Source organism: Meles meles, chromosome 11 (assembly GCF_922984935.1).
Source record: "Meles meles chromosome 11, mMelMel3.1 paternal haplotype, whole genome shotgun sequence".
Lineage (NCBI taxonomy): Eukaryota > Metazoa > Chordata > Mammalia > Carnivora > Mustelidae > Meles > Meles meles.
The window spans coordinates 97,431,020-97,719,377 of NC_060076.1; the positions used below are offsets into that span (position 1 = coordinate 97,431,020).

A 288,358-nucleotide genomic window follows, 5' to 3' on the forward strand; every position below is an offset into this window, starting at 1 on the left:
AAGACACGGCAAGGTACGGCCGTCTCCGGAAAGGCAGGAGCGCGGGCTGGGACACTCAGCAGGCCACACTGCACAATCGCCATCCAGGACAGCGCGGGGCACTGACGGAGTCAGAATCCTCTGGCCCGTCGGCCACACGTTCATGCTCACTTTCCAAAGTAGCGGGTCGGTAGATGATACCTAAAACCCCGGAGTCAAGAAAGAGCAGTATCCAAAATATGCAGGAATATGGAGGTTGTTAAACTCAGACGCTAATGGGGACCAGCCTTGAGGCAGACACACCCTCGGAAGCCCTGAGCAGACAGAACCGGTGTAGTCACACAAACAGAGCTTCATTTAGCTGATTTTGCAAGACTCACTGGACACGGGTCATCCCTGGCTTGTGCCTCTGGAAATCACAAGCGAAACCTGAACTGCTTCCCAAGGCTGATATGGCGTAACCAGTGACCAGTTCCATAGAACTTGAGAACATTCTAGCATCATGACCATCCCTGGGAAGAATACACAGTCACGACTTCTCTCCATTTGGGCTGCTTTCTGGCCATACCTCTGCCCTCACTCCATGCTCTGGTTTGAGGGCTCCTGGTTTTCAAACTGCCTTTTCGGGTGTGCACAACGAGCTTTTACTAACTGCTACCGCGGCGAGTCACTGGTTTGACTTCCGTGATTTCCGAATTTTCAACAGGGGTCAGTAGACAGTAGGGACAGTGGAAAGAACTGCGAGAGGGTTGGCTCCGGGGAGGGAGACTCAGGGATTGGGATGAGATAGGAAAGGGCTTTTGAACCTGGTGACTCTCCTAAACTCAATGAGCTTAATGAAGACATGAGTCAGGGCAGTAGGAGAGAGCCCGGGGCACGGACCTGTGGAGGGAGCCAGGGAGCGAAAGCGCAGGCGGACGGAAAGGGCCAAGGAAGTTGCATGTGGACCATATGCACCTGTTACAAATTTGTCCTGTCCCGAAAGGTTTTCATCTCATCAGTTTAGAACAGTGGTTCCCAGACGGAGAGGGGAGACATGGGGTCCCAGGGCTTGCCGAAGGCATTCTGAGAAGCCAGGCGAGCTATGGGCTCTGAGCCAGCTTGGTGGTCACGGTAGGAAATGACGGGTTACATTCGCCATTTCCAGATGCCCATCCGGACCTTAAAGTCTGCCCCAAGCCAAGAATGCGGTGGCTGCCAACCACAGGGAGGGGAGGATTCCATACCGTTTTGGAAAATAATATTTCATTTCTACTAAGGACTCTTCAGATCTACAAACATGCAAGTTAGCCATTTAATGCTAATACTTTCTTATAAACTGAGATGCTGTCGTCTGTAATAATGTCATTCCTGTTAAGCTTTGACCGTCATCGGCCGCGGACCCTTATTCAGCTCGTAGTTTGTTTTTTTTTAAAGATTTTATTTATTTATTTGACAGACAGAGATCACAAGGAGGCAGAGAGGCAGGCAGAGAGAGAGGGGGAAGCAGGCTCCCCGCTGAGCAGAGAGCCCGATGCGGGGCTCGATCCCAGGACCCTGAGATCATGACCTGAGCTGAAGGCAGAGGCCTTAACCCACTGAGCCACCAAGGTGCCCTGTAGTTTTGTTTTTAATACATACTTAGTTCTGGAGTGGCTTCATCTTTACAAAAGAGTCACAAAGGCAGTGTACCCCTCCCCGGCCTTCCCCCACTGGCATCGTCTCACGTAACCACAGGGCACCTGTCAACACTGACAGGGCAACATTACTACGAACTAAACGCCAGCCCCTACTCTGAGTTCACCAGTCTTTCTACTACTGTTCTTTTCTGCTCCAGGATCCCCACACTGCATTTGTCATCCTGCTTTTTTTTTTTTTTAAGTTTTCATCACAAAGCATGAAATACTTGGCTCCATCTTCAATCTTAGCAAGACCTAGTAAACCAGTCGTGTGGCAAAAGTAAGGCAAGAGGTAAAGTGGACGTTCTTTATATATCGGAAAATAAATGTTACCCATGAGGTTCTGTCTGTACCTTCTTCTCCAAGACCCTGTGGCAGTGGGAAGAAGCCATCTGTTGCCTCTCCTTTGTCTAAGCTTCAACTGTTGGGGTCCTCCAGAGAAGCAGAACCACAGGGTGTGTGCACAAGGGGAGGGAGGTTTTGGATAGACAGGCTCATGCAATTCCAGAGGCTGCCAAATCTGGAGGGTGGCCAGCAGGCAGAGACCTATGGGGGATGTGATGTTGCAGTCCGAGTCCTGAGGCCATCTGCTGGTGGGCTTCCCTCTTCCTTTGAGGAGTTCAGTTTCTTGTTCAATCCGGTCCTTCAACGAATTAGATGAGGCCCACCACTTCAAAGAGGGCAATCTGCTTTCCTCCAAGTCCACCATTTTCAATGTTAACCTCCTCCCAAAACATTCAGAAGAATGTTGGACTGCCGGTCTTGGCACTGTGGCCCACGCAGTTTGACACATAAAATTAACACATGTCACAAACTCTTCTTCTCTTTTTCCACCGTGGCGTCCCACAAAAGACTTCAGAAAGGTGGGAGGAAAGCAAACACTGGCCTGCAAGAACGGCCGATGAAAACGCTCTGGTGTGCACTGGAATAAAGGGGGGGATGTGAAAGTGAGATTCTGTCATGTCACGAAAGAGGCACAAGACGTGGCTCTGGTTCTGACCCTGGGGCACCCGACATGCACAAAGGGCTTTCCTGGAAAGGCTGGTCCATCTCCAAAGTCAAGAACAGTGAACCAAAAAGCAGCCACCATCCCATCTCAGATCCCTGGTGATCCTGGGTATCAGGAAGAAATGCAAGGGCAACCTGGCTGTGTGGGTCAAACCACAGGCTCTGCTGGAAGCAACCCGCAAGGCCCACTGGCTACCACCTGCTGAAGCAGGGAGAGTGCGCACGGAGGCATGGGGGGACACGTCCGACGCCGCCTGCATGCAGAGACGTCCTCCAGACTCCAGTGGAGGAAGGGACAGCAGCACAGGTGAGCACAGGGTGCCGCACCCCGACTCTGCGCCGGTGCTCTTAGAGCGTCCTGGACCTTGATTTCTAGACCCGGAAGGAAATCGAGGCTCCTGCCAAAGGAGCTCTTAACTTGCCTTTATTTCCAGTAAATTCCACCCCAAACCAGAGGTTACCCTTTGGACTTTGAGATACAGACACTCAGGAGGCGTAAAGGAGGAACACTGCAGGTAGAAAATCTGTAGACGCCACATCCTCCAGCACGTAGGGCGGATCCTACGGAAGATTTAGGTTCCCTGATAGACACGTCCTCTCAGGTGGGCAAATGCAGATTTTTCAAATACGCCACAGAGCGCTTGAGGTCAGGCATGACTCACACGTGGATCCACGGGACTGGAGAGAGGTCGCCGCACTGCCCACCTCCACGGGCTGCTGACCACAAGTGTGAGGCAAGTGATGTCTGGGAAGGCCCTGCCCCACGAGGCCTGGCACCACGTCAGAGCCTGGTCGTGCCCGGGTCCCTTCCGGTTGCTCATTCAGTGCCCCCCAGGGACACGCCGAGCGGCATGGCGGGGCCCCGAGGCGAGGACCTGCCCGTGAAGCCCTTCTCTGCGGTGCTGCGGGGCGGGTCCACAGCATCGCTCACAGGTCGGCACGGCGCAGACGAGCCCAGTGTGAGTGACGGACTTGAGTCAATGCCGGTGCGTCGGCGCCGGCTTATTAATTCCAACAGATCGGACACGAGCGCGGCGCGTTGGTGACAGAAGGCCCTGGGCCTGCGGGACCCGATCAACTACCTGCTCCGCTATTCCCTCAACCTGTTCTTAGAAGGTTTTATTCATTGATCTGAGGGAGAGAGAGGGAGAGAGGGAGAGAGAGCAAGAGAGGGGAGAAGGTCAGAGGGAGAAGCAGACTCCCTGTGCAGCTGGACACCCGACGCAGGACTCGATCCCGGGACCCCGGGATCATGACCTGAGCCGAAGGCAGTCACTCAGCCGACTGAGCCACCCAGGCGCCCCTTACTCTATAAATCTAAAACCCTACTGAGAAGACCGTCAGAATCTGCCGACGGCAAGAAGGTTGGGGGAGCGGGACACGTACAGACCAACAGAACCCGTATGCACGGGAAGTTTCCGGGGAGGTTTCTGTGTGGCTGAGGGCAGCGCTGGGAAAGAATTATCTACCTTTTCATGCCCTTTGACCTGTGTATCGCGTGTATTACCTACTCAACAGTAAATAGAATGCAAAATCCGGTAACACGAGAATAAAGCCGCTGAAATAAAACTAGTCCCTAACTTCAGTAGGAGCAGAGTCCAGGGGAGAAGCAGAAGCAGACAAACCTGACGGATGCGCCCGACCCGCAGATGCGCTCGCGCCCGACCCGCAGATGCGCCCGCGCCCGACCCGTAGATGCGCTCGGCTGGTTTCTGGTTTTATCTTGGCCCAAATAACACCCAAATATTGGCGAAGTCCAAACGGCAGCCCAGATGTCTGACTTCTAAGCCACAGCACGGTGGTCTCATAGCAACCCCTGGCCCCCACGGGACACCCTGCCTGGAGCCGAGGACACAGCCGTGGTCTCTCCATTTCCTCGAACCGAGTCTGTCCTCTCGCTCACAGACGATTCCCCCCGTGGACGTGGCTGGCTCTTCCGCTCAGTCAACGCCTCCCTTTTGGTGGGGACGTGCTCGCTCCGGTTGGAGACCTCTGGCCGTGAGACGGGGACTCCTCGTGAGAGACGCCCAACAGAGGCGGAGATGCCCAACTGTCCCCACGACTGCCCCAACCCTCAGATTTCTGAACTGAACACAGTCCGACAAGGCTGTACACAAGATCTTGCCGGTTAATTATCGGACCAGGGTTGCAGTGCGAGGGCGGGAAGAGTGGAGAGATGGTTTTCGTGTTGGTGTTCGTGTTTTCTGATTTAATGAGGAAAAAATCCCAAACGGATCACGTTATTTTACGGCGACAAGGCGACAAGGGGCCAGCTCTTTCTCCCTGGCAGTTTTTAAAATGTGGTCGAACACGTCACTTTGCGGGTTAAGCTATTCCTTCCCTTCGTCAGACTGAATGCTGTAAAGACTTCAGCAGCATTCTAAGTTTCTGGCAAGGAGCTCCAGGACCAAGAACCACTAATGTCCTCTGTTCAGAGCCTCCTTGAACTATCAAGTGGCTCTCGTGGCTTCGTGGAAGTGGCCGAGAAATAACGCTTTAAGTTGAGGATGTAATTCGCTCCCAGGAGAGGGAAGGGGCCAGGCGGGCGCTCCCGCGGCTCGAATGTCCCTGCCAAGCTCTTTCTCGGGCTGGCTCCCTCTGTTTCTCTCTCTTCGGCAGGTGCGCAGACAGTCAGCTTCTGACTTTATTAGTGGGACTGAACTCATTGCAACGACAGCCGAGACGCTAACAGCCGCTGCGCACGGTGGGATGCTCCGATGGTCCCACTCGAGTCAGGGTGCAGGGTACGGAGTCAAGCCCGGCGACGTGTGGCTGCCCGGCGAGGCAGCAGGCTGAGGCCCTGCATGGGTGAGGACTTCCCGGGGCGTTAGGTGAGCGGCAGCTGCCCTGCTAGGTCTGCTAAGTCCAGTGTTTGCGGGTGGGAACCGGGAACGTGCCGCGATTCCAGGCATGCCCAGCAGCAGCTACGGTCCGGGACACAAGCGTGGCTGAGGATGGGAATGACCTGTCCCTGTAGTCCCTATCGAAGGACTGGTGGGTCCTCTGGAGTAGTCGCTGGAGAGCGGGGCAAGGAAGGGTCCTACATCTCTGTTCCCCCAACGGCTCTGGAATCTACCTGCCCCTTTACTGCAGCCTGGCAAGGGAAGTTTCAAAAAGTCGGGATACAGGACCTCACAGGACACTTGGCCATCTTTCTCCACCAGTTCCTCTCTGGTTCCAGGGGAGGAGCGCAGCAGGGAGGATGTGCGGGTTTCAGACAGCAGCAGCGCTGGCCGGAGGACTGGGCGCGGGGGGAACTGGGAACTGCCCAGAATCGGAGGGCAGAGGAGACTGGGAGCAAGCGGAGGCTCAACCCTGGGCAAAGAAGGGACAGAAAGGAGAAAGAGCCTCCAGCGCGGGTAAGAACGGGGACTGGGCAGGCAGCCCTGGGGCCAGTGTCCTTGCCCCCTCCCCCACAGCCAGCTTCACCCACAACATTGAGAAAATGAGATCACAAGCCTTGTGACCCTGTCTTGTGGCAAGAAATGACACCAGCTAGGGCAAGTAAATATGTGCCCGAGGCTCCTCCCACGCACACCTAGGAACGACACGTGGGAAGAGCCAGGATGCAGCAAGAGATCCCAGACCGCGGGAGAGGTGAAAAGGCATCATCTACTAATTCGGAAAATGGAAAGGGAGGAGGGTTCTCAGAAGTGCCCTCTGCTCCGTGGAGCCGCTCAGCGGCTCTCCTCAGCCGAAATAAAAGCTCTTTGAAAAGGCAATGGTTTGCTTAGAAAACATTCGTTTAGAATGTCTCGCAATTATCGACACTCTCATTAGATCTTGGCAGAGCTGGGTCCCCCTTGCCTCCCGTGTGTGCCGCCGCGGGCAGAGTCTCGTTGGTGAGGACGGGAAATAAAATGACAGTCCGAGGACCCTGGGTGTGAAACGCACGTGATGGGAAGCAGATGGCCCCGGGACTGAGGAAGCTCGGAGCTGTATCGTTGTCTGCCTCACTGGCCCGCATCCCCCCGCCCATCTCTCTATCTCTCTGTGTGTGTGTGTGTGTGTGTGTGTGTGTGTGTGTCTGTCTCTCTCTCTCTCTCCTCCCCCTCCCCACCCCTCATACACTTGAGCTCAGCTGGGCAGCCGTCCAAATGACTCATATTAAATTCTAGCTATATTCAGCACAAAAGTCATCCAGCATCAGAGGATCAAAGTTACATCAACCAACAAGCACTGGGGAATTGATAAGCAGCTAAAATTAGGTCATCGCATAGCAGCGGCTTTTGATGGATGAAGTGAAATTGAGCCGCAGGTTTGCTGTATAAAGATGGGTTACAGATCTCTTCCTGCAGCCGCAATGAACTCGCAACAAGGTATCAGGCCTCTGATGAAACGTTTAATCATCTGTGTTTCCCGAAGGACTGTGGCACGGATCTACAGGTTCCTTAAAAGAAGGTGCAGCTCTCGGCCTGAGCAGCGTAAACAAGGCATTTTAATTCCCATGTCCAGAGCCTAACAGAGGCTATCTACCCCCTCCTCCAGGCTGCAACGTGATTTTAATCACTTTTAAAAGCTTTCTGTCAAAAGCTTCAGCCTGCGAAGGCTGACCCGGCTCCGTGTTTCAAAATTCTTCATCTACTTAGAGCAAGCACGAAGCTCGATTGCCGGGCCTCCCTCCATCTGCCCTAGTGACCTCGTTTCTTCTCCCTGCCCCCTTATTTTTATTTATTTATTTTTTTTGTCAAGATGGAACCTTTAACAAATTTATTATTATTGTTATTAGTTTCAGGGGTAGAATTTAGTGATTCATCAGTTGTGTGTAACACCCAGTGCTCACTACATCGCGTGCCCCCCCATGCCCATCCCCCAGGCACTCCATCCCCCACCCTCGCTCCTCCAGCAGCCCTCAGTTTGTTCCCTAGAGTTAAGAATCTCTTAGGGCTCCCCCCCCCGTTTCCTCTTATTTTATTTTTCCTTCCCTTCCCCTATACTCATCTGTTTTGTTTCTCAAATTCCACTTATGAGTGAAAGCATATGATAGTTGTCTTTCTCTAACTGACCTATTTCACTTAGCATAATACCCTCTAGTCCCACCCACGTCGTCACAAATGGCAAGACTTCATTCTCCCTGATGGCTGAGTAACGTTCCTTTGTACACATACACCACGTCTTCTTTATCCACTCGTCTGTCCATGGACTCCTGGGCTCTTTTTATAGTTCGGCTATTGTGGACATCGCTGCTATAAACATTGGGGTGCAGGTGCCCTTTCATATGATTACATTTGTATCCTTTGCATAAATACCCAGTAGTGTAATTGCTGGGTCATAGGGTAGTTCTATTTTCAACATTTTGAGGAGCCTCCATGCTGTTTTCCAGAGTGGCTGCACCAGCTTGCATTCCCACGAACAGTGTAGGAGGTTCCCCTTTCTCCGCATCCTCGCCAGCATCTGTCATCTCCTGACTTGTTAATTTTAGCCATTCTGACCGATGTGGGCACTATTTCATTGTGGTTTTGATTTGTATTGCCCTGATACCAAGGGATGCTGAGCATTTTTTTTATGTGTCTGTTGGCCATTTGTATGTTTTTGGAGAATGTCTGTTCATGTCTTCTTTCCATTTCTTAACCGGATTATTTGTCCTTTGGGTGTGGAATTTGATAACTTTTTTATAGATTTTGGATGCTAGCCCTTTATCTCGTCCGTCGTCCGCAAATGTCTTCTCCCACTCTGTCAGTTGTCTTTTGCTTTTGTCGACTGTTTCTTTTGCTGTGCGGAAGCTTCTCATCCTGATGAACTTCCAGTCGCTCGTTTTTGCTTTTGCTTCCCTTGCCTTTGCAGATGTGTTCAGCAAGAAGTCGTTGCGGCCAAGGCCAAAGAGGTTGCTGCCTGTGTTCTCCTCTAGGATTTGGATGGATTCCTGTCTCACACTGAGGTCTTTCATCCATTCTGAGTCTATTTTTGTGTGTGGTGTAAGGAAGTGGCCCAGTTTCATTCTTTGGCACGTGGCTGTCCAGTTTTCCCAACACCATTTGTTGTTGTTTTTTTTTTAAAGATTTTATTTATTTATTTGACAGACAGAGATCACAAGTAGGCAGAGAGGCAGGCAGAGAGAGAGGAGGAAGCAGGCTCCCTGCGGAGCAGAGAGCCCGATGCAGGGCTCGATTCCAGGACCCTGGGATCATGACCTGAGCCGAAGGCAGAGGCTTTAACCCACTGAGCCACCCAGGCGCCCCCCCACCCCGCCAACACCATTTGTTGAAGAGACTTTTTTTTTCTATTAGACATTCTTTCCTGCTTTGTCAAAGATGAGTTGACCATCGAGTTGAGGGTCCATTTCTGAGTTCTCTGTTGATCTGTGTGTCCGTGTTTGTGCCAGGGCCGGACTGTCTTGAGGGCGACGGCTGTGCAACAGAGCCTGAGGTCCGGAATTGTGATGCCTCCGGTTTTGTTTTTCTTTTTCAACACCCCCTTGGCTAATTGGGGTCTTTTCTGGTTCCATACAGATTCCAGCACTGTTTGATCCAGCTCCATGACAAATGCTGGTGGAATTTCGATCGGGATTGCACTGAATGTGCGGCTTGCTCTGGGCAGCACAGACACTTGAACATTTTTTCTTCTAATCCAGGAGCATGGAACGTTTTTCCATTTTTTGGTGTCTTCCTCGATTTCTTTCATGAGTGTTCTATAATTTTCAGAGTACAGGTCCTTCCCCTCTTTGGTTAGGTTTATTCCCAGGTATCTTATGGTTTTCAGTGCAACTGTAAACGAGATTCCTTGATTTCTCCTTCTTTTGCTTCCTTGTCGGTGTGTAGTCATGCACCTGACTACTGTGTGTTGGTTTTACATCCTGTGACTTTGCTGAATTCCTGTATCAGTTCTAACAATGTTTGGATGGAGTCTTTCGGGTTTTCTGCACGGAGTATCACGTCGTCTGTGAAGAGTTAGCTTTTGACTTCTTCTTTGCTGATTTGGATGCCTTTTATCTCTTTTTGTTGTCTGATTTCCCTGTCACTTTAGAACCACACATCCCCTTGCAGAATGGGGCAGTTTCCTCTCTTCGTTGGTTGGTTTCCAAGAATTCGAGCTGGAGACCGTGTTGCATGGGGTCTGGTTGCCTGTGGCTGCACCTCAGCCTGCCTGGGTCTGGATCCTGCCCCGGGGGCCGAGTTGGTGCTGCAGGAACCCACAAGGTCTGGGTCAGAGGTCGGTCCCAGCTCCCAGAGGCGGCCACAGCGGCAGGCACGCCCAGCACCACCAGCCGTGCCCAGGGACTGCTGAGCCTCTGAAGGTAAAGACTGCAGAGGCACAGGCAGGAAAGGGTGCGGGGGTGAAGTGCTTCCATGGGCTCAGCCGATCACAGGGAGGCAAACGGGCCTTGAACTTCAGAAAGGCTAAGGACAGAGCCCCCTCATGAAGGAGACAGATTCCAGCCAGGCGTGGTGGGCCCTGGTGCTGCCCCTCCCTCATTCCAGGGAAGGGGATCCTCCTCTTCTGGGCCCCAGGAGAGCCGGGTGTGGGTAAGGCTTGGGAGACGAGGGCCCTGTGTTAGGGCCGCGCCCCACGTCCGCCACCAGGGTTTGTACAGCCTGGACTCCCCAGCATGCCAGACGGGTCTGCCTTGCCACGTGCCAGGGTGGGCTGAAAGATGGTCCCAGGGAGCCGGCAGGGGACAGCAGAGGTCAAGGAGGGACCCTCTGGACCTGCCCAGTCACCCCTTCCCACCCCTTCCCTGCTGACTAGTCACCCAAGGCCATGATTACGGCGTTATCCCAGGAGCACCACCAGGCCTGGCATTGCTTTTCATATGCGAATTTCACACCACTTGCTTCCCATTCTAGCCAAACACCTGTACTGGCCTTGCTGGGCTGAGAACCCTCTGAGGGCGGCCGGCTGCCATTCCATTAACCTGGCGCTGTACATGGCGCGGCTTCTGAAGCCTGACAGCTGTTCACGGCGAGCCCCCGGGGCGGGGACCCTCCATGGCGTCTGGTGAGGCGGCCCGGGTTGGGGGCAGCGGGAGCGCTCGTCGGGGAGCCCGGCTGACGCGGGAGCCGGCCGTTCGCAACAGGAACCGCTGGACATGTGCCTCACAGTGCTGGTTCTTGGCTCTGTTTCTGGGCCTGACTTGGTTTGGGCTCCCCGAGAAGCCACCCTTGGATCACATTCCTGTACTTGAAGCATAGTAGGAGGGTTGTTCCCGGAGCTGGAGCAGGGCGCAAGGGTGAGACAGGGACAGGAGACGGGTCGGGGAAGGCAGGAAGAAAGCCTGTTGTCACAGCTGTGGCCAGGGGGACTCCGCGGAATCGGGACCCCCGGCGCCAGGGAGGGACGGGGAGTGAAGTCGCGGTGCGTGTGTAAGCGGCTCCGGGCCCCTGGTGGAAGACTGCCGGGCGGGGGTGGGGGCATGACCCGCAGTTGACCCGGCCCCACCGGAGCTGCTGGGGCCGGAGGGGGCGGTGGCCGGCCCGCGCTGCCGGGAGAGGGGGTGTGGGGGCTCGCTGGCAGCCGCTCCAAGAGTTGGTCCTCAGAAGGGCTGTTCCAAAGCTCTGCTCGGAGCCCCAGGTCAGGAGGGGGGGCATTTCTGTTTGTGTTCATGCCCGTCGCGTGCATCTTTCCACACAGCAGGTGCTGAGGTCATGCCATGGGGTCGGCGTGCCCGTGTGTGGGCCCCTCCACCAGAAGCCTATTCCCCGCGGCCTGGAAATCACAGCAGGTGTCATTCGTAGTCACCTCCGTCTACTGCGCAGACGGTACCACGACGGCAGTGTGAGCCTGGGTGCGGACTCCGTCTTCCACAGCGGCCACTCGCGTGGGCGTAGGCTGTGCCACCAGCGCTCCTTACGGTGCGACTCCAGCTTCCCCGTGAGAGCTGGTGTCTACACTCTGTCGCGGGGTGGACGGTTGAAGCCCGACTCCCAGGACCTCAGCCGGTCACTGTGTTTGGACTCGGGGTTTTTGAAGTAATTACATTTAAATGAGGTTGTTGCCGAGTGGGGGGCAGTCAAGGTGACTGGTGTCCTTACAGGGGAAGGAAATCGGGACGGAGGTGCAGGGGGAGGAGAGCCCGTGTGAGGACACAGGGCGCAGACAGCCGCGGGCGTGCGGACAGAAGGCTCAGGCAAAGCGAGCCCGGCTCACGCCTCGTCCCCGGACTTGGGGGCTCCAGGCCGCGCGGCGGGGAACGTCTCCGTCCAAGCTGCGGTCTGTGGCACTTTGATCTGGCATCGCCAGCAAACGCCTCCCTAGCCGGGGCACACTTGGTCCCTGCCTTACCAACAGAAGGCTGTGCCGGCGACACTGTGTGACTGCGGGTCTAGGTCGGCTTCCTGTCTCCCCAGGACGCACCCGGCCACCATGCTGTGTGGGCCACAGCTCGCCAACACGGGGAGACCCCAGCCGAGGGCTGGCAGCAATCACCACACACTGGGGGACTGAGGCCACTGGGCACGCCAGGCCCGAGACTCAGGATCCTTCGGTTGAGGTCCTGGGCACGGTGGAGCAGAAACGAACGGCCCTCTGTGCCTTTCTGAATTCCCAGTCTACCCTGCCCATGGGCATAGTAGCGAGCAGCTCCATGAAGCAGCCTCGGTTTACCAACGAGAAAACCAGGGAAGAGAAAGTCGGTGGCGGACGTGGGCAAGCGCCTCCCTGTGATGAGCAGTCATCAAGGGAGTATTACAGGGATGGAAACTCGCCCAGCCGTCGGTCCGGGGGAGGCCCCTCGCATGTGCATGCAGGGTGTCCGCCCGCCAAAGGACGCTCCCCCCCCCAAACTGTGTAAGCAAATCTTTTGGACGAATTCCGAGCAGTGGCGTATTTATTGAAAACATTCCTCCCCAAGAGACGGCCAGAACTGATACTCAGCCGACAGCGTCGGACCCCTGTGCCAGCCCCATCTTGGCAGCATGATGGTGTTTCTGATCACTGGCAACGCTTTTAGTCCTTCCACAATTATCTCTGCAACCTGATATAATACACTTAAATCAGCAGACGCGGAATTATAACTCTGAAGCTTTATCTGGTGTCCTCATGCTGCGAGAGCCCAGGAAAGCAGCATAATTATACCAGTTTCCTTTTTCTTGCTCTCTCTGCATCTCCAAATTCTTGCTAATTATATAATTATCTCTAAATTGTCATGCTGGAGCGTTTGCGTCCTGCTCCCTATCTGGAGTTTCCATGCGCGCCGCCTGTGTGTCTATATTTGGGCAGACGCGGTGCCCGCTGCCAGGTCTCTGGTCACAGCCCTCGAGCGGGGCGGCTGGCGCGGGACCCACCAGCAGCTGCTTGTCGGCGGGGCTCCCGGGGCCCCGAGTCCCTGTTTGTTTGCTGTTTTCTTGTCCCCGACTAGTTGGCAGCCTTTTGGGCACCACACCTCGCCTTCGGGTGTTTCCCACAAAGGACACGTCTTTTCCTTAGCTTTGGCTTTCATGGAGATGCACGGGCTGGATAGTTCCTTTGGCTTTTAGCCATTTTGAGTGCGTGCTGTTCACCTGTCCTGGGTTTACGAGCCCAGGGCCTGCGCAGGGTCTCTGCTGATTACGAACAGCGGCTATGCAGGTTCTGCTGGAGGTGACCAGATGCAGCTGAGGGACGGTGCTGGGAAGGGATGGGCAGGGGAGCAGGGACACCTGACGCCCAGCTTCCTCCTGTCACCGCCAGGTACCGTGCCCTGGGGCCTCTTTACCCGGATGGCTGGGGTCGCCAGTGTACCGTGAAGCCTGAGCTGTGCACCGTGCAGGCTGTCCTGGCCTGTCTGCCTCTCCCCGTCCCGCAGTCCGACAACAAAGGATGGCTGCCGCTGACCAGTCCACTGCAGGTCCAGGGACCCCTTCTTCCAGAGGGCCCTGGAGGAGACCGCGAGCACCCCCACCCGCCACAGTCTCCCGAGTCTCCTGCTGCTTCTGGTCCTGCTGCTAGAATGGCTTTGCAGGGAGCTCTCCCGGGAAGGTCACGTCCTTGTTTCCGTCCTGCCAGCTACCCACGTAAGGGCCCTGTTTGTTTCCTGCAGCAGCTTCGCTAATTGAAAGCGATTCACCTTGGATAGAAACACAGCCTGAATGCGTGCAGATTATATGAAACAGTGACCGCACAGTGGGACTGAGGACAGCCTAAGGGTCTTAAGTCCTGGGAACAGCTGTGCCTTCAAGGCGGCCCCCAGGGCTGTTCCACCGGGACGAGGCTGCTGATGTCCTGGTCCCCAGGGACCCGTACCGATCACAGCGAGACCGCGGGGTTGGATTACTGCTGTAAGCTTCCCCAGCTCCCAGGGAACTTCGGGGAGGGGCTGCAGTCTAGAGTCCTGATCTGCACTGAGTGTGCGGCCTTTGGTTGGTGACCGCGCCTGCCTTCTTCCGAAGTAAGTGGGAAAGCGAATTCACGTCAAGTCAAACACGTGTCGCCGGGGCCACAGGCGCCTGCAAGAAGCTTCAAACCAGAGGCAGCATCTTCAGAGGCAGTGGGAGACAGAGTCCCACGCAGACGTCCCCGTGGTGCGGAGCCCACCGTGGGGCTCATCTCACGCTCCTGAGATCTGACCTGAGCTGAAATCCAGAGTCGGTCCCTAACCTCCGGAGCCCCCAGGCGCCCCTGCTCTAACTGTTCTGAAGGGCACAATTCAGGGGCCTTTCCTGTATTTACACTGTTGGGCAACCACTACCACCATCTAACTTCAGACTATTTTCATTCCTCCAAAAGGAGGCCCTGTGCCCTGTGAGCCTCCTTCCGACCTGCGGTCGGCTCTCGCCCTCACCCGCTGACCTCAGGGGCCACACACAACCCCAGGGTGCGTACGCCTGCTGCTCCCCACCGCCCGGCCTCCGTCTCCAGCAAACCCTGGTTCCCAGGCAACCCCAGAAACCCTTTTAAGAAGGAAAGGCGAAGGGGCTGCCTGGATGGCCCAGCTGGTCATGCACTGACTCTAGATTCCAGTTCAGGTCGTGATCTCAGGCCGCGGGATGGAGCCCTGCGTCGGGCTTTGTGCTCGGGGGGAGTCGGCTCCGAGAGCCTCGCTGCTTCTGCCTCTATCCCCCACCCCCTCTCTCAAATAAATAAGTAAGTAAATCTTTAAAGAAAAAAAAGAGAGAGAGAGAGAGAAGGAAAGGAAAGGTTTAATATGGCTTATAAATATTTGTTCCTAAAATCCTCAATTTTTGAAGGCAGTTTAATGCTCCCTGGCACCTTACTGCATGTGCACTGACCCGAGCAGATGTACGTGTAGACGTCGCTATGTGTCCACAGCTTTCCGCAGCACAAATACATGGTTCGAGAGTTGCTTTTTAAGAATGTTATTTATCAGATATTAAGTTCTGCTGAGTTCTGTCTTCCCTGGACAGTCAGGACCGAGCCGGACCTTGCGTCCCTGTGCGAGCAGGTGGGTCGGTTCCCACGTACTCGCAGGGGTGCTGGAGTCTGAACCCGGGGACAAGGGGGACCAAAGCACACGCTTGGTCCCCACACACAGACTGACACGGAAGCGCACAGACCGGGGCTCTGACAGGGCAGGGGTCGGGAACAAGCGGCGCCCCCTGCCCTCTACTGACAGGACCTCAAGGCTGCCAAGAGAAACGCAAGCATTCGTGTTGCTCTTGTGTCTGGGGTTCCGTTAAGGTTTCCTTGCTTTTCTTTCTGGGGAGGCTGCATCTCACCTGCCCGTGGGCAGTTCTTCCACTAACCTTCCTGGTATTGAGTTTTCTAAGCTCAATCAAACTATGCCGTCTTCCCACGAGAGCCTTCGGTGGGAGCACGAATGGACGGGCTCCCAGCGTCGGGTTGCCAAGCCTCACGCTGCCCCCAGTTCTCAGGACATCTGCGTTCTTCCTGCGTTTCGAGGGGTCATGGGGCCAAGAGCTCAGGACGTCCAGCCGGGCTGGGCAGCTGCTGCAGCCCTTTGCAGACGTGACAGGTCCGCACGTCACCCCAAGGGCCGGTCAAGGGGTGTGCCCGTGCCGCCGAGCGCAGGACGGACCGACAACGATAGCTCGGAGACTCTGCACCTCCAAGACCGGGTAAGAGCCGCACCGAGCATGAGGCGGAGCGCTGTCCAGAGCCACGAGGCCAGGGTCGCAGCACGAACGTGGCTTCCGTGTTCCCTCGTCTTCATGTGTACTTCTCTACGAATGGGAGTTTTTGTGGCCAGTGACTGTTCACCTCCCAAAACGAAACGCGCATCAGAAACTGGTGGCCAGAGCCCAGAGAAGCGGGTGAAGAAGCCCTCACTCGGATGCGCACCAGCCCGGGCGCCCGATGGCGTGTCCCACACATCCACAAGCACCTGCGGCCTGTGCACGGGTCGCTCACGCGCGGGAAGTCGGAGATCTGAGCAGGAAGTGTTTGTGAGTGGCAAAGACTGAAGCCTGTGAGACGGATGGACGGACGGATGGACGGATGGTGCATGGTGGATTGTGCATAGATGGGTGGATAGAGGGAGGGTGGTGGATGGTGGTGGAGGGACGGACGGAAGGACTGACGTGTGATGAAGCAGACGTAGCGAGTGTTAGCTGCGCCGTCTGGGTGATGAGGATATCGGGTCCCTCACAGAGTCCTTCCAGCTTTTCTCTACGTTTGAAATTGTTCATAATCGGTGTCAGAGAGAAAGCCTGCGGCCGAGTGTCCCTCACAGTTTTACCTTCACAAACCCAAGGAGCTTGTTAGAAACAAACTCCTGCCCCCAACAGGTCCCCACGCGAGTTTCTGGGAGCGAAGACAGAGCCACCGTTGGCTCACCCCGGCCGCACTTCTTGGGGATCTGGGGTTTTAAGGACACGGTACCGAAGTGCCCAGGGCGCGCTCACCCCCATATACCAGGCGCAGCCCTGCCTCTCAGCACATGAACCCACAGCGGCTGTGCCCAAAGATCCGCTGCAGGCCAGACAGCTGGCCGCGGTGCCGGGGAGCAGACCGCCAGCCTCCAGCCTCGGGGGCGGCAGAAGCTCTCACCTCGAATGTCGGACGGGGGAGGTGCCCCTCAGCCACACGAGCGAATGAGCACCATGAGCCGGCCCCAGAAAACCGCCGGACAGCGCTGAGGTCCCCCAACCAGACCCTGGGGCCGACCCTGCAGAAAAGATGCACAAAGAGAGAAAATGCCAGCGTGGGTCCATCTCAGGAATGTCACGCTGCGTGACCCCAAGGGTCAGCGGTCTCATTTGCAGGGCCAGGAGCCAAATGGAAATATGGGGCCTGATTCAAAAATTGTTAAGAATTTCCGAATGGGGACGGCGGAGCAGGGAAGCCAGCCCCGCCTGCCTCCAGGCGTGGGGCCCCGAAGCCGGGCCCGGGAGGCGTGTTCCTGGGGCTACAGCCACGGAGTCAGCGACACAGGGCACTTGAACGTTTGTGCTTTTGAAATCCATCATCTGGTCCGAAATAACACACATCCCCGCCACAACCCCAGGAACAGCCCGTTTTTCCTAATTAAGCCAGCGTCTCTGCACGAAGTGTGCTGTTCTCCTGAAGTCTGGTGAGCGGGTGCTTTGTGCTCCGAGCCCGTGTCTCCCGGGCACCCAGGAGGCCTCCAGGTTCTAGAGCAACAGCGAGAAGAGGCAGAGTCTCCACGTGGAAGTCGACAGAGAAGGAAAGATGTGATAACCACACGTCACCGCGCGTGTGGGGACGAGGGGGCCAGGCACGAGGGGCCCCCACTGGAACCTTCCAACCATTTCGTGATTCCAGAGCTCTCGTTTTACTCTGAAGAGGTGAATCGTGCAGGCCGCGTGCGTCCCTGGGCTGTAGGGTGAGGACGGTTGAGCCAGTGGTCGCCCACGGACCTTCCCCGCCCCTGAGCCCCCCAGGCTACACGTCCTGGTGCCGTCTGCCGTGCGGAAGGACAGCCCTGCGGTGCCCGTTCTCCGCCGGCTTCGAGGCCCCGAGGGCAGCGGCTCCAGACGCCCACAGTGTGAGGCAGGTTTGTACTAAGAACACTTCTGATTGGCTGACATGAGGCTAGGGACGGGCTCCCTGGCCTTTTTCGCGGAAGAACCCAGATTCCCTGAGGACCAAGGACGAGGCAAGCAGGGGGCCTCCGTGTCGGTCACTCAGGCCCTGGCAGCGTCCCCGCCTCTCCCCTGCACATGTCCCGGCTCAGGGCCCCAGACAATGAGCCCGAACTGTCGAGACAGCACCTCCCCGGAGCCCTCAGCGCCGCAAGTGGGACACAGGTCACTCCTGTCACACCTACAACCTGCGGTCGCAACGCAGCAGAGACGTCTGCCCGGGGCTCTGCACATGCACGCGCCACCCCGAGCCGCCGCGCCTTCCCTGGACTGCTTTCCGGGGGGGGGGGGGGGGCGCTGCTCGCACTGGCGGGGACGGGTTTCCGGATCGTTTTCGAGGGCCCCTGTGTGACCCCCCCCAACTAATGCTGCCGTTTCCCCCTCCCGCTCTCGGCCTAGGGAACCCCTGGGTTCACACCGCACGAAGGTCTCCTTCACCCACTCACCGGGAGCGCTACGGCACAGAAACACCCCAGGGCCCCCCCGGCGCGCTCAGACACTTGAATGGAAGCCGCGTGGCCGGTGGCGAAAATGCTCACGGGGCAGGAGCATGGTTGGCACGGAGAGGTCTGCACACACAAAACACGCCGTGGGGGCCTGAGACACACACGCAGGCCCCAGGACACACACGGGAGTGCGCACGGGCACCCGCTCGAACACGCCAGCCGACGGTACCCGCGGGATTTGCGCCATTGCTGCTGGAACCTCAAAGCGGGACTGCGGCTGGCTCCGGGGACACGGGCCGGGGCCGGGCTGGCTGCGTGGAGGCGGCCGGGGGCGTCAGGAAGGACCTCGCGCCCCTGCAGGTGACTCGCGTTCTCTCCACCGCTCCCGGGAGCTGCGGTCAGAACGACTCGGTAAGCGGCTTGGGTAGACCAAACAGGCCACGGGACCGACCCAAGGTCGGCGGCAGGTCCGGTGTCTGGGCCAGTGACGTCCAGGTCCGGTTCACCGCCCCCACACTCCGGAAATAAAGAAGGAAATAACATGTTCCTTTGTGTTCTCGGCCACTAGTCACTGGCCACGCGCTGAAGGAGACACCCCGCCGGGTCCTGATGGAAAGTGTTCGCCGTGGAGCCGTCCGTGGTCTTCTCAGAAGGGAGAGTGAGCCACAGAAGGCTCCGGGCTGCCCCACACAGGCACGGAGCCCTCTGGCCTCCTCTCCTCCTAGAACCAACGACCTGTCTGCTCCAGAGGAAAGCTGCTCACTCTGGACAGCAGAAGGCTTGAGTCGCAGGGACCGGGTTTGGCCGAGCACGTGGCCCACGGTTCCTGCGGAGAACAAGGCTCCAAATCACGCAGCGAGGACATTAAACATCGTAGTAAAGACCTTGGCCATGAGTGACATTGGTGCAAGGGTCTCTCTCGGTCAAGCCCCTGGCTGCGCCCCTTCCGGTGTCTGAACCTGCACGGTGCGGGTGACCTTTGCGCCTGTGTTAAGCTGAGGAAATTAGGGTGGAGGGATTTTCAGATGGAGTGCACCCCGCCCCCGAGCCGCTCAACTCAAGACTGTGTGCCCGCCGCGGAGGGGAAGGGGCAGGGGGTCCCCATACGACGCAGATCTCACGGCGGCATCATCGTGAACGCACAGCCCCTGACCTGCTCAGTGCCTGTCCGGGCACCTTCCCGCGCCAGCCTCCAGCAGTGCTCCCAAGCCCAGGCCCGTGGCGCGGGCAGGGAGGACCGCAGCTCTCCCGGGCACCCTGCGGAAGGACAGGTCCTCCAAGCCCCGGCCCTTGCCCCCTCCCGAAGACTGACAGTCGCCTCCGGGGTGGTGGAGGCCGGGGCGGGGACTCTGAACAGCAGCGGCAGGAGATGCCCGGCTCCGGGGGAGGGGAGCCGGCCGGCCCACCGTAGCGCTTGTGCAGCATCTGTGCGGTGAAAGACAGCACTCAGCCCAGCAAGCTTGCAGACCTAACTAGCGTTGCCGCACGACAATGCGTGACCCAGACAGCGTCCCATCCGGCAAGCCGGCGATGGTGCAAGGATGTGCAGGAAACAAAGGTTTTTACAGGCAGGAGGCTGGGGCAAGAGAAGCCGGGTCTGAGGCCAGGACGGCTTTGGGGGTGGGAGCTGCGGGCCGTGACGCTTGTACCGTTGGGATGACCTCACCAGCGCCGCGCAGGAAATGTCGGATTGTGAAAAGGTCACATTCCTGGGAGAGGTCGAAACTGTAATTAAGCCTGGGTTTGCTGTCACAGGAAGCAAATGACTCCATTTGCGCGTGTTGTTTCTTAACATGTGTGAGTCAAGAGGAGCTCCTGCCCAGGAGAGGAGGCCGTGTCCACGGGCTTGGAGGACAGAGCTGAGTGGAGGACAGGCTTTGGTCTGGGCAGGAAAGGCGCACACGGGCCCTGGGAGCAGGTGTAGGGGGCATAGGGGGTTCGGAGACCCTGAGCCCGTGGGGATTCCCTCCAGCACGCACCCCAAGGCTGGACTTCCAGCTGGGAAGGGACCCGGGCCGTCTCTGCTCCGCGTGGGGCAGCCTTTGAGATCCTTTAGGACCGCGTGCAGGTGCTCCCGAGGGAACCGAGGGGTGAAGGACAGCGCGGGCCGGGACGGCCGGCCCTGCTGGCAGGACAGTCGGCAGCGCAGCTCAGCCACAGCAGAGAGTGTGTGACGTGTCCAGTTGGCTCCGGCCCTGCATCCTGCGCCGTCTTTCTGTGCATCCCCCCCGTTCCGGGGTCTCCTCTCAGAAAACAGAGGGGGAGGAAGAGCGGGGAGGCCCGGCGAGCTCGGGGTTCGCACGGAGTTGGCCAGCCCCTTCCAAAGCTTGTAGGGAAACGGGCCAGAGTGCGCAGTGAGGCCGTGAGCGCGCAGGAGGGTGGTGCTGTGCAGGGAAGCTCTTACCCGGAGCTCCACAGGCCCCAGACCGGACACAGGTGCAGGGGAAGCGGAGGCCGGGCTCGCCCAGGGCGGGAGCGCGGGGTCGGCAGGGGCCACCTTCCAGAGGATGCCTTCCCGCAGGCCCCCCGGGTTGGGGCCTTTCCCTGCCGCTCGCCACGGGGGGACACCAGCCACGCGCACGGATCGAGTTCAGTATTCCCCTCCCAGCGGCAAAGGGGGCCTTCTTCTGTAGTGTGACCCACCTCGGATTCCTCTATGAGCTCGGTTCACAGTGAGACACCGCAGACCCAAGACGGGAACACAAACCAGCCAACCCGATTTCCCCACCCCGTGTCCCCTTTCCTCTCACTCGGTGGCTGAGCCAGCGCGCTGAGTGACGGTGAGGGACCCGGGATCCTTCTCCGTCCTCTCAAGGCAGGGGTACGCTAACGCCAGCCGCACCGCTGGACACCGGCCTCCCTTTCCAACAGGCCGGACTGAGCCCCGCACCGGAGGGCACCTCCCGCACTGCCGAGCTGTGTAGGCAACCAGGACCGTCCTGGGGAGGAGGCAGGGCCCCCTCTGCCCCCGAAGCTGGCGGCTGGTGCAGGGGTTGTTGTTTCTAATTTAAATTCTCATTTCTTATTCTATTTTGAGATTCTCCCGGGGTTTCGGGAATGTCCAGACGTGCCGGTTGCGAAACGCAGAGTACAGAGCGGTCACGCCGGCCGGAGGCAGCGGGGGGGAGGATGGAAACCAGCCCCTCGGCAGGCCCGGCCTCCAGGGCTTGGCCTTGGCGCTGCAAGGTCTGGAAGAGAGCACGGCAGCTGGTCCTGCAGACGGCCGCGGAGGGCTGGCCGGGAGGAGGCTTTGGGGACTCCGGTGCTGACGAGGCAGTAGCCTCCAGACGGGGCCCAGCTCCCGGCATGGACGGAAGATAGGCCAGGCGGCTCTGCGGCTGGAAATGCAGCGTGTCTGTGTGGCCGTCAAGCCACCAAACGCAGCCTAGCTCGGACAAGCGGGTCCGTCCGGGAAGGCTGCTGAAGAGGTCCCTGACTCAGAAAGGCAGGGCCGTGGGGCTGACAGATGAGGCGGCCGGGGGAGCTGAAGGCCGCCCCGAGTTCTCATGGACGCGGTGCCAATCCGAGCTCCTGCAGCAGCGCGGCAGCCTCAGTAGGACTGTCTGGACCCCGTGTACCCTTACCTGGAAGGATTCTCACACATTTAAAGACGTTTCTCTACCCTCCTCCCTCCGTGAGGCTCTGGAGTGCGTCTCTGGTTCTTCTCTAACGTCTTAGCTGTAGAAAGGGCATTTCTGTCTCTAGGGACCCACTGGCATTCCTCTGGCATTAGACCGATCGGGGTGGAGTGCATTATTGGATTAAAATGGACGGAGCACCGAGGAAAAGGGCTTTCGGGGTTTTCTTGGCCCAAAGACAAACCGTGGAGTCTGCCTTGATGCGGCCGACAACGTTCCCGGTGCCCTGGCCAGACCCCGACCGGAGAGCGGTGTCGCTCGGAGTCAGTCCCACCCAGGTTCCGCTGCCCCGAGGGCCACTCAGGGCTGGCCTGGCCTCGGGGTCCAGCTCACCTGGTCCCCCCCATCCCCAGGGCTGCAGCCCTCACTGCGGCCGGGGCTCCCACAGGGCAAGGAGTCGAGAGGGTCCCTCTTCCAACACTTCGTGTGCTGAGGAGACAATGAGTCAGGAAGCGACGGGTTTCAACGGCCTGAGGAGGAACTACTAGAGGTTTTCAGACTGGAGTCCGGCGCGCTGTGAAGTCACCGGCTTGTGTCTACTCGGAGCATGAATTTCCATCTTACTAGAGTTTCTTTTTTCTTGAGAAAGTGCTAAATATTTAAAGGCTTAAAGCGTCCAGGAAATTCATAAGCTTACATTCAAAAATAATCCCATTCCGTTCTAAAATTAGAGGTGGGGAAAGTCCAGAGGATCAAAACACCTCGTTACAGCGAGGATTAATGTTGGATCAAGTCTCCGCGTTGGATCCTTTCTGGTTCGTTTTATTGATTCCCAACAAGCCCTCGCCTCCCACCAGAGCACGGGTCACAAAGGGGGTCCCAGAGGCGGGACGGCGTTCCCAGAATACTTCTCGCCGCGTGGGGAGGGGTCTGGGCCTCGGAGCCTCCTGCCGAGTCGGGATGCACAGTGCCACTCCGGAATGTCACCTGCGGCGCGGCGGGTAATTTCACGCTTTTGCCGTCGAAGATGCATTCAGGAAACGGGCCTCAGCCATATCTAGTTCATTGAAACACTGAGAACGTCCCGTCCGTGGTTTGGCCCCTCCTCGGCACCGGCCACTTACTATGGCATTGCCCTTTTCTGTGCGGTCAGGATGCTAACGCGAGCTGAAGAGCTCGTGGGAATGCGTCAGAAAGAAGCCTCTGCATTTAGTGTGGAACAGCTCTCCACAGGACCAGCAAAAGCACAGTATTGTCCATTTTATCGGAGGCACTGAAGGGCACTTGGAAAAGAACCATTAACAGACCCTCACGCCCAAGACTCAGGTAAAGTACTAGCGTCCTGAGCAAATCTGGAAAGCTGTGATCCCAGCCCACCGCTGGCCTCGGGGCCACCGTTCATCGCGGGCCTCTGCCATACTGCGCTGGGCCGGCCACTGGCGGGTGTAGACACATGGACTCCACAGGCAATGTTCTCACGCTCTCTTCGCCATGTTTCTTGGAGCTCGCCACAGGAGTGCACTGACGTGATTCCTTATGTGAATGAAATATAATTGACTTCACAAGTGTCTCCTCTTGACAAACACTTGGGTTGTTTCTAATCCAATGGCCCCAAATCCCCACCGCTCGTTTGAAAGTGCAGTTCCTGGGGCGCCTGGGTGGCTCAGTGGATTAAGCCGCTGCCTTCGGCTCAGGTCATGATCTCGGGGTCCTGGGATCGAGCCCCACATCGGGCTCTCTGCTCCGTGGGGAGTCTGCTTCCTCCTCTCTCTCTGCCTGCCTCTCTGCCTACTTGTGATCTCTCTCTGTCAAATAAATAAATAAAATCTTAAAAAAAAAAGAAAGTGCAGTTCCTGAGACGTGGGCGTCTTCATACGTGTTTATCGCCCGCCTGTGTGTTCCGCTGTCTGTGAATCACTTACCTCGCCCCCCCCCCCCCTTTTTTTCCTTTCACTCCTCGCAGGGTTCTGATCATTTCGTAGGCACTCTTTATATATTCTGGATATTATTCCTTTGGTTGCTAAGTATTTTCTCCCTACCTGGTCCTTGTCTTCTCCAAATGTTTCAGAACGTTTCTTTCGTACCTTAAATTTCATATAGACGTGGTCTTCCGCTTGCCAACTCAAAAAATAAAAAAATCTTGTTTGGCTTCTGACTGAACAGATTTGGGTGATTTGGGAAGAACTGGAATATTTAGGATACTAAGATGTCCCTCCAGAAGAATGTGTCTCAGGATTTATTCAAACTGTTTATGTTTTTCTTTAAGGCTGACAGGTAGATTTCTGATAGGTGGCCTCTGCCAAGTTAAGGAAATCTTTTCTGTTAATTCAACTGCTCACTTATTTAGGAGAGAGTATTGAATATTTTTTTAAATGTATGTCTTTATCTGAGAGAGGGAGCCCGCACGCGTGCTTGGTGGGGAGGGGCAGAGGGAGAGAGAGTCTCAGGCAGACGCCACACTGAGCACGGAGCCTGGTTCCGGGCTTGATCTCGGACCCTGAGATCACAGCCTGAGCTGAAACCAAGAGTCAGAAGCTCAACGGACTGTGCCACCAGGTGCCCTGAGAGTGTTGGATATTTTTAAATATTTTCCATATCCATTGAGAGAATATATGGTTTTTCTCCACTAAGGGAGTAAATTATATCAGTAGATTTTCTCAGATTGGAATATCCTGACTTTCCAGGTATAAAACCTAATTGTTCATGATATTTTACTTCTTTATGACACAATTAGAAGCATTTTATTTACGATTTTCACATTTAGGTTCACAAGTGAAATGAATCTGTGACTTTTCCCTTGTCCTGTCTCTATCTGGTTTTGGATAACGATTATAGCAGCTAGCTACGGTCGGGATGCGCGTCTCATTCTCTGGTTACTGGACATACATAAGTGGGGAGTATTTATTCCTTGCAAGGTTGGTAAAACCTATACGTGCCATCTATGCTTTCGTGTCTTGGTCCACGTGGGGAGCTGTGTGGCTTATGAACAACAGAAATTCACTGCTCGCAGTTCCGAGAGCTGGAGATGGGAGCCCAGTGTCTGGCACCGCTGGGTGAGTCCTCTCCTGGCTTCCAGACGTCTCGTCTCCTCACATGGAGGGAGGGGGAGAGCGTCCTGCAGCTCTCTCCTGCGGACACAGACCCTCACGGGGCTCCACCTTGTGCCCTGATCGCCTCCCGAGGCCCCATCTCCGCATCCCATCACAGTGGAGCATGGGGTTCCCACGTGTGAATTCTGTGTCCCCGCAGCAGCAGGGGCGCTCCTGAGAGCACGGTCCCCACCACGCGTCGGGGCTCTAGCAGCCTACTGACTCGCCAGCTTTCTCCTGCTCCGTGGACTCCAAGTAAAGTTGTGCTGTTAGGAGGACCAGCCCGGAGGGGAAATGAGAGAATGGTCAGATTTCTTTATTTTTCTAAACTGGAATTCACCCAGCCCACACAGAGAATACCGTCCGTTCTAGGTGTGGGGTCAAGAGATTCATCGGCTGCTACAGCACCCGGGGCCCCTCCCATCGCGCGCCCTCCCTGCTGCCCTTCCCCCAGTCACCCACCCCCGGGGCCACCCCGGTTCCCGGCCTTCAGTCTGTTTCCCAGAGCCGAGTGTCTCGTGGCTGGTCTCCCTCTCTGGTTGCTTCCCGGTCAGCTTCCCCCCTTCCCCTACGATGCTCTGCACCCCTGGAGCGCATCATGCGAGTGGAAGAAGTCAGTCAGGGGAAGACAGTTGTCCTGCGGATTCGCCAGCACGTGGAACGTAAGAAATGGTTTAGAGGCAGCTGTGCTCGCACACTGGGGGGTGACGGGTGGTGCCGAAATCACACGGTCAAACCCTCCCCACTGAGAATGTGGTCCACGGACCAGCCACACCCGCCTCACCTGCAAACCCATCACAAATGCCGAGTCTCAGGCCCGCTCAGACCCACTGAGTCACACCCTGCATTTGAACAAGAGCCTCAGCGGACGCTCGGGCACTTGACAGTCTGGGGAGCTCGGAGGGAGGAGCTTCCGCCATCAGATTACGTGAGCCGAGAACATTTTCACTCTGTACTTTAAAAGTCGAAACTGGAAGTTGCCCGCGGAATGACAGGTGTGGTTCACGTGAGAAAGGTGTTGTAGGTAACCGCGCAACAGACCCGCTTTCAAAGAAAAGGCTCTGACCTATGCTGAAAGTCAGTGAGTGAATCTGCGTTTTTGATTAAGGTAAGATGTTTGAGGTCTGTAATGACAGTTTTTGATGAGTCCTAGCTTTGACACTCCTCACCAAACCACCGCCTACAATCAAGAGGGATTCTACGATGATTCCTGTTTTCCCAGGTGACCGTTGTATTTCACCTAGAGTCACAAGCATGTTGACACAGGGCGGCATCCAGTTATCATCTTTTTCAAACCTGCAGCGATGGACATTTCTTACTTCTGATGTTTTCATTTTTCCTTGCGTATTGTTTTTGCTGTTTTGTTTTTGTTCTGCTTTGCTTGCTTATTCAGAATAGTCAGAGCCTTCCTTAAATTATTTTTTCATTTTCAAAGCACTCTCTTATATTTGTTTTTATTTTTCACTAATACTTAGTTTTGTTCTCATTATTTTCTTACTTCCACTATCTTTGGGCTTTTTATTCTTGTTCTGTCTCTCCTGTTTTCTAACACTGGCATGGAGAGTGACAGTTTCCCCGACAATTGTTTGATGCGGTATCTCCCACGGACGACCGTTCTGAAATCCATTAACTTTTACATTTAGTTTTTATTTTCTTTTTATTTTAAGGGGTGTTTTTAAATCCCCAAAGAACCATTTTACCAGACTTTCAAAGCTAATTCTCATTTCAACCCATTCAGAGGAGGTGGCCTATATACTTTCTGCATTTTGGAATTTATTACTCTATTCTCTGTGTTCTACTTTAGCGATAATTTTTGTGAATGTTCCATGCGTGTTTGAAAAGAAGCTGTGGTCTCTGTTGGCCTAAAAGAAATGTGTCTGAATGCACAGATTTATATACGTATGTAATCAAGCTGTTAATTACACCACTCCGATCCTCTCTGCCCTTCTTTATTTTTGTCTGCCCAGGCACAAACAGGCTCACCCAGCCCTTCCCTTCCACTTACACTAGTCCACACACCCTGAGCTCTTTAGGAGTAGCAATATGGCCAGGCTGGCAGACGAGTCACGATTAAATTTGACCAGCACTGGTCAACAGACGCTTTACAGATGTCTTTGCTTCTGCTTGGGATGTTGGTGTGAGAGCAGACCTAGAGCCATGGCAACCATCTTATGACCATTAGGCATCTTTATTCATTTTATTGTTTGTTTTCTCACAACACTTTGAGTCGTCTTTACGGTGCTCTTGTGTTTATTTCTATTTTGCTGGTGTGTCGTTCTTTTTTAAAGAATCCCTCATAGTTGGTCCGGGATGGGACATTGAGTGCATCCCTGCTACCCACGCAACGTCTGCTTTTGCCACACTGTTTCACGCTGGCCTGGGGCCTGAGCCCCCCAGCCCACCTGCCTTCACAGCAACTTTTGCACGTATTTTGCCCCAATTTTGTTGTTCCACATTCTGTCTCTACAAATTGTTCAAAAGCTCTTTTATGCTGGTGGCATTCTTGCTTTCCTATGTCACCAAGGACGAGATCTTTTCAAAATTCCTTTTGTTGTCATTTCGTGGGAATTAAGGCTGAAGAAGTAGATGCGTGAGCTCAGTCATCATTATTCGACACCAAACCTTTAACGAGGACGTCACTAGTTCATTCTCTACAGATCTGTAGGAAGTGCTGGTCTTCGAATGACTCCGTTTGGGCTACGGCACGTCCTGACTGCAGTTCTGTGTTCTTCCCCCTGGCCGCCTGTCACATTCTGTGCGCTGCGGAATGCCTGTGCCCCTTACGGTGCCTGCTTCAGTCGCAGCAGACGGCCAGCCTGAGCAAAGGCGGGAGGCTCGACCGCACGTCACAGCAGGCAGCAGAGCGCACCTGGCCTCGGAAGCTGTGGATTTGACCGCAGCTCACTGTACGCTTGTCTCGGCTCTCAGGCAATACTTTCCCGAAGCAGAACTGTGGTCTCACAGGGACGCCCAGGCAGCTCTGGTTCCCAGTGGCCAACGTGAGGGAAGCAAATGGCAGAGCCATGGAGTCCCACACCCACGGCTCCAGCCCTACCGGGGCTCGACAGCAGACCGCCCCAGACCCCAAGCGTCAGGGCTCTGGAGAAGCCTCGCTGAGAGCGTCCGGGGCTTGAGTCTGCCCTCCCGGTGTCGGCCAGAGCCTGCTCTGGGCCTCTCCAAGCCTCGTGTCCTTCAGCAGTGAGGAGACCCCTTCACGGAGCCACCGCGAGCCCGTCACGCACAGTGTCAGAGCTCTGGCCACGCTCGTGACCAGCCACACGGGCCACACGAAGCCCTACAAGCTTCCGGGTCAGCCCTCACAAGCCCACCACCTGATGCCCACGGAACAGCGGTCTGGAAAGCGTCTACAGACACACAGAGTACAGGCAAACGCTTGGTAAACTACACAGTGGTGCCTGTGTGTGTCTGTGTCTGCACGTGTGTGCTCGCGTGTGTGTGCTCACGTGTGTGCGCTCACGTGTGTGCATGTTCATCTTCTGTGTTTATGTGCTCGGTGCCTGTGTGTGTGCCCGGTGTGTGTGCACGGAGTGTGTGTACCTGCTGTATGTGTGTACTCGGGTGTGTGCATGGTGTGTGTACCCGGTGTGTGTACCCGGTGTGTGTGTGTACCCGGGTGTGTGTGTACCTGGTGTGTGTGTACCCGGGTGTGTGTACCCGGGTGTGTGCACCTGGTGTGTGTGCACGGTGTGTGTACCCGGGTGTGTGTGCACGGTGTGTGGAAGGGCGTCTGCCTGAGCACATGAGTGCATGTGAGTGTGTGCATGCGTGTGTTTATGCGTGTTTGGGGAACGGTGCACGGACAGCAGGGAGCATCTCCTTCCGCAGCCCAACCTCAGCTGCGCAGTGTCTCGGCTTCCAGCAATCTCTAACCCCTGCGTCAAGCGCAGCTTTGCTGGTGCTCGCCCCGTGTCCAGAGGGACGCCCCGGCGGTCCCTGCAGGGTTGGCGTTTGCATAGATTCCGCATTAGCGGGACCGGCTGGAGTGAGCTTGTCTCTCAAGAGACACTGCAACACGCTCTCGAGACACTTGGGTCAGAACACGTGTACCACATTTGCATAAAGCCTGGACAACCCCGGCATGCGGCCCACCACGGGGGATGGGAGGCACGATTAACATTTCTTCTTAAGTAATAAATTTATTCCTAAAATATTCATGGATCGGTGTCCTAAATCGCTTTAGCGTCCAGAGAGGAAGCTGTCCCTTGGCCGTCTCCCACAGCATCAGGGTCCTTCTGAGGCCACACCAACCTTGTTCCCATCCACCTTGCATCAGTTTTGCAAGCTGCCGTGGGCCACGGGCTGTCCCCTCAGATCTCTCTCCTGAAACTACTGGAAGATTGAATTATGATCCATACTCAGGGCTTTCTGTAATTGGAGAAGCTGCCCCAGGAGTCGGACAAAAATCCGACGATGGTGTTTATCATGAACTTAGTGGGACAGACTCGCCCGCCCGGGCAGACACGTCGGTGCTGCGGGTACAACCCGGAGCCCCGCACAAAGCAGGCTTAGCTGCGATGCCGCTGCCGCGACTGCATCTTAATGAAACTGTGTGCCCGGTCCACGGACCTCCACACCCACCGAAGGTTCCAGCTTGTCATTCGGGGCTGTTACAACGAGGTGCCTCAGGCTGGGGGTTTTCTTCCCTCCCCATCCTGGAAGCTGCAGGTCCAGGGTCAGAGGGAAGCGAACACCCTTCTGGAGGGCACGTCCCATCATGGGTCCCCACCCCCGTGGCCTCATCTCACCTGATTGCCTCCCAAGGCCCCCACTCCGCCGCGACCGTGTCTCTGTGGAGGTAGGGTTCGGCACATGAAATCTGGGGACACAAACTTTCAGCCCATGAGAGGCTCCAAGCCAGTGGTGGTGTCTGGTCCGGGAGACAGACGCAGACTTCCCTCGAGCCCCCTCCGCAGGCACGGCCGTAAGGCAGGGCACTAACCAGCTTTCCCCAAGCAAGCTAGCTCGGCCAGCGGTCAGGAGCTGCTGCCCACCCCCGCCTCCCACGGCCGCACCGGGAGCACGCGGGGTTCTCTGGAGGCCCCGGCCACAGCTCCAGGGAGCGCCGCGCAAGCCGTCCGCAGTGGCAGGACCCACACGCTCTGCCCCTGAGCCCGCGACGCCAGTGCTACGCCAGGCACCTGTGCCCACGCAGCCATGACGACTGAACGCTTCTCTGCAGGCCGGCCACCGCGGCGAGGGAGCCCCGGGCCCAGGGGCGGGCACCTCGGCAGTGTGGGGCTCCGCCTCCCGGCCTCTGCCCTCGGGGAGCAGGGGGACGCGAGGGGCTGCGCACAGACCTGGGCCCGCGCTGGGAGCTACACAGAGGGGCCGCCCAGCAGCAGAGCAGCCCATCCCACGTGCGCCACTGAGACCTCGGGAGGCAGCGCTCCGGCCGGGAACCTGCGCCCAGGGCGGTGCGGCCACCGAGAGCCCCACGGCTACGTGCACCCGAACGGACGAGCTCCACCTGTGCACCCGGAGCCCGCGCGCACTAGCGCCGGTCGGACCTTCTCCGTGGGGCAGGAGGGGCTAAGTAGCTGTGGTCTCGCTGACACAGCGAGGAGGGACCAGCGACAGGCTGGAGGCAATGGGTGCACTCCCGCAGAGGAAGGAGGTGCTAACCCGGGACGCCACACACAGGAGCCCCGAGGACAGGCCCCCAGTAGATAAGCCTGTCACCAGAGGACCCTGTGAGTCCTCTTGGCAGAGGGGCCCGAGTCCCCGGCCTCAGAGGCAGACGGCAGGACGCAGGTGAGCAGTCACAGTGCGGAGACCGCGACTCGTCCTTCAGGAGGGACAGAGTCCGCTTTGGGAAGACGGAAAGTTCTGGGGGCGGACGGTGGTGCTGGCACAGCGGTGGGAAAGCACTTGAGGCCCCTAAACTCCACACTTAAAATGGCTCAAGTGGTCAATTTTAAGTTCTGTGTCTTTTGCCACAAGAAAATTTTTTAAGTCAACTTCACCTGTTCCTTTATTTACCTGAATATTTTTCCTACGAGAATATTTCCACTTTTAAGTTCATTTGAGATGTTGTAGATTTTCCAGGAGCACGTTTGCAGCGACTGATGTGGCCGCCTGGGTCGTTGGGACGGCTCGGGCCGGAGGGAGCCCGTGGTGTGTGTTGACGAGTGCTCAGTGGCCCGTCACAGTGACCGCTCCGGCGTCCTGAAACATGCACACGGGGCACCGTCAGAGCCACGCCCCAAGGGCCGCCGGCCGGACAGGAGAGGCCCGCGCGTGTGGGCTCGTGCACGCGTGTCGAATGGACACAGGCAGATCGCAGTTCACGAAACAGAGCCCCACCAGCGGGGGCCGCCTGTCATGTGAGAGGGGACACCGCCTCCGGCCCCAGGCCCCATGTTTATTGGCCTGTGACCTCGAGTAGATGCCCTCAGACAGGATGGGTGCTCTACACAATGGACCCTATTTTAGGGTAATTTTAAAGCTGTTCCTGTCCTCTTTAAAGCAAGCTCCGTATTCTCGTCACGGGACACGTTACTACCCCTCCTGTCTTACGCTGTCTCTCTCACGGGACACAGCTCTGGAAGCCTCGTTTCCCCGTCGTAAGATGTCTGCGTGGCACAGGACAAAATCCCGACACCTGAGTGTGTACTAACTGTAGTAACAGTACAGTACAGAAGTCCACCGGGAGAAGAGGTCGGTCACCAACGGAGGAGATCCACGAATGTAGACAGAAGAGCGAGGGCAGTTCACAATCCTTATCAAACACCACGGTAATCGCCGTTGCAGGCAAGATCTGCCGGATGTTTGTGGAGAGCGAGGGTGTTTGCAGGGTCGCAAAGGATCTCCCCCAAGGTCTTGATTAATTACAAAGGCAAAAAGAGTAATTATACTGTTTCTTATTTGTTTTTACCTTATAACTTCTAATATTTCTTATAAATATTTGCTTACCTTATAACAATTTATAACACCCCCTTTTTTTCTAGGAAATCCGGCAACACTGCCTTAGCCAAATGCTCACGGTCAGCACCACCAGTCATCATATGTACTGACATCATGTGCCCCTGCCGCATGGCCCGACGACACCTGTCACCTCCGGATCTCATCATCGCAGCGGGCAGACCCAGACTCCAGGACATTCTGCAAACTCCCAGACCAGGGCTCCTCCGAGTGCCATGTTCCGAAGGACAAGGAAGGATGGAGGGATTCTCGCAGCTTCCAGGGAATTAAGGAGGAAAAGCAAAATGCCACGTGGCAAAGTGGGGAGACCAGAAGGGAAGTTCATGGTGCCAGTGTTCGTTCTTACTCTGGACAGATGCGTGTGCTCTGTGAGAGGCTGCCATCGGGGGACTGTGAAGGTCGTCCAGCGACCCTCGTCTATTTTTGCAGCATTTCTGCAAGTCTCAAATTACATCAAAACTTAAAAGTTGAGTTTATTCCCAGGTACCTGGTTTGGGTGCACTTGTAAATGGGATGGATTCCTTAATTCCTCTTCCTTCTGGCTCTTCGTGAGTGTCTAGAAATGCAAGGGATGTCTGTGCGTTGATTTTTACACCCAGCCGCTTTGCTGAATTCCTGCATGAGAAAGGGGAAACTTCTCCACTGTTGGTGGGAATGCAAGCTGGTGCAGCCACTTGGAAAACAGCATGGAGGTTCCTCAAAAAGTTGAAAGTAGAGCTACCCTATGACCCAGCAATTGCACTACTGGGTATTTACCCTAAGGATACAAATGTAGTGATCCGAAGGGGCACGTGTACCCGAATGTTTATAGCAGCAATGTCCACAATAGCCAAACTATGGAGAGAACCTAGATGTCCATCAACAGATGAATGGATAAAGAAGATGTGGTATATATACACAATGGAATACTATGCAGCCATCAAAAGAAATGAAATCTTGCCATTTGCGACGACGTGGATGGAACTAGAGGGGATCATGCTTAGTGAAATAAGTCAATCAGAGAAAGACAACTATCATATGATCTCCCTGATATGAGGAATTTGAGAAACAAGACAGAGGATCATAGGGGAAGGGAGGGGCAAAATGAAACAAGACGAAACCGAGAGGGAGACAAACCACGAGAGACTCTCCACCATAGGAAACAAATGGAAGGCTGCCGGAGGGGGGCTGGGGGCTGGGGTGTCCGGGTGAGGGGATGACGGAGGCCGCCATGCGATGAGCACTGAGCATTCCACGAGACTGATGGGTCACTGAGCTCTCCCTCTGGACCTAATGACACACCGTATGTTAATTAATTGAATTTAAGTGAATTACAAAGGACATAAACAGTTTTAGTTTATATCCTCCGACAGCTCTCTGCAGTGGCTTTAGAACCCTCACCCCCAGCAGGCGCGGATGGAGACCCTGTGTCTCACCCCCCATGCCTCATTCACTCAGCAGGTGTCACACCAAGGCCAGTAGGACCCACTCCAGCAAATCCTTTCTTTTGTTATATGCTAAGTTCCCATAGAGAGAGAGAGAGACATAGTTCCCATTTATATATATTATATATATAGAGAGAGAGACATGTATATTTATACATCTATACGGATATATATATTTGGGTCTATTTCTGGTCTACCGACTTGTTTCATTTCCCCCCCGGCTCTTCTACTCTGTTTGGGTCCCAGTGGCTTTCCACAAAGCTCTGTGCGTAGGGAGAGCAAGTGTCCTTCTTCCTGAAGTTCTCCTGGCACGTGTTCCGGAACTTGAAAATAGCCTCTGCTAATTCACACGAAACTCACTGGGATTCCATCCGGAGCTGCGTCGCTTCTGTAACTAAACACACCGACTGCATTACTGTTTGCAATAGACTGCGAACCTGTAAATTAGGTGCACGCACAGACTCCAGCTTTGTATCAAAATATAGAGATGCACACACACATTTGTTGAGATTTGTACTTTTAAGATTTAGACATTCCTCCCCAAAAACATGTGCTGCACGTTTCCCTTTATCTGAGAATGAATTTACATTTTACAAAAAGATTTTGTAGTTTTCTACAAGTATGCCGTGAACCCTTTTTTTTTTTTAAATAAAACATTTTTTCCCAAGGATTTTATGTTTTGGGCAATGATTTATCTTACTCCCGGTAGAAAACCAGTCACTACTTAAAAAGACGAGATTTTGTTGATCTTTGTAAGTTAATTTTGCTTCCAGCCACCTCTTTAAATATTCTACCGTTTAGCAAAAGCCTTTAGGTTTTCTGAATGTATAATCTCATCATCTGTAATTAAAGATTCACATTTCCTGTGGGCATTTCTTTTTTACATTTATTTCACTAGATACAAGCTCCGTAGGGGCAGGAATTTGTGTTTTTGCGTCTTTATTATATCCCAAGCTTGGCACGCAATGAACCCTTGATTAGTGTTATTCCCAAGGATGGACGGGAGCGGGGAGGAACAGAGAGGAAAGGGGCTGAGCGTTCCACGGCCACACGTGATGCTCGCTGTTCAGGTGAAAAGCTGTCTTATCGGGATACTTTATCATTGAGCCATCTCTGGCGTGGGACCTGTGGCTTGTCCCCTGGGTGAGAGAGCCACATGCATGACACCTCTGTCCCCTGGGGCTGATTCCTCTAACAGAATGCGCTTCTGGCCCCAGACTCCCAGGCTGCAGCTGGGAGCCCCCGTCTGTGCTGGGCGCCGCGCTGGGCCAGCTTCCCCGGCCGGCCGCTCCAGGCGCCGACGGACCAGTAGGTCCGCCCACGTTCACCTTATCGCGTATTTCTCACTCCGCCTCCGGTGACCGTCTTCGCTGGAATTAGCGTCCCTGCAGAGCAGACGTCGCTCACTTCCCTGGGAAGCCCACACGCTAGAGAAATCTCACGCCTCGGTTTTGTTCCACAAATCACGGCCTCCAGGCGGGCCTTCGTTTTGTTCACCGGATGTGCCTTCAAATGGTGGTTTTATTGTTTCAAAAAGACAAAAATCCCTCTCAAGATGACAACAAGTTTCTCTTCTCGAGCACAGTCTCAACAAACTATTGTCCGCTCTGGGAGTATTTTCAAAGGAAGCGTGTCAGAACTGGACGTTCCCTCAAATATCACGCAGGGCATTACCGTCCGGTGCAGCAGTCCGCCTGCGGGCCCACGCCCAGAGAACTGCAAGCCGCGACTTGAGCCCACGTGCACAACAGCATTATCCGCAGCAGCCCGGAGGGGAGGCCCCGGCACCCGTCCTCGGACGAACGGACAAGCGAAACGGGGTCTAGCCAGGCAGTGGGTATCACTCAGCCCCGACGAGGGAGGAAATGCTGCTCACCCGCTACCAGGATGAGCCCCGAGGACAGTCTTCTCGATGAAGTAAGCCAGAAACGGAACAAATACTTTACGACTCGACCCTGTGAGCCGCCAGGGTCGTCAAGTTCCCGGACACAGAAGTTGGCCGGAACGGTGAGAGGGAGAGCGGGGAGTCGGTGTGGGACGGTTTCAGTTTGGGAAGACGAAAAGTTCACGATGGGTGGTGGCGGCTGCATGGCGAGACCCAGGAGCCAGCACGGAGAGCACGGAGAACGTAGGATCGTGGACGCCGGAGGGCCAGGCGCTGCGGTGCTGGCCCGGGGGGGGGAGGGGCTGGGAAGTCCCCTGGAGACCAGCATTTGAATGGGTCCCAGCCAGCAAGCCGAGAAGCGGGACCGAGGGGCGGCACGGAGCCCCGCACTGAAGCAGCTCCTGCGCTGCCCGGCTCCCGGCCCACGGGCAGTGCTTGCCACGGGCCTGGGGCTGGAGGCGCGACAGAGGGACCAGCGAAGTCACAGACGCGAGCGCGGGAGGAAGGGGTGCGGCCCGGGAAGGCGGGGGCGGCTGGGGCTGCGCAGCTCCACGTCCACGCTGCCCTCCAGGGTGCTCCGCAGGCCGCCCCCGGTCAGGAGCGAGACCCCTTTTCGATTGGCCTCCAGAGAAACAGAAGCAACGGGAGAGACGTGGGTAAGACATAAAGACAGAGGGACAAAGAGGCGAAGAGCTTTGCGTCAAGGAACGGGCCCCCGTGCGAGTGAGGCGGGCTGGGAGCTCGGGCGGCGGATAACACTGTGTCTCGGGACAGAATTTCTTCCCCAGGAGACCTCAGTGTCCTTGTTCTGAACCGTCAGCGGCCTGATGCCACCGTCGCTGTCAGGAGGAGTGCCCTGTCCTCAGGGGCCGCCGGGGGCAGAGGCGAGCCACGTCTGCTCTGTACGTCCCCGCAGCACCCGGGCCGGCGTGCGGTTCGGTGCTGTGACTCCAGCCGAGGCGACACGGCAGACTCCCCGTCACGGCCTCCAGACCACCGCTCCCGCCTCCTCCCTCAGACCCCAGCTCCTGGGGTGCTCAGGCCTTCCCTCCTGAAGCCCCTTCTTCCTCCCGTCCTTGCCGTCTGTCTGTCATGAGTGACTCCCTCCCCCGTTTGTGGAAAGACTTCGCTCCCAGCCTTCCCCGCTCCCTCTCCATCCCGGCTCCTGCCAGCGTCCTCGGATGGGCCACAGCGGTGCCAGCTGAGTCGGCTTCCAGTCCTTCGTCCCCTGTGGCCTGGCTCTGTCCCCACCACGAGGGAGACTGTGGAACAGCCTCACCTTCCTGCTCCTGGTCCTTCCGCTGGACACTTGTCATCAGATAGTCGTCGGGGCACATGCATGGCCCTCGGGTACGGAGCTAAGACATCCCGGATCTCTAGCTCGATCATCCCCACAAGCCAAACCTCTCACGCTTCGGAAGCAAACGTTCTGAGGCTAAAGCCACAATAATCCCGAACGTAATGACTTCCCTAAAGGGAAACTCTTGAGATACGCCTGAGCTCAGGCCATTATGAAATGGTATCTGAGCAAGATAATTATCTCTAGCAAATGAGGAGATTTTCGGGTAAACATGTAGAGGGCTGAGACGTAAGTCTGTAGGTAAGATCCGGTCTCGTTTTATGGAAACTAACATATCCAGGATTAATACACGCAGATGTGTGTCTACGTCTACATATACCCCCCTCCAGCCGTCCGTCCGTGTGTCCATCACCATCCGTCCTTCCGTCTGTCTGTCATTATCCCTCCGTGCACTCGCCCGTGCCTCTGTCCATGCATCCGTCCATCTCCGTCCGTCCATCCATGCATCCGTCTGTCCGTCCATCCGTCCATCCGTCCATCCATGCATCCATGCATCCGTCTGTCCGTCCATCCATGCATCCGTCCATCCGTCGACCCATGCACTCACCCGTCCGTCTCCGTCCGTCCATCCGTGCATCCGTCCGTCTCCGTCCGTCCATCCGTGCATCCGTCTATCCGTCCATCCATGCACTCACCCGTCCGTCTCCGTCCGTCCATCCATGCATCCGTCCGTCTCCGTCCGTCCATCCGTGCATCCGTCTATCCGTCCATCCATGCACTCACCCGTCCGTCTCCGTCCGTCCATCCATGCATCCGTCCGTCTCCGTCCGTCCATCCGTGCATCCGTCTATCCGTCCATCCATGCACTCACCCGTCCGTCTCCGTCCGTCCATCCATGCACGCACGCATCCACGCGTCCGTCCATCCGTCCATCATCACTCATCTTTCGCTCCACCTTTCCACCACCAGCCATGCGCTCACCCGTCTTTCCATCCCTCCGTCCACCCACCGCGCACTCCCCATTCCCTACCCACGCATCTGCCCGGCACCCGTCCACCGACCGGTCTGTGCACAACCACGTCCTCACGCCGCAGTATCGTCTTCCTTGCTTGCCAGTAAGAACGAGACCTCAATGTCCTACTTCGTTTACATGGCAGAGAAACCGAACTGCCTTCTACTCTGCGGTGCAAAGGAAAGCCCCCCGTTGCACCAAGCCTCCCTCTGACTTAGGAGGGCCAGAGGCATCAGAAGCCCCGGCGTTCCCTCCGGTGCGGACCTGTTCTGACCCACTCAAAGGAAGACGGGGCCCAGGGCCGCTTCCCGGAGACACGCAGCAGCTCCACAGCTCTGGCCGCTCCCGGCTCTCACCGCCGGCCCTGCTTCTCGGAGCACCAGGTGGGCCGGTGCTCGGTGACGTGTCCCCCGGTCCACAGCAAAGTGCACCATGGCCAAGGTCAGCCAGCAGCAGTCAGCGGCGTGGTTACGGGGGCCCGTCAGGCCAGGGGAAGGCCCAAGGACTTACTCTGAGGCCTAGGCGCAGCCGGTTTTATATTTTATTTTCCCTGTAACTTTTTATCGCTACAAAATTTCAGACCGACAGGAAAGTTGGAAACACAGCAAGTGCCTGACGACCACGAGCGGCCCACTCAGCGGCTGCCTGCACTTCCCGCGCCTCCGTGCCTGGCACGCCTGCTCCGCGCCGTCCGGAAGCAGCAGACTCAGACCCTCTCCCAGGGTCACCCCATGGAACAAAACGGACGCTAACCCCCTGCTAACGTGCTGGGCCCGAACCATTTCCAAATGTCCCCAGCTGTCCCCAGAACGTCCGTCAGAGTCGGTGGAGAGGGCTCGCAGGTCACCACCTCAGCTGCCCACGGCAGGTGGGTCCCTGCGTCCCGCGGCACCTGGAGCCGCGCTGTCCTCCCGCCGCGCTGGCGTCCTGAAGGGTCCCGGCCCTCGGGAGGCTGACGAATGCCCACGTCTGTCCCACAGGCTGGTCCGTTTGCTTTGGCACCGTTTGGTTCAATTCCTTCTTCCCCACGTTCCTATGGACGGAAAGGCAACCTGGGGCCCCCGCGACATTCAGGTCACACGTTTCTGGCGAGACCACTTCACAGACGGGCTTCGGGTCTCACGAACCTGGTGCAGCTCTCGGGGGTGCTAGCGGACCGGGGGGACAAGGGGGGTCCTGGGGCCCTTGCCCCAGAGCAGGCTGCACCCTAGCACGCGACAAGAAGGCTGGTTGCGACGCTGGGCCCCGGCGCCCGTGGGGCCACGTCCCTGTCACGAGCGGCCCGAGCACTGACGGTCAGCTCTGCGTGAGGAGGACGAGCGTTCTGCCACGTGGCAGGCTGGGACACGGGCGGCAAGGGGCCGGGGTGGCAGCCCCCGGGGTCGTCCACCTGACGCGGGACGCTGGTCCGAACCAGGGCGGGGCTGGGCCAGAGGGAAGAGGGACAGCACGAAGGCAGAAATGACAGGGTCTGGAAGGGTTTTGTGGAAAGGAGGAGTCGAGGTTTGGGCAGGGGCGAGCTGAAGGGCAGTGCGGGGCTCTCCCTGCGGAGCTGGAGCACGAGGGAGGGAAGCGGGAGGGAAGCGGCAGGGCTTCCCCGTCGGGGGCTCCCTGGGGCGTGTGCGGGCAGCTGTGCATGGGGGGTGTGGCCGGGGGCCAGGATCGGCAGAGCCAGGAATGGGGAGAGGCTCCAGAAGGCACCGGGGAGCCCGCGGGGGAGCGGTAAGATCTCCAGACACGCCGGTTCCAGGGCCCGGGAAGGGGGACACCCGAGACAGGGCGAGACATCAGAGGAAGGGAGAGGAAAGAGCCCATCAGGTCCCCGCAGCGCCGAGACCAAGTCCCTTCTTGGTGCTGCGTGACAGGTCTGGAGACAGAGCAAGTGGAGACATTTTCGGACAAAAAGAGGATTTTTAAAAAATTCTTTTATGTACGTTTTTATTCTGCTTCATTTTCTTCTTCCAAACTGCGATGTAATTGACGTGCATCATCGTATGTTCTGGGGTCACAGCTTCACGCCCGTGGACCACACAGTGGTCGTCCCAGGAAGGGTGGGGAATGGCCACTACCCACAGACACAGCAAAAAGGCAAAAACGAAAAATGGGAAGAGTCTCCCTTGGTGATGACGACACTCGGGATCTCCTCTCCCGCGGCGGTGTTCCCCGCTTCCCATCCGGAACCTCCTCGCTCTGGTTCCCGTCACAACGGCAGGTCCGTGCCTCTGACCACCAGGGTCCCCTCTCCCCACCGCTGCTCCTGGGAACCTCAAGTCCCATCTCTTTTCTGAGTTTGGTGGTTTTTGGTTTAGGGTTTCTGTTTTGGTTTGGGGGTCCATGCGTAAGTGGTCACACGGTGTCTTTCTCTGACTGACTTCACTTAGCACCGCATCCTCGAGGCCCGTCCGCGGCGTTGCAAATGCCAGAAACGTGCCGCTTCCCCACGGCTGATGAGCCTCCGCAACACCAACCCGCTGCGGCCTCTTAGCCCCGCATGCACTCACGGGCGATCTCGTGTCCACGTCTTGGCCACTGGAAATAATGGCTACAAACACAGGAGGCTGGGGATCTCTTTGAAATCCTCTTTTCGTTCCTCGGAGCGACGATCCCGGGCCGGGGACAGCTCTACCCTGAACCTCCGTCCCGCTCCCCGCCGAGGCTGCCCAGCCTGCGTTCCCACCGCAGCGCACGAGGGCTCTGTCCCCCCACGTCCTCGCCGAGAGCTGCGGTCCCTCTGGTGACGCGGTTCTAACAGGAGGGGAGAGCTCACTGCGGCTTTGAGCTGCACTTCCCCAGTGACTGGTGACGGCGAGCATCTTTCCGTGCTCCCGTTGGCCACTCACGTGAGTCTTCTCCGGAAAGACGTCTGCTTGCATCTTCCGCGCCAGTGAAGCCTGCCCCGCCCGAAGGGCTGCTATGAGCTCTGTCCTCCCACAGGCAAGGCTGTGGAAACGGGCGGGCGGTCTGGCTGGGTCTGGTGTGTGTGGGGCGGGGCTGGGAGGACGGCCCGGAGAGGGTCTGGGCGTTGGGATGAGCCCCTGGCCCGGGGACCCCTTGGTGCTGTACGACGTCACACTCACTGGTGTGACCCAGGTGACCCCAGCCCCTTGCCGCAGTCGCTGAGCGAGCCTGTCCTCCACACCCTGCACCGCGGGGACCCGGGACCCACCCACTGGCTGGACCCAACTCCCTTCTCCTGCCTCAGCCCGGCTCAGGGCAGAAGGGACAGCAGTTTACCCAAACTCCCTTAAGTAAAAATAAAACGAAACAAGAATGGGAGCCTGCGTTCTCCATGACCCAGGCCGAGGGGCCTTTCCTAGCAGTCCCCGAGGCAGAGCTGTCTGTCTGCAGAACGAGGAACATCCAGCCGCCCCAAGACAGAGCTGTCCCCTCTGTGGGACAAGGAACATCCAGCCGCCTCAGATTCTTCGTCTTTGTTTTTGGTTTCAAGCTCCACATGGGTCCGCAGACGGTTTTGGGGAAACGGAAGGGCGGCCTGGGACCCCGATGCTGGCCTGGTCGCTCACGCACGTCCCCCCGTCCCACACCCTACCTGGAAACGCCAGCAAGCGGCTTGGGAACCACTTCAGAAACTCTCCTGTCAGGCACAGAATTGCTCACCAGGCCAGAGATGAATCACGAAGGATGGGAAACGTCAGATTTTCAGTTAACCCGTCCTGCGCTCTGCGGACGCAAGAGTGTCCCAGTGGGTCTGCACGGGAGTGCACTCGGCTCAGTGAAGTCCCTGGTATTACCCCCCCCCCCCCCCCCCCCGTCCATCCCTCCTTTCCCCGGCCCTCCCGCTCCCTTGTTCTTTCAGGAAGGAGCATTTGTTTTTTTGTTGCTGTGATTATTTACGATTTTATTTACTTGAGGGAGAGAGAGAGCATGAGTAGGCAGGCAGAGGGAGAGGGACACGGCCCGCCAAGCAGGGAGCCCGACGCGGAGCTGGATCCCCGGACCTGGGATCATAACCTGAGCCGAAGGCAGAGGCTTTAACCCACGGGGCCCGCCAGGTGCCCCCAGGAAGGAGCCCTGGACGCATTCAGAGGAGCGAGGAAGAAGGTCGCGGAACAAGTAGCGCTTAGGTCGGGACGCGGAATCCCCTTCAACGGGGAGCATCTCTGGCTCAGAGCAAATGGCAAGGCCACAGGGTGGCTCCGTGGGGGACGGAGAAGGGCCCGGGTCACGGTGGTGTGCAAGGGGGGCGGGAAGGCGGGTGACGCCAGGACACAGGGCACCGGGCCCGGGAGCAGCGGCTGCCTGAGGCAGCGGGGGGCGGCCGGGGCTCGTCCCAAGGGAGCTCGTGTGCGGGAAAACCCTCACACAGACAGAGCCACGGGGCAGGGACAGCTGGAGGCAGGACGGGGTGGCTGGCAACATTCTGTGGGCAAGTTAGGGACGGAGTCCCCCGGGGACGTGTCTGCGGACCCTCAGGCCTCTAGGAGACAGGGACACCCCTCGTCCATGGGACAGCCCGGGGCCCTGAGAAACAGGTGCCGGGTCAGAGCAGAACACCGGGCAGGGGCCTTCTGGACGCCAGCATGGACGCCAGCAAAACGCAATGCTACAGCGGCCATGGGGCCCACTCCCTCCGCGAGTCATGGTCACAGCGTGCTTCTCCGTCCCGTATCCGAGTGCAACGTCCCACGAGAGGAGGCGGGCAGAGGAGACCGCGTCTTCACCACCCAGTCGTGTGAGCGCAGGTCCTTTCGCTCGTCTCAGGGGCGTCGCACGACCAGGCCTGGACATTTCACCCAGGAACTCGCGGCAAGGTACACAGCGGCGGGCCGAGGGCAGAGTTCCAGGCCTTCTTTCACTACGAGGGTTGTACACCCTACCATCTCCTTAAAATCCGTCAGCAAGGTGGACCCCGCGTCTCCCTCCCCAACCCCACCCCCCTGGAGGACCGTTACCCCCAGAGATGCCCAGGATCCCTGCCCCCAGCTGCCCTGTGCAGCCACCGTATCCCATCGGGGCTGGCCCTGTGACCCACTAGAGAGGCCGGGCTATGTCGGCTCCAGGACCAAGACTTGGAAGCAGAGTCTGTGTTTGTGCTTTTAGGAGTCCTGGGTGACCGTGTCAGACGGAACGACAGCCATCGGACAAATCCGGCCCCAACGCCTGTTTTTGTCAATAACGTTGTATCGTAGCACGGTCGGGCCTAGTCCCCTACGCATGCCTGTGGCTGCTTCTGCGTCACAGCCGGAGGCTGCGGGACAGAGGCCGTGTTCACAAAGGGAAAGATACAGAACAGCTTTGCAAACCCTGGTTTAAGGAGTCCACCCACCACACCTGAGGCCACAGACAGAAAGAGGGCCCCGCCGTTCCTCGGAGCAGCCACGGTGCCCGGGGACTGGTGGCTTAACCGCCGGGTCAGCGGCCCAAGGAGGACGGGCTGAAGAAGTGCCCTGTGGGCCGCGGCAGCCCGCCGTGCAGGGGTCAGCTGACACACAGGGACACCCAGACCTTCTCCTCCTCCCGTCGCCCCACAGCAATGGGGCTGTGGCCCGGGCGCCACCGGAGAGGAGACATGCGACCGTGGCCACGGCCATTCCCGACATGGCCGATAGCAAGAGGGAACCGCGGGCAGAGCTTTTCTGGAGAAGCAGCGTAACTCATCGTGAAACCAGCGACCCAACCACACACTTCTGTTTCCTTCTCCTCCTACGTCACCCTACTCTCGGCAACAGTTTGACCGCATTCTAGTTTGTGGGTTTTTGCCTTTTCAATGACTCTGATCGTTATGAAGGCACGGAGTACCTGGAGGGTCCCCCGGGACGGGAACTACCCCCCCCCCCACACTTGTGGATTCTTGCAGAGGCCCTGAGTCCTAGAACGCCGCTTAAAGAAATGGGCCCTCGAGCTTCAGAGAGACGAGGAGGGCTGTGTCCCAGCCACGGTGCTCACGGTCGGCTGGTGGCCCGTCTGCTCCCTCCGTTCGGGGCTGGAGTGACTATCAGCACATACCCCTGTGTCCCAGGGGCTCCAGCGTACCTGGCGGAAGCCTCGGGGCCCCTTCCCTCTTGGAGTGCAGGGTGCTACCCTCAGAAGACAACAGCAGGGTCATGGTGGCCGGCTCGGGGGATGCCAGGGGTATTGCTCGCCTGGGGAGCAGGTCCCTTCCCCAGATGACAGGTCAGGCGGGAGGCCCCACAGGCCCCCTGTTGCACGGCCAAAGGGACTCCGCAGACGGGCCCAAGGTGATAGATTTTTAAATACAGACTGTCCTGGCCTGACTGTGGGGCAGGGGGTCCTGTCCAGTCTCATGCACCCTCAGGACTAGAAAACCCCTTCCAGCTGGAGGCACAAAGACAGGATGTGGCTTTGGAAGTCCCAGGCATGAGAGGGCCGGGGTTTGGAGTGTCCGGGACGGGTAAGGCGGTGGAAGGCCCCCAGCGCCCAGGCAGGCCCCGCGGACAAGCAGCCCCTGGGCAGCGGGGGCTCCGGGAGCACCGTCCCCCGAGCACGGCCTGCTCAGCCCCTCTGCTGGGAAGCGCAGTCTCCCGGCCCCCGGGTCACACTGAAAACTCCGCTGCTTGTCACGGGCTCGTCTCCTCCCGAGGAAGTCCGGCAGGTCATCCGACTCTGCGAGACAGGTGCTCCGGTCACGACGCTGGCCCCAAGGATGGAGTTAGCTCTTTTCAGGGGAAAAAGAAAGGGCCAGTCCCCCTGCACACCCAGCCACGGTAGCCTTGCCTGTCCGCGTTCACCTGCTCACCAAGGTGCCCTCTCCGCTAGTTTCCGTCCTCCACCGAGTGTGAAATTCCAGCGCTTACTCAGTGGGGTCAAGGCCGCCGCTCCCGGAAGGCATGGGCCCTTCTCCGTGGCCCCGGGGGTGCGGTTGTCCCGGTAAGCGGGAACTCCGCGGTATAAAGCCCAGGAAGGGGTTGCTGACTCCCTTCGGGGGAAACCGAGGCAGGAGGGAAGTGGGGACACAGGACGGTTAGCACTGGATTTTACCATTTTAGAAGCCCTTCTGATTTTACTCAATACTCCACGCTCAAGGAAAAGACCCAATGTGCGCAGTAACGTACCTGCAGGAGAGAACCACGACCCCCTCAGACCGGAGCCCCTCCGGGCACAGGCAGGCCCATCTGAAACCGAGGGCTCAGACTGGTTCCAGCGTGGTTTGTCTCAAAATCCCTACGCGCTGCTGAGTCCTGCTTCCTGGCTCCAGGGGCGGCGTCTGCCAGCCAAGGGGAGCGGGTGGTGGGAGGGCCGGAGCGTCCCACCCCCGCGGCCCAGGCCCGGGGGCTGTCCTGAGCCTCGGGCCTCTGTGGATGCCTGGGTTCCCTCTGGGATGCACTGCGTGCTCTCGAGGACTGTTGGGCCCCATGCGGCGGTCACAGAAGGTGTCTGGCGGGTGCCCATAGGGCTGTGTTCCTACAGCTGAACCTCCGCTCTCTGCCTGCCCCAACCCCTCCGCCAGGTCAGGGCACCCTGCCCGGCCCGGCCTGGCCCTGCCCGCTGCAGGAGCGTGGGAAGGGCCGGCGGAAGCTGACACAGGCAGGGAGGGGCTCTCAGTGGGACTGTGGGTGGGACAGAGGCCTGGACCCCCGAAGGGCCTCTGAACGCCCTGAGCGAGGATGTTATTGTCTGAATGGGAGCCGGTAGAGAACAGAGCCGGGATCTGTCCCAACGCGGAGGGCCACAGCCGGACAGGCCTTGAATGACGCTGGTTATGTGTTGAGGCCCCCCTGCCCCACCCCCCGTGCCCATCGAGGCCCATCATCAGGCCAGGTTGGGTCTGCAAACAGCTCCAGACTCAGGGACTGGCCCATTGCCACCACCCAGGGACTGCAAGGGACCAAGGGCTCCTTCTAGCACGGCTGTCTGCGCTGGAGGGAAGCGTGGGGGGACGTCAGAGGGGCCAGCAGGAGCCCGTGGGAAGCCCAGGACTTGCCCTCCTGTCACTGGGGAGGTCAGCCAGCTTTCTCACACCTCTCGGAAGCTCCGCGGCGTGCAGGACCCCGGAGAGAACCCTGTAGGGCCGGGGAACACACAGTGGGCTCCAGGCAGCGTGAGCCCCGAGCCCCGAGCTGAGGGCTGAGTCCTCGCTGGCCCTATCGGGTTTAGCATGCTAAATGAATAAATAAAGAATGGCTGCGAAATTCGGAGCGAACATCGGCCGAGGTCCTTGTCCTCCTCTGCACACTCGCGTCGCACGGGGAACCCCCAAACCCTCCACTGCTCGGCCGTACCCAGAGCTCTGGGGTCGGCGCCGGGCTTCACAGTCTTAAAAACTGCCCCGGGGGAGGGGGCGTTCAAGAGGCACGGGGCAGAGGAGCACCTGCCCAGGGACGGCTTCAGACCCCAGTGCCCCCTGGGGTGCAGGAGCCGCAGACCGGGCACAGGCCGTCGGGGGAGGGTGCGCCGCGCGCCCGCAGTTCCAACTGGCTCCAGGTCCCCACGCCCCACTCCGGGTGGGAGACACACAGCCGTGCCCAGGCTTTATTTACTTCTGTTTGACTCCAGCCCCCCACTGCTTCACATAAAAATCATGCGTCTTCCCTCCATGAGGCCTGGGAACCGTACCAGGAAATTAATAATGACTCTTTGAAAGCAAGTGTCGGGCACAGGGACAAGGCCCTGCCCAGCTTTCACAGCAGCAGCGGGACGCCTGCACCAGCGCCCGGGCTGGGAGGACAGGTCCCTGCCCCCCGCTCCGGCACTCGGCCCAGCAGCCCACGCCGCTCGGGGGGCTCCGAACCCCATCACCAAGCAAGAGGGCAGCCAGGTGACCTCCAAGGGCCTGTGCGATGCGCCGGGACTTTTGATCGTAAATCAGCTTTGAGTTTTCTTTGTCGCATAAGCAGATGGTCTCCAACCGTCGCTGTGACTTTCAGGAATGACGTACTTTGCACCCGGGGCACCTAGGCCAGGTGCCTGTTCTGAGAAGGGTGGGGCGGGCAGGCCAGCCCAGAGACCATGCCCCGGAATTCCAGAAGGATCCACGGCTCGGGCCAGAGTCAGGAAGTCTACTGCACAGGGCCCGATGCTGTTTCAGGCCGTCCGGGCCTCAAGCTGTGCTCCCAAGGTTCAGCTCTGCAGGGAAGCACCGACTAGGGTGACACACGGGTGTGGCTGTGTCCCAATAAAACTTTATTCACAAAAGACGCGGAGGGCCCTGGCCCACAGGTGGTAGTTTGCCAGCCCTTGGCACCCCCAGAGCAGCCACAGCGGAGAAGCTCCCGGGACGGGCGGCTCAGCAGGATCCCACCCTCTGGGGATGGCGGGCGGGGGTGGGGCAGTCGGGGCTCATCTGGCTTTATTACCCGCCGGGGCCTGCACTCGTCGGCCCCTAGCTCGGCTGCCAGGAGCCGGCGGCTTGCTCACCGCCGCGGAGGTTGCTCTCAGGGGTGCCAGCGCCCACAGCAGCACTGTGTCCCTTCAGGGAACGCCGGCGTCTCACTGTCAGACATCTCGTGACCTCCGCGGAGAGGAATAAAATCTCTCCCCCGCAGGCGGCTTCACAGAAAATGGCAGAGGCGTGCGGCGACGTCGCCCAGACGTGCCCGGCTCTCCTTCCGCACGGGGCCGAAGCAGGCGGGAAAGCCACTGTCTTCCCAGGGCTCGGAGGGCCCGGCTGTGCCCGCAGGTGGCTGGCACTGGGCCCAATATCCTGCACCCGGGTTCTGCCGGGAGTCCGTCACGGGCCTCACCCCCTAAGTATGTTCCCTGTGTTCCTGCTTTGGGGTCTCCACCTGCCCCATGTGATGCTGGACTGTGGGTCTCAGCTTGCCCGTGGGGACCAGGGAGCGGTAGGGGACAGGCCGAGGCCTCCTGCCCGCTGCCAGTGCCTGCAACCACTGGGCATTTAACAACGTGGAGGGGACGTTCTGCGTCCGGGGACCGCAGCTCCGGGGGGACATGTGCTGCGGGCCTAGCGCTGCTGCTGCGGCCGCTGCAGAACCAGACGGGGACACGGGCTGGGGTGCCCGAACTCCCCCGCGCCCACTGCCCGCCCACCCCGAATCCGGTCTTCTGCAGGACTCCTGGAGTACAGCCCCGCGGGCTGCCCAGGCTCACCACAGCCCGGGAGTCGGCTGCTGTTCCTTCTAGAGCTTCCTCCCCTCCCGCCTTCCCGCTGTGTGAGCAGAAGCAACCCTGTGATCCCATCCCTGCCTCCTTCTCGTTTGCCCATCTTGCCCTCGGCCTGCCCGGCCTGTCTCTCTCTACAAGGGTGACAAGGACGGGGGCTTCGCCGGCCACTTCCTGGAGCTCGGGCTCGCTCCCCGGGGCCCTTCTGAAGCCGCGTCACGGGAGGGTAGACGTTGCCCTTCTGCCTGGATCGGCTCCAAGCCCTTCCTTTGGCCGCAGAGCCCTGGCCGTGTGAGTCCGGCCTGGGTGAGCGTCGAGCACAGCAGCCCGTGAGAGGAGGAGGACGCAGCAGGCAGGCCATGCCCGGCAGACTTGCTGCCCAGCCCTCCGCCCTGGCAAGACCTCCCGCGGCTCCGGCGACCACCCACCTCCCCCGGGGTATGGGGACCACAGAAGAGGGTGTGCAGCCCGACATGCCAGCCTGAGAAGGGGGGCACAACCCATGCTCGCAGACCGCAGCCCTGTTCTAGGAGCTGGCGGTATATTTAGCGGAGCAGGATATCCTGTGGTGAAGCAACATTGCGCCGTAAATAAAACTCGAGCTGAGGACTGCAGAAACCTCTCGCCTGCAACGTTGACAAGAGAGCTGCTTTCCTGAAACCAGCTCGGTATGACCCTTGTCTCAAAGATGCCCTTCTTGCTGAGGGTTCGGGTGCCTCCGCGGTAGGGGTGCCGTCAGGGGCCGGGGCCAGAGCCTGAGGAGCATGGAGAAGCGTCTCCCTGGGCAGACCAGCAAGCTGAGCCTGTTCCTCCTCACGCCTGCGTTCTGTGGCCCCGGTGGCCCATCTGGACCCCGGCACCCGGGCTGAAGCCTTTCCGTAACAGGCTGCCTCTCGGTACAGGCCCATGGATGGGCTCACAGTTCTTTAAATCGAGGGCTCCAGGGGCCTGCTGGCCCCACACTGGGACCGACCAGGGAACGACTCTGCATGAACTTCAAGCCACCTCCCACACACCCGCACACCACACGGTGATCACACGGTGAGACAGGGCTACTCTGTCTCCAGTCCCGCCTTGCCCCGACTTGGGAAATGGAATTTTGGCTCATCACATCTGTGCCTGGTGGAGAATCACGGTGCGGAGGACGTGGGGCCACGTGTGAGGGAGGAAACCTCAAGGTCCTTGTGGCGGCTCCTCCCTGGGATCTGAGCGGACCGGCTCGGCCTGTGTGACCAGCAGAAACACAGGCTCAGTGGCTTATGGGAGCTCGGCGCTGGGTGGCGGCAAGCTCTGACGCCCCTGCTTCGTCTCTGAGAACTCCTGCCCCCACCCTCCCGGCCCACGAGGGAGCTCCAGCCGTGGAGAGAGGCCAGGGGGAGGCACCCTAGCCGGAGCCCTCCAGAGCTTCCAGCCGCCAGGGCCGGGAGCACGTGGCCGCCTTCTTGGACGGCTGCCCAGCCAGGCCTCTGGGTGACTGCGCCTGCGGAGCAGAGCCCGAGGGCAAGCGCCCCACCAGCCCCACACTCCTGACCTGTGGCATCGGGAGTAAAGCCAAATGGTTGCTTCAAGCCCCGGCATCCAGAGTGGTTCGGGCTTCAACGGATAGACAGAGTGCTGAGGCTGTGACTCTCAGGGACACTGCGCCGGGCGTCCTGGTAGAACATTCTGGAAAGACTTCCTGGAAGAAGGAGTGTCTTGGGGTGAGGGGAGGACAAGGGGCTGCGATCTCTCAGAGAGAAAATAGCCCAAGTGGAGGGCCGGCGGGGAGAGAGATTTCCCTTCTCTTGGGGATATGCAGTCTGCAGGAGGAGAGAGGAAAGACGGGGACGATGTAGGCAGAGATGCTCTGGAGTCCCCGCTGGGCTGACCGCGGAGGAGAAGGCGCACCCGGCCATCATCCCGGGCCTCTGCAGGGAGCGCGGCAGCTCTGCTGTGTGTCTGACCGGCGGAGATGACGTGTCTACAGCAGCAGCTGGCGACCGGGGCACGTGCCACTCTCCCCAAGGCGCTCCTGACATGCTCACGGCCGCGAGCCGGTGACCCTGAGCTCCCCAAGAGGGAGCGGTGAGGGCAGCCGCCGCACACAGGTCCACTCCAGCGGAGACCGGGCCTCTCAAGGCACAGGTGGTGCCCGGGGCCACGTCTGAGGCACGAGTGCTGGGCGGTTCACAGGCCACGGGGAGAGCGAACTGGGACGGAAGTTCCGCGTCCGAGACCAGAGGACCAGACGCTGCGGCAGGAGCCGTGGCACAACGGAGGGCCCAGGTCTAGACGCCACCCGTGAGGTGTCCCGTTCACAACCTGTACGAGCCACGCTCCTGGGCAAGGCGGGCCACCGCTGCGGACACTTCAGTGCCTGGGGGCTACCTGAACTGAGCCTCTGTGTCAGGGGGCCCGAGCGGGGTCCGGGATTGTGAGTCCCTCCCAAGCTCCGGGGTGCGTGGATGCTGGCGTGGGCCCAGGGGCTATACACGGGGCAGCCAGGATTCGGACAATGTCTCCAAGAAGACGGGCCCGCAACAGCTCAGAAACCAAAGGCTTGTCCTATCAAAAAAAGGGTGAAAAACCCAAATAGAATGATACCCGTTGTTCCAGGACACAGGAAACAGGGACAGACCAAAAGGCTCACTGCCACGATCGCAGGATGGCCGCTGTGCGTTCGCCTTCTGCTCACGACAGCCAGGGATGCCACGCCCCCAGTCACCGGTTCACAGACGCTCGGCTCTGCAGGCCACAGGCCGGGCGGGCTGGTGCTCTGCTCAGTGCCCCAGGGGGTGACGTCAAGGCTCCCATCGGGAGGCATCGGGAGAACCGTCTCCAGGCGCATCCCCGCCTTGCAGCTCAGGCTGTACTCCCCGTTTCCATGCCGGCTGTCGGAGATAGAGAGGGGACGGGTCCTTGCCCCAAAGCCAACAACACACGCCTCCCTCAGGTCACACCTCTAACGTCCCCTTCTGTGACCAGCCAGGGAACAAGCCCTCTGCTCTGAAAAAAGACGGTGGTGGCTTGAGCCCCGCCCAGATAATCTCCCCGTTTTCAGGTCAACCGATGCAAACCCCTTTGCTGTGCAAGGTGACAGGTGACACAGCCCTGGGAGTTAGCGCTGGGGGGGGTGATTTTATTCATTTCTGAGAGAGAGAGTGAGAGAGAGCACAAGCGGGGGAGAGGCAGGCAGAGGGAGAAGCAGACTCCCTGCTGGGGCTCCAGCCCAGGACCCCAGGATCATGACCTGAGCCGAAGGCAGACGCTGAACCGACAGAGTCTCCCAGGGACACGCCCAACCCCATAGATTTCTGCACCACAAGCTGGAAATGGCACCTGAGGCAACAACAGACAAATCGCAAAGACTTTCTTCTAGGAGTTTTATGTCTATGATCATTTCGAGTTAACTTTGTGCATAGAACAGGGGCAGGATTGACAGGTTTTTCCCCCATGCAGATATTCAATTGTTTGAAAACCTTTCATTTCCCTATTGAAATGACTGGGCACCTTCGTTGAAAATCAGCTGACGACCACTGTGTGGTTCTCAGTCCACTTGACCCTACACCCACACTACCTGATTACCGTGGCTTTGGAGGATTTCTGGAACGCAAGGGATGTCTACCCTCCAACTTCTCAAAAATCACTTGGGCTATTCTAGGTCCTTTGTACAGCTGACCTTCAAACAATGTGGGGTTAGGGGTGCCAAACCCCTGATCAGAAATCCACACAGAACTTCTGACCACCCCAAAACGTAACTACAAATCGCCAACTACCGATCAGAAGGCTTACCAGTAACATGAACAGTTGGCTAACACAGTGTTTCGTGTTATGTGCATCATGTACCGTACTCTTACAGTCGAGTCAGCTAAAGAAAGAAAATGTTATTAAGGAAATCATAGGGAGAGAAAACACACTTACAGGACCGTCCTCTACCTATTGGAAAATTATCTGCATCGAAGTGGACACAGTCCAAGCCTGTCTTGTTCAAGTCTTGGCTCTATTTTCAAAGTATATTTTAGAATTAGCTTCTCAATTCCTGCACACAGCCCTGCTGGCATCTTGACTGGGACTGCACTGAACCTCGAGATGAATTTGCAGAGAGCGGGCATCTCGGTGACACTGAGTCTCTCTGTCCAGTAACGCGGCGCATCTGTCCACGTACTCACGTCTGTTAGAGTCTGTCAACAACGTCTTGCAGTTTCTCTGTGAACAGGTGTGTGCATCTTCAGTTAAATGTGTTGTTAACTATTTCATTTGGCGTTAGAAATGGAATTTTTTTTTTAAATGTCATCTTTCAATTGTTTGCTACGGGTACATACATGTACAGTTAATTTTTGCATATTAACCTTGTATCCTGCACTCATACTAGTGGCTTCACACTAGAGATGCCGGGAGACCGTCCATGCAATCGCACCATGTTTAAACACAGACAATTTTACTTCTCCCCGACCAATGTATGTCTTTTACTTTTTTTTTGTTTTATAACATGGGTTCTCAGTAAGATGATGACAAGTGATAAGACTGAGCATACTTCCTTATCAGGTTCCTGATCTTAGAGAGAAAGTATTCAATATTTCAACAGTAGGTACAGTATTGTGTTAACTCTAGGTTTTTCACAGACGCCCTTTATCAGATGAAAGGAGTCTGGTTTTTTGCTTAGTTTTTTAGAGAAAAAAAACAATTGCACAATCATAGTAAGAGATGTTAACTTGCCTCTCTCAGCAATTTAGCAATCAGTTAGAAAAAATTATCAGCACACACATAGAGGAGCCAAACGTTACCATTCACTTTAACCTAACTGTTACCAATACATCATTACATATTCTTTTCAAGTACAGGAAAAAATGACACATACCACAAGTCTCAAAAAGTGGAAGCGACCTGAAAATATATGATGCAGATTCACTGACTGCGACAGAATTAAGTTAGGAATCAATAGCCAAATGATATCCAGGAAAAACTCCAATATTTGGAAACTAAATGACGCACTTCTAAATAACATATGTTTCAAAAAGGAAGTTGCAAACTATTTAGAATGTATTTCAAACCTTAGTGGGAGTGCGGATACATCATATCCAAATGTGTGGGATGCAGCCAAGGCAGTGGCTCGAGGGTCAGCTATAGCTATCCACGCCTGTGTTAGAAAAGAGGAACGGGCTGAGGTCGGTGCTCAAATAAGAGTTGATCTCAAGAGTCCACAAAAGAAAGTAAGCACAGGAAGCACAAAGGAAGTAGAAGGAAGGAAATAATCAAGAGCATAAATCAGCAGCATAGAAAACAAACACCACCAAGAAATTACAAAGTGAAATCCTAGTATTTTCAAAGCAACAAAACAGGTAAACTGATACCCAGGCCAGTCATGAAAAAGATCACTACCAGAAAATGAACCATCAATACCGAGCATGAAAGACTGGTTTTCACTGGGGATATGACAGATTGTAAAAGGACAACAAGCCAGTTTTGTGAATGACTTTATGCCAGTCAGCTTGGTAACTTCATGAACTGGACAAATTCCATGAAAAATGTAACTTACCAAAATTTGGACATGCTTAAAGAGAAAATGGGAGGAGCCCTGTATTCATTAAAGACCTTGGCTTTGTTATCATAAACCCTCCCACCGGGGAAAGTCCAGGCCCACCGAGCGCCCTCTGTGAACTCCGTCAAATATTCACAGAAGTAGTAACACCGATTGCATATGCAAACCCTTTCAGGAAACAGAGACGGGGGCATCGCAGTGTATTCCTGAGACAAGCATAACGTTGAGAGCAAAACAGTACAGAACAGTACGGAAAGAGGGAGAGGGCTTATTCTTAAAGTACTAAAGTCAGGAAGGTAGCGCTTGTGGGAGACTCAGAGTCGGCGGCTCCATGGAACAGAAACGACTAACGTAAGGCAACAAGCATGGACTTCAACTCCCAACATTGTCACATTAAACTTCATGCCACAACGTCTCTTCAGAGCTTGCCACATTGGGTAATAAATCATTCTTTTAAGAGAAAAAAAAGAAACACCAAGAAACCCTTAGTCTGAGCAAAGAAACACAGAAAACCACATTATTGGCTTAGCAGAAGTCCAAATACAGTACGTAGGACCCAGAAAAACTGTGTCGGGAAGGGAACTGCAGGAGAAACACACAGGAAAGTTCAAGAGGGAAATGGGTTCCGGGCTCCTTGTTGCTGGCGTGGAGCGTGGAATGTTCTCGGGGTGCAGAGGTGAGCACTTTGAACAGAGGTGAACACTTGCAACTTGGACTTTGACATTGTTCTCGCTGTGGCTTCTCCTGAGCCAAGGGACCTTCTGGCAGGGCACATCGCAGGAGAACTTCCTTAAGTAACTGTTCGGGGCCTGCGTGCTACCTGGAAGCCGGCGCCCGGTTCCGCCCGCGACTCCCCCGGTGAGCACCCTTGGGGGCCGCAGGAGGCCGCACCTCCCCGGAACCACGCCCTCGGCCATAAGCCCCCAGACACAGGGACAGCCAACAGCTGCGAAAACCCAGAAGCAGCCACTTTTGATGGGAAGTTTGGGGTCCTGGTTCGGACAAAGGACTCCGTGGCCGGCAGTCTGACAGCCCCAGGGTCTGGAAGCACCTGGTCGAGCTGGATCACGGTGGCAAGAGGAACATCTCGCAGAAGCTGGCGTGGGGCAGCGCCCGCCGTCACCGCAGAGTCTGGGGTCCGAGGCCCCGGGCGCCAGCTGCTCATCCCACTGCTGGACGAGACCCCCGAGAGCAGCGACCAGGGTTTGGAACTCTCATGGCATTCCACAGCCCTGCGGCCACCAGGTGTGGGCACGCGGCTCAGGAATTCGAGTTATGATACTTTGCACAAGCACCAGTACAAAGAAGCGGGTTCCTCGGCACGGAGCGAGGGTGACGCTCTGCTGTGGGACGGCAGCTCCCTAGTGGGGTTTTCTGGCCACGGGTTCCGGGGGGAGTACCAGGGGATGGGGTGCCGGCGAAGGGAGCACCTGATGACATGGCGGGTGCTTAAAACAGACCCAAGGGCAGGCACAGTCTCCCCAGGCTTTCCTGCAAGTTCTGGGAGGACACAGAGGGGCTGTAGCCCCCATCCAGGTGCACGTCCAGGTGCACCTATGCGGGGGACCGCCGTCACATCATCCCTGCAGCGAGGACAAGGCAGCACAAGGCTTCTGCTGGCGACCAGGGGCAGGGCAGTGCCCATGGCCCCCGGGCTGGGCGTCGTGTGTGGGGCTGAAGGCCGCTCACTGGCCAGTACTGGGCAGTCACGCCAGGCTGTGGCATCCTTGGCGGGAGGCGGGAGCACAGAGGCCCAGCTCACCTTGAATCTTGCAAGAGTGCCTGAAACGAGTCTGTTTCTCTGAGTTGGCCCCGAGCTTCACTCACACGCGGGGACTCGCACACGCAGCTGGAAACACCGCGGCTCTCTCCCGGGGCCGCCTCCAGCAGTGAGCACATGCAGAACCCTGGCCCGGGGGTCCCAGACCCGCTGCCCAGCGCTTCAACTTTCCACGTCGCCGAGGTTCTCTTCTACAACATGAACAGAATGCGACCTCCTGCCTCGGCTCTGAAACATGCCGACCCCTCCTCCTTCTCATTTCCCAGGACAACCAAACACCCAGTGAGCTTCACCATGGCCTCTGATCTCCTGGTAGACGCACCGGGGGCTTGCCCAGGAAGCAGGCTGCGCATCATTCCTGCGGTTTGGCAGGGAAATTTCCAAGCGGGGTGGGTTTGGGAAGCAGAGAAGCAAAGTCAGGCGGGGAGAAGGTCTGGCTAAGTAAAAAAGGTCACTGGTGGGCGGTCCTGGGCTGGGATAGGCCACTGGGTCCTGGCCAGGAAAGGCCGTGGGCCCAACCCACATGGCTCCTTGGCCACGGCCCCAGCTGCAGGGCTGTGCCCTCGGCCTCCTACTCCCATCAGCCCTGGTTAAACACCTCCAAAGGCAGGGAGAAGCGGGCTCTTCAGGGTGCAACGTGAGCAGAACAGGACCGGACGGCGGTGACATTGGCCTGTGTCCGTGAGGACCTGCACCTGCATCGTGCCCCACCTGACACTTGCCCTCCAACCCTTCCTCCCCTGAAAGGCCTCTCAGACCTGCCGGCCAGGGATGTGCAGGAAGCCCAGGGACATGCTGTGCTGGCCCTCTCCGTGCCAGGGTGTGTGGGGTGGGGACAGACGGCAGGTCAGTCCAGCAGTCAGTGGGGCTACCGACACAGCGCCCCTCGCTCCCTCCGAGGCCTGCCCGGCCCTGCAAGCTCGGCATCTCCCCCAGGACCCCTGCACCTGATGCAGCCCCAACAGCACGGGCTCGAGACAGTACTGGGCCTCGCCTCACCTAGGAGTTGGTGGCCCAAAGGCTTGCCACCTGCCACCATTGTGGCCACCTGTGCCTTGCTTCCATGTTCGGGGCTGCTCTGAGGATGGGGGGGCACCGTGTCCTTTCCCCAAACACACTGTGCAGCGACAGCTCTATGGCTCGACATGCCCCGGCCAGTGACCAGCTGGCCCAGTGACAAGGGCCACCCTCCTGGCCACAGCTGCTTGGGACAGAGGTATGCGACTTGGCCAAGGGCGAGCCACCACGGTCTTCGCCAGGGGGAGCCGAGAGCCCGGGGCCAGCCCTGGACAACTTGCCGACTCAGGACCTTACGTCGGGGGCAGGTGCAGGGGTTGAGCCCCGTCCCCCCGAGGTCTGACTGCTCTTCCAGCCTCCCCAGACGCAGCAAGCCCAAGCCCAAGGATGGTGCAGGCGCGGGTACAAATCTGAGCAAGCATGTGATGAACAGGTGTCCAGCCAGGCAGACCTCATGCCTTGGAGCTTCCCTCAGAGCAAGGCGGGGAGGGTGGGTGTGTCCCAGGGGCCGGGCAGCCGCTTTGGGCTTCATTTTCCCACCTGCGTGGACAAGAGCTCAGATGCCTTGAGACAACACCAGCCCATCCTGCCCTGCAGCCCTGGGGGCATCGGGAGGCCAGGTCCTTGGCCGGGTCTGTGCCCCAGCCCCGCGTGCCTCCATGCCGGCCCCCGGTGAGGGGCACGGGAGGCTGGCCGGCGGCCGACCCAAGGGGCCCACCCAGGTCTCTGGCCCAGAGCAGCCACCTTCCGCCCCACGGCCCCGATCTCAGCGCCCACGTGATTCAGGAAAGATCACAAGAGCCGCAGCACAGACTCCTGATGTAAGCAGGGGCTGAAACATGGGTCCTCCTCTGATGGGTCCTCCGGAACCACGCTGGCTCAACGACTTTGCCCTCGGTTCGCTGCAGAGCGAGCACTTCACAGGTACTGCTGCCCGCAATAACACGACCTTCCAGTTCAGACCTCTTCCTTCCCTGAATGTGCTCCTTTGGCAAATTACCGGTTTGACCAGGTTGTCGATCATCTGTGCGTGGGTTTTCTGGTGCTTGTCTGTTTGTTTATAAAAAGGGGGACCGGTGAGGGCCACCACACGAATGCTGATTGCAGAAATGCAACAAAACCACGACAGCCGTTTCTCAAGGACTGGGCCGGCCGCGTGCTGGGGCCGTGGCCCCTCCTGTTGGGGGTGGAGACGTCGACCCCCACGGCCAGGGGGAGACAGACTGGCAGGAATCAGTGTGAGAGATGGGGCAGTATCTGGGAAAATTAAAACGGTGCCTCCTCAACCCAGGGCCAGCCCTGCAGCTGCGAAGCTTCAGAGCAGCCACAAGGTCCAGCAGGAGAGCAGCAGCTACGAGGAAAAGCAGCCCTGTAAGGAAGGCTATGTTGCTGACTGGGGAAAATGTTCATGATTATTCCGAGGTTCAGGAGAGCCGGCCACGGGCCTGTCTGGAGAGGATGAAGCCATTGCTTCTGGAGAAAAATGTACGTGTGTGTTTACAGGTGTGCATGAGTGTCCGTGCGTGCCCGCTCTGGGAAGCGGTCAGGAATGATGAGGTCGAGGACACAGGTATGAGGACAGTGCTGTTGGACGTGCTGAGCTGTGCCCCGGCCGGGCACGGTCCTGAGCACTACATCAACGCATGCGCTCCGCCCCAGGCTCACTACTGCCTTCTCCACTTCACAGATCAGGAAACTGAGGCAGCGAGTAGCCAAGTGACACCCCCGCCCCCAGGTCCCTCAGCCAGCGCGCAGCAAATCCAAATGCAGGAGACCCGCTTCCAAATCCCGGACGGCCATCACTCCGGCTGTGAGCGGTGAGGACTGTCCTACACTTGAGGCGCTGCTTGGTTTTTACTTTCTTTTCTTTGAACTTTTTGTCTTTTTAAATTTTTTTACTTTTTGTCTTAGTTCTTTTTACTTTTTGTCTTTTCAGAAAGAAAAGTACTTGGCATTTCCAGTTACTACTTCACAGCTGAGCACAGGGGCGCTGCGGGATGTCCCCTGGCCTCTGCCCCCATTGGGGTGACCTAAGCCAGCCCCGCGGAGACGCAGCGGGAAGGGCTCGGAGTTACACAGCCGGGCGTTGTGTCACCCGAGTGACGGCGGTGCTGGAGACGCTGATGAAATCCTCGGGCGGGGACCCGTCAAACGCAGCTTCGGAAACAGAAGGAATAGGCCTGCCCACACCGTGACCGTGGGGCCCATGATTAGCGGGGGGACCGGGAGACCCGTCCGGTCTCGCGACCTCGGCCGCCCACCCGGATGGGCTTCTCTCCAGTGGCCTCTCCTGCGCCTCTCTTCCTGCTCCTACTTTCAGGGTTTTCTGACTCCTGTTCTCGGTGCTGCTACCAAAGGGGCGGGCGGGTGGATTCTGCGTGATCCGTCGGCTGCACGAGCGTCCAAGCGGCACCACCGCGTCACGGCCGCGGACGCAAGCTCGGGCGTGGAGACGGCACCCAGCCTCCCGGCCCAGCCAGCCGGCGGGGTCTCAAGCTCAGCCCGGCCACCTGCCTCCCCCGGCCCCGGCCTCCACTCCTGCTTACGCCATCCACCCAAGAGGGCGCGCGGGGTCCTCGCGTGTCTGAATACATGTGGACCGTGCGTCCTCGGGGAGCGGCCCCCGGATGCCGTCTGGCAGCGCTGGTTCCGGGGCAAACAGCTCCTGCACTACCAGCAGCTGCCAGAGACACCGGGAGATGGGCTGGCGCTAACCGGCAGGGCCCCGGAGGCACCCCCAGAAGCGGAGGGCTGTGTGGGGGATGGGGTGGTCTCCCGACAACGAGCAGAAAGACAACCTGCCGGGACAAAGAGAACAGACGCTCGGTCCCCTGCGGGGAGCTCTGGTGGCCGTGAGGCCTTGTGGCCTTTAAGGTCCCGAGTCTGTGGAGCAGGTCCACAGACCCACAGTCTAAGACATCACCCACCGCTCTGGCCACTCCGATGCCAGGATGGTGCCCCCCAAGCCGCAGCAGGCCAGGGACGTGGCACGAGTGGGAGCCCCGCAGCTACAGGGACAGGCAGACCCGCGTCGGCCCAGAGGCGCACACCTGAGCCAGGCCACCAATGCACACGTGCAGGGAGCGGGGCAGGGCGGTCCCCACAGCGGAACCAAGATGGTTCCGGACAAACCAAACCACTCTGGGGGCGTCAGGGGCCCTGAACCACAACCTGGGGATCCGCAGAGCTGAGCAGCAGGGTCACCTTCTTCAGAGTGTGGGGTGTGGCATGTAGGTCGTTGTTTCTAGGTTTCGAGGGGCCGGGGGGCGTTCCAGGAGTCTGGCCTTGCTCCTCGCACACACAGAGGGTCCTGTCTCTGCATCTGTCAGCGTCCCACGTGCAAGCTTCCTGGGCAGGTACACGTTAAGTTGGGGGGGGGGCTCCAGGGATACCGGCAGAGGACCGAAGGGGGTCCCAGCGACGGACACAGTCACTGAGGGGAATACTGAGTGTCGGCAGACGTCGTCCAGAAGTGGTCTCGTTGAAGCCCTGGGCTGGCTCACAAGCCTCCTGCCTTCCTCTGCGCTTGAAGCCGCGCAGGCCGGGCTACCGCTTTGAGAATAGACTGTGGAAGTGTCCTTCCGAGACTCTCATGCCGGGTCCTTACGAGGGTCCGGGCATCCTGCTTCCCCGGTGCCACCCGCGGGACGCGTGAAGATCAGAGGCCCCGTGGTGAGGCCCTGGGGGCGGGGAAAGCCCAGCTGCCCTGCAGAGCACTGTCCAAGTTCTGCAGGACAGCAAGGAAAAAAAGGTGACGTGGTCTCGAGCACAACATCTGGGGATGGCTTGTTACGGCAAGACCCGAACCACACGCAGGCTCCTCTGTACCACCCGCTCTGTCGAGGACTCGGGAACGGAAAGCCACGGCATGAAATGAAGGAGAATGAGTGAATCACTGTGCGTTTAGCGCTACCGCCGAGAACCGGATAGCGGGATGCAGAACTGAAGGAGTCGGTAAAGCCAGAGGGAAAACGAACACGGAGCACCCGGAGCGCTCCGGTTTTCCCTTCTCGGCTGACGGCCGTCAAGCACACGCATCTGGTCCTGAGCAGAACACTGGCCCTTGGAAGACGTCCGTGTCCTCATCCTGGAACCTGTACATATGCCAGGTTTCTGACCCCAGGGGATTAGGGCAGCAGAGGAAGGTAATTAGGAGGAAAGGAAGGTTGTTAATCAGCTTTAAAACTGAGAGAGGACTCCGGAGAACCTGGGCAGGCACAGTGTGGCCACAGGCCCCAGCCGGGGCCAAGGGCAGAAGAGAGGGTGGGCAGAAACGCAGAACCGGGGTAGCTGCTCGGTAGGTGGCCCTGGAGACGCGGTTCCGGGGACACGAGAATGTGGGGATACAGGGGACACGGGGACACGGGGATACAGGGAATGCTGGGACGCGGGATGCGGAAATGCGGGTCTGGGGACATAGGAGGCGCAGGAATATGGGAACACGGTGACAGAGGGGACACTGGGATGTGGGAACACAGGGACAGAGGGGATGTGGGGTTGCAGGAGCAGCTGGAAAGGCAGCTCAGGGATCCTCCCCCGAGGTCCCTGAAGGAAACGGGCCTGCTGAGACCCAGACCTCAGCCCCGGGACACCCGGGTCACCTCCAGGCCTCCGGAACCGGGAGACGGCAGGTGTGAGTTGTGGGGGGCCGTGGGGTTGCGGGTGTTTGCTGCTGCTGCTGCACAGATCGGACGCCGCTCTGGGGAAATCAGGAACGGCAGAGATGTTGCCGGCACGTCACAGGCCGGCAGGGTCAGCTTGTACCTCTGAGCGGCTCCTGCTGTTCCAAGCGTGCAGGGACCGTGTCCCCGCGGTTGCACATGCTACGGCAGTATTCCCGGCTGCCGGGGCGGGGCTCCAGCCGAGCGCAGACCACCACGCAGGGCTCCTGGAGTCCACCTCCGGACGGAGGCCGTGGTCTGTCCTGGAGAAGGGCGGTCCACGGTACGAACTGGGTCAGCATCTCGGGGTGAACCCCTACGACTGAAGGAGCGCGGCCGAAGGACAGAAGCTTCCTTTCCCCGCAGGCGGTTTCGATCTCTACCACCGCAGCCGTGCAAGCCGTCCGCGGCCCTGGACCCTCACCGACACAGGGTGTCATCACGCCCGCCGAGGGGCTCGGGGAGACGGTTTCTTCTGAGAGGTCCCCTTCCCCCGAGTCTTCTGTCCTCAGCGCCGGACACAGTCACGGGGGTCGTGTCACGGGGGCACAGCTGGGTGAGCTGGGCTGTGGGGCCCTGTGTGTGTCCGTGTCAGTGTGTGGTGTGGTGTGCGTGGGGAGTATGTGTGGGGGTGTGCAGGTGTGTGTGCACGTGTGGGAGTGTGCGTGTGGGGGTGTGCGTGTGTGTGTCTGTGTGGCGCGGGCTCTTGCACACCGACCCAGAGCTATCTCCATTACTCCAGAAGGCGTATGCAGGTCAGGCACAGTGGGACCCAAGCAGGCTCAGTTTCTGAGCAGAACCGAGCCCCGTGGTTGAGCAGCCAGAGTTTGGGGTGCTGTGCTTGATAACCAGTTGGCCGCTCTGGGAGGCCCTTTCTGTGGGCCGCCTGGAGCCCGTCCCGCTCAGCGCCGGTGCCTGGCAGGGACCCTGCATGCGCTCGGGGCTTAGCTGGTCGTGGTCCGACACGGAGTCTCCAGGGGGCTCCAAGGGCCGAGCGCGGGGATTGCCTGGGGATGTACCATCCCCCTGGGCAACAAGTCCAGCCACCCATGACCAGTCCAGGGTCCACCTGCCGTTGGCTTGTGGGTCATTTCCCAGATGTCCTGATGGCACCAGGTACCTTGGGAAGGAGGCCATGTGCTCCCCAAAGCCCAGCCCAGGTCACAACAGGTGTCAGTGTCGGGGAGCCCCAGAGCCAGACTCCCTCCTCCCCCCGTGGAGCCTTATCTTCCCAGGAGGGCCCACTGCCCACTGCCCCTGGGCCCTGGTGGCCGCCCTCCACCCCCCACACACCCCCACACCCCTAGCTGACCAGCCTTGGCACTGAGGTTCTAGAACAACAGACGGGGATGTGTTGACACGGAGAGATTTAAGGGGACTCGGTTACAGCCGGACTGAAAAAGCTCTCTCTAAAATAAGAAAGCACACAGATTCCTCAACTCCCAGAAACTGCTGACAGCTTTGTTCTCAGCCCAGCAGGAGTAAAAAGAAGCTGACGACTTATTTTTGCAGGTTATGCTCATTCAAGTCTATTTTTAGGTCCTTTCCTAAGTCAGTGCTCTAGAATAGCACTCGGCTTGAGAACCACCATCTGTTCCAAGCAGCGAGCCCGGGAGCAGGTCCGGGCCAGGCGCGCTCGGCTGCTCCCGGCTGTCCCCATGGACCAGAACAAAGGGGCAGCGTGCGCCCTGGGGAGGGGGTGCTCCATCCCACCGTCACAGGCCCTGAGCCCGGGAGTGTCCACAAAACACCAGTTATGAGACATTTTCTTTATAAACTCAGCACCACCCAAAAAATGCTCTTGGCTTTTACAAAGGGAGCTCAAATATTCCCTTGTATTTAAATAGATTTCTTATAAAAAGGCCATCCAGCCTTATCTCGGTTGTTGAGATAAAAATTAACCTATGGAAACAGCCACACAGAACACTCTGAGGGGCCCCCTTCCCCTGCTTTCCGGTGTCTGACAGCCGCTCCCTCCCTCCGCAGCCTGTTCCTTCTCGAAGCTCAGAGAGAGCCCCCCCTCTGCTGGTGACTCACACTCTTCTATGGAAATGCAGTTGGTGCGTGACGTACCTCAGCAGAGAGGGGATCTGACATATGAGTAATGAGCTGCCCGGCACCTTCTGGAACCAGCACTTGCATGTGGTGCCCTGGGAGGCCCGGGGCGCTGGGCCACGGCTCTGAGCCCACAGGCCAGCCCCGCCCCGGGGCTCTGCTATTTTTAGCCTCCCCTCAACTTAGCTCACTCCACCCTCTCCAGTAACCAGGATATAAATACGTTTTTCTCCTCTGGGTCCCAAGGAATTTCGCAAGGGAAACCGGAGACCCAGGTGGTCAGTGACGGGCGTTTAAGATGCTACAACCAAGACAAGCTTGTCCCAGGGGGGGTCCCTCGGCTCGGGGAACCACCAGGCAGGATTCAGGGACGGTGGCCGCCAGGCACTGGCCCAAAGGGCCCATTTCGGGGTGGTGTCCGACTACGGACACCATGCGACCCATGGCAAGGGAGGCCCCCGATGGTCACTATTTCTGGCCTCTCTGAAGGTTTTCTGAAATAATTCCCAAAAGGAAATCATGCTGGCTCACACATACACACACACCTCCAGTCTCCCCTCCGCAAACACACAGTCCTTCTTGGGGAGATGAGCAGGAACAGAAGCTCAAGGGAAGCTGGGCCACCCGGCTTTGTGACTCGTGGTGGAGATCCTCTGAGGTCGGGAGCCAACACACCACCTCTTACCAGGGCACCCTCCCAGGAGGGGCCCCGCTCTTGGTCCCGGCCCTTTCCAGCCAGCCCAGGGACCGGCTTCCTGGGCCTCTGCAGGGACTCTGGAGCAACTTCAAAGTCAGTGTTTACCCACCGCCCTGGAACTTCAGGGAAGCCAGAGTGTGGGAGGTGAGCGGGGACAGGAGTCCAAACGCCGAGCCCTCAGCAGGGAAGCCAGGACGAGAATGGTCCCATGAGAGCACGGCGGCCGCCTGCATCTCACCCAGCCGAAAGCACGGTCACAGAGAGCAAGCTCAAGCACCACGGGGCCAGGCCCCTAACACAGAGAGCCCCACTTCCCCTCTTCTCCTCTCTCCTGCTGCTCACGGCCACGCGGGGCAGCGCCGTAGCCTTGCTGAGCTTCCCCGTGTACGTCGTTCAGAAAAAAGAAAAGCAAGCACCCTCCTTCAGAGGTGTTGTTGAGGGAATGGGATGTGTTATTGAGGAAAAGTCCGCTGGTGCTACCTGGCCAATTAGCAGTAGAAGATTCTAGAACTGACCCCATGTGAGACACAGGGGCTCCTGCGCTTCTCAGCTAACACCAGCTGTTCTGAGCGGCTGGCCCCACGTGGAAGGAAATGGACACGTCTTACCCTCCGGGAAGGAAACAACTGTAAGTAACAAACGTGGCTTAGGTGGCCGGTGAAGGGACCAGCACGACGAGACGCCGCTCTCATGGGGCCAGGAAAGTGCGTCCACGCACTGGCAGCTGCGTCAGTGGCAACGTGAACTCGAAGCAGCCGGCGATCACCAAGCGGTCTCCTCGGAGTTCTAGCCGTGGGGCGAGGGCAGAGATGAGTGAGAAAATGCACGAGTAGCAGAGACGCGGGCGGAGACCTGCCCGGGGTCCTCCACACGGCCGTCGGTCATCCTCGCAAACCCAGGGTGGCGGATGTGACCTGCTTCATCTCCCGCACGGGGTGTCCTTACCTCCGGCCACAGGGCCCGAGTCCTCCCCCACACAGGTCTGCATGGAGCAGAGGCCAGCCGGCCAGCTGCCTGGGGCAAGGCTGGAAGACGGCAAGCTGGCGGGGAGAGGGGAGCTGGGAGAATATGGGGCCACGGACCTCGCTGTCCCAGGAGCCGGCGGCTCAGAGCATTCCCCTCTCTGGTCTAGCTCACTGCAAGTCGGGTGTGTGTTACTCCCACATAACAAGATCCTACGCAGGCCTGGGAGTCTCTCTCTGCCCACGCCCCTGCGTCGGCGGACCCCGTCCCTGCCGGCGGGCTGCATTCCATACCCTGCCCAGCCCTCCATGCCCGGCTGCTTGAAGGCAGACCCCACGAAGCGGAGGTCCAAGGAGAGCCCAATCGCAAAGCACGACGCTAAGACGCCAAGCCCTCTGCCGCCTCCCAGGCCAGATCCGGTTTGGTAAGAATTTGGTAAGAATCACATTACAGGGTTGACAAGCTCTGCACTAACCCCAGGAAAAGCCAAATGCGGCTGTGAGGGGCTCCTTCGCCCAAGACAAGGTCCAGGACCGTCTGCAGCAGCACCAACAAAAGTGAACTAAGGAGGTGCAGAAAGACCCCACCACCACCACCAAGGAATTCTCTCCAGGGGACCCCCTGGGGGGAAAACCCAGGAGCAGGAGCCTGCGGGCCAGACCGGCTAAGGAGAGTGGGTCTGCCACGGACGTCCTCCTCTGTCTCACAGCACGCTGGAGCCGGAGAGCTCCTGCACTTCAGGCCCGGGTGCCGACAGGTCCCTTCCCTTGTGGGAACAGTGAGCTGAGACGGCTGAGCGGCTCAGAGGCCAAGCCCGTCTGACTCTGGAGAGCAACAGAGACCCCTCCTATCAGGGGGGGAGCCCTCGAGAGCTGGGCTCAGAGCCCGGCTCAGTTGCTGGGCAGAATCCTGCTGTGGCTTGGAGCCTGCATCCGTGGACGTGTAGGCACAGACGCCGCAGGGCAGGTGGGGGCCATCTGAGGTGAGGATAGCTGTCTGGGTCAAGGTTGGCCACTGTGGCTGCCATGATTTCGACGGCCGGAACAGCAGCCCTCTCCCCCATTGGAACAGCCGCCTTCCCATCACAGAGCCTGCTCCCACAGCCACGGAGAGCGCATGTGATCGACTTCAGCCCAGCTGAGCTCTCTCCGGGGCACGCTTTGAGCTGGAGGTGAGGGAAAAGGATCACCCCCTCCCCAGTGGGGAGCCGGGCAGCGGGAGATGCCACCAGGGAAGCCAGTTGGCAAGACCAGTCCCCGAGGACGAGGCTGCATGCCCGAGAACACGTGACGAAGACACGGAGTGTGTCCCTGAGGCCGAGTCCGAGAACACCGCTCCCCTGTCCCTCCCGCAGGCCATGCTGGGGGTCCCAGAGCTCGCTCTCACCTGAGCTACCCTGGCTGATTTCCTGCCGCTCATGGCCAAAGTCCTAGGACACCATGCATTTCCAACCGCACTCAACTGGGAAGATTTGAAAGCGTTTAACAGGAGGCAGAACTGTGTTTGACCTTTTCAGTCACATGAAATCAGCAACAGCTGTCACACTCCTGTCCGCCCCGCACGGGCATGGGAGAGTCCCATCTCGGTGGCCCAAACAAGGTTTCATGGGAGCAACATTCTCGTCAGTGTCTCCGTCACGCGACAGAGAACACTGTAAAATCGATGCCCATTTTTCACAGCAAATTAGAGTACGTAAAGGTAAAATTAAAATATGGTAGAGAGTGTTCACGCACGAGCCAATCTCATGAGACTCCTCCTCCTGGGAAAAAAACAAACAACCAAAAAACCCAAAAAAACTAAAACCTCTCCCATAGGCTTCTCCGTTTCGCTCCGTGGCTTTCAAACAGTTGCTAATCGCATTCAGGTTAAGACACTGCAACACATTTGGTTATTTCTGAAGCACATTATTTTGAAGCTCTGTTTGAATCTTTGTGTGTTGAGAGTTATGTCACGAAGGTAATTGTTCCCAGGACGTGCGCATCTGGGGTAACGAGAACCTTCTTGTGCAAGCGGCCGTGAATCAGCGAGTGCAACATTGCGTAATGGGCTCCGGGGCACGCGTCAGGGGATCTGATCCTGGCGGTCCTGCCTCCTGCTGACCTTTCCCGAGGAAGAACTGAAAACACGGGATGGGAGCTTCCTGCCAACGGGCACTCGTTGCCAATAACTAAGTTGGTTAATGTGGAGAAATAGAAGTAGGGATTTCAGTTCCTTCAGAGTCCTAAAGAGAACCGTCTTTGAAGTCCCTGGTTCCCGGCCCAGTGCTGGGGCTGACTGGACAGTGTTACTCTTGATCATTATGAAAACCACCCATTAAAGTGAAAACAAAATATTCCACTAAGTGGTTCCTGGCATTTGTGTTAGAAACAATAGCCATAGCCCCACAATAAGATTACTTTATACGTAAGAAAAGAAAAGCAAAAAAAATCAAAAGCGCCAGGAGCCAAAGCTCTATGCGTAATCCATCAAATCTGGGCCCACCGCGTTTGATGTGCTTGAGCAATACTGTTAGCAAGAAACTATTACTTAATCTTGCCAGTATTATCCAAAGAGAACACTTGCGAAATCCTCAAGACAAATATGCTGTAATTATTACATGAATAGAGAGCCTGTGTGGCAGAAACGGCCTTTGGAACAGGCACACGGGCCCGAGAGCAGCAGAGCGGTAATGAGCCACGGCGACAACAATGCCCGCTGTGTCTGAGAACAGCGCCCTGGGAGTACGCAGCACCAACCTGCTGCTGTCAGTGACAGCTTGACCAGAAAGTTCTTCGGACACCTAACCAACAGCTCCCTGTACAGTCTAGTTAGAGTACAGCTGTCAGAGTGTGGCTGTTAGAGTGTGGCTGTTAGAGGACGGCTGTTAGAGGACGGCTGTTAGAGTGTGGCTGTTAGAGGACAGCTGTTAGAGGACGGCTGTTAGAGGACGGCTGTTAGAGTGTGGCTGTTAGAGGACAGCTGTTAGAGTGTGGCTGTTAGAGGACGGCTGTTAGAGGACGGCTGTTAGAGTGTGGCTGTTAGAGGACGGCTGTTAGAGGACGGCTGTTAGAGGATGGCTGTTAGAGGACGGCTGTTAGAGGACGGCTGTTAGAGGACGGCTGTTAGAGGACGGCTGTTAGAGTGTGGCTGTTAGAGGACGGCTGTTAGAGGACGGCTGTTAGAGTGTGGCTGTTAGAGGACGGCTGTTAGAGGACGGCTGTTAGAGGACGGCTGTTAGAGTACGGCTGTTAGAGGACGGCTGTTAGAGGACGGCTGTTAGAGTGTGGCTGTTAGAGGACGGCTGTTAGAGGATGGCTGTCCCCTGGCATGTATTAGAAATCACATGTCATCAAACTGCACCTTGGTTATTTTCATTTTACTCTTTGTTTTGTTTTAGAAAAGGACTCTTTTTTCAAAAAGAAAAAGAAAAGAACAGGACTCTTTCTTGGATTCCATCACCAGCGAACTCCTACTGTACTTGAAATCCTGTCCAAGGTCTGACAAGTTCAAGTTAGCACACGGTTTAGTCACCACAGTTTTAATGTCCAGCAGTGGAACATGAACTGAGGAGCGTGGAAGGGAAGTTCATACTCCTCCTGAAACACAGAACACACAAGTGCCAGATTCCAACGATTAACTCTTGATTTTTGCTACTTGAATTCTGCCTCTATGCACTGGTTTGCTTTGCTTGACGCCGTCAGCCTCACCACTGCTGGTGGACAGAGCATAAATGTGCCACTGACTAAGCCAACCTCCTGGCCTGGCAGGGGCCGCTGCAGCTGGAACAGCAAATTCTTGTTTCCCAGGCCGAAATGCAGACAACCCAGCAGTGAATCCTGCATTTTTTGACTGCAAATACACTTAACATTTGGGGTGTAAGGTATATTTAATATTAAGGGCTATACCAACAAGACAAGAATAAATATTATAATACTATTGATACATTATTAGTATTAATGATAACACACTATTACCATTATTATTATTCAACAAACATCAGTTTTGATGTTCCGGAGGTCAGATGGCTACACGCCTTATTCACCAACATCTGGGATACACGTGGTTACGTTAGAATCGTCCCGCAGGCAGGCGCAGTGAGAATCTCCAAAGACCAGCTTCTCCATATAAGCAGTTAATTTCCAAGATCAACGTTTACAAAACCCCAAACGAACCAAAAGCTTGCGAGGATCTGCTGAACGTTTATGCCGGGAATGGAGCCGCGTCGTTAAGAACAGCAAGCTCTACGGCACTTCGCACTCTCCCAGCTCCTGAAAAACCAACACCCTCAAAGTCAGGGTGGCCATGACCTGACCGCCGTCGTGTCGTAGCCCACCAAAGCTCTTTCCTTAGAACTGTGTCATTATCTGACCTGTCAGGCAGCAACCTGGAGGATCGAGGACTGAGGAAAACCCTTCCTCACGGGCCTGGTCTTTCTGAGACCTGACTTGGAGCCCCTCACTGTGAACAGCTTTGTCTACGGGGTGTCTGCAGAAAACAATCAGCAGCAACTGTTTAGCATCAAAGTGACCTAAGGCAGTGACAGTCGCTGGTACAAAGAAGAAACAGGCCAAAAAACTTAAAAGGAGAAACTGGAGAGGGAGACGCCTGTACAGGTCTGTAAAAAGCTCTTGACATGTTTCTGGGAATCTGGAAGGCAGTGTGCATGTACAGGGCTGTCTGCACACTCAGGGAAGACTTAGAAGGCCCCAATTCTCATCTCTGGCCGACCCCAAGGCTCTGCACAGAAAGGAAGTGAAGGCTAAGGCAAGGCTGCCAACTGCCCCACAAAGCACTGAAGGAAGGCATGGCCCCAACATGCACACGGCGCCCTCTGCAAGACTGGGGCCCTTCCTGCCTCAAGGGTTTACAGGAATCCCGGTCCAATCATTAGCCAATCACTACACCAACCGGGTAGAGACTTCAGGGACCGCAAACAGCAAAGAACACAGAATTATGTCAGACAAGTCAAGGCATACATGCTTCAAACCTAACAAACAGCAACCACAAACCTGGGGGAGGGGAGTAAGGACCTGGTTTCCAGCAATGCCATATTAGATTATTTAATTTATTTTTTTGCCATATTATGTTATTTCAAATACCCATTATTCAACAACATATTGCAAGACATGCAAAGAAGAAAGTGTCACCCTATACAAAGAAAAGAGGCAACTGACAGAAACTGTTAATGAAAAAAGCAAGACATGGAATGTACTAGAAATCATTTTAAATCAGTTAAATATCTTCAAAGAACCAAAGAAAAGAATAAGAACAATGTCTCATCAAACACAGACTATTAGTTAAAAAAAATGCAAAAAAGAACCAAAGACCAATTCTAAAATCAAAATATGCCTAGAACAAAAAAAATTCACTAGTAGCCTCAAGAACAGATTTGACATAGCAGAGGAATCAATAAATGTGAACACATATCCGTAGAAATCATTGAATCTGAAGAGTAGAGAGAAAAAAGTTCAAGGGAAAATGAAGACCACCTCAAAGGCCTGTGGGATACTATCAAGTGTACTAACATATGCATAATGGGAGTTCCGGAGGGAGAAGAGAGAAAGGGGCAGGAAGGGTATCTAAAGAGATTATGGCCAAAGACTTCACAAATTTGAAAAAAGACATGATCTATACACCCTGAACCTCTGTGAAATCTAAGCAGGATGAACTCAAAAAGATCCACAAAATGACACATAATAAACCACCAAAAGCCAAAGCATCTTGCAAGCAGCAAGAAAGAAATGACTTGTCTTTCACAAAGGGCCTCCCAAAAAATGAAGAGCCTATTTCTCATCAGAAACCACAAAGACCGGAAGGCAGTGAAATGACATATTCACAGTGCTGAAGTAAAAAGACTGTCAACCCAGAAGTAGATATCTAACAAAAATTCCCTTCAAAAATTAAGAAAAAATTAAGACATTTCAAGATAAACAAAAACAGAGAATTTGTCACTAGCAGAACTTCCCTACAATAAATTCTACAGAGGGAGTCTTTTGGGTTGAAATGAAGGGACACTAGCTAGAGAATAATTCAAATCCACTGAAAAAAATTAAGTGTACTGGGAAAGGAAACAACACTAAAAAAAAAAAAAACAACCCAGTATAAATGCTTTTCATCTTTAGCTTTTTTGGCTCCAATCAGAATTAAAACACAAGTGTGTAAAACAATAGTTATAAAGCTGTTCTCACAGACTTATCATGCACACAGATTTAACTTCTATGACAGAAACAGCACAGAGGAAGCAGAAGGGTTCAAACCAACATAGGAGCAAAGCCTTTGTATACCACTGGAATTGGTTGGTATTGATCCAAAATAGATTTTATAAGTAAAAATTGTAATTGTAATTCCCAAGAAAAAAAGTAAAAAAATTATAGCAAATGAAATAAGGAAATTAAAAATGGTACACTAGAAAATACCTATCAAACATAGAAAACCAGTAGTGCAGGAAGAGAGGGAGAAAAAGATACGCCAAAAAGCAAACTGGCAGATGTAAATCTTCCCTTATCAATACTTACACTAAATGTAAACGATCAAACACTCTAATCAAAAGGCAGCATGGGCAGAACTAGTTAAAAAATACGATCCAACTTTATGCTATCTATAAGAAATACACTTTCTTTTTTTTTTTTTTTTAAAGATTTTATTTATTTGTCTGACGGAGAGAAAACAAGAAAGGGAACACAAGCAGGGGGAGTGGGAGAGAGAGAAGCAGGCCTCCCACTGAGTAGGATGCCCAATGTGGGGCTCGATCCCAGAACCCCGGGATCACGACTGGAGTCGAAGGCAGAGGCTTAACGACTGAGCCACCAAGGCACCCCAAGAAATACACTTTAGATTCAAAAACGTAAACAGGCTGAAAGCAATAGGGTAGACAAAACATACGGTGAAAATCAAGTGAGAGAACTGGAACGGCCATCCTAACATCAGACAAAGCAGACTGTAAGAGGGTAACAGCTACTATGGAGAAAGAAGCACATTTTATAATGATGAAGGATAAATCCATCAAGAAGACGTAATGATAACGAATATATACATGTAATAACAGATTCCCAAAATACATAAAGCCAAACAGGACAGAACTGAGGGGAGAGACAATTCAACGACAGTGCCTGCACACTTCACTGTCTCTCTTCAAATAACACGCAGAACAAGGAGAAGACCCACAAGGAAATAGAAGAAGGAAATAAAGGGCGCCTGGGTGACTCAGTCAGTTAAGTGTCTGCCTTGGCTCAGGTCATGGCCCAGAGTCCCAGGATCACACCCCACACCAGGCTTCTGCTCAGTGGGGAGTCTGCTCTCCCTCTGTTCTTCCCCTACCCCGTGCTTGTGCGCTCTCTCTCTCTGTCTCTCTCATTCTCTCTCCCTCAAATGGATAAATAAAAATATTTAAAAAATAAAAAAGAATGAGGGAGCCCTGAGTGGCAGTCAGTTAAGTGTCTGCCTTTGGCTTAGGTCACGATCCTAGGACCCTGGGATAGAGCCCTGCGTTGGGCTCACTGCTAGGTGGGAAGCCTGTTTCTTCCTCTCCTTCCTCTGCTGCTCCCCCAATTGTTCTCTCTCTGTTAAATAAATAAAATCTTCAAAAAAAAAAAAAAAAAGAAAAAGAAAAAGAAACAAGACCACAAATGAGCCGGACCTGATAGAACGCTCCATCCAGCAACAGAGGAGTACATGTTCCTCTCGTACACACATGAGATTTCTCCAGGATAGATATTTTAGGCCACAAACCTCATTAAAATTTGCCAAGGACTGAAATGATACAATGATGAGACTGAAGTACATTTGTCAACCACAATGTAATTAAATTGGAAATCAATAACATAAGGAAAGTTGGGATATTCACAAGTTATGTAAATTAAGGAATACAGTCCTAAGAGACCAAAGGAACAAGGAAAAAACATGAGAGAAATTTAAAAATACTTGGAGGCGCATGAAAACAAAACCGCCTTCAGGTTTGGTAACTCAGTAGGAAGACTCCCAGCACCCAGCATACAGTGTACTCGTGGCCAGACGTATTATATAATCAAAAGGGTACCAAACAAAAGCAGCAAAGGAAAAGGCGTAGGGGTAAATATCAGGGGAGACCCGTTGCAAGCTTCTGAAGGTCCTCTCCCAGTGGAGTCACACAGGACGAGTTCGATTCCTCCAGCAACGAAGTATAACCAGATGTGTGAAGCGTTGCCAACCTCACTGGAGACTTGGAGCCGAGGGTTTCTGGGGGGCAGACATGCAGGCATACTCTGCTTGACAGACATCCCAATGCCATATCCCAGAAAGGAAAGCATAAACCATTTTGTTTGTGCAGCACAGGCATAATTCCTATCAGTTCGGGAAGTGGTGGGAAATCCCCCAGAGCTAGGTTTCCAAATGCAGGCCGGGGCTGATCTCACAGCCAGCCCTTCCCAAGGATAGAAGTTCAGACCTGTTAACTCTTCTCCACAAACATATCAAAACTTATGGGATGCAAATAAAGCATGATTAGAGAGACATGTAGAGTTGTGAGAAGATCACAGATCAAATAACCTAAGAGTCTACCTTGAGAAATTACAAAAATAAGAGCGAACTATAGCTAAAGTAAATAGAGGGGAAGAAATAATAAAGATTAGAATAGAAATTAATGAAAAAGAGGACAGAAAAATATTAGAGAAAAGACAAAACAGAAGTTGACTCTGAAAGGTAACAAACAGGCAAACCAGCTGCATGGGCAATGAAACAAACAGGGAAGCCCGAAATCCTAAAATCACGAATGGAAGAGGGAAAACCACTACCCACTTAGAGAAAGAAGAACTGTGAACACCTGCACGTGAATTTGCATGACCCAGATGAAATTACAATTCCTAAAAAGAAACAAAGTATTGAAATTGACTCAAGAAGAAACAGAAGATCCGTATAGAGGTAAAATAAGAGGGGAATGACCAATCAAAGCATTTCCAACATAGAAAAGCCAAGGTCTAGATGCTTTCACTGATAAACTTTATATGATTGTAGTAGAATTGGCACCAATCCTACACAAACTTTTTTTTAAAAAAAAGGAAATACTTCGTAAATCATTCTATGAAACCAGTATTATCCTGATTCCCCAAACAAAAACACCACAAGAAAGAAAACTGAACATTAATATTCCTTCTAAACATAAACTCATAAATCCTGAACATAATATTAGCAAGCTACATCCAGCAAAAAGGAGTACACACCATGATCAACCGAGCAATTTATCTCAGGAATGCAAGGTTGGTCTAATATCTGAAAATCAATTAAGGTAACAGCATATCGGTAGAATAAAAAATAACCACTGCATCCTCACATCAACAGATGCTGGCATGCCGTAGAACAGTTTAGAAATTAACCATTTTGACAAGGTTATCAAGAAAATACAATAGGAGAAAAACAGTCTTTTCAATAAACAGTGCTGGGACAACTGGCTATCAATATGCAGGAAAAAAAAATTGGATCCTACCTCACACCATATACAAGAATGAACCAAAATAGATAAAAAATCTAAATGTAAAAGCTAAAACTGTAAAATACTTAGACAAAACCACATCTTCATCACTTTGGGTTAGGCAATGGTTTTTAGATACCACCAAATGCACAATGAAGAAAGGAAAAAATGAACTTCATTTCATCAAAATCTAAAATTTAGTGTTTCAAAGGACACCATCAAAGATGTGAAAAGACAACCCATGCAAGCAAAGATTTATAAATCACATATCCAATAAGAATCACATATCCAATAAGATACTCATATCCAAAGTGACTTGTACCCAGAAGATATGAGGAACAGTTACAACTCAGTAATAAAATGGCAACCCAATTAAAAATGGGCAAAGGGTTTACACCGGTATTCTCCCCAAAAAAGACATACAAATGACAAGCACAGGTGAAGATTCCCAACAGCATCAGTCATTAGGGAAATGCAAATCGGAAGCACAATGAGGTGCCATTCCACACCCACTGGATGGCCACAACCAAAGTAAAAGTCACCGGCAAGCGCTGGTGGGCACGCTGAGAAATTAGCACCTTCGTATGTTGCTGATGGGACCGTAATCTGGTGCAGGCACTTTGGAAACCAGTTTTGGAGTTCCTTGAAAAGTTAAACATAAAGTGGTCGCACGACCCAGTGAAACTCCACTTCTGGGTGAGCGCCTGCGACAAACGGTAACATCGATCCACGGGATCCAAGCGGCACCCGCTGTTTGCAGCAGCATCGTTGGGGACAGCACCAAAGTGGACACACCTGAGTTCGCCAGCTGATGAATGGATGGACACAACACGGCGTGTGCGTGCAATGGGAACCTCCAGCCGTAAAAAGGATGAAGTATGGGTGGATATTACACATGGATGAACCCTAAAAACACTACAGCGAATTAAAAAAGCCAGAGAGGCTACTATCATATAAAATTTATAAAATGTCTAAAATAGGCAAATCCAGAAACAGAAAAGTAGATTAGTGGTCACTGGAAGTTGGCGGGAAGGGCAATCAGGAGACTGCTAATGAGCATGGGGCTTCTTGGGGGGCCAACGGAAATATTCTACCATCACATAGTGGCCGGGGCTGTACAGCTCTGAACACAGTAAGATCACTGAACTGTACAGCTCAAAGGGTGACTTCTATAGTATGTAAATGTATAGTATGTATTTTAAAATATAAATGGAAAAATCCACAAAAGTCACAAAAGTGTGTTTTTCTTCAATTCTGATGCTGGGCCTCTAAACCCAGAATCAATATGAAATAGACCCCCCACAATGCATCATTTCTTAAATTTTTTTAAGAGTTTATTTATTTATTTTTGACAAAGAGAGAGACAGGGTGAGCATGAGTGGGAAGGGGAGGGGGAGAGGGAGAAGCAGGGTCCCCACTGAGCCGGGAGCCCAATGCGGGGCTTCTTCCCAGGACCCCGGGATCATGACCTGAGCCGAAAGCGAGGCTTAACGACTGAGCTGCCCAGGCGTCCCCCACAATGCACCCTAAACATGACTTCTCCAGGTGCCAGCAGCCTTGGGGAACTCTGTTCTCATGTGTGACAGACAAGACGAAATCTTTTTCTTACAGATGTGGCCTTTGTTCTGCGTCTGCTGGAGGTCATGGGGCAAGCAAGCGAGGACCCGTTCGGGGCCAAGACTCAGCTCCTTTCTCTGGCTCCCTTCACGACAACATTCCTCCTCATGCTCACTTTCCAAGACTACCTCATCCCTGAGGGACACTGGATACAATGAAAACTGTCAGTTCTGCTGAGTTTTATGGAAATTCAACACAAATTTTCCTACCTACACATGCAAACGGGTTCAGATGCACACCGAGCGCACGGGAGGTCACACGCTCTCCCTGAACTCGGGAGTACAGCCCAGGGGACAGGCCGGGAAAACACTGTTGGTCTCTGGAGGAGAGCAGGCGGATGGTCGCATGCCACATACACACTCCCACCAGGACCAGAGGGAGAGAAAGGGCCCTTTCCCGCTGTGTGCCAGCAGCCACGGAAGCCACCGCCACCACTGCTCCGCCAGGCGCCACCACGGCTCCCCAGGCATCCGAGTCAGCTGGGGGCTGTCGCTTCCTGGCGGGAACGGCACATCACCTTTTCTTCTATCTTTAAAGCGCTCAAGTTAGGGCCACTTGTGAGCAAGTTCTAAGCCTCACAAAAAGTGTGTGCTTCCAGAAAGTGCTAACAGACAACTCAGAACTGTGACTCAACCCACGAGGGGCTGTGAGGAGTCAACTTCTCGGGCGAACCCGCGCTTCACTTTCTGTAAAGGGCACAGAGGTTTCACTCAGCCGGCTGGGAGGCTGGAAGTGAAAGTGATGGGACTGTTTTTGAGAAGGTCAGAAGAGGGCACTTGCCCATCTTCAAATTCCTCTGAACCCTCTGCCTGGAGTCATCACGGCGACGGGAGTGCAGCCCCGAGCGGTGATGCCCCGGTTTCCCTCGCCGGTGGCAGCGTTCCATCCCACTCTGTGGAACGGGTTCACCACGTCTGATGAACCTGCACGGGGCGGACTTCGGGGCTGCACGCCACGGCCACGCCTCGGCAGTGAGGTGGGGGCCTTGGCTGTGTGGGAAGCCTGCCCTGCTCCGGGGCTGGGCACACGTGCCCGCGGCGGCGGCCAGAGCACCTTGGCAGCGGCCAGAGCCCCTGGGCATGTCCCCTATGGCAGCCGCGGGAGAGCCAGCAGAACACAAGAGGGGGACTGCCCTTCTCAGACCTGTCCCTCCCCAGCCCTCCAAGCTGGCCCTGTGAGCAGGGCATCCGGCCTGCTGCTCAGGGCCAGGGTAGGGCCCATTAGGCAGACACGGTTCTCTGTGCCTCCTCTGACCCAGCCCAGCAGTGAGCAGCCCCGGCAGCCGTGCGTCTCACATCTCAGCCCACGCCAGAGCGGAAGGACCCCATCTGGGGGGACTTTGGGGACAGAGCATGGCGCAGTTAGCTGTCCTTTGCCCCACCGTGCCTGCCGACAGCTCTGCCCCGACTGCTCGCTGTCCACTTCAGCCCCTGCGGCCAGACCTGGGAGGGCCTCGGCAGCTTCTCCTCCTGTCGATGGTCCTTGGGTCCGTGAGTGACAGCACAGAGTGGCCCGTGCAAGTGTCCCTGGGGCCAGGGGCAGGCGTGGCTGCTCTGGTCCGTGGCGGCCTGGAAGGGCCTAGTACCACGCTGCACTTCTAACCCATAGACAGCCAGCGACCAGCTCTCCCCACTGCTCTTTCCCTGGGCGAAAGACGGGCTTCTGAATGCACCCCTGTCCCAGCCCGTCTCTTGTGAAAACCCGCAGACAGAACACTACATCTGTGGTTACGGTGCTCCTGGCCACAGAGCCCTCGGGCACAGACTCGCCCCATCTGGCTTTGACACCCATCAAGAGCAGTCAGCAGGCCCAGGGGCTGGAGATGCTGAGCTTGGGCTCAGCACCGATTTCAGACAAGACCTGGTCAAAGAGCTCCCGTGCGCTTTCCAGAAAAGCAGAGTAAACCTCTGACTCAGCCAGACCTGAACGCGAGGCCCCGCGTAAGTCTGGCCGGTTCGGGAGACAGCAAGACGCTCGCGACACTGCCCAGAAGCACAGGGTGACCTGGGCCCCACGGGCTTCCTCTCGTGCCGAGTACCACTGCAGACCTCAGCTCGCACCCCGGGAGCTGGGTGGGGGAGACACACCGCTCACGGCTGCCGAGGCTGGCCCCGGGCACCCCAGGGCACTGTGACGAAGCCTCGGGGCTCCGAGCAGCAACCCAGCCCTCCGGTGTCTTAACCTGCCGGTTGACAGAGCCGTCCAAGTCCCCGCGTGCCGGCTACGGACGCACACAGAGAGGGCGGGCGGTCTGCGGCCCTCGGACCGTCTGACACGCACACTTCCAGGAGCTCCCAAGTCGCAGGGCAGAGGCGCGCGCGCACGCACACACACGCACACGCACACACACACACACACACACACACACACACACACACACACACACACCTGTCTCCCGGCTGACCAAGGCGGCCCAGTCACTGGCCCCAGGGGTGGCTCCCAGCCCCACGGCCCTCCTGCCACCACTCTGCGCCCCAGATGCCGCTCCCGGAGCTGCCACAGCCTCTCCCCTCGGGCTGCTCCCGAGACGACAGCACGGCAGCATGTGGGACAGCTGGAGAGGGTCGGGGTTCACCGCCGGTGCCATTCCCCGACGACCAGCCCGAGCTCTCTCTGCGATCTTGTCCACGTTCCCGTGAACCCAAACAAGCCACAGAATACAGTGTTTTCTGTCCTTTCCAGAGGGACTGACGCCCTGCTGGCTCTGAGCTCACTCTGTTGCCCCTGGGAACAGTGAGCTCACTGAGGACGGCCCTCCCCCTACCTCGCCTCCCGAGGCTTGCGCTGCGTGGACGGGCACCATGAGGGCCGGCCCCAGCCACTTGAGGTGCATGTCTGAGGCTGTCCTCGGCGTCCTCTGTCGTCCCTGTCAGGCACCCCGCTCTCACGCTGCCTTGAGAATTCACCTGAAAAACAAAGGCCGCACACCAAGGGCTTGAGGACGGGGAGCCTTCCCTCTACGGGGCAGCCGGACGCCGGAGGCTTCTGAAAAGAAAGGACTCCGCAGTATGGGAGACAGTGGGTTTCTGGCATCTGAGACCCACAGGTGTTTTGAGCTGAGGGTTCCATCCCTGACGCCCGACACCCCCAAACACAATCGGGAGCCCGTGTCACGTATGCAGGAAAGTGACTCTCATTTTGCCAAAAGATTCCCCAGTAACTGTAAAATGCTGTCTTTTTTCTTCTGCGACAAAGGTACGCTTATTCTTTAAAATAAGAAAGCAATTTCACTGCTGTTTTGATGAAGCCTCATAGTGCTGAGGGACACAGAAGTTAATATCCAACTCGGCGGTGCAGGAAGACACAGCGGTATGATTAGTTATTAGAGAGCGTCTGCCTGCCGGGATGTTTGGACCCAGATCAGAGCGATGCAGGACCTATCACCAGAAGGGACAGCTGTGGTCCAGCGAGGGAAAGGGTCAATGGCCAGGCTAGCCAAGGTCAAGCCTGCACCAAACACAAGCATCTGCCTGCCACTGAGCACGTGGCAGCCACTGTTCTGGCCCCTGCAGAGCTCCCTTCCAGGTGCGGCCAGGAAGTTGAGCTCAGTGACAAGCCCGGCTTCTGACAGCGAGAAGAGAGGGGGGAAGAAAGGACTAAGGAAAACCATCTATTTTTTATTGAACAAAATGAGCCAAGTTTTCAAGTTTTATTGAACTTGAAATAATCTTTTAAATCACAGAAATGAGTACAGAAAATCTGAGTCTTCTATGGGCCCCCATCACAGCCCTTTTGGTCCCAGAGCATCTGCGGCGTGGGGGCCTCTGGTTCTTTGAGAGAGAAGTGACGAGTGAGCCGGCAGCCGTCCTGCAGACCGGAGACGACAGAAGTGCTTTTCCCGGGAACCGGAGCTGTGCTTGGTTACGCGTCCTCCCTCCCCATCTTCTTACACGTCGCTGGGAGGCATGGGGGTCGCCACTGCGTCGCCGGCATGCGTCCGCTGGACGTGGCTTCGGTGTAAGGACGCGCGAATGCGCAGCATGCTGGAGGCCCAGGCAAGCATGAGCTTGGCCCCGGCTGCGGCCTCTCCCGGAGCCGTCCGGGACCAGCGCCGGCGTCAGGACCACGCCCTGCAAGGCTGCTTGGCTGCAGACGAGACCCCAAGAAAGGCCAATGTCTACACACTTGCCCAGCGCCCTACCACGGCAGTCCACGCTCTCTGAAGCCCCAGGAGGAAGATGTCTCTGCTTCCGGACACACTCCAGTGACTTCCTCAGAACCCGGCAGGGCGTCCGGCGGCGCTCTGTCCGCCACAGACCAGGCGTCCGTGAGGACGGACAAGCCGTCCAGCGCCCAACGAACATGCCCCACGAACATAATTATTCCCGCACGGTGAGAACGGAGCGACATTCGGATGTGTCGCAGACGGGACGGAGCGGCCCTGAGATCTTTAAAGGACGATGAGAACAAGGGCCAGCCCTGCACCTGCGAGTCACCCCATGTGACATGAATGGCACGAGGTGATCGGAAGATGAAGGGTGCACCTGCCCCGTGGAAGCAGCAGCACCCAACGCTTCACTGAGCCCCTTCCCCAGGGGGCCACCCCGCTGGCCCCAGCCCGCATGGGGGCACCAGCCGACGGTGACTCCATGCTGGCCTCCTTCAAGGTATTTCAAATGGAGACTGAGCGCTCAACTTCCCCCAGGTGAAAAACAAGTTTCGGTGATTTTTAAAAGGTCAGAGTCCATGTGCTTTGCAAGGAAGCTGCGGTGCTGAGTGTGGGAACGTGCGAACAGGCAGTCACCCACACGCCGAATGTCACCTCCCTGCGACAAAGCACAGCCGTGCTGCTCAGAGGGCAGCGGGCAACCCCCCAGTCCACAAGTGAGGAGCAGGTCCCAGAAAAGCAGGGCTTCCCCAGTACCTCCGGACTCGGCCCTGGACGCAGCCTCAGAGGGCAGGATAACATACCCCTACAGCTAGCTCAAACCTCCCAGGAGAGCCGCGAAGGTCTCCCCACGCTGCACTCAAATCCACAGCTCTGGCCACGCACGTACACTCTGTTCCCTCCCCAGGCGAGGCCAGCAACGCAGATGTGCCCCCAAGCCCCTCCATTTCTAGTCACTTTGCCTGGCCAGAGGTTAGACGAGGGAGACGGGCTGCAGGGGGCTGTGTTCACCTTTCCTTCCTGAAACCAGGTGCCAGCGCTGGGGCTAGGAAACAGAGCAGGCTGGGCTTCTCTTCAAATCCTTGACCCCAACCCCAGGCGACACCACGTTCTTGGGGAGTTAGACCAACGGCCAGGCCGCATGCTGGGCGATCTTAGGAGAACACCGACTCCAGGCTTCCTGTTGACCTCCCAAGGCCGTGGGCCCCGTCTGAGCGGGCTCGTTTCCCATCGTCATACTGATTCTAAGATGACAGAGGTCACCCGGCAGAATCGGCATGGAAAGACGGCTTCTTCTAAAACCCAATGTGCAATGACTCACTTGGTTCAAAGAAAAGAGGGGAAGAGAAAAATTTCCAAGTTTTCTTTTCACCAATTTTATTTTTATTTGGTAATTTTCACTCAGAGAATCTACCAATTCCTTTTCCAGTCTGAGATGTATGTGTGGACGTATTGTATAATCCCTTAGAAACTTTATTTGGTATAACTTCACATTTTTGGTATATAGAAATAATTTTATTTCGTATTGCAGCACGGGAGACATACAACCGATATTATTTCCTAGAATGTGCGATATATAAATTATTCACATTAAAAAATTAAGAACAGAAAGCCTCATATGCAGGAAATACTCAAAAATGTGTACCTAGTTTTGACTGTGTTTGACGGTATGCACTACTAGCTTTATAACCCTGAATGAACACAAGACGCACACATGAACGACGTACACAGACGGGTGTGCCCCAGATGCTGGACTCACTCTGCAGAGAACCTGCTGCTCACTTTGGCCACTGGACTCCCGTGCGGAGGCGTGTGTGGGTCTGAGAGATCCCTCCAGAGCAGCGCTCGTCACACTGGCACCGCGAACGTTTCTGTGTCTTCTACTCTCCTTTGTAGCGCGGGGGCCTTTTCTCCTTAAAAGCAAGAAGGCCTTCAAGCCTGTCTTTTGTTGGAATAGTCTAGAGAAACAAAACATTGTGTTACCTACCAAAAAGAAGAAACTACGAAAGTCTAACAAGCTTTAAGTAAAAGAAAAGCAACTAGAAGGCGATGGAAAATTTTGAAATCTACCCATCATTTGAACAATTCTAATTATGTGACCACACTTACATTCTAATTCCAAACACACTTTCCATCCGATTTCAACTGTACTTTAAAAAACCAACATACTTTATTTTTCAGACAACTTTGGGTTTACAAACTATGGGACAGACTTCGGAGCTGCCCCCGGGCTTGCCTCCTTTACTGACATCTTGCGTCAATGCAGAGCATCTGTTACAACGGATGAACCAGGATCCGCACGTTCTTGTTAAGCAAAGTCTGGATGTCGCATACATCATGGGTTTTGACAAAGGCACGATGATACGTTTCCACCCCTACAGCAGCCCATGGAACAGCTTCCCCGCCCTAAGCATTCTTTATGTTCGATCGACTCATCCCTGCCCCGTGCTGCCTTTCCAGGTCAGACAGTTGGAATCCTAGAGTACCTACAATTTTTAGACGGAAACCCGTCACTTAACAGTGCGCATCTGAGGTTCTTCCGTGTCTCGTCACTGAATAGTATGCCACTGCACGAATGTGCCTTAGTTTACCCATTCACCCACACATCGCAGCTGCTTCAAAGTCTGGCAGTTACGAACTGAGCTGCTGAAACGCCACGTGCAGGCTTTCGTGCAGACCTAAGTTTTCAACACAGTTGCGTGAACACCTAGAGCCACCGCTGCCGAATCACAAGCTAACACTATGCTTAGCTTTGTAGGAGACGGGCAAATCGGATCTTGTTTGTACTTGCATTTCTTAATGCCGTACGACGCGGAGCAACGTTTCTGTGCTCACTCGCCATCAGTGTGTCTGCTCTGGGAGGCGTCTGTTCAGCACTTCCACCCACTTTTCAACGGGCTGTTTTCTTACTGCTGAGTTTCACAAGCCCCTTATCTGTTTTAGATACAAGTCCTTTACAGATGTGTACTGCAAAGACCCCTTCCCTTCCTGGGGCTTCTCTTTTCATCCTCTGCACAATGTCGTTCACAGAGTGGAAGCTGTTAATTTCGATGAAGTGAAACACCAGTTTTTTCTTTAATAGATTATACTTTTGGTGTTAATTTTAAAGAAGTCACTGCCAAACCCAAGGGTGCCTACATTTTCTATGTGATATTTAAGAAGTTTCATAGTTTTCATTTTACACTAGGTCTATGGCCCAATCTGAGTTAGTTTCTGTGAAGGGTGCAATGTCAGTGTCTAAATTCATTTTTTTGTCACCGAAGGCCCAGACGCTTCAGTACTACTTGTTTTGAAGACTGCTTTCTCCACCCAACGGCCTCTGCTCCTTTGTCAAAAGTCATTTCATTTTCTGTGAGTCTACGTCTACGACTTGCATAGGAATTACTGTTCCACTGATCCAACGGTCTGCTCTTCCGTCAAGCCACACTGCCTTGATGACCGTAGCCTGACTGTAAGTCGTGGAGGTGGGCAGCGTCAGCCCCCGACTCTGCTCTTCTGCCCACTGGACTGCCGAATCGAAGTCTTCGGACTTTCCATGTGAACTTCCGAACTGGTCTGTCGATACAGATCAAGTAACACGGCTGAGGTTTTTACTGGGATTGCACTGACTGACTCTCTAAATAAAATCTAGAAGAAACGACTTCTTCGTAGGACTGAGTCTTCCTGTCCATGAACGAGGTTTTTCTGTCCATTTACTTATGTCTCGATCTCTTTCACCAGTTTTGTAGTTTTCCTCCTATAAATCTTGTACTTTTCTTTTAGATTTATACGTAAGCATTTGGTATTTTTTATACTAACGAAGATCACGTTATGCTTTTAATTTCAAACCCCAGTTCTTCACTGCTGGTATACAGGGAAGCGATGACTTTTGTTTATTAGCCCTGTGTCATGCAACCTGGCTCTACTGCTTCTTAGTGGGTTTTTTGCTGTTGATTCTTTGAGATTTTCTACATGGACAATCACATCTTCTACGAAGTTTTATTTCTTCCTCCCCAATCTGAGTACCTTTTACCTTTTTCTCTTGTCTCATCATATTAGCAAAGATTTCTAGTAGATGTGGACAAGCAGAAGTGAGGAGGATGTCCCTGCCCTATCCTTGGCCATTAAGTATGATGCTGGCTCCAAGGTCTTTTACAGAGATTCTTATCAGGTAAGGAACCTCCCATTATAGTTTGCCGAGTTTTTATTATGAATGGGTGTTGGATTTTGTCAAATGCTTTTTCTAGATCTACTGATATGATCATCCAACCTTCCTGTTTAACCTGTTGCTGTGATGGTTTGTAATGCTTTCTGACTGTCAAACCTGGCTTGCCTATCTACCAAAAAAATCTATTTGGTTCTTTTTATACATTGTATCCATGTATTTTATACAAATAAGACAATCTGAAATTGTTTTTAAACATCTTTTTATACATTGTCGGATTTGACTTGCTAATATTTGGCTGAGAACTTTTACATCTATATTTGTAACAGATAATGGTCTGTGGTTTTCCTTTTTTGTAATGTTGGGTTTTGGTATCAGGAGAATACTGACCCAGAATGAGTTAGGAAGGGTTCCTTCTGCTTCCATTTTCTGGAAAAAAATCACTAAAAATTGATATAACTTCATCCTTAAATATTTGGTAGAATTCACCAGAGAAACCATCTGGGCCAGGACCTTCCTATTTTAGCAGTTTATTAATTATTATTTAATTTCTTTAACAAACATAGGGTTATTCAGATTATCTATTTGTCCTTGTATGAGTTTTGGTATGTTGTGTCTTCCAAGGAATTGGTCCACTTTATCTAAGTCATCAAATCTGTAAGCAGAGTTGTTCAAAGTATCCCTTTATCATTCTCTCAGTGTCCATGGGCTCATCAGAGATGGCCTTTCCTGCATTTCTGATATTAGTGATTATCTTCTCTTTTCCATGGTTAGTCTGCCTCAACGTCTGTCAAATTCATAGGTCTTTACAGAGAGCCTGTTTTTTCTTGTTGTGGTTTTTTATTTTTGTTTTTCTATTTCTGATTTCATTGATTTTTGTTCTAAAGCTCATTTTTCCTTTTCTTCTGCTGACTTTGAGTTCTCTTTGCCCTCCTTTTTCTACTTTCCCGAAGTGGAAACTTACTACGATCCTAGATCTTCCTTCTCTCATACATGCGTTCCATGCTAAAATGCTGTTCTCTCTAAGCAGTGTTCAGTAACGTTTCCTCTGACACGTGTGTTACTTAAAAGTCCGCTGTTCAACCATTACCAGGTGGGATTTCCCAGCTATCTTTCTGTTATGATTTCTAGTTTAATTCCACTGTGGTCTGACAAAATGCTTATGATTCCTATTCCTTCACATTTAGTAAGGTGGGATTTATGGCCAAACATACTTGTAAATTTTTCTTTGGACTCTAAAGCTGTCCATTTGTAAGAAGTGTGTAGTTTGCTTCACTCATGGCATGTGCTCGTCAATGAAAGGCTGAAGTTTATACGCGCAGACCAGGTACAGGGGACACTCTAGCTGTTCCTCCTAACTCAGGACACCGCCACGCTTAAATGGGAGCTCAAGTGAGTTTCTGATTCTCACAAAAGGTGGAACAAAATTCTTTTGCTACTTTAGATGCCCTAAATGAAGTTACATCTTTTAGAAAACAAGGAAAGAAAGAAAAAAAGGAGATTTATTCCTCTAGACAAAGTCCTGCTAATTTGTGTGCAAAACAGAAAACTGTATACACTGAACCCGGGAACTTTCAGTGGGCAGGAGGGAAGGCTCAGAACGATGAGTCTCTTACGCTGGTGTCCCAGCAGGTCCACATCCACACCACTGCCCTCCTCCCATCTGTCTACATGGGAGTGCGGGTTCATACCGACACCCACAAAACACAGCAGGAGCCCGAGAGACCGCGAGAGCGTACATGGTACGAGCTTGATGGAGTTTTCTACATTAGGTAGACAAGAGACATTAGCGTATGGAAGAGAATCAGTGATTAAGGGCTGGTAAGAGTCGAAGAGCATGGACACCGACTTTCAGCTCATCTATACGATTTTAGAAGAGGTATGGGTGTCGTCTTGCTGAGACGCACCGTTCATCTGACTCACACAGAAGGGTGACATGATTTCTACGAGGCAGCCTCGCTGGATCTGTACGTGCACTACATACCTGAGCGTAACAAGCTTCTTCGATGGCTAGTCCTGTTACTAAATCAACCTGAGGATGAAAACATAATCAACTTCAGCAGGAATTACTTTTCAAAACATGGAGCACTCGACATCGATTCGAACTCATGACACTTCTCCGAGAGCACAGAACCCTTCGGTGACACGCAGCAGACTGGCCATGCGAGTAGCACGCGCAGTCCGGAGCTGACGCCCGCGCTCAAGTTCTGCCTCCGCCACGTGGCGCTGTGTGACCTTGGCTGAGTCGGTGACGCTCCCGGTGCCTCAGAGAGGCACATCCGAACGAGGGCTAACTGTACTGTCTGCCGCGCGGGGCGACCTAGCCTTGATACAGCACGGATACACGGCCTGCCATGCACAACGGGCCACGGGGCATTTGCTGTTAGTGTTGTTACAATTACGCAAGAATTTTTAAAACCATTCTACCTTGTACTTCTTTAAAACTGTGTTTATTGCTAACAAATTCAACCTCTTTTTATTGCTAGGAGGCCCCGGAAGATATGGCAGCCTCTGAGTCTGTAAGATAAAGTATCTTTCTTCAAAATTCCGATATTTAACCAAAACCCAACTGGGGTAATGAAAGCCCAATGTATACGGGTGCCTGCAACGCTCCCCAAGCCTGAGGCCTGCGCTCCTGAGAAGTCGCCTCCCGGGGTAACCCCAGGACACCCTGCACACCTGCCTCGTCGGTGCGGGTCCCTGCACAAAGCGCACGGGGGACGTAAAGGCGGAGAGAGCTCGCTTTGGCTCTGAGCCTGGAAGTGTGCCTCAGAATGTTTTTACAATGAACTGGTGTTGAGAATACACAGAGTGACCTTTTGTTTTGGTGTTCTGGGAGCCACCAGCCAATAAATCTCTTAGCTGAAGGCAAAGACAGGGAGCGTGTCATAAGCTGCGGGACATCCGTGAAATTCCCGAGTCCCGTGACTAAGAGACCGAGTCAGGAAGAGCTGAGCAGAATGAAATCAATAACGGAGCTGAAAACAAAAAAACAACCTGGCTTGCAGTAACAGCGGCACTGAAACGCCGGCTTTGGGAACAGGACGTAGAACAAATTGAACTGAACGAAACGCCCGCGAATCCGCCGACACAAACTCGGGTATCACGGCACTCACCTCCATGCCTTGGTTAATTGCCAATTTTGCCACTCGCACTGCAACGGGTCCCTAAAGTTCAATTAAAGAAATAAGGTATTAATTACTATATGCACATTATATTGTATATCCCAGTAAAATTCAGAAATTCCCACTGCTGGCACCGTGGCAAAGAAACAGCAGAAGCTGTAAGACAGTTAATGGGAAACCCCTCCCGGCCACGCAAGGTCTGAACAGCACTTGGAGCAGCTCCCGTCGGCCACGCTGCCCGCCTACAGGTTGGCAGGGGATGTGCCCAGGAGGGGCTGACCGCTCTCCAGCAGGTCTCCCTAGAAGGGAAGCAGGCAAAGAAAAGGAGGTGTCGTGCTTGACACGGTACCACACCCACGAATGGCCCGACAGGAGCCCGGGCTGGCGGTGAGGCCGACACTATTGTCGAAGACTGTCCTACACACTGGCCCTGCCCTTGTCCTCTGTGTACTCCTGTCCTCCACGGGCCCCTGTCCTCCGCGGGCCCCTGTGCTCGGTGGACCCCTGTCCTCCGCGGGCCCCTGTGCTCTGTGGGCCCCTGTCCTCCGCGGGCCCCTGTCCTCCGTGGGCCCCTGTCCTCCGCAGGCTCCTGTGCTCGGTGGACCCCTGTCCTCCGCGGGCCCCTGTGCTCTGTGGGCCCCTGTCCTCCGCGGGCCCCTGTGCTCTGTGGGCTTTTGGCACTAAGCACAATGCTGATGTACAGGTAAGGCTGTGCCCTCCAGCCAGTGCTTCTGCACCACACAAAAGCTTACAGCGCTGATGCGTCCTTTGGGGTGTGTGAGGGTCACAGAAGGGAGAACTGGGTGTCCTCTGGGAGGAGAGCATGACTTCTGTCATCTTTGAAAACGACAGTGCCCCAGATGCAATTTAGCTGTCTGATCACATTTTAAATTCCTAAGCACAGGTCTCGGGTCAGGAGTTAGACCTCAGCGGCATCCTTCCAAGTGTCTCTTGGGTTAAAGCGCAGAGCAGGCTCTAAACGAGAGGAGCCGCGGAGGGTCCGACGAACGAGTGCAAACGCCCAACGGCGCGGAGTGTCAGTTCTCCCGCCGGGCTCCGTCATCAACTTTAACCCAGCTAAGTTCTCTCCCTAATTCGGACACTTACTAAGTATCTTTTTCAGAGGCCACAGGTCTTCGAGGCTCAGACAAGTATCTTTGTTAGAGCCCCCGGAATGCCGTCTGTGGGTGTGGGGCTCACACGAGAACCATGTCTTTGGGATCATCAAGTCTTTTCTGAAGAGAGCGCTCCTCTCAGCGACAGCCTTCGCTGTGCCCTTGTATCCTCCAGATGACCCAGACAAGATGCTCGTGCGGCTCCCGCGCATGCACGCACCCCAGCCCCTGGTGAGAAGGCAGCGGGTCTGGGGCCCACTCCTGAGGATGCCTGGCTTGCAGCGGGCAGCAAGGCTTACAAAACCAGAAAAACAGGAAACTGGAAACGCTGGCAGACGCGATGCTTCTTTAATGGGACTCTTTCAAAACACAGAACCAACAGCTCTTCTTCTGGACCAACAGTTTTTCTCGAACAGGACAATGGAAGTAAATCCAAATACAGAAATCAGATGGAAATGCTAATTTTATAGAGACTTTCTAGTAATCAGTGACAAAAACTAGAACAAAGACCCCGGCTCCTCAAATTTTGTTCTGTAACTCTGGCGTGCTGTACAGGCACACATCTCCCGAGCCACTCAGCGTCTCCCTTGCCCTGGACAGAAAGCTTAGGGGTTAATGTTCTCAGAGACAGGTCCTCCAGACGAAAGGGATGGGCCGTAGGGACCCCTGGCTTGGCCTGCGGTGCAGTGCTGCTGGCTGGCGGGTGGCAGGCGGGAAGGCATGGCCACAGAGGGCACAGGAGAGAGAGCGACGAGGCCCTGCGGTGCCCAGGGGCGCAGCTCGCGGCAGGGAGCTGAGCACTGCCGTCCAAAGACCAGGAGAGGCCGCGGTGCTCAGAACGGGAAGGATGCCACAACTCTCCTTAAACACACCCGTTTCACTGCAGACCTGCACCGGTCCTCGAGCTGTAAGCCAGAGGAAGCCACGAAGCCGTATTTCGTCAGACCCCTCCTCCTCCTGACACCTGTGCTTCAACTGCTCTTCAGGCAGACACTACTCTAATCGTTTGGGGGAAATATTAATACCAAAGTTTCAGTGACAGCCTGTTTTTCCTTAAAACACTAAAAATCTTGTCCGCTTGCTCTCTCCATCAGCTCAGAGTGCAGGGCTGTGTGTTACGTACACGGGGAACAAATCCCGTAAGAGCGGAGTCCTGGGAGAGCACGCCGCGAGCTGAGTGAGAAGGACCTCGGCATCCGCACCGAGCAGTGTGCTTCCAGGAACCCACCGCGCAGGGAGGCCCTGCCTGTTGGCCATCGGGGACAAGTAAGTCCCGGCAGACCGGGGCCCCTGTCTGGCCACCGGAAACTCTAACAGCACCTTCTGAGAAGGGATGCAGAGCTCCGAACAAGGGTGGAGAGCGTATGCGTTTTCCTAGGGAAAGTGTCATGAGATTCCCAGAAGGCTCTGGAGCCCCACAGCAGGCTACGAGTCCCATTTGCATCAAATGGTGGAGCTGGAGAGGAAGCCACTCTGATTCCAGGACAGGTCGGGGAGTGATAAAACCTGAAACCCCACTAGGGATAAAGACAAATCACTAATTACATGCACAGCAAAAGTCCTCTAATCTGTGATTTCAGAAGAAAGGAGCATCTGGAAAATACACTGAAAAGAGAGAACCAAGACGCTGCCGGAACAGGCCCCGTGATGCGCCCCCACTAACACTGCCGTAATGTCACGCTGCTCCAAGGAATGGTCGTCTGCGAGGAGATGCGGTGCGTCCCCGACGCCAGAGCTTCAGTGCGGGGAGACCGCTGCAAACAGTGCCTACGTCCCATAAAGACGAACACAAGGAGGGATGTCTGGGGGGCTCAGTCGGTGAAGCGTCATGATCTCAGGGTCCTGGGGTCGAGCTCCGCGTGGGGCTCCCTGCTCAGCGTAGGATCTGCTTCTCACTTTCTCTCTCTCCCTCCCTCCTATAATGACGGAGGAGGACACACAGGGCTGCTGTACAGGGAGGTCACCTCAAACCCAGCTGTGGCAAGGACAGCCCATGCTGCTAATCGGCTCCGGTCTCCCCAGCATGCGCTTCTCAGTGGGTTTCAGCTTAAGGGTGACTCAGGGTGACAGCCCATCCATGGCTGTTTCTCTCCACGTGCACAGCTCAGGTCAGAGGGGTCAGATGGTGAATGAGGTCAGTTCCTGGGAAGCTCTGTCCCAGGTGCCGATGTGCACGTCCTGTATTGCCGAGCCCGGCCACAGCGGGGGCCCGGATCACCCTCCATCCTCCAGGCTCAGAGCTGAAGGCCCTGCGCGTGGGTCTGGTTTGCTGTCCCTGCTGTTAGGGCTACTGCGCACTTCTCTGCTGGGAAAGCAGGACACGCACATCCCCCGCACGGGAGATGACTGTTTTGTCCATTTGCTATAAAGATCTTTAAACAGAAAAAAAAAAAAAAAAAAGGCAACGGAATTAGCAATACCTGAGGTAAAAACTCTCGTGCTAGGTCCAGGGCCTTGCGGTAGGCGGCGTCCCCCTCTGGGTTCTGTTCCAGCACGTGGCTGATCAGGCCCACGGCTTTGGCTTCTTGGCCATCGAGCACACGCGCAGAGAAAATGAGCTCCTTGGCCAGGGACACCCCGATAGCACGTGGCAGGCGCTGCGTCCCCCCTGCAGGGAGAACGGGGAGAATGCAAGCAGTGATTTCGGACCGTTCAGTCTCAAATCTCAATGTTTCGCTCCTCGGTTTATAAAATAAACCAGGGCCACAAGTTTATATGTCAAGATTAGGAAGCGGAGAACCACTTCAAAGCAGAATCCAATTAGTTTATCAAATTAATCCCACCCAAAATAGAAGGTGAGCATCTTCTGTAACTGTTAAGCGATTCTGGCACAATTTAGTCCTTGCGACACACGGCTGCTGTGTTGCCGAATCGCACCCACAACTGTGACCACGTCAGGGGTCCCCCCACTCCACGATGCCCAGTGGGGGGCAAGCAGCTCCGTCCCTCAGCCCATTCACCAGCGGGGTGACGGGTCCTTCAGCTCAGACTAAGCTCGTCAGAGCCCGAGATCTCCAACTCACTGTGTGCTCTGTGCGGCAGTGCTGACGGTAGACGAACCACACACTAACGTTGCTCTAACAAAGAGAGACCAGGCGGTCACTGCGCAGACGGCCCTGTCCTGGGGGCCCCGGAGCTTTCAGCATGAGCACGAGGCACACCTCCCTGCCACCCATTACATTCTAGCCACGAGGCTGGGTCTCGTGAAAAAGAAAGCTAGACAAAAGCTAATACTCTTATACTAATATTCTTATCTGGAAGCCTCAGTTTCTACCAGTAAGAGTACGGAAGCGACTGCGATGTTAGGACTCATTACACCTCCTCCTCACGACGGCTGCGGGGCTGCCTGAGGCCGAGGAGCAGAGGTGGGCGGGCTTCAGGGAGAGCACAGCCATGCTTTCTCTGGCCCACAAAGTTCAGATTTTTTTTTTTTTTTTAATATGAGTTACCAACACTTAAAAGTGGGTGGGTGATACTGACAAACACCAGTGTCCCCCTGGAAGCCGACCGCCCCTGCAGGGCTTGAGAAGGACAAGCTCTGTTTTCGGTTAAACAACCTGAAAAGGAAAGCAACATCTTTTTTTCTTCACGTCTCAAACCAAAGCAGCACAGTGAAAAATGAAGATCACGAGTTCCAGAAAGCACACTCCCTCCGCACGCACCCCCGTCCGGCGCAGCAAGCACGCCCACGCCGGGAGAACACAGCCTCCGGCGCTGGGGTGCAGCCACGGCACGAAGAGCCACGAGCAGTGATTTAGGAAACACGGGTGACTCAGAAACACACACACACACACACACACCCAGCGAACGGGAAAGGACTTACTTTCAACAGGGCCAGGGTTTGGACATCAGTGATGACTGCGTCTGTAAAGTACAGCGTAAGCGTGTACACTGCCCGAGCCCTGAGAGATAGTGAGTCTGTAGGTCTTATACTCGATACGGCAGAAATGGGTTTGAAAAAAATGAAGCATTGACAAATTTACATGAAACCATAGTAATGTTGCTCCGGGTACTGAAGACAGGTCCGAGAACTGACAGGACACGATGCAGGGAAAAGACAAGGTACTCAGGGTGCTCCCGATGGCAGCTGATTAGAAGACAGATAAAATACAACTCAGCTCCACTTCCTCAGGCCGCTGATGAGAATTTTCCTAAGACGGAAGAACTTGTGGAGACAGTATTCCTGCTGAGCGCAAATTGGGAAACGACTCCCTCTTGTTGCTGGGAGAAGCTGGATGTCAATCACTCAGAATTAGCGAACGCGACCTGCAATGGTCCTTGGTAGCCAGAACCGCGGAGTCCTGCAGGCCCGTAACGTCACACGTCGTGCTCAGCCGGAACCGCGGGGTCCTGCAGGCCCGTAACGTCACACGTCGTGCTCAGCCGGAACCGCAGGGTCCTGCAGGTCTGTAAAGCTCACGCCCTTTCACCCCATCACCTCGTCCACAGTGTCCTCCCCCACAAATGAGGACTTTGCAGAAATTCAAGGAAGGAACACTGACGAAACAAAGCCCATGGGACACACGCACTCCCTAAGCTGAACAGCACATGCGTCAGCCTCCGCCTGGTGAACGGCGCAGAGCGGCTGGCTGGAGGACGTGACCACAGCGCGGGCTGAAAGCCATGATGCTGCCGAGAGCCTTCTGGGTCTGCTGGAAACAGTGCACCAGAGGATCTAGGAGAAGTCTCGCCTTGGCTCACCAGCTAACACTGAAGCCTCGGCCTGTGGGCTGACATCACAAGCCATCCAGCCTAGGGACCCCGTGTACGTGGGCCATGCGGTACTCGTCCTTCTGTGTCTGGCTTACTGCACTAAGCATCTTGCCCCCCAGGTTCATCTTAGTGCTCCTTCCTTCGGAAGGCTGGATAAGATTCCACCGGATGAAGACCAAGTTTCATGTACTCACTGACCCAGGGACGGTCACTCGAGTGGCTTCCACCTCTCGGCTATTAGGAATAATGCCACCATACACGTGTGCACCTGCTTCCTGTCCTTTGCGTAGATACCCAGAGGCGGAGCTGTTAGGTCATACAGAAAATCTCTTTTTTTTTAAATAGCCATACTTTGTCCTATTAGCTGCACCACTAGGGCACAAGGATTCCAATTTCTCTACATTCTCACTAACATGCACTCTTCTCAGGGGTGTTTTATTTTTGGGGGGCATGGGAAGGTTTGATGGCAACCATCCTAACGGGTGTGAAGTGGGGTGTCACTGTGGTTTCTGACTTCCCTAACAACAGTCTTGCTGAGTTTCTTCTCATGTGCTTACTGGTCATCTGTGTGTCTTCCTCAGAGAAACATCTACTTGCGTCCTTTGCCGATTTGTTAGCCGGGCTGCTCTCTGGCACTGAGTCGTAGGGATTCTGTCTACATTCTAGACAGCAATCACTTACCGGGTACAGAGTTGCAAATATTTCCTCCCATTCTGGGGATTGCCTTTCCTCTCTGTTGACTGTCCTTTGAAGCAGGAAAGCTTTTCATTTTGATGAAATCCATTTTTTTCTTGTTGCTTGTGATTTTGTTGTCATATCCAAGAAATCACTGCCAAATCCAATGTCAAGTTTTCCCACCGTTTTCTTCAAAGTTTTTGTAGCTTCAAATCTTCCGTGACGGTCTTTGATCCACTTCGGGCTAATTTTTACATACGGTGTAAGGGAGGTCCCATTCTTCTGCATGTGGGAATCAGTTTTCCCAACACCGTGTGAAGGGGCACTCTTAAATAGTCCACATACATGTCATTCAATTCACTCATTCCTACTGAAGTCTAATCTTCAGGAAACTTGTCCGGTGAGAAGTGATCTGGCCCCTTTTCCTCTGCTGCAGTCAGCTGGCAGGAATCAAAGACTTACGGCAGAACTACGGTACGTGCATCCTACTCCCCGGCACATTGACTTTGTCATTTCCAGCTTCAGGAACAGGCTGTGTCCGGTACAGTTTGCCTCGCTCGGTTAACACAGACAGCATGCGCCGTACGGACAGAAGTTACTAACCCACGGGGCCGTAGGATCCAAAAGCTGCACACGATCGACGAGCAGCCTCGGGTCCCCACATCCCGCCAACAGTCCCCCTAAAGAGGAACAGCTTATGTCCACATTCTCCTGCAGCTGGAAAGTGCTTCTGTGAACAACTGTTCTCTATCATAAGATTAAATGAACACGAGTGCCCGTGAGGGAGTCCAGGCTGCGTGCAGCACGGCGCCCATGACCAGAGACAAAAGATGCATGGCCGACACCTGCCGCGGGGGAAAAGGCACCAGATTTTCTGTCCCACGTGCAAAGAGAAGTACTAGAGACGATGTACTTTGATTCACCTTTCATTAATTTCTAAATGTTAGATGCCAATACCAGCGTAGGCATTAGCGTTAGGTCAAAACAGAGACACCGTGTCGCATCTGACAGCTGCTTTTCCTGCCCCAGGCTCAGCCACGAGATCACACAACCGGCTAACGTCCCGCAGGATTTGAGTTTAGGACCATAAAATGCCACCTCCAGACAGAGTCTCGGGGACTGACCAAACACAGCACAGGACACCACCGAGTCTGTCCCCGGTGCAAGGAGAATCGTTCCACCCTGGCCGCAGCCGTGACACAGTCAAGGTCACCGAGCGCCTCGAGCCTCTGCGCAGAAGGTCCGGCACTGTCCATCCCACACGCAGCCGTGACTCGTGATGACGCCCCGCTCTGGGCTCGGAGAGCTGCCATCATTCAAAGTCCGCTGGCGGAGACAGGATTCAGACGTACTCTGCCGACGGTTATCTACCATGTGTAAGAAAGCACACAGGCAGATGAGGAGATGCACCGACGGCTTGTTTTAGAAATAAAAGGTGTGTGTCTGCTACGGACTGTATGTAATCACATATGGCAGACACATATCAAACGTGCCCGGAAAGTTGTCTCTGTGAGTCAGAGAGCATCTGTTTTTCCCTCACTTTTCATTCGTACAGGCTTGCTGTATTTCCAAAACGTCGTGCAGTGTACAGGAAGTATGACCGCACAGTGTGATCTCCAAGATGACAACACGTGTTCACTCACTCGACAAGGACAGAGGGCAGCTTCCTGCCCTGGGTGCATACATACAGCCCTGAACGAACAAAGCGCCCACCTCCTGGACCCCACACTCTCACTGGGGAGCCGACAACAAGAAAACAAGTGCCTACCGCCAGAGAGCAGAACGGGAGAGTGCCGGGGTGCGGCGTGCACACGGCTCAGACAGGATGGCCAGGGACGGTCCTCGGGGGGGACACCGGAGCCAAGACCAGGAGAAGGTGGGGCGTGAACCAGGGCGCCAGTCCTGGGGAGGCCTTGTCTGACTCACAGAGTGCAGGGAGACGGGAGAGGCTCGAGCCCAGAGTAGGGACACGCGAGTGGCAGCAAACACGGCCCAGGAGGAGCAGGGCCAGATCTGGTGGCTCCGGCAGGCCCCAGGGAGTACTCGGGGGGTGACAGGAAGCCAGTGAGCATCTGAGAGCATCCCCTGAGAAGAGGGGCATGGGAACATGCTTCCATAGTGAAGATCCGGGTTTGAGGACAAGCTACGGTCGTGATGAGCCAAGACGAGGGACGTAGGTATGTTCCCACTACTTGTAGTAGGGTTCCAACAGGCTTGGAAAGAACCTTCAGAACAAGGTCCCGAATGCTTTCAGGATCTGTCTTGTTTTGGCTGCCCCCATTCAAATCCTGGTTTTGCTTTTGGAGACCCCCTAATGGTATGCAGCCTGGGACAGTAGAAAATCCCCCTAATGGAGGCCAAGGGGGCCAGATCCTCCTTCTATCTGGTCCACAAGATGTGATTTCTTGGCGCCGGGCGTCCTGAACGGGCGGCCTTAGAGGGCTTCCGGGCACTGCAGGGGTAGTAATGTGCAGACCCGATGACCCTGTGCTTCTACGGACCCTGCCGCTCCACCATCGCTGTGGGCTGTCTGATACCAGGTCTCTTACCTTCCGGCTTGTGTGCTAAGCCTTGTTCTCTACTGACTTGGGCTGCCTGACAGTAAATGTCTTTTTCTTTTAGGATGGCCAGAGTCAGTTTCTATCCTGTTTCCCAAGTCATGAAGGACACAGTAATTTAACTAGTAGTTTTGTTTTCCTCTTTCTCAAAAACAGATGACGCCAAATGGGAGTTTATCTGTTGTATTTCTTTGCAAATAAGATGCATTTGTTCAATCTCAAATTTATTGGTTTAGTAACCTACTATGTGCCAGATGCTGTCCCAGGTGCTGAACAAACAGCGGTGAACAGGCAGACTCCCGATCTTAAAAAGCTTCCGTCTCAGAGGCAGAGAGGGAAGGAAAGGGGCAGTAAAGCAGCGCAGGGACAAGACAGAGCAAGTGTCGGGGGAGAATTTATTAAAGGCAGGGGAGAACCACAGATGTCTCACTTAGACTGAGTGGCTGGGGCGGGCCCGTTGGACACAAGCGAAGGCCGTGTCTGCACTGCGGCGAGGCGGCACACGAGGTCACGGACAACACCCAGTGACGGCACCAGCCGCGTGAAGCCCCTCGAGCAAAGCCAGGCCCAGCACATTCGAGGACGAGGTAGGAGGCCACTGCAGGCCACAAGGGGAGGGACGTGAGAGGCGTGGAAGGAATGGGCTGGGCAGGCAGGCTTCGGATCACACAGACACAGGACGGGTTTATGTCTTACTCTGTGGGTGATGTGGAGAGCCTAGAGGGTTCTGAGCAGAAGGTGACATAATTCAATTTGCATTTTAAGAGATGCTTTTTAAGCTTGCCAGAAAACAGATCACAGGTGCATGACGAAAGCAGGTACCCAGCAGGAGGCTATGGTGTCCTCCAAGTGCCACATGACAGCAGTTCGGATGGAACAAGAGCGGGGCAGGGGGTGGGGGAGGGGAATTTGGTGAGTGTCCAAAATGGGTGAAAAACACATGGGGAGACAGGAACCCACTCTGCAAGCTGGCTTTCTGACTGGAGCACAGAGGAAGGGGCACGACTCACTGACACCGGGAAGGCAGGAGGCAGCGGGGCACGCTCGGCCCACGTGACGCGGGCATCTTGTACACACAGAAGCAGAGCGGTCAAGAACGGGACGGGACGTGCTGTCACTGCTTAGCAAGGATCCCCGTCCCGCAGATGGCATCCCGAGCCAGGGCCCGCATGAGATCGCTCGGGAGACGGGTCACAGTGGAACGGAGCGGGGGGCATGGGCAAACCCCCGGGAGGTGCCCGGCGCAGTGAGGGAGGCAGCAGAAACGCAGCAGGAAGGTCGCACTCAGCCGCAGCCGACCACTTCTGGACGCCCATGCCCACGACTCCACTTCCACCTCCCTGACCGGGGACTGGGTCACATGCAGTGGCGGGGAGGGGGGGGCAGGAAAGGTCACCTTCTTGCTCAAGTGTTTTGCCACTGAATAGGGAATAACACTGGGCTCATATTATTAAGAGAAAATGAAAACAGGTAATCCATTAGCAGTTGCCACCCCACGTGGCAGAACTATATTAATCATATAACAGAACGTTCTCACGTTTACATGTGATTTGTGTAGAATGAAAATATATTTGAAATGTCATAGTCCTCTTCAAAATTTCCTACCATTTAACATCTATTATTTTAAGAAGGCATCAAGAATCTTTCCCCGGCATAATCTCTCCTGGGATTCTCTGCTTGTAAAGCAGCAACCTCTAGCTAAGCCACGGCTTAAACCCAGCAAGCTTGTTTTTGCAGCAAAGGCAAGAGGTGAGCGTTTCCATGTTCCTACGATCCGCCCACTGCTCTGAATTCCGGGCGGCCCCGTGGGCCTGCTGGCCTCCAATGCCACGGGGAGATGCGGGCCCCAACCCTGTGCTCCCAAACCCGAGTCCTACACGGAACGTCTAAAATAAACCAAACACGGACGCCACCTTCCTGCTGTTCCCCTGACATCGTGTGAACAGCGAAAGCAAGCTTCACCTGACATTTCACAATCATACTGCCATAGCTTCCGGTTTACACGGCAGAAGATGTTTCTGCTCTTTACGTTTCCATTTCAGCCTTTCTCTTCTCCTTCCTCCTACAACTTCACGAGAAAGCAGCCACAGTAATACCGGGGGCACTTCCAACAGACCGGGCCAGTTGGAAACGAGCTCCCACATTAAGGGTACCGGCTGCTACAGCGAGAAGGATCTCGGCTTCTAGATGTGCCACTTCTGAATTATGTCTCAGTCCCCTCGCACAAACAGAAAGCCATTAAGGTTACCTTGTCCTTGAATTGTGGAAGAAATACGGCAGGAAAATGTGAGTTTGGGATTAGAATGCCTATTGCAACTGACCACTCCGAAACTCTGTCAGGGGGCTTCAGGCAAGGGCTTTCTTGACATATCTGGCCTGGATGTTTACAAAACCGACTTCCTCTTGCTTTTATACCGAAACATCAAGGTCAAAGAGGAATGTGCTATGTGAACAAACACGGAACATTTACTGGTCTCATGACAGATCATGTCACAATCATGTAAAACCCATAAAAATATTTATCCTTCAATTTGTGACCAATGGTTGAGGTGTTGTAATGCCTCCTGTTCCCTGAGGGTTTTAGCATGCTGCAAAGGAGAGCACACACACACACACACACTCTGAGAGAAACAGCGCAGGGGCAAGTGGGAAGAAAACCCTGGCTACCCCAGCAGAACCCAACAGAAATGCACCTGTCTGAGCTCTGCGTTTTATCCTAAAGGAGCACTGTTAGCAAAAGCTGAGAACTTTTCAGAACTGGGGCAAAGGGAAAAGGCTGGATATCAAAAATATTTTTCCAGAGCAAGTTAAGCTGACGGGCAACAAATTAGCACCTCTGTGATACGGTTTCTATGAATACGCATGCCGGAAACCCTTCTCGACTATCCTCCCATTCACTGTAAAGAGAGACAGACATGGAAAGGTTTTATTCATATTAAGAAAAAAAATGTACTTCTTTTAAATGTTTGTGTAATTTTTACAAAAATATCTAAAGCAATTATATTTAACTTTTGAAAAGAGATGCACACCAGATGAAAGATAAAATCTTACTTTTTACAACCATTCTGAAGACTGCCATGGTGGACCTCTGCCCATTTTGGACCACCCCGGGTCCACCACCACTCTGCGCCCTGCTGCCCTCTGCTACTCTCTGCGGCTGCGGGGGCTCCGAGCTCCGGTGCTCACCCTGAGGCCAGGGGCGGCTCCGAGGTGCTGCCGGCGGCTCCCACCGGACCCCGCCTCCCAGGCCGGCACAGACGAGCGGCTGCGAACGGTCTCCTCACAGCCAGAACCATGCGTGGAGCACGAGGACGATGGAGGAGGCGGCCGGGCTCACCCACCCCAGCAGATTCTGGGCACGCCCGGCCACCGTGACGCTGCCAGGCAGAACTTTCTGTGAAGGCGGTGACCGTGTGTGTCTGGGCCGTGCGAAAGGAGCAGTTTCCGGCCGAGCTCGTCTCTGTCCACCGCACGGACCGCGCAGCGCGGAGTCGCCGGCCCCTTCAGCCCCCCGTGAGCTCCTTTCTGGTCGCAACGTTTGTCTCTGCTGCAAACCCAGAGAGTCTGGTAAGATCTAGAGTTCATTCGGACACGGAGAGCCCCTCAGTGGTAACGCCGCCGAGCCGCCAGGTCCGCGTGACCCGCCCACAGCTCAGCTGTCTCGCAGGAGGACAGGCTCCAACACAAGGGAGAGAGGAGGCAGCACCCGCCTGGCAACAGAAGTGGTCCCCCGGGCTCGCGGCCTCTGGCCAGGAGAACGGCGCAGCCGAAGCCACGGGAACCGCCTGCTCTCCCACCAGAGCTGGGCCACACACAGAAGACGGGGTGTCCGTAACTGGGACACTGACATCACGAAGACCTTCCTCGCAGCCTGCAGCACGGGCCTCTCCCGGTCTGCTTGCGCACAGACACGGTACCTGCTCCGAGGACACGGAGCTCGTGGAGAGAAGGGCCCCACGGGCTCTCTGTATCCTGAGGCCCGTCTCGCTGGGTACGTCTACCAAGCAAATCACTACTGCTGGGATAGCAGAAATCTCCCTCCAGCAAAAACGGAGGGCCACGAAGCGCCGCGACAGCTGCTGCGCGCACGTTCCATCCTCTCCCTTCGGACCCGGGTTAACTGTGCAGATAACATACTTGAACATTTGACAAATATGACTGGCTTAATGCCACAGTCGTGTCTGCAAGCACATCACAAGGACTTCGATTCGACGGAGTCCTCCTTCCTGTTCGGACGGTACGTGTATGTAATTACGGTGTCGGCTGCGATGGGACACATACGTATAAACACGACAGGCTTAGAGAAAATTCTTAATTAATTTTCTTTAATACGTGATATTTACTGTATTACGTTTCCTGTTTGCCCCCGGTAAGTCATATGATTCCTGAAGTCAAACACCAAATTTAACAGCTTGATATCTACAGACATCAATAAACTCCACCCCTTTTGGAGATGCATTTACCATTCTATACTGAAAAAAGAGCTCACAAACACTGGAAACAATTGGGCAATAATACTCCCCAAGTCCTCGGCCTGGCGAACATGGCCAAGCAGCAGCCGGCGGTCTGTGCTTCAGGAGGAGGCGTCTGCAGGAGTCCGCGTGGGGCAAGTCACCTCAAAACTCAGCGGCGCAAAACAGTTCCTCCTCCACAGTTTCTGGAGGGCAGGAATCCAGGCCACACGTGGAGGCCCCGGCCCTGGGTGTGCAGACCGCCTCTCAACACCTCACCCCTGCAGCCCCTGCCACACCAGCCACTCCACAGGGCCGCACGCGGACCCGGCAAGCAGCCGCCCACGATGAGCCGATCAAGACACAAATGCACAAGACGGACGGGGAGGCGATCTCCCACTTCCCCGCCACATTCTCCAGGCGGTCTCTCCACGCCTAGGCCTCACGAGGGAAGGGCCCCCGTGGTGGGGCATTTGGGCGCTGCCAGGCACAAGCACGAGGTCTCAGTAGACAGCCCGTGCTGTAAGGCCACCGCTTCTCCTGCCCATCTGTCCTTTACCAAGAGCCTTCGTCCAGGGCGCATTCACACAGTATTTGCAAGCCGCACAATCACCCTCCCGTCTCGCAAAATGAAGGGGGAGGCTAACAGAACATGCTGACCGTTATCTTTAGAAAGGAACGGGGGGAAGGTGCGGAGAGTACAATGCGGACGGCGTTCGTTCTGCAAAGCTCATCCCGTAACACAGCTCTGTCAACGATGATCCGAAGCAGAGTGAGGGATGCCCGCACCTCAGTGTGGCACCAGCCTGCCCTTCCTACAACGCACTCCCTGCACCAACAAGGAGGGAACCCTCTGCCTGGTGCTTCCCAGAAGCTGGGCCTGACCCCTTGGTGAAAGGAGGGTGCGAGAGAGGGCTGAAGACGTGGCTGGAGCACCTCGGTGTGCACGTTTTCGCTCTGGGTGTCGCAGAAGCCCTGGGCAGGCACAGCCGGTGACGGGCACAGCCGCCGAGCAAACACCAAAAGCACCCGACAAATTGCCTCCACGACGCCGTGGACACAACCTCAACGCTCAGTTTCTCCTTAAAGCACGTCCCACGATAACAACCTGAAGACTCGGGCACAGCAGAACCATTATTAATAGATAAATAACAACCATTTATTGAGAACTTATTTTGTACTATGTCATTAAACACCTTATTTCCTTTAATTTTTTAAGAATCCCATGGGGCCGCTATTCTCACTAACCACCATTTAACACGAACCGGCGATCGAAGGCTCAGAGAGGTCGCCGGTGCCCACCAGGGCAATCAGCGCCGTCGGAGCCCGCAGCCCACCTGCTTCTGCGGACGGCAGGCCACCTCCCTCCCGAAGCCGGGACAGGCTCCTCCCACAGTCACCCTCTGACAGAGCAGGCTCAGGTGGAGTCAGCACAGGGACGTCACTGGACAACTGGAACCAAGGAAAAGTGACTTACTGGTGCTGGGGCCGTGGGCAACGGCAAAGCACTTCGGCACAAGGGCGCAGGCGTCAGTTCCCGCCGGCAACGCGCTGCTGCCGGGAAACGCACGTCGACGTGAGCTCTGCCGACGGGAGGCCTGCGTGCCCGCCGCCCGCGCTGCCGCACACCTTCCCCCTCAGTGCCCGCTGGCCCCGGCGGGCCCGCCTCTGCCGCACCCCGGGGGCTCAGGGCTCTGACTGCAGGGAAAGCCCAGAGGCACAGACAGACGCGGTGGAGCTGAGCCTTGACGCGAGTCCCACCAGGAGGGGGCACGGCCGGTGTGGCCGGCTCTGCGCTCTGGCACTTTCTGGGTCTTCTGTGTGGAACAGCCGCTTTTTATTATGTAAGTTGTGAACAGAAAACAAACAGCAAAATAAAGCAGGTGTGGTATTTCACAGTGGCTGAAACGACAGAGGTGAACTACTCCGTGTCATTCCTTACTGGGAGAGGGGCCAGGCAGCCTGCAAAACGACGGTAGGAGACTCTGCTGCTTAGGGCACAGTCAGCAGCTGCTTCACAGTGACGGGAAAAGGAGCCATTCTTCAGAGCGCGTCCAAGCGAGGCGAAACAAGTTCTTCCTGCGAGATCTATCCAACACCCAGTTCAGGGTTTCTCCTGCTGCGAGACAAAACCTGTGGAACCTTCTCCCTTCTCCCTACACCCAAAACAGGATGAAGGAAACACGACTGGGCGTCACCTAAATCCCCTCCGGCACCAGCAACCTGCAGAGCTCCTCGCAGGGACACGCGCGTGTTCTCCCACAGCTCTTGCGCTCTCGTGTTCCGCTAATTCGAAATAACGGTCTGGCACGCAGGTTTCAGATGTTCACTGTGCAGCAGTAACAGAACAGGACCGAAAATGACAACGCAGCACAGCAAAACGCTGGGGACCCCAAACCCTGCACCTGTAGACTTTCAGTTACTCAGCTTGCTCATGAACGCAGAGGAACTTCAGGTGCAGGCTTAAAGATGGGTTTACTTGGTTTGTTTTTTAAGATTTTATTTATTTGAGAGAGCAAGAGAGAATGACAGCAAGAGCCAGGGGGCGGGGCCCAGAAGGAGCAGCAGGGTCCCCGCTCAGCCCGATGCAGGACTCGATCCCAGGACCCTGAGATCATGACCTGAGCCGAAGATAGAGGCTTCCCTGACTGAGCCACCCAGGCGCCCCTAAAGATGGTTTTATGTACTTATTAGAGTTTCATACTGCAAACTACGTTAAGGCACAGACAGATATCGAATACATGTGAATTAACTTGGCTAAGTGCTGATGTCTTTCCCTTTCTCCCCAGATCTCACAGCTAGCTTCTGCTGTGTGCCGCTGAGACGTGGGCAAAGGCCCCGGAGCAGACAGGCCGCCACTCCCCTCCCCCTCCCCAGTCCTGCTGACCACACGCCACGCATGGGAGGCTCAGAGAGACAATCCCTGTGTTCTCCCTGCGCTAGGAGAGCATCTGAGAGGCGCTTCAGACACGACAGCTATCAATTACCGCCATGCTAGCAAAAACAGTGACAGTTGTTTTACCGTTGTCAACAATGGACTGGCAAAGATGTTCCTTTGAAAAATCAAGTTTGAGATGCAAATATTAAAATTAAGCCACCCTGTCAGATTTGAAATGGCAAACTCTTTAAAAACACTGGAAACACAACCCGCATTGATCACAGATTGAAAATGGATGCGGCAGATTTTTGTAGGACAGAAATTCAGCGAGCTCGTGACTAATTCTTAGACTCTTCCTTTAAAAAGGCAACAAAAATTAGCTGAAAACTCGATGTGGGGGGAAGAAATAAAAGGCGAGAAGAGCCACAACCCCAGGGCATAATCGCTGAAAAGCAGGTAAGGAACACACACAACGGACATCCAGGCCGGGTCACATGGGGCAAAGCCAGGGCGGGCAAGGCCTGCGCGGTGCGGCCACAGCCCGTCTCCCGGGTGAGGACAGAGGGGGCGAAGGCATCCCGTGACAGACCTCGAGATCGAAACCCCCTTTGAGAGACAGGCCTCTCCTTACTGGTGTCCCACAGAATGGTTAGAGGCCATTTCGGCTTCTACCTGGGGAGAGCAAATCTGGACCAAGAAGGCAGAACGATCGTGGTCCCCACCCAGCAATGACCTTCAGCGGTCAGCTGGGATTTAGCGGGAGGGAAGGCAAGGCGTAGGGAAACGAGATGGGAGGGTCAGGATACCGAGGGGAGAGGCGCCCAAGGGTGCGGCCGCAGGAGCACAGCAAATCGACCCCATGCAACTCACCGGCGGGAGCCCAGCGACGCCTCCAGCCTGCTGACACAGCAGGACCGTCGGTGGCCCTCACGTAGACAGGCAGGCAGAGGCCACGAGCAGGGCCGGGGAGGCAGGGGGCAGCACGCTCACCGGGCTGCCTGCTCATCCTGCTGCCCTCTCCCTCCACCTGGGTCCCAGCCCTGCTAACCTCACCCCCCACCGCCATGGGCACACCTGGATTTCCCTGAGCGGTTCTCTCACATGCTGCCGTGTGCAAGTGAGACGGGGACAGGCACAGAGCCCCGCTGTCCTCGGAGGCCTGGTGCGGTCTCTGGCTGGGGAGCACCGTGATAAACAGTGGGGAACAGGTGCATCTCACGGGAAACAGGTACGGCCCGATTGGGCGGAGAAAGCCTGGAGAAGGGCCCCGCACACCTGCACAGCCGTCTGCCCCTGGTGCCAGGGGCAGGGGGACTCCTGCTCCCCGCCCCCCTCCTCCCATGCTCTCAGCCCAAGTCCCCCACCATGCAGCCGAACAAGCCCGATCACGGCTCGTGTTCAAAAGCTCGTGGTGAGGAGAAAGACCTGGCGCGGGAGCTCCCGCAGCTCCACCAGCCTCCCTGCCCCCCAGGCCGCCAGAGCTGCCCCCGCAGCGGACGGCAAAGGCACACGCGCCGCACACAGCGCTCCTCACGGAAGCAAAGCCCGGCGGGATGCACGGGAGCCCCTAAGTGAGACACGTGAAATCAGTCCACCGCACGCAAAGCAGTGAGAGGCCAGAACTGAAACATGAAGACGCCTGCAGAGCTAGGAAACCGCCCAGGAGCGAAAGGACATTGGCACAGAGCCGGCCGATGGAGCAGAGCCAGCGCCTCACCAGAGAAGGACGGCTCGTCTTGCTATGAATGTGCTCTTGGAACTGCTTTTGCTGCATCCCAGAGATTCTGGAACATCGTGTTTTCCTCATTTGTGTGAAGGTATTTTTTTTTAGGTCCTCTCTGATTTGTGATTTAATGTCATTTAGCCTTAATGGACTTATTTGGCCATTAAGTCCATGTGGTACAATGTGCTGTTCAAAGCCGCTCTTCTCTTACGTTCTGCCCGGATGACTGACCCACTGACATTTAAGGGGGCCACAAAAGACTCTTACTATTACTGTATCGCTGTCATTTTCTCCCTTGAAGTCTGAAACATTTGCTCTGTGTATTCAGGTGGTCCTGTGCCGGATACACAGATACGTACAAAACTGTAATATCCACCTGTTAGATGGGTCCCTTTAGCTCTATGCAAAGCTCTTGTCTCTTGTTATAGTTTTTGTTATAAAATATAGTTTTCTGTATTTTGTCTGATATACATAGCTTTTCTTTTCATTTCCATTTGCAAGGAGTATCTTTTTCTAACCCCTCACTTCGTCTCTTTTTAGGTCTGAAGTGAGTACCTTGCAGGCAACATACTGATGGGTCTTATTTTTTTAATCCATTCAGCCACTTTTTTTTTTTTTTCTGCCCTGTATCTTTTTTTTTTTAATTTTTATTTATTTTTTCAGCGTAGCAGTATTCATTGTTTTTGCACAACACCCAGTGCTCCATGCAATACGTGCCCTCCCTATTACCCACCACCTGGTTCCCCCAACCTCCCACCCCCGCCCCTTCAAAACCCTTAGGTTGTTTTTCAGAGTCCGTAGTCTCTCATGGTTCATCTCCCCTTCCAGTTTCCCTCAACTCCCTCTCCTCTCCATCTCCCCATGTCCTCCATGTTCTTTGTTATGCTCCACAAATAAGTGAGACCATATGATACTTGACTCTCTCTGCTTGACTTATTTCACTCAGCACAATCACCTCCAGTCCCGTCCATGTTGCTACAAAAGTTGGGTATTCATCCTTTCTTTTTTTTTTTATAAACATATAATGTATTTTTATCCCCAGGGGTACAGGTCTGTGAATCGCCAGGTTTACACACTTCACAGCACTCACCATAGCACATACCCTCCCCAATGTCCATAACCCCACCCCCTCTCCCAACCCCACCTCCCCCCAGCAACCCCCAGTTTGTTTTGTCAGATTAAGAGTCATTTATGGTTTGTCTCCCTCCCAATCCCATCTTGTTTCATTTATTCTTCTCCTATCCCCCTAACCCCCCATGTGGCATCTCCACTTCCTCGTATCAGGGAGATCATATGATAGTTGTCTTTCTCTGATTGACTTATTTCACTAAGCATGATACCCTCTAGTTCCATCCACATCGTCGCAAATGGCAAGATTTCATTTCTTTTGATGGCTGCATAGTATTCCATTGTGTATATATACCACTTCTTCTTTATCCATTCATCTGTTGATGGACATCTAGGTTCTTTCCATAGTTTGGCTATTGTGGACGTTGCTGCTATAAACATTCGGGTACACGTGCCCCTTCGGATCACTGCGTTTGTATCTTTAGGGTAAATACCCAGTAGTGCAATGGCTGGGTCATAGGGTAGTTCTATTTTCAACATTTTGAGGAACCTCCATGCTGTTTTCCAGAGGGGTTGCACCAGCTTGCATTCCCACCAACAGTGTAGGAGGGCTCCCCTTTCTCCGCATCCTCGCCAGCATCTGTCATTTCCTGACTTGTTAATTTTAGCCATTCTGACTGGTGTGAGGTGATAACTCATTGTGGTTTTGATTTGTATTTCCCTGATGCCGAGTGATGTGGAGCACTTTTTCATGTGTGTGTTGGCCATCTGGATGTCTTCTTTGCAGAAATGTCTGTTCATGTCTTCTGCCCATTTTTGATTGGATTATTCATTTTTCTGACATTGAGTTTTGTAAGTTCTTTATATATTTCGGATACTAACCCTTTATCAGGTGTGTCATCTGCAAATACCTTGTCCCATTCCACAGGCTGCCTTAGTTTTACGGACTGTCTCCTTCCCTGTGCAGAAGCGGTTTATTCTGAAGTCGTTCCAACGGTCCGTGTCTGCTGGGGCTTCCCTCGCGTAGGAAGCGTGTGTCGAAGGAGCTGTACAGCCCACGTCAGAGGTTACTGCCTCTGTTCTCCTCTAGGATTTTTGTGGTTTCAGGCCAGAGAAAGACAAATACCATAGGATTTCCCTCATATGTGCGATTTAAGGAACAAAACAAATAAGCAAAGAGGAAAAGAGAAAGAGAAGCAAGCCGGAAGCAGACTCAGCCACAGCGAGCACACTGACGGTCGCCAGCGGGGAAGTGGGCGGGGGGTGGGCGCACACGTGCTGGGGGTTGGGGGCACCTACGCGGTGAGCGCAAGGACTGTGTGGCGCACTGAATCCCTACACTGTGCGCCTGTAACTAGTGTTATACACTCTGTGTTAACTGGCTGAAATTTGAATTAAAACATTAAAAAAAAAAAGGAAAAAATGATTTAAATCGATACAAGTGGGATAAAAGTTTCTAGGGTGACTTTTCAGCACGTCGTTTCCAAAGTCTTTTGGTTACTTGAAGCCTTAAAGTTTCCGTATGTTAAATGATGAATTAAGTGAAAGTCATTGACTATCTAGGTCATCCCCAAATAGAAAAAAATACTGAAACATACAAAACTAGGTTTATCCATTTCCGGCTTTCCTTACAGATAAATTAAAGACATTCTGGTCTAACAGTAAACCTGTTTCGTGTCACACTGGAAAATCTGCTATGAGGAAAATTTATGTTTAGGAAATTATGAAATGCATTCATAAATTTGCCAGTCACAGGCTATTCATAATCATTTAAAGCTATCAGAAATAATAAAGGAAACATCGCTGTAGGTAAGCAAAGTAGGATGTGTTTCCGTAAGTGAAGGTATGAAGAAAGGAGATACATTTTCTACTGAGGGAAAAGACGTCATTTTGTTGTAAAAGGATGCTAGTTATTTCCGTGGGAAAAAGGAAAAACACAGCATGCGATCGGAATTCAAAGAAACAGTGGCAGATCTGCAGAAAGGAATCTTGAGAAAAAAACTATCTGTGATCAAAGCGGCCACGTCTGAAATGGATCTGATTCAGTTAAAAACGAACTTTATTTTCAAGACCCCACCAGTATAAAATTATAATTGGTCCTTTCTGTCAAAAGGACCAACTTTTCTTAGATGACCGGTCGGCTCCTGATAAGAAACTGTGCAAGGCTTTACCCTCTAGCGTAATCTTTCTAGGAAACAAAAGTCTGTGTTTCATCGGTTTCTTACACTTCATGTTGTCATGATCATTCCTTGGATTAGTTTTAAAAAGCTGAGTCTTAATTAAAAGATTTATTTTCCATGACGCTTATTTTTTTCTGAGGTTTGTTTTTTTTTCCCCCACAACGATTTAACTTTCCACGTTTACTTATAACATCTGTAGTTGTCAGTTTCACAGGCTGCCTGGAACCCTATCTGACCACATATGTTAAAGCCTTTAGATATTTTTGACAAACTTCCCCAAATCAAGTTATCAAGTCTTTTTGACCTCGAACTGGCTTTGGGACTTTCCAAAGGGCCAAAGAGCTCAAGAACTTTGTTCTCTCTCCTTATAAGAACAGAGATGTTGAACGAGTCAGGCTTGCGTACCACGAGGAATGGCATGGGAACCACTACTGAACAAGAAGCGATGCGGAGCCCTCTCTACGTCCTGTTGTCTTACACTGGTGTACTTACAGAAAGAACCACATCTGCTCACTGGAGAAACTCTGCTGGGTCTCTGACAATGGGCATTTTCAGTGTCTGTCACTGAGAGATTACTCGGATGCTTTCGTAAGCACAAACGCGCTTCATCTTCAGGGAGAGCCACAGCAACGACTTTGACAACGACAGCTTTCTGGTAACTTTAAGGTAACGCAACTACGGGGTAAGAATTTCTAGAACTAATGGGAAAACTGCATTCAAGAAAACAAGGATTAACTACATACAACCGCATAAACTTACCAGGAGGAGGATTATAATTCTTTTTTCAATGCAGCAATTTCATCAAGTGTATCTTTGTAAACAAAGATGAAACGTACTTTTTCTCCCTCTCTAATCCACCCAAACACCCAGGAATTCTTGAGTTTTCTATTCATGGCAACAGATCTGGTTATCTGCTTCAGTTCTACAGTAACCTGTTCTCCTCGGAACAGGACACACTTGGGACCCCTGGCTATCAGCATCGCAGCTTCGGCTGGAATGATACCTGCAGGAAAACCCTGACAGAAAACCCTTGGCATGGCTTGCTGGCCTCAGGGGCTCTGAAAGGTTCCATCTGAGATTCCTTACAAAAGGTTTCAGGAAAGCAGTTTCTAAAAAAGAGCTACAAGGTCAAAATCTATTATTGCACTTAAGTAAATAGTCTGGCCAAGTTGAATGCAAATAAATTCAGTCTCACTGTGACTATCTTTAGTAGAAAGTGGGGGTCATCATAGAAAGAAAAATTAGGTTCGTACCTTTGTCAAGATCAGATTCTAGTCCTGTTAACTGTCTTTGAGGTTTTGTTATGTAACTTTAAACTGGACTGGATCTGGAATTCTGCTGATTTCCTCAAATATCTGGGTATGACTTTCCAAATGAGTATTTCCTATGTTCTTTGGAAGGACTAAGAATGGAGACTGATCTTGAACCTCCTTGTAAGGCGCTATACCAGGTCCTCCTTGCTACGCAGGTGGCAGGCAAACGTCAGCGGCTTGAGCCTGGGTCCCCATCTCACAGCTGAACAAGGACCCCCCTGACATTGGTCCTATGTGCATGCTGGAGACCCCAAGTAGAACTGACTAGGAAGAGAAGTAGCTGACATGGAGGCAGACCGCTTTCTCCCAAGACACCAGATCAAGTCATCATACTTTAAGCATGGGGCACTTTCTTACTACTTCTGCTGCCCCGTTCCTTTCTCCGGCACGTGGCCTGTGAAGACCACAGCACCCGCCGTATGTCCCAAGCCATGGCTAAAGGAAATAACCTTTCAGACTCCTGGATTTGGAGTCAAAGTCTCTCATCTAACCATGCTGCTCTGCCGCATTAGCAGGGCCACCGTGGCGGCACGGTGTGAGCCCTGACACGATCTACCCTTGTCTGTGGCAGTCCTCATTCCCTCGGGCCTGTGAAAGCCTAGCAGGCTGGCATCTAACTGGGCAATGCCTCTCCTCAACTGCACCCCTGACCACGGACAGACACCTGACCGGTCCGCGCTCCAGGATTTACAACATCACGTTCAAAAGAGCTCCCAGCCCCTTCCCTAATCCCCGGCAGGCCCCTACTTCTGCAGTGAGGAGTGCGTGTAAAAAAGTCTACACTCGGGAACCTCTCCCAAACCCTCGGAAGCACTGCAAAATCCACTGCTAAGACAGCTGCGCCCCGGAAACCCTGAGACGCACCAGGCAAGGTCGTTCTTGGCAGGGGAGCCTGGATTTTCTTTCAGCCCAGCAAGGAGGGTCTGTGCTGTGGCCAACACCACCTCCTGTACCTGTATGAACAGTTCTGGGGAAGCTGAAACTCAACTACGTAAGACCACTGAGCCATGTGGCTTAAGAAAATGACTCCTTCAAAGGGTTCTTTCTTGGACTTACTTGATTTTGAGTAGTTTTGGTCTTAGGGACCTGTGTCTGGTATTTTTACCAGAAGTTTCTTTGCTGTAGACATCTTTGCCACAAACATTTCTGCCACATGACTAATGACTGTAAAGCCATTTGCCATAAAGATAAAATAACATAAAAGAAGGGCATTCACTAAAAAGGACACAATGAAGCATGACAAATAACAAAATTAGGGATTCCTGGGTGGCTCAATTGGTTAAGCCACTGCCTTCAGCTCAGGTCATGATCTCAGGGTCCTGGGATCGAGTCCCGCCTCGGGCTCTCTGCTCAGCGGGGGCCTGCTTCCCTCTCTCTCTCTGCCTGCTGGCATGCTTGTGCTCTTTCTCTCTATATGACAAATAAATAAATAAAAATTAAAAAAAAAAGAAAAATAACAAAATTAAAAAGATTTTATCATGAAATACAAAATATTTATTACATTTAAAATGTGTGCAGGTTAATGGCAAGACTGCACAAACGACTAATTTTGTTTTGTGGACTGTACCTAAGTACTCGTCTTTGAGTTCCTTTGTTCACAGTCACACACACACACACACACACACACACACACACGAGACACGTCCGCAGCCATTAACCACCAAGCAAACGATCTCCTGAAGGCTAGAACACCAGGAGAGGAACGAAAAAAATAACCACCTAAGAAGTTGTGACCCTGAAGTTGGACCTGTGAATACCACAGAGAGTCAGAAAGAAAGGAAACAAACCCCAACAGCCGTCATGACCTGGGACTGCCACACAGAGGAGCACTGGAAGCCGTGAGGACAGAGCGGTCCCCAGTCGACAGCCGCACTAGAGCCTGACACTCTGACCGTGTCCTTCAGCTCGGCTGAGAATCTAATCAGAAGGAGGAACGGTTCAGAAAAGAAACAACTGGCCCCAAATGAGAGTCCAGTGTGCCAAGCCCCACGTCAGCCAACCAAGACTTCCTACCCGACCCGACTGCAGCTTCGGCCTCTCCCAAACAAGTCACCTTTACCCAATCAGCCTGGCATCGCCCGGTCGGCACTAGTGAAGCCATCTGCCCGACGGACCCCTTCTTCCCCCAAAGGGATGTGACTTTGCCCAAAACAACCAACTCTTTGCCAGAATCTTCCTTTGTATGTCCCCTTCTGCCTACAGACCCTGCCATGTGGTACAGCTCCTGGAGCTCCGTTCTATGTGCTAAAACGGGATGCCGTCTGATTCATGAATCATTAAGGAAAGCCAATCAAATCTTCAAATGTACTCAGCTGGATTTTCTTTTTTCAACAGCGTCTACACCAAATGAACATGTTCTTCAAGAATGAAGGCAAAAAAAGTGAGAAAGATAAAATCATTTCTCATAGCACATACCAGGTTAAAATTCCAAACTGAGGTCTAAAAGTAAAAAAAACAAAGCTATTCAAAAACGAACACCACAAACATTACAAAAACAGAAGAATTTTTAATCACCTGGGCTTATATCTCAAAATCTTTAAGTAGTAAAAAAGATCAATGCATTTTTTAAAAAGCTCACAAACAGAGCAAGTGTGTGCTAAGCAAACTTCAAAGATAAATTAGTAAAGAGGAAATCTGGTAAAGAAAGAATGGGCCGGTGGGGGAAAAAGGCACAAGGAACTAACTGTTAATGTATAGCAAACTACTAAAACTTAAGACTGAGAAAGCAATTTAATAATAATGGAGAAAGCCAAAGTTACGAACAGACAATGGAAAATTCAAACAGTGCGCAGGAGACCAGAACATACGGCTCCAAAAACATGCCACTTTAGCACGAGGACTATTTTGAGTTGAAGGCAATGTTGAAGCAGCTGACATAGGAAAAGCTGCAAAACTGAGCCTACATTTTCCTTTTGTAAAAGGTACATTTATATAGGAAATTCCCATTTGTAAAGGTGTCTCCCTCTCTAGCATCAGAAAGAGGAGGACAAGTCCTAGCAATTCCCATCAGTGGAGAAAGGCAGGAACTTAAATCTGCGTTACGAACCTTACTGAACGGGACCCGCTTGCCAGTTTTCCACACCCACCTCCCAACAGAAATCCAAACCCCTTTCTCGGGTTCAGCCTAAGAGGGCACATAAGGTCTGGAATTCCAAGGGCCTCCTGGAGTTACTCACCACTGAGTTTTCTCCCAGGTAAAGGGTCGCTGTGCGTTTCAATACAATACAATACAGTTTTTCTCGCTAATCTGTCCTTTGTCAGTGTGACTTTCAGGGCCCAGGCAGATGCAGGCCCATGGAGGGCTGAGGAAAAACGTTTTACCTCCCGTACAGGCCCTTGAAAATACAAAAACTACTAACTTTGCTTAAAAAGAAAAATGAAAGTTCTATGAACTCGAAAATGCCCTTCCTCACCGGCCACACTGGAAATGTCCCACCAACTGGTCGCTGTGTTAGCGGGGGCATGGGTGGATGCGCTCAGCACCCCCGTTCAGGAAGGTAAGCGGCACCCGGGGAGAGCACGCCGAGCCTCGGCCACCTCACTTCTCGGGACTCTCCTCAAGACACAGCAGTACGGTCAGGTCATGAAAACAGGCACAAGGTTCTTCCCGTGATTTCGCCATTACAGGAGAACAAAACGAGTCTATCAGTGGCGACAGGCCGAGTGGACTAGAGCACAGCTACACGACAGGACGGAAGCAGGAAAGACGTCTTTGCGGCGGTGACGGCAGGTGTGTTCAACGTGTCTTCCCAGTGCTGACCATATGGGTCACATGGCAGGCGTAAGCTTAACTTTTTAAAAAACGCCACAATGTTTTCTAAAACTGGTTGTACTATTTTACATGCCCGTGCGCAGCGTACACAAGTTCCAGATGCCACATCCCTGCCGGCATTTGGGTCAGTCTATCTTCTTAATTTTAGCTACGCTCACCACGTGGGGTTTTGCAGTGTGGGCTAAGTATGAATTTTCATACTGTGGGTTGAGTATGAATTTTCATACTGTGGGTTGAGTATGAATTTCCCTTGTGATGCTGGACATCTTTGCATGAACCTATTTTCTAGTCATCCATCCTTGGTGAAACGTCTTCTCCAATCCGTTGATGAGTTTTTAATTAGGGCGGGTTTTCCCCTCTTACTACTGAGTGTGGACAGTTCTTGCGCGTGGAAAGAATGCAGCTCCTCCTTCAGACCCACAGTCTGTACGCACTTCCCCACTCACCACCCCGGTCTGGGACTCTCTCTGTCCTCTCTCAACTGCGTCTTCTGACTAGAAATGTGTTCGTTTTGATCAAGTCCAACATTTACATTTCCTTCTCATATAGATTGTGTTTTTGATATCTAAGAAATCTTAACTTTCTACCTGAATAGCAAAAAGATTTTAATTTTTATATTTTTAGGCAACATGTTTATGTCTATGATCCATTTTGAGTTCATTTCTATATATGGCGAGAGATACAGATCAAAGTTCATTTCTCTGGACAACCAACGTTGAAAAGACTATTCTTTCTCCCAATTTTCTGCCTTTACACCAAGCTTTATTTTTAAATGTTTACATTTGTATTACTCATTACTTTAATCTGTAAGGGGCCTACTGAGGAAGTCTCAAAATATAGTCCTTCTTCCTAAAAATGTCTAGAAGTACGGACGCCTGGGTGGCTCAGTCGCTTGAGCATCTGACTCCTGATTGCGGCTCAGGTCGTGAACTCAGGGTCCTGGGATCAAGCCCTCCATCGGGCTCTGCACTCAGCACAGACTCTCCTTGTCCTACCTCTGCTCTTCCCCTGCTCTCTCCCAAACAAATAAAATCTTTTTTCAAATGTCTAGAAACATCAGGAATATAGTAAAGAAATACTAAAGGCGGGGCACCCGGGTGGCTCAGTGGGTTAAGCCTCTGCCTTCCACTCAGGTCATGATCTCAGGGTCCTGGGATCGAGCCCTGCGCTGGGCTCTCTGCTCAGCGGGGAGCCGGCTTCTCTCTCTGCCCACCTCTCTGCCTACTTGTGACCTCCCTGACAAATAAATAAATAAAATCTTTTAAAAAAATACTAAAGGCATAAATTCTTAACAACATTGGATTTTGACGAAGCAGGCCATAGCCTGAAGGCTGTAAGAAAGCCCGAGGGAGGGGACAGCGGCTCCAGCAGAAGCAGACACATGGGCTAGGACACTGCCAGGACTATGCGTTGGGACACAGAAATTTCAAGAGTTGGCAGGTGAACCGTACGGTTATACCATCTCTCACTTAGACGGTACCAATGTCTGCCCTTACTGTTTCCCACTAAAATGGAGCTACACGCATGCACACGCACACAGGCACGCACACCGTGGAGCGCGGCTACAATTAGCAGGCCAGCCTAACGGCATCTTGCGCTCATGGTCCACGGTGGAACAGAGCATCTATGTCCGAGGGGAGAGCTCCGTGGAAATGACAGATGAGAGAAACAGAGAAATGAGGAAAGACAGCAGCATTTCTGAACAAGGGCCGAGGGTTCTGTAAACGCTCGGGCGGCTCCGGGAACATGAAGGCCCCAGGCTGTGATGCACTAAGGAAACGTATGTCACAAACCACTGCGGCAGCCCCCTTTTCCTGCTGCCGTCCCCCTGCAGCTGCTCTAGCCAGTCACACAGAAGTTGCTCGTGTCGCAGTAACGTAAAATCAACACTCACACACACTCCGTGATCAAATACGTCTTATACCTTTGCTCGTAATCATGAATGTGACAGACAAAAGTACAAAGACCATGTTCAAAACATGCTTATCAACCACTCTTTCCTTAATTTTAAATTTAAAATGTTTAAATTTTAAAACTCAGGGTTCCTTGGAAAGTGCAGTCTCTACTGACATCCTGTTCTGGGAATGGAAAAGAGCTGGAGAAATGAAGAACGGTCTCCAAGTCCAGTGTGAAGGGCGAGGAGCTTTAAGGGGACGCGTGTGCACCTGAGCAGACCGGTGGTCCCAGGGCACCCGGCGTGGGGGAGGGTCACCTCGCTGCCGCCACCTCCGCGCTGGCCCCTTGGCCCCAGGCTCCTCAGGCCTTGCCCAGCCCAGCTTGTCCTGTCGTCCAGGCCTTGCTCACGCCCCTGGAAAGTCACCTTCATGCCACAGTCATGTCGCACCATTCTGTGAAGGGCCATCGAGGTCACTGTGTCCCTCAGCAAACATTTAGTACATCTTCAAGTTCTCGTTCTCGGCCAGGTCTGGCATAAGGCTCAGGAATCACAAGAACAGGCCTCCCGCACCCCAGGGGACAGCCAGACAAGGGACGACCGCCTGGCTGAAGTCACATGTTTAGCGAGTATCTGGTTCTAAACCAGTAATTAAAAACCTGACACTAACCGCGGAGGGCATATCCATGTTTCCTCTCTGCGGAGAACAGTACCCACGGTCTGAATCTCACGACACACGAGACAATGCCAGTCTGCCTCCTCCTGCGGCCGCCTCCCGCCCAGCCTCCTATCGGACTGTGCGCGGCCGAGATGTGCCGGCTCGCTCCCCGGGAGCTCTGCGTGCTCCAGCTCAGAAAGGAATCCCCATTTCCTGGGTCATTTGTCAGACACCCTGCTGGGACTTGTGATGACACACAAGGGCCTGATGACCACAAGAAATCACTTGCGCCAAACTGGCAACTTCCCTCCGTGCACAGAGGACCATGAGCCCGTGTGCCATCTCGGCTGTGGCCTCAGAGGAAGGGTGCTGCCCCAGGAGTCTGGGGACCTGGGGCTGCAGGGTCACCGCAGGGGTGACACTTCACCTTTGTGAACCGATCTCAACATCTTTGAGGGGGAGGAAGACGGATGACCTTGCCGCTGTCACTCTTCGGTCAAGCACACCAGCTCCCGGCCGGCCCCTCTGAGAGCGGCAGCGAGGGGCCCCTGAAGTTGGGGTGACCAAGGCATGTCCATCTAAGTGCTGGGCCGGCAGCTGAGACGTGGCGCGAGCTCTTCCCTCCACTCCGGCCCGTACAGAAGTCCCCTGCCGGGTCGGTCCGCAGTGCCGGTGGCCGAGTGTGCAGTGTGGGCACTCACGCTCACTCCCGCTGCGTCTCTACTACTCAGAGTAGCCGGGCTTCTGGGAGGGTCACTGAGCAGCGGGAAACACAAGTCGGTCGCCGGCCGAGCGTGTACTCACCACAAAAGCCGGAAGCTGTGCTTTCCACGGCTACCCGTGCCCCATGAGCCGTGAGAGAAAACGGAAAAGGGACCCGAGCGTGGCCACGGGCCGGCCGGAGGGGTGTCCCTAGCCTGCTCCACACGGCTCCTCCCCGCAGAGGCCTGCATCCCGCCGGCTGGCAGCTCGGCAGGCATGAAGCACACCGCCCGGCCGGCCGGCCCGCGGCGAGGGCTCACATCCACACCGGAAGCTTCCCCCTCCCCCAGGTCCCCACGGCCCTTCCACGGCTCTGTGTCCAGCTGAGCTCCGAAGCTGTTGAGGACATCGAGCAACCGACCAGCCTGCTGTCTTTCTTTTCTCTCTCTCTGTGTTCTTGAGGGCGGGCATGGGGAGAGGAGCGGCGGCCAGTTTTGAAAACTCTCGCGCAGGAGCAAGAACAGCTACATGACGACAGACGTGCCTTGTAAAACCCACACAGGGGCGTCCACCTCGTGCTTATCGTGGCCAGGCCCTGCTCTAAGTGCTTGATCGACTCATTTCCCCCTCACCCCAGCTCTGTGCGGTGTTGCCTGCACCCCTACTTTAGGCCCTAGAGGTGACCATGAGCAGTGCTGGGGTTCGTACACGAGCATCGATACTTCGTAAGGCTGTGTGGTTGACCTCACGGAAACCCAAACTCCCCACAGGCTGCAGGAGCATGAAGGGCAGGGACACCTGGGCTAGCAAGAGGGGGTCACACGTAAGAAATAAAAAGCAAAAGAACCTGAAGTCAACACTACTGGGGTAAGAGACCAGTGGCTGTGGACATCACACATGTCTGAGTTACACTGGAACAAAATTACTGCTGAACTTTCCAACCTCAGACTACACGTACACGACTTCTCATGCAAGAGAAATTAGTTCTGTGGCCACTGTTCCCACGTCTGCTAGAACGCACCGACGAGGGTCCCCTGTGCATAATGTGACAGGAAGGGCTGAGCTCGCGGGGTCCAGCACACACTCTGGCTTCAGACAACGGATCATGACATATCCTGGAAACCGAGCCTGAGCACACCGGCTTCCTCCCAGTTATGCTAAGTTCACACTCGCATTCCACAGACCGGGTGTGGAAGCCTGTGAGCTAAGATTCGAGAGGCACATGTGGGAACTGCCAACGGGATCAGAGGTGGCCCTGCGTGCCTCGTCGCCCACAACAGCCACCTCGCAGCTCCCGTGGAGTGAGAGGCCTGGCAAGTGCAGCGAGGCTGGGCCCCCTCCGGGATTCCACACCACGGGGTCTGTGGAGCCGCAGGACGCTGGGCAGTCACGGCCCTGCAGGCCGCTCCTGGAAGTGGTTTCCTCATCCCCACGAGCCTCCTTGTGAACGAACACTCCAGAACCTCTCTCCAGACCAGAGTCCGTCCAGGGCATCTGACCCTGTCTCGTTGCGGTATGTGATCTCTGTACTCCTGTACACGTTAAGTCAAGTAACTCTCCTGCATATAAACCGCATTTTAATGGTACTAAATACAGCACGAGTCAAGGAAACAAACTAAAATGAGTAAGAAATTAGCGTAACAAAGTTGCGTAAAATAAGAGTGAAAAGAATTACACTTCAAACTAATTAAAATGGGAAGAAAACTACTGTCCATGTTGGCAAACTTAAAGATTTAAGATCCACGGCCTGTCTCGAATGTACAGGCTCATTTCAGAACAGGCAGAAGAAAAACTGGGCAAGTGTCAGGAGAGTAATTTCTGGATGGCACGCACACACTCACTGCGTGAGCCTCAACTTCCTGATTTTGTGATATGGCGCTGCAAGGGCAAGGTGCTCCAGTGATGTAAGCAAGTGCCCCGGCTGGGACCTGGGAGAGGCTGCCGGGAGGGGCGCGGGGCTGTGGGGAGATGGGAAGGGAAGGCAGTGGTCCTCCACCTGCAGCTTGGCTCCAGCCCTGCGGTAAGAGGGAAGGTCTCCGAAGGTGGTGATGGGGCATGGACACTGCGGTGCGAAGGGCAGCCCTAGGAGGCAAGACTTAAGTCTCCAACGCCAGGAGAGTTTATGCTTTCTTCGGCGAGCAGCGTAAGCTCTGCAAGGATCGGAGTGAGATTGACTCGGCAGTCATCATACGGGACATAAATGCACCAGCAGAGGAGAGAATCCCTAAGCCCAGAGCTGCATGAGCTCACGCGGCTGGTAACAGAAGTCCGGAGAACAGAGCGGAAGAAACAAGAATGAGCTATAACGTAAGGGACGGCTAATCTAGAGCAGCAACCGACCGAGCCCATCCTCAGTTGGTATGAAAAGTAAGCAGCTTGCGACGTCGGCAGCGGCATCTGGGCAGTCAGTGCGGAGGGTGTGCCAGTGAGGGTCAGTGCCCTGATGCAGAGCACTGCTCACCACCAACAGTCGGAGTGGCAGAGGGGGCAGTGCGAACCGCAGGACCTGACACCGTCAGCGGCCTCGGGGCCCTGGCGGAGGTCCGGCCTCCGCTCCCACAGGGGCGCTCCTACGCGGTCTAGCTCTGTGGCTTCACGGAGGAGCCGAGACGAGGGGCGACGACCACCACCGCACCTCGCTCCAGAACGGACTCAAACGCCAGCCGAGTCGCTTCACGTCCCGGAATGGACGACGTTTCAGCCTGACACGGGACAGTGGCGATGAGATGGACGTTTAGGGTTATGTAACAGTTCATACATTCCGTAAGTTCCCATCTGGGTCACAGGTTTGGGATTCTGGACTTCCGACAGTCTTACACGTCCACTGAACGTGCGCGCCAGCATCTGCACGTTTCCCAGCATCGGAGCGGACGAGTCAGGAGCTGCGCTGCTCTCGGTCCTCGGGATATAAGTCCAGCCACGGCTGACCTCAGCACGGGAAGTTTTGGACTCAAAAACCCAAGCACGATAATCCACACGACGGATGACTTGTGTTATGGTTGAAAAAAGTTTTAACATTTCCACTTTAAATAGCTCCTACAGAATGGTTTTTCCACAAAGGTATCATGAAATACAACAACATCACGTACTTTGTCTAGTTTCACTGTTTACTTGCCTTTATCCGCTGCCCAAACGTGGAAGGTGGGACCGCAGCGCGACAAAAGGAGGCCGCCCTGAAAAGAAGCAGCTTTGAACAGTTGCTCGTGATAAAACCACCAAAGCTCGCAGCAAGGACTGATTAGATAACTATAGTCACACATGCACAAGTCTGAAACAGACTGAGAAACTGTCAGAGGACACTTCCGTGACTGTACTGACAAGTCATTTAATAATTAAATGTGCCTATGCACGTACACGCATGGTCTCACAAAAAAGCTGTTTTTGATGCCTCCTTGTGAGTTCAGAGTCACAAAATGGCATATGTTAAGCTCTCAAACACGAACCTGGTGCACAGTCATCGTTCACCGGTGACGTTTATTATTTAAAGTCAAAAGCATAACAGGAATTAACTTAGAAAAGGTCTTCCCTTAATTTTTCAAAGCGACCTCTTTGCTCACGACGTGAGGCACTGTAAGTCGCGTAGCTCTATCTTACACACAGATAAAGTACAAGTTCCAAGTTCTAGCGTGTTACCCACTACTTACAGGGATAAAATACAGTTAAATTTAAATAATGTCATAAGGACATTTTCTTTCAGTTCCACCTGACTTTAGAGACAGCAGAGACTGATGGCATGTGATGTCTGGGAGGATTCGAAATTGCTTTTGGCTAGTCTGTGAAAATCCGTTAGTGAGGCTGAGCTGTAAAACAAACCCAGACTGCACCAAGTGAGCTTACACTTCAGTTGGCAGCAGAATATAACACTTCGTAGAACTTATGCTAAAATAACCCTTGCCCTGCGACCGAGATTACGTGAAATTCTGACACTTCCCGCGAGGAGACCAGAGGGACTTCCTTTGCCGGCCACGCCCTGGCCCTCCGTGCGGGCGGCTATCCCGGGCTCTGTTCTCACACCAGCATCGGGATGCCTCGCTCGGGGGTCCCTACCTTTATACGAAGTCTTGCAATCAGGCTGTGTAAGTCAGCCAACTTTGCTCTTTGAACCGCCATATAAATTTTACAATCACTTTCCCACTTCATGCTAAGAAGGCTGCTAGGACTTTAACTAAGCTTGCACAGAATCTATTCATCAACTGGGGAGAACAGACAACCCAGCATTTCATCTTCTGATACACGAGCAAGTTCTGTGTCTCCATTTGTTTTAGTCTTCTTCCGTTTCTCTCTGCCATGTCTGATCGTTTTCAGTGCACAGATTTTGCACATATTAACAAAATATTTCATATTTTTAACACTATTATATGAATAACATTTAAAATTTCATCTTGCAATTGTCCCTTCTAGTATACAGAAGTACAATTGGTTTTTATGTATGATCTTGTACCCGGAGACTCTGCTGGATTCACTGACTAATTCTAACAGTTTTTGGTGAGAGTCCTCTGAAGACGATCATGGCACCCGTGGACACAAGTCTAACTCTTCCTTCCAATCCACGCCTTCCATTTCTTCTTCTTGCCTTACTGCACTGGCTAGAGCCTACAGTTGCAGTGTTCGGCAGAAGGGATCACAGTGGACATTCTTGCCCTGTTTCCATTATTAGGGGAAAGGATTTAGCTTTTCATTATCGAGTACGTTAGCTGGAGGTATTTTATAAAGGCATTTGGTCAGACTGAGGAAGTACTCTGCCAGTCTAATTTACTTTAAATCATGCATCATTGTTAATTCTGTCAAACGTTTTATCTACAAACATTGATTGGCATGATCGTACAATTTTTCTTGTCTTCTGCTAATACGATAATTATACCAACTGATTTATAAATGAGATGAAACCCACTTAGTTGTGACGTACTATCTTTCTTTAAATTCCTTTTTATTTTCTATAGACGTTTATTGATTGATTGTTGACTGACTGGGGACTGGATCCAAGGCATCTAGAACAGCACCTGTCACACAATTTACTCAGGGTGGGTAAATGATGGAGCTCGAGTTCACTGAGCAAGAAAGTGGCAGAGCAGGACAGACGCAAGGTCTTCAAGCTCCCTGCACGTAGCCCTGCATCAGCCCTGCATCAGCCCTGCCCCAGAGTCAGAGTCCTAACCCCCACTTGTCACCTCCATCCCCAGCCTCTCGGCAAAAGACAGGAGGAGAAATACAGCCACGGAGTTCTGACTCAGAGAAGCAAAAAGCTCAATCCCAGTGTACCCCTTTCCAGCATCCACAACAGGTTCACGAACAGGGGAGCAGCTACTGGGGCTTCAGTTTACCACACCCAACTTTCCTTTCCACGTATTATTGGGTTTGATGCCCTGAATTGTTAAGAATCATTACATCTCTTTTCAGGAGGGACACTAGGTTTCCTTCCTTTTAATAATTTGATCTGGCAGCAAAGTTGAGAACATCATAAAAGAAGTCAGGACATATTCTCGCCTCCTGTGCTTTCTGAAAGGACTTGGGTAAGACTGTTAGTATTTCTTCCTTGAAAGGTTGATAGATTCTACCAGTGAAGCTATATATGCCCATAGTTTTGTTTGAGAAAAAAAAATAATAATTACAAATTCAACCTCTTAAACAAAATACACGAGTATTCAGATTTTCTATTTCTTCTAGCATCAGTTTTGGTTCTCATGGGTCTTTCCAGCTGGTGAATTTTCTGGCATAACATTATACATAGTATTCTCTGATTATCCTGTAATAGCTATAGGATTTGTAGTGACGGCATGCGGAGTCCTTCTTCACTAATTCCCTGCTCTTAAAAGTAGAGGTTTAGTTCACTAATCCCAGATCTTTCTTTTTTTCTGATGTTAAGCTTTTAAAACCTCAATTTCTAAGCACTGCTTTAACTATATCCCACAACATTTAATGCTGTTTTCATTTTCACAAAGTTCAAATATTTCCTATTTCTTCACTAACCCCCGGGTGCACTTTGAAGTGTATTCTTTTCTCTCCAAGAATCTGGAAACTTTCATGTATTTTTCAGTTACTCATCTTTAATTCAATTCTGTTGGGGTCAGAGAATATAGTCTGTATTATTTCAATCCTTTAAATTTATGAACATTGATTGAGATTTATTTTATGTATTTAAGTCCCATCTTTCCATTCTGATGAATACTCCATGTACGACTTCAAAAGAATGTGCATTCCATCATTGTTGGGTAGAGTTCTCTGAATAGATCAATTAGGTTATAGTCATTTCAGAGTGAAGTTCAAGCTTTCCATATCCCCATTGACTTTCTTTCCATTTGCTCCATCAACTTATGTAATTCCTGCCGAAACAGTTGAATTCTTTATTTTCCTTTTATTTCTGAGAAATTTCTGCTTCTCGTATTTTGCAGTTCTGTTCTTAGACTTGCCGGCATGCTTGGGACTCTCACCTTGCTGGTGAACGTGCTCTTGGGTTACTATGAAATGTCTCCGTGACCAGGCAGGCTCCTTGTCCTGAAACCCAGTTTTCTGGCACTAGTGTGGCTATTAGCTCTCTCGCCTCTTGCTAGCGCGGCATATCTTCCACCCAGACGGTTTTAAACGAGCTGCATATAACTGAGTCCTACTTTTCCAACCAGTCTGTCTGCTGTGCAGTTAATGCACCTTACAGAAAAACTCACATTAAATATCATTATCAAGATGGTTAGTTTTAACTTTGCCATCTAGATTTCTGTTTTCCGTTTTTTTTCATCTGACTTGTATTACTTCTTCTTTTCTTGCCTTCAGGACTGATGATTTTTGAACGTTCCAGCTTACCTTCACTATTGCCTTCTTACCCTCATCTGAAAACTTTTCAGTGGGTCGCCTGAAGGAAAGCAGACCTTCTGGAACAGTCTTGTGGAAACAAAGCTAACAGGAAATGATATGAATGAGTGTTTGTGCATCTCCAGTGACACAAAGACAGTGTGTAGTTCCCACGCCCTTTAGCCCGCACCAAATCTGAACACTTCAGCTATTACTTTTTCAAGAATTTCCTCTTTCCCCGCCTCTACTGCTAGCACGGAGACCCCACGTACCACATGTTAGACCACTTGATACTGCCCCACAGGTCACTGAGGCTCTATTCATTTTTTAAAACTTTTAAAAAGTTTTATTTATTTTAGTAATTTCTACACCAAATGTGGGGCTCAAACTCAAAACCCCGAGATCTACTTACTGAGGTTCTACCTATACTGAGTCAGCAGGGCGTCCTTGAACTTTCTCTATCCGTTGTGTGCTTTTGTTTTGATTTTCTACCTCTGTGTCTTCAAATTCACTAAACTTTTCTTCTGCAATATCTAGTTTGTTAATTCCACCGTTTTGATTTTTTCACTTCAGAAACTGTAATTCTTAGCTTTTAAAGTTCTGCATGGTTCTCTGCATGGTTGCACTTCTCTCATTATGCTCATTTCCTTTTAAATCCTTGAGCACAAATATGAACAACTATTCTGAGTCTCTTCTGCAAATCGCATCATCTTTGTTGTATCTGTTTCTTCCTGTTCACTGCGGCACATTTTTGTTTCATCGTGTCTACTAATTTTTGACTGGTTGCCAGACATTATGTGACCCTGTCTCGTGCTACCTTTCGTTGTTTTCCTCTAAAGCACACTGGGCTTTGTACCACAGGCAATTAAGTTCTTGGCAGAGCAGGTGGTCCCCTTGTGAGGTTTGTTTCTAAGCTTTGTCAGGGCAGGATTAGAGAACGTGTTATTTTAAGGCTTGCGCAGCTCTCCTACAGATAACCCTTCCGGTATATACTCAACTCACAGTGTGTCCTACAGAGCCTCTCCGCTCGGAATATGGAACTCTTCCAGCCTCTCTCTGTGGACGTCTGGGAGTTATTCTTCTTACAGTTACCAGGTCATTCTCTGACTGGACAATGCGAGCACACTGCAGCATGCGGCAACAAACTCAAGGTCGCCCCTGTGCAAGCTTCTGGAATGCTTCTTTGGTATAACTACTTCCTCTCCTATACTCCTATTCTGTTTCCCACATATTTAATCCATTTCAACTTCCCATGAGACCATCTCAAACAGCTTGGTTCTACTTTCTTGCCCTGGAGTCTAGAAAATGACTCCAGGAAGAAAGCTGTGCTAATTGCAGGCCTTCCCTTGACTGACTGTCTTGTCTTAGGATTAAGGATCTCCACTATCCGTACCCAGTTGTTTCGTATATTTGCCCAATTTTTTGGTATTTAAGGTAGAAGGGTAAATCTGGTCTCGGTTATTTAAGGTAGAAGGGTAAATCTGGTCTCGGTTACTCCAATATGGCTAGAAACAGAACAAGGTTACACGTCTGAATTAGACGTAAGACTGAAGCTTTGAACTGGCGTAAACAGAAGAGTGTTTCTCTCATAAGTAACAAAAAGTGACTAAAAAGTTACTGAATCAATGAAGAATTCACTGATGGATGGAAAAGAACATTTTAAAAAGTTCAGCTGAAGACACGTAAAGAAAAATAAAAGCACCCCAAGTTTCTATTCCACTTAGTTCACACTTTTCAACAAACTACTCAGTTCTCTAAATACATATTTTTTGCAAAATGTTATCAAAACACAACTTTAAAGGGTGGTTTGTATATTTATTGTCTGCCAGCCTTAAATTTACATTAGTTATATTCCTATAAAATTTAGTATAACCTCAAACAATCTGGGTTGAATCTATTTTCCAACAGCAACATTTTTTTTAAAGATGAGTTATTTATTTATTTATTTATTTATTTATTTATTTATTTATTTACTTGACAGAGAGCGATCACAAGTAGGCAGAGAGCCGATGCAGAACTCGATCCCAAGACCCTGAGATCAGGACCTGAGCCGAAGGCAGAGGCTTAAACCACTGAGCCACCCAGGTGTCCCATCATCAACACTTTAATGTAGCATTATATTCCCAATCACAGAGAGATTACTTGAGGATAGGAGGATCATTTATACGAGGTAGCAAAGACCTAGACCAGTTGCCATGGTCTCTGTTCTCCCCTCAAATACAGCTAATTAGACAGGATTATTTCCAGGGAACATAAACATGGCCTCTCAGACTCTCACCACGGTAAGTCAGAACATTAAAGTAAATTTAATAGCCACTTGTACCCTATTTCAAACCGTAGCTAAACTTGAAAAGCAGCTGCATGGCCTAGGGACTGTTCTCAACTACCTAACATACGTTACCTCATTTAACTCTCACAAAACAATGTGGACGGGTCCTTCCATCACCTTCAGCTAAAGCTGAGAAAACAGAGTAACTCAGTCAGTGGGCAAGCTCAGATTCAGATCTAGGTAGTTGGCTGGCTCGAGTCCGGAGTCCCAACTACAGCCTTTGGACCAGCTGCCTATTTTGAAAAGAAGAAGTTGCTTCTGCCAGGATGAGGGAATACAACTTTTGGAAACGGCGACAAACTAAAAAGGCCCCATGAGAATCTGCCTGGGGAAGGATCACTGGGAGTCATCAATCCCACTGCAAAGGCACACCAGAGGCGAACGACCCCGGCAACGGGCGTCCCTGTCGGAGGCCTGGGTGTGCTGACAGTGCCGCCCAGTGCAGCTGCGGCTGGGTTTGAAGGGACCCACGTGTCCTTTCTCCTTAACTCTACGTACCTTAGTCTTCAGGAAAGAAAACGAAGAGCGCCAGGCCTGCAAACAGATCCTACTGTCCAGTCAACCTGGACACACTGCGTGCATTGCTACATATGCTGCGAAGTGTCCTGTGACCCATCCTCACACCAGTAGCACGGTCTACTGCCCGGGATGTTATCTGGGTCACCCACGCACTTACTACTCTCCCAGATTCAGGGCTGGAATTCAAATCGATTACAGTAAAAGTGAGCTGAACTCGCTTACTCTACCCATACGCCTGACAGTCCAGAAGCACAAATGTTTTCAGTGGCGGTGGGGGGAGGGAGCTGTTCGGTTTAGTAAGGGGAAGGAGAGTTACTCCTTCAATTTATGATTGCTATTGCTGTCCAAAGTGATGACTCGTAAAAACCCAAGAGCAAAGAGAAAGTTCTCATATTACCTTATTTCCTAAGGTCATTATCACACTAATTCAGGTAATGACTTAAATCGTTAACTCTCTTTGGTAAAACTTTATTATTGGGCTGGATTAGTGAAACACTAAATAAGGAAATATTTGTAAATGCTTCATTTTCTCAAAATACGCATATGTAGAACAAATCTAATACAGAAGGGTTCATGTGTTCCCACCCTTCCTGCCCACCTTGAGTCCCATTCTCCAGAAAAAAATTCCTGACTGTTGTTTTCTGTTCCTCTGGTAACTACCTCTATGCCCAAGATAGTAAACACATTGAGGTCTCCAGATTTAATAACCTTACATAATGTCTACAGGTTTTCCCAGATTTAAAAGTCAGAACTGAGCTCATCAGTCTCCAGCTCACTCTCTCAATGTTTAGTGCATCTACTAACTGTGAATTTTAAGAATACGGAGTGCAGCGGAGCTCCCGGTGCCACGGAGGCGGCACCGCGTCTCACCTCCTCACTGGCACTGAGTCTTGACAGACTTCTACTGTGCTTCCACAGGACACCTTGGGCCTGCCACACTTTTCCTGGAGCAACGTCAGGACTGCGACCGCTCACAAAATGAAGTGAACAGCAGCGAAGCCTTCTTTATTACAGTCCTGTTCTACGTGCTGACCATCAACTAGCATCTACAGTACGGTATATGAATGCTCTTTAACGCCAAGCCAAGAGGCATGCTAAAAGTTACATTTAATTCTTTACGAATCCAATGCCATGATCTCCTGGCCACTCCAAGAAAAAAAAAAAATACTAGTTTTAAGATTGAAGGACCCCACTCTTCCCGCTGATTACTTAAAAGTAAGGCCTCTCCTCTTACATTTAGGCCACAACAGGGATTTTTCCAAAGATTTCTAATTGTTTCTTTCAGGGACTGTAGGGTCAAAGGGGGACAGAGGTCATTCCCCAACTGTCCATCCTTGTGCTCTGGCTCCAGTCTGGAAGGGCTGCTGCCTGGACCTGTCTCACAGCCCGTCTTCCCGCGTTCACTGTGGCTGCCCAGTTAGGTCACCTACTCCGTTTCCTGGGCCAAGTCTGTCTTCTTGGTATTCTCCTGCTTTGCTGGTGTACACACTCAACTACATTCTTGATAACGGCACTTGGGAAGCTGCCTTTTCTAGTCCTCAGCATCTCGATGTCTTTTTTCTGCTGTTGTAACTGAATTCTAAGTAAAAAAAAAGTATGTTTATCTTTGGAGTTTATTGGCAATATATATAACATCCACTATTACTGATACAAACTTTGACACCAGTTTGACATGGAGGATTTTTCTTCTTCTCTGAAAATTTCTGCAATCTTGTCTTCATCCCTAAAGCACTGACGTTGCACAAGCGCATACCCACGGATGACTCGTCTCCATGAGCTGTGCTGGATCTCCATGTGTCCTTTTGATACAAAAGACGGCTCTTTCCTGGCTCTGGAAATTATCTTCCTTTGTTTTTCTGATCATGGCCTCGCCTCCCTTTCCTTTCCTAACCTCTATTAAAGCCAAGTATCAATCCTCACAGCTTGTATTCCTTTGGTCTTGGATTTCCATTTTGGAAGATTACTATACTTTACCCTATTTTTATTTACATCTCATTTCAGCCATCCTCTCCCAAAATAACCTACCAGCCCTTCTATGTGCTATCCCTGCTTCTGCATTAGCTTCCTTCCTCAAGGCCCTTTTTTCTCTTCCACGCTTCCAGCTGTCGTCCACCCAATGACCCGCAGCCCCGAGCATGGGAGCTGGTCTCCTGTGCTCTTGGGTCAGCTGGTATTTTAGGCAGGCCTCTTCTCTGAGAGGAAATTCTGAGCTCTATGCACGAACAAGACAGGCAGGCTTCACCTGACGTAAACAGAAAAGAACCTGACTGGTGAGCAGCAGACCCTGAACAATGAGGAGGGCTTTACTCTGGAACCAAAATCCACATGGAAAAGTCCCATTTTTCCCAAGTTCATTTCGTGTGTACAGAAGAATCAGTTTTTGCCTGTTCTGGCTGATAACACGCCCCACTGCCTCTGCTTTGAGTGTGCGCACGTGCGCTGGGACGCTGGGGTGCGGGGCCCTGGTGAGTCTGACAATTTTAAACGTAGCTCCTCAACTGGACCCTGTTTGGGGAATCCTCAGCTCTAAGTTATTACCACTAAAACAGCTATTGGCTCTGAGCCCCTCCAGGATTCCTCTGCAGACAATAACACCTTCCCCATCTTCACAGGCCCAATGGCAATACACAGGCTAGAGCTGTCTCATCTCCTATATTCCTTTTTCTTTTTAAAGATTGTATTTATTACTTATTTGACAGAGAGATCATAAGTAGGCAGAGAGAGAGGGATGCAGACTCCCTGCTGAGCAGAGCCCAATGCGGGGCTCGATCCCAGGACCCTGAGATCAAGACCTGAGCTAAAGGCAGAGGCTTTAACCCACTGTCATCTCCTATATTCCAAACAAATTTGCTGATATCTCATTTGTTGATGAATTCTCTCCCCTTGGTTTGCTATTTATTGGCGAATGGTTATGCCTCCCCCCACCAATATTCTGTGCTATCATTTTGATGAGGTTTTAAAATAGGCAGGTGGCAAGTAACAGTGCTCAGTGTCTATCCTCTTGACCGGAAGACTTACGGTTCATAAGCTTATAGAGGCAAGTTACGACACACAAGAACAGAGAGAACAGCCTAATAAAACGTCTTTTACTGATGAATAACACTCACAAATATTTTAAGCAAATAAAATGTGATAATTTTGGGCCTCGACAATAATAAACTCTATGGAGCAAAGTCCCCCATAACCAACCTAGATGGATAAGAATTACACAATATCTAGAAACCACTTTGTAAGAATGAGCGTGTTGTATAATTTGATTTTGTAATCAGGTCAAGAGTTCCTTGCAATGTGTACTCCGTGTGCTTTCACAGAACAGCTGCCCAGAAGGGGACACAGGACACAGTCAATCCTCTTCTTTACCACGTAAGAGCAGCCCAGGAATTGGGGGTGTGCGCTCCTAGGTCTAGGAGCACATGACGTCACCAGCTGGGGCACCCCCGTCCTGTCCACCAGTACAGAACAGACGGGGCCCCTTCCCTCTTTTTAACATCTTGTTCACGGGTAACTGAAAAGGTAAACGTAACTTAATATAAATATTGTTTAGGCTAGACGGCAAACTGCACACACGCCGTGAAACTAAATGTGGTATCAGAAAAGCCACGAGCACGTGAGGACGGCCTGCGCAGCCTATGTGCCCGAGCTCTGCATTACAGGTGCTTTGGAGGGAAGTGTGAGAAGCACAGTGCCAGTGCGGAGCAAAGCTCAATTTTCCAGCACACGATGTGGGTGTCTTCACTGTCGGTCCCAACAGCAGAAAGTGTCAGCGGAGCCCCCGACCCACCACCAACACCTAGATTTAGCAGCGCGCGCACTGGAAAGGTCCGCCGCCGGCAGGCGTGAACTCCCTAGAAAAAGTAGCACTTGCATGGCGTCATACAGTTTACGGAGCAGTTTTTAAAAGGCGGCACTCGGGCTTTGCCACAACTCAGCAATACAGATACTCCCGTCACTGTCACTTTACAGAGAAAGAGAAGCTCACGACCCAAGGAAGCGGCCCTGATCAGGATCCACCACGTAGTCAACGACTTAACCCCAAACCTGCACCACGCAGGATGCAGCCTGTCCTTCCCCTTGACCACTCGGCGCCTCCCGCCACACGGGTCCGCGCGCATGTGACAGCTGTGCCCACCAAGCAGAAGAGCCCACGGCCTTCAGCCGCCTGCTTTCGCCGCGTCCTCCCAATGCCTCCTCCTCACCCCTGCGGTCCTCGGGCCGCCGTGGGCACAGACGGGAAGCGACTACTGGGACCGCGCACCTTCCCTCCTTGGCCGCCACTGCAGCTGAAGAGACGAGCACATTCGACTGCCCAGTCCGTCCTCGCTGGCGGTGGCTCAAGCTGGTGTCTCCCATGGGTGACACTCCACGCCCTCTTCACCGGAAACCACCCCACGCCCTGCTCCCTTCTCCCTGCTCTGTGCGACTGTCCTTCTCCGGAGGCTGCTGCTGCCGGTTCCACACGGTGGACAGAAGAGCCACAGCACGGTCCCGCCGGCTCCAGTCCAGAAGCCCGAGTCCCGGCCTCCCAGGTGGGTCGCGGTGTCCCCAGCTTCAACCTCACGGTCCTGGTCTGCCAACAGTGGCTCCGGACGACCGCGAGGACACCCAGCAGGCTGGCGCGATGGCGAGCAGACTGTATGGCCAGGAGGCCACCGAGAGCCCACCGGCCTGGCGTGCTCTACTGTACGGGGGCGCGGGAAGCACTGGGCCCGGAGTGTGAGTAGGTCACACTACCGCACCGGCCCGCCGCACAGCGCAACACTTCTGCGATGACAACGTCCCCTGGGACGCCGCAGCGGGCAAGAGCCTGCCGTCGGCACCCCACCGCCCCTGAGAGACGACTCAGGGCAGTAAAAGAATAAACACCTTCTGTTGCGGCTCTACCTAGAATTTCGGTTCGGCTCAGCCTGTGACCCAAAGGAACCAAGCAGCAGTCTGGGACAGATTCCGGCTGGCCGACCTGGTGCCGTATGCAGTCACCGTCACCCACAAAATAAACCTCTGCGCAATCCAAGTAAGTCTGCAAACCGACATTCGTCATCTGATATACAGAACAGGTTTGTCTCAATGCTTTTCAAAGGATCTAAATTTTATGAAGATTAAACATGATTGTACAAAACTCAATCCTTCCAACTGGAAGGGATGAAAGAGAAAGTAAAAGTAAGCGTCTAATATGATCAAACTACCTTATTAAAAGATATTAATATATAAATTAGAATTTATATATTTAGAAAAAGTTAAATATTAATAGTTCAAAAAAGATTTATATATTTAAAAATCTTTATTAGAAAGATATTTCAAATATTTCTAAAATAATAGCATTTCTAAGTTCCCTGCCTCCAAACACTCAGTATCACAAAATTCGGAAACACCACTTACACGAGGTCCTTAGGATTTAACTGAAAGGACTCTGGTTTGCCGGCCACGCTGCAGAAAGCACACGTGCACTCAGAGCAGCACCGGCCAAACCCCATCACGAAACACTCTACGCGCAACTGAGCAGCAAAGAGCTTCCGAGTGGTGCTGCGGCCCCTGCCTCTGCAGAGATGAGCGAGCGCGCAGCTGGTGGAACCTTCGCGGCGTCTCCATCAAAGCCTGACAGCTGCCACTTCTGTTTCACACGGGGTAATTACAGCAAATGGCAGTGAGGCTTAATGTTCTGCTCTTTCTTTTCTCTCTGGAATGGAATCAACAAGATATGAAGATGGCTTCTGCTTAGCTTTCCCTTAGTCTTTGCACCGACAAAAATACATATTCGATCACCAGGCACGAGTGGGCAGTGCAGGTGAGGAAAGAAGGCCCGGCGGCTGAGAGGGTCATCCCTCGACCGCCAGCCCAATGATCCAGGCCTTCACAGCTTCTGCAAATAGCATCTCTCGTCCTTTCACAGCGAAACACAGACTCTTCACTGGGCCCCGCATTCTCCACAGCCCCCGACTTTAGACAAAGATCGTGCCAGCAGGTGGGGTCAGCATGGGATGCTTTGCGTGCTCAGTAAGGAGAGCCCGGGCTTTCTGCTCCTGGAGAACCTGGTGCTCCCACGCAGACTGCGTGTGGTGGGGTGGCCAAGGACAACAGCAAGGTCGTGGGCATGGGGTGCACACTGAACAGGCCATGCGCTTCGACTCCTCAGCTATGCAAACTGTAACTGCCACACCCTCGGGTAAAATGCGCCGATGCGCCCGTCTTGACTCTCCTCACACCTGTACTTGCTGAAGGGGACGGAGGCCGCTCTGGTCATCTGTGGCCCCGACACACCAGCTGTCACCTTCCCGGGGCACCCAGCACATCTCCGGAAACCAGGATCCGGAAGCCGGAGCGCTCCGGGGAGCGGACTCCTTCCCAGGCCTCCAGACTGCCCACACTGTGTCGTAAGGCTGTCGCAGCTGTCCCACGGGGTCATCCCTCACAGTTGACTCTGACGGCCTGTGGCTTGGCACCCCACCTCCTGGGCGCCACTCGTTCTTTCGGTACGTTTATCACCATCAACTGCAACTCCGCGTTTTCCTCATCTGTCCATCTGCCTCCTCGAACGCATACTCCATGAAGGCAGGGGGTTGGTCTCCTGTTTACTGCTGCACTTTCCCAGCCACTACAAGCACCTGATACACAATAAGGACTCAGTCAAATACTTGCAAAACAGGTGAATACATCTCAGACTTATAAACCTAAAAGAATGCCTTCTCAGACTTATAAACCTAAAAGAATGCCTTATGGCAAAACGAGGCCAGACATCCCAGGCACAGAAAACGCTCTCAAGCAGAAGGAGAACAAGATGGGGCGTGTGTGCCGTTTGCACGTGAGCATTAACTGACTGTGCTTCACCGACGTGGAGGGGACGGACGGAGTGCGTGGTTGGCTGCACAGGCTCTGTGGCTGTTGGCAATGGAAATCAACTTTGGTGGATTTACAGACACAGAGAAATTCACAAGGAGGTTTCTGGGTGCCTGCACATAACCAGGAACGCTAAAGAACTATGCTGAGAAAACAGGGAGGATCCAAGACTCCCCCTGAATCAGGATGACAGCCCCGCACATCAGCGAGGCCACCTCTAGTAAGAACCCTGCTACCCAGGGTATGGACAAAGCCCCCAGTGCCAGAAGGAACCCTCCACCCACTGTCCCTACTTCTGAGGTCACGTTTCGACACAAAACCCTGAGCAGAAACCTCAGCTAGCAGTCACCCAGTCAGCCCTATAGAGCAGGGACCCACAGCCTTGGGAGAAGAGGCTCAGATGCTGGGCAAGACCACGCACAGAGGTCCATCGGGACAGGTAAAATACTTCCCTCAGTGCACACAGCAAAGAGCCCTTCCTGGAACGCAGACACCCCTAATATCTGCATTACCAAGGACGCTACTGTCGTTCGCTAGTGACACATTAGTGAATCGGCTGCTCATTAGCACTGTGTGTGAGAGCAGTTTAAAACGAATATGCTAAGCTTCACGTATCTGAGGAGCGATTCAGATCTCTGCAGTATCAACTGGCATAGAAAATGTCACACAGGCGCCTGGGGGGCTCAGGCCGCTGAGTGTCTGTCGGACTCTCAGCTCAGGGCATGATCTCAGGGTCCTGAGACGGAGCGCCGCCTTCAGGCTCCAGCTGGGCTGGGAGCCTGCGTCAGATTCTCGCTCTCCCTCTCTAAAAGGAAGGAAGAAACGGATGGACGGAGGATGGAAACTTCCGTCCAACTTAAGTTTTCAAAATAAGGGTACCATTAAAATAATTTAAACTGTCTGCCTTTATAACTGACCAGAAATGATTTTCAGGGCATCTGAAATAACAGGAATATGTGTACATTCATGAAGCAAATCAGCGAAAACCTAATTACACAGTGACCCAAATAACAGGGACCGGGTTGGTGGGGAGGGCACTGCTCTGGCTGCAGAGCAATCGGACTCCTGACAATTCAGTTGCATCTAAAAGGAGCCTGGGCTCTCTGACCGATGCTCTTTTGGCAGCTTTAACTTCATGCAGCCACAGAATACACGTAACTCCTGAATCTAAATCTATTTCTCCCTTCTCAAAAGTGTGCAAGGACCGGCCAGTTACGCTTGCGTTTGAGAGAAATAATCTGTTCCCTTCTTCCTTAGGCTCAAATGATGTGCACAAAAAGCTCTCCCCAGGTCCACCAAAGGCAGAGCAGGGAAACAGCTTGTACTGTTCCCTGGAATCTCAAGAATGTGTCCCCAAGGGCATTGAGATATGCCTAGTTAAAAACAAACTATATCAAGGAAAGCAACAGAAACAGAACACAAATGTACTAAAACCAATCCAAAGAGCACATAAAGGAAATTTCAAGGTATGCCACCTAGAACTCCGCGGAGCTACAACATTCAAAAAAACAAACGAAACAAAACGACAGGCTTCACGACGGGCTTCACTCAAGGAACACTTACTCAATACCTACCAGTTAACAAACCCGGGACTGCACGCTGCCATGACCCAACCCAAGGGACCAGATCCACCCCGGCCGCACATGGCTGCTTCTGTTTTCTGTTTCAGATCTTTTTTTTTTAAAAGCAAACTGTACCCCCAACGTAGGGCTTTAACCATGACCCCAAGATCAAGAGTCTCATGCTCCACCAACTGAGACAACCAGGAGCCCCCAGAACTCTTTCAGAGGGGCACCACTGACTCGCTCTAGCGTCACAAGGCCGGCGCCAAATTCTCGTGACTGTCACCGCGCTTCACAGGTGAGGAGACAGAAGCATGGGGAAGCAAGTCACTTTCCCACGGCCACAGAGCAAGGATTCGGTCCACTCCAGGGCCACACTTGGCAAGGTCAGTGGTTTTACAATGGGTCATATCTTCTCTGCCTCTTTCAGAAACCCTGAGTTAATATATGGCTGACTTCAAAGGAGCTCGTTTCAAGTGTCAGGTATTGTAGTGCCCACCAATCATTAGCTTTAGAGGAGTGCTAGAGTTATTCCCTGTTTTTCCAAGTACTTGCTTCTGGCTGTGAATCAACAGGGAACTTCCCCAGGCGTCTGTAAAGTTGGCCACAGCAAGACAGAATTCAAATATATATATATATATATATTCTCAACAACGTGAGCCAGTGGATCCCATCGTGGCATCAGGCAAAAGTTTGCTTGGTAAATAGCTCCTTGGTTTTCATAAGATATCAACTATCCCAACAGGCCAACCTCCAAGCTTAACAAAACCCCACGAGGTAACATCCAACAGGGTAACCAACGATGACCATCTCCAGACGCTGCTTCTGCCTCCGAGATGCTCATGACCAAGTGTAATTATTAACAGGTCAAAGAATGAATTAATTCCAGGGCACTGGAAATTATGTTCATGAAATGAAAAGTGGCTTTGCTGACACTGCATCACTATTTCTAGACAGTGCACTTGAACATCAAATAAATCTCCCATCATGGAGATGTGCCAAAAGCTAGTGACCTAGTTTCATTAGGGTGGGAAAGGCATAGCAATCCGTCCTTTGAGAATAGCACCAAAATAGCTTCCTGAAGCACAGCTTCATGTTTCTAAAAAGTTTTAAATAATTTTTCCATGCAAGAGCAAAAATAATATCCAGAGTCAGTTTCAAATATGAATTTCCTCCACGTAACCCCGTAAGTTAATGCTAGCTCTCAGAACGTTATCTCTATTTTCAAATTTTGGGAAAAGTGAAGGATGAGTAGAATTAAGTAAGAAAGTATTTCCGACATCTACCAATTGCCATACCAGCAGACGAAGATTACTTTTGAGAAACTCCATAAAGAGAATTAGCTAACTTAGCTAACTTCGAAAATTCCAAAGAAAAACGCAAGTATGAAACAACTTTTAACTATATGACACGCACATAAAACTATCGCGAACAGCTGAACCTGAGACAGCACCGCAGAAACAAAGCCGGGCACAACCAGCAGGGCCCAGAGCAGTTACAGAAGCCGGCCTGAAGACCCCGGGCCATGGAAGATTAACTACGAGGTCTACTTCCTGAACAAAGGACGTGAAACGTGGGATAAAATTACCTCTAAGAATTCATTTTATAACGTCTGCAAACTGTATAATGTCTGCATGACACACACGTGTAACAAAGTAACTCAAAGGCGGAAGACAGAAGGCTGGGTAAGACACATCTGGAGAGTGACGCTCAAACGAAGGGTTCATAACCCTCCCAGGTGGGTAAGAGAGCTGTCCAGGTAAAGACACTTCCTGGGAAAACAGCGGCGGTCACACTGACCGAGCGGCATAAACCCAAATGAAGACATGTGCCATGTCTAGAGGGCGCCTGTGTGGCTCAGTCAGTGAAGCGTCTGCCTTCAGCTCAGGGCATGATCCCAGAGGGGTCCTGGGATCAAGTCCCACATGGGGCTCCCTGCTCAGCGTGGAGTCTGCTTCTCGCTCTCCCTCTGCCTCTGCCACTCCCCCGACCCCCATTCATGCACACACTCCCTCTCTCTCAAATAAATAAACATCTTTTTTAAAAAAGAGCAATGCAAGCACTGGGGCAAAGAAAAGGTAAAATTAATGATCAAAACGCAGGAAGTCATAAATTAGAAAAGAGAAAAAGAGTCAAAGAAAACAGAAACCATAAATCTAAGAGTTGGTTCTGTGAAACAGGAAATCGGGAGAAAAGGGAAGGAAATAAAAACACAAAGAATGAAGAGAAACACCCAAATGACAGAAAATTAAAACAATGACAAGAAAACACAATATAAAAGTCTACATTCATACACCTCAAAATCTGGGTAACTTTCTCTAGTAAAGCCATTTATTAAAAGGGAATTTTAAAATGTCAAAATATAGCAGGATACACAAGTAAAATGAGCACAAAATTTCAAAGACGTGTTAATGCCATTATTTCAAGGATTCCAGAAACCAGATAAATAATAAGGCTTCTAAATAATTTTTTAAGATGTTAAACTAGTACCAAAATCTCACAAGACAACATATGAAACAAAACTCCAAACTAATCTCATCTACAAAAACGGATACCAAAAAGGACCATTCTCATCCCGGCACCTCGAATCCAGAATCCAGAAGTATCATTAAGAACGAAAGAAGAACACGCCCTGTCAGAGCGGTTCACTCGAAGACAGCCGGAATCTTTCGCTGACAGAAAACCTACCTAAATACTGCCAAGTACCAAAATAATTCAAGATTATTCATATATCATAATACATCCCCCATGAGATTATACAAAAGACAGGAGAATGCTTTATGGTGAAACACTGAAGTGCTTCTCCTAGAGTTGTGAGACAGACAAGCAGAGCAGCTAAAATACCATTAAGTCAAAAGCAGCGCGTCCCGGAAGGGAAGGTACAGTATGATCGCACGTGCAGAGCAAACAAACCTATGTGCGCCTGTACTGACGCACTGGCAGACGCACTTTAGAATCCGGGAGGACAGGCTGCAAGCCACATGGGGATGACTACTGACTGAAACAAAATCAAGTGACGGCAGACAACAGAAGCAACCGCTTTTAAGAAATTCAATTACTAGAAGATTAATTCTGAAATTCCCCAAAACTGTCACCCATTATTATTTTGTATTCCTAATTAGACATTATTAGTGTTTATGTTTCCCTTTAAAAAGCCCCCGCAGTATTACATTTGTAGGCAAGGGCTCTGGGACTCTCAAGGAACACTACCACCTTCTCCCTCAGTGAGGGTACCGAAGCCCCGCGGCAGACCCCCAGGAAGCCAGGCTGTGGGCGCACCGTTCCCGGCTCCTGCTGGAAGACGGCGGGTGGGGAAAGCAGGGACTGTTCTCGGGAGAGAAACCACAGAAGGCAGAAGGTAAGGGGGGACGTGCAGGAAGAGCGCACACAGGGCCACACACACGCTGCCACAAAAGGCTGCTGTGACTGCTGGTGCACAGGGGTCCGGCAGACACTCAGAGTGTCACGTTCAAAAGAAAACACACACAGTGAAAGGTGAGATGCCTTTCTGTGATGTGCAAAATCACATTCTGGCTTATGGCGTCACCCTATTTACACCAAAAATCTAGTAAAAGCCCATTTTACACACACAGAAAAGAAATCTGAATATTAACCCAACGTGTTTTAGTTCGACCACAACCAGGCCACATGTTACGCACCTGACAAGCCACCGTAACAACTGTCCGCTGCCACGGAACCCCTTCCCAAGGAAACACACCTTTGAAAACATTGCATACCAAACAGCTTTTAAGATCAGCGCTCTTAAGATTTCAGCATTGCAGAAAACAGACCCTGGCAGTACCCTGGCAAGATCTCAGTGAGTGGGAAAACTACAATCAGTCAGGATGCATACATTGCGAGACCTTTTCTGATTAATGATCAGTAGTTGAATAAAAATAATGCGGTGGGATTCCAGGTTAAGAGAGTGGAATACCAGGACCCTGAGCCCACCTCCTCCTGTGAGCACATCAAATCTAGAGCTAAATACAGAACAATTTCCTATAAAACACCAAAAAGCTGGCTGAGAAGTTCTTACAGTGGGTGATTGAGAAAAAACCCACAGGGAAACAGGACAGACTGAGGGAGCATCTCGCCATAACGGCCCCCCCGCATGGCAACACACAACCACGAGTGAACTCACAAGCGCACGACTGTCCCTGAGGAGCAAAGGGCTTGAACGTCACAGTGGGCAGCACCCCACATTTTCAGCCCTGCGCCCTGACAGACGAAAACACAAAATGTCTAGTTTTGAAAGTCATCAGAATTCATGCCAAAAAACCCACAGGGTTAGTGACCCGAGGAAGAGACTTCAATTGGCTGCCCCAGGGCCCGCCAACAGCCGCAGAACACTGAGAAACACCCAGTGTTCCTGTGAAAGAGGCCTATTTTGTACACTCCGTCACTTCGTGCTGAGGGTCGGCATCTCACACAGCGCACGTCCAGGGCCTACAGAAATAATCTTCAGAGATTACAAAGGCTGGTGGGCACCATCTGTGTGCTTCCCTTGGTTCACTGCAGGTCACCAGTGTCTTCCAGAAATGAGCCTGCGCACGGGGATGGCACCCTAATTGTCGTGGCGACAGCCCTCGATCGCCTGGCTCCGGGGGCAAGGCTTCCACGTCGTGGCCATTATGTGGAACCCAGGGCACACAACGGCAAGCGAAGTGTCACGGGGCCCACACAACTGAAAGTGGAGATGCAGCCGCTGAGAAGGCCCAGGATTCCAGTGACAGCACCGACCCACTTATCTTCACAGCTGTGGCCCAGGGGCCACACATCAGGGAGCCCACCGCAATCCCCACTAGAGACAGAGAAACCGGCAGGTGCCCCTGTGAGCGCTCCATCCGCCCTGCTCAGGTCGCCAAGGAAGAACCCTGGGCACATCCGGCAGCCCAGCATCCGTGGCTGCCGCCCAGAAAGCCTGGATCTCGTGGCCAGTGGGCCGTGCTAGCAGGCACAAGAGGACAGCGGCAAACGAAGTCACAGTCCCTAACTGGCTGTGCGTCAGGGTTCAGAATATACAGGAAGCGGACAGAAACACCCACTGCCAGGTGCCCCCCAGGGGTGTGTGTGCAGACTTTAAAAGCTACTGCCTCACGGTGGGCCAGGGTTTTGAGAAACAGCTAAGAGCTGCGGCAGAGGTGAATGACAAGGCTCACTTCCACGACCTGGAGAGGCGACTGTTCCACCTAATGCAAAAAAAGCCAACACAGACTCAAAGAAAAGGAAAAACCCAGAGGATACATCTCAAGGAAAAAACCAAAATGATGCCTCACAAAAAGGCCTTAATGAAACGGCTATCAAAATGAGGACCCTAAAAACGCTGACCCAAGACGGGAGAAGCATCTGTGAACAGAGTGGCAGTTTCAACACAGAGCAAATAAAAGGTGGCAGCCAGAAGTCAGCCTTGGAACACAGGACGGCCACTGTAACATACCACAGGGGGGTCAAGACAGACTCAACAGAGCAGAAGGAAGGAACAGGGACCTCAGAGACCAGCAGAGTGGGGGTGCCCATGGGAGGAGGGTAAGAAGGACAGAAGTTTAAGAGGCTCATCAGACACCACGAAGAAAGCTGGCACCCACATTATAGAGGCCCCAGGAGGAGAAAAGAGAAAAGGGCAGAACACTTCTTGAGGAAATAATGGCTGAAAATGTCCCCAACCTGGGGGATTAAGGACATAAGATTTCAGGAAGTCCAGAGAGTTCCACACAAGAAAAACCCAAAGAAACCCACATCGAGACATATAAACCAAAGTGCCAAAAGTGAAAGGTAAGGCGAGACTCTCAAAAGCAGCCAAATACAACGTGTTATAAACAAGGGGTCTTCCCCAAGACCATGGGCAGATTTTTCCACAGAAACTCCAGGCCAGGACAGAAGGGCACGGAATGGTCAAAGCGCTCAAACAGTGAGACTTCCAGCTGAGAATGCCGGGCAAACTGTCCTTCCAAATTGGAGAGTTTCCTCAAATCACCGCTGGACTGGCCTTCCAGAAAAATATTAAAGAAGTGGCTTTAAGCTGAAATGAAAGGCTGCTAATTACAAACAGGAAAACCTATGAGAGAGTACGAATCTCCTGGCAAAAATAAACATAAAGTCCAGAGGAACTTAATGTTGTGAAGGTGGCGGGTTCATCACTTACACAGCTAACGTGAGGTGACAAGGAACAAGCAGGCAAAGTGACCGTCACCCCAATTTGTTCGCGCAGCAGGAAGGATGTAAATAAAATGTGTCATCAGAAGCAGCAAACATGGAGGGGGAATGACATGCAGAAGGCGCTCCAGCACCACCCGACGCTGGCGAATCCAAGTTCTGCAGCGTGGGCGTCACGGCAACCGCACGCGCAAACCGACAGCAGGCCCGCTGAAGATGAAGGGCGAGGGGTGCGCTCCCCACACAGAAAGCCATCAAGCCACAGAGGAAGACAGCCAGAGGAGGAAGAAAAGGAATGACAGAACAGCAAGAAAACCCCAGCGAAGTGGCAGTAAAGGTATATTACCAACAATAACTCGAAGTGGAAAACCACGAGATGTCCAGTCAAATGACACAGGACAGCTGGATGAATCAGAACAAAATAAAAGCTGCCTAAGAAAGACGAACTCGAGATCAAAGGACAAGCGCAAACTCAAAGTCAAGAGGTGGGAAAGGTCTTCCACACAAATGGAGCCCATCGACGGGACAGCTACATTGGTATTGGACGCAGTAAGCTTTAGGACAGATGGCTCTGTTGGTTAAGTGTCTGCCTTTGACTCTGGTCATGTTCCCAGGGTCCTGGGATCGAGCCCCACGTCAGGCTCTCTGCTCAGCAGCAAGCACGCTTCTCCCTCTCCCTCTGCTGCTCCCCTGCTCACTCTCCCTCTCTCTAATAAAATCTTAAAAAAAAAAAAAAAAAAAGACAAAGAAGGCTGTTATGCAACGATAGTAGTCAATCCAAGAGAACAGCACATTTACAAACACTGATGCATAAAAGCACCTAAATAAATAAAGCAGACATTAACAAAAAGGGGAAACTAGACACCAGCACAGCAGTAATGGGGGACTTTAACACCCAACCACACCCCAAAGCACAGACAGTGAAGATAAGGAACCGATAACAAAACACTGTTCTAAAGGACACATTCGACTGGACGGACGTAACAATCGTTTACAGAATGCTCTATCCTAAAGCAAGAACTTTCCTCTCAAGTGCACGTGAAATACGCTCCACGATAAATCACAGGTCAGGCACAAAAAAGGTCATTAAACTGAAGGACACTGAAATCAGACCAAGCATCTTTCCAACCACAATGGTATAGTCAGCAATCAGTTAAAGAAGAAACCTGGAAAATTCCTAAGTATGTGGCGTTAAACAATGCACCACTGAACAACCAATGGATCAAAGAAGAACTCACGAAAAATAAGAAGTTATCCTGAGACACAGAGGGGTAAGATAGAGCAGGCGGGTCCTGAGCTCACCTCTGGCCATGGACACACCAAGATAGCAACTACATATAAAGCAATCTGCTCTTAGAACATTCTGAAGGTCAGCACAACAGATCACTCACGACCGAAGACATTTAAAAAAAAGGAAAGACACAGAAGCCACATCCAGAAGGGTAGGAAGGACATACACGGAATCAGGAACCAAACCTCCAGCACGATGACCACAAGCAGGAGGGATGTCATGGGCATGGAGAGCACCACTAAGGAGCAAGGGGATGGAGCCCCCCACGGGGCACCCCCAGCCCCGTGAATTTGCAGCGAGAAGAATCTAGCTCTAAAATCAGCAGGGCTCCACTCCAGGAAACCAGCGCTGTTCTCAAAGGGCCACCGTGCTTTACCATTTGGTCTCAGACCCAGCCCAGAAGCAGCAGCTTGAAAACAGCCTGAGCTATATATGAAGGAGATTTACTGAGTAATGTCAGGGCATGTGCCACTCGGGCCGGGATGTATAGGTGGTCTGTGAGGAACAGAAGAGTTGGTGGTGCCGTGTTTCCATGCCCTCGTCCGGTCTACCTCACTAGATGCTGTGGGAGCCACTTCTGAGACTTCCAATCTACTCTCTCAGCACCGCTCGCCCCCCCCACCCCGGGCATTCCCCTGAGAACACACCTGCGCCAGGCAGGCCCCCACCAAAGCAGCTGCACCTCACCAGCACACACAGTGGGCAACCGTGATCAGGACCACCATTCACCCAGAGTGATCGGCACTCTGCCATGAGGATGGGAAGGGGTCATCCAGCTGCCTGAGCCTGGGTAGGACCCATACACCACAGCAACTCCTGCCCTGGGAAGCGAGCTCCCTCACCAGTGTGCACACAGCAGTTGTTACTGGGGCCTGCCAGCCAGCTGTGCCAAGAGCTAGCCCCACCCAGCAGCAAGCCTTCTGTAGCTACGGTCAGGCAAGCCGACCGGGGGGACCTACCCTTCTCACCAGTGTGTCCACAGTGGACAAGGCCAGTCACTGCAACAAGCTGGCTGAGAGCCAGCCCTGCCCAACAGCAGACACAACCCGGGGTTCTCAGCCACCCCCAGGGGCCAGCCCCACTCACCAGCACGCCAGCAGCAGTCACTGCCCAGTTGCAAGATGGCCCATGCACCTCAGTCAGGGAACATCCACAGGGCACCGGGATCTGGTGGCCAGGAGGGATTGTGCTACTCAGACCCAAAGAAAGCTTGCTGCATGAGGCCATTACAGTGAAGAACAAGAGACCTAGCCAACCTACCTGATGCACAGAAGAAAAGAGACCCCCAGACACAGTAAGACAGAGGAACATGATCCAGATGAAAGAACGAGATGAAACTTCAGAAAGATAACTAATCAAAACGGAAATAATAAATCTACCTGATAAAGGATTCAAAGAAACGGGTTTGAGAGAAAAGTTGATGAACTGAGTGAATACTTCCAAAAAGATAAAGAAAATGTAAAGAAGAAACTATCAAAGCTAAAGAATCCAATAACTGAAATGAAAACCACACGGGAGGGAGTAAACAGCAGAGCAGATGATGCAGAACAAAGCAGCAATCCGGGAGACAGGGCAGCGGGAAGCAACTAAACTGAATGATAAAAAGAAAAAAGAGTTTTAAACATGAGGACTGGTTAAGGGACCTATGAGACAGAAATCAAACACACTAAATTCACATTATAAGGTCCCAGAATGAAAAGGGAGAAAGAAGCACAACATTTATTTGAAGAAATAGTAGCTGAAAACTTCCCAAATCTGTGAGAGATCCCTGTCTGGAAAATACAAAGAGCCCCAAACAAGATGAACCCCTGTAGACCCACACTGAGACATATGATAATTAAAATCACAAAAATTAAAGACAGAGAATCTTAAAAGCAGCAAGAGGAAAGCAAATCGTTATGTATAAGGGAAAACCCATAAGGTTATGAGCTGATTTTTTTGGCAGAACCACTGCCAGTCTTAAGGGACTGCCATGACACATATTCACACAGCAGGAAGGAAAAATCCTACGACTAAGATGAGCTTCATCTGGCGAAGTGCTTCAGAACTGAAGAAGAGCTAGAAGAGCTTCCCATACAAACAAAACAGAGTTTATCATCACGAAACTGGCTTTACAAGTAATATTAAAGGGACTTCTTTAAGAAGGTGGTGGGGGGGGCAGGGAGAGGCCATCCATAACTAGAAATAAGAAAATTATGATAGGAAAAAATTTCATTGATAAAAGTAAAGCAAACATATAGTAAAGGTAGTAAATCAATCCCTTTACGGATAGTATAAAGGTTAAATGATAAAAATAGTAAAAGTAATTGTATCTACAAAAACTAATTAAGGGATAAAAAAGATTTTAAAAAGTTTAAACTATGACTTGTACACATATAATGTAGTGCTTCTGGAATGTGTTCCAACATACGTGAACAACAACTTAATAGAAACTGCTATGTGCACGGAAGATGTCACTTATGAATCCCAGGGTAACCACAGAAATCAAAGGGGAGATCAAGAAATATCTGAGTAAAAATGAAAATGGAAACATGACAGTTCAAGATCTTTGGGACACAGCAAAAGCAGTTCGAAGAGGGAATGTTTATAGCAATGTAGGCCTACCCATACAACAAAAAAGAAAATTTCAAATAAGGAATCTAACGTTATACCTAAAGGAAACGGGCAAAGAAGAACAAAGTCCAAGGTTAACAGAAGGAAGGAAAAAATAGAAATCTGAGTGGAAAAAAATTAATTAAGAACTATAAAGTAAAAAATAGAAAAGATGAATGAATCCAATAACTGATTCTTTGAAAAGGTAAACAGAACTGATAAACCATTAACCGGACGAAATCAAGAAAAAAAAAGGATTCAAATAAATAAAATCAGAAATGAAATAAAAATTAAAACCAATACCACAAAATACAAAGAATTATAAGAGACTACTAGGGAAAACTTGTGTCAACAAATCAAGGAACTTAGAAAAAAAAATGGGTAAACACCTAGAGGCACACACTTCCAAGACTGAATCAGAAAGAAATGGAAAATCTGACAAGACCAAGTCCTGAAACTGAATCAATTAAAAAAAAAAAAAAAAAAACCCAGCAACAAACAAAATCCATGACCAGAGGGCTTTTCAGATGAATTATACCAAATCTGTAAAGAGGTATTAGCTATCTTTCATGAAACACTGAAAATTTTTCAGAAACAAGACATGGACATCAACTCTTGCTATACAGTACTGGAAGTCCCAACCAGAGCAACTAGGCAAGAAAAATAAAATCTATAAAATCGAATAGAAAAAAAAAGGAGTGAAACCTGTCACTATCTGCATATGACATACTGCATACAAAATATCCTAAATAATCCAGCACAGAAATGTTAGAACTTATGTATGAATTCAGCAAGATTGCAGGGCATAAAATCAATATACAAAAATCAGTTGCATTTCTACACAATAATAATGAACTATCAAAAAGAGAAATTAAGAAAATAATCCCATTTATAATTATGTTAAAAAGAATAAAATACTTAGGAATACCTTTAGCTGAAGAGATGAAAGACGTGTACCCTGTGCCCTTAAAAAGTACAGGATATTCGTAGAAGAGACTGAAGACTGAGCAAACACAAAAATAGTCCTTGCTCATGGGCTGAAAGCGGTCATACTGTTAAGCTATTCATACTACCAAAAGCAATCTGAAGATTTAATACAATCCCTATCAAAATTCCAATGGCATTTTATTTAAGATTTTTATTTATTTATTTGAGAGAGAGATCACAAGCAGGCAGAGAGGCAGGCAGAGAGAGAGGGAAGCAGGTTCCCTGCTGAGCAGAGAGCCCGACGCGGGGCTTGATCCCAGGACCCTGAGATCATGACCTGAGCCGAAGGCAGAGGCTTAACCCACTGAGCCACCCAGGCACCCCTCCAATGGCATTTTTCACAGAACTAGTACAAAGACTCCTAAAATGTGATGAAACCACTAAAGACCACCAAACAGCCCAACTAATGCTGAGAAAGAACAAAAAAGCTGGAGGTATCAGGCTTCCTGATTTCACACTTTTTACAAAGCTTCCGTAATCAAAACAGTATGGTTTGGACATAAGAACAGACACATGTGCCCGTAGAACATAACAGAAAGCCCAGCACTAAGCCCAGGCACATACGGTCAACCAACATGACAGAGGAGCGACGAACATACAACAGGGAACGGGGAGTCTTCAACAAGTGGTGCTGGGAAAGCTGCTGAACAGTCGTACGCAACAGAACGAAACTATACCATCCACAAAATCAAGTCAAAATGGATTAAAGACTTGAGGAAAATACCTATAAACATGAATCCAAAGGAAAATGTGGACAGAACCAAGATGCCCTTCAACGGACGAATGGATAAGGAAGATGTGGTCCATATACACAATGGAGTATTATGCCTCCATCAGAAAGGATGAATACCCAACTTTTGTAGCAACATGGACGGGACTGGAAGAGATTATGCTGAGCGAAATAAGTCAAGCAGAGAGAGTCAAGTATCACATGGTCTCACTTATTTGTGGAGCATAACAAATAACATGGAGGACATGGGGAGATGGAGAGAAGGGAGTTGGGGGAAATTGGAAGGGGAGGCGAACCATGAGAAACTATGGACTCTGAAAAACAACCTAAGGGTTTTGAAGGGGCGGGAGGTGGGAGGTTGGGGGAACCAGGTGGTGGGTAATAGGGAGGGCACGTACTGCATGGAGCACTGGGTGTGGTGCAAAAACAATGAATACTGCTACGCTGAAAAGAAATTTAAAAAAAACAAAACAAAACATAGGCAATAAGCTCCTTCACACTCGTCTCGGTGACATAGGTTTTTGGATTAAACACTAAATGCAATGGCACCAAAAGCAAAACTAAACAGTGGAAGTACATCAAACTAAATCTTCTGCTCAGCAAAGGAAACCATCAATAAAGTGAAAAGGTTACCTACAGAATAGAGGAAAATACGTGAAAATCACACATATGATAAGGGACCAATATCCCAAAAATAGATAAAGAATCCATACTACTCAACACCAAAAATACAAACAGATTTACAAAATGGGCAAAGGATCTGAACAGACATTTTGCCAAGGGAGACATAGAGATAGCAAACAGGTCACAAAAAGGTGCTCAACATCACGAAACCTGAGGGGAATGCAGATGAAAACCAAAATGAGGCATCACCTTACCGCTGTGAGAATGGCTATTACCAAAAAGACAACGGCTAACTAGTGCTGATGAAGATGTAGTGAACAGTGAACCCTTGCACACTGTGGGGGAGAGTGTAAATCAGTACAGCCTCTAGGGCAAACAGTATGGGGGTTCCCCAAAAAGGTAAAAATAGAAATACCATATGACCTAGCAACTCCACTCTGGGTAGTTCTCTGAAGGATACGAAGACACCAACTCAAAAAGAAAAACGCATTCCCATGTCCACTGCAGCACTAATTACAACAGCCGAGATATGGCAGCGACCTAAGTGTCCGCTGACAGATGAATGGATAACGCAGCCGTGGTGTCCATTCTACAGTGGAATATTATTTAGTCACAAAAAGCAGGAAATGCTATCATTTGTCCACAACCTGGATGGACTTTGAGGGCATTATGCTAAATAAGTAAAATATGTTAGACAAAGGCAAATAGTAGCTGTTCTCACTTATATGCAGAACCTTAAAAAAAGAAAAACACCACCACAAAATCATAAGAAAGAAAACAGATTGGCAGTTGTGAGAGGTGGGGGCTAGGCACGATGGTGAAGACAGTCTAAAGGTGCAAATTTCCAGTCACACAGTAAACCAGCCCTGAGGTTGTAGTGAGCACCCTGGCCACTGCAGTTAGTAACACTGTGCTGCCTAATAAAAAGTGGCTAAAAGTAAATCACGAAGTTCCCATCAGAAGAAACAACACTTTGTAACTCCGTGTGGTAATGGATGCTAACTAGATTTAGTGCGGAGATTTTCTACAACATATACACATAGACAATCATCGTATCGTACACCGGAAACGAACATAACGTCACATGTCAACTGCAGCTCAATACAAAATTAGATAAATAATAAACAATGCAATTAATGGATGTGTGCACAAGTATTCACTTAAAAACTCAGAGCTCTTCCTCTTCCAGCCACGATACGGTAGCAAAGACTTGATTTACCATCTGCCTGACACAGCCAAAATTCAGTTTTCATGACAGTGGACACCAGGCAACATGGGACGGTGGTGACAGGAAAAACAAGCAAGGTGAGCACTACTTCTGCACAAGTTTATCATCCAGAAAGAGCTGCCAGGACACAGTACAGAGAGGCAGAAGGAGGCCAAACCCAGTGCACCTTCAGTGAAAGATGAGCTGTGACCCTGAGGGCCATGGGTAACAGTGTGTGAGACCGAGGTGCGGCTCCAGAAATCTGAAGAGACTCCCTCCTGAGTGTTCATCAGAGTCCTGAGCATTACACATGTGAAGAAATCCCTCAAGGCCCAGGAAAGAACCACGTAAAGGGAGCAGAGTCAAGAACCGCAAAAAATACCAAGCAGAGGACAAGGAAGAAAACTATACCACGGCACAACATAATTCAGCTGCTCACAGCCAGTGATACGGAGGCAATCATGAAGCAGCTCTAGAAAAAACATGCCGCCCTGAAAGAACAAAGGTGAGGATGACAGCAGGGTCCTCACAAGGCAAAACCATTCAGCTCAGATAATGGTGTCATAACATCTTTAACGTACTAAAAGATCAATGATGCCAACCCAGAATGCTATACCCAGCAAATATGTTTTCAACGCAGAGTTAAAGATATCCCAAAGGCCAAAGGAACCCATCAGCAGTGAACATGTTACAGGAAGACGGATATTGGTAACAACTGCAAGTATGTTTCTACACAACAAAATAAACGAAGTGGAAACAACTACAGAAATAAATATATGACATTTTCCTAATTACTTACATCTCTTAAGAATAATAGATTTTGGAGGGTGTCAGATGGCTCAGTCGATCAAGCATCTGACTCTTGAACTCAGCTAAGATCTTGATCTCAAGGTTATGAGTTCAAGCCCTGCACTGGACTCCACACTGGGCATGAAACCTACTTAAATTTTTTTAAAACAGAATAATAGATTTTTTTAAACAAAATTAATCACGAAGCATGAGCTTAAAGCATACATAGAAGTTTAAAGTGCATAACAATGGTAGCACTTACACAAAAGTACTCACTATAACATTCCTGTACATGAAATGTTTTATTCACGTGACGGTAGTCTGTCATAATGAAAGATGTACAGTTCCTGCCCTAAAGCAATCAATAAAATAAAGAATAATAGTGAATAAGTCAACCAAGGACATAAAACAGAATCATAAAAAGAATATTCAATTATGCCATACAACGGCAGAAAAAAGGGGAACAGAAACAGAGAATAAATATAAAAATGAGAGATTTTTAAATATCAATAATCATATTAGTGGTAAATAGTCTGAATATTCCAATGGAAGGCAGCCACCCTGAGACAGGATGAAAAAGCAAGACCCAACAATATGCTGCCTACTAGCAACATGTTTTAAATAAAAGACACAAATAGCTTAAGAATAAAAAGGCAGCAAAGAACAAAAAAGGCTAATACCACCCAAAGTAAACTGGAGTCGTCACATAAATACCAGGCACAGCAGAATTCATAGCAAAGAATATTACCAGGGATAAAAAGATTATTTTAAGATACAGAGAGAAACCCATCATAAGACATGACAAAACTAAGTATTTCTATACTTAACAGGGCCTCAAAATACTTGAAGAAAATACTAACAGAACTGAAAAGAAAAACAGAAAATTTACAATTTTAGTTAGTTCACATTTACAGAATGTTCTGCCAAACAATACAACATAAAATTTGATCAGGAAAAATTAACGACCAGGGAGCGCCTGGGTGGCTCAGTAGGTTGAGCGTCTACCTTTGGTTCAGGTCATGATCTCAGGGTCCTGGGATCAAGTCCTGTATCAGGCTCTCTGCTCAGTGAGGAGCCTGCTTCTCCCTCTCACTCTCCTTCCCTGTTCTCTCTTTCTCTCAAATAAATAATACCTTAAAGGAAAAAAAAAAGAAAAGAAAAAAGAAAAATTAACGACCTAACAAAATAGAGTTACACGGTGTTCATGGGTCTCTGAATACAGTTGCAAACTCCCAGGAGGATTTTCTGTAGAAATTAACATGTTGATTCATACGGCAATGTAAAGAATATAGATTAGACAAAACAACTTTGACAAACACATTAGAAGGCTAATAAAACCTATTTTCAAGATTTGTTTTAATGCTACAGTAATCAAGACCATGCGGTTTGGGTATCAAGACAGACAAAGATTAATGGAACAGAAAAGAGTCCAGATAGACTCCTACACATACATGGACACCACATTTTTGACAAAGGTGCAAAAGTAAGTAAGAACAGAACATTCTTTTCAATACACGGTGCTGGAACAATCAGCTGTCTATATGCAAACATTTATCAGTCCATATGGTACACTATACACAAAAATGGACTCAAAATGGATCATAGATCTAAGTGTAAACCAAAACTACAGAAGTTCTAGAACAAAACATGGGAGAAAACCACTTATGACTGTGGTTTAGGGGAAGATTCCGTACACACAACACCAACATCACAATCCATGAAAGAGTAAGCTGATAAACTGACCTTCACCAAAATTAAGATTTTGTTCTTTCAATGAACTGCTGAGAATAAAAAGTCAACTCACAGATGGAAAGAAAGTCTTTGCAAAGCATATACCAGAAAAAGGACTTGTTTCTATAATAAGAAGAAGAAAACACATCAAGAATTTAAAACTCAGTAATAAAACAATCTTATTAAAAATGGGAAAAAGAGGGTTGCCTGGGTGGCTCAGTCAGTTAGGCGTCCGACTCTTGATTTTGGCTCAGATCATGATCTCAGGGTCCTGAGATCAAACCTTGCTGCAGGCTCCACACTCACTGCAGAGTCTGCTTCTCCCTCTCGCTCCCCACGATTGCTGCTCTTTCTCTCTCTCTCTCTCTCTCAAATAAATAAAAACACTTTTTAAAAATGGGTAAAAGATCTGAGGAGAAACATCATGAAAGAACCAGAGATGTCAAGGAAGCAGATGAGAAGATGCTCAACATCATCAGACATTAAGGAACCGCAAATCACATCCATAAGAAGATTGAGCCAAGCTCAGCGAGGATGCAAAAGAAAAGGGAATTCTCATTCCTTCTGCTGGGAACTCTCACACATGCTGGTCCAGCCAAGTGGGACAATCAGTTTGGCAATTTATTAAGAACATAAATACATATTAACCATATGAAGCCATTCCCATCCTAAGCATTTACCCAAGGTAACTGAAAATGTCTGTCCACACAAAGGCTGGAGTGTACAGCCAATGTGTACAATATATACAAATATTTATAGCAGCTTCACTCGTAAGACCCCCAGACCTGGCAATAAGCCAAGTATCTATCCAAAAGTGATCAAGCTGTGGTATACCGATACAATGCAGCGTCATTCAGCCATAAAAAGGAATTAAGTATTGAAATTCACTATAAAATACATGAGTATCAAAATGATTTTGCTGAATAAAAAGGCCAGGCAAAGATTACAGAGACTATTACATTTACGTATTCTAGAAAATGAAAACTAATCTATAGTGACAGAGAGTGGTTCAGTTGTGGCGTGAAAAAGCTTTGGGGGTGATATATTTATTATCTTAGCTGTTAACGGTTTCATGGGTATACAAATGTCAAAACTCACAAATATCTTTGCTAAAAATACATGCAGTTTCTTGCGCATCAATTATAAAGAAGAGCTGTTAAAGGTATCTTAAAAATAAGAAAAATTACAGCAAACCACCACTCAGGAACAACACAGGTCCAAACTGAGTGTCGGTACCGCCAACATGCCGCCTAGCGTCATGTGGACACACCTTCAAGTTCACGCTCTCTTTCTTCTGTCATCTCTCTACCGTATTCAGTCCATCCACCTGCTTCTTATTTTGGCTAATGTATTTTTCAGCCCTAAAGTAGGATACTCTGTATCTTTTATTTCTTTTCTGAAGCTTGCTGTATTTCCACCTGTTTGTGTTGTGTAAGGCCTAAAATTAAGGCCCAACAGCACGTGCTTCCTAACATCTAGGGACACCAGATGAACCACCAGTGGCCTGAGCACAAGCTCCCCTCCGCTCTCTGCTCCCATGGTAAGTGCCCTAGACAAACAACCCTCCTCACCAAAGAGACCAGCCGGTTCCTACTGATCTCTGGGCAGTGGTTCCAGTGACCACAGAATCATTCAAACAAGCCCGTCAGGGCACCTGGCAGGCACAATCTGGAGCATGCGACTCTTGCTCTCAGGTTCCTGAGTTCAAAAAAAAAAAATTAACAAGGAAAAAACAAAAGCAAAAACAAACAAAAAACCAAGCCTACCACATCCTCCTGTGGGACCCATGGGGCAGTCCACCCTCCCCTTACTATGAAGCCGGCTTCTCACAGCCATGCTGGATCCTCTCCTCCAGATCACACCCTCTTTGTTACCCCGTGGGGTGTCCGCAGTGTCCTCCTCCTTGGGAATGGGAACCTACGTGACTGAGAAACTGCTGTCGATCACATCTCGTCATTCCCAGAACCCTAGCACGGGAAGCCCCGCGCTGACAAGGTGAAGAGCAGGAACCTGAAAGGTTCACCCTCACTTCTCGGAGCATTTTTACGGTAAGTGCTTTAAAATCTTTCTCATAACTCTAACACCTACCATCTTAGATGGCATCTGTTCGTCTTCTCCCATGCAAGTTGAGATTTTCGGGTTCTTCACATGCTGAGTAATTCCGGCCTGGACCTTTCTGTTTCCGCGTTCAGTCAATGCTAGATGGACTCAGGCCACACGTCCCAGCCAGCCTTCTGCGGACCGTGGCTTCAGCACTGCTCTGTTTGGGAGGACTTCGGCCAGTTTCGGATCTGGCCAGCGGCCCATCTCTCAGTTCAAGTCCTCAGTGTCTGATCTCTGTGCAGAATCACACACACGCATGCACAGCCCAGGAGTGAGTCAGGAGTTCACAAGCGACGTGAAGGGATCTCCTTCCCACGTTCCCTCCAGAGACGGTGTGACCGGTGAACCGGCCGGAGCCCAAGGGTCCGCGTTCACTGCAGTCGGACTCGGCTCAGCAAAGAGTAGGTCCCGCGAAGGGCGCCCAGCGGCAGCGGCTCCCGTCCTCACGGGAACCCGAGGATGTCCACGAGGCTGCCGACACGGCCCTCCGCACGATAGCGGCGTCCGGACAAGCGGCAGCTCCCGACACTGCGCGGCCCGGCTCAAACGGCCCTGGCCACGGCCCAGACACCGGCGGCCGGACCGGGACCCCAGCCCCGTGCCGGGACAGCCGTTCTCCGTTCCCTTCCTCCCGCTCTCAGTCCGGGGAAGGGTCAGGGCCAGTAAGAGTGATAACGATGGTTTTCCTGGGAGCTTTCCAAAAGCAGAGAGTGAAAGTTAGCCCCCGTCACCGCGTGAAGAAGGGATCCGCAGCACCGTCACCCAACGCGGAACAACCTACAGCAAGAGCCGCGGTGCAGAGCGAAAAGGAGACCCGGCGCGGCCCACCGAGCACTCGGGCTCACATGCTCGCCTGCCTCCCAACGTGAGGAAACGCCTCAGTCACTCAGAATGAGTAAACCCCGGTGAGGTGACTTGTCTGAACGCTCTAAGAAAAGTGCTGTAAGAAACAGGGGCGCCTGGGTGGCTCAGTGGGTTAAGCCGCTGCCTTCGGCTCAGGTCATGATCTCAGGGTCCTGGGATCGAGTCCCGCATCGGGCTCTCTGCTCAGCGGAGAGCCTGCTTCCCTTCCTCTCTCTCTGCCTGCCTCTCTTGTGATTTCTCTCTGTCAAATAAATAAATCTTTAAAAAAAAAAAAAAAAAAAAAAAAGAAACAAACGCCTGGAAGACCGGTCTAGATCTAAGAAACCAAACAGAAACCGCACAGATCTAACCAAACACAACCGAACTGACGCGAACCCGAATTGAAAAAGCAAAGCCAAAACGCACCACACACGATGAGCCCGTGGGGAGCTGCGATGAGAGCTCAGCTGGCGCGGGGGGCCGCAGCTGGGTGTTCTGTGCGGGTTTGTCCTCCGAGGAGAGGCGCGCTGCCACAACCAAGGGTCCGCCTGCTCATTCCCAACGGCTCCGCAGGAACAAACGGGGTGCAGATGAGCCCAGGAGGGGGCCGCCAGAGGAGGTGTGTGGGGACGGGCAGAGCTTGGCGAGGCATATAAAGAGAACCACTTTTCTGCCTTTCAAATGTTCCGAAGTGTGGATATTTCCCAAACAACAAGCTGGAGGAAATCTGAGAGAACCATGGACGCGTCCCCGTCCTGGTGGTGCGTGCATGCCCAAGCCTGGGGCCTGGACGCGCTCCGAGCGGCAGGGAGGGTTCTTGGCACCAACCCCAAGTCCTCCGGTCGAAGCAGCAAGAAGCAAAGAGCAGGGCATGAGGCCGCCTGCCACCGCTTTCTGCACACACTTACAAGAAATTCCCTCAACTGCCACAAGAACTCTAACGCTCTGGACTTGGTTCTGCTTGGTTCTTACAAACGCAGTATAGGGCAGGAAGAGCTGTTTCGGAAAGGGAACCTTCGTTCCCACTGCTGGAACGTTCTCGCCGCTGGGAAGAGCGAGGAGCCGCAGCTGCCTTCGGTAAGGAGAAGACCCGGAGGCCAGAGCAGAGCTGTTAGCCGCACGCAGACCCCCAGTGTAACTCAGGATGCTTTGGGAAGGTCCTTGGGAACAATCTTCATGATTTTCAAATTGGCTAGTGCTTTCAATCATTGACATTGTGTATTTTGGATTTTATAGCATGTGTCTATAATAAAACATATATATTACAAGTAAAAACACGGGGTAGAGTATATGATACTCAGTTACATTTAACTTTTCCAATTACATCTGCTATAACGCTATTTAAAGAAGTTCAATTCAGATTAGTATGTTCTGCACTCCTTTCCATTAACTACTTCCAATAGTCATCACGGAACAATCTCTCGCTTCCTAGACACTAAAATTTAGAATACTCATCTAAGAATGACACTATCGGTGACGGTCCTCTAGTACTCATGTTCACTAGGAACATTACTCTCCCCAAAACAACTGTTTTTCATTTAACTTGTTTTCAGAAAATTTATAAAATATATCTTAAAAAGAACCATATTATCACTTGGGCTCAAGCTCAAGTGGAAAAGGAAGAAAGAAAGAAAGGAAACCTTTAGAAAGCTAAATGCTAGGCTTTGTCAACTGTTTCCCTGTGAGCTGTCATCACAAAAAGGAAGAAGTGATGCCAACAGGACGGCCAGGGCCGCCCAACGGGGAGTGCAGCCTGTCCGAGCAGAGGGGCCCAACTCTACCAGACCGGTAGCACCACGGTTTCCAGTGTACACGCAGCTCAGACCCTGCACCCTGAGGAACTGGCCGCAGTCTTCATAGGACTAGGAAAGCAAAGCGTTTGCTGTTTCCACAATACTGTCGCTCCCGCCCCGATCCCTACCCCAGGGTGGGTCCACAGCTGGTCCCGCGTGAAGCGGATGACCAGCGGAGCTGTGGACGCTGACAAGGGCTCAGGGACAAGGGCCACGCTGCATCTACAACAGGAAGCAAGTTCAGCCTCTGCTTTTAGCTAAGAGGTCCACCAGCGAGGGAGGAAGAAACTAAGTCTACACTGTCTATTCTAAGAAGCTCTTACAGCAGTTCCCTGCCCAAAAGACGACATCTCAGGGATCACAGGAGCCAAGGCAAGTCCGTCAATTTAAAACCAACTTTATGAAAGGGGGGGGGAGTGGTATTTTCATCTACAAGAAAGGGAAGGGGAGAAAGGGATATGATGGAAGTATCTGTGGGCAAAACGCCCACCAGAGGATTTCTCTCCACAGAGATTTCAGAAGCCCCCCTTCAGACAGTACACTAAAGAGACCTTAGAGAAACTACATAGTTAAAAAAAAAAATCAAAACTGGGCCTGACTTAGGGTGTGTGAGTAACCATCACACGAACGTGAACGCAAACGCCTGCGTCTTTCTTCCTCGAAAGGGCACAGGGCTCCCAGAGAACTGGACTCTGTCGACGCAAAGTGCGACACACAGAGAAGCAGGTGCACGAGGGTGAACTTGAAAGTGCCATTAATTAAAGGAGCAACTGAGACACATTCCCTCGATCCTTTATAAGTAGATGGGAAAATGGTAAAGCATTCTGAATTTTATCACAAATTCACTTAATAAAAATTTTAGAAATAATTACAATCCTGAGACTGCACAGTCCAAAATGAATTAAACCTACACGCGGGTTCTAATCAACGGGTCCCTGGCTGAGGAGGACCCTGAGCAACTCCCATACTCTGGACAGAAGACGCTGGTCCCCAGACCCAAAAGGCGGGGGCGGCTCAGGAGCCGAGAGGGAAGGAGCGGGCACCCGCACTCGGGTTTCTGCAGTGCGGCCAGTCAGGCTGCCTCCCTCTAACCAACACACGATGCCCATGCAGCTGTTCTACCTTCTCGGGCTTTTAATACAAAACATTTCATCTTTGAGATAATGACAAATATCCCAAATACCAAGTTCATCTTCCTCCCGCCCTTTATCGCTGCCACCCACTAATTCACTGTCCAGAAAAAAATCACCGAAACGTTAAACACCACTGTACGAGTCTCCAAGGGCTGCTGGAACATATTATCGTAAACTCGCTGGCTTAAGACCACAGAAGTCTCCTCTTAGAGCTGTGCAGGACAGAGTGCAAACTCGAGATGCTGGCAGGGGTGGTTCCTTCCGGAGGCTCTGAGCTTCTGGCGGCCGCCAGCAGTCCTTGGCCTTCTGGGACCTGCAAACGCTTCTCTTCAGTCTGTCTTCACGGGACCTTCTCCTGCTTCCCCTCGTCTCTTCTTGTAAGGACACTATTATCAGATTCGACGTTCATTCAGATAATCCAGAATGAGGTCGTCTCAAGATCCTTCACACTCTATCTGCAAAGACCTTTTTTTCCAAATAACATTACACTCACAGGTTCCAGGCTGACCTATCTCAGGGGGTGGGGGGGGAGAGGCGGTTGTCGCCGTTCTACTACAGTCTCCATCTTTCTAGGGTTAGCTATACCCTAATAACCAATAAATGCTTGCTTCTTAAAAGAATTTCAGAAACATCATATCATCATCCTTTTCCTAAACCTTGCTTTATTTCCAGTGTTAGTTTTCTGATAATTCTTTCCAGTTGGATCCATTTCCACAGAAATCCTCCTCCCAGCATTTCCGTTAGTCGCTGAACAGGACTGGCACGGTCGAACAGGCAGTTATCAAGTGCTTTTACCCACAAGAATAGCGTTTTCACGGACAACTGAAGTAGAAACCTTTCAGTGAGTCTTACACATTGACCTGGGTAGTCACCAATTTAACTGAATTGTGTTTTAGTTTCTCCCTATCCACCCTAATCGGGATAAGCACGTTTCTAATGATAAGGTTAAACACACAATTGTAACCTGCCCAGGTACAAACATACCTAAAATGTTCAAACGCCGCTTTTAATTTTTACAGTTACTGTTTCTTTTACACTGCTACTGTGATTTGATTCACACACGAATAAATCATCAACAGGCACATCTCAAGTGAACCCGACTTTCTGGGAGAACAACTTCATGAAAACCGGAGTAGCTCCAAATTCTCTCATCAGACAAAAGAACAAGTATTTCAGACTTACTGGGTGATACAAGATTTCCTTGTCAGTGTTGGAAAAGTGCTTTCTCAAATGAGTCTTCCCAAGAAGCAGCTCACCTGTCTTTTTTGTAGTGGCAGAAGAAAGACCTCCGCTCCAACTTCAGGCCACCCACTAACCCCAACCTTTGTCCTGCTGCACACAAACGAAAAAGCTGGCATGTAGCCTGGGGAGCCCTGCCCACTCCTCCAGCGCGGTCGGACCGTGTGCAGGCTGCTTTCAAAATATCAGTGCAACGTTTCAAGAAAAATGTGGCTGAAAACAATAATTTGAAAATTAAGAAGTTACACAGAGAAGCACAGGAGACACCACAAAAACAGGGCAGCACCCAACACACCCAGCACCTTCTCAACCACCTAAACGAAAAGAGCACATTTTACAGAAGGACTTTGCTACAAAAGCAAACAATACAGTATTAGTCTCTTTACCCAAAATGCCACCTTTCAACCAACACCCTTTTGCCTTGGGCCCTGTTGCTAAGAATAAATCAATGGGCGCGGACAGTTCATACCTCCACCAGGAATAATCGCCAACTTCGTCTCAACCAAGCCCATTTTCGCGGAGGAAGCTAAGAAAGGAAGGAAGAAAATTAAGTAAAATCCGTATCATCAGATTCAAATATTACAGCTTGACAAAGTTACTAAAATCAGCTAGAAATACTCTGTTGACTAAGTAAACCTGTGTCACAAATCTTTTTAAAAGTCACTTCAGAAGGCATTTGGTTACAGAAATAAGTAAACACTGTAAATGACAGACATCAGGAGATTCCCGAGACATTTCCTCTTCAAAACGGGTCGGCAGCGAATTTATCTTCGGTGCAGAAAGGCCGGGGCTGTAACCGCGTGATCTGACCCAGGCTGCCAAGTCCTGTTTGCAGGCGGAGGCCCCATTATTATTCGGGAGGGGGCGCGAGGCTGTGCCGGGCGAGCGGGGCCTTCAGCTGCCTGAAGAGTCCCGCAAATCAAACAGCTTCGTGTATCCCGCCACATACGGCGGCTTTTCAGGGCCCAATCTCTGGTTCCTTCTGACAAATGGTTTACATTCTGACAGCTGGTCAGGGTTCCTCCTTCTGTGTGTTGTTTTCATGGCTACTTTAAAACCTCTTAATTATTTGTTTATTTGCATATCCAAATGTATCTAGACCACCTCCCATATCCTAATTCCCACAATCTGCACTCTTTTGGAAACCGACTATGGGTACCTCAGCTTTTCCATTTAAAACTCCTGATTTCAGACAAGCACGCAGAGATCTAAAATAAAGGAGAAAGGGGGAAAGAGTCCGCATGGACTGGCAGCTACAATTCCCAAGAAATGGCCAAAGCTATTGAAAACAGAATTACATGGACTCCATTGCTAGCAGGCAGCTGCTTCCGGAGCCATAGTGGGAGCCAGGGGAAGGACAGAGACACACAGCCTGCTGCCTGCTTCACCGGCTCCTCAGGGCCAGGGTCCCTTTATGTCACCCCAGTGTGGCCATATGGTGGCAGTCTGCGGGGCTCTGGCAGAACGGGGGGAGTGTGGGCCGTGGTGCCAGACTGCCTGGGTTCCAGCCCCGGCTCAGCCACTGCTCCGGCCCGTTCCTGCTCCTCTCCGGGCCCCAGCTTCCTCCAGCAGCACGGAGCGCCTATCACAGAGGGCTGCCAGGCCGTGGCATGACGTAATTCACGTCAGGGGCTCGGAGCCAGGCTGGGCACCGGGTCAGCGCTCAGCACAGGCCAGCACTAATTGTTCTCAGTATTATTTTCATCATCGCCTCATCCCACCCACAGGAAACCAAGCAAGAAGCAAGTGAACCTCAGAGAGATTAAGTTATCGTTCCTGTAGCTGACATGACTTAAGTGCCTGTGCAGGGCACAGGCCACGGATCCGCTCACTGGATCCTCGCAGCAGCCCCCGCCGTCTCCCCCATTTCAGAGGAGGAAACTGATCGGAGAAGGACAGGGCCTGCGATGCACATTCAGTTCTGTCTGACCCGATTCCCGTCCTCCTCTCCTCTAGCAGACTGTCTCCCACACTGGGGATCGTCAGCGTTCCGTCATGCCCAGCGGGTGCCTCCTTCTAAACGTTCTACTCAGCACGAGGAAGAGCAGAGCATCGGGAGGCATCTGGAGAGCGAGCACAGGGTCATCTCTGACGGGTCCTCACCTGCCACGCGAATGTCGCACGCCAGAGCCAGCTCGAGGCCACCACCCAAGGCAAGCCCGTCGATCGCCGCGATTGTTGGCACCGGCAGATTAGCTGAAACAGAGCGAGAGTTCATGTTCCTTCGGGAGGTCGTGGCCTTACTAGGTAATTTATCTTAGACTCTTTCTTGTGAATTTATTTTTAAAAGGGATGCTGTATACAGAATTTTGTGGCCCATTTGCCTTAAACAAAACAGTCATTTCCTTTGTTATTATTCTTCAAACATGCGACAACTGTGTAGAGTTCCACCAAATAAACGCGCAAGAACGTCTTTAAGTCTTTCCATATCCCTGAGATACTTCCGTAAATGTTTTCTGCTCAATTAGCACAACCACAGTCCCGACTTCGTGATTTTTTAGAATTTTTATTGTGCTATGTTAGTCACCATTAGTCTGGGATGAAGCGTCACAAGATTCATTGTTTACGTACAACACCCAGCGCTCCATGCAATCCTCAAGCCTAACGTCCTTTATGAGGCGTTTCTGTTTGAAATGACTTCGGTATAACTGCAACGTTCACGATCCTTTATGGGTCACCACAGAACTCGGAACGATGGTCTCACCTGACGAAGTAATACATCTTCCCAGAGCAGACACAAGCCCACTGAGCGCCTGGTGGGGCCCCGCCCACTAGTTCTGCCACTGAGGAAGCAGCGGGACGCGTCCCCGCTAGAGACTGACCAGGCTCTACCCAGCAGCACGGTTCAGAGGGACACGGCTCGGAGAAGGTCCCGAGGACCTTCCCAAAAGCCTGCGGGTAAGGGGTCAGCCACCCAAAGAGCTCAAACCAGACTTTCTTGAGCCCCAAATGTTGTTTTAATGAGATTTTGTAAACTGGAACATACAGACTTCGTTTTTATAGCTGGTTCAAAAGCTGACTGGTTAATTATTATGTGAAGCAGACTTCCTCCTTATTAATTTTATTTCTGACAACGGGAATATGAAGCAAGGCTGGCCAACCTTACTCCAGGACAGGCAGAACATGGCGCCATCTCTTTCTGACTGCCCCGACGACAAATAATAGTCACGCGGCATGAGGTATTGACTAACACTCCGGGGTAATCATATCGTAATATACAAATACAGCAAATCAACATGTTATATACCTCAAACTTACACAATGTTAGATGACAATTACAGCTCAATTTGTGGAAAAATAAACAAAACTGAAGGAAGGAAGGAAGGAAGGAAATAGATGATACCATCCCTAAAAATCTCTTTCTTCCAAAGGTATTCTGAAATATGAAATCCCAGTCAGAGAGGTGCATTCTTGGACTTTTAAAACATACAAATTTGCTGACGTACACTGAGTTTCATTCACACATGAGAAATTATCAGACTTATTTTACGAGCAAAGTCGGAAACGCCGGCACGCAGCACAGACACTCACTGCCCATGAAGACAAAAGCCCTCCCTCCCGGAGAGCAGGGATGGGCACGGCCGCCGGGCAGGTGCACCCCAGCTGTCGGGCCGCCTGGACATCCAGGGAAGGGGAGGGCTCGAGGGTCCAGGCCAGACTCGAAGGCCCACCCCGGGCACACGTGAGAGCACACTTGGTGAGCAAGCCGACAGCTGTGTCAGGGTCTACCGTCAGAAATAAATTTAATGCAAAAATAGTGTCTGGTAATGTGTATCTGACCCCCCCCCCCAAAAAAGGAAAGAAAGATCAATAAGGAAATTTAAGGGCAAGTCCCTCTGAGCAGCTTCCAAGACCATCTCAAACCAGGACAAGTCAAGTGGAGTGACTCTGCGACCCAACTCTCACGCCTTCCTTTCCAAGATCCTGGCGACAGAAAGGATCGTGACTTCTGGACCCCTCCGGTCTCCTGTCTCCGCAGTCTCGTGTCGCTCCCATTGAACCCACCCCAAAGCTTCCTTCTGGCTCCTGGTGAGGACAAGAGGACAAGCTTTCCGAGGGAGGACAGTAACAGAGGACCGCCCCGGCCGCTACACCCGCTGCAGCGCCCTGTCCGTCCCGGGCTGCTCTGGCCCTGCTTCCAGGGACACCAGGCGGCGGTCCGTAACCAGTGGCCCCCATCTGGTGCCTATGCAACTTGCTGCCGCTGATGACCAAACACTAGTGCCGCACACGCCTCCATGAGTTCCTCTCTCCGTCTGCCTGGCGAACCCCTCTGTCAACTTCCCTGTCTCTCTTCCCACTTCCCGTTCTTTCTCAGCCTTCTTCCTCTCCCCACAGACACTCCGCACAGGAGGTCTCATTCCCACCCAGAACCTCGACCACACAATACCAGGGACATCCAAATCCCTACCTCCGACCCAAACGTCCCTGTCAGCCGCACCGCCCTGGCCGCCTGCCCACGGGCACATCTGCACGACCTGCATTAACATGCTTCAGCGCAAACCAGTGCTCTTCTCGCCAGCCCTCCTTCTAGATTCTGCTTCACACCAGGAGTGTCTCCGTCCCCCAAGTTATCCAGGACAGATGCCCAGAGTCGCCCCAGAGGTCCTCCTCCCCACAGCTCACAAAGCAGCAAGCCCCCTCCCTGTCCTACAGTCGGTTCTGGGTCCCCTCATCCCTCGGCAGCAGGAAGTCCCTGCCAGAGCTTCCCCTGCAACTGGCCCTTCCAACGCGCCTTCCATAGCTCCTGGGTCTAATCTTTCTAAAACGCAACTGCGGTCATGCTATTTCCCCCGGTTAAAACTGTACAGTGATCTATTCCACACGCGGGATAAAATGGAGAAAACAATGAACATGGCACAGGCAGCGGCCGATAAACTGGGCTCTGTCCACCCGCCCGACCTCTTCTCCAACCTCAGGCCTGCACTGTATGTTCCGGAAGCGCTTCCCATCCAGGCCCGCGGACAAGCTGCCCACTGCCTGACGTGCCCAGCTAGCACCTAAGGGTGTCCCAAGCACTGATCCGGGGTCCCTGCCTTCGCATCTCCGCGGCACTCAGCACTCCGTCCACGCTCTCCCGGCGCAGCGCCTATCGCCGCACACCCACGCTGCAACAGAGATGAACACCACATGCGCGCGGGTCAGTAACACCCTTCTTCCTACCTGGGACTGCTTTCCTGTCCCTGTGACATTAAACCTCCTGTTCTCCCTGCTTTTCTTTTCATCACGAACGTCTTTTACTTAGTACTTTAAAGAAATGACATGAATATACACAGAACAATGCAGCTATGGAAAAGACAGAGCGTAAAGGGTTCCGGAGCATGGAGAGAGCAGTAGAGGACGGGCGTGTTCTCTCTGCCCGCCCTGTGAAAATGCCTAGCGCACTCCCCTGCGGGACGTGGGCTCTTCCGAGAGCAGAACCACAAAGAGGAGTGTAAAGGCCTCTGAAGTCAAACCCGGGCCTGAAGCATACGCACTCCTGAGTTTTAGCTTCTGAAAATGCCAAGTCCCAGCTGACGGGGTGGCCTCCCGCGCAAACAGGAACAAATGCATCTCCTTCCCATCAAACTGTGAACTGAACATGGAGACGAAGTTAGGGCTCCAAGGAGTGAGCTGACTGTAAATTACAAGAGAAACATTCCACAAGCTCATGAGCCCCGAAGTATCCCAGTAAGCGTACGACAAGGTTACGACCCGCACCCATCTATAACGTCCGTGTCACTATCAGGGGACGGATGCCCCAAAAACACCTGGCAAGGCTTAGCTTTACAATTCTGTTAGTTAATGTTATCACATAAATATCATACTTAAAAGTCACATTAGCCAACAGAAAGTTTATTTTTTTTTAGCCATTATTTTTAGAAGTATATAAAATGTCATTAAAAGGAAAAAAGAGGTACTACACATTAAAAACACAAAAGGGATGCCTGGGTGGCTCCGATGGCGGGGCATCTGCCTTTGGCTTGGATGGAGATCCCCGGGTCCTGGGATCCAGTCCCACATCAGGCTCCCTGCTGGGTGGGGAGTCTGCTTCTCCTTCTGCCTGCTGCTCCCTCTGCTTGTGCTCTTTTTCTCCCTCTCTCTCTAACCAATAAATAAAAATCTTTTTTAAAACATTAAAAAATTTAAAAAACACACACAAATAAAATGGACTAGTAAATATACGCTCCTTTGATTGTAAGAGGTGCTATAAACAAACATTATGTTGATAAAATGAAATGATGGGCGAGAGGGCATTCAGGTTCCGCCGGACTGGAGTAACAAGGTAGGAACTAAGGAGAAATAAGCAAACGCAAACCTGCTGATCTGGGGGGTGGGGGTGGGGAGGTGAGGAGAGGACTTGTCTCCGCAATCCTGACGGGCAAGAAGCAGCACTTTCCCCCTACATGCTTATCTTCTTTGGAAATAATGACAATTATTCTTAAATTTGATAGTTAAAAACTGAAGACATTTTCTCAAGGGGCTGAAAGTTCGTTAACATTACATTTTATGTGAAGTATCTAAAACAAAATGACCAGAAGTGTGGGGTCCTTACACAAAACAAGAACAAGGAAAATAGGGTATTAACACTCTCAAATTATTAGAAAGGTAGATTATTTGCACCTTTCGAATGCTAATTAACATAAATTAGCATTATATAAAGCGGTCTATAAAATTTTTTCCTACTAAAAAATTATTTAAGAACAGCTCAAATAGCATTCAATGAGTAATTAAATTTCAACCATTTTACAATATTATAAATTCTGAAGTTCTAGTGAGTCAACTGTATACTTCAATTAAAAACTTTTTAAATTTGTTTTTGAGTCTTAAATTTTATGCAATCTTAATCTTTCCCTGAAAGATGTCTCTCTTAGCAAATTTTCTTCGGGAAAAGATGAGCCATCTCAAAGCACATGCTAGTTTCACAGTTATCTCATATGCTGGTTTTTACATCCCGTATTTTTTCTGCTTGGTAGCACCTGATCATGTCCGCGGACGGCATACACACCCAGAAGGGCCGACTGCCCGTCCCCGAGAGCTGGGAGGCAGCACAGCGGCAGCTGTGGAAGAGCGCAGCTGGATGACCACGGAGCCGCCGGGAGCACCAGTTACCCCAGCAGCACAAGAAGAAATTATGACTCGGCGTGTTACGCAACCAACAGGATCAGATGCTATTTTGAGTTTAGTACCAGGAAATGGGCCAGGTATGACAAAGAAGATAATAACCCTTTGAAATGCTCCTAAAAATATAATTAAAAGCGAACACTTAAAGTCCTGCTATGCCCACCGCAGTGTCTGCAGGAGGACCCATGCCGGAGTCAGACCAGGAGTGGGGGGAGTGGCAGGCCGGCTTCCAGCTCCAGGAAAGAAACTGTAAGTAACAGAGGCTTTCAGATGTTTCCAGAAAAAGAGAGACTCAATTGCTAAGGGAAAACATTAGTGTCAGCTGTGATTTTTAGAAATGGCTTTGACTGAAGAATCGTGTTCTTATACCAAATGGAAACATTTCAAAAGAAATGCTCACATAGCATACTGGAAGTCCGACTTTATTGGTATCACTCAAAAAGAACAGAAATAAAATCCAGGTTAACTGAAAATTACAATAAATCCCTAATTATCACGAATTCCAACTCCAACCTTCACCTTCACGTGTCCTCTCCCATTCCCATCACCAGTTTCAGAGGAAGCACAGAAACAAAATACAACCACTCCCGGCCCAAGCATGCAGGGGCTGCGCTTCTGGAGCCCAGCCAGGACCGCTGAGCAAGAAGGAACCAACCCGGACGCCCACACACACTCGCCCCGCATCACAGTTGGGCTCGAGACCTGTCAACGGGAGCCACTGTTCCCAGGAGCCAGGGGGCCAGCACTGTGCAATCTGAGAAAAGATGCTTGGTTTTCCTGGCCCTACCTCTTCTCCACCTGTCTTAATTTTCCGTACGGCTGTCTGTGGATTTAGCACACAGAGAAAGCGCTTACAAGGTGGGTTCACTGTGCTAAGCACCGAACGAACATCACGTGACCCTCCTCCCAGCATTGTGACCTCAGCAGTACCCCGACCATCCCTGCTGATGGGGACAGAGGGCAAAGGAGCTGCCATCGCTTGCCCGCTGCAGCCGCGACGGGAGTCCCTCTGGCCCGACGGCCCATCAGCAGCTCTCACAGCCTCGACCCAGAGCCCGTGACCCAGGCCTCAGCTCCGCAAGACAGCAGTGCAGCCTGCCTCGGGACCAGCACAGTGGCTCTGAGCTCTGCTGTCCATTGACTGGAACAGATTTCTGACTTGAGGCCTCCCTGCAAACCTCCAACCCAGACTGTCCCCAGTGCATGACGACAGGTTCGCGGAGGAGGGCCAACACCAGAGCATCCCTTTCCAAAACTTGCAAAACAAACAGGGAAACACAGAGAAGGGGAAGCAAGGTTAGCCGCCCCCACTCCAGCCTTGTCTGGGAGAATATGCTAAACAGAACTGAGTGAACTTGCACTGCCAACTGCCGCCCCAGTGTTCAGACAGCGAATGAGCGAGCGAATGAAAGAGACTGCGAGCGAGCTCTTGGAACGTCAAATGCTGACTGACAGGACACACGCAGTTCTCTTCATTTCCGATGAAAACCTGATACCAGATGTAGTCTATTACCTGGTAGGAAAAAACACACCATTCCGGTCTGGCTCCAAGAGCTCCGGGCTCTGTACCCTTGTGCAAAGCACGGTCTATGGCCCAGCAGCAGGGGCACCACCTGGAGCCTGTTGAAACGCACAGCCCCAGCCCCACACCGGGAGCTGCACTTAAACAAGATCGCGGGGGAAGCGCTGGACACCCAGATATCCACGGGAACCTGACCGCCTCACCATCCTGCAGAGAGAGGAAGCGGAGAGAGCCCTAAATCTTTCGGTCAGACTCAAATGCAAACGCGGAAAGACCGCCGCACGACTGTCTGCGGCAGCTCTACGTACCACCTCCGTAGGACGGACGCTACTCGCGGTAAGAAGGAACCAGCTACTGACCCACCCGCGCCAAACATCAAGTGATGGAAAGCAGCTCAGCAGTTATCTGAGGCCAGGTAAGGAATGGGAAGGGGCGGGGGAAGGGATCCCTGCGTGCCGTGAAGAAACTTCTGGGGGCGATGGGCATGTTCGCCGTCTTGGTGGGGGTGATGCTTCCAGACGTCAAATCAACACCCAGTCCATGCTGACACATTCAGCTTCCTGGATGCCACTCACACTGTCTCCTCCTAGAGCTTCTGTGACTGGAATAACATGAAAGTGATGAATCCAAGAGGGTAAAGTAGACTACTTCTGGGTCTTTTATAAACAGGGCTCAACTAAATCGATAATCTATGCTTATTTTTATAGATATAATTTAAAATCATGTAACAGGTATAAATCAATTTAAAATGATAAATAGCACTAAGAAAAAAAGGTGAGAAAAGTAAAAGGGAACGATTTGGTTTCTTCAAACTGAAATATATCTGGCATATAGTATTATATAAGCATCAGGTGTAAAACGCAGTAATTCAACAATTCTGTAAATAACTCGGTGTCCGCTCACCACCGTAAGTCTGGTGACCACCCGTCACCATACGACGTCGTTACATTATCGCGGACTCCGTACGCTGTGCCGCGTGTCTCCACGACGTACTGATTTTATACCTACAACTCTGCACCTTAATCCCTGCATCTATCTTATGCATTCCCTCCACCCTCGGACAATCCCAGTTTGCTCCCCGTATTTAAGCATCTGGTTTTTCGTTCGTTCATTTTTTTAGATTGCACACGATATAAGTGAAATCACATGACAGTCGTCTTTCTCTGTCTGACTTATTTCACGCAGTATAACACCCTCTAGGTCCGTCCACGTTGTCGCCAATGGGAAGATCTCATTGTTTTCTATGGCCGAGTAATATTTCACTCTGTGTGTGTGTGTGTGTGTGTGTGTGTGTGTGTGTGTGTGTGTGTGTGTGTACACACTACATCTTCTTTATTCATCCATCTATCAATGGACAATCAGGTTGTTTCCATATCTTGACTACTGTGAATAATGCTACAACAGGCAGGGCTGCAGATATCTTTGCAAATTAGTGTTTTTGTTTTCTTTGGGTAAATCCCCAGTATTTACTGGATCATATGGTAACTCTATTTTCAGTTTTTTGAGGAACTGCCATACTATTTCCCATACTGGCTGCACTAATTTATACTCCCACCAGCAGCAAACAAGGGTTTCTCTTTCGCCCCATATTTACCAAAACTGTTACTTCTTATCTCTGATACTAGCCATTCTGATAGGTATGCAGGGATATCTCATTGTGGTTTCGATTGCATTTCCCAGACAAGTGATGTGGAGCAGTTTTTCCATCGCAGTCAGCCATCTACATGTCTTCTTTGGAAAACTCTGTTTAGGGCCTCTGGCCATTTTCTAATCAGAATGTTTTTTGCTCCTGAGTTGTAGGAGTTCTTCATATATTTTGGATACTACCGCTGTAGCAGATATACAGCATTTGCAAAGTCTTCTCCCATTCACTAGGTCGCCTTTTTGTTTTATCAACGGCTTCCTTTGCTGTGCAAAAGCTATTTGTTTTGATGTAGTCCCAATAGTTTATTTTTGCTTGCTTCCCTTGCCTGAGGAGACATGTCATAAAGACAGTGCTCAGGATAATGGGGAGGGAAGAATTTAAAACTGGAAATATACCAATTCTGTCACTGCTCATAGTAAGAGGTCAACAAAACTTTCCAAAGAAAAGAATTGAGTACAGTATGTGAAGTTATAATAGGAACGAGCAGCTGAGGGACGCCTGGGCGGCTCAGCTGGTTAAGCGTCCGGTTCTTGATTTCAGCTCAGAGGTCATGATCTCAGGATCCTCAGACTGAGTCCCGTGACCCGCCATGTACTCGGCTGGGGCGTCCACCTGAGAGTCTCTCCTGCTACCCCTCCCCCTACATGCACACTCACTGTCTTCCTCTCGCATTCAAACAAATAAATCTTAAAAAAAAAAAAAAGAAAGAAACCCACAAACAGAATCCAAAGACAACCACACAGCGTACTAAAATGATCTTTTAAATGTGAAATCACCAAAAGTTGAAGGCACAGAAAATCATGACAGACGTTAAGACCAAACGTATCAATACATTTAAAGATGCTGAATTCATCTAGAAGGAAAAGACTCCACATGGATCATAAAGCAAAACCCAATTACAAGTACTACATTAGAGAAACATCTAGAACAAGAGAGAAAATAAAATTTTAAAAATCTGAAGGATGGGTATGGTGTATCCCAGAGTCAAATACAAAGAAGTCACCTCATGATCTTATTAAGTTACGGGCGACATTTGAGTAAAAGTATTAAATGGGCAAAGGAGAAGCACTTTATTCGGTTAATGAAGGAAAAGTCCACAAGGAAGGTCTAGCAGCAACAAAGTGTCCACTACACACAAACAACACAGCAGGGCACCCACAAAGCCAAAACACAAGAAACAACAAATCCATCGCAGCACAAACGTCACAGCCCCTCTCTGGCCGTGAGACAATCGTTCAACTAAAAATCCAAACAAAATTACTAGCTAGTTGGGGACGGACAAATGAGGATGGGCTGAGGGTCCAAGCCTTCCCCGTTTCGGTGGCTGGGCAGAGACTGCGGCCCCACGTGTGAGGACGGGTCCAGTGCAAGGGCGGCCCCCGGCCCCTGCCTCCAGAGGTGGCTCCCAGCAAGGCCGCCTTCCCGCCTGCAAAGTGTCCAGTGGCCACGGTGGACACGGCTGTACAGAGATGTGCTCTTCCTCGCTGATGCCGCACACACACAGCATGACAGAGATGGGTCCCACACTCTCAGAACTAGGCCCCTAAACTTCTTCACCCCAACAAATTATTTATTTAAGTGGACAGTATAAGACAAAGCCAACGGGCTTGTCCTGAGCTCAGCTGTCCCTTGCTTCTTTCCCAGAACACCGGGGCTCCTCCACGCCCACATCAAAGTGCCCCGTGAGCCGCATGACGACGGCGTGGGGCTGCCTGCCGCGGGCGACTTCAGGTCGCCAGTGTCGCTGTGGCGGGGAAGCCGACCTGAGAGGGGACAGCCAAATGAGCAAACCTCCTCATCAACAGATCTAAGCCACAACCTTCAACGTAGCTCTATCAGTGATCAAGAGAACATTTTGTCCCTGTTACTATACTTTATTTTATTTTTCAATTTATTCCAGACCTTAGATAGAAGGAGGATTTCTATTTATTAAGGTTCCCTTAGATACCATGTAATATGGATGATGTTTTCTGCACTGTTGTCAAAGTAAAAAACTAAAATTATCCAAATGTCCATCAATGAAGGAAATAATTACATACATTATGATATGTCTACAGCAAATAATACAAGGAAACAATTCTTTTAAATGCAATGGTAAAACATTCCACACTACAGAACACTAGCCTCAAACTATTGCCAGAAATAATTTTTCAAATACAATGTTTATCACACAAAGGATAACCAAGAAAACAAGCTATAGTAGGAAAAAACATTAAGAAAACACCCATACAAAACCGAGATCCATGATCTTCAAACACTGACTCTCAAATAAAGACATGAAGCCAAGCATGAAACTGTAAATGACAGAAAGTGACACAACAGTTTTTTAAAAGAACGAAAAAGTATTGTAAAATGAAATAAAAAACTCAATGTTTGTAACGAACTGGGTGCAGCTCGTGAGAAAACCAGCGGAGCTGTAAACTACTCAGTGGGAAGTACGGAGGAACACACGTGGGAAAGACGGAAGGCGAGACACAGAGATACAGTAAGAAGGTCTGACGCGAGCCAAATCGGCAGAGAATAGTGAACCAAACATCCCTTGTCACGGGTTTAAAAGAAAGCAGCAAATGTAACCTGAAGAAAAAAAATTTAATGAAAATCAGGATGGAAATTAATGAAACAGAAACAAGAGACGGGATCAACAAAGCCCAAAACAGATTTCTGAAATGTATACCAGATAGACCTATGGGGAGGCAGATCCCAGAAGCGGACAGAATGAGCACGCCAGCCAGCCGACTCAGGAGTGAGAGGAGACAACCGCTGAGGACTCCTCAGACACTCAGAGAATGTATCAATGGCTTCATACTGATGTTTTTGAAAATCTACTTGAAATGGATGAATTCCTAGAAAAGTATTAATTTCCAGAAATAAAACTTAAAAACAAACAACTTGTTTATGTGGTCATTTTCATATATGTGTTTGCATATAATCTAAATCAACGTGTGCATACAAATATATATTCACGTAGGAGCCAAGAAAAGGCCGACAAATACTAGAATCAATAAATATTAAAATATTAAATCAGGGCACTAGCAGTCATTACTTATGCGGACAGAAAGGGAATGGGGGAAAGCTGCTAAAAGAAGTTCTGATTTTTTCATTAAACACACATTCCAATATTCCTTATGGAATTCAAAGCTAACAAACATAAAAAGGCCAAGAAACGATGCAAGTATTTCCCTTTTTCCCTTCGAAAGTGAAATTCTAGAATATTCCAGGGTAATATCTGAGAGTAAGTGACAGAGCTCGGTTGATAAGCCTGCTTCTTTGGCTATATCTAGCACAACAGTGTAAATTCCACACCACCATCCAAAATCAGAATGTGATTAACACCCAGTGGAAGTCAGCAAAAGCAGCAGAATTCGAAAAAGGGAACAAGAGAGACCCTAAGTTGCAAAGGGACATGTAACTCTCTCCGAAACCATGACTCAGTAGGTGGGGACAGTGACACTTCCGAGGGAAAACAAGGGGCTCCCAGATACCTGTGTCAGTCTTCCGTCAGGACGATGAAAGGATGAAGAGAACGGAAAGCAGGATCTGGAAGTTACCACTTGGAAACTATTAAGTACAGTTAACATGAGTGTTCCATCAATCAATCCTTCACATACCGTAACTGAGCTCTTCCAATTTCTACTTATTACCTCAAGTTAGGGGGAAAGATAAAAATACAGGCTGGAATGCCTCTAATTTAACAAAACTATTAAAAAAATCTCCTTAACCTTCAAACAAACAAAAAAAGGCACAGTGAACATAAATATTTTGGATCAAGCCAGCAGACTGACAATTCTGCAAACCTTAAAAATGTTCTTTACTGGGGCGCCTGGGTGGCTCAGTGGGTTAAGCCACTGCCTTCCGCTCAGGTCAGGATCCCAGGGTCCTGGGATCGAGCCCCGCATCGGGCTCTCTGCTCAGCAGGGAGCCTGCTTCCCGCCCCCCCCCCCCCGCGCTCCCCACCTGCCTCTTGTGATTTCTCTCTCTGTCAAATAAATAAATAAAAATCTTTATAAATAAATAAAGATTCTTTACTAAACAGTTCTTAATACATCTAAAATGCAAGTCCAATGGCCAGCGCATAGCAGAGAACGTGCAGCAAGTACACACCCTTTCCAACCGGTGTGGCAGCAGTCAGCGGGCACTAGGGAAGGAATCTGACAGTAAGCCCTGTTTCAGGCCAAGCGACACACAAATGAGTGTCTGAAAAAGCTCTGAATGGTATAACGGTGATAAACTATCAAACTAAAAAAAAAAAATCAATCACAATTCATAGAAGCTCACCGCACATGGGTAATGGATAAACTTCACTTTTCTGCAGCAAATAAACACCTTGCGGCAACTTCTTCGGGCAAATGATAAACGGAGACAACGTCTGATTTTGTGAGTATCGGACATCTCTAAGTCAAGCGGAAGTCTTAAAGGGGTCACCTGGAATTGCACGCAAGCCCTTTGGCATTCATCACTCAAGAATCTCTAAATAGTAAAACGGGGCCCTAGAGAGCTTTAAGTGGATTTCAGTGTACTGTCATGTAATTAGAAAGAACACAGTGACGAAACGCACAAAGGAGACAAGTACACTTTCTAACCTTTAGTAAAATGTTATCAGACCTTACGCATGTTTAAAAGCTCTGTGTCTTACCTCAGGGACTATTAAGACACAGTAAATCAGACTTCCTGCTGCAAAGAAAGGTGTATACAAATTTTCAAGGAAGAAAAAGAAACCTTCCAAATACCCTCACCTACGGTTTACTTAGAAGAAATCAAACGATGGCAAGTTTTCATCCATAACCAGGACAAGTTTCAGATAACTAGTTCTTTCTACAAGGGTCTACACCAGAAAGCCCAACAGTCAGACTAAGGGGCCGGCCAAAACCGTCCAAGGATGGAGCTCTTCCACCATGGCCCGCCGGCCCGGAGGCAGCTGCCCACCGCCCCAGCGCTCATCTCCAGGAGGATATTGTCAACACGCCAGCGTCGACTGCGCTGCCAAATGCAGCGTCCGTTTTCCCCGTGCACCCTCCTGGACACGTCGGCAGCGTGTGATCGAGGCCTCCCGAATCAAGGACTTTCTTCACTTGGCTCTCAGAGAACTGTTTTCCTCCTATGTCTCCTTCTGAGTCTCCTTTCTGGTTCTTTTCAACCCAGTCCTGAAACATTAAAATGCTTCAGCTGGAAATGCCTGGTATTTTAAAGGGTTACTAAAGAACATCAATTCTACAACTGAAAATTCTGGTGAAAACCTACTTTAAATCCCTCTTTATCATTCGATGACAGTTTTTAGAGACCTCAACCTGCGAAGGAAGTAGACTAGCTCCCTCAGAGTGTCTGTCTGAGAGAGAACTCTGAATGTTTTCTAGCTGCTTACGAAACACCATCGTGTGAGTCAGGACCCGCCATCAGGAAGGAACTGACACCTCGGCGGCCTACGCTCCGCATCACTACTCTGCACGGCGGGGGTCCCCACAGTGGCAAACCCATGTCACAAGGGAAAACAGGAAGGAAGGTGCGCAGCGTGCAGATGGAGAAGGGGTGGTTAGTTAAGATCAGCAGCTTTCACCAGATCCAGATCATCCCATGTCTGAGCAGCTATGATGGCCTGCTCAGGCCTCAGATTTCAAAATAACCTGTTACTGCTTCCAACCTAGGCATCCCCTGAAAGGGGAAGGAACTTGAAACAGTGATTAACCTTTTAGATATCTGAGAATTCACCATTTCTTTACAAGGAAACATCTCAAAAAGAGCCACTTTTCTTTGAAAAGAGCAACAGAACTAAGTTTTGTTCTGGATTTTGGAGTTACTTTTTAAGAAGAGCCTTTCTAAGAAGCTAGGAGCATTAAGTAAGGAATTTAGTGACTGTGAATAAAATACAGAACTTCTTTCAGATCTATATCTTAATAACAGAACAACTTTCAAATGAGTCCTGTAAGTTCCTCACAGACTCTTTCATTAAAAACAAGCAGGGCACAGTGGCCACCATGGTCAAGAAGACAGTCCATGGCCCTCAAGACGCCAGAGAAGGGTTCTCCAGGTGTGGAAACTGCAAAGATAACGAAGCAAGAGGAAAAAGTAGCAGCAGACAGGCAGGGTATACTCCGACTCACACCGTTCCTGACAGGGCCACCATGGCTGTGACAAGCACTCACAAAATGCTTGCAGAGCAGCCATCATCCCGAGCCTCCAGGAACAGGCATCAACACATCTGTGCACGAACGAGCCCCCCGAGTGCAAGGGAGGGTTCTCACCTGCCGCATCCACTCACATCCTCCAGACAAGACCTCTCTGTAGACACACTGACCTCCAGAAGCCCTTGACAGAAAACCAACTGACCGTGCCAGCAGAACTGGTGCGGAAGGACCAACAAGAAGGCCGGAGGCCTACGTGCAGAATCTGGTCCATAAACCAATTGTATTTCACATTCAAAGGGTTTTTTCCTCTCCCCTGAAAACCTAACGAGAAGATTTTTTCTAAAAAAAAAAAATCTAGAATTCTGGCTTCTCCTGAAAACAAGAATCAAGGTGGAAAATAAAAATTATTCAAAAAATAACACTGGAAATGTCTGCAGAATTCAAGGTAGATGAGTATTTCAAAAACTGATCTAACTTGACAAATATGAAGACTGTACACGGCAAACCCACGTAAGGAGAAATAACAACAACAGACTTCCTCAGGATGACCGACAGAAGACCTGTCGGCACACCCCGTGCGCCCGAGTGCTCCTCACCGGCTCACCCGTCGGCCTTGCCAAACCCAAACGTCCTGACTTCTGAGACTTCCCTGCTGATCGCACTCTCATTTTTCCTGTGTGCGCGCCTGTCTGTGACTTCAGTACACACACACTTCTAAATGATATACTGTTCTGTATGCTTTTAGTTTGATAAAAAATACCTTGTTTTAAATCAATGTTTCAAAGATTTACCCGTGTTGTTACACTTTCAGTCACTCACTGATGCACCAGACAAACACACAAATACACAAAACCACCCATCCCTTCCCCTGTCCCTGAAAGTTGGCTGACTTCAGCTTTTTATTATTAACAATATTGCTATTATAAAACCTTTTTCTTATATTCTGGCATAAGCTTCCCAAGGACACATGCCCAAAATGCACAAACTCCAAGTAGCAAACATTCACTGAGTCATATCAGGTATTTTTAAAAATAAAAGAGCACAGTAACCAAATGCAGGCAGTGCACAAAGAAAGGTGATTATTTCCATGAACCTTTGATGCCCACCCTATGTGTTTACTGGGATAAACTTTACTATGGGTCCAATAAAAAGTGTTAAAGGGTTTAGGCTAACCCTCTAGGTAAATGCCTTCTAAAGAAGTGAACTTCGAGGTCTCGTGGAACGTGAATGTTCGACTTCATAAGACAGCACCAAACTGTCCTCCTTCACACCCACATCAGTTCGCATTCCGCTTCTTCACTAGCTAGTGGTAGTTTCCCGCACAAGAATATGTGGCTTATCTGACAGATGTGTGAAACAGGACTCTCCTGCTGTCTTACACACTCCTATGTGGCGTGCATGCACGTGCGTGCTGATTCATGCGTGTATGTACATGCTCGCGCGCGCGCACACACACACACACACATCAGCAGCTATGTGTTTCGAGTTTTTCCTCCCAGTCTGTGGCTTTCCTTTCTACTTTCTTTATAGCACCTTCTAATGAACAAATGTTTTTAAGTTTAATTTGGTAAAATTTATAAACCTTTCCTTTTATGGGCTGCATTTTGTGTTTAACAATTTTACTCTGTCAAGATCACAGATGTAGGGGCGCCTGGGGGGCTCCGTGGGTTAAGCGTCTGCCTTCAGCTCAGGTCATGATCTCAGGGTCCTGGGATCGAGCCCCACATTGGGCTCTCTGCTCAGCAGGGAGCCTGCTTCCCTCTCTCTGCCTGCCTCTCTGCCTACTTGTGATCTCTGTCTGTCACATAAATAAACAAAATCTAAAAAAAAAAAGATCACAGACATTGACTTTCTTTCACAAGTGCTGTCAAGCCTTTGCCGTCCCAGCAAATGCTTCCTCTCCCCTGTGGCCATCCCCCATTTATGTATGTCTGCTGGGCTTCTGCAAGCCATCCTATAGTCCATTTGTCTATCCCAAAGCCCAGAACGTACCAACTTAATTCACAAACTTTAACATAAGTCTTGAGTGCTGATAAGGCTCGGCCCCTTTTCTTCTTTAGGAATGTTTGGCTTCATTATGCTTCATTATGCTCAGCAAATTCCTCACAAAATTCATGCTGAGAGAGAACGTAAGTGTAATTACATTGAATCCGTACGTTGAATCATTTGTGAGAATCATCTTCTGGATACTATACTCTCCCATCCAACAAGATAACGTGTCTCCGTTTAATCTTTTTAACATCTTCTGAGAAAGTTTCACAATTTCAAAATAGCTTCCATGTATTTCTAGATTCGTTTTTGTTCCTGCTGTCAGGAGTATCTTTTCTTGACTGACATTTCTTGACTGTTGCTAGTAAAGAACAACTAATTATTTTTAAACACGGATCTTATATTTGGCTCTCTCGAGACACTCATTATTCTGAATAATTTGTTGATCCTTTTAGATTTCAATCAAGACAATCAAACCACTCGAGACAGGCAGTGCTGTGTCTCTTCTTTGTGGCATTCTTTTATTTCTATTTTCCTGCCTTTCCACACAGGCCAGCATTTGCAGAACACTGCGCAACAGAGGTGGTAACAATGGGCCTTTTGTTTCTTCCTGATTTGGGGAGATTACTCTTACATTTTACTGCTAAGAAACCGATACCTCTCAGCAGACTAAGGAACTTCCCTTCTATTTCTCGTCTGCCTTGACCTTCTTCTAAGGAGGGATTTGACATCTCTCAAATTCTTTTCATTAATCAAGTAAGACAAAACATGATTTTATTTTAAATGACTAATGTCACAAATTAAAGATTTTCAAATGGGAACCTCCTCCTCCCCCTTATATTCCTGAGAAAATCCAACTTGGTCTTTTTATTTCTAAACCTATGGGATTTCATCCGTGTCCCTAAGCAAGACGGGCTCCTCTCACTCTCTGTTCTACTGCTTCTGTCACCAGTCCACGTGGCAGTCATACTAATCAAAAAACCCTGAGTTCAGGGATAAACTTTCGCTGTCTCGCTAGGCGGAGGAGTCTGTGGAAGGCGGCACCGACCCCACAGGCAGCCACAGGCATATCGCTGAGCACGTGAAGCTAGGCCTGGTGCTGTCTCTGTGGGCAGACTTCCAACCACCACTCAATCCCTCCCGTGGGAACAGGGTTATTCCAGAATACGATTCCTTCGTGAGATAGGAACTTCTTTGCTGGCGTGAAGACCGCCACAGCACTTCTTACAAGCTTCAGAGTCTCTGCTCTACCTACAGTCACATCCCTCCTTCCATCGGTAGCACGTCCTGTCCGATACCCTTTACCTCTGTTCAGAGGCTCAGCCTCAGACAGACTCCCCACTGCAACTCCAGCTTTCACCTCATGAATTTCGTAGTCTTGTAATATTGCCTACCTTCACTGGGATTCATCACTTATTAAGGCAATGCGTAACCACTTACTGCCAGCGGTTTTCCCTTACTAACACAGGCATTTAAAGTTGTGACCTTCCCCTCAAACTATCACTTTAATCAAATCTCAAAAATCTGGATATACAGTAATTTTATATTCACTCCGTCTTAGTACTTTTTCCTTTAATAGTTCCTTCTTTGACCAATGATTAACTTAACAGTTCTTTTTTTAATTTACAAATATATGGTCTTTAAATCTCTAAATTGGGTTATTTTATTTCTAACTTAGTTGCATTATGAACAGAGAACATGGTCTCTATGTATTAATCTGAAATTTAACAGAGATTTTAGGGTCCAGTACATGATTCGTTTTTGTAAATGTTTCGTATGCTCATGAGAAGTATACATATTCTCCGACTTGGGGTTAAGGGTCTGTTAAGTCAACTTTGATACGCACATTGTTCAAGTCTTTATTTTTAACTTGTCTTTCAAACTCATGATAAGTTGGGAGAGATGAGCTGAAATCATCCACAATGATAAAGGATTTGCCAATTTATCCTGTATATATCCAACGGAACCTCGTTTATTTGTACACTTCTAGATCGCTGTTTAATCTTCTGCACAATTTCATCTTTTAGTACGTGCGGTGTCCTTCTCTTACTACCAACGGTTTTTGTCTTCAAGCGCATGCCTAGTAATCTCCTGGTATGAAAAAGGCTACAACAGAGGTGGCTACTATTAATAATATGCAGTTTCTTAATCAAATCTGAACATCTATGTCTTTAACAAGTTTAGTCAACTGACATTAATGGTAATTACTAGGCTTATTTCATTTTATTATTTAATTCGTCCTAAGATTGTACCTCTTTTATCCTCTTAACATTTTGTTAAGGTTTGATGAACTTTCTTTTGCTTTTTGTTTTGTTTTTTTTTTTTACTCTGCTCTCCATTCTCCAACCTCCAACTCATTTGTAAGAATTATGCTGAATTCCTGATCCATAAATAAGACCTTAAACTCGCTAGCAAAGGACAAAAAGACCTTAAAACCTTTAAATTTCCAAAATGCAAAAATCAAAAAGGCCTGAACCAAACACGAAGCAAGTTATCCAAATCAGAACTGGAAGTCAGTAGATTTCTTCAAAAAAACTAAAACTAAAAAAAAAAAAAACTTAAAAAAAAAGTGGAAGACTAGAATTCCAAAAAACAGGAAAAATAAGACAGGAGACATCTGAGAGAGATGAATGGATGCATGGAAAGAAGGGAGGGAGGGTGGGAGGAAAAGAAGTGCCTGTTTCATTAAAACCTGTGAGCTAATATGGTTTCTCTACTTTCAAGCAGCTGGAAAAAAGGAAACAAATTAAATAAACTGTTTCATAACACATGGAAACTATTTAAAAGTTAAATTCACAATGCATATAGTTTTACTGAAACAGAGAAACACACGTTTGTTTACATTATGTCTGTGACTGTTTCAGCACTATCTAAGGTGAGGACCTAGTACAAGGCAAGGATGTCTCCTATCACTAGTTCTTTTCAACATTATACTAAAAATCTTTGCAAATGTAATTAAACAAAAAAAGGAAATGAAAGGTAATACAGATTGAGAAAGAAGACATCAAACTGTCTTTGCTTTCAAATGACATGACAGTCTACAACACAGAAGATATGAAAGAATTAACAAAAAAGTCTGTAGAACAAATACACAATTATACCAAGGTTGCAAGATACAGGGTAAATATACAAAAGTCAATTATTTTTCCACATACCAACCACGAACGAGTGGAATTTGAAATTAGAAACACAATACCACTTACATTAACATCCCTCATAATAAACTACTTAGGTATAAACCCAACAAAATGTGTACAAGAGCTACATGAGAAAAACTATAAAACTAATGTATGAAATCAAAGAAATAAATGGAGAGATAGTCCATGTTCATGGACAGGAGGACTCTGTATTGTCAAGGTGTCAGTTCTTCCTAATTTGAATTAGGGTCGATGCAATCCCAAGAAAAATCCCTGCAAGTTATTTCATGGCTATCAACAAACTAATCCCCTAGTTTATGCGTAGTGGCAAAGACCCAGAATAGTCAATGCAGTGTCAATGGAGGAGAAAAAGGAGAAAAAGTTTGCTGCACTGACATCACCCAACGTCTAGCCTCACTGGAAAGCTACAGTAAACAAGCCAGTGTGGTTACTGGCCAAAGAACAGACAAAGGGACCAAGGAATAAAACAGAAAACCCAGAAACAGACTCCCATAAATCAACTAATTTTTTTTTTTTTAAAGATTTTATTTATTTATTTGACACAGATCACAAGCAGACAGAGAGGCAGGCAGAGAGAGAGAGAGACAGAGGGAAGCAGGCTCCCCGCCGAGCAGAGAGCCAGACGCGGGACTCGATCCCAGGACCCCGAGACCATGACCCGAGCCGAAGGCAGCGGCAATACAACAGAGCACAAATAGCTTTCCAACAAATGATACTGAAACAGCAACATTCCCAAGCAAAATCAGGAATCTACACACAAACAGGCCTTATGCCCTTCACAAAAATTAACTCAGAATGGATCACACATCTAACTTTGTGGAACACAAGACTATAGAACTTCTAGAAGATAACAGAGAAAACCTAGATGACCTAGCGAAGGACTATTTACTTACAACACCAAAAGCAAAATCCATGAAAGAAATAATGAACTGGACTTCACTAAAATGAAAGACTTATTACAAAAGATAACGTCAAGAGAATAAGACTACAATGAAAGCTACAAACTGGGAGAAAATACAGAATTTTCTGATATTTGATAAAGAACTATTATCTAATACCTACAAAGAACTCTTGAACTCAACAAGAAATACAAACAACTCAATTAGAAACTGGGCCAAAATCTCGACAGACACCTCACCCTGGGTATACAGATAGGAAATAAGCAGATGAAAAGATGTTCCGCATCATGAATCATCACAGAAATACAAATTAAAACAAGATACCACGATACACCTATTAGCATGGCTAAAATCTGGAACACTGATATCAAATGCTGACAAAGATGTGGAGCTACAGAAACTCTCATTCATTGCTGGTGGGAATGCAAAATGGCACACTTACTTTGGAAGACAGTTGGGCAGGGTTGTTTTTTTTTACAAAATGAAACACTCTTGCCATTTGATCCTGTAATTATGCTTCCTGTTATTTTCTCAAAAGTGTCGAAAACCGTGTCCACACATAGATGTTTCTATGAAATACAGATGTTTCTAGCAGCTTTATTTAAAACTGTCAAAACTTGGAAGCCACCAAGATGTCCTTCAGTAGGTAAATGGATAAATGAACTGTGGTCCATCCAAACAATGGAGTACTTTACTCAGCACCAGAAACAGAGAACAACATTAGAAACATAAGACAGCAAGGCATAAAAAGGGAGAAAACTTGCAAGTGGCTACTAAATGAAAGAAACCAATCTGAAAAGGACACATACTATACGGTTCCAACTAGATGACATTCCAGAAATGGGAAACCAGGAAGAGAGTAAAACCAGGTTGTCAGGAGAGGGGAGAACATGCTGAGCACAGATCATTTTTAGGGCAGCAAAAATACTCTCTAAGGCACAATAATGACGAACACGTGTCATCGTGTACTTACCCAAATCTACAGAATGTGCGACACAAAAAGTGAGCCTGATGTAAACCATGAGCTTCGCATGATTATGGTTTGTCAGTGGAGGTGTGTCCGCTGTGACAAATGCCCCGTCTAGTGCAGGGTGCTGACAACAGGGGAGGCTTGCATATGTGGGGACAGGGAGCGTCAGAGACATCTCTAGGCCTTCCCCTCAATTTCGATGTGAACCTAAAAGTGTCCTAGGAAAACAGTCTCAACAACAACAACAAAAAGTGCGTAGCCACAAAACAGAACATACAAAGCCTAAGTCGGTATCTGTCCCTTTAAGAAAAAGTCTGCCTACCCTGATTTAATATATTAAATGACTAGATTAGGTCAAGACACTTAGTTTCTATCTGCCCCTCCAAATCTCAGTAAATCTCCACAAAAGACAACTTAAAAATTTCATGTCCAAAGGCTCCTGGATGGCTCAGTGGATTAAGCCTCTGCCTTCAGCTCAGGTCATGATCTCGGGGTCCTGGGATCGAGCCCCACATCGGGCGCTCTGCTCGGCAGGGAGCCTGCTCCCCTCACCCCCGCCTGCCTCTCTGCCTACTTGTGATCTCGGTCTGTCAAATAAATAAATAAAATATTTTAAAAAAAAAAAGTAATAAACATCGTTCAATACACCCCCACATTGTTCCAGGGTCAACAGTATAAATACTGACATGCACCAAAAACACATTGGACAGACAGTAAATACGTGGTCCTGATTAAAACACAGTAACAGTTCCTAACGAGGTAAAATAGAAGTCCCTGACACTCATCAGAGTCGAAGAAGGACAAGAAGATAGGGATGAACACACTGCAACTACTGAGTATCACTGACGGGCTTACCAACGTAAACACGAAAAATACGTAAGAGTAAAATGCTAGGAGAAGCAAAACTAAAAACAGCATCATTTATAGATAATGAACTTTCACCTGGAAAACACAAAAATTAACCGAGAAGTAACAACAGCTAATAAAGGTAATTATCAAGGGGATGTTATATAAAATAAGCACTTGAAACTTCCTCACGTTCCTACAGAACTACAACAACCAGACTTCACCAGGAGAAAAGGTCCCGTTCAAAGGAACAAATGCTATGGAGGAGCAAGCGTGAATCTGAGCTGGGGAAAAAGATGGAAGACCTTGCAAGGCAAACGTCAAGAACTTTCTTGAAGACAGTGAAAAAAAGACGCCCCCCGCCCACACACACACGGAATGAAACGCATACACATCACAGATGGAAAGAATCAGTATTACGAAAATGCCAATTCTTTCTAAATAAGATTTAGAGAAATTCCAATCGAAGTCCCATTACAGTAGTTTCCCTCCTTACTTTAAAAACTAGCAATTCCAAATTCATTGGGAAGAACTGACGTGTGGGAATTACCAAAGAACATCTTCAAGGGGAAAAGAAAAAGAAGAACGAGGGAACGTCATACCCTCAAGGTATTACAGTTTCCGCTTTAATACTGGAACCCAATGAGGGTGACGCATCGCGAGCCAGCGCCCGTAGCACACGCGACGGCGAGAGGCCACCAAGGAGCGGCTCGTCAGTCAGTAGGCACTTGTTAATGAGACAGCGCGGAGGAGAGGGGAGCGGCGTGAAGGTGCGATCCGCACGGCGGGGACCAAGTCTAACGGGAAAGCATCTGCCAGAAGCAAAATAAAATGCAAAGATTCAAAAAATAAATTAATTAAAATATAAAAAAATGCTAAGATGCCTTTTGTTTTAAACCTTGGCAAGCCTGAAGAGCAGCAACAGTCAATGCTGGCAAAAATATGAAGAAACAAGTTCCATCATGTAAATGATGGGAATGTAAATTATTATGATCTTCTTGGAATATGATCTGGTAAAAATGATTAAAATGTAAAACGAACACATGATACCTAGAATTGCAACTCCACGTTCAGGAATCTGTCCTGGAAGCACACATTCTAATGCTCTCGAAGACTCGATACAAGGATACTCACCGCTTTATTAGAAGTAACGAAAAATGGAAAGAAATCCCTACACATTAATGAAGGAATTTAAAATTCTGGATAAGACAATGCTGTGGATTACTACACCGCAATACAATAAAAAGCGTTAGTAATCCAGTAAGCTGATATGTACTGAGACATTAATATTACCCGGAAGTCTCTAATTCTGAGGAATAGTATGACCCTATCTACACAAACAACAAACAATGCCAAATCTGTAAATATATGTGTATGTGTATGCAATGATCTGGGAGACATTCTCTTTGGTTGCTAATAACGACCTTCACACGCCACGTCATCATGTATAGGAAGCATCTTTAATTATGAAATATTTTTCACCATTGTTCAAGTTAAATACATCCCATTTCGCTCCACAGCAACCAGCTACAGATCATGACTATCTAGCGCCACAGTGAGTGCCCTAGCGAAAGCTTCTACAGAGGACAGTGTACAGCTAAGTCTGACGCTTACGGTTATCTTCAGCATGCTAAAAGGAGTTAAAGTGAGCTTACCGATTTCATTAATCACCGCTCTTATTTTGGAGACGAAAGGACCAACTTCACTGGGATTCATTTTGACTCTCTCCTTAAGGTCAGCACCTGCAAAGTATTTTATTTACAAATACAATCTAGTTATAAACAAGATTTTAAGGCAATGAATTCCAAGTTTACTTAAGATTCATAGGTAACTTGAATATCAACTGAATATATCCACTGAAGGAATTATGTTACTTAAGTTTTCCTTCTCAAAGACCAGCACAAGGAAGAATGAAATTCCTGCTCATACAGCTACCATGTGCCCACAGCCCCGGTTCTCGAACTCTGGTGTCTCGGGGCCCCTTTACCCTCTTAGAGGAAGAGACTTACTTGAGATGGTATCTACCAATAGTTACTCTATTAAAAACTATTACTTTTTTTAAATATGTATTCGTTAATTTAATAATACAAACGAACCCATTTGTACTAAGATAAATGACGGCAGACTGGCGCCGGCAGTCTGCGCAGCACCGCCTTCGGCCAGCAGTACAAACGTGAACGGGTGCAGAGGGCAAATCCCAGTATCAGTCTGACTCCACGGATGCCCGCCCTGGGGGCTGCAGACTGAACATATGCCCAAACTGACAATTTCAGAGTTATGAGTTTATCACAGAATCATAAGTTTGGAGCAGAGAAGAAATTCTTAAGGGATCATTTACTCTGTGGCTCAACAAAGAATTCTTTTTAATAAAATAAAATTGTATGAGAAAAGGCTCCCATTTAAATGAACAAACACAAAACAAAGTAAAATGACAGCCCAGAAGGTACACACTCAGCTACTTACTCTCTGAAGAGTCCGTTATAAAGAAACTGGGAGGATATAATACCAAGTGCCAGCCAAGGCTGGGACATTCTGAGCCCACACACTTCCTGTCGGAGCACATACCCTACAACTCATCAGTTCTTAGCTATATATACCCTAGAAAATCACAAACATATGCCCAAGGAATATGTACTGTAGTATTCAATGCAACATATATAAAATTGAAAAAAAAATCAGGAATAACCCATATACAGAAGAATTTTTAATAAAATTAAGATATATTTATACAGAATATTACACATTCAGCATGAAAATGAAGGAATTAAAAGTACAAATACAGAAAAAGCTAAGCGTTGAACATATAATTATGTATATTTATTATACCTTAAAACACTAATATGCATTTATATATTTAATAACACTATGCTATTATATTTACAGAAACACACACAGGATGATAATCACTGACATAACTTTTTAAACGAATGCTATTTAGGGGAGCAGCTGGCTGGCTCAGTCAGTGGAGCATGTGACTTTTGATCTCAGGGTTGTGAGTTCAAGCCCCACACTGGGCATATAGCTTAATAAATAAATAAATAAATATCAAAAGAAAGCTATTTAGGGATTTGAAACATGCATGGAAATGATAAATAGCAAATTCAATTCGCAGCGAGCCCTGCAAGAAGGGAGATGTGGCCGGCAACGGTCACAGAGAACTTCAAACTTACGTGTAACAGGATGCTGCCTAAGTTAGCGGATGGGTACTCAATACATTAGCCTTTAAACATTTTAGAATGCCTGACATATATCTTCATAGCAAGCTTTTTCCATGAAAAATATTTTTAAGGCCAAAAAAATTGTTAAGCCACTAGGATATATTTGTTACAAGAAAAAACTGTCAAACCCTGAGGATACAATGGAAGTTGACGATATGGGGCGCTGCCAACTGCGCGTTGGCTAACACACGCCGGTTCATGGGAGCGGCTAAACGCGGTGCCATACCGGGGAGGGGGCGGATGAAAGGGGAGCCGAAGCGACCGACAGGAGAAAGCCGACGGGAGGCACCGGGCTCTGCTCGCGGTGGGCCTGAAGGAGGCCGGGGTGACGGCATCACGGACCCGTCACGCCCTCCAGCCGCAGCGTGGGCTACACCGCAGGCGTGCCCTCTAACATACCACCAGTGCTCCACAGGGGGCCTTCCCCGGCACCCGCGCCCAGGTTCAGGAGAGTGGGTGTCGGGAGCCGCGCCGACTCTGCACGTGGCTCTGCACGCGGGCCGACCAGGCACACCCCAGTCCCGCAGAGCTGGAAGATGCGGTCTGGCCCTAAGTGTGGTCCTGACCCACACGACTGTGTGAGACTGCCACGGGATCCAGGGTGTATTTTGGAAAGAATTTCCTTTCTCCATGAGATGTTAAACATTTGTGACCTTAAGACTACATTTTAAAAACTGTAATACCCTCTTTGTTTTTACTTTAGAAACACACCCTGAAATCTTGAACATTCAGAGCCTAAAAGCACAGTCTTGCCTCTATCCCTCCAGATTTTATAAACTTCTCATTTGATAATATCAGTTTTATTTGAGGTCTGGCATCTTCTTTTACTTTTTAGATCGCCCTGTCCACGAGCACTCCCTTCAGGTGTGAGAGCCTTCGGGCTGCCAGGGAGTCCCACGGCAGCCCCTCCTGCCTTCCCCCTCACGTTCGTCACCAGACCATTTCCTAACACCTCTCTCTCCTTAAACCTCAAACCTCCCACCCAAACCAGACACCAACTTACTAAGAAAACAGTTGCATTCAGAAGAAAAATTTCACCAACACCCACCACCAAATCTACCTACCTACCAGGAGTAAACTCTTACACTCTGCCTCCCTCCTATCACTTCAGATGAACTACTCACCACCAAAGCCAACTGGGGCCTGCAATTCCACCCTCCTCTCGTCAGGGCCACCACTCAAGCAGTTATCCCCTTCCTGGCCGGCATCGTCAACAAACAGTAAGTACCCCTCTCTTGAGAACCAGTCCCATCAGCTACAGTAACACCGTAATACTGCTCACCTTAAAAAAGAAAAGAAACTTATGTGGACTTTCACTGCCAGTTCTAAAGGAAGAGTGTGTTATCGGACCAATTCTTTCACGAAACCCTAGATAAGAAACAGAAGACAGCTAGTTTCAGGACAACGGAGAACAACTAAGACAGTCAGAACATCAAGGTAAATGTAAGTTCCTAAACAATCTCACAGAAATGAGAAAAAAATTGGAGCCCAGGGCTTGCAACGAAGAACACCATGGGCTTTTGTTCGGGACCTCTGAAGGTTAAATATAAAACAGGGTAAACACGAAGAAAACCATACCAAGACCAACTGCTAAAAAGAAAGAACCCAAGGAAAAAAAAAATTTAGAACCTGCCCAAAAAGGTAATTACTCACTTAGAATTTTAAACTAAGCAAAGCGAACAGCAAGAATGAAAAGGAGGATAATACTACAGATTCTACATAGATTAAAACAAGAGAATCTTACTAACAACCGTGGCCCTATACATTTGGAAAGGACCTGAAATGGACACATTTCAAAAAAACACAACTTACTAAAACTGACCAAGAGAAAATCTGAAAACGCAAATACTCATGAAGGAAACTGAATGTGTTAATTTAAAACTCTGCTACAAAGGAAACTACGTGCTCATGCGGCTCCAACAGTAAATTCTGGCAAACATATAATGAAAAACCTGGACGCGGCGGGGGAGGGCACCTAGACAACTCAGTGGTTAGAGCACTCCCGATCCCGGGGCTGTCATTTCCCGCCCCACGATGGGAACAGAGATTACTTAAAAAAAAAAAAAACAAAATTAACATGAATCTGACACTTACACGGAGAACTGCAGAACAAAAACCCAATTAAGAACATCTTAAGGAAAAAAAAAGAAGGCTAATCTTTCTCATAAATATCGTCTCAAAAAAATCCCTAAACAAAGTATTAGTAAATCACACACAGTGGTAACATAAATAAAATACCGTATTTCAAGACCAAGTTACATTCAGTTAAGATTCAAGACTGGTTTAGCATCAAGTGTTTAAATGCATAAAAGGGAAAAATCATATAAACTTTCAGTGGGTATAGAGAGAGTACTTAAAATTCAACTCATTCTTTACTATCTTGAGACATAAGCTACAGGAAGTAAAATTCAGTCATTTTAAGTACAATCCCGTAACTGTTAGTGAATTTACGGAGTTGTACAGCCCGCACCGCCATGCAACTGTGGAGCATTTCCGTTACCTCACACTCGCCCACAGTCGCTCCCTGTTCACACCTGTTTCCCCGGGGAACCACTGTTTTCCTAAACCCGACACGAACAAACCCATACAGCTGACAAGACAGTCTCCTGTGTCCTCCTCCCACGTGGCAAGCACGGTGTGTTTCAGGCTTACCCACGTCCTAAGAATGGATCAGGGCTTTTTTCTCTTTATTACCAAACAGTATTCCTCCGCAGCGACAGAGGCACGTTTTGTCTACCCACTCACCCACGGACGGACTCCGGGGCTGTTGCCACTTTCTGACCACTACTGTGAACACTCACACAAAGGTCTTGTGTGGACCGATGTTTCTGTCGTGAGCAGACGCACAGGAGTGCAACAGCGGGCTCGGACTGCAAACCTCTACTCAACGACGACAAAACTCGGCTGTCACTGTTTCTGCACAGCGGCTGCACCACTTGCCGTTCCTACCAGCCACGCCTAAGGGTCCCTGTCGCCCTTGTATGGCCACCAGCACTAGCCTGCCATTTTTTATAGCATTTTATGGGAGTGAAACAGTATCTGTTATGGTTTAAATGTGCATTTCCCTAACGACTAATGAGGTGAAGAATCTTTTCACGTGCTTATTGGCCATTCACACAGGTCTTTGGTGAAACATCATTTCAAATCTTTGTTCTTTTTTTTTTTACTGGACAATCTGTCATCTTACTGAGTTGTAAGAGTAATATCTGGGATACAAGTATTTTCTCAGAAATATGATTTACAAACATTTTCTCCCCATCTGTGGTTTCTCTTTTCACTCTCTTGATTTCTTTTTTGAGTTTTAGCTTCAGTGAACTTCAATTTATCAATCTCGTAATCACACATGCTATTGATGTCTTATCTAATCAACAGTCATTCTTTTTTTTTTTTTTTTAAGATTTTATTTATTTATTTGACAGACAGAGATCACAAGTAAGCAGAGAGGCAGGCAGAGAGAGAGAGGAGAAAGCAGGCTCCCTGCTGAGCAGAGAGCCTGATGCGGGGCTCGATCCCAGGACCCTGGGATCATGACCTGAGGGGAAGGCAGTGGCTTAACCCACTGAGCCACCCAGGCGCCCCTAATCAACAGTCATTCTTAATAAAGTTCACAGCAAACTAGGAAGAAAAGAGGATCTTTCGGAATCTGGTAAAGAATAATTATAAAATATCTCTAACTACCATCACCTTTACAGGTCAATTACCAAGACAGTAACAGATATAACAGTATAAGAAAAACATTTAAATTACATGGATCAGAAGGGAAAAAAATGAAACCGTCACATGAGCTGATGACTTAATTATATAAGAGGAATAGCCAAAAGAATTTAGAAATCATGAAAACAAGTGAATTTAGTAAGGTTGAAGAATACAGTTTGGGGTTCTAATCAAATCCCAACGCTTCTGGAAGATGAGAAGCGAAGAGTGCAAAGGGCATTTTCAAAGCCTCCTGCAGAAGAGACAGTCGGACAATTTATACTCGAACAGGAAGATGTTATTATAAAGCTACTCTAATTAAGAAAACTGTAATACAGCCTCAAAGATAGAGGAAAAACCCAATGGAACAAAACAGCAAGTCTGAAAAAGACCCACCTGACTTAGAACAACGATGGTACTGCGGGAGGGAGACCAGACGGACATTCTGATAAATGGGGCTGGGACCACTGAACGCTCGTGTGAGAAAACACAATTCTTGGCCCTTCATACCACACACAACACACACACACACACACACACACACACACGCGCGTGCGCATCAGTTCATGATAAATTATATCCTAAATGTGAAAAGGAAAACAATCAAACTTCTAAATGAAAACCAAAAATATCTTCAAGACTTTGGTATACACAACATTTTTTAAAGATTTCTCCAAAGACTTAGGAAAACACTGGACTTCATTAAATTAAAAATTTCTGTTCATCAAAACACACCATTAAAAGAATGAATAAGCACGTGAAAGAGGGGGAGAAAATGTCTGAGAAAAATGCCTGAAACAGAAGCCCTACACGTGTAAATCACAGAAAGTAAAAGGTAAAAGGCAGGCAAAAGACTCAGATACTTCTAGAAAGAGGAGACTGGCTAATGAGGAGATGAAAAGGAACACACATGATTAGTCATCAAGCAAACACAGCTCAGAGACACAACTTTGCAAGCAACACACAGCTATTGTGTTGGTGAAGGTGCAGAGCAGTGGAACACTGACTTAATGCTGCTGGGAGCACAAACTGGTAAAAATCACTCCGGAAAGTAACTCCACCCCAAGTGCAAACACCCATATCCAAAACACATTTACAGAAGCATTATTCACGGCAGCTAAAACCTGGCAACACCCGGATCATCCACCACCAACAGAACACGGATAAACTGTGAAAGATTCCACAAGGAACAGGATTATAATACTCCTCGCTGAACAGCACGAACCAAGTCCCACAGACACGGCTGAGTAAGAGTCACCCTTAAAAGAGTACATGCTGGATAATTCCAGTTACGTAAGGATTAAAAGCAAGCCAAATTAGGATCTGGCGATCAAAATCAGAATAACCCCAGCAGCTTTGGGTGAGAGACGGTTCACGACAGGAGAGGCGTGAGGGATGGGCTGTGGTATGCTGGTCACGGTAACGGTCACTTCTTCAATTGGGTGGTGACTGCACAGGCCAGTTCATTTCACAGAGGCGTATTACACGCTTAAGATGTGTCCAGTTTTCTATACGTATATTATAACCCAATTCAAAAGGTGGAAACAACATTTCTGACTCCATATGCTCCACCCTCCAGCTACCACCCACCTCTCCCTCTTCATTAAAGCCAGATTCCTCCAAAGGGCTGCTCTGTCTGTCTCCCACCTCCCCTCTTACACTGGTCTTTTAAGCAAGGGAGATGGAAAGACCATAGAAAAAAGACTAAATAACCAACAAAGGAAGTGGTGAAGGTTTGGGGTGAGAAGAGAACAGGAAAGTGCCACAGAGGTGGGGGCTGGTGAGGCTGCGGACAACATGACAGTACCAAGTGGTGCGACCATACCGGTGTTACCGAGAAAGCAGAATGAAATTCAGTCAGATCTGCTGGTCACGTTGCTGAGACTCACTATCCGGTTCTAAGTTACACTCTGTCCTCCCTTACAATGCGTCTGCAGTGTCTGCCCTACTGCAAACTCGTCCCATCTAAACACACAGGTCAATATTTAATACACCAGACACACGATGCACAGAGTTAATATGGTATTTAGCAATTCTGAGAAAAAAACCTATTTCACTTAAATATTGCCCACTAAAATGGCCCTCCCCTAAAATTCCTGGACTATTCTTTGATATAAATTCCTACATTTAAATATGCCTTAAGATTACCGTGTGTGAGATTTCTGCTCATTTAGACGTGCAGCGGACCATCCGGGAGGACTGAAGAAAAGTTGGGAGAACAGTAACATTCTTTGTCACACACAGCAGGATGTCTAACTGCCTTGGCCCCCAGCAGCCAGACCATAAGGCCCTTCACCCACTGCGCCAACCGTAGAACTCCCCGGAATTCCAAAAGGCTTCCCAGTGTGCTCCCATCCCTCTGGAGATCTACTGCTTTAAGCCAACAGTCTTCAACCTTTTTCATGCCTGCTAAACACTGCTAAAAAGAATTTCGAAAAATAGGCTGTACTGAAAATTTGTGTATGACATTTAAAACTTCTGTCGCTTAAGTTTCAACACTTGTAAAGACCGCAGTGTGGTCCTAAACACTGGCATCTTACAAAGCGGCTGACTCAGACCATGCGGTGCGTCCGGTGCAACCCCAGCAACCTCACTCACAAAAGCCCCCACGTCTAACACATGCGAACAAAGCCTAAATGTTACATCGTTTCTGCTCGATATGAACTTCTACTTCCACTCCCTTCCTGTGACTGTTTTGTCTGATATTTATGCATAGAAAACTTTTTTGCAATGAAATACATAAATGGATTGAATTGATTTTTATTAAATTTCCTATAACTATGATAAAGCACTAACTTTAGAAGTTTCCCTCTAGGGGTAACTGGGTGGCTTGGGTCGTTAAGCGACTACCTTCGGCTCAGGTCATGATCCTGGAGTCCAGGGATCGAGTCCCACATCGGGCTCCCAGCTCCATGGGGAGTCTGCTTCTCCCTCTGACCCTCTCACTTCTCATGCTCTCACTCTCTCTCAAATAAATAAATAAAATCTTAAAAAAAAAAAAAAAAAGGGAGGCTCCCCGGCACTGACCTCATTACGAGTCTGAACTGGCGCACAACCAGCCGCAGCGGAAATGGAGCGCACGTCTGATAAACATTTCATACTCGAAGCAACCGTATATTGGAAATGTGTCTCAATGAGATCCCTGGGTCCATCTCCCCTCCTTCCACTCATTATCTCATATACCTATGCACGCAAATCACGGACTGCCAGAAGGAGGCAGGGTTCCTTGTCAAGTTGAGCCGCGTGGAGAGAACTTGCTCACGTCAACAAAGGAGGTCTACTTCCACGATGCCGCCCAATTTTTTCAGCTACTTTGGAGCCACCTCTTGAAAAATCATATAGTAATCAAGAAGCATTTAACATATGAACTTTATTAGGCAAAGAACTGGAAACTGCCAGAATAAGAACGGGATCCCAGCTGAAATTCTCAATATTCATATTAAAAATAAAATAAAATAAACCCCTTTTGGCAATTCAGAACCTTTCTTCCATTCCTGGAGCAAGGAAGTAAGTAAGACCAAGACAGACTTGTGAAATGCAAGGACAGCTGTGACAGGGAAGACGGAGGGAGTGACTGTAAGCCACAGACCGGTCAGAAAAGTCTCAAGAAAGAGCACCTATATCTGTGTATCAACTAGACACTTTGAAAACAAGCTATTCCTCCTGAATGCCTAGAAATCTCCCCACCACCATCTGGCAGATCATTGCATGACGTCATTTTCCCTGGAGTATAGTGGCCGGCTCATATGGATGGGGACGGCGGTCTTTAAAAGTTTCCAAAGTATTTCCGCCTCCACACCTGGCCAGCACCGCGTTGCACCCGTGCCTGGCCCTGACACACTTGCTAAGTCCTGCCCATCTAATGGACAAGAAATGGTAGCTCTAACTGCCTTTTGCTCCGCAGCAGAAGAAAGCCCACGATCTGCAGTAGTATCGATACGTGCCGTATCAAAGTTGACGTTTCCACGTCCTTCCAGGGTCCGTACATGTGCTGCCAATGCAAAGACCCTGGTCTTTCTCGCTCACACCCCAAAAGAGCTTTTATTCCTCCCATTCAACCCAAACATCAGGTCAAGGTAACAAGGATTTCCAGACAGCTCAATCTACAGCGCAGGGGGAGCCGATGCTCCCAGGGTCTCTTCCCTCTTGCACTGCTCTGGCGTGGAGCACAGAGCCGGGTCAGCCTAGCCTCACAGAGGAGCTGGGCAAGGGTCTTCGTCATCTTCTCAAAGAACGTACGTGAGGTCGGAATGATCCGTTCCAGACATTCTGCGTAGAATGCCTTTCTGCAATCATCGGGCCAGGTAGCTTTTCACTGTTCTGGGATTAGTCACTTTTCTGTTTCTTTTAAGTCAGTTCTAGTTAAGTTTTATTTTGTGATAATTTATCTATTTCACCTAAAATTTTTTCAAATGTATTGACATCAATTATTGGCAAACATTATCTTGCCAGTTTAATGTCTATGGAATTGATACCTACGGCCTCTTTTTTCAATCTGAATATTGCTTATGTTTTTCACCCTCGATCTAATCTTGTGTTTTCTGCCGTAAGTGTATGCTCGCCTTCACTCCCTTCCTCCAGGCCCCCTTAGCTCTAGCCTGCAGCTCTCTGTGTCTTGTCCTCAGCTGGGTTCTCAGTTTATTCATTGCAAGTCTTCATTCTTTCCTCAAATACAATCTTAACCATATTACACAACTTTAAAAGTATTTTGTTAGAATGTAATTCTGAACATGCTCTAATTTACATGAAGATTCCTTTGCTGAGCCGTAAATTATTCAGAAGTGATTTTAAATCTCCCAATGTATGGAGACTTCTTCTAATTACCTTTTCATAAATGACTTCTATCTTAACTGCTTGCAGTCAGAACACAGGTTTTACAGCCAAGCAGACGGCTGGCTGTCATGCGTACCGCACGTGTTCTTGAAGAATGCGTAATCGCAGTGGCGGAGGGCAACGACCCATTCAGGTACATACCCCTAACCCTCCGCGCCCCAGAGAAATGATCAACACCCTTCCTCAGCTGAGGATGAGAAACCTTTGTGTTTTATTTAATATGTGGGTAATTTTATAAATAATTTACAGGAAAATAAAAGAAAAATGAAAAAGCAAATTTGACATTTTAATCAAAATGTAAATACACCAAAGCCATATTTTTAAACTCTCCTGGTATGTGCATATATGTGGACGGACACACACTACAAACACATTCATACATATATGGACACATACTCACACACACACACAAAGACACATCATTTGGACAAAACGGCCCATCCACTGACACACGGGAACCTGGAACATGTAGTTTTACAAAAATATATCTCGAATAGATGGCCATTACTTGTAGTTCTTGAACTTGCACTGTAGAAATGCAGTGCTTTGAAAATACTGACAGCTCAGTTTTGTTAAAATAGCCATATTCTTTGTACTCTGTAAAATACATTCAGCTTAGGATGTCTGAACCTTAGAGCGACAAAGCCAATGATTTGTTTTCATCTGCACACCACCTACTCCCTTCCTATCACCTCCGTGTACACACCAACCTTCACCTCCTTCCCCTTACAAGCTGTCAAGTAAACAATCGCACGTGAACATGACGTGAAATACAAGAGTACTGTACCTCTTAGCCAAATGGGATGGCCAAGTGCTCGTCACAAACCACTGCGCAAGGAAGTCCTTCCTACCAATGCACATTCCACATTTCCTTTATATGTATCACTTTATATGATCACTGGTTGATTTCCTTTATACGATTTCTTTTCTATGAATCACTGTTCACTGTTCATACAAAAACTGCTCACTCATCCATTCTTGGTTTCAAGAGAACTCACCAGGATACTGTCATCTGACCACTCATCGTCTACGACTTCCCTTACATGATCAACTGCACCTTCAATGATCAGAGCTGGAGTCCTGCTGTCTCTCTCGACGATGACTCATCTGATGACGATGAAATACCTTCCTCTGTCAACTTTCTACTCCTGGTCATCAGAGGTAGAAAATTAAAAATTCTAAATTCTTAAATGTGTTCAATAAAAGCTAAAAGAAAGACTACAGGGGCGCTTGGGTGGCTCCGTCGTTAAGCGTCTGCCTTCAGCTCAGGTCATGATCCCAGGGTCCTGGGATGGAGCCCGCATCAGGCTCCTGGCTCAGCGGGAAGCCTGCTTCTCCCTCTCCCACTCACCCTCCTTGTATTGCCTCTCTCGATGTCTCTGTCAAATAAATAAATAAAACCTTAAAAAAAAAAAAACAAAAAAGACTACAAAGATGGTGCCTCCAGATTTCATTTAACAATTTTTTTAAAGATTTTATTTATTTATTTGACAGACAGATCACAAGTAGGCAGAGTGGCAGGCAGAGAGAGAGAGGAGGGAGAAGGCCCCCGCTGAGCAGAGAGCCCGATTTGGGGCTCGATCCCAGGACCCTGGGATCATGACCTGAGCCGAAGGCAGAGGCTTAACCCACTGAGCCACCCAGGTGCCCCTTCATTTAAATTTTTAAAAGATGATGCAATTCTTGAGGCAATGCAATAAAGAAGCAACGATCTGACTATTGCATCATCTTTCTGGGCAATTCCATCATTTTTCATTTTTGTACTGTAGTCTTTCTCAGCACAGCCGTGAATAAGTGATAAGTAATAATCAATCCATTCCCAGATGATGAAATTACTAATATAAAAAGTGATACAAAACAAGAACCCGCAATGCATCTTAGATTCAGAAAAAAAGGTTCAATAAACCCACACTGTAACTGCAAGAGAAAATGAGTTTTCATCTTTTTTTAAAGTAAATTATACACAACTAAGTGGGATTTATCCCAGGTACATAAGGCTGTTCAACATTCAAACATCAATCAAAGTAATCCTCGCATCGGCAGCTAAATAAGAAAAAATATCACATGACCATATTAATAGATGCAAAAAAAGCATACAACAAAACTCAATACCCATTCATGATACGCATTTTTGATAAAGTGAAACAGAGGGGTACTTTTTCAACTTGGTAAAGAATATCTATAAAATGTCTACAGCTAGTATAATTAATGGTGAGAAATTCAAAGTTTTCCCACTACAATAAAGCAAAAGGCAAGTATGTCCCTCCCACCACACCTTTCAGATCTCCTACTAGAAGTCCTTATGAATGCATTACAGCAAGAAAAGGAAGTAAAAAGTAACAGACTGGGAAGGAAGACATAAAACAATCACTAATTTTTTTAATTTATTTTTTATTTTTTGCAGATGACATGATGTCTACTCTGTAGAAAATCCAAGACTCAATTAAAAAAAAAATTCCTAGAATTAGCAATTATACCAAGATTGCAGGATGCAAGTTAATACATAAAAGTTAACCACTTTTCAATACGCCAGCAAAGAACAAGTGGGATTTCAAAATAAAAACATAATGTCCCTTACATCAGCACCCGCAAAAATGAAATACCTAAGTATAAATCTAACAAAATATGTATAAGGTCTGTAAGAGGAACACCACAAAATGAACAAAACCAAAGAAGAACTACGTAGGTGGAGAGACAGTCCATGTTCACAGACAGGAAGACTCAATATTGTCAAGAAGTCTGTTCTTCCCAGCGTGGTCTATAGATCCAAGGTGTATCTCCAACACCAAAGTCATGACCCATGAAAGACATAATGGAGAAGCCGGACTTCATTAAAATGAAGAAATTCTGTCAAAGATAATGTCAAGAAAACGAAAAGGCCAGCTGCAGAATGGGAAAAAGTATTTGCAAAAGACATACCTGATAAAGCGCTGGTATGTAAAATACACAAAGAACTCCTGAAACTCAAGAAGTAAACAAGCAACTCAATTAAAAACTGAGCCAAATGGGGTGCCTGTGGGGCTCAGTCAGTTAAGCATCCAACTCCTGATCTCAGCTCAGGTCTTGATCTCAGGGTCTTGAGTTCAAGCCCCGCACTGGGCTCCATATTGGGCATGGAGCCAACTTAAAAAAAAAAACAAAAACAAAAAACTGGGCCAGACTTTAACAGACACTTCACAAAGATCTACAGACTGCAGATAAACATGAGATGCTCCACATCACATGTCGTCACGGAAATGCAAATTAAAACAGGGAAACTCCACTACACACCTATTAGAATGGCCCAAATCTGGAACATTGACACCACTAAATGCTGGCAAAAACATACTGTTCATGCTGATAGGATGCAAAATGATATGCTTCTCTAGGAGACAGTCTGAAGTGTTCTTATGAAACTCAACACACTCTTAATACACAATCCAGCAGTCCGTGGTATTCACCCCAAAGAGCTGAAAACTTGTCTGCTTAACAATCTGTATACAGACATTGATCGCAGCTTTATTCACGAATGCAACACGAGGAAGCTGCCAAGATGTCTTTCAGCGGGTGGAGGACCGATCTGTGGCATGTCTATAAAGCAGACTGTCATTAGTAAAAAGAAATGAGCTACCGTGCCACGGACATGGAAAGACATAAAGAATCTTACAGTATTAAATGTATTAAATGAATACATTTAGTTAGTATTAAATGAAGGAAGCCAATCTGAAAAGGCTACACGGTGTGTGGTTCTGGCGTAACATACTGGGGAAGGTAAAGCCATGGACGCAGGGAAAGATCAATGGTTGCCAGGGGCTTGTAAGGAAGGGACAAGCGAGCTCCAAACAATTGTTAAGGCAGCAGAACTATTCTGCGTGATACTGTAATGGCAGATACGTGTTATTATACATTTGTCCAAACCCACAGAATGCGTAACACCAAGAGTGAACCCCAACGCAAAGGAGAGACTTTGGGTGCATAGGACATGTCAGTGGAAGTTCGTCAGACCCAACACAAGGACCGCTCTGGTGGAAGGTACTGCTTACGAGGGAGGCTGTGTGTATGAGGCAGGGCGTTTACGGGACATCTCTGTACACCCCTCTCAATTTTGCTGTGAACCTAAAACTGCTCTAGAAACAGTTAAGTATTAAAAATTTTTTTAATTATACGGTAAATTTTCCTCAAGGTCATTTATAGTAACTCCCATTTAACAAAAGAGACTGTTCTGCCATAGGATTTTATCTGAATTCAAAGCTCTAATACACAGGGCTTCATTTTCCCTCAGTGAAGCATCCTTTTACCCTCCCGAACCCAGAACTTTGCTTCTACCAAGCATCCCAGGCTCTCCAGCTCACGGGAGGCTTCTCCCCTCAGGTGGTGCCATCTCTCCATCCCCTGCAGAGTCAGGGTCAGTCCCGTCACAGCAAGCTACCCACCGTGGCACAACCGCCGTCTTCAGAAAGGCTCACGAGGATATATGGCCGGCTACCATCACATTTCTGTGAACTAGTTTCTAGGATGCTATTAACTGAAACAAGTACAAAGAATACATACAAAATTCTACTTCCATAAGAAAAAATGGAAGCAGGTACACAAGCATATCCTTAATTCTGCAGAAAAGAAACATGATGGATCAACGAGGAACTAAGGAGACTCATTAGCGCCCTCGAGAGTGGGAATCGGACGGAAGGGACTAGAGGGAGAAAATGGAGACACTCGGGTGTGCAGTTCTGCCTTCGGAAACCGTATTGACAGTTCACGTGTTCGGAGTAAAAGACACAAAAGTGAGGAAACCCAACTTTACTTCACATGAAGAGAACATAACTGCACTGAACAAGAAATGGCATCAATAACCTCCAGGACAGTGCTTCTACTCTACACCTCAGTCTAAAGCCGGAAATGCTCTAAGGAAATGGTGAACCCTCGTTAGAAAGTGTGCTCATCACAGTGGTATCAATGCAGCAATTCTGAAACTATTTTCTGCACACTACAGAACTGAGCGGATGCATAAACACATTTCGGGTAACACAGGTATAGAATGGGAGAGGACGACGTCTGAGTGGCTCAGCGTTCCCCCCCTCTCTCTCCAACAAATAAATAAATAAAATCTTAAAAAAAAAAAAACCTAATGGGAGAGGAAAGTGAATCCTACGGTGAGGAACTGGAAATGGAGTTGTCAACATGAACTCAGGGCTCTCGATACATAAATACACTGATAGGAGATAGAGAGAGAGAGTGAGTGAGTGAGTGAGTGAGTGAGTGTGTGTGTGTGTGTGTGTGTGTGTAATACAGTGTAATTCATTCACCTAAGTAGTTCTTAGCTTTACCCAGTAAAAGGGCCTAGAGACAAAGGCACCAAGGGACAACAGGCATGGTTAGCACCCAGATCTTACTTCTTAAATACCACTCCCTACAAAGGGAACTGAAAATTTAAAGCTCTGACTACGACGGGGTAAGTGACAGCAGACTAGCCTTTTTCCTTCAAATACTGGAAACTTCCTTCAGAGGCTGCTAACAGGTAGTGACAGACTGCACGGGAGCCCGCTGACTGCTCCAGCTTTCTTTCTAAGGGTGCTTTCCAGGATGGGTGCAAGGCGCGGGGGCCTACACAGAGCAGGCAGGGAGGCTGGGTGGCTGGAATTTGCAGAACAGAAAATCAGAGAAGTGTCACTCAGAGAAGGAGCTCCCATAATCTGCACCCGGTTCCCTGAACCTTTAAGATGAAATGCCCATTCACAGGCAGTTATCAAAGAAAGAGCATCGACAGGGAGCCAGGGTGTGAACAATTCTGCTGTTCGCCTTATGACCAGCAGGAACTGAGAAAATCTACAGAACACCCTGAGCACTCATTAAAGACATCAGAAGCTTTAAAAAAAAAAAAGCCTCAAAAGGGTCAGGCAGATCCTCCAGGGGAACAAAACCAAGTAGGGAAGTAGGGGTGGTCTATCCATCACAAACGTAACTGATGTGGGAACAAAGGCAGAAGAGAAATTACTAAATTTCCTTACTACCTACAGTCCATTGACAAGTCCCTGAAACAGGCAGAGTGACCTTGCTCTAAGGACTCAACTGCCTCGATGTTGACACTTTGCTGAAGGCAAAAGTCCATTTTTGGACTTTCGGACCTATAGGACCCTGTAAGTCTACTTTAACACAGAAAATTCCTTCTAGAAACTTCCTTTATCTCTACTCCCCAAAATATAGGTTAGTCATCACCCTCCAAGCATATGGCCCACTGACACACATCTGGAGGGTCTCAAGACTAAGGTTTCATTTGCCAGTGATAAGTGAATTTTCCCAACAACAGCCAGCCCCCTCAAGGACCTGGAAACCTCACTCCCAAATTCCTTAGAGACTTATGCTCCCCCTAACCCCCCTCGATTTGAAAGTATATAATGGGCCCCGGTGCAGCTCTTTCTGCCCACGGGTCCCGTCCCCAGGATTTAAGAAAACTGCCTTTTTGCACCAAAGACATCTCAAGAATTCTTTCTTGGCCATCGGCTTTGAACCCTAACATCTTTCTTACATCAATAACCAAGCACAGATATTTCATACAATTCAAGAGAAGAAAATCCCAAAAGGTTATAGTGAGGAAGAGGTAACAACTCAAAGTGGTATTTTTACAAGTGTTTTAATGAATACGTGACATTGGTATCCATTAACCATGTGGCCTGCACTTTTGTTCTAGAGAATGAGAAAACACTGACGACTTCCCCGTCTCAAACCTGATTTTGCCAAGCAAGTCCTAAGTTGGAGATTCTAATGGGGGGGCCTCCAGGAACATAAAGCCCACGAGGATCCTCACTGACAGGGCCCCAAAGGCCACTATCACTACGCACCTGTGCGACTGCAGGCTGCAGAACTTTCTGCAGGGTCACTCCTCAGTCGCCAAGACAAAAGGACACTTTCACTGCTGATTAAAGACGCAGTCCCCACAGGCCAGGCATCTAACACCTTCCGTGGAGCCCTCAGAACTCAGCCTGGCTGAGGGGCCAGGTCCAGGGAACGCACGTGGACCAGCAAAGGGGAAAAAGAAATCGAGTCTGGACTGGGGTGAGCATATCACAGCGGGCAGGCTGGTCTGCCCCCAGCTAAAACTGGTCATTCTTGTTTCCCAAAGTTCTATAAAAATTAATGAGACAGACAGACAGGTAGGTAGATAGATACATGACACAGACTCTAAGAGGCCCAGAGAGCCTAAACTATGTGGCCCTTTACTGAAACCGTTTGCTGAAGCCTAGTCTAGACGAACTCTGGTTCCCAAAGGAACCCCTCAGAAAGCAAGCTGTGCGCTGAGTCTGAACCGCCAGAACAGACGAATAAACACTCGATCTGTTTCTAAGTCTTTTTGTTGTTTTTTTTGAAGATTTTATTTATTTATTTGACAGAGGGAGAGATCACAAGTTGGCAGAGAGGCAGGCAGAGAGAGGAGGAAGCAGGGTCCCCGCTGAGCAGAGAGCCCGATGCGGGGCTCGATCCCAGGGCCCTGAGATCATGACCGGAGCCGAAGGCAGAGGCTTAACCCACTGAGCCACCCAGGCACGCCATCTGTTTCTAAGTTTTTAGGCTCTGCCTTTGTAGCCCCTGGAGCTCCATGGGACCTCACCCAGGGTCATAGGCTGAATTACATCCCCTGGGACCTCCCACATGAGGAGCTCTTCCTGCCTCCAGCGCCCTCCTCGCTGCTGAAGGCAGCAGGGCCTCCCTGGGAGGCCTAGCGAAGGGCCTCGAGAGACAAGAGCCCAGGCCAGCCACCTCCAGCCAAGCTGCCCGCCTCTGGAGGGACCCATCCTCTCCTCTCCCCAGAAGAGGCAGCTCTGTTCCTCGGAGATATGCCTGCACTTTAGAAGGTCCCTTTAATAAGGGAGCGTGAGGAGACAGAACAGGCACAAGTCACTCCTCTCCGCGCACCAGCCGCCTACACGAGCAGCGTCTGGAAGCATAAGCTGACGGCCGGCGCCCAGGAAGCCCTACCAGTGGCACTGCCTCAATGACCGAAACCCTTCCTCTCTTCCCCCCGGAACTCTCTGCTCGGAACCTCCCACCGTCCAGGCACCGCTCTGATAAAGGCCCACCCCAATCCCAAGGAATCGGCAGATCTGCAGGAGAAGCAGGCTGGTCACAAAATCACAGGCAAAAAATAAATTCCGGAACTGAAAAGTGCCAAGCAGCAGCTAAAATAGGAAACTGTGGAGGGTGGGGGGCAGGGCCACGAGGACAAGGGAACAGCTAAGGAGACGACATGGGTGCAAAGGTCTTTCCGAGCTAAGGGAACACGGAGTCTGGGAGGAGAATGAGCTCTGGCTAGCAGAGACCAAGGTGGAGAGAACATGAGGGAGGAAGGGGGCAGACGGGGCAGGGGAGGAGAGTAGCCAGACCTTACACACTTGTGTCCGTCTCCTACAAAGCACGGCCAGCTTCGGGGCATTATCCTCTGGTTTGAGGTCCGAAGTAGAAACTGCAGGCTCCTGAGAGGGTGAAATGTCGGGCCTTCCCCGATTCCTGGAGTGCACGGGCCCCTGCTCACCACCACTTTCCTGTACCACTAGGGCCTTCCCACCTTCCTCTCTCCTCCAGATCCCTGTCCTCCTGCCTTCCTTTTACACACCCTTGCCTTTGTGCCGCGCCCACCAGCTGACCCGGGATAATCTCCCCAGCTCCAGATCTTTAACTTATTCATAAGGATGACGTCCCTTGTGCCATACAAGGTGACATAGTTCTAGGTCCAGGGTTCAGGACATGGACAAGTTTGGGGGCCACCGCTCACCCACCACACACTTTACTTCTGAGACCGGCTGAAGCGGGGGAGTGAGGCGATTCTTCACATTAACCAACTGGGCTGCTCTGCTGGGCAACGCGCTGTAGCGGGGCAAGGGTGACAGAGGATAAACCAGCGGATCACCCCAACACGCACCTCCTATTTCCAAGAAGAAAACAGGATCCACAGAGCATAAAATATTACTTAGGACATTTTTTTAAAGATGTATTTATTTTAGAAATAGAGACAGAGAGCAGGGGAGAGGGAGAGAGAGATCTCCAACAGACTCCCCATTGAGTGCAGAGCCCAACGCAGGGCTCGATCGCAGGACCCTGAGAACTACGTGAGCTGAAATCAAGAGTCGGACATTCAACCAACTAAGCCACCCAGGCACCCCTTACTTAAGAAATATTTTTTTTTTAATGGAAATAGGATTAGAATGAATTTGCAACAGCCAACAATTATTACTTTCTCAGAAAGGCCGTGAGTACTCTGAGTTCTTTTTAATGGTATCTCTGGCATGTCCAAATGAAAAAATTAAAATTATTTATAATATTAAAAAAGGTTTAGGAAAGAAAAAAGGTTTAAAATCAATGATCTAAGCTTCTATCTTAAGAATCTAGAAAATAAGTAATAAATTAATACCAAAGCAAACAGAGGAAAGAAAAAAATGAACCAATGAAACCAAAAGCCAGTTCTTTGAAAAGATCAAGAAAAGTAACAAATGTTTTACCAGAATTTAAGGAAAAGACACAAACTAACAATATCAAAAATGGAAGATAGCTCCAAAAACTGAGTCAACATTAAAAAGATAAGGGAATATTATGAACTTTATGCCAGTAAATTTGAAAACTTAGATGAAACAGATAATTTCCTTAAAAGACACAAATTACCCAAACTTAGAAGAAGTGGGTAACTTGAATAGCCCTATATCTACAGAAAAGATTAAATTCACAGTTAAAAATCTTCCCACTGGACCCACATGGCTTTGTTGGTGAATTTTAACCAAACAACTACAGAAGAAATATCAGCAATTCTACACAACCTCTTCAGCAAAACAGAACCAAACTTGGAACACTTTCTGATTCATCTCATGAGACCAGCAATGCCCGGACACCAAAACCAGACACAGACGTTACAAGACAACGACACTTGAATTTCCCTCATGAACACAGCTGCAAAATTCCTCCACCAAATGTTCACATATCAAATCTAGCAACATGTAAAAGAGTAACACATCATGACCAAGAAGGGTTGTTTGACAGCTGAAAATCATTCCATAATTGCCATTTTTAAGAGACTCAGGGAAAAAAGATATAATCATCTTAAGAGACACAAAAGAAAGAAATCTGACAAAATTCAACACCTATTCGTGATTTAAAAAAATCCCCAGCAAACCAGGAACAGAATCTTTTACAACCTAATAAAAACATGTTTCTGAGAAAACCACAGCGAACAGTGTGCTTATTGGTGAAAGACCGAATGCCTTCCCTCTTCAGCAGTGAGAAGGCTAGGACGGACGCTCTCCTCAGCTTTATTCAACACTGTAAAGAAGATCCCAACTGATATAATGAGAAACAATAAAGGCCAACACACTAAAAAGGAAGAAGTAAAACTGGGTACAGATGACTACCTACAAAGAAAAATCCCAAGAAATCTACAAAAAAAAAAAAGATTCCCAGAACTAAAAAGTGAGTTTAATAAGTTAGGACACACGGTCCATATATGAAAATCAATTGTATTTCCACATGCCAGCAATAGAAAATCAAAAGTCTAAATTAGAAAATGCCACTTAGAGTAGATTAAAAAAACTATGAAATACTTAGGAATAAGTTTAGGAATAAATTTAACTAAATGTGTCCAAGATGTACACACAGTAACTGAGACCGAAGAGCAGACAGCCTGGGCATAACTCACACACACACATATTTTTCAGAAAGTCCTAAGATAATTCAACGGAGGACAAGTTACTCTTTTCAATAAATGCAGTTAGAAAAATTGGAATATGCATATGCAAGAATTTTTTTTAAAAAACCTACAATATAATACAAAATATATTTGGTCCTTTTCACAGGATCCTGGCATAGGGCTTTCAAAATCCTTGAACTATCCTGAGTGATAGAAGTGTTTTTTTATTTTTAATCATAACGAGCCCCTCTCAACCACCCTTAAGTTTACGCTAATGAGATGACCGTTGGGGGGCCTCTGAGTAGCTTCAGAACAGAGGCTCCTCACCAGGAAGACCAAGCCGTGAATGACCTATGGGGGTAGGATGGGGCCAGAGGCTGAGTTCAGTCACCAAAGGCCCGTGTTGTAATCAGTCATGGCTCTGTCACAGAACCTCCATAAAAACCCATAAACAATGGGGTTCAAGGGAGCTTTCGGGTTGTTGAACACGTGTTCACCATCCACCCTACTCTTGCCCTACCCATTTTACCTTGTTCCTGTTTTCTATCCTTTATAAAACTACTAATAGTAAGTAAAGCACTTTCCTGAGTCTGGGAGTCGATCTAGCAAATCTTATTCCTGACACCAATTGGCGGGGGGGGGGGGGGGGGGGGGGGGGGGCACAGGGCTCCACACCTATTGTCCAATTATCCACGCGAAAAGGGTGTCCAACAACTTAATTCAATCCTATGCTAACTCACAAAGTCAGCACAGACCCTGCAGATTAAAGGCTCAGGCCCATGAGCCTGCTTTCACTTCAGATGCCAGGCACTGGTCCCAGAAGGCACCCAAACATTTGGCTGGCCAGCTATAAATTCAAGGATTTCCACAAAGCCCTCATCGGGTTCAAGAATTCATTAGAATGACTCACAGAAGTTGGGAAACACTTCACTTAACATTTACCAGTTTATTAAAAGGATAAGACTCGGGCAGGAACTGCCACATTGAAGAGAGACAGAGAGCAAGGTAAGAGGATGCGGGGGACACAGAGCTTCCATGCCCTCTCTGGGCACAGCACCTTCCCAAAACACCAATGTGTTCAAGAACCCAAAAACTCCCCACCGTTTATGGGTTTTAACAGAGCTTGGATTACACAGGCACCAAATCCTTCGGTGACTGAACTCAATCTCCAGCCCCTCTCCCCTCCTCAGAAACTGGGGGAGTGGGACTGAGAGTTCTAACCCTTTAATCCCACGATGGAGTCTTCTGGCAACCCGCCCCCACCCTAAAGCTATCTAGGTACCCCAGCCCTGACTCAACTCTTTAGTACAAAAAAGCACTCTTATCACTCTGGAATTCCCTGGGTTTCAGGTGTTCTGTGCCAGGAATCTGGGGCAAAGACCAAATACATATTTTATTATACTACAATACCTAAATCTACATCTCACAATATATACAAAAATTAAGTCAGAATGCATCAAAGGTCTAAAGGTAAAACATAACAACTAAAAAAATTCTAGAAGACAACACAGTTTGACAAAGTCTGTGCTCTGGAATAAGAAAAGAGTTCTTAATTCACAAAGTAAGTACAAACCCCACAAAAGAATATACAAATGGATAAATAAAACTTCAAATAAAAACTTTCATTCTTCAAAATGAACTGTTAAGAAAAAGGCTAGTCATAGAATGGGAGAAAAACACTTAGGAAACATCATCAGATGAAAGACCTTGTACCAGGAATACGTAAAGTCTGTAACTCAGTAAGAAGACATCTGATAAAAACACGGGGAAAAGACTGAATAAACAGTTCACCACCAAAAAAAAAAAAAAAAAGACCAAAAGCACCAGAAAAGATGCTCAAAACCACTAGGTCTTAGACAGATAAAAAGCCACTCAGCATGCAGAATGAACACTGAGCCAACAGCACCCCCGCACCGCGTGACCCCACGCTCAGTGGTGGAAGCACACGCAACAGACCGCCTACAGCAGGGGTCCATTTAAACTGAGTGATCTCCACACCCGACACGGGGCTCAAACTCACCACCGCAAGCTCAAGAGTCACAAGCTGTTCGGACTGAGCCGGCCAGGCATCTCAGGAGACGATTTACAAGAGGAAAAACTGCAGTAAGAGCAAGGGAAGGAGCAGTTTAAGCGGCTAGAGTAGTGGACGGGGATGACTACAAATGAGCACAAGAAAGCTTTTCAAGTGATGAGCACCACTAGAGATCACTACTGAGATCGTGATCAAAATCTCAACACTCAGCAATTCCATACTCAGAATCGGTACATTTCTTCCAAGGTGTTATTTTACTAAGTAATCTCTACATCTACCATCGGGCTCAAATTCCCAGCCCTGAGATCAGGAGTGGCGAGCTCCTCACTCTGAGCTGGTCGGGCGCCCCTAGAATTGGTGCATTTTATTGCAAGAAATTCATACCTCAATAAAATAGATTATTTTAATTCAAAAAAATGACATATAACAAAAGAACCCTATGCTAAACTATTACAAATTTGTGGATATCTGTCCCTTCCCTTTCTTATCAAACTCCGCAAGGGACTAACATTTAAATACATTACTACAACTTAACCTGAGACTCCGGAATAAGACTGGAGAGAGAACTTAGTCAGCAGCCCCCATGTTCTATGGCATGACATCTGTCTTTCTGAACACTACACACAACATGCAACAAACCATGTTGAAATTTTAGTGAGAAGTTTTTAGTGAAATCATAATTTACTAGAATTCAAAAGCAGAAGCAAAACTACATTTACTTTAAAAAAAAAAACCCACACTATTATGTATAATTCGGTGAAACACTCAATTTAGAGTTCTGCAAACAAGAATCAATTACCAAGAATTGTTTATAATCTATTTTAGTAATTTCAAAGGAAAAAAATCCTTGTTCTCAGTACTTTCTCAAAACTTTCATTTCAAAAATTTGATGGCAAAAACAACACATATGTCCTTTGCTACTTAGTGCTGGAACACTAGAAGAACAAAAGTAAAAATCTAGGGTTACACATTTACATCGACTTCAGTAACCCAGCCAAAAGTACTTTTTCATAATTTCATTACAGGCAATATATTAAAATTGTGAAGTAGAATATTTCAGCTTTCCTCTGTGTGTGGATGTGAGTGTGTCTTTATGTGTGTAAGAAACAAGATAAAAGTTTTAAATGAATAAATAACATCTAGACCATGCAGGGAAAACAAGCCCACACTTTGGCCACAGCTTCACGATGAGCTGTGACTATGAAAACGACATGTCTTAGCAGTCCCGGAGAAATACAGGCAGGCCGTGAACCCAGAAGCAGTGTCTAACCTAAAAGGAAGAGTGCACTTTAGTGATTCCCAACCTGGGGTCATGCCTAGGTATGACATGGCATCTGAAAACATCCATGTCCACCCATGATAATTATGATTTCTTTTTCTGTAGCTAGGTATCAGTGTTAAGTATCAGAAAATTCACTTAAATACAGTGCTATACCCAGAATGGCATTTTGACATTGCCTATCTTCTCAATCGGCTAGGATATGTAAGTGCATGGAAATTTCAGAATTTAAGAAGACCTCATACTCCAAAAAATAGAAATCACGGTGCAGTTAAAAAACAAAACAAAAGAACCCTGCTCTAGGAGTCAAGAGAAGTATTCCAGCTAAGTCACGCTCTTTAACCAGGCCCTTAACCTCACAGGGATTCTGTACAATGAGAGCATCTGAATGGTTCTATGAGATCTTTTTATTTTAAAGCTTTTCCTCTCATATGTTGTAACAATAATTCAGAAACTCGGTCAATGTCACAATTTTAGGTACCTGGTGATTTTTTTCCCAAAATTATTTACTTTGTGTATCACTGGTTACTATAATTTATTACTAGAAGAGAATTATTTCACAGAAAGCATAGACACAGGGACAAGAAAGTAACACTCGGACTCCCGGGAGCACACAGCCCTTGTGCAGAGGCCTGCCGCTGTCCACACAGCCCTCTCTCAGCAGCACCTGTCTCCCACCCCGCCCCACCAGCGCACGCCGTCCTCTCCACCTTCTCACTCCGGAGAGTCCCTTAACGTCTGACTGGGTCAGCGTGCATATCTGTGTGCATCTGTATAATGAAATACTGGAAGGATAAAAATAATCTAATAAAAATTTCAACTTTTATTAGGAAAAGAATGAGCAGAAGAGTAGAAGCGGGACTTCTCTATTTGTATACATTTTAGACATTTTGTGTACACTTTGATCACCAATTTTTTAAAAAATAAAATTTGATTTTAAACATTTAAATGTAAGTGAAATATGGCTATTGATTTTAACTAGTACACTTAAAAGGCAAAGTAGGGGGTCACTCGGTCCAACCTTCAACACACTAGGGATCACTTTAATAGCGCTCCCTCATCTGCTTTCTGGCGTATTAGAAAAAGGATGTAAGAACGTTGGGACGCCTGGGTGGCTCAGAGGGTTGAAACTCTCTGCCTTCGGCTCAGGTCACGATCTCAGGGTCCTGGGATCGAGCCCCTCAATGGGCTCTCTGCTCAACGGGGAGGCTGCTTCCTCCTCTCTCTCTGCCTGCCTCTCTGCCTGCTTGTGATCTCTGTCTGTCAAATAAATAAATAAAATCTTAAAAAAAGAAGAAGAAGAATAAACCGAAGTCAGGAGCCAGAGCCGCTCTGAGTGAGCAGGAAGGCAGGCTGAGGTCACCGAGAAGCCGTGCAACATCCCAGCACTCCCTGAACCACAGCAGTTCAAAGCCTGATTAAGTTCAGCAACCACACGCCGAGTCCCTGTTCAGGCTGTGTTCCCAGAATACAAAAGATGACTTTTAAAGAAGAACAAAAAAGTTCCCGTCCTCAAGAAATCTGAGGCAAGACCACTTTACAAGCTCTAAGTTTCAGGAGACAGACAAGGCGCCGCTGGAACACAGATGGACACGCGGAGCATTCCGGGGCGGAAAGGGAAGGGGGAACCGGAGGAACCGGAGGCGCCGGAGGAACTAGGAGAGTAAGGAGCAGAAGCCGACACTGGGTTCGAATATGACCACCTCAGAACAGAAACTAAAGCTCTAACTACGTGACAGTGCGCATTCTTCAACAATCACACATGAGGCCTGGCGAAATTCAGATTTCTACACTGGTATGAACTACGAAAATTTTAAGTGCTCATTTTCCACTATGCAAAGGGATTTTATGAACTGCACTTAGAGTTAACGTGCACATACTAACAATGACAGGCCTACCCGACTGCCTCTTTCAAATGTATGTAAGGAAAACCTACCAGAGAAATTTGATAGAATGATTCCATTATATACACTGAGTTACTAACATAAATGACTTGCCCCAATTTTACTATAATTCAAACACTGATTTTAACAAAATCCAGTAACAAATCTCATGAGCTAAAGCAGATAGCAGAAGATGGTCCTGTCGTGCGGAAGTTACAAAGCAATGCGAGAGAGGAAATAACCCGATGGAGCCTCGGGAAACAGTATTCGAGGCCAATGTGTTCATCTGGGAAAAAGCATGTGGTCTATTACTTAATACATCCCCAAAAAGGCAACCTATAGAAAGGAGCTGTAAAGTGATCTAAAGCAGGCTTTCTCAGGGTACTGACAAGGGGGAGAAGCAAAACACACAGGCAGCAAAGGGACGGGGAAAATAAGAACTCTCCTAGGAGTTGCCCTGCTCCCGTCAGCCAGCGGGGAACCCATGGAAGGCAGGAAGGCCGGCGGGCTCAGGCATGCTGAATTCTGAAACGCTGTTCTGCCTTCACCGGATCACTGTCACTCCGCAGAGATTCAGGTCCCTGGGTTTTCCTTCAAGGCCCCAGTGCTCTATGTCCTTCTTCCCCACAAGCCCCTGAGCAGCCCTCCGAGGCCATTGGTCGTGGGCTGGACTCCGTCGCCTGGAGATGCAGTCTCCTGGTCCTACAGTCACAGATACAAGAATCCTAACTCTAACTCTCTCCGTGTAAATTCTCCACTCTGTTTAGCAACAACGGAAATGTACGTAAAGCCGGTGTAAGAACTGCTAAGAGCCATCGCTGAGCGCCGCATGTGCAGTACCGGACCGGTCCTAGGCCTCCGACAGCGCTGCCAGGCGAGCGGCCTTCTCTGCCTGCGAGGGGAGCGGGGGAAGCAGAGGCTCTACCACAAAAGGCCTTCATCCCGCAGCTGAGGAGGATAATCCCACTCTCTCCGATTACCCAACTGGAGTGAAAACTAGTCTTTTCGGGCATGCTACGGTACACTGAAAGCCAAAATATAACTCATTTACACCCAGTGCTTCTTAAATACCACAAAATTCTGCAGTATTTTAAGGTGGAAGCCACAGAGGCTGAACCCTGACGGACTGAGGGCTCTTGAGAAAGAAACTGAAACCTGTCGCCCACAATAAAGACACTCTCCACACTTCCCGTCATTCTCGGCATGATTCTGGTTTTACTCTAAAGCTTTAATAGATACTTGTTTAATGAATAAAATACTACGTGCCGTTCCCTCGAATGTCTAATTGCCTGACGGGGATTATCTCATTTATATTTTTACTGAAAAAAAAATGTTTACGCTTCAGCCGACTTCTACTTTGATTTGGAAATAACGACGATACTGTGGGTATCAACATTTACCTTCCTCATCTACATTTTTTACTTGTTTTACTATTTTACTGGTTGAAACAGATTTATTCAATCTCATGGCATCGAAACAATTATAAAAGGAAAAGGCAAGACAACGTAATCTTCAGCTTTTGGTGACACGGCACCATCGGGGGAATCTAGTTTTCGCTGCTGTAGACGCCAACTAAAAGTGCAGTCCGTACACACATCACATGCTTGCGCAGGGGCGACTACAAACAAGGTCCACAGCAAATGTCCACGCCCCACTCTTTTCACGGAGGGGGGGTGCCTACTGCTGGGCAATCAACGTCTTTCATGAGCAAATACGTACAGAGCACACGTTCCAGGTAGAAGACTCACCTCGTCCTCCCACCTCATCCTTCATAAAGAGTCTACGTGCACTCCCAACATTTTAGCGGCTCAAATTATTTCTTCCACGTACGAATCAATCAACAGAAAGTTCCTTAACTAATAGAAAGCGTTTTTTTTTTCTTGTAAAACAGTAAAAAAACAGACAAAGAAAATGCTTGTAATGGAATTCAAATCACAGAACACTTTATAATGGAAAACAGGCTATCAGGGAGGAAAACTTAAACTACAGTTCAACGTCATAATAAAACTTATTTACATACCAGCACAGAATATCCCTGGGACTTCACTCCTGACTATTATGGTCCGCACTTTCTTATCAGATTTTAAAGCATCCACAGCTTTTGAGAGCTAAACAGATAAAGGGGAGGGTAAGGAGGGAAAAAAAAGAAAAGAGGAAAAAATCACTTTTCAGATTGATGTCAACATTGTGTCTTAACATTAGAAACAAACAACTTAATCTTTATACTCACCATTTTTACCAGATTTTTACTGAATGAATTTTTGGCATAAGCTCGGTTTATTCCCAGCACCACAATTCCTAGTGAAAAACAAAACAAAACGGCACAAGCATCTGAGTTAGTGAGTACTCGGGGTACAACTCCCACACACATAGCTGGTAACTTGGGACTTGGGAAATCTGCCCCTTTCTTAAGGTTCATGCCAAGAGCTTTGTCCTTATTTTCATGTTTACCCTCCTGCTCAACATAAGCATATTTCAAACAATGCAGTCTACGTAATACATCTGTCCAAGCGATCTGGTGCTCCATCCACACCTCCTCCTCCTACTAGAAAACACCTCTATTAACATCCTGTCTCTTGCCCTTTAGCTCTTCCTAAGCACCACCAAGGTAAGCTGGCACATTTTACTAGAGGTACTTATTAGTGAAATTCTCAATTACAGAATACTATTTAAAATGTGGTTTCATCATCTTCTAGCACATACAGAAGTAACAGCCAGCAGAGCCTGATCCCAGGCGAGCCTCGTGGGACCGGCTTTTCCGCAGACGTCAAGAGTTAGTATACCATTCACTCTTTCCGCCATACCACATAATTCTCAATATTTCCATCCCAAGTTTCTCTGCTGACTCTGTTTGACCCACTTAACCTGAAGGCACTTCCATTTAGGCTGAGTCCAACAAGTGATTCAACCTCAGTCTCTAACAGCAAAGTTCATTCTTTCTCCCATGAAGCCCAGTTCTCCCTCCTCACTCCCCTCATTCTATAAAGAACCCACCATCGCATTCCAAGTGCTCAGTCCAATGATCAATTTTCCAAAAACAATTATGGACAGAATCCGCCCCTCCATAAATTCCTTTCCTTGTCTCCAAAACATGTGCATACAAAGACCTTGGCATGATATTCAAAGCCCTATATGACCTGCACTTGACCTTGCGTATCCCCTGAGTAAACACAACTTTTCCCAGTGTAGGAAAATGCCTTCCACCTCCTTGGGGCTAGGGGTGGGTACGATCCTTATTGAAACTGAGTTAAACTGAAGACAACAAAATGAATGCATGCCTTCTCTATGCAAGAAACTGCAAACCTATTTTCAAAGATAGTACAGAGATAAACTTCAGCTCACAATAAATTTTCAAGAATTCCAAATGATCTCAGCATGGAGAAAATCATGAAGAACTCGTATCTAGGGACGCCTGGGTGGCTCAGTGGGTTAAGCGACTGCCTTTGGCTCAGGGCATGATCCCAGGGTCCTGGGATGGAGCCCCACACCGGCTCACTGCTCAGTGGGGAGCCTGTTTCTCCCTCTCCCTCTGCTGCTCCCCCTGCTTGTGCGCTCTCACTCTCTCGCTTGCTCTCACTCTATCTCAAATAAATAAACAAAATCTTTTAAAAAATAAATAAGAATTAAAAAAAGAAAAAGAAGAAGAACTACCACCAGCAGCAGCAGCAGCTCTATCTAGAGCAGGCTCTGCACTGAGCCCCAACAAGGACGGCGCGGTCACTGGCAGAGCGCTGGAGGATACGCCAGACAGGCTCCCAGGGCTTCACGAAGCCGAGACCCTCCCAGCAGCCTAGTGAACAGGCACCCCCAGAGTGTGCATTCTTAATTTTAAAGATGCTCCTAAAAATACTGTCTCTATTAACCACCCAGCCAAAACACTAATACCTCTTTGTTCACAATAGCAGACGTTAATGGTATGAAAAGCATCTTGGAAGGCATTTGGAAAATGTAAAGAAACATCCTGTAACTGTCACCAGGTGGAATCCAGGGTTTGCAGGCCTGAAGCTTGTAAAATCTAGGGAGCCCTTGTAAGTGAAAGAATACAAAATCACACAGAGAACCAGGGACACATATAAACATTAAAACCTTCAGCATTTTAAAAACTTGAGAACTACTACATTTTCTTTCCAATTATGTATATGACCTACACACTACCTTCCCTACATCTTTCAATTTTTATATTTATCAGTAACTCTGAAAAAATATACAAAACTAATCAAATGGAATTGTAAGGAACCCCAAGGGGTCAAAATCTTGAAAAAGAAAGATGGAAGTCGTAATTGAAGGGCTCAAGACACTTCCTAATGTCAAAACTTACTACAAAGCTACAGTAAAAGCAGTGTGGTACTGGCACAAAGACAGACAGACCGACCAATGGAACTGGGAGTCCAGAAACAAGCACCTACTCTCTGGCCAACTGGCTTTCAAAAAAGATACTGAGACCATTCAGTGCTAAAAAATAGACTTTTCAATAAACAGGGGTGGGACAATTGGAGATTAACCATCACAGAATGAAACTGGACCGTCCCCCGCACACCATATATGAAAATGATCTCAAAATGGATCTTAGTCACACAATGGATCTAAAACTTTAGATATAAATCTTCACGACCTTGGATTAGGCGACAGAGTCTTAAACATAATAACAAAAGAACAAGCAACAAAAGAAAAAAACGTAATTCATTAAAACTGCCCAGTGAAAACAAAAACAAAACAAAACAAACAACAACTCATACAACAGAAAGTATTTGCAAATCATACATCTGACCGAGGGTTAATATCCAGATTATAAAAGCATTTTTACTACCCACTACAAAAGGACAAACGACCAGAATGAAAAATGGGCAGGTTTAAACAGCTTTCTCTGAAGGAGATAGACGAATGGCCAGCAAGCACATGAAGTCCTGCTCCACGTCGTCTGTTAGCAGGGCGACGCACACCAACACCACCGCGAGTCCCCACCTACGGCCAGCAGGACAGCTGTAAGAACACCCAATGGAAACAAGCGTTGGCGAGCAGCGGGAGAAACAGGAACCCTCACGCACTGTTGGTGAAGATGTTAAGATGGTGCAGCGGTGGAAACCGCTTCGGTGGGTCTTCCAGAAACTAAACATAAAGTCACCACATGACCACTGATTCCAACCCTAGGTATCTACCCAAGAGAAATGAACACGTATGTGCAAACAAGTAATTCTAGTGTTCAGCAGCATTACTCATAATATCCGAAAAATAGAAACAAAATGTGGTATAACCATACAGTGCAATAAAAAACGGGAGCAGTGAACATAATTATCATTCACAATACGTGCTCAGGAGATGTTTAAAGTGCTAACCTTTGACGGTAGGGCCTGAAAATGAAAAGCTGGCACCATTCCACCATGCTTATTTTGTTTAATCTTGCCATGTGCAAATGTAATATTTTTAATTTAGAAATTCTATAAACTTGAATAATTTACTATTACTACAAAATAACATGTACTGCACAAAGTGCTGAAAACCAGGAACAGATTAACTAATAAACCACGTGCAGACCCAGGTTCTTCAAAATACACCATTGAGGGGCACCTGGGTGGCTCAGTGGGTTGGTTCTCTGCCTTCAGCTTGGGTCATGATCTCAGGGTCCTGGGTTCGAGCCCCGCATCAGGCTCACTGCTCAGCGGGGAGCCTGCTTCCCCTTCTCTCTCTGTCTGCCTCTCTGCCTGCTTGTGATTTCTGTCTGTCAAATAAATAAATAAAATCTTTAAAAACAAAAAAACAAAATACACCATTGAAAAACTGAAAACATAACCCACAAAATGGTGAGAAATTTTTTTGCAAATCATAGATCTGATAAGGGACTTGCATCCAGAATATATTTAAAAAAAAAAAAACTCTTACAACTCAACAATAAAAAGACACACCCAGTTAAAAAAAAAAATGGGCAAAGACTGTGAGAAGACACTTCTGCAGAGAAGACAGAGGCTACATCATTAACCATCGGGAAGTCCGAAACAAAGTCACACGGAGACACCACCTCTCAAGCAGCGGGACGACTAGAACCAAAAACACGAACGCGAACAAGCACGGGTCAGGACGCATGGAAACCAGAGCCCCCACACCTCCCTGCGGGGACTGTGAAATGCCGTAGCCGCCCTGGAGAAGTGTGGCAGCTCCGCGAAATGTTCACCATACAATTACCACGGAACCAGCAATTCCACTACACGGAAGTGAAAGGAAACGTCCACAAAAATTCACATGAATTGTTCACAGTATCCAAAAAGTGGCAACGACCCAATTGTGTGTGAAGGATGAACAAAGCGTGTCCTGCTCCATCCAAACACCGTCCTGTTACCCGACGCCGAAACGGAAGGACGCGCCGACACCCGCTCCAGCACAGATGGGCCCTGCCGACACACGGTGACCGGAAACCGCCACCGAAGCCCACGTCTACGACTTCGTCATGCGCAGCGTCCAGCAGCGACACCGCTGCACGGAAAATAGACACATGGGCCCAACTTTGCGGGGAGGGGCGTGTGAGAATGGGGAGTCATGACTACAGAAAACAGGGTTTCTGTCCGGACTGATAAATCCAACTTTGTTCCGAAGCTGGGCTGTGGTAACGGCGGCACAACTCTCTCCACATACTAAAATCAATGATGAGTTTCGAATTTTATGGTATGTGAATTACAGATCAACAAAGATTTAAACATACATACATCTTGGAGCACCCGGGGGCTCAGTGGGTTAAGCATTGGACTTCGGCTCAGGTCCTCATCCTGAGGTCTTTGGCTAGGAGTCTGCTTGTCCCTCCCCTCTCCCCTGCCAGTGCTCTCCCTAGCACACACGCTCATATAAATAAACGGAATCTTAAACATATATATACTTTAATATATATTTTTGTAAATATAATTCCCATGCCATAAAATGTATGAAAATGCGTTGTCAAAAACATGAGAAAATAAATAAATAAAAATAAAAACATGAGAAAAATATATGAAAGAAATCAATCTGCTGAAAACGAAAAGCAGGCCGATGTCGGAAGACCAGCTGGCAGAACCCCAGTGACAGTCCCCTTGGAGACGGTGCTGGCTAGGACCAGAGTGGTGTCGGCAAAGAACTCAGAGGACAGTGGGAAGAGTTCAGAGACAATCGGGAAATCCTGATAAGCTGGTCGTGAACTATAAGCAAGGAGCAGGTATCCAGAACGACTTGCATAAAGGCCTCGCTTATTTGCTCTTTCCGCCAGCAGTTTTCCTAACATGGTTCACAAAGATGATCTCTGGAATGGGTCACGATTGTGAGTGGAAGCCCGAGGACTGGGAGAAGTCACTGCATCCTGGGAGGTGCCTGCGAAAGGACACAGAGGAGCGGCAAAGGTGGGAGGGAGACTGGAGGCTCTCCCTGCAGGCAACAGGGAGCCACTGGCAGTTTCCAAGTGGGCAGAGCAGTCGTTCTCGGCCTTGAGAAAAGGCAACCCCAGGACAAGTGTGAACAATCAACTGGGAAGGATGACTGGTGAGCAGTCAACCTGTGAGGGAGAGACCGTGGTGAACCACGGGCAGCGCTGCTGCCCGACAACCGGAGGTCAGACGAGAAAGCAAGAAATACCTGCCACAGAACCCGGGTCGGCCAACTGCGTCTCCTCCACACATCACGGATACCGACCCCGACAACGGACGAAGGCCAGTGCATTCTACAGGGACTCGCTTCCAGCAGCCTCAAGGGGCCCACAGGGTAAACAGCAGTTTGGGGCTCCTCTGACCCGCCCCTGAGAAAACTCTCGGACTCTCTTACTCCTTGCTGGCTGCTGAGATGCTCCAACTTTGGACTGGACTGGCCTCTACGGAAGCAAAGCCATCAGAGAAACCCCTCGACCTGCAGACTCCTTCGCACGCCTTATTGCTGCTTCACTAGAAACCAAAGCATTTGTGTGGGCCAAGCCTAAGCTGGCCCTCAAAGGAAGCCGAATCAAGTTTGTTGAGGAGCCATGACTTCCGAAAGGGGGTTTAACTTTCAAGGTGACTGTGTGTGGATTTACTGAATGGTCTTGCATGCTTTACTTTCTTCTCTATGATCCATTTGGATCCTAACCTCAGGACGATCCAGACCGTTTGTGAAATTCTACCTCAATCTGTACTCCTTTCAGTCATGGGGACCGAGATCACGGAGTATGGTACGTATGGCTCCCTGCGCCTGCAATCTCCGTGCCTGAGCGCTGCGGGGACACCTGACCGACACCCCAGCAAGACCAAGCTTACCCAAAACGGCTTCCAATCACTCCCGAGTCCACTTTCCAGCTGAATTTCCAGTGCTCCGCCTGGCATGCCACACTGCAGCCCGCACGCCCTACAGGACGTCCCGAGAACACGCCCGCTCCAGACCCACACCCCGACCAGGTCGCAGCGGTCCACCGGCGCGCCCCGGGCCAGCGAGCGGGAGTCCGGACTGGCGTCCGCACCTGGCGCTCGCGGAAGCCCCGCGATGGCGGCCTGGTTCCTCCTGCCACGCACACCCTGACGCGGAGGCCCGAGGCCGTGGGCCCGGGAACCCTCGCTGCTCCCACCGGCGCTGCGGGGAACGAACGCCGGGGAAGCCAAACCCTGAGTCCGCCTCCGACTGCCCCGCACAACTGGCGCTGTTCCCGGCCTCGCTCTCAGCAAGCCCCCAGGGCCCTGCGGCGCCCCGTCATCGGAAGCGCGAAGGCAGCCGTCGCCACTTGCTCCCGCTGTCCTGCTCGGCGGAGGGCAGGTGCTCGGGAACCCCGCGTCCCGGTTAGCGGCCGGGGGTCCGTCCTACCTGTCCCGACCCGCGGGCGAGCGCAGGGAACTGGGCTCCAGCACGACCCTCGGGCCGCCGGCGCCCGCCTCCTCCCCCGCAGGCGGCTCAGGGCACGGACCGCAGCACGCACAAGGGCGCCCGGAGCGCGGCGCGGGCGCGGACACAAAGGCTCGCCCAGGACGGCTTCGGGGAGCCGGAGCGGCGCCCCCACACCCACGAACTTTCGGAAACGCGCGGCTCTCACGGCGCGGTCTCCGGGCGACGGCGTCTCGCTGCGGCTGCCGAGGCCCCGCCGGTCCCCGCCGACGACGGCACGCGACGGAGCAGCACCGCACGCGGCCGGCGACCTCGGCCCGGCCGGAGACCTCCGCGCGGGCGCCGGGGCCGCTCCCAGGCCGCTCCCGACGCTCCCTCCGGCTCCGAAGGCGCCAAGCGCGAGCGCAGGGCCGGTGGGGGCCGGCGGGGGCTCCGGCCGGGCCGCCCGCCGACACGGCCGTCGGCCGCGACCCCTCCCCGGGCCCGCGGCCGCCCGCGCCCCTCACCTCGGTTCTCCTCCTCCAGGTAGCGCACCCGCAGCTCGTCCTCCGCCTTCACGTCAGAGCTGTAGCCCCTCCGCGGGGCCGAGCCCCCGGCCGCGGGCGCCCAGCCCCGCGCCCACATCGCCGGCGCGACCCGCGCGCCCCTCAAGGAGCCGGGCAGCCTCCACCCGGGGCCCAGCCGCGCGCAGCAAGCGGCCGCCAAGCGAGCGGGACCGGCCCGCAAAGTGCCCAAGGCCCCGGGCGCCGCCGCCGCCGCCATCTTGTCTGTTTACGGCGTGCGCCTGCGGCGGCTGCCCCGCCCCCGCCGCGCGACGCCGCCGCGCTCACGCCGCCGGGCACGCCCACGTCCCGCCCCCGGGGCCCGCCCCTCGCCGCCTCGCCCCGCCCCGGCCCGGGGACGCCGCGCTCCCACGGCCACTCTCCCCCGCCTCGCCTGCCCGGCGTCCGGGATGGAGCGTCGTCCGGCGGAGGCCGGAGCCGGCAGCGGTCGCCGGCTGAGCGAAGCTAAGGGGGTCTGTCCGGGAAGAACTCCCGCTCTCCCTAGGACACGCCCTGGGGCCCGTGAGAGCGGCAAACGGGAGCTGCAGCGTCCGGTCGCAGGTTCCCGGGCTGGTGGCAGCGGCGCAAGGGCCTCCCGGTTATCCGCGCGCCCGCGAGCCGCAGCTCGTCCGGACACGAGCCCGTGAGCGCGCGGCGTGCGGGCGGGGAAGGGCGGGAAAGCTGCGGGCCCCGCCCACCCGCGGCAGGTGCAGCGCCTGCCCGAGGCCCTGCTGAGGCCCCGAGCGACCGGCGGGCCGGGGGGTGCGCGCTCATCGGCGCGCTCGGCCGCGTCCCCGCCGGTCCTCACCGCGTCCCGCCGGCCGCCGCGGTCGTGGGTCCCGCGGGAGCGCGGCTCGGACTCGCTCCCGCCGCGCGCGCTGCAGGCGCCGGTCCGCCCCGGAGCCGACCTGTCCTCGGCGGAACCCGGCGCCGTCCGCAGCGCAGGGGGAGGCCCGGGCGCGCGACCGCGTGCGCCGTGCAAGCGTCCTGGGGCCGGTCGTTGCGTGCTCCGCGCGGAGCCGCTCGTGCCGCTTGCCTGGAGTCTGGGGCCCGGAAAACCTTCGTCCTGTGCCTGTCGTTGCCCCTTTGCCGACCCCCACGTTCACGTCGATGCCGGGACACTCGAGGACGTCGTTCCTGGCGCGGCCGCGGCAGAACCCCGCGTTCCCGAGCGGATGGTTGTGCTCGGGCCCAAGTGCAGGCTGCGGGACGCCGAACCGTGCTGTGAGCCCGCCCCGGCTTCAGGGGTGCGACGGGCAGGGCGGCGCAGGGCCGGTGGCCACCGCCTTGCCGCGAGCTTTCCAGCGCGGGCACCTGCCGAATAAGGATGCGCTACTCCTGGACCTCCTAGGACGCTTTGTAAAAGATTAAACAACAAAACTTTTGGCGCAGTACTGGGACTCCAAATAAACACTAAGAGACGCAAGCAGGTACGGAGTACTGTTGGGTTGCTTTACAGAGTCTGTAACCCGTCTTTTGCCACAACAAATGAATCCAGTCACAGAAATCATCCGGAAGATTTTACTGGAGAGCCGAGAATGGGGCACGACTCAATGGCCGCAACCACACCACGCAGGGAACACTGCCCTAGTCTGGGGGTTGTGACGAGGTTGGTGGTGACAGATCGTAGCTATGCTTGTGTGGGCAGGCTGTGGGTATAGGGGAGGTCAGTCACTGGGTGCACACCTGAAACATGTAACTTTGTGTGTCGACTATACTGAGAAAAGTTTTTTTAATAAAAAAAAGGACACTACGTAAGTTTGAAAATACGTTCAACTTTATGAAAATTTCTAAATTATCTAAGTACACATTCTGTACTAAGTTTTTAATAGGGTCAGAAGAGAGACATTCAGAAATTTGTTCGGGAACCATCAAAAAAGCAAAGAATGTCGGAAAAATACAAATTATTTGTAAAGTGCCAAAGTTTCGTATTTTAACAAACTGAAAAAGGCAAGCAAAAGATAATACAACCTCAGAAAACACGTGTGGTTGATTAGGAGAATGCAGAAAGACGATCATAGATTGGTTATATGAGAAAGCAGATGAAGAAGGACAGCCCCTGGTTTTGATGGGACAGAGCAGCATAGAGACGCTAGCTCCTTCCTTAGTAATTTTAACTCTGGCTCTTCCTGCAAGACAGTCATGAGGATACCCTATTCTGTGAAACGGACTCTTACAAGTCAATGCAGATAGCACATGTCGCCGTGAGCATTACAGCGGGTCAGCTCAGACAGACGTGGCTTTGGATCCCAGCTCGATGATCGCTCCACTTTGAGACAGCCGCGAGTTAACACAGATACTCCATGCTTCCATTTCTCCATTTGCAAGAGAACCAGCACCGTGTCTATTTCCCCTCACGAGTTCTTTGGCCTCAGTTTCCTCATCTGTAAAATGGAAGGGATTACGCCCATTGTGCAGGGTTCATGAAATAAGCATGTAAGGCACTTGCCACCAGGAAATGAGAACAGAATAGGAGATGTTAACTACCACTAATCAACTTCCTTCTCAGTCCACTTCAGACGTTTAGACACGTTATTTTACTTAATGTCCTGATGACTTTGAAGTTGGTACAATTATCCCCGTTTTGCAGATGAGGGCACTGAGGTTATGTTACTTATCAAATCCTGCGGCTAGTACGTCATGACGCTGGAATTTGAACTTTGGTATATCTGCCTCCAGTCCCCATCTCCGTAATCACTGATGTGCGCAGCCTCCGTAATGTTAAGGTGTCCCATAAAATTTAATTCCCTTTTGTTCCTTTGTACTTTTCCATAGAAGATGTACGCCAGGAGCAGAGTGTGAGCCGGAACAACGAGTATCAGTTTGGGAGAGGAAGGTAGGGCTGGTGTTTGGGGGTATTCTGTTACTAGTACTACTGTCTGTCTATAGGACTTTGCCTATAGGATCTACCTTCAGCCAGCTCTCAGCTGCCACTCTTTTTGATTTGCCACACCCCGGACGTTTGTCTCCCGCTTACTTCTATACCATGTTAAATGTGTGTGAGTGATACAGGAGGGCAGCCCTCAGTGGCAGAGGCCGTCCCCGTGAGCACAGCTAACTGCACAGAACCTGCAGGAGAACACAGGTGTCCCGGGCAAACTGAACCACTTGCCAGCACGTTATCAAGCACACGGGGGAGACAAAACCGGCTTAGCAAATGCTGTGTGAAGAATGAAGCAGAACTGTCCGGACTTTTCTGAAGATGGAAGCATAGTCTTAAAACTATCTTGCCTGAAACAGTAGGCAGGAAAGTGGGATCTTAGCGTAAAGTCTGGGCCCCTGGACCTGAGAGACCCGTGGACGTGACGGCTGGGACAAGAGACAGGGTTAACAGTCCCGGTATATAAGATGGCTCCGCCGTCTTCAACATGGGTCGTCCGTCTCCGGGTCTCGAGTGGCCGCTCCCTGCCACCAGCAGGACAGAGGAGGGGGTACCCAGCTCTAGAATGGGCACGCGTCCCTTCTGCTTCCCTCGGGCTACACCAGGAAGCAAAGGGGGCCTAAAAATGTATCCTTGTGCGGGGCGATATGTACCAGCTTCGATGCTATTGCCGCATGCAAAGGTAGCAATTACAGATCGTCAGGAACCCAATCTGCCTACACTCTCTGGATTCTTTACTCTTAAACCCAAATTTCCGTGAATCCTGAGAGACAGGTTCACAGCCCTGAAACGTGGTAGGTTTCACAAGAAACAGCTGGAAGACTTTTGTCCACGTGAGCTACCTGGAAACAATTGCTGTTCTATCTTCAGCAGTAAGGAGGCAGCGTAAAGATAAGCAGAGGACGTTGTGTATGCGCTCACAGCCTGTTGAGTCCATGAGGCTCTGCTCACACAGTGACGCAGGGATGCTCTCAGTCTGCACGTTCTACAGTACACAACTATGGGAAACTGTTTCACAATGGCAGGTGCTCATAGGTAGCAGTAAGAAAGTGATAGAAAAAAATATATAATTGTCTTCAACTTGAGGTATTTGTGTAATTTTGAATACAAAGCTCTTTAAGTATTACATAGGCATTTTGAGTATCTGTTACTTTAAGGCACAAAACAATGGTCACAATACATTTCAAGAGGGGTGCAAAGTTTCACTCATGCTTTAGTCCCAAAATAAAAACCAAAACAATAGCCCCTTTGAATTTCTTTGAGTCTCTTTTTAATGCTTTGAAATAGGCTTCTTTCTCAAGTGTTCTCTAAGCCTTCAGAGTGGATTTCCTCTCCAGAAGCATCTCACTTTCCAACCAACCTGAGTACTCACCTCATAGTTGGGGGTGGGTTGAATGGCAAACCCAGGAAAGCCCATGTCCAGAGTCTGGGAGGGTTCCAGCAAGCCCCGCCCAGGGACACTGTCCCCACAGAGAAGGTACAACAGAGAACACCCTCTGAGGAAGCCTCTTGACTGGCCACTGCACTCTTCCCCCGCTGAGATGTTGTAGGTGCCATTTCTAAGCAGCAGCCATGACTACATGTGCCTGTGAGCTCCCTCTACCTACAAGGCAAAAGGTAAGTGTTGCACAAACAGGAACCCGAGGCTTTAAATTACTGAGAGTTCCATGACTAGACTTTGCAGAGCAGAGTCTCAAACACTCAACTCCACAATCTAAGTTACTATTACTTTGTATTGCCTGCTTCTCTCGGGTGCTCATCGGGGCTCTGCCCTACCCATTGCCACCCCCACTCCCTGCTGTGGGGACTTGACCACTCTCTTCTCCTACCCGCTCATTTGGAAACTTCTCCTTCTGCGTCAGATCCTCTGTGGTCAGGATTTCCCAGATGCTGCCTCTTCCTCCTGCCTGCCCCGTAGTTGCCGGTTGTGTGTGCTCCTGTGCACACAAACATACATGCACACGTTCTCTAGGCTCTGAAGGCACATGCCACCATTGTCTAGGGGGATGGGAGGGATGGCAGGGATGGAAATGTTAGGGGATGATAGGTAGGGGATATGTAGCCCCATTTGGGGTGAGGGAGATGTCCTAAAATCGACTGCTGATGTTTGCATGCCTCTGAGAATACACCAAAAACCACTGCATTGTACATTTTAAATGGATGAATTGTATGGCATGTGGAATTACATTTCAATAAAAAGAGGAGGTGGATTAGGGGTTCTAGAAGATAGGCTGATTCTATATCTGAGACAGAGAAAACACAAGGCAAGGCCATAATATGTTGTCCCAGGATGCAGTGAGGTGCTCAAAGACTGGCAGAGGTGAGAGAGACGTGGATTGAAAGAGATCTCTCTGGCCAAATCTGGGACAAGGGGAGCATCAATAGGAATAATGCCAGTAATGGATATTAATGATTAGAATTTCTTTTTAAGTCAGTAAACAATTAAGTGAATGTCTGGTAAGTGGTGTGTGAGACTACAGATAAGCCAACCAGAGGTTGTGATAGGATTACCCATGGGATAAGGGAATTGCACTGAAGACATCCATGTAAACTCATGCTTAGTTTAGTATGGATGCAGAGGGTTACATACAGAAAGAGATAAGTGCATATCCATTGGTTAGTATGTACACTTAAAACATGTCCTTGCCCCCAGTTGTGATGACTCAGAAGCAATGGTAGCCCAGTAGCAATGAGCACACTTAGTGCCCAGATCTTGGTTTCTAATACCATCCTTCAGTAAAAGTGCTCCTTGGAGAAATAGCTGATTTTAGGAATGGGGCATTATAGAAAATATATGGAATGAGCCAGAAGGATGTTGCAGAGTCAGAAAGTAAGAAAGTGCTAAAAAAAAAAACAAAAAACACAAAACAAAGCAGAACAAAGAAACCCACAATCATGGGAGTATGTCAAAGAGACTCGGTAACCAAGAGAAAGACCTCTCCAGTGGCCAGATCTGGAACTAGTTGGACAAAAATAAAGCACTGCAAGATTATAACCCAAAGCAGAAATTAAGTATCCACAAATCCCACTGATATAAAATAAATGATTGAATAAATAAACGGGAGAGAAGAGACAATCTCCCAAGTAGAATTCTGAATAACTTACGCAGACACTGCCATCGAGGAGGAAAATTGCAACCATGCTGAGTGGGCTGCACACCTCCTCTCCATTCTGCTGTTAAGCCCATCAGTGAATTTTTTACACTCAGAGCTGGAGACTGCTGAGATTTCTTATTTGATCATTTCTCCTGAGCACACTTCCACTTAAAATTTTGGGCATATTTATAATGGCCGCTTGCCTGCTAATTCAAACATCTGGGTAATCTTGAGGTCTGACTCCATAGTTTACACTTTCTCTCATGTAGATGCTCTGAAAGTATGGTTTGCAATCTCCTGAGGTTCCCCAACGTGCTTTCTGGGGCACTGCAAGGTCAAAACTATTTTCATGGTAACACTAAGATGTTATTTGTCTGTTTCAATATGTTAACATTTGCAGTGATGGTACAAAAGCAGTTGTCAATGAAACTGCGGCGCGGGAGCAGGGTCAAGGCAGTAGCTGTACTGTACTACTGAGGGAATTTCTTTGATAAAGCCAGATGAGCTATTATTCCCTTTAAATATCAGCCTTTGAGAGCACATCTTTTTGCTATTCTATGCAACAAGATATGACTCATCCATAAGTCACTTTTGCTGCATAATGAAGCAGAGAGAAAAAGCACTTATGTGAATGATTCAGCAGAACTAGCTGATTCTTTCATGAGACACCACTTCTAATTGAAAGAACAATAGGTAGTCACACTGGTTTCTCAGAATTTAGTGTTTGATAGATATTTTCTAAAAAAAAAAAAAAAAAAAAAGAATCATGTGAGTGTGTAACTTCAAAGAAAGTGACTATTTTTGGCCCACAATGAAATCTGAAGTTTCAAGTGAAAATTTAAATTTTGAAAAACTTGTACCCACCACTATCATGAGCATGAGTTTCTTGATATTTAAAGATTGACCTGATGAAATCAGTTATGATACTCATGACTGGTTTTTTTTTAATAAAATAATGAACAATGAAGTATGCCAACATCTGAAAGATCTGTATAACTCAGTCAGTATTTTACAAATGACTAAAGCTAATATTGCACAATAAAAGATCCATTCAAAGTGCAACATAAAATAATGGATTTTAATATAATAGAATGTGAAAATCAACAGGCTGTGATAGTTTCAAATTCCACACTGCAGCAATCCTTTAAGGAACTAGCACTTGTCAAATTTTAGTACAGTATGCAAGAAGAATATCCACAATTATCTGGAAAGGTTGTTAAAATACTCCTATCTTTTGAACTATGGGCGACCACATTATCTTCACAATGTAAACAAAACCAAAATATTACAATAGATTGAATGCAGAAGCAAATATGAGAGTCTTGCTAATATTCCATTAAATCAGACATCAAAGAGACTTGAAAAGATACAACAATGCCACTCTTCTCATTGTTTCTGTTTTGGAAAATATAGTAATTTTTCATGAATATGGGTTATTGATGTCAACATGTATGAGGTTTATTTTTTTAATCAGGAAATATTTTTAGATTTTATCCGTTTTAACTTCTAACAAATTTTTAGATTTTATCAGTTTTAACTTCTAATATCAGTAGAGGTAAGATGCATAACAAAGTCCTGGTAGAGCCTCAGTAATGTTGGAGTGTAGAGGGACCTTCAGTTCGAAACGTTTGAGAGGTACTGCTCTTAGCATGGGTCCTACTCCTCTCTTTATTCCTGTGTCTAATAATTTCGGATTCTATTCTGGACATTGTGTGACAGATTACAGACTCTCGAGTGTGTTGTTCGTCTAGAGATAGTGATCATTTTGTTTTAACAGGTGGTCAACTTATGAGAACACAGACTCTGTCTCCTTACAGTGGGCAGTGGCAGAGATCTCTTGTTCGTCTCTCAGCCTTTCTTAGCTGTGCTGCTTGGCATCTGCCCGGCCCACGCACCATTCAGGGGCCAGTCAGCGATTTGGGCAGCACTGACACACATAATTCGGGACACCTGCCCTGTAGCTCCATCCTTCTGAGATGTCTCCCTTTATTTCCCAGCTTCTGTGGTTGTCCCAAAGTTTCTGCTCTGTTATTTCGACCAGTAGATCTGCAGGTTTTGGAGTTCCAGGCCCTGTGCATAGCACAAACTGAGTGTCCTCGGGCAGAAAGCTGAAAGAGCAGGGGACTCACCAGCACTGAACTTTTCTTCCAAGTGTCAACTCCCGTCCAGTTTCTGCACGTTTTCCTCTGCAGCGCCTTCAGTAGTTGTTTTTGTAAATTTTGTCTGTATGAGTTACTCTGCCTTTACCAGAACAGAACTTCAAATAAAGGCAGAAATAAATCAGTTGTACTTTTTTGAGGAAAAAAATTATTTACTGCGTTTGATGTCACAATACCCAAGATCTTGTAGCAAGTTACTTAGAAAATAGAGTCAGGCAGTAAGGGAGAATTTCCCTATTCTTCTTATGCATTTTTTTCCTTCCCATTTACGTTTTTAATACTATTTTCATATATTATTTGAAAATTTTAAAAATGTAAAGGAAGAGAAGTTAAAAATATATTGCAGAAACTCAGGTCCCCTTTTCAGGTAACAGCATGACAAAAGCATGGCTTTGGACTTCACACTACATAAATTTCAGCAAAGCAATATCTCTTATTAGCAGCATGAGCCCGAGCAGTGGGCTTTCATCTACAAGATGGGGAAAATAGTATCCTTTGCTCTCCACGGCTGTTTGAGAATTAAGCGGGATTTGGAAAACAGTCCGTACTGTACTACGTGTTATAAACATCCTGTAACTGTTGGCTGTCGTTACTGTTATTTTTAAGGGATCGTTAACTGAGCAATGATCTCCAAGACAATATACATTGGGGTAGGATAAAAAATGTTGGGACTTCTGCTTATGTTTTACTCCTTCCTAGAACTGTTATTTGTGCATGTTTGTATGCACACACGAAAGTATATGCTTACCACTTTTCCCCCTATTCTTGATGGTATTTAAAAAAATGGTGATGGTAAAAAAAAAAAAAATGGTGATGGTGATTTTAAAAAAAAATGGAGACTGTTGGCTCAGAGATTCAGTCAAAACCCAGAAGCATATTTATATTCTCCCAGAAGCATTCTCATTCTCAAAATGAGGCTTCTTTTATGCAGACCACAAAATATTTTCAAACCATTCATTAATTATTTAAGTTCGCCTACTTGTCCTAGGGGATGGGATAGTCCCGCTTTGGACTCTGGCCTAAAAAGCCAGTGTGCTGCGTTCACCCACAGCCCCACGCAGTCAATGAACACTCCTTTGTCAAACCCCCAGATCAGGAGCAGTGTGTTGCCTTGGATACTTAGTTTATATTAAGCAACCGGATTTATAAATAATTCAGACCTTGTTTTAATCAGCAGCATTCCTATAGATGCGTCCAATAGCAAAACTACGTATGCTATCTCATCTAAAGTCACTCGAGAGGCATCTCCAAATTAGAAAATCGGGGCTTGGGAGGCATGGAAGGAAGGACTCTTGACTTTAATCCCCGCTCATGTGCAGCGGCGCAGACCCTCTGTGCTTCCCCACACACTTGCCGTGTGTTACGCTGTGAGCGGCAGCCATAGAAGAGATTAACACAGAGTACGTGCCGCGGTGGGCCCTCTGCCTTTTTTCTAAAACAGGTAGTGGTCGTAGTTCAGGAGGAAACAGAAACAACATGAAAGTTTTGCCGGAGGAGATAATAATCACATTGAAAGAGAAGGAGGAGAAAGCCCAAGAAATGACACGCTTAGGAAATAGTAGTTTTTAAAAACCTGAGACGTCTCCTTCCAGGATGAGAGGTGTTGGGATGCAGAGCCCAAGGGAGGGCCGGCGCCGTCTGGAAGCTCTTGTGATTGACGTCAGCTCCGAGGCAGTCTATCATAACCCAGCAAGTGCCCTGGAATCTTCTGGCCTTTCAAGCCAAAAGTCACGTTCAGCTCCAAAGAGAAGGCCAACTCTATTTCCCATTAAATACGAGAGTTAGAATGAGTGTATTTTACAGGCACATCCCTGTGCGTACTGCTGGCGCATAGGTTAATGAGGGAAAATGTAATCCAGACCCACATGTCAAGTTTTGCTGTTTGGGGTTGAGCACTCTTCTTTTTCAAGTCAACGGGCCAGGACTGATTTCTAAATTATGGTGAAGAAGGTCTGTGGCTCTTATGTATGTTCTCAGGATCCACAGCTAATTCCTGCTAGACTGTAAGATCCTGGGAAACACCCCTCTTGTACATCGTACTCGCCACAGCATCCCAGTGACCTCTGCAATGCCCAAGACACATTAGATGGTTGAAAATGTCTGTTCTTGGGGCACCTGGGTGGCTCAGTCACTTAAGCACCTGACTTCAGCTCAAGTCATGATCTCAGGGTCCTGGGATCGAGTCCCCGAGATCGAGCCTGGTGTCTCGTTGGGCTCCCCACTTAGTAGGGAGTCTGCTTATCCCTCTGCCCCCTACAACTGGTGCTCTGTCTCAAATAAATAAATCTAAGAGAAATAGAAAGAAAGAAAGAAAGAAAGAAAGAAAGAAAGAAAGAAAGAAAGAAAGAAAGAAAAAAGAAAGAAAGAAAAGGGAGAGGGGATGGAGGGAAGTTAGTTGGTGGGTGGAAGGAAGAAAGAAAATATTTCTTCTTCTTGTTGAACAAATGAAAATAAGCTCTGTGGCTTTCCACGAAATCAGAACTAGAACTAAAACCCCCCAAAATTACTCCTTAATTTTAGATGTACCTCAAGACCCAACATGTGGCTTTTAAGTTAGAATTGTAAAGTAGCCAGTGTCAATCTGGTATTACTGTACTAATTCTCACAGAATAAGTAATTAAATCACCATTTCTTTAATTATAACATTTTTTAAACACATCATTCTGCAATGGCGTCCATGAATTAAATGACAATATTTAAAGATATTTGAGATGTTATGGTAGCTACACATTTTAAGCTCTTTTCCAGTTAAAGATTATTGTACCTTTGCTTTAAATATCACAGGTTGTTTTACTTATCTCTGACAAAGTTCAGTTCTATGATCAGTATATTCCTCTGTAAGCAATGTAGTGTTGATTTAATAATGTGAACTTTCATAATAAGATTGAGCTGCTCAGAAAGTTCTGCAAGAAGTCTGTTGATACAAAATCCGAAAACTAATCATCTTGATGTCTTGTGCACAAACAGAACGTAGGGCTGTTGTGCCCAGGTGCAGACGGGCCCCACATTTGGGAGTTCCAACCGCTGAGAACACCCCTTACACATATCATCAACATTAGGAATGATTTCTCACTCTCGTATTGGCTGAGGTTGCAAAACTGAACAAGAGAATGACCTAGGAAGCATAACTCCTACTACTACAACTGCACACGTTGATGGGGTCATCTCTTCCTGACGAGAGTACTGGAAATCCTAATTTTGTCCTTGGGAAGTCTGTTTGGTATCTGGTACCATTTTGTATTGCAGTTCTTTTTCTTCCCACTTCTAGAAAACCCTGTTTCTGTTGTGTGGTTTATGAAAACACCTGTAAGTGTTAAGACTGAATAGGTCTGATTAGTCCATAGTATTTAATCAGAACGGAGAAGAGTGCAGTCCCCTGTCTGGGTATATTTAGCCCATAATGGTCCAGAGGGGACAAATTTAGGATCAGTAAGGATATTGACAAGTGCCCAGAGCCTCTGGGTTCTTTTGTTATGTATTACCATTGCCAGGAAATTACAAGGGTTTTTTTTGCATCTAAGAACACACATCAGTTCTTGAGCAGTTTTGCCCCAGTGAGGATGCACGAGGCCACGTATGTTCTGCTCAACCTGAAAAGCAAATAGTTCCTGACACACTCATCCTGATGACATTTCAACACCGCGTAATCAATCACGTTCTCTTCTCCGACCTGCCAGTTTTGTTTTCCTTGCGGACCGAGATCAGGGAAGGGAAATATCAGGACTGTCATCAAACATGTAAGCGCATCAAGATACGAGCATATGTCCCAGTTTTCTAAAGAAAAGAAGTTATTAAAGCCACAAAAGCAAGGTTTAAATTAAGCACACTGGTAAGTAGATTCAGCTTTTTAGAAATGAGGGACTTGTGTTTAAAATGATTTAAGAGGCGCTCCTGGGGTGGTGGCTCAGTGAGTTCAGCATCTGTCTTCGGCTCGGGTCATGATCTCAGGATCCTGAGATCCAGCCCCATGTAGGGGTCCCTGCTCAGCAGGACGTCAGCTTCCCCCTCGGCTCCTCCTTCACTCCTGCTCATTCTCTCCCTCTCTCTCTCTCTCTCTGAGACAAATAAATTAAATCATTAAAATCAATCCATCCAATCAATTGATTGATCAATTGATTCAAGTCAATCAAATGATTCAAGAAATCAGTGCAAAGCTACAAACAGGGAGTCCCTTCCTGAAGTTCTGTTCTTGGGGAGATGAGAGGTAACAGGGCAGTTCCGTCCTCCACAGAGACAAAGAAACGTTGTTGTTTCCCGGGTTTTCCCAGAGAACACTGTGTATTCAAAGATTAACATGATGCTTATCTGAACTGCTAGTTCTCCTCTTTATGACTCATAAGCTTTTCCAGCTAAACACATTTACATGCACGTTCACTTCTTTAAATACACACACCTGTCCGTATGCAGTGGGATACGAACCTGACGTCTTCATTTCAGCCTTTTGAAACAAGTTAACCGTATCCATGCAGTGTAACAGGCAACATACAGCCCACGTACTTAGTCTTAATTGGAACTTCACAGAAAGCGGGATGTATTAAGAGTGACGGATCATTTTTAGAATCCGTATTTATGCACTTTAATCCCCCAAGATTTCAGGTGACAATGTTATTCACTAAATTAATTTAATATTAGTCCCAGGTGTTAAAAATCAAAAGAACTCAAAAATTACATCTAAAGTGTAATATAATCATCAAGTTTAACAGTGAAGGGACGACATTTAAAAATCACATGCAATCGCAGAAGGGAAATAACCGAGTTAAACTGATTTGCACTATTTTTTGGAGTCTACGAAAACCAATCTTTTTTAATAAAATGGCAGTTTTCCTTCAGTTAAATACACGTGTTTATATTTTCATGCCCTAAAATACTTTGATAAAGAATAATTTATATTATTCTATATGTATTTATGTATGCAGAATGATTTATCTGACCCATTAAACCAAGACAAAATTCAGAAGGTTTAACATAATGAGGTTAGAATGAAGATACACAGCCACTTTTTAACTCGGTTTGTCGGAGGACTGGTGTCAGACGGCAGTATGACTCCTGCCATTTTCCGTACAACGTGTACACCTCCGCAGGAACCAGCAGAATTCTTGAGCTTGTTTACCTTACATCTAATAGCGTTGACTCATTAAAAAATATTTATTTATTTGACAGAGACACAGCGAGAGAGGGAACACAAGCAGGGGGAGTGGGAGAGGGAGAAGCAGGCCTCCCGCTGAGCAGGGATCCCGATGCGGGCTCCATCCCAGGACCCTGGGATCAGGGCCTGAGCGGAAGGCGGACGCTTAACCACTGAGCCACCAAGCATTCCAGTATTGACTTTTTAAGTATTTTTTCTGCCTTTTGGTCAATCCAGTATGCGGAGATTCCGTTACTCTTACAGAGTTCCTCTTGGCGCTTCTGCGAGAGAGGGTTTATCTCGAAACACCGGCACCCGTGAGGCCGCAACTGTTGAGTCTCCGGTGCACCCTGTTTTCTTGTTTCTGACCTCTGCCCTATGTTTTTAATTTATTTTCTAAGCTTTTTAAAAATGTTTATTTACAATTGTAGTTGACATACAATGTTATATTAGCTTCAGGGGTGCAGCAGGACGATGGGGCAACTCTGTCCATTCCTCAGGACTCCCCAAGGTAAGGGCAGCTGTCACCTGTCACTGTTCGAGGCCATTACAGTAATACTGACTCTGGTCCCGATCCTGCATTTTCATCTCCAGGGCTTATTTATTTTATAACTGGAAGTTTGTTCTTAATCTCCTTTATTTTGCCCTGTACCCCTACATCCTACCTCTCTGGAGACCGCCAGTTTGTTCTCTGTATTCTGGGTCTCTTCCTGCTTTGTTTATTTTGATTTTTAGTTTCCATATGTGAGTGAACTCGTATGGCATTTGTCTTTCTCTGTCTGACTTGTTTCATTTAGTGTTACACCCTCTAGGCCCACCCATGTCACCGTGAAGATCTCACTGTTTTCTGTGGCTGAGTGATGTGTGTGTGTGTGCGCGCGCGTGCGTGTGTGTGTGTGTCTGGGGACACACACGCCACCTCTTCTTTACCTGTCAATGGACGTTCGGCTCCTTCTGTATCTCGGCCATAGTAAATAATGTTGCAGGACGCATAAGGACGCGTGTGTCTTTGAATTAATGTTTTCATTTTCTTTGAGTGAATGCCCAGTAGTAGAATTACAGGATCAGATGGTGGTTCTATTTTTAATTTTTTAAAGGAAACTCCATACTGTTTTGCACAGTGTTTGCACTGGTTTATGTTCCCACCGATTTTTAATTGTGCTTCTTAACTCTTTCTCGGCCAAAGGAGTCAAAGGAATTCCGTGTACTTCCCACGTGGAGAGGAGAAGCGGCAGCCTTGCGCGCACAGCAGCCCGGTCGGTGCGTCCGTGGGGAGCGGGGTCCGGACAGCCGCGGGGGCCGGCCCCTGCGAGCCGTGAGTTTGTACCCGTGCCGGTGAGACGCTGTCCCCTCACTCCGTGTGAAATCTGCTGTCGCCCGTCCACCCTGTCCAGCTCATGTCATCTCCTGACTCCGTTTCTCCCGGGACGGACGGAAGGCTCACTCCCTTGGACGCTGTTCAATGGCTTTCTCGGTCGGGGCATGTGGCTTTGTTCCACCCTCATTACCGAAGAATTTTTCCGCAGCGTTCTGAAGGCTCAGGAGCACACGGGGCATTCTCCTGTGAGATGGCGCATCTTGTCCAAACAGTGTGTTTCTCTCCTATCTGAGCCCCTTTGCCCACCGCATCCTGTGTTATGGCTCCAGACTTTCTCCTTAAGGTGTGCATTGGGCCACGTCCCACGCGTCCCTCGGAGAGGTTGCGGCTTTGACCTCTGCGCGGTCTGGAGCTGGCGGACCCGGCACCAGGCTCAGTGCAGAACACGGCTGCATGTGCAGCAACGAGAAGGGACCCACAACTGACACACTTAGCACGTGGGGTCCGTCTCGGGGGCCTGGCTCAGGGTGTCAAGTGTGGGGTGATCCCATCTGAAAGACATTCTTGGAAGGGCAAACCCACAGTGACGGAGTAGCTGGGGGCAGCGTCTTCTCCTCCTCACTGTTAACTCATGACGTTTCCCAAGACTTGATCCAATAATTCGTTCCTCTTTAGAGTCTGACCTGTTGTAAGTTCCTCATTTTCATGATGGGTGACAGGGCCACAGGCAGTGTTTTCGGATTTACGGGTCATGTTCTGCACCGTGGACTGTAACGGTCCTCTCTCTGCCCCCGGGCATGGTGAGGGGCTGGGGTGTCAGAGCACCCTCTGGGGTCAATTCAAACCGACGTGTCCCGCACCCTGTGCCCCTGTCCTCACAGCTCCCCAGCCCCGAGGACATTCCATTTGGCTTTGGGGTTTTTTTTTTTAAATATTTTATTTATTTATTTGACAGAGATCACAAGTAGGCAGAGAGGCAGGCAGAGAGAAACAGGAGGAAGCAGGCTCCCCGCCAAGTGGAGAGCCAGATGTGGGGCTTGATCCCAGGACCCTGAGATCTTGACCTGAGCTGAAGGCAGAGGCTTAACCCACTGAGCCACCCAGGCGCCCCTGGCTTTGGGTTTTCTTGGCTTTTTTTTCTATATATATTTGATTAGGCCTCCATTGAGTTTTGACCTGGATTTATTTCCTAACCTCCTGCTTTACACCTTTTTTTATGCTAGACTAGTCGTTTTTCACAGTCTCCTAGGTTGACGGTTTCCTCTTAAATACTGCTTTAACTTCACCGAGCCTTTCTGCGTTGTGATCTGGTTCTTTCCTGTAGCTGGCTGGGGTTCACCCCACCGTCACCATCAACGGACACCTGCAGTCCAGTGATCCAAACGCCCCAGCACAAAAGTTCTCATTGGCCAAATGAAGCTGCCCCAAGGACTTTGGTTGTGAAGTCGGTTAAAACACAGCAAGGAGCGAAGGGAAAGAAACAGGGTTCAGGAGTGGGCGCAGGGAAGGACAGAAGCAGGGCGGTGGGACTCACTCCCCGAATCCTGGTTGTGCTGTGTTACTGTCCGCTGCATGCCTGTCTGTCTGTCTCTGCCGCACAAAGCGTCCCGGCCCTGTTGTCGACCTGGGAGCAGGGGGACCCGTCAGAGGAGGGGCGTGCAGCCAGGCACCCCGTCCCATTACGACTGCCGGGGAGCCCGCAGAGTGGCCCAGGTTCTATTTGTGTTTCTCAGGCCCAGGACACAGAGGCCACAAAGGGCGGTTGAAGGGAAGCCCTCAGGAAAATGTTGCGTCTTGAACTGCAGGTAGCCCCTTGTCCATCCGTTCCCTCTCTGTCCGGGTTTGACACGCACACGCTGCGCTTATGAACCTCCACCTGCCAGGCATACTTGGGGCAGGCGGCCCGTGGGCGGACACGGACCAGCTCACGTCCTCCCCCTTTCCTCGTGCTCTCATCCTCGTCAGAGCCCTGGATGTTAACAAACGAGACCACGAATGCACTTTATGCTCCATGCCCCACACCACCCTGCTGAGCAAGGGGGTAGGTGGGAGAGTCCGCCACCGTGTTTGTGTTCCCACCGCCTCATCTCTTCCCCTGGTCGCTGTAGGGCTCTCTCGGCGAACGCGCTTCTCTGTCCGCAGCCAAATGCGCTTGCTCGGACAAGGCTCCGGAACCAGACCCTCTGCCTCGGTCCCTGACGAAACTGATCGCCACTGGAGGGGCCCTAACTATTTGCCTCCCGTCTTTGGGGAACCGTCCCCTAAGGTCCCCGGCGTGAGGGAACAAAGAAAGCCCATTGCTCCAGATAGGTACAACCCAAAGAGAGAAACAGAGAAGGAAAGGGCTAAGCCACCGGCCCTTAGTTCCCTCTTCCCAAATGACCAATCGAAATCTTTCTACTATAATGGGAAGAGTCGGGGCACCTGGGCGGCTCAGCCGGTCAAGCATCTGCGTTCGGCTCAGGTCACGATCCCAGAGTCGGGGGAGCGAGCCCTGTGTCGGGCTCAGGCAGTCTGCTTCTCCCCCCGCCTTGTGTGCTCCCTCTCTGTCTCTCAGATAAACAAATCTTAAAAGAAAAATAAAGATTCGGAAAATAACAAAAAGACAAACAGGTGGCCTAATGGTTTTCTGTGAGGTACACACTTGAAACCACCGCCCAGGTCGGGAAACAGCGTTGCCCTCCAGCCTGGAGGGAGCGCCCACATACCCCGTCCCGCCGCAGATACCCGTGCAGTAACAGAACCTCCAGCCTGACTTGGTGCTGCTCAGTCGGACGAGCCCTTTCCCCTGGGGCAAGGCAAGAGTGGAAGCGGCCCCGAGGGTCACTCCAGCGACCTCCGTCCCCATAGACACCGGTGACGTTAGGAGGTGTCCGCGGCCGACCTCTGGTCCCCACGAGTCTGATCAGAGTGTATCATTCCCGTGTCGCATCTCCTTCACTGCTCTTTCTGTTTGAGGATTGCGTTTATGGCCTTAAATACCACTAAAATCCTTCTTTTTAACATGCAAAACAGCTCCAGCTTTCCTGTCGGAGTAAGAGCCATACGCAGCCCTGGCTCTGCAAGCACGGGTGATCTCGGCCCGGGCCTCCGCGAGGGGCTTCCTGTGTGCTCAGTTCCTGCACGGGCTGTTACGGGGCTGATGCTTTGAGACGCGAAGGTAAGATGTATTTGCTTTCACACTCAAAGTCACCATCTTCCAAAAAATTTGTTCCTCGGCAGTGTATCTGCACGAGAAACAAAGTTAATATGATCAAGAGAGAAATTTAAGTTCCAAGAAAAAGCAAATCGATTTAAAATCAGCGGCACATAATACATGTATATATTTCTATCCATTTAAAAGTAATGGGGTAGGTGCCCAGATTGCTTAATCATTAACGTTTAGAAATGGAAAGCAGCTCAAGGGCTGTACTATTTAAACTCTTCATTTCATGGAAAAGGAAACCGAAATCCAAAGAACCTGATTCTCTCTCTCTCTCTCTTTTTTTAATTTTAATTTATTTATTTCACAGAGAGACACAGCGAGAGAAGGAACACAAGCAGGGGGAGTGGGAGAGGGAGAAGCAGGCTTCCTGCCGAGCAGGGAGCCCCATGTGGGGCTCAATCCCAGTACCCCAAGATCATGACCTGAGACGAAGGCAGAGGCCTAGCCGACTAAGCCACCCAGGTGCCCCCCAAAACCCTGATTCTTGTCAATCAGGAATAGTAGCGGCCCAGGGGCACCTTCGTGGCTCGGTTAGTCGGTTGGGCATCTGCCTTTGGCTCAGGTCTCAATCTTGGGGTCCTGGGATCGAACCCTTCGGGCTCTCAGCTCGGCAGGAAGCCTGCTTCTTCCTCTCCATCTGCTTCTCCCCCTGCTCATGGTTGCTTTCTGTCTCTCAAATAAATGAATAAAATCTTTTTTTAAAAAAAGAAGTCACACCAGGTCCTGACTCTTTCCACCGAAACATTTACTGTGACCACACGGAGACCACACGGAGTCACAAAGCAGACATTCGTGGTCTCGCCGGACTAAGACCACCCGCGTAGAATCCCATTTCCAAAGAAAATCATTACTTCAACTTTTTATTGTAAAAGATCCCAGGAAGGTAGAGTAATGGAATAACCTGACGGCTAGCTTCAGTGCTCGTGGTGACACTGAGTGCCCTCAGTGACGAATGCCCGCACCGGCCTTACAGCGGCTTCTACAGCAACAGAGTGTACTTCTCTACGCCTGGCCCAGGTCGGCGGGGAGGTGGGGGCCTTGCTTGGGGATGCAGGTTGGCGGAGTCTCCGTGGTCTTACGACTCCCACATCAAACAAGAGACCTCTGACTTTGCTATTCCGGGGCCTGGAGCAAACTGGGGCATCAATGCGAATGACGAGATGCTGCCCTTGACGTCCCTCCTTACTTCTGCTCAGGTTCTGGTGGCAGGACCGATGACGGGGCCGCGAGGACAGCAACGTCAAGAACGTGGGGCGTGGAGTACCCCAGGCCGTCCGAAAGCAGGGGGAGCCCGGTGCCACGGACGTTAGTACTGTCTGACTCTGCTCTGTCTGCGTCATTAACGTGTGTGCGGGAAGTACCGCATGGTGAACTACGGATGGGACATACAGATGCCGCGGGTCTCTGCCCAATAAAGACATCCCCCCCCCCATTTTCCCCTGCAGTACTGGCGATGGGAGCTAGAGACATTTTGGCAGTTCACCCCAAACTACTTCAGTGTGCATTTCTTGTTTTTAATTTAAAAGAAACTTTTACCTGATACTCGCATGATCGTTGCCAACCTAAGGAAATCCGTCCTGTCCCGGGACCTCCGGCGTTCTGGCCACACCGCAGACTTCCAGTCGTTTCGGAACTTGCCTTTCGGGGGGCACCCCGGGCTCCAATGACTGTCCTGCTATATCTGCTCCTGTGACCTCGCTTAATAAGACGGAGGCCCTCTTGCTCCCCGGGAGCTCGCCGTGTGACCCTGACTTTCTGAAGGGCCGGTTCCACGGTCTAGTGAGGGCGGCTGCAGGCGAAGTTCCCGCCTCCTGACAGTATCTGGTTGTTTCGTTGTGGGACTGCTGCCCTCGCTCCTTTATCCTGGATTTATCTGTAACCCAGAAGGCAGCTGGAGAGGCTCATTCAACGAAGGCTCACCCCTTTGAAGAAGGACACTTCCTAGGGGCTGGCATGAAGCTCCATTGCTCCAAGGAGGAGGGGCCGTAGTCCCAGGGGCTGCGCCTGTCACATGGGCGGTTGGAGGGGACCTGCTCCCTGAGCCGCCAACACCCACCGCATCCGCCCTCCCACGTGGGTGGCGCTTCCCCTGCCAGCAGCGGTTGGAGCGAGCGGGGATGTGCTGGCACCGTGCCAGCTCCCCTCAGAGCCTCAAAGGGAAACGTTCTAAGAAGCAATATCCCAGGCAGTGACATTTCGGATAAACACAGAGAAGCTACGAAAATTGAGCAAGTTGGTGCGAAAACTGGCAGTTCGAACGTCCGTGGTCAGCAAGGGGAGGGCCCAAATCCTGGTGCGGACGCGCCTCCTCCCAGTTCACTCCTGTGGCCGTGCTCAGGGCTCTGGGACAGCAAGGTCCTCCCCTTCCGGCTTCTCCTTCTGAGCGTCGTGCCCAGGTCCGTCCGGCTCCCCAGCGTGGGCGCTGGGGTTGCTGTCCCGGGTGCCGTCTCTGCCCCCGCCGGGCCCTCCCGGGGTGTTCTCACCCACAAACGCGGCTTCAGCGGCAGCCTGTGTGCTGGGAGTCCTACATCAGTACGGGGGTTTTCCAGAGAGACCGACGCAGAACCTGTGGGATGTGTTTATTTAGAGCTACGGACGCGCATGTGTCTGCACGACAGATACCCCTCCCGCGTGTGGGAGAGACGGGGAGAGAGCTCCATTTCGAGGACTAGCTCCTGCGGTCATGGAGGCTGGCAAGTCCTCACACCTGCTGCGCGCAAGCTGGAGACCCAGGACCCTGCGGTGCACGGTCCAGTCCGGGTGCCCACGCCCGAGACTCGGGGCTGTTGTGTAATTCCCAGCCCAACGACAGGAGCCGTATCCCAGCCCTTCCGCGGGTTGACTGAGGCCCACCCGCGTTGGGGAGGGCAATCTGCTTTATTTTTTAAGTGGACTCCTCACTGCAGTGTCCAGCTGTGTGGAAACACCCTCACAGACATGCTCAGAAACGTTCAGCCTGGCGCCCGGGCGCCCTGGGATCCAGTCCAGCTGCCACAGAAAGTGCAGCACGACAGCCCGTGTACGTGGCCTCTCGCCCCTGTGACCGCTCCCGCAGGCCGGCGCGTTGAAAGCAACATCGCGTTGCAACACCAGCCCGCCCTGCAACTCGGCTCTTTCCAAGAACAGCTCCGTTCGTGTGTGTCACTGCTCAGGTGTTTCAAGCGTCTTCCTGCTTTAGGAAAAACACGAAAGAAAAAGATCTCTGCCTGTTAAACTTCGCCCGACTTGATCATTCGAACAGCTCTCCTCCGCCTCTCGGATGACCTCCTCCTCCTTCTTCCACCCCTGGTGTCCCAGAGCAGGGGACACGTGTCCCAAAGTGGTGGGAGAAGAAAGCATGACGGTGGCCGTGGCCGTCTGGTCTCCTCTGGCATTGGGAGCTGGCTCTCTGCGCACGTGCAGCTTCTACAGCGTTCCGTCCTGGCGTCCCCGACGACCTCCTAAGTTCCTTCCTGGGGAAGAAGATGGCATTGGACCCAAAACAGAACGTAACCACGCCGGGGAGCGGCCACAGCTGGACGGCCCTACAAGGTTCTGGGCTATTCCACCTCCTTTGAAATAGAATGAAAAAACGAAACAAAACAACAACAACAAAAAACCCCGAAAACCTGAAGAGGAAGGCCATCAGGATGCAAACGGGTGGGGGACCACGACTGATGTGTTTTCAGATCTTCTCAGTATCGTTCCCACCAAAAATCTAACACAGAGTTGGCCAGCTTTTGTTTTAAGGAAAACCCTTTAGAGGCAGAGGTCCTCCGTGCATCTGAGCCCTGTCCCCCGGCAAAGAAATCATCTGTACAACGTACCCGCGCAGGTGAGAACCTCATTCAGTTCAGCACAGCTCTGTTTAAACACGACCTCGCAGAGTGTTTCACGTGGGTCCAGTCCGACCTCGGTAAGAATGGCGACTGGTCACTTGGCGGGATCTTCGTTTTGCCTTCTTACACCCCACGGGAAAACCCATGAAGTGGCCCCGGGGTCACTGTAGCCGCGGCCAGGAGCTTCCCTACATGTCGAACGTAACTCTGCAGCCGGCGTGGAAGTGTATTTAACCCTCGCAGGTGGGGAAGGGAGCGGAAATGTGAACAGTTGCGAGGAGAACATTGCCCAAGGTCCTACCCGGAGCAGGGGTGGGGGCGGGAGCTTGCACTTGGCCTTTCCCGCTTCCTGCCTGTGACCCTCCTCTGAGGCCGTTGTCCGGGAGGACGCTGTTCTGTTGACACTGCGCTCTCACGTCCAGGGAGAGTCTCTGCCCCGTGTCTGCACCTCTGGGATCTCTTCTCACTCTCTCCTGGGCCCTTTGTCAAAGCTACTCGCCGCATCTTGATTTCTTTGGATTTTGCGGCTTCCATCCTGTCTCTCTGCTCCACGGCGCTCCCTGTCCAGAGTGCGGAACCAGACCACGGGCTTTGCCCTGTGGCTTCTCTGCGGAGCAGCGTGTCACGGTTCCTGTCATTTCAAAATGTAGTCTATTTTTTAAAACTACATTTTGTTTTTCATTTTGCAATACTTAGGGATTCTTCCTCCTAAAATTCCTTTGAAAAATGTTAAGTCTATAGAAAACTTGAAAAAAGAGTACAACACACCTGTGTACCTTTCACCCATTTGTTAACTGGTAAAAGGACATATTTGTTAACTGGGAGAAGTAGGTATTTGTTAACGGGAAGAAGGTAGGCTCAGCAGTGGCTGATATTTGCTTCTCTGAGGAAGTTGCAGACATCAGGACACCTCCCCCCACGTGCCTGCAAGTGTCTTTCTTAAGAATGAGGAAGCTGCCCTGTGTGACGCCGTTATCACACCGAATACCTGATAAGTGCCCCTTGAAACCACCTGCACTGACGATTTCCTGCTGGGTCCTCCCAGCCCGTTTCCTGCTAAAAAGGCGCAGGTTGCTCTGGGATAGGCTGGTTTTCATCTAGAGCATCCCCCACTCTTTTTTTTTTTTTGCTTCTAAAAACATCCCCTTTCCTGAAGAGTCCAGTTGTCCTGTAGAACAGTTGGATCCCAGGCTTCTCTGCTGATTTCCTGATGCTCAGGCTGAGCCTGCGTGTTCCGGCGTGAGCACCTACTCCGTCGGGACTGCCGTCGGGGGCTGCTTTCCCTGCGTGGGGCCGCCACGTCCAGCCCGCCCGGGCGGGGCCGTCACGCCGCTGGACTGTGCGAGCTTCCGTTTGCCGCGTTTCCTCGCTGCGAGATTTGGCAATCCTCCACCGATGTTACGAACACAACGCAACAGTGGACGTCCTAAGGGGACAGAGACAAGGCTAGCTCGGCCATGAGACTGAGGCTCCGGGCCAGGGTCTCCTGCCCCGAGGCTGTGTTTGCCACCTCCTGCCAGGCGGGGGGAGCCCCGAGAAGATGGTGGCGGGGACAGTGGAGGCAAGGAGGGGGACACGAGCACACAGAGGGCACCTCTGTGATGCCCGTCGGGGCAGCGGTGACCGGAGCAGCGGGACACGTCCCCTTCCCGACGGCATCCCCCACAGGTGACCAGAAGCCTCAGCCCCGTTCTCAGCTCATGCCTCCGTTTCCTTCCTGGCTTTGCTCTGAGACCCTCAGATCTCCCTTCCTCCTCCCGGTGATGCTCCTACCCGCCTGGGGCAAGCCTCTTTCCCTCTTTCCTCCTGGACCGCGGTCACCCCGATGGTCTCCTGACCGACCTCTTCCCCTCGCTGCTGCCCACAGAGTCCACTCTCCTGCTTAAAAATCTTGGCCAGCTCCCTGTTTCTTTTTCTTTCTTTTTAAGATTTTATTCATTTATTTAAGAGAAAAGGGGACCAAGAGCAGGCAGAGAGGCAAAGGGAGAAGCAGGCTCCCCACTGAGTGCAGAGCCTGGCACGGGGCTCGATCCCAGGACCCTGAGATCATGACCCGAGCCGAAGGCAGAGGCTTCACTGGCTGAGCCACCCAGGCGCCCCAGCTCCCTGTTTCTTATAGAGAAATTCAGAAGCTTTGCTGGGACACGGACTTATCCTCATCCATTTTTAAGTGCAATCCTTTTGTCCAAAAACGGTGTCAGCTGACGTATACCAGAGGCACAGAAAATGCGGGGTAACAACCGCACGGCAGGACTCGTCCTCACAAAGGGAACCGCCCCGGTCCAGATACCGAGCGTCGCCGGCATCCCCTCTCCCCATGGCTCCGTCTCCCTTTTCCCCCCAAACCACCACTTTTCTGACCTCCAACACCATGCAGGACTTTTAACCCCTTTTTAAAAGTTTCTGTCACTGGAACTGTACAGCGTATATTCTTTTAAGTCTGCTTCTCTTTTCCCCGTGTCATGTTTGTGAGCTTCGTCGAGGTTGTTCGTGGCTCTGCAGGCCGCCGTGTGTTGCACAACACTTCCGTGCGGGAGACGCTCGGGACTGTGACCTCTTTCACTGTGGATGGGTACTTGGGTTATTTCCCGTTTGGGGTTACGAGTCGTGTTGCTGCCGGCACTCAGACAGGCGTTTGTGTTGGGCACGTGGCTGCAAACTTGCTGGGTCAGGACATTTGCATCGTGCCCGTCCTTAGTAGATACTGACAAATAGGTTTGAATTTATTAGACCAACTTAGATTCCTACCGACAAGCTGTGAATGTTCACTTGGTCCATAGCTTTGTCAATACTTGGTATATTCCGCCTTTTGATTCTAGGCGTTCCCGTGGGTGAGCGGAGGATCTCACCGTGGCCGGGACTGGCAGTGCTCTGATAACTAAGCATGGCGGGCACTCTTTCATACGCTCGTCAGCCAGTTCGCTATCCTCTACGGCAAAGTGTACCCCTTTCTTGCGACAGGGACGCGTTGTTAGCAGAATCTGATCATGACTGTCTTGCTGGCTGCAGGCATTGTAGAGATCTTCCAGTCTGTGGACTGACAGTTCACTCACCTAACCGTGTGTTCTGATGAGCACACGTCCCTAATTTCAACGCGGTCGCTTCCTGGGGAGCTCTTCTTCTAGAAGTTGGCCCGGCCCTGCCCCATGGGCCTGGTGGCCTCAAGCAGCTTGAACTCATGGCAGAGAAGAGCGTTGTGAATGCCTCCCTTCTGTCAGGAGACCCAGATCTTTCTCAGAAGCCACAGCTGACTTCCCTTATATCCCACTGACAAATCGGGCCACATTTCCACCCCTCACTGCAAGGGAGTCTAGGAAAGTGGACATCTCTTGCTCCTACCTCCCTATCAGAGGACAGGGCACTGGACATAGCGGTCAGGGGCCGACCGGCGAGGTCTGCACTAGAACAAGGACCAGCAAGTGGAAGGTGCGTCCCTGCACCTCCGCCCCGAGAGGACTGGATGACACGTACCGCTGAGCTGCCCCATACGCTTCCACTGCAATCAGGTCGCGACTGAGATATGATGGCGGATTCCTGATACAAGTGAAACGGGTGTGAAAATGCCTCCACACGGAGTCCCACACGTGTGTACGTCTGGGTCCGCTTTCACGTGCAGAAAGGCCCGCTACTGACCTGCTTCGCACTGGGCATCTGAGAACGGTCGGATTGGAGGAGAGGACGTCTTCGCCTTTTCTTTCTATACTCCTGTGTTTCTTGTATGGCTTTATCACCGGAAAAACACTGTACACGCGTCTTCATTTGCGTCCCATCGGAGTCGGATCCTGCTTATGGGGAAGGGCGGCTTTGGATCGCCGTTGCTGGGTAAATCGTGTCAGCATTTCCGAAGCGACCTTCTACCGGACAGTGCTGGAAACTCCAACAAGTGACGGCGTGCACGGAGAGGATAAACCAAGTGGGACATTTTATAAGGCCTCGTTTTCTGAACACTCCACCGGACGCTTGCTGGGCTGAATTCAGTCAGTCACTTACGGGCTGAATGTGTCCTCTCCAAACGCATGCGTTGAGGCCCTATCCCCCGACCCCCAGACCTCACCCTGGAGGCCCGGCTTCCTGTAATTTTCCACGTCATAGACTTTGCTCGCTGGTGTGGGGGGGCAGCCACGGGAAGACGCTCGGGCAGACCCCCGGCTTTCCTGCCCGCTCTTACATCAGGCCATCTTGAGACACGTATGAAACGCAGCCTCCATGCCGAGAGACTATAGGTGTCAAAAATAGTTCAACACCGGAACATACCAATAATGCTCTATTACCTACTAAAATCCAGGCTGGTGAAAAGAAACGGGGAAGAAAAACTAGGCATGTGTATATATCTTTAAAAATCAGAAACCTCTGAGAGCTTGGAGCAGAGGTCCTCAAATACACCTTTGAAAAAAACTTTAAAACGAGATTCCCAATTAGGGCATCAAGTGTACAAAGAGCTCTGAGCCCTCTGCCCGGTGCCCCTGACACAGAGCTGTGGGCCTTCCGAGGGGCCCTGACGCCAGGATGTTTACAAGAGTTGAGGACAATCCTGGAAATTCCTCTGACATTTATTTGTCAAAAAATGTGATCCATTAACCTTTACTAATATCAGCATTTTAAATGACTGTAGTGCGTGTTCTCTCTCTCTGTCTCTGGGTTGATGGGTGCGTAGGTGGATGGATGGACCCATTTTTTAAGAGGCTGGACCTGGGCGCATCGTGCGACTTCTCAGCATCCACACTACGTGAGACGATGCCTCAGACTCAGCCTCGGTCTCCCCTGTCTGCATCTACAGACCCCTCGCTCGCTATTGCTTCTGCTCCTCTGGAGAAACAGCAACTTTGCGTTTCCATCGTGGGCCTGGGAAGAGCGCCCCAGGGTACAGACTCCGCCGGTGGCATTGGGCACAGTCCCAGAGCACCACAGAGCCTCACGCATGTGTGCTCGCTCGTCCCCGAGGCCAAACCGTCCCCACCAGTGCGCAGGCAGCGAGTGCCGTCTCTGGATCCCTGTCCCCGCAGACACACACCGCCTGCGTGTCTGCACACAGCACCCTTCCCACCTTCTCCACCAGCCGTGCGCCCGTCCCAGAGTCACCCCCCGCCCCCCGCCGCCCTTCCCTGTCCTGCGGCAGCAGTCCCGAGACGTTTCCTATAGCCGCTCCCCAAGCGATTCCGGCAATTTCTGCAGCCCGGGACTTGAGGCCCTTCCGCAGCGGGGTCTACATTTACTCTCAAATTTTGTCTGCGCACTCCTCTAACGGGATTCACTTCTCCAGGGACGCGGCGTGGCTTCGTGCTTCCCCGTGGTGGGAAGATCCCGGCTCTGGCTCTCAGGCCGGCTGCACTCCAGTCCGCCCCCCCGGCTTCTGCTCTGGTGGCGATGCCCTCGGGTCTGCAGCCCCTGCTGGATGGGACGCGAGCTGCTTTCTCAGCTCCTTCCCGCACCGTCTGCCTCTCGCGGGAGCCTACGGGCTGTTACCACGTTGAGTTTCAGTCTTTCTCAAGCAAATTCAAAACTCAAGAGGAAATCTTGTATGGGACTGCTTCCCCCACCACGTGCTGAGCTGCACAAAGCTGGGCGCCCAGAGGCAGCGCGTATCTCTTGAGGGCCAGCGGGGCCTCCCTAACCCCCAGGTCCAGGGAAGGTGGCCTCTGAGCCTCAGCCGCCTGGGGGTCAAGGTCCAGGACCCCTTCCAGATTCTCTGGGTTCCAGAGGGCGTCGACCTTCACGACCCCCTTTGCGGCCCGCCCCCAGGTGAGGCGTTGTGCGGAACGCTGACCTGCACGTACGGTCCGCAGACGGTCAGACACCCACTCCCACAAAGAGAGCCCGGAGGACTGACGGTGTGAGGAGGACAGGGAGACGTGTTTCCACCGTACGTTCATCGGTGGCCTCCCTGGGCCTCCGTCCCCTCCTTCCCTCTCTCTGTTCCCTGCCCCCTTCCTGGCCAAAGCAAGCTCCCACACCCATCTCCTCCCACATTCTCTGCAAAGCACCCATCGCTTTCTCTCGGGGTCTGAGGCCTGTGCTGCCACTGTGTTTAGGGCCCCCCTGGGACCCTAGCTGCAGACCAGAACTTATTTTCTCAAAGAGAAAGTTCCCGTCTCACGGCTGGTAGACTTTTAACCTTGTTACACTGAACCATCTGCTTCCTGCGGGGGTGGTCCACTCTGGGCTCCTCCTTCCTCGGCTCCCTTGCTGGGCCCCAGGCCGGCGGACTCGCTGTCCCCTCTTCCCTCCTCAGGGTTTCGTCCACGTGCATTTGCAGACGGCTTTGCTCTGGACCCCCAGAACCCTGGACTTCATTCAGACACTTTCCCCACGGGAACCTTTTCCTTCTCAAGGGGGAGGGTTGAAAAGGGGGGGCAGTGGGTGTGGCAGGGGGCTACTCTGCTTACTCAGTGCGTCTGCTCAGCGACAGTCACGGCTTGGTGGCCCCCAGCATGACGGCACGGCGACGGTGCCTGCTTGCTCTCCTGACTCCCTAAGTGCTCCTCGTCACCTGACGCCACCTGCTCTCCCTTGCCTGCATTCCTACTGCTTAGCTCCGTTAGTTCTCCGCTTCCCTTTTCCTCACGGCCGTTCGGATCAGCACACACTGGCTCCGTGGAAAACACCGCCAAAGCCTTCAAACAAACCAGTCGTGCGTCACCTCACCTGCCCGGAGACATGCCCGTTCTCTACGGGGCATAGTCGCGAATTTTCTCTTACTCCTCTGGACCCCCCGGGCATCCTGAGTCCCCACATCTCACGTCCTCCGCAAGTTTTTCCCGTTTAAGTTTTCCTGGTGCCTGTAGCTTGGGGGGCCCCGTCCAGATCACCCAACAATTGTACCATTTCCTAAACAACCTCCCCCCCGTCCCCAAAATCACAGAAACAAAAACTGAGAGGGCGCCGCCGGCGATTCTCACTTCCAAGGGGTAATTCGTAGTTTTCAAAAATAAGTTTCATAGCTACCAGTGGGTTGGCTTTTTTTTAACGTAACATGATTCTTGCCGTTTGTAATGAGTAATTACCGTGTGCCAAGAAGTGACGGCTTCGGAAGCAGTCTCCCGCGGGGACGCGTGCGGATCTGCGCGTGGGAAAGCCAGCAGACATTAGCCGTTTTCTTTCTTTTTTTTTTTTTTTAAAGATTTTATTTATTTATTTGACAGAGAGAGATCACAAGTAGGCAGAGAGGCAAGCAGAGAGAGAGAAAGGAGGAAGCAGGCTCCCCGCCAAGCAGAGAGCCCGATGCGGGACTCGATCCCAGGACCCTGGGATCATGACCTGAGCCGAAGGCAGCGGCTTAACCCACTGAGCCACCCAGGCGCCCCCATTAGCCGTTTTCTGTGGGGGTAGCTGCCCCTGCAGATAAGCAAAATAGTTCTCCCTCGACTGTCACACGGCAGAGAAGGCGGTGTTTCTGCAGCAGCCCCGTAACCTACGGAGAAAAGCCACTCACAAGCCGGACCCGCTCTGAGATTCCCGGCTTTGCGCCTGCAGCCCAGAGACCCTGCCACCCATCTCGCGGGACTCCTCCTGGACACGGACCGAGGGGCCACACTGCGTGCACTGGCCCCCCTCTGCCTGGTGGCGGGCGGCCCGGTGCTGGCTGCTGAGAGTCTCGGTCTTTCCCTTGCTAAACTGGGTACAGGAACTAAAGAGAACCTGTTGCATGGGGCAGGGGACAGGCATGTGCCGCTGGGTGGGGATGTAGGCCAGGCCCTACCTGCGGACCCTTCTCCTGGGCAGGTCAAGGGAAACGCAGCCGCTCCTGCGGCCAGGTCCCTGGGACCCCCTGTGAGTCAGCGGGCCGCCCTCCCTCTGTGGCGCCCCACGGCTGGGGTGGGGCCTCTGGGCGTTCGCAGCTTCCTCCCCATCAAGGTCCACCTGAGCACCGTCCTTCCTGGGAGTGCTTGGGGACGGGGACGTTCTGAGCCTTCTCATACTTGTCTGTGGCGTATGGTTACAGATCGATCTGGTGTGCGGGCACCGTACTGGATCGTGTGGAGCTCTGTGAGTGGGAGGGAGAGCGGCACGGTTCCCTGCACAAATGACAGAAGGGCCGGGGTAGTCCCATGGTGTTGCTTTGGCTCCTGGTGAGTGTGGAACTGGTTTATGCCATTCTTTCATTCTTTTTTTTTTAATTTTTTAAAAGATTTTTATTTATTTGACAGAGAGAGTTCTCAAGTAGGCAGAGAGGCAGGCAGAGAGAGAGGAGGAAGCAGGCTCCCCGCTGAGCAGAGAGCCCGATGCGGGGCTCGATCCCAGGACCCTGAGATCATGACCTGAGCTGAAGGCAGAGGCTTAACCCACTGAGCCACCCAGCACCCCCATTCTTTCATTCTTAAGAAGTAACATTCTTCACATCATCCCGACTCTATCTTAGATCCCTGAAATTATGAGGCAAAATGATGGAGGGAAAAGGCATCCGGTTGTGTTTCAACCCAAATATTCAGTTGACAGTTCCTGTCAGCAATTACTGTGGAAGGCGCCGGGGCCTCAGGCAGGCCGCTTTGCTTCTGCACCGCTCTGACAGAGGCTTGCTTCTTCCTTAAAACAACTCAGACTCGCCTCTCTTTTTGAAATATAGATTTTCTAATTTATTTATTTAAGTGCTCTCTACCCCTTGTGGGGCTCGAACTCGCGACCTGGAGACCAAGAATCACGTGCTCCCCTGACTGAGCCCGCCAGGTGCCCAGACTCACCCTTCCTGCTCTCATCTACCTGCTCTTCTCACCCCCGCCCCCGCCAGCACCACACAGCACAGACGCTTCCCCTCTTTCCGGGGCAGTGTGTCCAGTTTCCTTAGTATCTTCTATTTCGAAACCTGAAGGAGTGAGGGCGTATGGCAGGTATGGGAGTAAGGCCGTGGATCTGACACGCCGCCCGGTTCCTTTGGGGCGCGCCCTCCTGGGCCTCGGGCACACCTGACCCTGGGCCGCGACACAGGTGTCCTCAGGCTTGGACACCACTTGTCCGGACACAGCGGACATCCACTGGCCGCAGACTCCTCGCAAGCCGGAGGACACCGAAGCCCCCCACACACTCGGTATTTTGTTTTCCTCCCAGCTGTGAACTTGGGCGACATTTTTTTCCGTCTAACATCGGAATCGGACTTCACATTGTATGCCCACTGCATCCGGGCTGGGTTCATTCTACCCATTCTAGGCTATCAGGAGCTTTGAGATCCTGACCCCCACGCAATATTTTAGGCCTCCTGGGCTTCATAACACTTCAAATGATGTGGGTTTGCCTCTGGGCCTCACCCAGTCACTAATAAAACATGAAGAAAGACGGCCAACGGCTGAGAAGAAACCACATTTCTCGAGCAGCCAGGAAATTTCGAGAGAAAACTAGTCACCGTGACCAAAAGGACAGAGTGGAGGGCACGTATGCGCATTATTAACATTGCCTTTAATTCAGAGGGCCACTTTTAGAACTATAAAGGAGCAAGCTTTTGCTCAAACCTTTCTGCCAGAAAGACCGCAGCCCCGTACATGGGATGTTACTTACCACCAGGCCCTGCCGGAGGGGCATAGCGGCAGCGAGCAGAGCGAGGGTGAAGTCACTCTGCACACACCCTTGAGGCCCGAGCCCTCCGCTCTCTGCGGAACAGGAAGGAGGTCAGCGTGGACAGTGCTGGATCCGAGAGGACAGCAGCTTCAGAGAGGGCTGTCCTGCACCAGCGTCCACCCGCCCCGCCCGGACACCAGTCCACCCTGCAACGGACTTTCGTCCCACCACACCTGCTTCTATGGGCAGCTCTGGAGGCTGCGACCGTCGGAGCGTCAGCGGGCGTAGACGGACACTTTCTTCTGGGCTTCTGCGCTACCGTTTCTATTGTGAGCTACTATTTACGTTCATCTGTGGCGAACCGGAAGGTAACAAGTATCATGTACACCCAGACCATACGTGCCCGAATGGGATAGCTGGTGTGTCCTCTGAAATTTCGGAAACTAAATAAAAATGGAATTTCACTCGCTTAATTCCCTAGATTGTTGAAGTCAAGAACTGTTACGATTTAGAATAACACAAGAGTGACCTCATCCTTAGTCTTCAGACGCTCTTTCAAAAGAACCTCTAATTAATAAAGTGGGTCAGTGACTCAACTATCCACACGGATGTGTCAGACTCAAAGAAGAGGCGGCCCCAGAGAGGGTGGTGCCGGACCACTTGGATTTTTCTACTTAAAACAACAACAACAACAAAAAACATGGAAAACTTCAGCTCAGAGCACAATAGATAAAGGGGAGTGACTTAGTAAATTAGCCTTGAATGCAAGAAAAGTCATTGTTCTTCTTTTGCCCTCTCTTTGGAATGTTTCTAAACTTCCTAAAGTCCGGACCAAACTAGAAGAAAACCAAACCATGTGCTGAGCTTACATTTCGGCTTCCCGAACGCAGGGGAATAAACCCCCGAATGAGTAAAACACGGAATATTTTAGTACCGCTTTTGGAACTTAAATTGCTTTTTCTCTTCCGTAAAATCAAGTGCAATGGAGCAGAAGTTCTGTGTGTCACCAATCCTTTATTGAAACTGGTAACCAACACGCTTTATAGCAGAACGACAAAAATAAGGTCCCGTATATACAGCCTTTGCGTGGGCTATGTGACTACACACCAGGCAGAGTGAGAACGCGATCTACTCTCCGTAATAATTTGTGCACGAAAAGACAGCCGGCAGACAGCGTGTGGACATTACAGTGGAATGACATCACGAGTCCAGTGAAAATTCAGCCTAACACAAAACGTACTCGTCTATTGCAAATGACGGCTTTGTAAACAGCCAGAGCTTTTCCGTCGTCCTTCACCCAGAGTCCGAAGCGGAGATCTGGTGTGTGGCGACGAGTCTCTTGAGTGACACCACCTCTGCAGACAAGTTTGCTATCCCGTGCTTCAGAAACAAGCCCTCCGGGTCAGACACTTTGTAGCCACTGTCTTGCATCTCCGCTGCGCCAGTCTGGAAGCTGTTCTGCATTCTGCCGTTCAGTTCTTTTGGATGCCAGTGTTCCGATTTGAGAGACCAATCTTGAATGTTGGTCACCTGCACGGAGAAAGGGGTGAGGGCAGAGTGTACCATACTCGGGGCGGCGTGCTTCTCCAGTCCGAAATGTCTCTTGGGCGCCCCGTCGACAGGCGAGGGCGGCTTGGGCGCGGCGTCGAACTCCTGATCGAAGCCTTCTACTTTGATCTGCATGGCTTTGGCTTTAATGCGCAGCTTATGCGGCAGCGCGGAGGAGTTCGCTTCCGGAACCTTCACCACGGTGCCGTGGGCGCGCTGGAGCTCCACGGGAGAGTGGATGGGGCCCTTGGGCACCTGCTGCTCGTCCTCCCCGTCGGACGCCTTCCCCACCGCGCCGTCGTCCGTCTCAGACGTCCTGGGGGAGTTGCTGGAGGACCGGACGACCTGCAGCAGAGGGGGCGAGTGGGAGAAGCCCGGGAACGCGGTCCCCATGAGGCTCTGATACACAGAGGCCCGGAAGGCACCCCGCTCCTCGCCGGGCTCCCGTGCATAGGTCTCCAGCTCCACCGGCTCTTGCTTGATGGCCTGGAACTTGCCGTCGGGGCTCCCGCAGCCGCCCCGTGCGGCACCGTCCTGCGAGTGCTCCAGCGAGGACACGTCGGAGACGTCGGACAGGGAGGCCTGCGGGGAGTGCTTGATGACGGAGATGCAGCCGCTCACCACCGATGGCTCCTGCTCGTCCACGAAGGGGCTGGCGCTGGGCTTGGGCGCGGGGTAGTCCTGGAAGTACACGGCGGTGGAGTGACTGAGTTTCTGGATCTCCTGGGCATAGGCTGCGGAGCTAATTAAACCAAACTTTAATTTTAGGGACAGCAGCTCAGCTTTCAAAGTCGCGTTTTCCTCTCCCAGGGCGATCAGTTTGTTCTCTAGGACCAGGTCATTCAGCCGGCGCTTCTCCCGGGACCTCTTGGCGGCTTCGTTGTTTTTCCGCCTCTTTTCCCAGTACATGGCGTCCTTCTTCTCGTCGGGAATGAACTCCCGCTTCCTCCGGCAGGCAGAAGACTTGCTCTTGCCCACGCTGCCTTCGCTCAGCAGCAGCTCTTCGCCCGCCGTCAAGTCTTCTGAGACCTCGGTCAAGGCCACGTTCAGCACCATCTTGTCCACGCCGTTGCCCGCGTCCAGGGACGCCTGCTCCTTCTTGATGGTCTGCATTTTCCTCAGCTGCATCAGAATCAGACCGATCCCCTTCCCCAGGATTCACAAGCGCTTTAAAAGCCGCGTACACCAGCCATCAACGTTCTCTCTCCCCCTCTGCAGTCGAACAAATCTCGCCGGCGCGTCTTCCCCAGCGGAGCAGGCGCCTTCCTCCTAGGACCCTGCAACACAGGAAAAGAACGTCACCCACCGGCAAATATGTCCCGCCAGGTGCGCACGAGGAGCTGCACTCAGCACGTCAGTGTACAGGTCCGAACACGACACAGCGCTTCCCCTCGAGGAGGCTGCCATCTGGGGAAGGAGATGGGGCCCCAGGGCCTGGGCTGGACACGGCAGAGGACAAGTCCCCAGCGAGACCTCTCAGCAGAGCGCCGCGTGGCCCACGGCGGTGGGAGCAAAAACACACGAGGCTGGGGAGAAACCCAGGAAGCTGTTTTAGGAGCAGAAACGTGTGTGTGCGGGGTGGGGGCCAGGCGGGGACCAGATATCCCAGGAAGGAAAGGACGGATCGCCTCTGGTCGGTTCAGTCTTAAACGGCGGCTGCACCTCGTGGTGCTTCTGAGTAGCTTTAGCTGCCCTTCCATCACCCCAGGGCGAACACACTCACCCCCCCAAGAGAACTTTCCCAGGTAAACGCACGTGCCCGAACACAAATTCTGCAACTACACGGAATAAAGTACACCCCAGAGCAAAATCTGTGTCTTCACAAAAATGAGAACAAAAGCCACAAGACGGCGGAGTCGTGGTGGTTCTGCTACGACTCCAACGCGGACGCACACCTGCCCGCCACGCCGGGACTGCACCATCCCAGGAGGCCCGAACGCCCCTGCCCCAGCGCCTCCCCAGCACCAGATCTCGTGATGCATCTCTGCTATGACGTCAGATCCGTTCCTTCTTTTTTCTGGCTCGTCCACACTGATTTATCAAACGTCCACTTAAGGCTGAAGCAGGCCAGGTGCCTGTTTTGGTCCTGCAAAGTCTGTCCCAGTACATTTCATTGAGGCAACAGTTTGGGACTAGAATAAACAGTTACTCTTCAAAGGGACCTTTTTCTCTTTTTTTTAAGTATAGTGCATTCTTGAGACTTAAAATTATTTTAAACCCGGAGAATGTAATTATGGAAAGAATTTCTTTCCATTTTACTAATTAGTTTCAAACAAAATATAAAAAAAAAACAAAAACCCTCAAAAATAGAACCATCAGCTAGCTTCCTTTTCCACTGATGAGATATTTATAATCTGAGTTTGGCTTGACATGAGGTAATAAACCCATATTAGATTCCAGTAACAATCTTTTTATGGTGCTTTTGGGCTCCCACTGTGCTTCTCGACAGGCTTCTCGGCCCGCTCTCCCAATAGGCGTTACTCTCATAACGGAGACCACCGTTCACTCAGTGCAATCTGCATACGGCACTCTCTCCTGCCACATTAAAAAGATTTAATGTTTTTGTTTTACATCACTCTCCCTTTCTTGTGCATAGTTTTGTAATGACTAATGAAGTAAAGTTTAATTTTATCAGGTGGAAAAGCCTGCCAGCTTCTTGCGCTTTTTCCAGAAGGAACAGAAGAAATGATGTAATGATTTCAGGATCATAAAGACTAAGGTTTAATGCCACAGTTTTGTCCGTCAGGCTGAGCCAACGTGGAAACAGTTGCGACTTAGCGAAACCCATGATTAGTAATACCAAGTTTCTGTTTGTTTTTGATGACACGATGTGAAGGCAATGAGTCCACACAGCAGGCAGAGGCAGTGTGAAAAGGAATCTTCTCGTTATCACTTGGTACAACACTGCTCTCCACATTCCCACTCAGGTTTCGTCTTCTGACACCAAAACCCATCTTTCCTCTACACAGTGGACTCTTGCCTGCGTGTATAGATTTCTGTTCTCCAGCCCCGTCAAGTCCCCACCACTAAAGTCAACGGAGGGTTGAGGCCAAGAGTCAAGCCTCCAGCAGCGGGGACAGCGGCGCTGACCGTTTCCGGCGTTCCCTTCAAACCTCCAGCAGCTCCTCGGGCACTACTGTTTTTCTAAGCATCATATAGCAACTTGAACACTCACTCTGGATACATTTTCCACCGGAGACGCTTTTTAAAATGCATCCCCTCCTTTTTAAAAAAAGTCACATTCCTTTTATGGTTGCCTTCCCCAGGGAGCTCCCCACTTACACTTTTGAAATGCCCCACCATCCTGCCTTAGTTACTCTTCCTAAACTTTTCCTTATTTCATCATTTCTTACCCATTTTTAGCATTTCAAATCTACCAGGGGGTGGAGACTTTTCAGCCTCCCGGTCCAAAGGCTGCCATGTGCCAGGAGTCTGGCAGAGTGGGGCAGGCAGCCCTCACCAGACTGCCCTACCCCATCCAACAAAAGTATCCCCCTAGTCCTAGCATCTCTTTGAGCCCTGTCTTCTCGCCATCTAAGCACTCCATGTCCACTCTGTCATCTCTAGAACTTTCTTGGTGCGTTCAAAACCTATAGGAAGTCTCCTTTCTTTTCGATTTTCTTCCCATGTGAACTTTACTACATGTACTAGAATCTGACGTCTTCCCTCACCTGCAAATATTGTCTTTCGGACTCACTGGCAAATCACCACCTACTATCTTAAAAGGATCTTCTGTAACATTTTTTTATCAAATAATCTTGCAGTGTCGGAAAAAAGTTTCTCATGCACGTGAGACACCGCAGAGAAGGTGCTGATTTCACACACTGCGCCCTTCCGCTTGTCCCCAAGTAGCCCGCAGGTCCGCTTGTCCCCCAACTAGCCCGCAGGTCCGCTTGTCCCCAACTAGCCCGCAGGTCCGCTTGTCCCCCAAGTAGCCCGCAGGTCCGCTTGTCCCCCAAGTAGCCCGCAGGTCCGCTTGTCCCCCAAGTAGCCCGCAGGTCCGCTTGTCCCCCAAGTAGCCTGCAGACTTTCTCCGGGGCAACGGGCTGCCTTTGTGTTCTCGCAACGAACCGGACACAGAGGTGTCTGACATTGGATTGGCAGGCGCTCATTTGCCTTATCTAAGAGAATTTTGTAGAGACACTTTCTGATAGTTTTTCTAACCGAATATTATTATGTATTCTATGTTATCATGTATTCTAAAAAAAGACATTTTACTTGTTAACGGAGAGCTTCTCTTATTGACTGGTTCATCCAACGCATACGGAGTGCCGGACACCAGGCACTGAGCCAGCCTGGGGCACATAAAGAGGGAGGGAAAACCAAACTCGAGGGTCCAGGAACCCCTCGTCTCCCGCAGGAGCCAGATTGGAGAACCCAGCGCTCGGGGAGGCACGCGCGACGGGCGCCGTCGGTGTGGGGTCAGGTCACACAGCACATCCTTTCCAGCCCCGCTGCTTGTTCTTGGTGTGGTGGCAACAACGCAGCAACCCCAACAGGTGCCATTACTGAACACCTGCTGCCCGGTAGGTGCCGGGAGCCTGGCCTGTCCTATGTGCGTCAGCCTCACGATGATGCTTTTCAAAACAACCGGCTCCGAGAAGTTCGGTGACTTGCCCCGCGCCCCCCAGCTGGCGACGCAGCAGAGCTGACTCCAGCCCAGATCCCGGCCCAGCTCCTGCCAGCGCCCTCTCCACGCTCGCAGGGGTGGTTCGGGTGCGCGCCCAGTTCCTCTCCGGACTGCTCTGGTTTCTGAGTAAAACACGCCCCGATGCCGTCACTTTCACGGCAGGGCTGCACCACGAGATGCCGCAGCGACTGTCTTAGGCAACAAAGGTGCCGCCTGGAGCTCTCCTCCCGCCTCTCCGACCGCTGCTTTAGGTCCCCAGAGCACAGAATCTATTGCAGGAACATTCTAAGCGCTCGCCTCTGCCGAAATTGCAGTCTCCTGGCAATCCTGCGCGTTACAATAGGGGACGAGGAAAACTACAGCTGGGGCACCGTCGCCTACGATCTTTGGGTACAAAAACAAAATGTTCACATGTTCAATGTGGAGGGACAGTGGGTGGTTGAGACACAGAGAGCCTGAGTGACTTTCCAGAGATCACACAGCGTGGAAGGGCAGAGAAAAGCCTTAGAATGCAGTCGTGTCCCCTGACAGTGAACTCAAAGGAAAGGCCTCAGGGGGCTTACACGTGGCCTTCTGACACATTGGTGCTTATACTCCACTCGTGACTTTATTCCAGACCCCCGCGTTCTCCCTTCGGGTTGATTTAAGCCTCTGCATCATGCTTTCAGGCCACCAGCCGTGCGGGGCTGTGGGCACCCCTTCGAGTTCCCTACTTGAGCAACTGTCCCTTAGTGCCCTTTCTGGGATGCTGGCATGCCCGGGTGATCAGCCCCATCAGCCCTGCTAGGGGACAAGGCTGCATCATCAGGACAGGAATAAAAAGAGAAATTGAAGCACGGAAGACCCCGCATTCCAGCCGATGGGTCTTCCGTCCCCAGCGCGGGCGCGCTGCGTCTAAGCCGTGCTTTCCCACAGCACGGAACGTTCTGTGATTTCCACAGATGGGACCCGGGTTTGTAAACACTGAGTTGTGATGTGTATTCAAGGCAGAAGACCTCGACGTGACCTTTAAGTTTAAAATTTGGTTTAAAAAAGTCTAAAAAAAGAACAAAAGTTCACGTGAAGCCTCCACCTAATTCTTCCTCAAGGAGGGACGGGTCACGTCTGCTTCCGGAGACAGACCTGTGCCCACCCCGTCCCGGCCACAGCGCCCCTCTCGGAAGAGCCAGCGGAAGTCGGCTTGCAACAGCCTGTGTTCCATACTTTGATTTAAAAATGCCGTCTACACAAGACGAGATGCGATTCGATGTGCTCCATGTTTTGGGAATAGTTTCTGATAGAACGCTCGGCCCCTACCCTCCGACGTGCCACTCACTCCCTCGGAGCACAGTGTAGATGCCATTAAAGAAAACAAACCATTGTACCTTCACGGTAAACGCTCGCTGCACTGAGCAGACAGCCGCTTGTCTTTGCGATAGGTGTCATTTCGGTGAAAAATAAAGTTAATCAATTCAAAGCTCTTTAAACTATTAAAACGAGCAAAATGTCAACTAGGCTTCTTGCAGTAGGTGAACCACCGAGGACACGACCGTCTCAGCAAAACGCTTTACTCTGTTCACGGATCAGAACGACATCAGGACGGAAACGCAGAGCCCAACAGGGAAGAAGCACGCATGTGCGGTCAAGGGGGCTGGGGAACTGAAACACTCGGAGCACTGAAGTCGCAGGGGGATTTTCTAATCAGGCTGAACAATTAAAGGCTTTTATTTTTTAAAGTAATGTCTATGCCCAACATGTGGCTGGAACTCATGACCCCAAGATCAGGAGTCGCACCCTCTACCGACTGAGCCAGCAGGTGCCCCAGAGACTTTTTAAATAAATAAAACCACGTTAAACCTCTCTAACAGCCAATGAAGTACCTTCCGTTGAAGAATATAATTGTCTCCCGGAACACAGACTTCAACCCTAATGTTAGAGAGGAAAGTGTACTGGTACAGACAGAAACACACACGTACAGGGACTCTCCTGCTTTGCCAGAATCTGTCCTACCATAGCAACAAACTAACCTACTTTTTCTCCTTGGGCGCGTTTGTATACAAATGTGTCAAAATCTGATCGAGTTTATGCTCGTGAAAATACTTCAAGTGTCTTGCTCTCTCGTCCTCAACAAAGGACCACTTAAAAATTAGACTCGATCTTAACAAATATGACAAGACTGCATTTGGGATAGCTGATACAACTTAAGGGACTGAAATATGAAACAGTATCGCTCAGCGCTCTTCTACAAGAGAGCCGGTGTTTGTGACCTACGGCGCACGGCGGAAATTTTCGGAAGACGCTGCAGGAAGCGCACAGATGCTAACACCTACGAACAACGGGACGGCTGGAGAAGGACAGACCGAAACACACCCTCCTGAAGAGGGAGAGCAACGGGGAGGGAGACCAGGGGGAGAAGGGAGAGGAATCGTAAGGCATTTTAAAAAGCCGCAGTCACTTCAAAGTGGGGACCACTAGTTTCCTCGCTACTTCCAAATATCAATGTATCAGTCTGACATCGAACCTGAAACCCTAAGGGGCGCCAAAAAGCACAAAGTCACCCTGTTACAAGAAATTCTGGACTGGTTTGCACCAGCAGAGCCCGTGCAACCCACGGACGGCGGCAGGAATGGTGTAGGTGCAGGGAAAGTTCTTGAATGCTTGTAAGTTCACTGAAGAACCACTCCAGTTCTCCTCAGCTTGACTTCTTGATCTCTTCTTTCTAATTTCACTTTCTTGCCCCCTTGAGCAGATGATCACACAATGTCATTCACTTCACTATGTGCCTTATGAATAGGATGGATTTTTAAAAAAATGTTTCCATGTTTACTTGAAGACTATTGAACTGCCAGTTGAGATCCTCGGAGAGTTAATTGATAAAAGACACCATATTCTGGGCGCCTGGGTGGTTCAGTGGGTTAGGCTGCTGCCTTCAGCTCAGGTCATGATCTCAGGGTCCTGGGATCGAGTCCCACATCGGGCTCTCTGCTCAGCGGAGAGCCTGTTTCCTCCTCTCTCTCTCTGCCTGTCTCTCTTGTGATTTCTCTCTGTCAAATAAATAAATAAAATCTTTAAAAAAAAAAGACATCATATTCTGATAACTAAAGGTTTATAATACAAAGATCATTCTGGCTCCAATGAAATTGAGTCCTCAAAGCACGTATTATTATGAATGGCATCTAGAAAATCCCTGCTAACTTCCTTATCATAAAAACAACCTTAAGCTCTCTAATTAAAACCATATGAGAAATGGTATTTTTTTAAACAGTTTTTTTTTAACTACAGGAAAGTTATTTGCAAAGAAATTTGAGAGGTAATTGGGGGCAGTGGTAATACAAATTCATTTTGAAACCGAAAAACTCTTATGTAATGTCTGTGATCAAAGGTCAACGTCTTTCGACATTCTCAATGAGTCTGATCTGGATAAAAATCAACTCAAATACAATTTAGGAAAATAACAGGATATCAGACAATGTGTTGATGCTGTGAAATACTGGCACACCTCACAAAACCCAGAAATGCATATTAAAGGAGCTTCAATTGCATTGTTTCTGTCATATTTTGAATCGAATCCCGAGTGTGCTCTCATTCCCTCAATACAAATCAAAAATAAACAACTCCTCACAGCATCAGTACCATCTGGATTACAATGGAAATAATGAAGTATGTGTGATTTTAGCCCGGGTAAAAATAAAGCCGAGGCAACATGACTGCACCTTTTCCATTCCATGCGGCAATCACATTCCCTTCGTGGAGCTGACGGCCGACCAAGGCAAGGTCAACTAGAAATATCCACTCCGTGGGTGAGTCAGGCAGTTGCTCAACGCGGGAAAGCGCTCTAACAAAGGCTTTTTAATTTTCAGGTTGTTGCATCACACTGATGTTATAATTGGGCTTCGCAAAGATAAGCCTTTAACACAGAAAAGGAAACTGTTGCGAAGACTGCGGTGAGCTAGCATCACACTCTGGGGAGGGAGAGAGATGGGGGGTTTCTAGCACAGCCCACCCCACCCCCCGTTCCCGTTTTCAGGCTGCTGGTCTGGGCTGCTCATCCATCTCTCCATGCCTCCACTCCCTCTCCTATAAAATGGGGATGGTGACGGAACGCAACCCAGCACCAGGCACACGCAGGCTAAGGGGCTGGAAAGGACCAGCTCTTCCTCTCGGAAGAACGGGCGGCATCACGGCGACGAGGCTGGCGTGCCAGGGCGTTTGAGCCTCTCGCGATTCTTAGGGAAGCCCTGCCCCACGCCGCAGGTAGAAGACTCAAGCAGATGAAATCTCGTGTGCTCATCAAAAGGGCCAACCGTCAGCAGTTTCACGGAGCACGGCCCGGCGGTCAACCACGCAGCCTGCACACATCCCTTCCCAGAGGGCTCATCTGTGGGGTTTAAGCAGCCTCGGCTGGTCCGGGGCCACAGAAGCGTGGAGAGGTGGATCATCAGGCCACGGAAAGCCGTCGTGAGGAACTGGGAAAAGCCGGGGCGCTGTGGCACTTGTCTCATCGTTCCTGCCACAGCGCTGGCCTCCGTGTCCCTACCAGCACATCCCCAACATCAGCCCGGGGACCGGAGAGGCTGGCAACACCGTCAAGGATTCACTTCCAACTTAAGTTACCGCTGAACACAATGGCACAGTTTTAAGAGAAGGAAAAAAGTAATCATTGTTACAAAAAAAATGTATCCCAAGAAGGATCTTTAACTACAGGCTTAACTCCAATTCCAGTCCTTACTGTTACTGGACAGGGATTTCGGCAGTGAAAAATGAACGTGAATACTTTTTTTAAAACAACAACAAACCAGTCTGTTTGCTGGTAAATTGTATGGGAGTGGTTTGCTGAGCTCCTCACCACTGCCCAGCTGGACAGGTCGCACTCCTTCAGTTCACCATGGACACCAGTGCGGATCACAGCTGCTCCCAAAATCACAGGCCAGGCCGAGGGCCCAGCTGCTCTGGGCCTCAGCTCTCAGCGCTCTGGCGAGCTGGTCGCTGGCTTCCTCGAGAGAGGAACTGGTTTAGGGGCGCGGACTTAGGATGTGATCGCACAGAAACCAACCTGTCAGCAAAGCAGGCTGCGGGAGAACACCTGTGATGGCCCCGACCCCCGCACACCGGCTGCCCCGGGCTCTCAAGTCTCGGCGCAGGCATGAAAGCGCTGGGGTCTGACGGCAGGACAGCGGCGTCTGCGTGGGCGCTGTGATTTTTGTTTTATTTTGAACTCGGGGATTCAAGTTCTTTCTACTCTAGCCTTCGACCACACTAAGTGAAGGTTCAAAAAATACATCCACTCCACTGCGGCCACAGTCAAGCCCAGGTGCTCCTTTCCACCACCACCACCAGGGCTGGAGCGCCCCCACCCCCGGGGTCCGCGGTCTGCTGACATTTGGAGGCGTCTGGGTCCCTCACTTCACGAGAAGCGCTCGGCTCGGAAACACAATGCGGGCTCCAGGAACAAAGGTGTCCGCGGTGCCGCAGGCTCACCGGGCAAAAGGCAGGAGGCAGGCCGCTCGAGCCGCCCAGCAGCCCGGCCGCCCTCTCCTTGCGCCTCGCCCCGGGCGCCTCTCGCTCCTCCCCAGCTCCCCTCCCGGCCCTCCGCGCCCTCCCCGCCCGCTCCTCTCCCCTCCCGCGGCCGGGCAACCCCGAGCGCGCCCGCGCTCCCCGGCCCAGGTCCCTCCGCGCCCCCAGCGCGGCGCCTCACCGGGACCCGCCCCCGCCGGGTGGGCGGCGCAGCGGGGCCTCGGCGCTGCCAGGACCCCCTCGCCAGAACAAAGGAATGTGGGGAGGGGGCGAGGAGGCGCGCAGGCCGCCGTGCGGCTCCGGCCCAAGAGCCGCCCAGGGCGCTCCCGGGTCCCGACCCTGGGCCCCCACGCGCCGCCCCCACTTCCCGGCCCTCTGCCTCCGTCCCCCCAGGGCCCGCAGGCGGGAGGGGCGCGCCCCTGGAGGTCGCGATCAGAAGGTGGCGCTACGTGTTCCCCAGAAGGCCCGGGGCTCCCTGCCCAAGCTCCAAAGTAGGTCGGGGTCTGACACCGGGAGGCCTGGAGCAATATTAGCTTGTTGGAAAGCAGCTGCAATTATTTGGGGGTAATATAATTTGTTCTAGTGATGAATGTCTATAATACGCCCCCCCCCCAAAAAAAACCCAAACCCTGTTCTGTAGTTATTTAAATGTTAAGTCAGGGGAAAAAATTCTGACATATACACACCATCATATACACATATTCACACCTAATCACACGACCTGAGTGCCGGAGGAAATTCAAAATCTCGGTATATTAGATGTCCATATATACTCACAGGAATAAAACTAGGGTATCTACACAAAAATGCAATCCACTAACCTATATCTGTTTCCCATAAATCATATCTAGCCTGGAGAAAAAAAAAATACACACGATGTGAAATAAATACTTGTGACCTCATTCCCTGTTGTTATTTACAAAAGCCAGGACCAGAAGATGACACTTGGCCATCCCCTGCTGTTCTCAGGGAACACAACACTTCCCTAAAGTGTCCTTTATAAAGACAAATGGGAGTCAGCATCCAGCAAATCACCCGGCTCTGCGAAATGCCTTCCTAAAAATACAATCTTATCAAAGGTCTCCGAAGGCGTGGAGTTAGAACTACGGCAAATGGCCTTGAACTTGTATCTGCGCACAGCCGTGGAGAAAACACCAGAAATAGCGCTGCGAGGCCACAATGGTTAAAATGCGATAGGACTAAATTTAGAAGAACGCACATTTCATTTAGGGCAAAAGACACACATTCGGCAGCGTGAGCTAACTCAGGGCTTTACCCGGTTGTCTACTTTCCTGTTTAAAATATCCTTTAAAAAAAAAGAAAGAAAGAAAGAAAAAGAAAACTGTTACAGTGACATTTTAAAGGCTGAGATTGTCCTACTTTCTTTGTAGCAAGAATATAAAATCACGTAATTAGCTCCCGTTTCCTATGCTGACTGCCAGCAAATTCGGCAGTTACATAATGCAACATTTCCAGGAAACTATTATGTGATCTGTCTTGTGTCTGAAAAAGCATGACAATAAGGTGAGAAAAAGGGCTGATGGAACGGAATGCGTGAAAATCAAGAAGGTAGGGAGGTAAACGCCACAATGGTTCGTCCCAGATTTAAAAATAAGAGCTCAGGACACCTAAGGGGCGAACCCGGGAGTATCCAAGATCGGAACGCAACCCGGGGAATTCTTCGTGTCGTGTAGGAGTGTTGAGAAATACGTCTTTTCCTGGGGTCGTAGTGTGGGTGTAAATAACGACCTAACACCCTGCGCCGCGCTAACGTTTCCAAATCACTGCGCACGTCCGCGCACATTCCCACATCTGCCCGGAGCCCGGCCAGGGTCTCGCGGTGGACAGATTATGCAATCCGCGCAAGGACACATCCCACAACCTTCCCGGGCGCCGGTAGCGCGCGCTGACGACAGACAGGGTGGGAGACGGCGGTGCAGACACAGCCCCGACACGAGCAGACGCGGGCACGCATCCTCGGAGTGCCGTCACGGTTCACGCTGCCGCGGACGCGCCTTCTCCACAAGAAGACCGGGACGAGTCCCTCCACTCAGCCCCGCTCCCCCGCCGCCCCCGCCGCCGGCCCCGCCGGAGGGACGGGAAAGGAGGCAGCGCTGCCCTTCCCGCCCGAGGCGGCTCAGCCTCCCCGGCGCTCTCCTCCACCAAAACATCAATTTTCCCGGGATCGGGAGACATTATGCAACCGCGGCGGGGGGAGCGCGAGCCAGCCCGACTGCGGGCCGGCGCGAGGGCGCTGCAGCCGAGGCGGCCGCCTTAAGGTGGCGAGTCCCCCCCCCGCCAGGGCAGCGAAAGTTTATGTAACGAACGCCCCGCGCACACTCGCCGCCGCCGGCCGGCCCCGCGCGCAGCCCGGCCCGCGCCCCGCGCCCCGCGCCCGCCGGCCGCGCGCCCCGGCAGCGGGCGGGGAGCGGGGCGCCGGGCCGGGCGGCGGTGGGCGGGCGCTTACCGTGTTCCTGCTCCCGGGCCGGCGAGGGCGCGGCGGGGAGAGCGCGCGGGCGGCGGGCGCGGGGCGCGCAGGGCTCGGGCCGGGCCTCCGGGGCGGCGGGCGGCGGCGAGGGCGCGGCGCGGGAGGCGGGCGGCGCGCCGGGTCCGCGGGCGCCGAGGCCGCGCCGGAGATGTGTGTTAGTAGGTCAGTTCCGAGCGCCGCGCTACGTCGCCGCCCGCCAGCCTCGCCGTGACGGGCGGCCGCGGCCCCAATCGCCGCGCCCGCACCCGCCCCCGGCCCGTCGCCAATGGCCGCGGCCGGCGGGGGCGGGCTCTCCGCGACCCCGCCCCGGCCCCGCCCCCCGCGCCCGCCCCCCGCGCCCCCGCCCGCGCCCGCCCCCCGCCGCCACCTCCCCGCTGCGCCGCCGGCCGCCCGCGTCCCTCCGCGATCCCGGCCAGCGCCGCCGCCCGAGCGCCGCGAGGATCCGCGCCCCGCGCTAGGCTGCGCCGCGGCCGGCGCCAGGGCCCCCACCGGGGCGAGTCGGGGACGGGACCGAGGCCCCCCCGCGGCACCCTGGCCGTCCCGCTCTCCCACCGCCGCCGTCGCCCTCCGGCGCCGCGGAGCCTCCGGGAGCCCCGCGGTCCGCGCTCGCTCGCAGGCGCTTTTTGTCTCCCGAGCACGCAGCGGCGGGGCGACCTGTTGCCGACCGAGGGCCGCGGGCTGCGGCGACCCGGGCGTGGCACGGACCTCCGCCGGCCCCTCCCGCACCCTCGCGGGGGACCCGTCCTGCTCCTCCGGGGGGGTGAGCGGGGGGGGGCGCTGGCGAGCCGCCGGCGCTCGGGGCGGGGGTGCGGGGAGAAGCCGGGCCGCCGGCTGGAGCCCCGCGGCGCTGCGTGGGCGGCGACTACAATGCCCCGCGCGTCTCCCCGGGAGCGCCACGGCCCGGAGCGGGGAGCGAGCGCGCAAACACCGCCCCCTGCACAATTAGGGCGAAGATGACGGATGCGAAGTTGTTGCGTAATAGGACTGCGAGAGGAGGCTCGCCGAGGTCCGCCTGCGCCCGGCCGCGCCGAGAGGTGGCCGCGCGGGTGCGCCCGGCTGGTCCGCCCCTGGCGCGCGGGGTCCCCCGGCCACCTCGGAGCTGGCGGCTCCTTAGTGTCCTTCCTGCCCCCACTGGATGCGGCTGTGTTCCCGCCCTGAATTCCCGGGCTACGTAAGAGACGTAAAGGAACCGGAGAAATGGCACCTCGCGGCGCGCTCTCCGGGCACCGCGCGCGGGAGGCCGTGACGGCACGTGCACACCCGGCGCGTTTGCGGAGGGAACGAGCGAGCCCGCGGGTCGGCCCCTGCGGAGGGAGCGTGGTCCTCACCGGGACGCACACGCCTGCCCGGACGCCTGCGGCAGGTGGGTAGGACCCCTGCGCCGCCTGGGCTGCAGGAGCGGACGGAAGCCGTCGGTGACGGTCCATTCTTTCCCCCATGACACCTTTTTTTAAAGAAGAGGAATTTGAACCAAACCCCGAAGTAAAGACCCGCAGCTACCGTGGCCGTGCCCGTCATCAATAGAAAATCTTTCTGTGTTTCTGTCTTCCCGGTTCTCCTACTCCACGGTAGTAACAAGCACCCAAGGAACGATGCTTAAAAATGTTTATCACGCATCCCCTGGTTTTTGGAAAGCTTCACACTTTGAAGTGTTCTTCAAGGACAATGCTGTGTTTCCCAACACACACTTCCACACAATCTAACTGGTAAAGTGTAGGTGTACCAACAAGGCCCCGACAATTTAGGCACATAATATGGGTTCAATATCCTCCCCAAATCCACTGTCCAGACCCTCACCAGTTCAAGAGGCTCGTCCCTGGCTCCGAGTCTGCCCCTTCTAGTCGACATTTATTCCACGGAGCTGACTCTGTTGATGAAAGTAAGTCTTGCTTTTGGTTTATAATTTCCACTTCTCTCATTTTTTTACTATTAGGTTTCCTTTTTCCAAATCCTCACGATGCCCATTATAGTTTGAAAACTTCCCTTGGATGAAATTAAAATGATATCTGTACGTCGTTACCTTTTCAGCGTTAGAGATGCAGCGAGTTCCTAGAACCCCAGAGCAACACAACTCCCTCACTCCACACCTGCAACATGTTCTCCACACTGTTCTGCTTTTTGAATAATTTTATAGAATTCCAAAGCTGCTGTAAAATGAATAGTGAATAATGGTTTTATAGAAGAAAAACCTGAAGAAAAGTAGGTAACATGCTTGCGGTCACCCCAGACGATGATGGTGGTGGAGTGGGGGTTCGGGTGGGGCGCGTCTCTAAACTCGGAGACTGGTTCTGTATGCTGGATTTTGAAACGTGATGCCCCCTTCATTACTGGGGGTGGTGGTTCTAGACCGTGTCTGTGTCCTATCTGTGCATCCATTTTTGGGCCCATCCTACTGGAAATCAGAGGCAGTGCGGTAGAGGTCTGTGATACCAACTTAGAAAGTAACTCTAGAGCTCCTCCTGGTGATTGGGAAACCACGGAGCATTACAGTGAAGGATCTGTCCCCACTCCCCAAGACGTGGTGTGCCTGATGGTGTAGCCTAGAACATTCCTCAACAGGCAAGTGCTTGCAGATAAACACAAGTCAGGGGAGCCTACTTTGGAAACAAATGACTCAGGGCAGGGGCCTGACGGTGGAGCAGGGCTGTGACCAGGTCCCTGAGAGGAGGAGGAAAGGGTTCTTGTTGAAGCATGAAGTCACAGCTTCCTCACTCTCAGCCCCTGTCAGTCCAGGGGGTGGAGGATGCCAGGGAGGAGGAAGAGGGAGGGACTCTGCTGGGGACTAGGGACAGAAGACGGTCGATCCCATTCAGCTAAGTCTGATGACACGGACAGCGTGCTTTCCGGTTAACCAGATAGGAGAGCAGAACAGCGGACTCCAAGGGTGGCCTCTCCTTTCCAAGCTGGGGAGTGGCCTTAGAACTGCAGAACATGCCAAGCTAGAAGATTCCTGAGAGACCATCTGTCTCCAGAGGTCTTTCCTCGGGGCCTCGACAGGCAGAGGCATATGCAATCTTGGATACGTAGCGAGAACTCAGGTTAACTGTTGGACCATGGCCGCGGGAGAGCCGCTCACCCTGCTTCATCCCTCGTGGGTCCTTGCAGCACGGGACAGAGTTCCGGGGGCCCCAGGCTCCAGTTTTTCAAAAGAGAGTAGACATCAACAAAATTTTTATTTGGTAAACTATCCTGATTTTTCAGTGTTGGCAAGCAATTGGTTAGAAAAGAAAAGACCCCATGGCTGGGCGAGCTGGACGCTGGGCGGGCTGTGCCGCCTGTTGGAAAATTCTACAGGGATGCCCAAGGCAGGAGCCCTCACGGGGAGGAAGGCGGGCTCCTAGCCTGTGACCCCGCTTGGACAGCTCCACCTCACCTGTTCCAGACTGTGGCTTCCGGATTCTTTCTAGGAAACCGTCCATAGTTAGAAACGCTTTGGCCACCTCTGGGGCCCCAGAGCCAGGCTCAGGGCTCCCGAGCCCAGGACCCCGTCTTTCTGCTGCGCTGGGCCAGCGGAGGGTCTGACGTCCGTCCTGTAAACGTCACACTCAAGGTGAAACCATTTCTAGGAATGCAGAAGCTATAGCTTTGTTTTGTTTATCAGGTTAGGCCTAAGCCGTGAGCTCGTGCCTGCCACAGCTGATCGCCCACGGGAGGCTGCCCACGCCCGTCAGTGTGCGGCGCATGCTGGCATTTTGCTTTGACCTCATGAGTCATCGACTGTTTAGGCAGAAACTTCCTGGAATGGGCATTTCTTTCTTTCCTGCTCGCTCTTTGTTTTATTTGTACACTTGATGCCATTTCCAGTCATCAGGCTTGTTCCTGTCCTTCCCTGGGCCTTCTCTTTCCTCCTCCCGCTGGTGCTGACCTTTACTCTTCTTCCGTGTTTTCTTCTCCTGATTTATTCGATGTGTGCTTTTTTTTTTAGCTTGCAAGCGGGAGTGGGGGAAATGGGTGGGGAGTGGCAGGGAGGAGAGCAGAGTGGGGGAAGGAGAGAGAGAGAATCTTAAGCAGGATCCACACTGAGCACAAAGCCCATTGTGGGGCTCGATCCCATGACCCTGAGATCATGACCTGAGCTGATCAAGAGTCGGGCGCTTAACCGACTGAGCCAGGAGCCCCTTACTCGATCACTCTTAGTTTTTCCTTTGGGCTTTCCCCAGGCGTCAGATCCTCACTAGTCCTCTGGATTTCCTCCTTTACCGAGCTCTCACCTCCCCGGCTTGCCCCCGCCTCTCCCAGCCACAGCCCAGACAGTGCGAGCGTTTAGAATTCCCACTCTGCCTTCCCCGTTCTCTGCCACATGGTTCCATCCATAGGAGTTCCATTGGCATGCTCGGCCTTATTCAAAAACTAGTTTTTGTGGGAAATTGGGTAATAGAAGATGGTCAAATAAAGTCCCCTAGAAGCACAGGCTTTAAAGTACGAGAAGCTGAAATGTTTCGTATTAAATGGCTCTTGCTCAAGCTAAGAGAGAAATTAGATCTCTACACCGACGACACGATTTCCCCAGACAAAAGCAGCTGATGGCCTGAATACATTTCAAAGCTTCTCCAAAGACCCAGGAAAAGACCAGAAAGAGACGATTTTGCAAAAGAGGAGAGGATGTTGCAAGTACAGCATTACAGAAACCGAGCCGGGTCTTCAAACTCGCCCGTGCGGACGGCACACGTTTCAGTCCGCATCTGTGCTCCTTCCGATTAAATGGCCGGTGTGAGTAAAGGTGTCAAAATAAAGGAAACTCACAGGAAAGGCAGGTGAGGAGCGGGGGAAGACACCAGAAATGGTCAAGACGTGGGAAGCGGCTGATTGCATTCATTGCAAAATCCCCCAGTGATGGGGCAAGGTCTGTGGCAGCAGTTAGCCGGCGACGGGGACGTGGCAGGGTCACAAGAGTGTGAAATAAAAATTGTGAAACATGTTCTAACACAAACATCTCACCACACATGAGAGGTGGCCCATCCGCCTGGTAAAGCGGCTCCAGCCTCAGGCAAACCTTATCTGAACATTTCTGTGAAGGCGTGCCCAGGGCGTGCACTGGAAAGATCCAGGGCTACAACCCGGGAGGCGGGGGCGCTCACGCATGTTTGATCCCAGACACACAAAGGGAATCATTTCACCTGTCAGATCCCCGTTTCTTCCTCGGACGGCTGATGGGGTTGACCGACTCCGCGGCATCCCTTCTGGCCTTGCAGTGCGGGGTTCTCCAGGACGCGCCTGGGCGGAGGGCGGCACATTTTGCATCTGCAAAGAAGCAGACCCTGGTTCGCGCTGGCTCCGCCCTGCCCTTCACTTTGCCTAATCGCAACATACACGGTAGGAAGTTACGCGGTGAAACTACACGGAGGGGCTTGCACAGAAAGCCTCTGTCTCTGAATGCTATCAGTTTGGTAAAGGCCCCGAAGCCCGGAAACTGGGTGCTTGACCACATTTCTGGTCTTCCGAGAAGCTTCCAGCTTCACAGACTCTGAGCAACCGACCAGATGTGCTTAAGACTTTTGTGCAGCTCCGAAGTGTGACGACCTTCCCGAGCAGGGCAAAGCGTCTGCAGAGGGTCGTCATGCGGGAATGCTGTCCGGATGACGGCTGCGCAGGTCCTCAGGTGGCCGTCACCCAGCAAATGTGCGGAGAGCCCGGCGGGGAGGAGCAGACAGTGGTGGGTCCGCAGCCCGGCCTCGCTGCCCACGAGCTGTGCGGACAGAGCAGTTTACCCTCCCTACCTTCTCCCTCAGTCTCCGCTTACGGCGACTGTCAATAATCACAATGCCAATGCCAGCAAGTTGTTCCGAGGTGAAAACCAGCGAGGACCTACCACCTGCTTCGGGGACTACCCGACCTGGGATGGGGACACGCGTTCGGTGTTTTCTTAACCCAACCCAGAATCCACCTGCATCAGGAAAACCATATTTGCCAGCAAAGCGGGTGTACGTGTGCGTTGCTGTGTGTGTGCACAAGTGTGTGTCTCCATTAAGGGGTGCGCACGATGAATGACATTACAGTCGGTCCCTCACTCGGTGGACTGCCCAGGGAGGGCTCTCATCTGCGCGAGAGCTCCCCGGACCATGTCACATCTGAGCGAGAGCCCTCCGGACGACGTCACATCTGCGTGAGAGCCCACCAGATGGCGCAGGCTGAGGGTATGGATTGCTCTGGTCTTTGAGCCTCAAGCACTGAAACAGTCCCGGAAAGGTTGATGGAGGCCCTGTTCGTGCCCTGCACCAAGAGTTCATTCCTTCTCTCCTTCCCCTGAGGCGCTCACTGACCAGGGCCCAGGGACTAAGCTGCGCCCAGTCACGACGTGCAGCTGGTCACGCGGGATGCCAGACCACGGGCCCCCAGACACAATCTCCACTGCAGGGAGATGGGAGTTCTTCCTGAAAGAGGTGGAACTTGCCAGGGTTTTTAAGATGGGGGGGCACGCCGCAGGTGAGACCACGGGTGGCCGGAACCTGACGGAAGGACGTGCAGGTCGGAGTCAGGGTCCCCGGGTGGCCCAACGAGCTTCCAAGTCCAGGGCATGCAGGGTTCTGCAGCCGGGGAACACATAGGAAGGCCGGCCGGGCCACGCCGGCGAGACCTGACCGTGATCCAGGCAGGCAGGAGCACAGCTGGCAGACGTGGTCTCCAGGAGCGACGCCCTGTTCCGAACACGTTTCTATGCAAGATGTCACGCACGAAGCGACAGCACGGGAACCGGTTGAACACTGGACACTGCCCCTTGGTGGCCCTGCGTCCACCCCGTCCAACCGGCGTCCTGCTCAGAGCCGCGAGCCAGAAGGAGCAAGCTGGGAGCAGCGGGCAGGACGAGCCTGGTGGGGGGACTGGAAACTGGTCACTCACACAGGCGTGAGGAGCTCAGGTAGCAACGCCTGGGAAAGTGGGGATGTGCGGCATGACATGGCGGTCCCAGAGGACACAGGCCTCCCCACTTCACTGGCAGCAGACAGGACGGTGGCAGGAGCAAGCAGCGGGCCCGGTGAATACCGGCGAATACGGCCCCCTCCAACGACAAGGCGGTGGCCGATGTCCCGCGTTCCGGGATTTTGAGCGGCGCAGCTCTGCCCCACCCCATGCCCCCCAGGTCCCCCAATGTTCCTGCTTTGCTCTCGGAGAGGAAGCTGTGTGACTCCTGAATGGTGAGCACCGGGGCCCCACACTCTCAGGGAGGGACACCGAGATCTGCCCCTCCCCCGGGCTTCCTGAGCTCACCAAGAGGTGCGAGGTGGAAATCTTCATGTGCGAAGTTGGTTTCCTTGCCCAGGGCTGAAAATTCCTGACCCAGGCCTAAAGGCCTAAATGCCTAGGGCCGGAATGAAGCCAGAGGCGCCGAGGTTTCAGCAGGGGCTCTCCGTGGGCCGCACGTGCATGTCCGTTCCACTCGGGGCTGTGGTCACAGGGGCCGCCGGGGCTCTTGGACAGGCCTGTGCACGCCCACAGCGTTGCACCCCCGTGCCATCCCACCGAGAGGTGAGGGGTGTCGGGACCAGAGCTCAGACCCCAGTTGCCCACACTGAAGTGCCTGGGGAGCTCCGTGCCTCCGGGCCGCTGTCCTGTGCGGTGTCCACCACGTGGGGACAGCCGGACTGGCCCGCAAGGCAGGAGCAGGGGTTGACGGGCGAAACTCCCACCGAGACCCACGTGCCCTTGGCCCCCGGGCATGGACCCTTGGCTCACGGCCATCTGCTAGGGGATTCCCGATGCCGGGCTCATGCTGCCCCCCCGCCTCTGACCCTGCCACACAGGACCTCCTTCCTGGTACGGAAGACAAACCTCCTCCCTGATGAAAGCGACGGCTGCCCGGAGTCCCGAGTCCCAGGGTCCCCGACTGCCTGGGCCTCACCCCCACCCGCTGCTTGTCTGGGACCTTCCCCCTCCCTCCCCCAACCCACCATCGCAAGCGCTTTCCCCTGTGGGTGGCCTCGTCTCTGCTTCCTCCCTGCAGCACGTCAGACCCAGCGGACAGGGCAGACACCCCAGCGCTTCCATCACAGAGGAACTCAGACTGGCGCCCACGGTGGGATGCCCGTCCTTCCCCGAGGTTGCCCGTGGGGCGCATCACGTGGGCCTCCGGGGGCAGGGGGGACGGTGCAGAAGGCTGAGGCGGGACCTGGACAAGCTGCCCTGCTCTGCGGCCCGGTGCTCCCCGTCACTGAGCAGGGCCCGTCTGCCTGGGGACCTGGAGTCAGCCTGGTAATACACAGCTCTGCCTGCCTGCCCTTCCCCTCATCATGCAGTTCTGGAATCGTCCCTCCCAGGAAAGCCTCAGCGCACCAGCCATGACTCCAGCTCCAGTTTCTAGAAATCCCAGCCAGCCAGCTTTTGTCTTTCTTCTAGAATCTGTAGAAGATGTCAAATGCAGGGGTGCCTGGGGGTTCAGTAGATGAAGCGTCTGCCTTTGGCTCAGGTCATGATGTCAAGGTCCTGGAACCGAGTCCCACATCGGGTTCCCTGCTCCGTGGGGAGCCTGCCTCATCCTCTCCCTTTGCCTCTGTGCTCTCTCTCTCTCCTTCTCCCTCTCACAAATAGATAAAATAAAATCTTGGGGGAAAAGGGAGTTAACTTGTTACTGAGAAGTATCCGTTTTACCATTAACTATCTGAAGAGTGTTCTTTTCCAGGACAAATGTGATCATTTACTGAACAGCAACTCGGGAAATCCTTCATATTTAAATAGGAAAACCAACGAGAACATCCAGTATTCTTTACGTCAAAACTGAGAAATGAGGAAGGGGGAGAAAAAGAATTATCATTATTACAGGGAAGATGTGACCCAATACATTCGCTTGCCTAAAGTAGGAAGGAAAACAAGGATTCACAGCGTAGCGGGACAAAATGTCAGTATTAAAAACGGTGGCTTTCCTGCCTACGGGAGGCCGCTGTCCTGGCGCGGCTCGGCTGCAAGCTTGCGTTCAGCACAGCAGCTGCGTGACCACGGCTCGTGGCCCAAACTCCGGGTCCCCCGGTGGTCACTGTAGTTCGGCTCCCTCGACACCCGGTCCCAGGCTTCTCCTTCCTGCCCCCTGGTCTCTGGGGGTTTTGCAAGCGTCACACACTTCCAGAGACCTCCTTGGAGCTGGGGTGGCCGTTTGACGCCGTTCTGCCGAGAGAGGTAGATGAAGTCCAGGTGTCTCCTGTTTCCCTGGGAGATCGAGGTCACGCTGGAGATGAGGCCCGTGTGACGAGGAGGGAAGGGCCCATGTCGGCAGCCTCTGACCGCGTCTGGGAGCTTCTCAAATGCGTGAGAAACAACTCCGATCTGTTCAAGCTATGGTTGGGTGAGTGGTGGGGGGCCCACACGTTTTCATCTGTGTCTGAATAATGTGTAACGTAAGAGACATTTCTCGTGCCTGAAGGACGCTTCATAATCGTCAGCCGGCTCTTGCTGTCCTACGCTAACAGACTGAATCTGAATATACTCAAAATACGATTGGGAAAAGTGTGCGACTCATAATAAAAAACGGGTAAACCACACTACATCCAGCAAAACAGTGCGGGCTGATCTGGTAAAGAAAACCGCTCGACGCTGAACACTGGCATAAAAAGAGACACATGAGTGGAAAGATGGAACACATTTCCGGTTTAAAAGAGTCAGTATCAGGTCGCCTGGGTGGCTCCGTTGCTTAAGCGTCTGACCCTTGTTTTCGGCCCAGGTCACGATCTCAGGGCTGTGGGATCGAGCCCGCGTCGGGTTCCGCGCTCGCTGCAGAGCCTGCTTCGGCTTCTCTCTCCCTCCCTCTCGCCCTCTCACTCACTCTCTCTCGAGTCAATAAATAAAAATCTTTAAAAGAAAAAAGAGTCAATATTATAACAAAGACGGTTACCCCCAAATTAACGAATAAGGATAATCCCACGCAGTCAAAATTCCAGTGAATGATTTGAGGAACTTGGAAAGTTGATTCTCATTTTCAACTGGAAGAATAAATATTCCCAAATAACTGAACTGGCTTTGAAAAAAAAAAAATACACGTGGTGAGTTTATTCATAAAACAACGCGGCATCACTGGAAGACAAATCGATCAATGGAATGGAACGGAAGCTCTAGAAACAGGTTCTCCTACAGACGTAAGACTCCGTACGAAAACTGCGGTGATGTAAGCCAGGGCGGAGCAGGCGGGGACGAGTGCAGGAAGCAGACGTTCTCCGGGTCCTGCAGATGTTCACAGCACCCGCCGGAGTCCTGCAGGGGCACCTTCTAGGCGGGGCCTCCTGGGATGACTTCACACAAACAGAGCCGGTTCAAGGGGGCGGCTTCGCAGCTAACTTGGGACACCGCCGCCGAAGCAGGCCAGAAACCGCCGCCGTCCAGGAAAACAAGAAGCACACATCCAGGAATCTGGAATGTCGTGCTCCGAGCTGAGCTCCGGCACCCGGAAGTCACGTGAAGACGCTGTCCCTGGACCACTGCTTCTGACTCCCAAGAAGCTGCAGGGTGGACATTGGCGTGTCAGGCAAGGAAGCGTCACGTTCCTGGGCTCCTTGCAGCGGCAACATTGAAGCGGGAAGCAGCGGGAAGACGGCTCGTGACTGCCCTCTGGACGCTCTCGCAAGTGCGTCTAAATGACGGAGATGAGTTGCTCCCGGAACCTCGGCTTCGGGGGAGTCTAGAAAACATTTTCTCTCCCTTCCCGGTTTGGCAGGTGGAAGCCGGATTAAACGGAGGTTGAGAGAAGTGACCCGAAGCACCCACTCATGATGGAAAAGGCATGATTTTGGGATCATTGGTCGGATCCTCACCTCCTTCCAAACGTAAAAATACTCCCGCGTGATTAAAGATTTCAGTGTTGAAATTATGCACAAAACTACTCAAAAACATATGGGAGAACTATAGTCTTGGGGTAGGGGATCACATGAAACCCAGAGGCTATCAAAGAAGAGATAAGCATCTTTAATTGAGTAAAAATCAAGCATCTTTGGTGTGATCATGGATATGATAAACCAAGTTCAAAGACAAAAAGCTAAGGGTGCGCGGTGGCACCGTCCGTTAGGCGTCTGACTCTCGGTTTCCGCTCAGGTCGGATCCCACGTCGGGCCCCTCTCTCAGCCTGAGTCTGCTTGAATTCCCTCTCCCTCTCCCTCTGCCCCTTTGCTCGTGCTCTCTCCCTTAAAATAAAGTAAATAGATCTTTAAAACAAACAAACAAACAAACAAAACTCCAAAGACAGAAAGTTAGGGGAAACATCTACAATTTATGTTCTAGATAAAGAGTTAACATTTTTAACATGTAAGAGTTCTTACAAATCCACAGAAAAGATCAACAGCTAATCGTAAAATAGGCAAAGGACAGGAATAACTAATTTTTGGAAAAACTCAAATGCAGATGACTTTGAAGCATATGGAAACACGAGTAACTTCATTAGTAATGAATACATGAGATCAATGAGAAGTTTTTCCTCATCCAACTGGCGAGCACAGTGGGTGGTCACATCCATTGCTGGCCGGGCCGTTTGGAAATCGGGCGCAAGAGGATGCACACTTCAAAAGTGAATCTGGCCGTATGCGTCTGAGGTTACGGTGTCCCCACCCTTGAACCTGCATTACACTTCCTAGACTCTGTCCCACGGATGTCATCATGTAAGTGAGCGAGGGCGCGGGCTGCCAGGATTTTGACGGTGGAGTTATTGGTAGGAGGGAAAACTGGAAATGACCGTTCATGCCCATCAAGGGGCCGTTAGTTAAATAAATGATGATACACCATGCAGTGGGATACTAAACGGCGATTAAAAAGAAGTAGTTCTGGTTCTATTGACTTCGAAAGACGGCCACAGTATGGCAAGTCGAGAGTCGGTGTCCGTGGGTGACATGATTCCACGTGTTCCTTTTTTTAAAAAAGGATTTTATTTATTTGAGAGAGAGAGGGAGAAAGACAGAGAAAGAGACAGAGAGAGCACAAGCAGGGGGAGGGGCAGAGGGAGAGAGAGAAGCACGTTCCCCGCTGAGCAGGGAGCCCGATGCAGGGCTCGATCCCACGACCCTGAGATCGTGACCTGAGCCGAAGGCAGAAGCTTCACCGACTGAGCCTCCCAGGCAGTTCCACTTGTTTCTAAAGACAGAAATGTGTATTATGTCCGCAGCCACGGGGAGGGGCGCACACACAGTTGAGTGCGGTGTCCACCCCGGCTCAGGAGTCGTGCTCGGTGTGGGCAGAACCGCACTTGCTGCTGTGCGTACTTCTTCAAGCTTCCACATCTTGAAAAGACTCGTATCTAAAAGCGTGAAGGAGCGCCGCAAAGCGCGTAAACCTGGCACTTCACAGACCTGTACCCTTGGGGCTAGTAATACATTATATGTTAATAAAAAACTAAAAAAAATAAAAACGGGGGGCGCCTGGGTGGCTCAGTGGGTTAAGCCGCTGCCTTCAGCTCAGGTCATGATCTCAGGGTCCTGGGATCGAGTCCCGCATCGGGCTCTCTGCTCAGCGGGGAGTCTGCTTCCCTCTCTCTCTCTCTGCCTGCCTCTCTGCCTACTTGTGATCTCTCTGTCAAATAAATAAATACAATCTTTAAAAAAAAATAAAAACGGAAAAAAATAAAAATAAGTAAATAAAAGCATGAAGATCCGTAAAGAAGGAAACCCCCGTTCAGACATTTGCCATAATAAGCACGGCACCGAGGTGGCTAACCACCCCCCTTAATGTCCAAAGTTGCTTGGAGCTCACGCCGCGCAGCTGGAAATGAGGGCTCACGCCTCCTGGGTGGGAGTCTAGGTGGAAGGGATTGCAGTATTTCCGGAGGCCGTTATGTCCGAGTTCTAAAGCCAGAAGCAGACAGTGTTTGGCATTAAATTGCATTACACCTTCCTCCAGAGAAGCTTCTGCTTCTGGCTGGCGCGGTGCACTTTCCTGCCAAGGCCGCGGGGTCTGCGGGACCAGCGCCTTCCAGCAGCCTCGAGGTGGCCTGCACAGACCTCCTCTCCTGCTTCGCGCCCACACTGGCTGCGTCCAGTACCTGCCGTCTGCCCCTTGCCCTCCCAGTCCGTGTGGTTCTGTTTTGTTTTGTTTTTTGCCCAAGCTCAGTCCCCTTCTCTTGGCTTGCTGCTTGCCTGTGCGAGCTGTCGTAACCGGCCTGTGGCCGTAATTTCCTGAACACGATCGTAGATGCTGCGTTGCTTAAAGTTTCCTTTGAAATGTCACACTGGAGCCTTTGTCTTCAACCAGCCTCGTAAATCTATCCTCTGGTTCCTTCTTGCAAAGGAGTCAATGTCCCTGAATCATTAGCAAGAAAGCAATATGCTTCGGTTAACAACAACAACAAAAAATTATTTTAAACTTGTCAGAAGAGCCCAGAGGATGGGACTGCGTGTGCAGCCGGGCCTCCGTGCCCTTACCTGCTCTGTGGCTTCGGGCCGGTGGCTTCACCTCTTGGTCGGCTGCTCCCTGTGTCAGGTCTACACCCGCGCTCGTTGCCTTGAACACAACACTACTGTGCTACGTTTTGCTCAATTACCTGGTCACTAAAGCATCAGAGCTTCCCTCCTTCAACAAACCTTGCCTGATGAGCAGGTTACAGGGAGCTCCTGGCTGCTGGGGTTGGCGGTGGGCGGTAGAGGAACCCAGGTGGGCAGGGAGGCCTCCAGCCCCGTCCCACATGGAGCCACGTCTTCCCACCTTCCCAGTCAGCACCTCGGTCGCAGCCATCATCCCCTCCACGGGACCCTGCCGGTTCTGCACATGGACCAGGACACCCCCAGGCTGCCCCCTGCTCCGCGGAGCTTCTCGGCCCCACATCACGCTCAGGGAGAAGCCACCCTCTAACTGTGATCCGTGAGCGTCTGCAAAGCCCGCTCCCTTCCATCTCTCCAACTCGTATCACGCCTCCCTTCTTGCTCCCAAGGTGCCAGGCACACGGATCCTCCTTCAGTTCTCGACTGCGTTACCCTTTTCCTGCCACAGGCCCTTGCCTATGCTGTTTCCCCTGCCTGCAATATTCTACCTCCTGTTCTGGACGGCATCCTTCTCTCTCGCTGGCCCCAGCTTCAGTATCCTCCCCAGTAAGAGACGGGCGTGTGTCCGCCCGCACCTATTCCCATATCTCCTTCTTGGGGGACGGGTAGTGCCCCAGATTTCCTCTGTGGAAGTGTCCCTCCCACCCGCCTGGGGTTGATGCAGGGAAGCCACGCCAGGCCCAGAAAGGAGCAGCTATGGAATCTTCCTTTGCGTTTCCCCACAGACGGATCGTTCCGGTGTCCTCGCGGTGGTGTGGGCGTAGTGACACGGTGACGGTATGGACAGGGCACTGAGGAATAGAAGCGACCGTGTGCCCAGACTCTCGGTCCCTCCCCATGTCGCCCCCACCTTCCCGTTGCTGGTCCGAGTCTGCTGACGACGGCACGGGGAACCTGAGCCCCTTGGCACTGATCTGTGGCCGTGGGCAGCTGTGGGACAGCCACCCCCGCTCTGTAAGACCCACTCCCCTCCCCGGCGGTCTGCGGGCGTCGCTCGTGCTCCAGCGGCTCCTCTCCTTGCCCGCGTCCCGCCGCGCTGGCGCCCCTACAAGCCGGTCCCCTCTTGCTGCTTCCCGGAGTTCAAGTGAGGAGAAGAGACTCCTTAAGAGGAAAGACGTCTGGGGGCACCTGGGTGGCTCAGTGGGTTAAGCCTCTGCCTTCGGCTCAGGTCATGATCCCAGGTTCTGGGATCGAGCCCCTCGTCGGGCTCTCTGCTCAGCGGGGAGGCTGCTTCCTCCTCTCTGTCTCTCTCTGCCTGCCTCTCTGCCTACTTGTGATCTCTGTCTGTCAAATAAATAAATAAAATCTTAAAAAAAAAAAAAAAAGAAGAGGAAAGATGTCTGTCACCAAACTTCAAACGGGGCCCTAGCAAGTGCAGCCCCCACTGCTCAGGAAAGGACTGCAGCCTTTTCCTGCTGCCCCCAGACCTCCTGCCTCGGCAGCGCCCTGCCCAGGCCCAGGAAATGAGCTCATGTGCCCTCGTCCCGCAGAGAGAAACTCACTCCCTGCGTGGTCTGTGCTTGCTGCAAGGTCCCCCCGTGCACATAACCTCCTTTCAGTCTCTCCATCCCCATGGAAGAGCTGCCCTCCCCTGTCTGAGCCTGAAAATTGTCCTTGTGTGAGGCTGTGCTTCAGTCTCTCCCCGGGGCCTCGCCCTGCAGCCAGGCACCCTCTTTCCAGCGCTGGACACTGACCACATCTCATCGGCGTCTGAACGTACGGTCGCCAACCACCCTCGTTTCCTGGGAGTGAGGGAATTTTCAGCCATGAAAACCAGGATGAATTTGTCACCAGGTTGTCTCCTATATTGTGAGCGAATGCTCCTTGCGCCCCACACTGTTCCCTCATCTCCGTCCGTAACTCCCTCTTGTCGCACGCAGCTTCTTAAAGCAGGTGTTTGTAATCTGGGGGGTTGCTCACCCCCCAGCCACTTCAGTAGAAAAGCAACAGAGTCTGGTGACCCCAGGAGCAACTTCAGGCGTCTGCCTGCCCTCCCTGTTGTAGGCGCTCCCCATTCTGCGAGCCTGGGGGACCCCGTGCCTCCGTCCCACGGCACCCTGCCGCCAGCCCCACCATCCCCCTGGAAGTGTTCTGGGCAGGGTCAGCGGTTCACATCCGGGCACCCATCCCCTCGTCACCCCACTTGGATATCCGGTCACCGATGCTCAGCAGAGGCGAGCCTGGGCTGCGGCGCCCACTCACCGTCTCGGGTCCCATCGCGCTCTGCAGGCTCCACCCTTCTGATCACGGCGTTGCTCGGCCTCTTCTCGTTTCACACACTCAGCTCATCAAGGAGCTCATCCCCTTGGCCGGCTCGACATACCCTTTCCATGCTGGTGAACTCAGGTCTGTCTCCATCACATCCCTCCCGGGGACAGGACCGGCATGTCCAATGGACGTCCGCATTGGGCGTCTCCAAGGCTACCCCCGCTCAGCCCGCCCGACAGCACCTCATCATGTCTCCCGGTGTCCGTCTCAGGTAGTGGACCAGCATCCACCCAGTTGCACAAGCCCCTGGGCATCTGACTGTCGTCCTTGATTCTTCCCTCATCACACCTACTAGGCCAGTAAGGATTCCTCTTGCAGGCAGGAAAACCAATTCTGATTCATCCAAGTCCGGAGGGTTTTACAGGAAGGGTACTCGGTAGCTCACAGATGCCCCAGCAAGACCGCCCAGCCAACAGCCCGTCTTAGCCGAGCCGGAATCGACGTCTGCTCTCGGAAGGAACCGTCGCTGCCTCTGGGCGCAGACACGCTGCTGTCCCCACGACGAACAGCTCTCGCCCGGGACCTTGGGCACTGCTGCTAAAATCCCAGCTGAGCTGCCGTTAGCAACGTCCCAGGATGGAGCACGTGCAGCACCGGCTTGTTTTTATGACTGGTTGACGACCAAGAGAGAAAGAGGGGGGCTGGGGAGGGCAAGCCTGCATTTGACGGATGAAACATAGTGGCTTCATGCAGGGAACGCCGGGAAGTGAGTATCCGGCATTTTTTGCTTCAGGAGTGGGCAGAGGGGGTTCCGCGTCACAAGACGGTCGATTCCTGCAGCACAGGAATGAGGTTCTGATGTCAGGTGGCCACAAAGAACGGACAGCACCCACGGTCCCCCCCACTGACTGCTCGACGTAAGCTCCTCACACACTTACACTTCCTTTTTTTAAGATTTTATATATTTATTTATTTGCAAGAAAGAGAGAGACAGTGCGTGCACACAAGTAGGGGGAGGGGCAGAGGGAGAAGGAGAGAGAGAAGCCGACTTCGCGCTGAGCGGGGAGCCTGACTCAGGGCTCCATCCCTGGGCCCTGAGATCCTGACCTGAGCCACACGGCAGACGCTTCACCGACGGAGCCACCCGGGAGCTCCTCACACCCTTACACTTTTTAAAAAAAATGCTCCTGCTTAACGTATCCAGCTGTCCCTCCTCCAACAAAGCCCTTCTGTTATCTGTCCAGGAGCTTATCTTGTCCAAACCCGGGATCTTAATACGACCGTTTCTGCCTTATTTCCACAATGAGCGCTTCTCCGTATTTTGTCGTGCAGGGCTGTATGTCAATCACATCTCAATAAAAATCAAAGAAAAAAACTCTTCTTAATGGTGTAGGAGGAAAAAAGAGACGATTTCGAACAGTTTCCCTTTGCCTTGAAGTAGTGAGGACGAAAGCACGGAGTTCTGTAGCTCCACGAAGCACAGCCAGAAGCAGGTCCCTAAATTCTTATCCCCTTGGTCTCCTACCAGCCCTCGGCTCATCCTTTGTCCGGGGTTGGTGCAAACGGCCACCCCTGAGAGCTCTGCGGCTTTGGCGGCCTTTGTAGACTCCCAGGAGCACTTACCGCGGGAGGAGAGAGGTCAGGAGCAGCAGCGTCTCCCCAGGGACCCCTGCTGTCCGTGCGCCCTCCCACCTGACTCCCGAGTGTGACACGGCGCGTGTTTCCCCTCGACCGGCAGTCCAGCCCCTACCGTGGATGGCACGGCACCTCCTGCGTTACCTGCTTAGTGGAGGTCATAAGAAGCCCAACACGGTCATCCGAAGCTTCCAGTTTAAAGACCCAGTCGCTATGTCAGCCGGCGGAAGCCTCTTTCTCAGGCGCATGCAGTCCTCTAAGGGATCAGAACGCAGGGTTGCGAGGACCGAGTGGCAGACGTTGGCCCCGCTGACGGGTGGAACCGAAGTGTCAGGCCCCTGAAAACGCTGCTGCAGAAAAACCCCACATCTCCGTGACCTTCTTGGCCCGCAGCAATTGCTAAATCAGCAGGAAGATGGGCCTCGCCCCTCTCACACCGTCACGTTTATCTCTCAACTCTCATCCCAAACCCCAGTGGCGAGAGACGAGCAAACGTGGAGTTCAGTCTCCGTGGTCCATGAAGGGCCCCTTTAAGACACAGTCTAATCCGTCTCTGTGCAGGGGGATGGGGGGCCGCTCCGTTCGGCACCACTCTGTGTGGTCACCGGCGAGCGGGAGACTCAGCGGAGTCAGTAACTAGGTCTGCCCGGGTGGCGTGAGGACTAGGACTCCGCCATGCCGTCTTGTTTATGATCCTCGTGTCTGACCGTGTCAGCCAGACCCCTCAGCGAATCTTCAGTGTGTCCTTGAGTCCACGTGTCCACAGCCAATAACCTGGGGCACGTCTCACTGAAACGCCAGCGGCCGTCAGAACGCCTCTCCTTCGTACTGGCTGGAGTTTTACTTCCTTCAATGGCGTGTTGTCCAGAAAAATCCATTCCACATTTCACTCAAGTTCCCAAGGACCTGGGACCAGCTTTTATATTGTATGGGGTTCTTTGTTGCAAGCCGTGGAGACCAGTTCTGGCTAATGTAAGCAGAACAATCATTTATTTTAAAATTACCAGGAAATTCCCAGAATCGGTGGGAGGATTGGCAAACCAGGGTTGGAGGCCACAGGACCAGGGGTCACCCCCCAAATCGGACTGCAGGAACGGTCTCATGAAGACATGTCATCGACACCGTCGTCTACACTGTCGGACAGGGAAGCCGCGGCCCGCGTGGCTGCCTTCTTCAGTGTTGTCACCAGAACCAATGTCCCTGCCCATGGGATGAGGCCACCTTCTCAGGCACTGCCCCCAGCAAAGGAATCTGCGTGACTTCACTGCCTCGTGTCACCGTCTTCTGACTAAACACTGGGGATGGGGAGCCCTAAAGAGGGTTGGCTGCTCTGATTGGTGGGGTCCAGATCCCGTGCCTGAGCCCTGACTCCCAGGAGGCTGGAAAATCAATACACTACTTAGTAACGACTGTGATGGGAGGCAGACTCCGTTCCCAGACAAAGGAAGAGGTTCAGCTGCTGTGTGGCCATAAAGAATGACAAATACCCACTACGTCCCCCATAAGTACCAATCACTCGTTCTACCTACAGTACAATATCTGTAGTCAATTTCCTACCAACTACCTTCCTAAATCTCTCTCTTTAGCAGCTCTGTTGAAATGCGATTCACACGCGGTACAATGTACCCATTTAAAGTATACAATTCAGCGGTCTTTGGACGATACAATGTAGCCATTTAAAGTATACAATTCAGTGGTATTTGGTACATCACATTATGAATGTTTGTAATTTGGGGTAAAATACATAAAATTTGGTCTTTCAACCACTTTAAGTGTCCAGTTCCGCAGCAGTAATTACATTTATAATGTGTGCGTAGCCGCCACCATTCTTTCCAAAACACGTCTCATCACTGCAAAGAGAATCTCTGTAATCGTGAGCAATGATGTTCTCTTCCCCACCGCTTAGCCCCAGAGAACTTCGGATCTACCTTCTGTCTCCATGATTTTCCCTGTCCCGAGATTTCGTATACATATTATCACACAATACTTGTCCTTGAGTCTCAATCATTTTTGTGTGTCCCTTAGCATAAGGTCTCCCTGGTGTAGGCCATACCAGATCTTCATTCATTCATGGCCGAATGATGTCCCTTACACGTGCAGCTCCCATTTGTCTACACACGTGTCTGTCGGCGGACACTTGGGCTGCCCCACCTTTGTGTCACCCTGAACACGGCCTGCACGTGTTTGCTGGGACGCCCGCTCTCAGTTCCCTTGGGTATGTATCTAGGAGTGGAATGGCTGGTTCACGTGGCAATCCAATGTTTAGCTTTTAACCCTAGCTAAAATATAAGAAGCCCCACAGGTGGTTTTCCATAGAGGTTGCGCCATTTTATATTCCCCCCAGGAATGCGCAAAGTTCCAGTTTCTCCGTGTTCTTGCCAATACTTGTTATTTTCCATTTTTTATTGTAGCCATCCTATTAGGCATAAGGTCATAGCTCAGTGTGGTTTTGATTAGCATTTCCCTGATGATTAGTAACATTCAGCATCTTTCCATGTTTATATGTATATGTGTGTGTATATCTTCTTTGAAGAATTTTTATTCCAGTCCTTTGGCCATTTTAAAAATTGAGTTGTTTGTTTTATTGTTGTTGAGTTGGAAGTGTTCTTTATATTTTGTGAATAATGTACCCATATCAGATATACAGTTTTCAAACAATTTTCTCCCTTATGTGGGTCACTTTTTTACTCTATTGATAGTGTCCTTTAATGCACAAAATTTTTAAATGTGACGAAGGTCATTGTTGTTACTTATGTTTTTAGAGTTATATCTAAGAATTCATTGGCAAATCTAGATCTTGAAGATTTACTCCTAAGCTTTCTCTAAGAGTTTTATGATTTTAGCCATTACATTTAGAACATGGATCCATTTGGAGATAATTTTTAATTTTGTACATGGTTTGAATTAGGCAGTCTAACTTCATTCTTTTGTACCATCTGTTGAAAACTGTTTTTCCCATTAAATGCACTTGTCCCTCTTGCAAAACCAGTTCACCAGAGATGCATGAGTTTATTTCTGAACTGTCAATTCTATCCTACTGGTCTCACGTCTATTCTCATGAACACCACATTGTTACGATAACTCTAGTTTTTGTATGAAGTTCTAAAACCAGGAAATGTAAGTGCTCTAACTTCATTCTTCTGTTTTCAAAATTGCTTTGGCTATTCAAGGTCCCTTATAATTCCATATGAATTTGAATTTTGGATTCTTTATTTTGGCAAAAAAGGGCCATTAGAATTTTGATAGCAATTGTATTGAATCTGTAGATCTCTTTAGTTAGTATTAACATCTTTACACTATCAAGTGTTTCTATCCATGAGCATAGGATGACTTTCCATTTACATAGGTCTTAATTTCTTTCAGCAATGTTCTATAATTTTTAGTGTTCAAGTATCTCACATCCTAAGTTATATTTATTTTCAGGTATTTTATTTTGTTTTTTCAGTCACTATCATTCCTTAATTTCTTTTCAACATCCTCTTCTGATTATTTGTAGTGGGCGTATAAAAATACAACTGATTTTTGTGTTTTGATCTTGGTTCCTGCAACTTTGTTGAATTCATTTATTACTCCAGTAGCTTTTTTTGTGGATTCTTTGGGATTTTCTGTATGTAGAATAATGCCATCTGTAAATAGAGATATTTTACCTCCTCTTTTCCATTTTGGATGTCTTTTAATTCGTTTTCTTGTCTAATTGCTCTGGGCAGCATGATATTGAGTAACAGTGGTGAATGTGGGCATCCTTGCCTCAGTCCTGATCTTAAGGGGCAGTTTTATGTCTTTCACCATTAGGTATGATGTTAGCTGTGGGTTTTTCATAAATGTCCTTTAGCATATTGATGAAATTCTTTTACTCCTCATTTTCTGAGTGAGTTTTTTTCAAATCATGGAAGTATGTTGGATATTGTCATATGCCTTTTCTGAATTGACTGAGATGATCATATGTGATCATATGGGTTTTTTCTTTCACTGCATTAATGTGACATATTACATTTATTGATTTTCTTATGTTTTACCACCCTTGCATTCCCGGTACAAATTCCACTGGTCACAGAATATAATCCTTTCAATGTGCTGTTGGATTAAGTTTGCTAATTCATTGTTTTTGCACCACACCCAGTGCTCCATGCAATACGTGCCCTCCCTATACCCACCTCCTGGTTCCCCAACCTCCCACCCCCCACCCCTTCAAAACCCTTAGGTTGTTTTTCAGAGTCCATAGTTTCTCATGGTTCGCCTCCCCTTCCAATTTCCCCCAACTCCCTTCTCTCCATCTCCCCATGTCCTCCATGTTATTTGTTATGCTCCACAAATAAGTGAGACCATGTGATACTTGACTCTCTCTGCTTGACTTATTTCGCTCAGCATAATCTCTTCCAGTCCCGTCCATGTTGCTACAAAAGTTGGGTATTCGTCCTTTCTGATGGAGGCATAATACTCCATCGTGTATATGGACCACATCTTCCTTATCCATTCGTCCGTTGAAGGGCATCTTGGTTCTTTCCACAGTTTGGCGACTGTGGCCATTGCTGCTATGAACATTGGGGTACAAGTGTCCCTTCTTTTCACTACATCTGTATCTTTGGGGTAAATACCCAGTAGTGCAATTGCAGGGTCTTTGGGGTAAATACCCAGTAGTGCAATTGCAGGGTCTCTATTCTTAATTTCTTCAGGAATCTCCACACTGTTCTCCAAAGTGGCTGCACCAACTTGGTGGGAATGCAAGTTTGCTAATGTTTTGTTAAGGATTTTGCATTTCTATTCATTAGGGATATTGGTCTGTCTTTATCTGGCTTTGGAATCAGGGTAATGCTGGCCTCATAGAATGAGTTAAGAAGTGTTTTCTCATCTTTAGTAGAAAAGGTTGAGAAATATCAGTATTAATTCTTCTTTAGATATTAGTGAAATTTACCAATGACACCATCTTGTCTGAGACTTTTCTTTGATTCAGTCTCCAGTTATTGTTGAGATTACTATTTCCTTTTACCTTTTTTTAAAAAAGATTTTATTTACTTATTTAAGAGAGAGAGCAAGCAAGGGAAAGAGCAGAGGGTGAGAGACAGGTAAACTCTGTGCTGAACACGGAGCCTGATGGAGACTTGATCCTGGGACCCTAATATCAAGACCTGAGCTGAAATTAAGAGTCAAATGCTTCACCAACTAAGCCACCCAGTTGACCCTAGATTTTCTATTTCCTTTTAAGTCAGTTTAAGTAATTTGTGTTTCTGGGTATTTGCCTATTATCCAATTTGTTGCTCTACAATTGCTTATAGAATTCTTATGATCCTTTTTATTTGTTTTCTATGGTCAGTAGTGATGTCCCACTTTCATTTCTGATTTTAATTATTTGCATATTTTCTCTTTTTCCCTTTGTCAGTCTAGCTAAATTTGTCAGTTTTGTTGGTCTTTTCAAAGAACCAACATTTGGGTTCATTGATTTTCTGTATTTTTGTATTTTCTATTCTATTTATTTCTGTTATAATACTATCATTTCCTTCCTTCTGTTACATTTGAGTTTAAATCTCTCTTTTCTACCCCCCCCCCCCATTTTCACAAGGTGTAAATTGGGCTATTGTTTTGTGATCTTTCATATTTTTTTAAGATTTTATTTCCAAGTAATCTCCATACCCAGCATGTGGCTTGAACTCACAACCCTGAGGTCAAGAGTTGCATGCTCCACCAGTTGAGCCAGCCAGGTGCCCAAATCGTTCTTATTCTTAAATTTTTTTGACGGCTATAAATTTCCCTCTGAGCTTTGTATTTGATGCATCCCATAAGTTTGGGTATGTGGTGTTTTCATTTCATTTGCCTATAATTATCTAATTTCCTTTGAGATTTTTCTTTGAGCCATTGGTTGTAATTAGAGTGTGTTGTTTAATTTCCACATATTTGTGAATTTTCCAATTTTGCTTCTCATCGATTTCTAACTTCATTTCATTATTAAAGATACTTAATATGATTTCAACATTTTAAATTTTACTGACACTTGTTAGTGTCATATAGTCTCCTGGGGAATATTCCATGTGCATTTGAGAAGAACATGTTTCCTTTTTTTTGTTGTTGTGTGGAGTATTCTGTGTACACACTAGTTTATAGAAGTTGGGTCTCACTGGTTTATTGTGTTGTTCAAGTCTCTGTATCCTTATTGCTCTTTTGTCTAATATTCGATCTATTACCAAAAGTAGAATATGGAAGTCTCCAAATTTATTGTAGAACTGTCTGTCCTTTCAATTCTGTTAATACCAAAGACCTCTTGAATCCATCCTCACCACCAGACGTTTTCCTTTTCCACTGTAATGGCGTCTAACTGGCCTCAGCTTTACCGTGATTAAATCTGTTCTCCATACAGCAGCCAAAGTGGTCTTTCTTTCTTTCTCTTTCTTTCTCTCTCTCTCTGTCTTTCTTCCCTTCCTCCTTTCCTCCCTCCTTCCTTTTCTTTCTTTTCTCTTCTTTTCTATTTGTTTAGTGAGATAGAGGGAGAGACAGAGGGTGGGTGAGGGATGGAGGGAGAGAATCTCGAGCAGACTCCCCCTGGGTGTGGAGCCTGGTCTCCATCTGGAGTTCTGGTCTCCATCTCACAGCCCTGAGATCATGACCTGAGCCGAAATTAAGAGTTGGATGCTCAACCAACTGAGCCACCCGGACTCCCCAAAGTGGTCTTTCTGAAATCAAAACCCATTCCAAACTTTTTCCACACTAAAACCATTCTTGCTAGCTTTCCACTGTATTCAAGAAAATAGTCAAATTCTTTAGTATCATTTCAAAGTCCAACATGATTTGTCTTTGAGTCTTATCTCTAATTTTGTCTTCTTTTCACCTGACTTCTTAATTCCAGTTCCAGATAAATTGAATGTTGCCTGTTTTTAATTGCACGAATCCTTCTCTAACCTTCTGACCTTTGCTTTAATTTTTTTAATGGTGCCTGGAATTGCCTTTCATTCTGCACCTGACCTCCTCAAATAGAGAATTCCTGTTGACCACTTAGGTGTCCGATAAGCTCTCAAATCCTCCGAGAAACACACCATGACTTCCTTACACAACATAGGGTACTCTTTCATTTTGTTTTTTAAAATTCCACACTTTCATGTGCTTTGACACGTCATACTTCATTATGAGAATTACTCCTTCTTTGGCTTGTTGGTCTACACCACTGGAGCCTTTAGCCTTGTGCCTGGCACACAACAGCTCTGTTGGAAGAGCCAAGCCACAACTGGCCATGAATATCCTCACATGTTCTTATTGGTTATGCCAAGAATCAAGGCCTTGGCCACTCTGTATCTGGGCCACTTACAGTGAGTGATCCCGAGAGATGAGATGGCATGTCCT

General features: G+C 50.7%; 3 protein-coding genes across 12 annotated transcripts; 1 reads left to right on the forward strand and 2 right to left on the reverse strand.

The window, feature by feature from the left end:
* Positions 1 to 80,495: 80,495 nt before the first annotated feature.
* Positions 80,496 to 218,759, reverse strand: AUH (AU RNA binding methylglutaconyl-CoA hydratase). Of its 10 annotated transcripts, XM_046021930.1 has the most exons (10): positions 218,475 to 218,751; positions 211,406 to 211,473; positions 211,196 to 211,283; positions 183,251 to 183,337; positions 159,447 to 159,539; positions 157,813 to 157,869; positions 89,940 to 90,127; positions 86,396 to 86,446; positions 85,264 to 85,311; positions 80,496 to 81,093 (listed from the first exon to the last, which is right to left on the reverse strand). In XM_046021930.1, exons 1-10 carry the CDS (start codon positions 218,728 to 218,730, stop codon positions 81,016 to 81,018), a joined length of 1,014 nt encoding a protein of 337 aa, XP_045877886.1. In that variant the 5' UTR covers positions 218,731 to 218,751; the 3' UTR covers positions 80,496 to 81,015. The 10 variants fall into 10 exon arrangements, with proteins under 10 accessions (XP_045877886.1, XP_045877890.1, XP_045877887.1 ...); XM_046021934.1 differs by lacking the exon at positions 159,447 to 159,539 and having other exon boundaries at positions 218,475 to 218,753; XM_046021931.1 differs by lacking the exon at positions 85,264 to 85,311 and having other exon boundaries at positions 218,475 to 218,753.
* Positions 218,760 to 218,920: 161 nt separating this feature from the next.
* Positions 218,921 to 222,589, forward strand: LOC123952635 (protein SPT2 homolog). The gene is made up of 3 exons (XM_046021881.1): positions 218,921 to 219,071; positions 219,159 to 219,428; positions 219,468 to 222,589. The coding sequence occupies exons 1-3, from the start codon at positions 218,921 to 218,923 to the stop codon at positions 219,833 to 219,835; spliced, it is 789 nt and encodes a 262-aa protein (XP_045877837.1). The 3' UTR covers positions 219,836 to 222,589.
* Positions 222,590 to 250,355: 27,766 nt separating this feature from the next.
* On the reverse strand, positions 250,356 to 263,770 carry NFIL3 (nuclear factor, interleukin 3 regulated). Its single transcript, XM_046023619.1, has 2 exons — positions 263,733 to 263,770; positions 250,356 to 252,419 (listed from the first exon to the last, which is right to left on the reverse strand). The coding sequence occupies exon 2, from the start codon at positions 252,268 to 252,270 to the stop codon at positions 250,888 to 250,890; it is 1,383 nt and encodes a 460-aa protein (XP_045879575.1). The 5' UTR covers positions 252,271 to 252,419; positions 263,733 to 263,770; the 3' UTR covers positions 250,356 to 250,887.
* Between the last annotated feature and the right edge of the window lie 24,588 nt (positions 263,771 to 288,358).

Bases quoted from the DNA above. Each gene is read 5' to 3' on its own strand.
- AUH (XM_046021930.1), bottom strand. From the start codon at position 218,730: ATGGCGGCGGCGGCGGCGCCCGGGGCCTTGGGCACTTTGCGGGCCGGT. The intron at 211,474-218,474 runs GTGAGGGGCGCG...GTTTTTCACTAG, and splicing joins CCTGGAGGAGGAGAACCGAG to GAATTGTGGTGCTGGGAATA. The intron at 85,312-86,395 runs GTGAGTGCCGTG...TTTCATCCTCAG, and splicing joins CAATTAACCAAGGCATGGAG to GTTGATTTAGTAACAGGACT.
- LOC123952635 (XM_046021881.1), top strand. From the start codon at position 218,921: ATGGAGCGTCGTCCGGCGGAGGCCGGAGCCGGCAGCGGTCGCCGGCTG. The intron at 219,072-219,158 runs GTTCCCGGGCTG...CGAGCCCGTGAG, and splicing joins GCTGCAGCGTCCGGTCGCAG to CGCGCGGCGTGCGGGCGGGG. The intron at 219,429-219,467 runs CGGAACCCGGCG...GGGGAGGCCCGG, and splicing joins CGGAGCCGACCTGTCCTCGG to GCGCGCGACCGCGTGCGCCG.
- NFIL3 (XM_046023619.1), bottom strand. From the start codon at position 252,270: ATGCAGCTGAGGAAAATGCAGACCATCAAGAAGGAGCAGGCGTCCCTG.